The following is a 269,110-nucleotide window of genomic DNA, read 5'->3' as shown; positions in this document are numbered from 1 at the left end:
TGCATATTTCAGGATACCATAAAAAGTGTGAGACAAAAAAGAATGATTTTAATTTATGTAATTAACTGGGGTAGTTTTAGTTTGATTTCTATTCATTGAAATACTCACCCTCATCACCTGTAAATATATTGACGCATTCATAAAGATCCTTAATATGTGAGGGTGGGGGAAAACGTGCTTAAATTAAGAGCATGATGGGTTTTTCTTACAAGTACTTCTCGCACACACACTGATGGGACTTACACCCCAATTTGCTGGAAGCTTAAAAAGTAAACAGGAAAATCCAGCATAAACATTAAGGAGTATTTTGAAGTGTTTCTGACTATGTTCTGTGTGTATTTGTACCATTTGATTGGGAAACAGCATGAAGAGTTTTCCATATAAAACAGAGACATTTATTTACCTAAATCTATTACTTATTTTATAGAAGTTGGAGATGGATCAGTAGTAAATCAGAGCTTTGAAGAAAGCATCATCAATTATTTCTTTGGCCTTAACGGTAGTGTTTGCAGATGCTTCACATTCTTAGCTGACCGATTCAGTATGACAATGCAGTGAAATAAGTGATGGTGCAGTTTGAAGACGTTTCACCGTGATGCACCTTTTCCTAACTGGAGAGTTTCCGATCTGACGTGAGGCCTCTCTTGTGACTGCACAGCTGCATTCCTGTAAACACTCCGGCTGCTTATAAATCTGCTTCACCCACTCGTCCCCCCCATTCTCTCTCAAACACACGCATATCAAAATAAGATAAACACCATAAAACTCAAAACACACTTGGTCACTTCCCACTCCCAATTCATTGCTATTATTCATTCGGGAGATGACGCAGACACTTCCTGTTATATTTTCTTGCAGTTTTTAAAAGTATAATTGGAGGGATGAATGGAAAAGCAAACAGCACACTCGTCCACATGTGACGAAGCAAAATTAGTGTTGTGCTCCGGTCAATTTTCACTACAATATTTCAAGGAAAACTATGAAAAGGAAAGAATTGCTCCAATGTATTGTTGTGTAATCAAGGTATTTTGAAATATACTATATGTGATGCTCTATCTAATCAAGAAGTCATGAATTGCAAATTCCAAGCAATACTAAAAATTCCTCACATAAGGAGGTTCTGTAAGGTGTAGGGCTTCAATTAATATGAACAGAAACAGTTGTTTAAATACTAATTCATATCAAAATGTGTTCTGTGCAAAAAAAGACTAAAATTCAGGTGTTGGTAAATATTGTGATTAAGTTGAGTTAAGTGATGAAATCACTGGTTAACATAATTATGTATACATGTTGCACACGTGCATGATGCCTCAGAAAATACTTAGTCCACTTGAACCTGTGGGAGTCCAAAAAAACACAACTTTACAACAACTCTTACTGTAAGTGATCTGAGAAGTCCATACACAGTATGAGAGCAAAGGTTTTCCCCTCAGCATTCAATCACACTAATTATGTAGAAATGTCTGACTCATGCGGTCATGAAGTAGGACCTCCTTCTCCAAGCTCCTTTATAAGGGCCAAAACTTGCTCCTGGAGTCACTAGTGCACAGTGGTATATTGCTTATTTAATATTTATTTATTTTTTTTCATCTTTGCAAATCTATTTATTTTTATTTATCTCTTATTTATTCATCTCTTTATCTTAAAGCTTCGTCAATCTTTTTTTGCCCAAATGCCTTTGTTTTTTCACCTGTCTTCTCTTCTCTTAATCATTCCACTTCCTGTCTCTGTGTCGTTTTATCTCCCTGACTCCAACCCGCTTTTATCCTTTAATAATCAAGTCAGAGAAGTGCATCTTTACACAGGTATTTAAACATTTTTTCATTGCAGCAATTCACAGAATAATTGAATGCATGCGCAAAATACAAACGAGGCGATGTCACTCTTATAAAACTCAAATGTTTCTGATTACTTTCCTTCATTGCTTCTTTTTGCAGATAACCACAGACGTGGGATGTATTTGCAGATGAACATGGATGGGAGAGTCACAGGAAGTGATGCTCAGACACCTTACAGTGAGTATTAGGAGGATAAGCTCGCAACAGATTGCATATTTGGCACTGACTTCCATCCACAAAAGACAGTGGATAATTTGAGGCCTATGTACAAATCTAATTTTTATTATCACTATTTCTGTATTTTCAGGTTTGCTGCAGCTGAAATCAGTTAAACCAGGCCATGTTATCATTAAAGGACCATCATCATCTCTTTTTCTCTGTATGGATAGCGAAGGCAATCTGAAAGGGCAGGTAAGCTATAACACCGAAAACTGATTCCTCCTTTTTTGCATCACTTTCTATCAAATCTTAACAATATTTTAACACTATTTTCAGAGTCACTATTCAGAAACCAGCTGCACCTTCAGAGAAATGCTGCTGGCTGACGGATACACCCGTTTCATTTCCTCACAATATGGATTTCCCATGTCACTGGCATCAAGACATTCCCCAGATCGACACGCACTTCCCTTTACACGGTTCCTACCACTGAGGAATAACTTGAAAACGGATAGCGTATCTGAGCAGATGCCAAACAATCAGAGACTTTTTAACGTGGACTCTGATGACCTTCTTGGAATGGGTCTAAATTCTATGGGCAGTCCTCAGTTTTCTATGGACAAATAAAAGAATGAACTGCACAGACTTCTCACAGATCGGCACCTTTATATATGTTTTTAGATTCAGCCTGTAAACTTGATTTAGTTTTGAAATGAGTAGCTTTCTGTTATTTGTTCTCAACATGTTTTTGCGGAGGCAATACTAATGTAAGTTATTTATTTATTACTATGTATTGTGGATTTCAAATTGTTATTTATTATTTTTTTTACATTTCAAAAACTGTAACTGTACTTTGAAATCATGTTTGTAACATTCTGCTGATTTTGACATGTGATGTTTCTGAAGGTTCCCTAACACAGATGTGCTGGGGAAGCCCAAGAGGTTTCTGTTTGTACAACTCAAGTGTGTTTATCTTATTGGGGAGAAATTCTGAATTAAAACAAACATGATATAAATATTTGTTGTCAAATTTGTCATGAAAAGATTGAGCAACCTTATTAAATGGTTCAACAAACCAGAATGTACTTAAAAAAAAGCAAGCATGTATTTACCAAGTACACAGACCGGGAAAGTAGAAGTGGGAAAACAAGCGTGTTGAAGTGAAAGCATGAGCACCCTCTGGTGGTACAAAATCCAATGAGAGGTAGACCAAGTGTGTGGGTGTATGTTTTTTTCAATGACTGTAGAAAACATGGACGATGCGACAGCTCCCCCAAAATAAAGCCAAAACGTCTCTATCGTCTTTTTTTTTTCACAGTTATTGTTTTTTTGTGCCTAATGAAATTTTGCCTCGTCTTTGGCCAACAGATTTTCTCAGTTTATATCCCCCTAAAAAAAAGTTTTATGTGAGTTTAACAATTTATATTTTGATTTATTTGATTTTTTTTTTGTAAGGTTTAATTATTCTCATTTTATATCAGTTCTTTTTTTTTTCCATTGTGATCTATAAACAGACATTGTAAATGCACACTTTCTTTGTTCATCACTTCAGGCCTGATTGCAGGTGACCGTAACAGTGATTACATTCCCTATAAAGATTAAAATAAGTGATCACAAGATTTGTATTTCATGCTATTTTCCATTATTATAAAGTAAACATAGAGTTTACTTGAGGAGTTGTTTGAAACTCAAAAAGACATCTACTGTCATCCAAGCATTGCATCGCTGACTAATCTATTCCAGCAGACAGGGATCCATTGTTAAAGACAATGAAAAAAGGTTTATTTTAATCTACACTGTAAAAAAAAGTAATATAAAAGTATTTTACTGTGTATTTTACAGTTTTGTAATGTTTTTCTAGAATATCATTAAAATTACGTAGACTGTGATTTTACATTTCAAATGTAAATTAATGTAAAATGACTGTAAATGTAAAAGAACATAATTTTCTTGTTTTTGCATATTTACATTGATAAAATGCATTCACAAATGTATCATAATTTCACAAATATTTATCCGTTATTTGAAAGATTAAACTGTTAAATTCAAATGTAATGCTATGGAAAAATATATAAAATAATTCTCATAAACTTTTTTTTACATCAAATAATTATTATTATTGGCGTTGTTTAGGGCGAACGTGGCTCAAGAGTTGGCAGTTTGCCTTGTAATCAGAAGGGGGTTTTTTTAGGATTTTTTTTTTTACAGTGTACTTGCCCTTTACTGACTGTTAAGCTAACATCAATAACACAAAGTAAAACACATTATTACAGCAGTTTACACAAGTGAGGTAACATAAGCACACATACCTTCCATGGATCATCACTGTGATGTGTTGGAAAGTCTTATGTGTTCCTGTGAATCTGACAGCAATGTTGTTGAAGGTACTGTTTATAACAGCTTAGTGGCTCTTGGAAAGGTCAGGCATGGACACACAATAGTGAAAACAGAGCCGCAGTAGACTAAGCTAGCAAGGATTGTTATATTTCATTGTCATAAATAACACTGCTGTAATAGACCTTTTCTTAACTGTTAAATACTGACTAAAAAAAACAACACAAGGAAACCACAAAAAAAACCCCAAAAAAACAAAATGGGAAACTTAAGAAAATTATTAAAATATAATCTTTATCAAAAACACTGAATGCATTAATCAAGCAGATAAATACAGAACATTTGCCATGGCAGTCAAATCAATTATTTAACACAGGCATTTTAGGTAATATATAAGCCAGAACTAAAAAAAAAAAAAAAAAATCAAATATGCATACATTATACTTATAGAACAATATTGAGAATGTGAAAGGTGTTGTATGAGAGATCTTACTCTGTCCTCATTGACAGCTCAGCTGGTATTTGGTTGAGTTCTGAAAAGATGTGACATTCATATCGCCTGTGATCTGTCTGCTTTCATTTCAAACTTTCAGGCACAAGTACTAAGACATTATAGTTTCAAGACACAAGACATTCAGGAAGTCATCTCAAACACAAGCTGACAGCATTAATAAATAAAAGCTTGTATTTCATTAATATCACAACCCTGAGAATGTAAAACTTTTGTCTTTTAAACCAGTGTTATGCAAAAGTTGCTTTTCAGTGACATTTGACTGGTTAGTGTTCCAGCAAATAACAAAGGCAATATTAGGTTGTCAGGAGGTATATGAGCATTAAATTGAAATGACACAAACTAGCATTTGTTGGTTCACTAGTTTGTCTTGCCAGGACTTCAGAACCTTTAAATACATTTTTATTTAATTGTGAATCATGAACTTTTCTTGCTTTTATGATTTTGTCAAAGGATACAAAACTTCCTCCCTAAACTTGAGTAACCAGTGGTTCCCTCAGATACATGTTTCCTCCCTTGTACTCTATACTCTGTCCTGTACACAGTCCACCAAGCAAAGTCCCATTTAGAGGGCTGCAAATACCTTCACTGGCATAATAATCTCCCTCTGGATCCTGGCCATCTTCCTCAAAATCCTCTCGTTCAGCCTCCTCATCCTCCCATAGGCCAGTTTCGACATGAGTGTACTCACTTCGGTCCTCGCATTCAGTCTCTCGATGGTAAAAGTAGCTGAAGTTGGACACAATGACAGGAACAGGCAACGAGATGGTAAGAACACCAGCAATGGCGCACATAGAGCCCACCATCTTGCCCCAGACTGTTGCAGGGTACATGTCACCATAGCCTACTGTAGTCATGGTGACAACTGCCCACCAGAAGCCATGTGGTATACTGACAAAGTCTGTTTTGTTGTGGTCTGCTTCAGCAAAGTAGACAGCACTGGAGAAGAGGATGACGCCAATAAACAGGAAGAAGATAAGAAGACCCAGCTCTCGCATGCTTGCCCGCAGTGTCTGACCAAGAATCTGGAGGCCCTTAGAGTGACGAGACAGCTTGAAGATCCTGAAGACCCTCACCAGCCTGATGACCCTGATGATGGCCAAGGACGTGGCTGGAGAGGCATCATTGTCTTTGACCAGTTCTGTTCCCAGAGTGACAAAATAAGGCAGAATAGCACTGAAATCAATGATGTTCATGACATCTTTGAAGAAGTGCATTTTGCTGGGGGAGCAAGCGAATCGCATGATGAGCTCAAAGGAGAACCAGCATATGCACACAGTCTCCACCATAAAGAAGGGATCGTGGAAAAAACTTGATGCAGCAGGCATGTTCTCAGACATGTTCTTTGCTTGGGAGTGATGCTCCTGCGTGAATGACACAGGGTAGACAGGAAAAATGTAAAACATACTTGTGAAGTTAGAAGTAAAAACAAAAGATAATTTAAAAAAAAAAATCAAAAAACACCTAAGTAACAAAAACATTTGCCAGCACCTTAAAATTAACAGGATGTGTCTTGATTGTTTGATCAAACTAAAAGTGCATAAGTTACACACACAAAGTCCCACAGGATTTGTTGTAAATCAAACCTACATCTATTTTCTAACTACCAATAAAATACATTTGTATGTCTCTCAGCTGAAAATGTGTAGAAAACCCATGGAGGCGTGGGGAATACATTCAAACTCTACACAGAGATGTCCCAGCTAACCAGAACTGTCTTGCTCTAAGGAAACAGTGCTAACTACAAACTACTATGCAAAACCATGGCAAAAAATCTGGTAGGTAGCCATCCATAGAACAGTGAACTAATTTTAATATTATATGGATTAAAATTAATTTAAAAGAAACTTTAAGTTTGCTGGCAAGATTTGTTACTTTTGATAGCACCAGGTTACCTGTTGTGACCAGTCTTTTTGCTAAGCTTAGTTAAGCTAAGCTAAGTGGGTCGCTATATATATATATATATATATATATATATATATATATATATATATATATATATATATATATATATATATATATATATATATATGAATGTGGTATGCATTTTATAATCTAAGTCTTCCTAAAACATATTAAGTAAACATATGTTCTTTCAAATGCAAAGCTGTTACTGTATATTGTGCTAGTATTTTACTTTAAAAAATACTGCTGAGTTAGGTAGTGTTTGATACATTAAACTACAGTATGTCGCCCACCATGCTATTGGTTCTCACATTTGGCAGCATTGCAAGTGTTTGGCATCTGCACTTTTCCATTCAGCTATCTCTTCTGGTCCACCTGTCATTCCATCATGTGTGCCACTTATTATTATAACACTGCATATTCAAGCATTGGCTGGTGGCTATTTAAAACATCTTATACTAAACATTCAGTTAACAGTATGAAATCGGATTGCATGGATTAAAATAGATGTGTTTAGTATGCTGTAATGGGTTGTGTGGAATATATATAAAGCTCAGAGTAGACATAAACTTAGTGTATTCCTTATGACTTTCAGTAGCAGGTCAGTGACAGTGTTTATTACTAAAGGTGGACATCTATGTGTTGATTCGCTCCAAGGGCTCTCCTAAGACTATATTTAACCAAGTGAGATCTCTGAAGAGAAACATGAGTGTCTACTTGCACCACTCCTCATCCATCTCCACCTTCATCGCTATTCCCATCGCCCTGGCTGCCGAGGCCGTGTAACATTGCCAGTGCAGTTCAGTGAGTGTACCGCTGACTCGAACAGGAGGAGGTTACAGTAGTTTCCTGGCAGCTGCCTTGTGCAAAGGAAGTCTGCCACAGCACAGCAGTCCTGGAGGAATGTGTTAACATGACCCAAAACAATGCAGCTCATCCTGTGACACCTTTTAGTCTCTGGTTCTAAGCCACCTGGAAGGCCTTGGCTCACCTTTGCCTATATGTATGGTCACTTGTGACCTTTAATTAACACACTTAACTGTCTTCTCGGGTCTGAATATGCTTCCTATTATTTGTATTCCAATACCCACCCATTAATCCCTGTACCCTTTAACACTTCCTGAATCCGAGCGTATCAAATTTAACAGCCGACTAAAATAATCACGCCATAAGCTCTCGCTTGCTCTGGTCTGCTTCCAGACATATTGGCCAATAGTATCCTATGTCAGTATTTTTCCTCTTAGCACACTGTAGTACTCTTCTAGTGTGTGTTTACCTAAACAACAGCTTACCAAAGTATTATGTTTCCTTTGACCCAAACAATCACATATATTTCATTCAAGACTTTACAACAAGATTTTGGGTTTCTCTTTTAGTGCCTTGATACCACCATTTTGTCTTTCAGGTAACCCTGCAAAAACCATCCATCTTTCACACCTTTCCTTCCCAAACATGAACTTGAATTAAATTTCCAACCTCTCTGTCATGTCTGAGGTCAGGAAGTGTCTCCAGGCAGAAGATGAGGATGGACACCACGATTACCATCACACTAATGATGGCGATGATGCGTGCACCCGATGAGGACTCTGGGTGCTCAAACAGCATCCACAGTTTTCTCTGGAGTCTGTTGGATGGCAAAGGCCTCTCCTCTTCTTTTGGAAAACCTTCGTCCTCCTTGAAGCGGTTCATGATGTCCTCTCCGAGCTCATAGAATATCAGCTCATCCATGAAAATATCCAGGGGTATGTTTGCAGGCCTCCGAAGCCTACCCCCTGACTGGTAAAAATACAGAATGGCATCAAAGCAGGCTCGATTGCGGTCCAGGAAGAGCTCATTTCGAAGTGGGTCAAAGTAGCGTGACCTTCGTCTGGGGTCGCCGAGCATGGAGTCAGGGAATTGGGCTAAGGTGCGAAGCTGAGTTTCATAACGCATCCCTGATACATTGATGGCCAGTCTTTCACTCAGTGCCCATCCATTCCTCCATAGAGATCCTGAGCGACGCTTTTCTTTCTTCTTCTCTTTCTCGTTTCCCCTGATCTCCTTCTCTCCTTTCTCCTCACTGTCGAGCTGGTCCTTGAGATGCTCGTCCTTCTCCCCATCGCTCTCTTTCCCTCTGCCTTCTCCTTCACTGGACTGTGGATCCCTGCTTTCCATCCCTGTTATTATCCTAACCGAGGGAATGCTGCAAACCACCCTCTTGAGATTTTGAACACCTGGACTTAAAAGAAAACCTGTTTAAAACCAGAGTGATTATTACATCAGCGAAATAGGTTTTCAGTTGATAAGCATTAGCAGCAAAGGACTAAAGAGGGGAAATTGACATTTCATGACAGATTTCATTACATTAAAAGTTAATTCATGGTTTTGTTTTTAGATGAACTGAAGGCAAGACAACAAACAATGTTAGTACCCAGTTAATGAATATAATTTACTCACTAAGAAAAACAGCTGGTGGCAGAGGCTAATGACGGGGTGAAAAATCACATTGTTTGTTTCCTTCGGCTCATCAGGTTGTCTCTCTTCCTCTCTATCATCGTGTCTGCCTGTCACAAGCACAAAGCCCTTGTTTGGCTATCTAACTTATCACACAGAGGTTTAACTCTGATCAACTTTACACAAACTGTACTTCCAGTTATTTGCTCCGGGAACATCCAGGATCTCACCCTGTCCCTCACTGCCTCACGTTGTCTGCCTTCAAATTTTGGGGGGAATGCTGTCCTGTTGAAATTTGATCTGTGCTGGACCCCTCCACCCCCTTCGTGTCCCTTCCCTCCATTTTAGCTAGGGGGCATGTCAACCTTCAACCTCCCTATCAAATGTCACCTCTGCATGGTATTGCCCTCTCTAACAAGCATGGGCGTGTGAATGACAGAAAACCCTCACTGTTTTTCATTAAGTCGAAATGACTGGATTTGAATGTGCGTAGATTAAAAACCAGAACTGTGGAGTTTGAGCGTCATAGAACGAACATATAGAAAACATATTTTTAAAGCTTTCTAATTAATTCCATTTTCTAGCGTCTTCAGTAGGCTCCTCCAATTACACTCAAACCAATGCTGCAGCCTGAGATTGGGGTAAACTGAAATATGCTGCAACAAAATTCCATGTTAAATTACAATAAACTACTTGGATCTGTTTGGCAGCATGAAATTGTTATTTTACAGTATAACTACCGTAATCAACAACAAATGTGTTGTAGTTACTAAGTTGCTCTAAATATGTTTTCCTTTTTACATCACAGTCATTTATTTTTACACCAAATTTAATAAATTTTGTAGTATACAAAAATGTAAAAGCACAATCACTTGAATTTCTTACAAAGCTCATATTAAAAATTAACTTTTGACATATCTTCATTTATGTAAATATTATTAGGGTTGATTTTCACAAAGTCCACCACTAAACTATTCCACAAGTTGGCAAACACAAATGAAATCATCATCCATTATTATTTTATTTAATACATCTCGTGCTTTTGTTATTTTTATGTACAAAAATGTCTTCAGTGACACAAACCTAATGTTTGTGTCACTGAACCTATTAGGTGAACTGGCTCACATTTTTCTATTTGTGGAGCGGCACAATAATAAATTATTTACCAGTGTAGGTTTTATTTTGCTATATCACATATTCACCCTCATTTCACAGATAATGATACTTTGAGTTCAAAGGAAATTGGACCCTTGTCTGCCTCCATCACCTCTAAATCAGGATCAGCCCCCACCAGACTCTCAATCTGTTGCTGACGATAGCTGTGCCACACAACAGGCTTCATGGGGGGGAAAAGAGCTACCGCCTACACCTTGGATCTGCTAGTTCATGCAGTTGGGTGGAAAATCATTCAAGTGTCTGTGACAACTTACAGGGGTACAAACGGACAATACGAGAAGAATATTATTAAATTTGTGGATTTTTATTTTTTTGGACCGTCATGACTGTAGAGAGATAATCTACTAGAAACAATCAGATTCAAGCCATTGTTACATTTAATGACAGGGCTGTCTTCTGAGAAGTCATTTGTTACCCATAAACAAAAAAGAAATAATATAAAACTATATTAAAATAGATAAATTTGCCCTAGAAGAAGAATACCAAGCTGTTATTGTTTTTAGTAATGTGTCACATATTGTAAAGGACCACAGATTATTTCTAACTGCACACACAATACTTGTGATGTTAACCTATCTCTACCAAAGTGGATTACTACTATGTTTTACCACCAGAGGGAGGTGATGTTTAGGCACAAAGGAGAAAAACTGAAAAAGGCCTCTGCAGACATTTCTAATAGCTGTTGGCAAAAAAAACAAACTGCCATCCGGGCTGATATAATACACTGTCATTTGATCACAGTCTGCTTACTAAGAACCTGATGACCATTTGTTTTACAAACCAATACACTCAGGCATATACAGATACAAATATTTCAACGCTTTGTGAATATAAAGTATCAATAAAATGCAAGAGGGAATTCAGCTAGATTTTTTGTTTTGGGTTAAAATTTTGGAAATCAATCATTTTGTGGTATTCTTGGTGTTGCAATATTCATCATAACCTGATTGCTCCTGGTTCTATATAGTGCCGTATAACTCTGCTGTTCGTGCAGCTATGCAGCACAGTCATTAAATCTTGTGACTCCCATGGGATGGCTACACATAACCACTACAATTTCACAACACAGTTTGAAACCGACAGTTGGTAACCATGAGTAGAAAGAACAGCCAATTCATTAGACCACATTTTTATTTCTTAGCATGTGGCCCTGCACCAGCTTCACTCCCTTAATTTTCCAAGCAGCAGTAGTGCAAATGTTATGCAGTAATCTTGTTCCACTACGCAAGTTTTCTTTTAAGAGGTTTGGTTTCTAAAGATACTTTCTCCCGGTAACAAATTTTACTCAAAATGAGGCTGCTTTGAGTTAAAAGTGATAGAAACGAGTACTAAACCTAGACAGCATATAAGACAGACGTAGCTTTTGGGTTGGAAAAATTAAGGCACTGCAGGAGTGTCTTAAATCTGCTTTCTGTCTACAGGCTACTAGATAGGTGACTGTGACTGCAAAAAAGACTTACAGTCCCATAGTAGTTTATTTTTTAAAATATTGTTTTAATTTTGGTCATATGTTGGTTTTTTTAATGAAGAGTTGTCTGTGATATGAATCCACACACTGAATATTTCTTATCAAACATAACTCATTAGCCAATGCGTGCGCAGTTTCACAGTCAGACATATTCCTCACTAGTAGTTTTTTTCTCTTTAGCAAGCCAGATGACAACGGAAGAAACACTCACCTCAAGGCTTCAAAAAACACGACCTCAGAAACCAGTGGGTACCATCATGGTAACTACATCCATCTTTTATGCTGTCCCTGATGTTGACACAGACAATGGCTACCTATTTGCTACTTGACATCAGCTAAATTGAGTTGCTGCTTTCCGAAGCATTTAGCGAAATAAAACAGTGTGTCTTATTGTTAACTATAGTAAAAGCCCCTCCAAAGAACTTAGTTAGTAGTAAGTGAAAACTTAGTATCTGTCAGTTAGTTTGCCTGAATTAATGGGTGTTTGCCTCTGTTTAATGCACACATACCAGTATATGGATGTAGGTTGCTAACAAAGCCAGCTAGCATTAGCTGATAACTTAACAGACTGGCTCTTCGTTCAAATATGGTCACTTCGAGGTAAAAAACAACAACAACAACAGGCACGTGACTAAAATGCTTCAAAATGGTGCTTCACAACCAGGTTTCTAAATATCTGGGTTTTTTTCTTCCAAACAGTCCATAGTTCAGGTATAAAATATTACAGGTAGTAAGTAATACACTTTATTGCCAAAGATTTCACATTCATCAGTATAACTTGAGTGATAATTCCATAGCATTTAATATGATGTTGGCCCACCCTTTGAAGCTATAACAGCTTCAACTTTTCTAGGAAGGCTTTCCACAAGGTTTAGGAGTGTGTTTATGGGAGTTTTTGGTGATTCTTTCAAAAGTGCATTTTTTAGGTCAGATGCGAAGGCCTTGTTCACAGTCTCCACTCTGATTTATCCCAAAGGTGTTCTATTAGGTTGATCTGGACTCTGTGCAAGCCAGTCAAGTTCTTCGACACCATACTCACTCGTCCATGTCTTTATAGACATTCCTGTTCCTCTCATTTTGGAACAGGAAGGGATATGTTGGTATCCAGTGTCAGGAATATTATAAGTTACAGTTATCTGATATCAAGCTGGGAAGATAGCACTTAGAGTACATCCTCAATCTTAAATATCATGACACAGTTACTGCTGACCTCAAATTTATCGATTGCCATTATGTGACTGTTTCTCAAAGTAACAGTTACTGACTTAAACAGAAACTTCTTGTAAATGCTGGCACTGATATACACCATGTCCTTCCAGTCATGAATTCAATGTCAGTCTCCAGTTTCTTGGACAGCTTTGCATTTCACTGTGTTCTCACTTCATATCAAATTATATCAATCACTTTATTGTGGTATCCTGTTCCCGACAGGCTGATAAACAGTGTTAACTGTGACAGTCGGTGCAAAATGTCACTCTATCAGTCATATTCAGCCGGTGTTCACAAACACCCACATTTGATCAGAAATCTTAAACAGACACACGAGTGGTGTTACTTTTTCATTTATTTTAAGTTAATTTCAATGATTTTAAGCAATTTTAATGTCTCTGAAAAAGCATCTCATGACTTTTAGTTTGTTATTCATTCAAGCTGCTATGAAGATTGAGATTCACATTAGATCGCATTGACATTCATACATTATAAGTCTCAATAGTAGAAATATGTTCAATTATGACACTTTATTGATATGTTTCTATTTTTTCTTCAAAATATAAAAAGATAGATCATGAACATTCCATTGAAATATACTTTATACAGTTCTTGATGAGTTGTTCTTTGTTTTACAACATTTCAAAAATAAAATCCGGCATAAGTCACAACCAGATAATCCAGTGACCACCTCTTCGCCCCATTCACTCTCCTACTTAGACTGCAGTACAATGGACTAGTACTTAAGTCTGTTTTAGACAGTTTGATAGCTTCTAAAATGAATATGTCTTCATCTTTGGATGCATAATGATACTATGTACTGTTAGTTCAACGTATATTGGGTATGACTTTGTATTAATCATTATATTTCTAATTAAAATAAGATATATGATATATGTTAGAAAAATGTAGTTAGTATGATAACATTGATAACAACTCTGTCATTATTAATTTGTAAAATAAAATATTTTTCAATTAGTGTGATTGCTAAGTTACTCTATGGAAAACCATAAAGCCACTACACATTGCAATCATCTAAACTGATGACAGAATATCTGTGTCTCAGGGAGCATACAGTAAGTGTCTATCAGTGGCATTCGTGGTGCAAATTGCATACCGTGTCCTCAACTTAAAAAAGAAAAACAGAAAAACATATTAAACATAAACGAGCATATAAAGAAAATGGTTACCACTGAGTATGTGTCATCCAAGGACCACATGACACTTTCCCAACACCTGCAGATGACATGTCCACATACATAATAGTCATTGTCACAACAGTTGCACCTCCTTACCATGTAAAGCAAATTTGTTCTTTTGGTTACGGTGAGTGTTTCTACATGAAATTTATAACATTTTTAACAGATTGTAAAAATAAAACAGACTTAGCACTCTCAACATTGTAACTCATTCTCTTCAAACGTGTCTAAATCAAATGGCAGTATTATGCATTGGAAAAGGAAAGACATCTTTTTCAGCCTGGCATTGGCAGAGCAGCCACAACGTAGAGAATGAAGGAAATAAAGACTGTAACCATGAAAAATAAAAAGAGGAAAAGACACTACTTGGCCATAAAAACAAAAACAGCTGGGTGAAGCACAAGGTTTTTGCAAGTGTGCGCACCATTGCAAGAAGTTTACCTCTGAAATATTCATAAACATCTTTGTGACCATCAAAGCCATGGTAGCTTAATGCCTTCCAAAATGGGAACTGAAATTGTGAGTTTTAAAAAGATACGCGACCAAAAAAGAAATTCCATGGACCATTTAATGCAAATAGACAAAAGTTCTAGACCCTGTAAAACCAGTGTAGACTCGACAGAATTTTTGAAGGACTTCTACAGTCTACATCACACCACTGAGTCTCATATTCTGGTGAGCCTCCAACTGCAATGTACTAGGAATGGACAAAGAACCGTGCAGCTGCCTGAGCTAAGCCCTGGACCAGCAGGGCCTGAAACTCACTTGGAATACCAAGACAAGGATGAGGGGCTTAGAGAGCACTCAACAGTGACATTATTTTTTACTTATTACATCATTATCAATCTCCCCTTGGTGGACACTGGTATTTCTCACCCTTTCGTTCCCACTTTCTGACATCATTTTGGAAGCTCTGGGTCTTTTTGATTGGTACTCACATGACTGTGCTGTTTGTTGTAATAAGGTGCCAACTAGCCAGCTGGATGACGATAATCATGGTAAGTGACGAATGCAAAGACCTGACCATCTAAAAAAACGAAGACGAGCTACCTCTACACACTCATGCTGACACTGCGAGTGTGAGTAGTTTTCAGTTGCCTCTTGGAGGAAGACGTTTCTGCTCTACAACACGGCACAGTGTTTATAGTTATCAGGACTGGATTCATGACAAACAATGATAGGAGGCTAAGGGAATATGTCAAGACTCTGTTCCCCCCCTTGAGAGATTATCAAGTCATAATGCATGCGTTTGTACACATCACTGTGAGGTGTTCACATTATCGTCGTCTATATACTAGGATTTTTTTTTTTATCTTAGAAAGAAAATAGCAAAACACCTACATCCAAGCACATCATTGACACACCTGAGTCCTTAAAACCACACAAATTTTGGAATGGCAGTTGGTTCCATGCAAACCTGATATCTCCGACTATTTGCCAATATAGTATCTTTCGTACTGTTATTGGTCTTTATTGGATAACCTACACATCTACTCCCATGTTTCTATGAATGGAACAGAATTGCCTATCCTAGCAAAATCCTGCCATGGGACATCCAAGGCCTTTATAAATCTCTAACACTGAGATTTTAAAGATACTCCAAGGACTCAAGGTTCTCCATTTGACCTGCTACAATCTTGTGACAACTACTGTATTATTGCCAAAGAAAAAAAGCAAACTATGAGTAGTATTCAAGCTGTCAAAGTTGTGGTATGGAGTGCTGCTGTTTTAGAACTGCTGCTGCTCTTGCTGCTGCTGCTACGTAAGTTGTGCAAATGAATCAAGGAGGAAAACATGGACCTAACAAAAAAACAAAGAACATCCCAGGAAAGAAAGCCTTTGCGCAGGTGCTATAGGCAAAGTCTTGAACGACCACTGTTGACTTAGAAGAGTTAAAAAATATACTGCTCAGTGCATTAGAAAATAAAACAGTGACAGAAAAGGTCAAAAACACTGGAATGACGAATGTAGGGCAGTAGTAGCAGAGAGATTTCATCAAACAAAACATAGTTCAGGGTGTACTTTGCAAACATACATGTTTCAATATTCACATTTTTTTAACTTTTCAAAACAAAATATAGCTCTTCTCTTTCATTATAATCTTTTTTAAAACATTAATTGCATATAACATTTTTTTTTAATTAATTTTATATATATTTTTTTGTATCTCTAGCACCCTTGTCTTCAACTAAGGGCTTGCAGAAAAGACAGTCATGCAAAGTAGTCATGCTGGTAAACAAAGTTACAAAAATGCATTATCTTTTTTTCTCCATTTGTTTATCTCATCGTCCATCCTCCATCATCCCCATATCTTTGTAGGTGCAGTCTGTCATTGCTCATTGTCTTTCAGAAAACATTTTCTCAGTGCTTGTGGGGTAAACAGCTTTGCACACCCCTCATAGCAGATTATTTTCTCTCCGTATTTTTATAGGACTTTGACTCCATTTCTTGATGCCAAATACTCAAATCACATTTGCATCTGACTCTATTTTTTCTGTCATTCTGGACTTTTTTTCTGCTCAGAAATCTCCTCCAAAGTAATGGAGAGTTGTGGATTTGTTTATCAAAATATAGATTTGTTCTCTTTGTACACTTCCGCGTTTGCTCTACTCTTGGTCCACGTCTTCTGGTTTAACTCTTCGCGTAAGGGTCCCCGAAATGGGCCATCTTTATCTTGACACTTGCCCGTGAAATCGTTCACATCAAGGGCAAGCGAGAGATGGGGCAGTATGAGTCCAGGGAGTGCTGTGCCTTGACTCGCAGTGACAGCCTTTGTGTTGAGGGAGAAGATTTATCTGATTGGTCCCTTTCAAAATAACATTGAAATTACAACCACTGGAGAGTGAATTAAAAACAGTTCTTGTAGTGGTATGGTCTTATTTGTCATTCAGGAAGGCTGCTATCCCTTGATCGATGAGGACTTCACCTCTCTTTACTCCCCATGGCTGAATGCTGAGTCAGTCAGACATGGGAAAATATCCTATATGTGCAAATCAGGATAGGGATAGTGGCAGTTTAATAAGTAAGTTCTATTGGGCAGTGAATTGTAGGGCAAGTATAAAACTCAACCTTAATGGAATATTTCCTCAATCTACAACACATTAAAGAAGGTCATTCAGCAAGTGCATGCTACAGGACCTTTGGGCAAGCCCATGTCAGTACATGAGAGATAAAGACAAGTCTTTTCTCACTATTTTGTTGCAGTGACTGTTTCAGGTGAGTATAAATGTACAGTAAATGCCATATGTGACATGTTTGAGCAGATGCTACATGTGCTTTGTTTACATGTGCTTCACACTTGGTATAGTTTGTAGTTTTTTTGATATCAGTGCTGTGAGGAGGGCAGTGTTTCAGTCAGATAAAAGTTAATGGAAGACATAGATTCAGTGGCAAACATACTATACACGTGCTAAGCTTGAACAAGGGACCATATGGGTGTAATATATATATATATGTATACATATATACATATCAATATATATATATACACACAGGGTCCCCCAAATGGGCCATATATATGTATATATATTTATGAATATATATATAAAATATATGTGTGTGAATGCCAGGTGTTTTAATGAGTAAGACCAATCCTTTGTCTCTCGTGTACTCGTTTTTTGTTTTTGTTTTTTTAACTGGAAAAGGAACCCAAGAGGAAAATGACATCTAAAAGATCCCTTGAATGCATAAATTCCTCTCTCTGTGAACGGTTGATGAGTTAAGTCAAGTTATTTCCCAGCCAACAAATGCTACAATATGTTAGCAGAGATGCTACATTGTTCATTCAGTCCCGTTGAAGACGTGTTTTTTTTTGTTTGTTTGTTTTGTTTTTTCAGAAACTCAAAGTTGCTCAGTTGTTCAGTACTGTAGATAGCACTGAGTTGGTCTTCATACAAGATGGCGAGTATTAGTGTCAGAGAGATGTCATCTGGAATGTGAACTAAGGGGTCCTTTTTTCTCCCAAAAGTGTGTAAGTGCAATGCTCAGTCAGTTTGCCAAAGGAAAGGAAAAGAAAAGGTCAGTCAGACAGCTGTAAAAAGTGTGGTTGGAGTTCCGAGAGGCTGCTTTGGTAACAATGTGAGGAGCAGACCATATGATTTTTTAATTCATGATTAACCTCTGGTCTCTCTTGTCACCCCAAAGATCTCCTTTAAACTGTCCATCCGTGTCACACCTGTCGTTATGTGGCTCCCGCCGCAAATTTGTGTTTACCAGTTATGGACTCTTCATTAGAGAGAGGGCGAATGCTAGAAACTTAACACTGTAAAGAAAAGAACAGAAAGCCATTAATATCAGGTCCACAGAGTTTGTGAAATAGCATGCACAGTAAAACGTTATAAACAAACTGATTAATTTATAAAAGTGCTTAACTGATATAAACCAGTCTTAGTTGTAAAGTCATATTCTGAATGTCAATAATAGGGACTTTTGTAATCCAGGTTATTAATTCTGTTAATATTATGTAGAATAGGAAAATAATCAAGGATTGCTATTACCTGTAAACTGCAGGTTAACAGTGTCAGAATGAGGTTCACACATTTAAACTGTAATGACATCTACAACAAGCTACAAAAAAACCAGTCTGTCTCATAGATATGTACAGACAGTAACTTTGCATATAACTTAAGTTCTGCAACTCTGCACATAAAACATGAGTGTAGAGGTTGCTATTTTTAGTACATTCCTGTAAAGTCCCATTTTGACAAATTGCATTCTGCATTTGTGATGTTAGCTGGATCCCCTCCGTTGTGTCAAAGGAACAATGTCGCAAGGAGCCAAATATGGCAAACAGGATGGGTGGTGAGTGAAGACTGTGTCATTGCGGCACGCACCACAGTTCTCTAGCAGTCACTGAATATATTACTCTGGGGTCTATGGTGAAATCACAGATGCAGAGTGCAAGTACAAAGTGGACGTATAGGAAGCAAACGAAAATGACAGCGCTGCTGGGTGTGGTCCAGAGCTGCACAAGGAGATAAGTGAGATTTAAGTTGGGATAGATTTTGCTTATTATGGGCAGAGTTGCTGTACTTTTTTGTAATCACACATTTATAATTTATACTCAGGTATCGGTGACGATAAAAATGACAGCTGACATTATTAAAAAAACAAACAATAGACTGAATGAAACTTGCTACCAGCCAACTGACCAACTTTGCACTTCAACTTTCAGTGAACACAGCAGTCATTGTTACATGAGTGAGTTATGCACAGAACATTTCAAAGCACAGAACATTTCAAAGTGAGCAGGATTAGGGAAACTCTAATCAGTTCTTCACTAGTCTGTGTAAGTGCGTGTGTGCAAACATTTTCATTTGAATGATTTGTATACTTCACGGAAAAGGACATTTTTGACATTTTGACACATGGACACATAGAAACATACTGAATGCCATTCATGGAGGTTTTCACATCCACAAAAGTATTATTGGACTTCAGATTGTGAGATTGTGGCATTACTCCCAGACACAGTTTCAGGGGTTTAACACCTACCCTTAAGCTACACTTGAAAACACAGCTACTAATTCCAGAAAATGCTTGTCAACAACACCACACTATGAAGTTCATTCATTTAACAAATCTAGCAAATTTTGTGATGCCATTAAACATCTTTCAAGAAATAAAACACTTCTGTTGTGGTCACACCAGCAAACATTAATGTACAATACAATTATCCATTGTTGATGCTGTATAAGCTCTTCCTGTGGGTCCTTCATCTCTTCATTTGACTTCCTTCTTCTATCAGTATCCAGTAGAAAGGTGCCAGACAAAAAAACCCAAACAAACCAAAAAATAAAAACACAGCACAGTAACTAGGAAAAGTCACTTTTGCAGTAAATGTAGCTCACAAGCTTACAATTACTGCTCAGTACATCTTAATTTAACCAAGACATTAAGTGAAGTCACTGAATTCTGTTAATATCAATAAAGTATTTTTTTTACATGTGTTAAATGCAGACATATAACCATTACTGTATATGACTCTCTCCTATTGTCAAGTGAGAGTTCCTATGTATGAATATAAATATATAAATTAGCCACTATTGGACAGTAAAACAATATTATTTGTCTGGTCATAAATTACACTTTAATATCTTTTTCCTCAATTTAGTATAGTTATGTTTGCAGACATCTTCCACAGCCTTAGACTCATACTTTGTGTATTGCCCAAAAATACACAAAAACACAAAATACACAGTGCACAAAGTTGAAGGAGGATGAGATTCGTCGTTATTGCTTTGTTTTCTTTTTTCATTTTGATAGATATTGCAATAATATTGTTATTGTGAAAAATCTGACATTGTGACAGCCTCATTTAGAATCTGATGTTTTGGGGACAAAATATGCAGTTCTGACTGTGCCTTTGTCTTATTCACTCATTTCCACACAACATAGCTACGAAGCTATAAACAGAGCATAAGTAAAAAAGAACAACAAGAAATATCTTTAACATTACACAAATAGCAAATACAGGTGTCTTTGACATTATTCCTATGTTCTTATATTGCTCCAGCACTTTACAAATGTAAATATTACTGCCTGATTTGTTTAAAGGGTGGTGTATGCATTATTTTAATGCATACACCACTAGTTATATTATATATTAGTTATAAATCTGATCCCTAGGGCAAATTCGAGGAACAGTTTAACTAATTTTTCCGCTGTTGGGGATTGACATTGTTTGTTTTATTCTGCTATGTCCAAGACTTTGAGATTTTATTCACTCATCATCCTCTTAATGGCCACTACAAGTTAGTCTAACTATCTTGTTATGCACAATAGTGACACACACAGGCGTTTAACTGAATTCACAGTTTCACTTCCCCTTCTCAAAGCACAAAGTTCAGCTTCATTCTCTTCCTTTCTAGAAGGTTTTTACAATACAGTCCTGCATATTTTCCCACAAAGCTGCACATTTATCAAACGTTTTTTGATACATTAGTCGTGATCACTGAAATATTCATACTCATTGTACGTTTATATCGATTAACATAAAGCACATGTACTCAAATCAGTTCTTATCAAAGCAAATACCGAACTTACACTCTGAACCTTCTTTCAAGCCATCATTACAGGTCACTGGATAATTACATAGATTTTAAAAAAAAAACCCTAATCATGTGATAACAGTAAAGAAAAAGATAATAAAAAAAAATGCAAACATACCTCAAAAGTATGTATTTATAACTGGAAACCAAGTTTGTGCATGGGACTTTTAGGATTTTTAGGGAAAGCCAAACATCACTTTACATGCATATGAGATCAGAATCAGTGGTTATGGAATTTCTTGCCCTCCCCTCATATGGTATACATACATAGGTTTTGGCTTTAATGTATATGTAGATACAGATATGTACATATTTAGTAAAAACCACTGACCTATTGAGCATTACATCAAAGGTCTAGCTAGTTAAATCTAACTTTAAGTTAAGCCTACATGGGCCTCATAGAGGCACTTACAACATACTGCCTGTTTCGTTTACTTAAACAATGGGTGCTTTGGAGGATTCTAGGTTATTTGCATTTGCCACAACTACTCGTTTCTCTTTTTACTAAACATATAGTCAGTCGATTCAGAGGCAATACAAACTGAATATAAACAAATGCAGTACTCTTGTAGTGTTAATGTTAGGATAAGGTTGTGTGAGGTGTGGTACTCCCCTCATTCGCTGTTAATCAGTTAAAGCATTCAAGCAAAACAATCCCCTGCAGACATTGTAAATGATGGATGGACATGTTCTTTTACTGTAACACAAATTTACATTCTACACAAAGTTGCATAACATCCGAAGTCAAAGCATCTGCAAACTATAACATCCACAATGGGGATTTTATAGATTGCGTAGACATTCTATGATAATACAGTACAGTAAGTGGGCACAAAAAAGGTTTAACGAGCACTGAGAAGCGATGTGAGCAAACCTTATAGTCCAAAAGAATTGCTTGTGTGGACTAAGAACATCTTTGAGCATGTGATCTAGACCAATCAGTGATTCATTTCACTTCACAAAAGACTTCTCTGTAGGATAAATTAATTGAAAAACCTATCCCAGAGTTTTCCTATCTTAACTGTACAAGTCCAGTTTGACATTTTACATCAAGTATCTATCAAAAATGCTTTCATTCACAGGAGAACTAAATCTCGGCATGCAGTTTCGGATATTTTCAGACAACACTAAAATGTTGTAATTTTCTGACATCATAATCATGAAGTGAATCAACCTAACGCTACTTTGGTCTGAAAATATACGCGATGGCCTTCAAAACCAGCAACGGATGAAGCCAGGCAAGCATTACTTCTTACAGTGCCTGAATGTCAAAATCTATCCTAACGCAGACACTAAAACATCATTCAAGGAAAACATTCAAGTGATGTCACAGCTTTCATGTAAACGCTGCATATCTAGGTTCACAAATATAAGGGGTCTGGAAGCATGTGGATAGTAAGACTTCAAAACAAGTATGGAAATACTTTCCTTTTACAATTGTCTGTAAAAACTAGTTCTGAAGCATTTTGATTTTTTATTTTTTGCTCTCTTCAGTCTATGTTCCTGTTGGTTAAGAATCCTATGAACAATTTACAACATTGTATTATTTTAATAGTTATTTTAGACAACCAGTGGCATTAAAATGTCATTTCTTGCCATGAAATACACAGTATTCATGAAAAAAATACAAAATCATTAAAAAACTAAAGCGATTTAAAATGACAGCCTGGACATCAAAAAGTCTATATACTGGCTTGAAATAAAACAAGAAAAATGGCTCGTGTCATCTGAATAACGTTTGTACATTTACAGCTGGTATAGCTAAATCAATGATAATGAGGAGATTGCCTGCTAAGTCTGTGCGTGTTTTAGATTAAAAATATATCTGTGTATTTACATATGTATGTGCACAGCATGTTTTCCAGCATTAACGTAATGTTGCATGTTTATTGCATTCGTGAATGTGTCACTATTTTTAAATCGTTTTTTTTGTTTTGTCTTTTTTGCTTTTGATTGAGATTGCTGAAGGTAAAATTATAGCGACAGCCCACCTAAACATGATGGTTTATTTGAAATTATTAAAGAAAATGTCAAAAAACCCTTCAAAGCATAAATGGTGAGGAAGAAATTAATTAGATTTAGAAAAAAGGAAGAGGCAAGTTTGATTAGGTGGTCCAAGGTTTTCATTGTATACTTGTTTTGTAATATTATCTGTTTCTGATGCCGAGACACAAGCTTCAAGAGTGAGCAAATTAACAATGATTGTTAGTAAAGTGCTTGCATTTGATTTGACTGTATAGTTAATTAAGTAGTAATCCATATCTGACATTGTACATTTGTTCTAATCTTCTTGTTTATAAATACTTTGCATTTAAATTTCTATAAAACGTTTTAGACCTACAAGTGCATATTTCATTTATATCACTGTCCTGATTATACTTCAAAGGCCAACTCAGTCATTTGCTACCATAAAACAGAAGATTTTGCTCCTTTGCCAAAGTTAGCATGCGTTGAGCCAAGCAGTCCCACTTATATGTAGATATTTGAATGGTAAAATTTCTCACATATCACCCTTCACTATAATTTGTTATCAAAAAGCTTAAAAAAAGACCTTGTGAATGTCTGCCTTACTGGTATAAAGATTTGGCTGACATGTGGGTAGATTTAAGGTTTAGATTTTGCTGTTATGTGGCGATTATATGATAGTGCATTTGAAGGAATATTACAACGCAATGCAAAATAATCCAGTGGAACAATATAATAATTGGGGAAATAAATTAGCGTTACAGGGAAGTAAATATGGAAAGCAATAAAATCTGATTTTTTAAGCTATTTTTTCTTAAGTTAATCATAAGCCTTAATTTTTTTTTCAAATCAGTTAAAGTGTCTAATGAAACAATACTTTTCTTTGTTAATGAGTATTGGCTTATCTATATTAGACATCTAGAATAACAACAGTAGCAAGTGGATCAAGTGAATGTGCAAGCATCTAACAAAGGATTAGACAACGAGACAATGATCGTATGTATTGGCTCCTAACAGCAATACAATATAAGAACTATTATTTTCAAGAGACATGTTCACCCTCAGAATTAGATAGCTCTTTTGGTACAATAAAACACGTATTACTTTCATTTGTTTCTGATTTTGTTGACATCCCCTAACTTTGCTGTGTAAACTATCAGCATAAAGTGCCCAATGACGTCACAATAATGAAAATGAATTGAGTGTTAATTGAGACTTACATAGGATAAGTTTTTTTTTTCAACATTGTGGAATGCTTACGCGGCGCTGTGTTCACTCGCTATATATTTATTATATTATCTATATATTTTTCTTTGTCTTTGGCTAAATAAACTAAATTACACAATATGGACAAAAGTACTAAGCCACTTACGTATAACACTTACTGGAGCTGCTTGACTATGACTTGACCATTTTTGTCCTGATGTTAATACCAGAGGAGCTGTGGAGGTTATTGACCTTTATGTGTGACCCTGCTTTGTGGCCACATTACAACAAAACAACTTACAGTTGATTATGGACTATCTTGGAGGGAAGACCTTTCACTGACTGACTTATTGCAATGGTGGCATCCAATTACATTTTTTAGAAGTGGAAAAAGTCTGTTGAATGAGAGGCAAAATGTCTTAAAAACTGTTTAAAAAATGTGAAGGATTTTATCCAGCTGTGGCAATGGCACACGTGAAACACCTGAATTCAAAGATTAAGAGATGTGGCTCAGTAATTTTGTTCATATCATGTATCTTGCTCCATGATTATTTCACTGTATGAGTGTTAGGAGTCTAAGTTAGTTTGGTCCAGAATTCGCAAAAATATTCATCTGAAAATGTAACTGAGCACATTTTTATAACACCTTCTTGATGCATGGCACTATTTTATTCACTAAGCAGCCCCAATCAGTTTTACATTACTTGTAATTATTTAAATAACCACTTATCTTTAAAGCTAAATTTTGCATTTAACTCCACCTAACATGCTTCATAAACCATTTGATTCACAAGACAAGATCTCATTCTTTCTACATTCGAGTTCATTGTATGTTATTGCTATTGTATTTGCATGGCGTACAATGCAAATGGAGGCTTCAACGTAATTGGTCCATGGCTAATCTGCTGCATCTCTTATCAGCCAATCATTAACACAATTTCTGCTACAAAATGGAGGGGATGGGGGAACGACAGCGCCGCAGAGGTCCTGGAGCCTCATAGGTCTCAAAAGGCGGGCTAGTAATAGGAGCGAGTCGCAGTGCTGACCCAGTCATTCCCGATATGTTATTAAGACTGCGAGATTTTTCATAGCCGGTTGCTTTAAGACAATAAATATAATAATAAATCAGTTTAATAAATTGTTTGTATTTTTTTTATGTCATGTGCGAATAAATGGAAAGAAAATCAGTGAAATGTTTACAGATAATATGAAAAATTCCCATATGCAGAATGTTTTTTATGAAGGTTTCATAGTTTTGAAACATGAACATGAGGTTGAAGATGTTAAAAGTAGGAATTAAAAAAAGAACCACAAAAGTGAAGAGAAAAGAAAATGAAGGATATTAAATGAAAATCATAAAGACATATAAAGGACAGACAGACAGAGACAAGACAGACAAGACAAGAAAATGCGAGTTATGATATGCCTTTTTTTCCTCAAAAAACATAAACGCAAAAGATTTGTAGATATTAAAAAATTTAACACCAATAAACAGGCCATTGCATAAATTACCCAACACCTTGTGAACGGTAACGTCCGATGTTCAGGTAATTTGGACAACTATTTGGCCAAAACCGCAGTTTACACAACAGCAAATACTCTGATATCACTGATACATTGTAGTTGATCACATGAAGTTTATGTGGAATCATATCATGCTTTGTCAGCAGCCCATTTTGTATTTACTTGGTATGAACTTGGTATAAACTTCAAATGGCCAAAACAAAAATGTCCTCTCAGCCACATTTAAATCACTTTGTACCCTCGGTAATCACATCCTGTTGTGAGTGACTACTGAGTCACTTTCTATTTTGATTACAGTGGGAAACAAAGAAGTTCATTTAAAACGCTTTCCAGCTACAAAAGGACCTTTAAATTATAATGTGTGACACTTTGCATTTAGCTTAACAAATAACCAATTCATCTAAGACTACGTTTCCTTTCCCACTGTATTTTTGGTCCAAAACACTTCATGCATACACTGAGCCCTTCTTGTAGGAAGCAGCCACAAACAAGGTTGTGTTGTGATCACAGTGTTGTTGCATCAGCTGTAGTGAAAGGCCCCATTGTTAGATAGCAGCTATCTGCTCTAACAATGACTGACTGACTTATAGTGAGTGGAGTTTTATACATTTACTAGCAATATGCTCATGTTAGCTGAAATGAATGTAATGCTCTAACACTGTGATGCTGGAGCAGAGTTTGTGGTTTCTGTACACTTAAGTTATGGATGTAAATTTTTGTCAAACTCCATCCACCATAAGGCTGCGTCAGACAACAAAGAACAGCCACTGATCCAGTGTGACACCCTTTGTGTCTTCCTGTTGCAATGGAAAAATATGACAACATTCAGGGTCAAAGTGGCCGATTCTACCACTCTAGATAACCAACCTTAAATCAAAGTATTTCTTTTTTTTTTTACTCAAACACTTTCGTCAGATGGTACCTCAGTGACATATTAATGATGCATATTTGCATCATTAATATGTCACTGTACTGGTCATCTTTGGAGTAACATACCACAAACACTTTTGAAAAGCTGCCTGGCAAATCTGGTGCTGCTTCATTCTCAAGTTAAGTTAGAGGAACGTTTTTCTCATACCACGCAAATGCATCAAGACAAACTGTCAGTTTACATCAAGTGGCAGCCATGTATAGAAAGACTGCTGACTGAGTACAAGACGGGAGGAGAAAAAATAAACAAACCTGGTATGTTGTTGGAACTGAACAACGCTTGATAGTGTGCTTTCAGAGTGAGAGTTGAAGATCAAAACTCAAACATCTCTGCTTATTTATTCTTAATATTGTTTAACAGTTAAAATAGTCAAATTGAAATAATCTGAAGGTGCCTTTCCTACAGCTAACAAGCAAAGATCTTTTTATGGCACAATGTATGCTTGAAATCCAACATGATTTTAAGTTTACTGTTCAGATTCACATGTAAGAAAAGATGTTTTCTTTTCTTTAAAAAGGGAAACAGAATAGTCATAATCGTGAAGGTTTACAAAAACAGTAAAGGCTGAATATTAGACAACTTCTAATTTGGATTAATGCTCTGCATATCTGAAGATATGACGTATGATTTATGGGGGTTCACAAAAAATAATCCTTTATAAGAACTTTTAACAAAAGTCGATTCTTTGATTTTAGTCACAAATTCCTTCCAGTATTTTCTATATATTGTTAAAGATCACCATGCAGCATGCTAAGTGTTCCACTGTGCTCGCGTAATAGCTATGTTTTATATACACTCACTCACTTTATTAAGTACACCTTTTCAACTGTTAAATATGGCAAGCATCTAACTAGCCAACCACATGTCAGCAAATCAGTTTATTTAGGCTTTTAGGATATGGTTGTTGGTGCCAGTGACTTAGCACCAAGCTGGTCTGATTTCAGAAGGTGCTATACTGGGATTTTCCCACACAAACACCTCTAGAGTTTATGGAGAACAGTCCAAAACTGCAAAAATATCTATTGAGCTGCATGTCTCTGGGTGAAAATGCCTCGTTGATGCCAGAGGACAATGATCAGACTGCTTCAAGATGACAATAAACACTTGCTACAACTGAGGTATGCAGAAGAGCATCTCTGAAAGCTGATGTACTACAGTGGCAGAAGAATAAAACGGGTGCCATTCCTGTCAGCTAAGAACCGGAAACTGAGGATATGATTGCCACAGGCTCACTAAAACTGGACAACAGGGTACTGGAAAAACATTGTCTGACCTGAGTCTCGATTCGATTCGGATGATGGGGTCACAATTTGATGTGAACAGCATGAACCCATGAATGGTTCAAGCTGCTGGTTGTGTAATGGTGCTGGGGATATTTAGTTGTCCATCCCTTTATGAACATGGTCAGAAGTGTACCAATATTCTGATGGCTGCTTCCAGCAGGATGTCACAAATCTCAAATAATCTCAAAGTGGTTTCTTCAGCATCACAATGAGCACCTTCGGGATTTTGTAGAAAAGGAGATTTTCACCATGGATGTGCAAGAGAAATATCCAGCAACTGTGTTATCCTATCATAAAATCATCATCGTCATCATCAAAATCGACCAGCAAGGGGTCACACCCGGTATTAGCAAGATGTACCTAATAAAGTGGCCCGTGAGTGTATATTCAAATAAAGTTGGTAATGGTGGTCTTCTTAATTTCTGGCTTTAATATGATCTCACTGACATTTAATAAACTGATTTCTTCAATCAAGCTTTTTAATGTGATTCGTAACACTTGCCGAATGGCATATCGGTAAAAATGGAAATTGAGACACAGAAAAGCAGTTCCCATTTGTTGATTATATGAAAGGTGAAAGTGATAGAGAGCAATGAGATCAGGTGGTAACATGGTTGTGATGGTTGTTCAGCTGACAATAGTTTGCTTTTGTCACACACAGACTTTGTTTTAAAAAAATCCAAGAAGAAGAAATATTGTGAAATGAAAATAAAATAAGTTAATCATGTCTCGGCCACTGCAGTCTCTCACAGTCTGCTCTCCTCCTCTCTGGGCTATCTGCTGCATTTACAACAACAATCATCTGTGGTTTTGTGCTCTGGGATTCTCTATCAAGGGAAACGGTGAGTCTGGCTGTCACTGTATTCAGTGATGACATAATTCCTGCCCAAAGTCACACTTAATTTACACTATAGAGGGAGTATGTACCTACCTAGAGTCAGACTTTAGTTACACTTGCACTGCAGTGGCGGCCTGGGGATGGGATGGAGAATGAGTGTTAATCACACAAGGAGAAGGCTATGTTGAGGGAAGACACAGAGGAACAGAGACAGCACTGCAAATATTGTTGCCAGACTGTTTACCAAGCACATAATCATGTGAAATTAAGACTGACTCAAAAAATAGCCTTAAAAACACACTGTACAGTACTGTATGTCATGGTCCTGGGCCATGTGGGCCCAGTATTCTTAGTTCAGAATCAGAATCAGAATCAGAATGGATCAGTATTTTTGTATTTTTGTATTTCGTTCCTTATTTAGGCCATGTTTTCTGAGTTGCCCTGTTGTGTTGTTCCCTAAGTGTTTTCCCTTCATGGCTTTTACCCCCTGTGTGCCCCTCTGTGTATCTGTGAGCCCTCGTCTCTCCTTATGTTTTATTCCATGTTTCCCCTGCCCATTATGTCTAAGTTCTCCCCGTGCTCTCTCTCCCCCCTGTGTGCCCTCTATGTATTTATGAGCCCTCGTCTCCCTTTGTGGTTGTTTCATGTTTCCCCAGCCCGTTATGTCTGTGTTTTCCCCGTGCTCTCTCTCCTCCTGTCTGAACCTCTGTGCCTGTACATGTCATGTTCAGTTCACCCCGCCCTGTCTCGTTATGATTATCAGTGTCACCTGTGTTCCCCGTGTGTGCCCACTTTCCTCGTTTACCCTCTGTGTATTTCTGTCTGAGTCTCCCTCTGTTCGGCGTCGCGTTCTCCCTCATGTTGTGTGTAATTCTCCCCGTGGTTCGGTTCCTTGTACAGCTCATGCTTTAGTTTTCCCAGTTTTAGGTTATTTTGTATTACTTCTCGTGGCCAGCAATAAAGCTGTGTTTTTTGAGTTTATCCCTGTGTCTGTGAGTCTGCATCTTGGGTCCTTCTCCTGCCTGCCACACAGCAAACCATGACACTGTATGCATGTGTGAAGGCAATAACCTGTTTTCAATCACTGTTTATAGCGTCATTGACTGTTTGATTCTTTTCTAAGAATGGCCACATACACACTGGTTCATTCTTACATGGTTTAAAGATCGTATGATCTCCTGTTACCAATAATGAAATGTACTGATTTGGTCATGACCATTACTGAAGCCACAATATGTGCATACACTACATACAGCTCCTACTATATCTTCTAGAGAAGATATAACATCCAGCTGCATCCTACATCCTTTAGTTTGTAGTATGTAGGTCAGACGTATGCAGTTCATGTCGAACCCAATTAATATTTTATGTCCCTGCTTCTTGTACATATATGTGAATATACACTGTGCATACATGTGTATCAGTAAAAATCTGGCTCAGAGAGAATATTTGCAGAGTGTGATGGGGGGAACACAGTAAGACACACACAGTGGTACTGTTACAAATATCAGATCATGCATGGCAATGTAGAGCGAGTTTTACATACTGTGTCAACCGTAAAGAGAACACATGAGAGGACTGACAAGTGTTACCACATAAAAAACTTTCACACGGGTTATAGGAAAAGGCTTTTAGGAGTTACTTTTAGAGTTAGCGTGTCGCTCTGGTAATGACCTCGAGCACAGACAGAAACAACAGACAGGTCTGTGGTGGATGGAAAAATATTTCTGCCAACAGTTAACTTTAATCTGTGTCAAAATTAACAATATAAAACAATGGGGTAAAAAAGGAGCAGATGAAATGTCAATGAAGAGCATTTTTTTCCCTGTAAACCTCAGCATCGTATCTGTTTAAAGTCTAGATAAATTATATTATCCTTCCATGAAAATGCTGCAGATTTACTGCGGATTTGCTAATAAGTATTAAAAAATCTAACACCAATTACCCAACACCTTGTGAACGGTAACGTCCGATGTTCAGGTAATTTGGACAACTATTTGGCCAAAACCGCACAGTTTACACAACAGCAAATACTCTGATATCACTGATACATTGTAGTTGATTACATGAAGTTTAAGAAATCTTATACCACTAGTGAATTTATGTGGAATCATTAATTGCCTTGCATTATGCTTTGTCAGCAGCCCATTTTGTATTTACTTGGTATGAACTTCAAATGGCCAAAACAAAAATGTCCTCTCAGCCACAATTAAATCACTTTGTACCCTCGGTAATCAAATCTTGTTGTGAGTGACTATTGAGTCACTTTCTATTTTGATCACAGTGGGAAATGTCACATAACAAAGAAGTTCATTTTGAAAGTCTTTCCAGCTACAAAAGGACCTTTAAATTATAATGCGTGACACATTGCATTTAGCTTAACAAATAACCAATTCATCAAGAATGAGCACACTGGACTCATTCTTATATATATATATATATATATATATATATATATATATATATATATATATATATAAGTAAACTAATGATAATTAGCGTAATAACATGAATGCATAAAAAGCACAGATAAGTACGGATTTGCTAATAAGTAGTGAACGTTTTGGCCAAATATGCTCTTGAGAATGCCTTTAACCAGCGAGATTTGCACCACTTTTCTGTTAATTTGTTCCGCTGTTTTGTTGGCAGTTTTGTTTGTCACTCCGATTCAGAAAAGACAGATCGCAGGTGATGGTGAAACTCAAAGGGGATCACAGGAAGAACACGAGGGAAGTCACAAAACACAAAACAACAAAAAGAACTTGTACAAAACACAATATCAAGAGAAAAACAAAACAAAATACAGAATACAGCAAAATATAATTAAAATTAACATAAATCAACTCAATCCACACACATACACCTCGAAACAATATAGCATTCAAATAAATACTTCTTTTTTTTTTTTTACCAAACTGCTGGATAACACATCACAGTAATACAGATGCACAGAGCATGTTAGAAACACAGAACAGAACAAAAAAACACCTCATATACATATATAGAGGAAAAGAGTGTGGAGAAGAAGAGAGACAGAGGAACAGAGAGACAGAAGCCAATATAAACTCCTTGAAGAAGGTCTGGAGGAGTGATTTGGAGTGAGCAATCAGAGGGGGGTGATTGACCGTTTGACCTTAGTGAGCCATGCATACGGCACTGGGTGCGTAGGAAGTCAAATGGCCAACAATCCAACAAAAGAATCTGAGAAGCTAAGAAAATAAGTTGGCAAAAACACCTTATGCATATATCTACAAAATAAAGCACAAATAAAGCACACAAGAATGATTTTTAGTCAGCATGGAGGAAATCCCTCTTTAAAAACAAGTGGAGAGCAGGGACTATCATAACTGTTATAAACCCAGTGCTTTTTGTTCATTTAATTGATATTCAAAACTTCTGATTCACAAATTTAACAGATTAGTCAGATAAGTTTGAATGCTCCTATATAACTATCTTTTTTCCCCCCAATAGGAAAGAGGTCGGCATCACCTTGGCCAGGTCATTTGTCTAACACGGGGCTTATAGACATGGAATCTTGTTATCAGATACTAGAGACTCAAGTGTCAGAGAAAGTAAGAAACAGATCAAATTGATTTGGTATTTACTGTAAGCACTTAGTACAGTCTCTTCCCCCAGTGCACAAGGCTCAACATTAAAATACACACTAAAACAATAAAGACTTTTATACATCGCTTACCTACAAATTACAAGCTCTACACAGCATCCTAATAACCCAAGCACTTGTTTTGCTCAATGGACTCCTGATTTGTTTTAAAGAGGGATCTTTGTAGCACCTAGATTTTATATTACATATAGAAAACCATTAAAAACTGCAGCGATGTCAGCAACCTCTAACTGAAAGGCTCGGACAGCTCGAGGCTCGCTTACCTTAAACAGCATGAAGCCGCTTTTTCGGTCAACTCTGTCATAGCATTTGTCTTTCTGTCTGGCCGGTAAGTGTTTCAGTCACCAAGTGCAGCTTATGTTCCTTCTGATTTTTCCACAGTACTCATACAAAAGGTCCTAATCTTTGGACTACACTAGGCACTGAAAGCACAGTTATACGGTCAGGGGATAGTATTTCAGATCCATTACATGCTTATTTTGTAAATTAGCACTCTGGTATTATAACTGATTTGTAGGTCAATTTTTTTGTTTGTTTGTTTTTTGATTAATGCATTCTTTAAAATGTTTGCTAGTGTTAAGCATGCCATGTTTCACGAAGTGATATCCCCTGACACAGATGGCTCCAGTGACCCCAGTTACCTTGGGCCTTGGAAAGGTGATATCCAGCACTGCAATCACAATGTGTTAAAGTATCAGTGCAGACCAGCTGATTAGAAATGGTGCATATGTACATGTAATTTTGCAAATCCTTGTGGCCACATCACGGCGTAGCAGGGACAAATGCCACTGTTAGTGCATACAACCAGTGCGAGAGTACATGTACATATTATATATACAGGTGTAAATAGAAAGGTGTTGTTTATAGTCAAACATTGTTTTTTTTAAATTGCAGTGTGCACTTCTGTTTGCCAAGGTGGAGGTCCGTGGGGTAGGGAGTAAAACACAATAGGAAGGGAAAAAACTAAATTAAGCCACACACGACAAACACAAACACAACACTCAGACGGCATTGAGAGGACAGAGACACAGTGTATAACATGTAAGAATGAAAAAAGCGCACATACACACGCGTGATATGACACAACCTGAAGAGAGAGACAACAACAACACAGAGGCACATCAGACAACAACATGACCCGCTGTTCCCATTGGTTCTTCTTCAGTGTCTTGCTTTATTAGTTATTGACACAGGACACAACAACGGGGTTATTTTTCATTTGAGCTTCTGAGTGTTATTTGCACATGTGCATACCCGCATGGATGCGCTCTTGCACTCTCATGACTGTATGCAGGTTTTAAGCTCTCACACAGACAAACAAGTAATTACTGAGTGTATATCACAGCGAAATTTTCACATTTTCTCTCCAGATTTTTTCTTTTCTTTTCTTTTTTATTACATCTTGTACAGTGTTCATTGAGATTGTCATTCACAAAGTTATAATAATAAGTACAACATTGGGCTGAGGTTAGGACTCATTGTATGAAATACCTCTGAAATCACAAGGTGAGCCCCGAAATACCCTTTGCAACCCAAACCTTAACATTCACACTGAAGTGCTACCTAACCTGAGCTCAAATGTTTGCATCATTCCACGCGTTCAGGCACAGATAAGTCTTCTTACAGGTGACACAAAGGACAAACTCCATTGAACATTTAGACACAACACTGTGAAAACATTTGGTGTATCTGCATATCTTTTGAGGTCATGCGTAGCATGTGCAGCTGCATCTGTGTTAAAGTGGGCACTACACTGCTGTTTGTGCAATTAAAAAACATCCTACCTCTAGGACAGCCAGATTAAAACTTTCTGGATGTTTCCAGGATACAAGCTCCTTTATTAAAAAAATTTTTTGTTTTTTTTTTAGTGTTACCTCTGGTCTATGGTTTGATCCAGGAAGATGTGGAGTTTGCATTGAGGTCCTGCTGTAACAGAGACCCCTCCATCTTATACCAATCCTCAGTCAGAGGGGAGTCTGGGCTGGGTGCCAGGGCTGCTGCCTCTAGTTTGTTGTCAACAGGGGGGTGTCGAAAGTTTCGAGGGAGTGTGGGGGAGTGTTTCAGTGCAGGTTGGTGGCAGTGGTGGTAGTTGGATTGCAGTAGTAAATGAGGTGTTGGGTTATCATGAGCATGAAGATAATGGACATGGGGCAACGAAAAGGGAAGGCGTTATGGTGGAGCACAAAGGAAAAGAAGGGGTGAAATGAGGGCGTGGGTTTCAAAAGGGAAAGAGCGGGGACAGGAGGGTAGATGTGGGGCAAGTTTGGGAGGGTAAGTGGTCAAGGGGTTGAGGGAAAAGTAAATAAAAAGGACAACACAAGGCAGGAGAGAGAGAAAGAGAGAAACAGACAGGGAGAAACAGAAGTGACGAGAAGTAAATTAATGCATGGTCAACTGTCTGAGTCCAGAAGACAGAGAAAGAGATCGTTTTTGAGCATGAATAAATGTGACATTATGGGACACAGAACAAAGTTCACAGACACCGTGGAAAGATGGAAGATATGAATGGCTGAGGCATTGTGAAGAAAAAGGAAAAGGAGAGAGGTAGAGGGACAGAGATTCTTGTCCGACAGAAGAAATAAAATGTGATACCAAGCGGTGATGGAAACACAGACAACATGAATGTGAAGAGATGGAAACAAACAGAGCAGAGCAGAAGAACTTGGTGTGTATGCATGTGTGGTAAATGCACGACTGTAGATGTGTGGATGTTTTGTTGCTAGCTGTGACTGAAGTCTCCTAACTCAGTTTATAGTGTGCTGTCCCATCCAGCGCATCTTTCCTGCATGTTTGAATGTGACATTCAAAACGTATAATGACCTATATGTAGTTTATCTGCATTGGCTGCCTCTGCACTTATATAATATATAATGTATGTTTACATCATACTGTGCCAAACATCTTGCTGTGTGGATCTGTTTACATAAGATGTGCATGTTTTGCATATCCGTCTCCTGGTGTGAAACATACCTTTCCGCACATTCCCATCTGTGGCACGGAATTCCCTGGTATTAAGAAGGAAGCAGGCTCTGTCCTGCTGGTAGCGTTCCCGAGTGGGGCCTCGCCCAATAGGACTCCTCTCATCCGGGCTCAGCACCTGGTCGATGGTGGGGCAGTCCTCATTAGCCAAGGCGGCTGAGGCTGCGTCACCATTCTGCTTAGAATCTAGTTGAGGCAAAGGAAAGTGAAAAACACCCAAAGAAGAATCATTGTGCTACAAAATTAAACATCTTGTTTAACTCAAAAAACAATTTCATATCTAATTCCTCTTTTCCGCCTACTCGGCTGTACTTGACTCGACTTGACTCTGGTTAAGACCAAACCAGTGTTGGTTTGTTTGTAACCATTTCACTTGTTCAAAATTTGCTCTGTTTGATTTTTGTGAAGGAGTCGCTCTCATGACCCAGCCTGAGCCGTCACTACCTGGCCAATCAGTGGAACGCAGGCTGTCGACGTCACATTTTAAGCTTGATGAAGCTCGCTTGGAACCCTGGCTAACAAAGTACTTGGTACCAGATAATACTACCTAATGGAAAACCCTATAAACCGAGTAGAGTCCAATCGAAAGAGAGGCTTTAATGTTGGCAGATGGCTTTCCTTCCCTAAACGTGGTTCTGCCAGAGGTTTCTTCTTGTTAAAAAAAGGTTTTTCCTTCCCACTGCCACCAAGTGTTTGCTCATAAGGGGTCATCTGATTGTTGGGGTCATTTCTAACATTATAGGGTCTTTATGTTACAATATATCTGGCATTAATAAAATTCAATTAATGTGTCCTACTCTAATGTAGGAAAATAAAGCATGTTCTGGTCAATCCTTCTGTTTGTAAGGGGAAGCCAACCAGAAGAAAATGTCTTGTTCTACGCAGTGAATGAGCTGAGGGCCTCACCAAGATTAATATGAATGATATGGAACTATGAGTCATGCAAAGACATGTTAGTAGACAAGCTTTGCATATAATGAAATTTTTACTTGATTGTACTTTCCGAGTCTGGAGTCTGCTATCAAAAGTTTGACTGATACAACTTGCTAATAAAAACAAGGAAAAAAGAAAAAAAAGAAGAAAGAAAAGACACCGCCCACAAATACCTGGAAAAAAGCCAAGCAGACAAGATGTAGTAAAAGCACTGAAGAAATGTTTTCTGACTCACTAATGATCAGGCCATTGGAGTAATGCATTTAAGGTGCATTATTGTGGCATATGACTGACGCCTGATGCTGCAGCATGTAAAAAGCGCGCCAAGAGCCACATTACTTCGCCTCCTGATTTCACTGTTAATGCCAGAGTGATAATATGTGGGCTGACTTTCCTCAATTCGGGAAGTCAGCTCAAAGTTGAGATGCATTAAGCTGTTTTAAAAGATAATTGAGGTCATTTTCCTTCCATAATGTTTGTTTTTTCCCCCCTGACAGATGGAGGCCTTAAGGCAACGGTGAACCTACCAGTTGATCATAAATTACATATGAGTTGTGATGGGCCAGCAATTTCTCCAGGGTGGCTCAAGAATCAGCTATGCATCTCTTCTTGATCGTACTTCCACTTCTTTCTCTTGACACTTTGGTACTCAGTTAATTCTCAGTTAAAAGTCTAAAATCCTTTTGTACGCTTCAAACTACCATGAGCAAACTGTCATATTGATTACAATCATGCAAGTTCGTTTTAGATTGCTTAAAGTGGTAAACAACATAGTGAAACTTGAATTTTATCTTGAACATACACAATTTATTCATTTCTATATTTTCAACAGTAAAACAGATTGCATATGTTCTCATGATAAACATAAGCAGCATTAAAAAACAACAACAAACACTCACCTCTGTTGATCTCTATAATTTCTTCTTGGGCAAGAGGACAGTCACCTCCTATTCCTCCAGACCCCATCACTCCTCCTAAGACATTTCCCAAGATTCTTTGTGGTGATGCAGTAGCCATCGCCAAGGCATCTGGCTTGCAGTAGTTGGGGGACCCTGGTTGTGGCGCTCGGGGGATATGTTTGTTCTTCTTTTTGGGAAGCTTTTGTTTGGCCATAGCCAGAGAGTAGTACATGCCGAAGTTGTTGACAATGACAGGTACAGGCATAGCAATGGTTAGCACACCAGCCAAGGCACACAGCGCACCCACCAGCATCCCTGACCATGTCTCCGGGTACATATCTCCATAACCCAGCGTGGTCATGGTCACAACCGCCCACCAAAATCCAATGGGGATGTTCTTGAAGTTGGTATGGGCACTGGCTGTTGGGTCATCTGGGTCTGCACCAATTCGTTCAGCATAGTAGATCATAGTGGCAAAGATGAGGACACCAAGAGCTAAGAAGATGATGAGCAGGAGGAATTCATTGGTACTGGCACGCAGGGTGTGGCCAAGGACACGGAGACCTACGAAGTGGCGAGTCAGCTTGAAGATTCGGAGGATACGAACAAATCGGACAACACGCAGGAACCCCAGGACATCCTTGGCAGCTTTGGAGGACAGCCCACTCAGACCAACCTCCAGATAGAAGGGCAGGATGGCAACAAAATCGATGATGTTGAGGGTGCTTTTGAAGAATTCAAACTTGTCAGGGCAGAAGGTGACTCGAAGCAGGACCTCAATGGTGAACCAAATGACACACACACCTTCCACATATGTCAGCCAGCTGTCAGTCACCACCTCATAAACGATCTCCTCACGAGTCATGTTGCCCACTGTGACGTTCTCTGTCTTGTTGAGGATGGTGTTGAAGGCCTCGTGCGTCTCCATGCAGAACGTGGATATGGAGATGAGGATGAAGAATAGGGAGATAAAAGCCACATACTGAAAAGAATGAAGAAAAGGGTCAATAAAAAGAGTTAATGTAGGAAGAGAAATCAGAGAAAGAGCAAAAGAAAAAAGTCAAATTATGAAAATCCAGCGAGGCAAAGAACATCAGAGAAAATGTCAGCATTTTAACAGTATAAAACCTCAAGCCAACCGCAAAAGTAAATGCATTAATTATTCATTCAATTTAATTACATTAAATTAAATTTAACAACCAGTGAATGTATAACACTTATACCCTTAAATAGTATACTATCAGTTAATACTCAACTCAATATTTAAAAATGTCTTAATATGTCAGTGTGTATCCTACATATTCCAACTAATTACCACATCTTAGCCAGAAAACAAAAAGTGTGCAGAAAGCTATAAAAATATTTCAGAAGCATGTAGTCCACAAATAGAACTTATAATCAGAAGGGATAAAATAAATAACTGAAAATATGTCTGCCATATTACACTCATGTGGAGAAGGAAGTTTTCACAGGACTTTATTCAGCTCTATGCAAAGAAACTAAGAACGCCTTACTTAGTAATTAGCAGCCAGTGCTGATAATCAAATTGACCCAAATAACTGATCATTAGCAAGTGTGAGCACCTCTATAAAACCAGAGGCTTTGGCAGTTTCCCAGTCTAGAGCATTCAAGTGTGTGTTAACACAATGTCTTCCTAGTTGTGGACATCCCAGCAAATTCCCCCCAAAATCCAACTGTGCATGTTAAAGTTTAAAATTCATGAAGGTGCAATGAAAAAAAGACTAATAGGTGTGGCTTATTTGAAAGGGTTGATAAGAGAAATACTGTCTAAAAAGAACTTGGCAACATGATTTAGATTTGCAAAGTTGCATCTAAATAAACTACAGACAGACAAGACCAAAGACAGTTTGGTTAAATAGACAGCACCGCATTTGCAGAAAACCAAACACATCACCAAAAACACTTCATGCCAAGTGTTTTGCAGCCACAGGACCTGGGCAGCTTGCAGCCAGTGAGCCAATCTATGTGCCAAACTATTAAATGTCAAATGCGAGGCCATTTCGTCCATCAGCTAAAACTTGGCTTTACAATGTAACAGTGACCCCAAACACAGCAACAAATCTGTTGCAACGTCCCAAAGTCTGGAGCTCAAACTGACTGAAATGATGTGATGAAACCTTAAAAGAGCTGTAAAAAAATAAAAGGAAGAGTGGCCAAAATTTCCTCACAGTGACGTGAGAGACACACAGAAAACAATTAATTAATTAAAGTTTTTCCTGATAAAGGTCGCGCTGCAAATTAGCCAAAACAATCACTGGGTGTATTTAGTTAGTTTTTTACAGTACTGTTTGGAATCCCATTGTTATGAAGATTTCATTAACCTCACTACTCATTTAAATATCATGCAGATGCTTTAAGGTAACATTACCCTTCACACAGTCATATCATTTGGCCTACTTGTGTGTGTTTCTTTAAATTGGATATTTTGACGAGTCTTTTCAATACTTAATACTTGGTGTTCATATTCTTAATGCTATGGTTGCATTTGGCCTATTAAAACTAACAACTCACACTAACTCCCATGCTTTTTTGTTGATTTATTATGTTGTTATTGTGAACCTCTTGTGAGAAATGTATTGCTTATCTTTCCACAACCTGGGTCCTTTCTATATACTACAATATTTTGCATCCCATGGGTTTGCCTGTTCACTTCAGAAATCTCTGCAGCTTTCCTTGACAGAAAGAAAAACAAGCCAATTTAAACCATCACACTGTCCCGCTTCAGACATCTCTGTTTTCCAGTTTGTTTCTAGCTCATCTGCGTGATCTGCAGTTTACTATATGAAGCCAATCTTTTCCCTTCACTGTAACTTGTTCAGTTGTCAGCGAATCAATGACAGTAGTGTGATGACACCAGTGTGCGAGCGGCTGCTGCACAGTCTTTCCCCATTGTGGTCCATTCCTAAGCCCTGCAGTGTATTTATAGATGCAGTATACTTTGTGCATTACCAAATAAATAATAAAACACAACCATGGCCCGAGGAGCAAAAGAGAAAGGTAATTCATACTTGAGTGGAGTCCATATATATAAGAACCATGAGTGCCCTCAGCATATTGTGAGTGCCAGCCTGTATTTTTGGCATTATGCACTTATGTAATATCAAGAGCAAAATGTTTATAAGAAGAGGCTTTATAACTGGGCAAAAAGAGCAACCAGTGCCACTTATGTTTCTTGAAAGGTCTCCTACACATATTTTCTCTAAGTGCCTTCATGACAGAAACAGACTGGGCAGAAGGCTTAATACTGTGAGCGGTTGTATTTATTGAGGACATTAGCCAACGAGCATTTAGCCAAAGACATGACCTTCCAGGAAAATCAGTAAGTTGGTGTCCATCCTGTAATTCTTTTTTGATTGTTTCAACCATTCGTTGGTTGTAATGTTGTTTTATGTTGTTTAATGTTGGCTCAATGAATCAAGAAAGTGTAATTGCATTTTTTTTTTTTTACAGGCTACCTCTTTGCAGCCCAAATACTTTGGTAATGTATATCATTAGATTTGCTCCTGTTTTTCTCTTTTGCTTTGGTCTGTCATTCTTGCAGCATCTGCTGTCCTTTCTGGTCTGTTTTCCCTCCCGCTCTCCTTCTCCTCTACCATCTATGCTCTTTCTTTTTTTCCCCTCTCTTTTCCATCTCTACTCTCTACCTCTTTTTTTCCTCTGCTATGTTTCTCACTAGTTGGTGTCTGACCTACTTTCTCAGATTGCTGCAGTACTCTCCTCCTCTGTATCATGAAAGCACACACATACACACACACTGAGGTTCTCAAACACCCTCTACACTCCCCCACCCCCGGTATCAACCCCCACCCTCCCGTCCCAGTGAAGCGGGATAGTACCAGTGGGACCAGCACAGGATGTTCCCTTATTGGCCGAGCACCAGAAAGTCTTCACAAGTACAAATCACAACAACGAAGAGAGTTTCACCCTGAAGTGTTGTGCTCATTTTTTGTTTGTTTTTGTTTCTACTGTTCTTTTTATTCTTTACGACGTCAGACATTACTGATGCAAGGATTATAATAATAGTTAATAACTGAGTAGATGATAAGCATGGGCAACTGTAGAAAGCATGAGGATGCAGAGACTGGGAAAAAAGTGTGAGATCTTGTCTTCAAAGTGAGCTTTTCCATGTTGTCCTTTGCGCATGTACGAGCTAACACATACACAAGAGACTGCAAAAAGAAACTTGTGGCAAAACCGTAATAACACTGTATCGTTTATGTAGGTTACACAGGTGGAGACACAGGAGGGGGTGGACAAGTGGGAGGGAGACCAGACGATGCGGATCCATGCGTGGAGAAGCACAAAGGAAAAAGCTGAAGCAGTCCAGAAGCAAGGACATAGAGTAATACGAGCAAGGTGAGAGGGATGGACGAATGCCAAAACGGTTAACAAAACTCAGAGATGTGACCGAGGCAAGATTTGCTCATTGTTCTGATGATGTTAATGTGATGTGACTGTGTGATGAAAAGAAGACTTTTGCAATGACAAGCAAGAGGACAAAAAGTATGACGGAAATGATGGTGAGAGGAAGAGCGAGGAGCCAAAGAAAAAGAAGCAAACCTAACAAGAGACTGAAGGCTAATAATAAATGACAGGCCTTAGCAACTTCTGTCAAACGGAGGGACAGATGGAGCTCTGTGTCTTTTTCCAACATGTTATTCCATACAAGTGATTTCAAAGCTGCTCAGAACTTATGCATAAAGCTAGTTTATATTACTGAATCTCACACAAAGCTGGATTAGGTGAATGTCTGAATGTCAAATACGTCCATCTAATCGTTCTAGCACAAAAGTGGTAGAATCTACACTACCAGCCACTTCATTAGGTACATATGTTCAGCTATTTGTTAATGTAAATATCTAATGAGCCAATCAAATGGCAGTAAATCAATGCATTTTTTAACCTCCTGAAGTTCAAATCGAGCATCAGAATGGGAAAGAAAGGAGATTTAAGTGACTTTGAACATGGTAAGGTTGTTGGTGCCAGAGAGGCTGTCTGAGCATTTCAGAAACTGTTGATCTACTGAGATTCACTTGCACAACCATCTCGAGGGTTTAAAGAGAATGGTCTGAAAAAGAGAAAACATCCAGTGAGCAGCATCTCTCAAAAATGCCTTGTTGATGCCAGAGGTCAGAGGAGAATGATAGGAAGACAACAGTAACTTAAACAACCACTTGTTACAATCAAGGTGTGCAGAAGATTACAGCTGGGCTACAGCTGTGAGCTAAGAACAGGAAACTGAGAATATAATTTGAATATAATTTGAAGGGTCTTACCAAAACTGGTAAGCAGAAGAAACATTTCCTCTGGTCAGATGGGTTTTGAGGTCTGTGACATCGTTCGCGTGGTAGAGTCAGAATGTGGTGTAAGCTGGATCCATCTTGCCTGGTATCAACAGTTCAGGCCAGTATGGTGTGGTGTTGTGGCAGATATTTTCTTAGCACACTTTGAGTGAGTGTTGTTGCTGCCCATGTCCAGACCTTTATGGAGATGGTTAAAAGTGTACAATGTTCTGATTGCTGCTTCCAGCAAGAAATTGTGCCATGATGCAAACTGGTTTCTTGAACAAGATAGTCACCAGATCTCACTCAGTAGAGCATCTAGATCCTCATTATGGAAATGCAGTCAACAAAACTGCAGCAACTTTGTGATGGTGTCGTATCAATATGTATCAAAATCTGTGAGGAATGTTTTCAGCACCTCGTTGAATCTATGCCATGAAGAATTAAGGCAGTTATGGAGGAAAAAGAGGGTCCAACCCAATACGAAGCAAAGTGTACCTAATAAAGTGTCCAGTGGGTGTTTTAATCTCTTTTCACTTTTGAATTCAGTCTTTATGTTGTTGTTTTTCTCATTCACGTACCTCATATACCTATATATAACATAATTATGTGGGCTCAGACACAGTAGATGCACACACCTTAAGCTTTTATACATCATTTTAAAAAAGGCCAATTTTTATCTACTCACATATTAGCACCAAAATATGAAAGTTAAACAACTTTGTTTGAGCCGATCTGACAGTGAGCTCAGCTCACGAATTTAATACAGTGAAAATAATATTTCTGCTAAACCAAATGTAGCTGAGCGCACTGTTCACGAGCTTGATTTGTTGCAGAATTTTGTCTTAAACAGAGCAGATCTGTTTAGATTATTCAAACACACACATCTAAAAGCTGATTTGATTCCGGCTGCAAGAATCACTTCTGTTTACACTAAATAACATTTTCTTTTAACCAAAAAAAACAAAACTGTTTTCATCAATCAACAAAATGCAGTGAATGAACAAAAGAGAAATCTAAATCAAATCAATATTTGGTGTGACCACCTTTGCCTTCAAAACAGAAAACAGCATCAATTCTTCTAGCTACACTTGCACACAGTTTGTGAAGGAACTCGGCCGGTAGGTTGTTCCAAACTTTGGATGTAGACTTCCTCACATCCTTCTGTCTCTTCATATAATCCCAGACACATTTGATGATATTGAGATCAGGGCTCTGTGGGGGCCCTACCATCACTTCCAGTACTTCTTGTTCTTCTTTACGCTGAAGATAGTTCATACTGACTTTCGCTCTGTGTTTGGGGTCATTGTCCTGCTGCAGAATACATTTAGGGCCAATAAAAAATCATTTATAATTCTGAAATCATTCTTTTGTTTACAGCATTTTTCACACCTGCCTAAAACCATTGCAACTGTACCTGTAATGCTGGCACATCAACTCTTCAGCTGTTATTTTTAACTTATAAATGACTAAATTAATACAAGGGGGAATTTAAACTGATATTTTGGGTGTTATAATTTAATCTGGAACAGTTTTAAAACGATACTTGATGTAATAAAATTCAGAGGCGCTGTATATTTTTGATTCACCGTGCCAAAACCTTTAACACCTGCTGAGCTGGCACATAGTCGGACTGCTCTTAATGAGAGGCATTGGCTGACTTACAGAAAAAACAGAGTAAGTTGAGAAAAGGTATTGTTTAAGTTTGTTTAAGTTAATTGCACATTACACCGTTCATTGTGCATTACATGTGTACATATATATTCTGCACCCAGCTAGATTTGCTTGTAGTTGTAATGTGGTTGTAATCTCAGGTGTACCAGTACACTAATATTTTAAGGTATTACACCCATGGGTAAGAAGTCTGTGACCCCTCTCTGATGGCAAAATTGTAAGTGATGACCTAACAGTGGCTGAGGAGCTGCCATCGTCCACATGGAGAATAAACAGGATTATAATAAATTATAGTCAGTGCTAGCTCTAAGCCCTGAAAATTTATGTTTTTATCATCTGTGTTAATCACACTGACTTCTGCTATATAATGATATACAAATATCATAAATATAAAAGAGTCAAATATAAATTTATAAATGTATCAAATGAAACTGCCATTAAGATGGACCACAAGAATGTGCATGCTCTAAATGTCCGAGTGAGTCTTTGTGCCGTTCTGGCTGTTTTGTGCTATAGAGATGATTTCATTACAAAAATAATGATGACTCAATTAAGCATCATATGAGTCACGAGTCACAGTTCTTGGGTAAAATGACTGTTTTTCACTCTTTAACTTAACAAACAACAATATTTACTTACTCTTCCATCTTCCTTTCTTTATTAGCAAATTTCTTGCTTCATATTAAATTAAACTTTTGGAGTTGGATGTTTTTCCTAGTAGGAAATCTCATACACAGAGGAAAGCACTCTGTACTGAGAAAGCTTGACCTAACAATGACAGATAAACGTATTCAGCAAAAACAAAATGCAAAGACACATTCGGGTTTGGGTTTCATTACCCTGGCAGCTTGAACCAAAAGTACTGCAATTAATTTGACTGAGATGAGCTAAAAGCCACAATCAATTATTGCTCCTGATAAAACAAAGGTCCATTCATGTTTTCAGTGAGTAAATCGAGCCGTATTCACAGCAGCAGAGTACAGTAGATTGCACAGTAGATGCGAACATCAAATCAATACTACTCAATCAACATGGCAAGCAGGAGTTTTCTGGCTCTGAGGGGGACAGAGAAGCACTCAAACTGCTTGAACATTAATAAAATCTGCTTAAATCTTTTCATCAAATCAGCCTGCAGCACACAGCTGCAGAGCCTGTGCGTGCATTCGATGCATATACATCTGTTGGTGTAAGTTCCTGGCACCAAACGTGTGCGTGTGTGGACATGACTCACAATGTGAAAGAGACAAACAGCCTATGGGCACAGGAGGTGTGTGCGCACACTTGCTGATCACAGATAGCAAGTGGTAGCTGCATGAGCACTGCATTGAAGTGATGGAGAGGGATGAGCAGGGAGACAGAGAGAGAGAAGTGGAAGAAGATGATAAAAGGAGGAGTAGCAATCTGTCACTTCACACTTATTTATCTCCTTGGGCGCTTTGTTCTCTCCCGCCATCCCTTTTTTTTGTCGCTGTTGTCGTCACAGCAACGTAAAGGTGTGCACTCTGGACGATGCTCTCGGTGCGTAGCACTTACAGGCACAGGTGCAATGTGGTCAATTCCCTACATTAAAGCTAACAATGACCTTCAAGGTCCAATCGAGCCCACCACACCGTCCCACCACCTTCCTCCTTACTCTCTAGACACCGAAATTAGATTTTGAAAGATCATCAACATAAATTTAAAAGAGCGGGAGTCAAAGATGGAGAGAGGAGCAAATGAAAAAAAGAGCCTCTTTGAGAGAGCGAGAGAGAAACTGCGAAAGGAAGTTGATCAAGGCGAGCGCTGATTGTGTTTCCGATGGATGAATGAAGAAGGGAGAGCAAAGGAATGGAGGTGGAGGAGAAGGAAAGGAAAGAGGAGAGAAGACAATGAGGGGCAGCGGAGAGTGAGATTGCAATAAAGAGACAGGGAGCGAGGAAGGAGGAGGTGCTGGGAGTGCACGAATGTAAGCGATATAACCGAGGAGAGATTGTCGGAGCTGATATTAGCCCTACAGGCATTTTTGCATGCATGGCGGTGCGCTGCGCTCTTCCTTAACGGGACCCTAGTGGCGCTGTGTTTACTGCGGCACCATCCAGAAGAGCTTTATCATTACAGTATTACCACAGCCCTGCCTGGCTCTGTGTCACCATGACAACCACTGCGTTAGCCTCTGCTTTCAGGCACCAAGGACAAGACCAAGCCAAATACTGCTCCTACAGCTGGCATAGAGGGCTGAATGTATACAGGAGCAAGAGCCAAATTGTGATCATTTGGTCCAGACGCTGATTGTCCAATCAAAGGCTTTAGTTTATCAAGTTAAGGGCGCGTGACCTTGACAGTGATACATAAAGGCAGGTAAAGGATTTTGCTTCTCGTTAACGAGGCTTTTGTTTGATTACTGTTAGTATGACAATCAGGGAGCGGTGGAACGTGGAGTCTTTCCCAGCAGGGCAAAGCAAATGGAGGGGGGGGGGACCGCCGCTGCGGAGTCAGCACTGATAAGGAGACACTGAAGGATGATCTGAAATCTGAACATGAATGAGGCATGAAAAATTAACATTTGAACGATGTGAAATACAGAACCCTCTCCTGAAGGGCAACCTGAGCAGCGGCTCAGACCGGGATCGGGTGATTAATCTATTATCTTAGGTGAACGACCGCGGCCATCACTCAGAGACTTCCAAAGTAACCACTTAGCGTGCAGGGCGAGTGTAACCTTGGGTGGGTAACGGGAATAGCCTTCACTTGTGCCATCATCATCATCATTGCTGCAGAGCAATACTGAAATTGATGGTTTTGTTTCTTTTAGTCCAAGATCATCAAAAAGAAAAAAGAGAAGAAAAAAAAGAGTGAAACACCAAAACTAAAATGTCAGGAAAAAGAGCGTGCTCCCTTTACCGACACGTGAAGTGGGAGACTGTGACAAGAGATGAAGTCTGAATCAGAGAAGAGAAAACACGCCTTCCTCTTTTTTCAGAACTGTATGTTTTCTTTTTGTTGAACTATGAATGACTTATGTCAGTTTACTTTATGCAGCTTATGAAATATGTCCATGTGAACCACGATTACATCATTTTGAATCCAGTCCACTGACATACAGCTAATGCCACAGTGGCGTTCCAACATTGCAGTTTAAAAGCTACACTTTAGAAATTATAATCAAAGCAACTGCCATGTCTCTGCCAAGTCTTAAGCTGTCCCGCTTTTCTTTATGCTTTGCAAATGCAAATGTGAAAATATGTGCAAACATAGATGGACATACTTTATATAAGGCAACAACGAAGCTTGTTCAATTCTAACGAACAAGCGTTGGGATGACTTTCTCTCACCCTCAGTCCGAGGCAGACAAACTAACATACACACACTTTTATACACATAACCTCAAACGTGCACACAGACACACAGCACACACATGAGACAAGCAATCACCTCTATTGAGTCAGACCTGTTGTCACTGATTTTTAGGTCCAGTTCTTGTGTAATGCCGCATTCTTTTCTCCTCTTTTCCCTTCCTTAAGAATGGCTTCTGGACAACCACCCTTCCAGTGAGACCATTGCTGGCAGGTCTTCAGTGAAAAGCAGAATCCGCCAAGGTCCTGTGTCTGGTCTTTGGTGGATATTTTTCTATTGTTTAGGGACATGACTTTCCTACACTGCTCATCTGCCTGCTGCAGATAGGCTTTCAATTTTTCTTTCTCCTCCCACTTGTCCAGTTTCCTCATTTCTTTTTGTTTAATTACACACTTCACATAATGCCAAGATATATGCCAAGTTTTCATCTAATAGCATCTAACAAGTGTTCTCTTTGCTATTTTTCATAGATTCAAGTAAAGAATTAGGAACAAATTATGGAGTTCTGCAACAGGCTGCTGGTAACAAAGAGCCTAAATGTCTTATTTGCTGAGTTGTCACACTGGTTCATCTCTTGAATTTAGAGACTATATTACACTTGAGGGATTCATAGGTCAGAAAAATATTCCTCTGAAAATGGTCAGGTAGAAGCACTGAACTGAAAATGAGTGAAAAAGTAGCCAATTTCTCAAGAGAAACACTAAAAATCTTCAGAAAACCTGGTGAACTTTTGCTCAAGATGACACAGCACTGTAAGAAGTGACCACCAGCAGCCAGACGGCTTAGACTCCTCCCAGTCAGGAAACAGTCCAGCACAAACCTAATTTTACATTTTATTTAAAAAATATATATAAATAAACTACCTGAAATCAACACTGATGATTAAAAAAAGTTAACAGGACAGATTTAACAGAGATGGCGCTGTCTAAATTTATAGCACAAGACAAAATCAGGCCAGTGTTGCATAACCGGATGCTGTTCAGGAACAGTTCCATCACATTTATCTTTGTTGACAATTGATGGAAGCCAAAACTGTAAATGAAAGTCAAGTTCCATTAATTGTTGAGCTTTTTTTCTCAGGATAAACAACACGGGTGGGGGAAAGTGGCACAGAGCGAAGAACATGCAGTTAAAGCCCCTACTAAGGGGTCACCCACCGCCCAACACGGGACACTGCGGAATTTGCAGGGCAGGAGAGGTGAGGCATGAAAATGATGGGCCTGGTAAATGTGGCACGTGCAGCAGGACAGCTACATATGTCGAATTATCAAACGCGCGAAACACGTGGCCACATCCCACGCTCGTACGGATGCTTTTTCAGGCTTATCAAACCCTGTGAATCCACGAGGACATGAAAGAGTAGAACGTTGACGGCTGGACCCAGGATGTGAGATATAATTAGCTTCTGCTCTGGTTAATCCTTGCGTATGTTTTATTTTCTGAGAGCCGGAAACGCTGACTTTCAAGGGTCAGTGCTCTTGGAATTGATTCAGGTAAAAATTCAATCACAACGCGCACTTCTGTTTCAAGAGATTCCCTGAATGAGTCAACTCCTTGACATGATACAGTCAAATCGGTAAGCTGTTGCACACACATACACACACTCTCCAGCTCTCTAGTCGACACGTCACAGTGTCGTACATGCTCTGCAGCATTCAGGTCTCCTCCATTTCATTCCCACTGCAATCCTGTTAAGCTGGGGGAAAAAAGAAATAGAAAGGCAACACATGGAGATAAACTGAGAGCATGTATGTTTCTTCTTGTCTGCTCTGTATGTGGTTCAGACTCTTTTGCCATATATTTCCGTTTCTCCTAGCGACACAGCTCCAATCTCTCTCAGTCGATCTTTTTTTCTTGGTTCCTCACCCTGCAGTCTCCATCCGTGCTCTCCTATCCTGCTTGTACTGTCTGAGCCTCTAAAGCGGGTCTATTTTTCTAAACCTCCTTTGTCCTTGCTTCCTGTCCTCTCCCTTGTCTGCCTCATTACTTTGTCCATATTCCACCTCTTATAAAAAAAGAAGACGCATCATGGAATCTGAGCAAATGCAAACTGCTCATAGAGCACAACAACAACAAATGAAGCTAGGAAACTTCTCCGAAAATTTCCTGATCTAAACAAATGTTTGCACACATTTCCATCCAACTCTACTCCAAAATCAGGCTTTTACACGCTTATATAGATCCTCTTTATATTTAAAATGGTCATATACACACACTCCACATTGCCTCTGCTGCCACTTGGACACTTGGGTCGCAAGTAAGCAGATGGTCACACAGGAATTGTCCCAGTGACGCCGTCTAATGTCATTTTCCAAGGGAATGAGCAGGGATCCAGTGTGAGTGTCTAAGTGCCACGTAAGTGTGGTGAACCGAGCCAAGACGCAAACCTGTTACTGTAAAAGCATACGCCTTATTAACCACACGCTGAATATCAGCACAAAAGGTATTTGATAATAAACTGTTCCTTTAGGTAATTCTACAATAATTACAATTAAATAATCATAATTACATTAAATTCCAAAACTGAACTGGTTGGGAATATTTTGTAAGTTATCCTAACCTGAATCTTGAATCTCTTTGGGTTGCATCCCAATGGCTGCCGACCTCCACTCTAGGCACATTCTGCAGGCTCTACTCTCAGGAGAGAGGACACAAAATATAATTTGCCCCTCGAGACTTTAGAAGATGTGGCAGGTTCTCCTTTGCATCCAGAGTTATGGTATATATTTCTTGAGGGTAGTAAAGTATATCATGATAAAATACAGTTGTTAAAATTAATATTTGAATGCTACTATCTTCTCAAATGTAATAATTTGCTGTATTTCTCTGATTTCTATCATTTCTATCATTCAGACAAAAAATAGTCTTAATAAAAATATTGATTAATTCCACCCTTGTGTGATTATGGGAAGCCTTTTTTTTTTGGTTTAATTTAATAGCAAACTAACATTCAGTTTGTTTAACGCTTTATCCACACGTGAGTGAGAGTGATCCGCAGGATGACGTGCGGAGGCATGAAGTGATTTATCAGTGTGCTCTAAGTGCGCACACTCAGCTGACCGGTTTATGGGCAGCTACCCTTACAGTGTACAGGCCAATGTGTACATGTGAGCGTGCTCAGAATGATGTATGTCCGGCCAGGTGTTTGAGGGAGTCAAATGGAACATGCGTGCCATAATAGAAATGGATAGCGTGTTTCTCTACCACACTAAGACTTTCTCCAGACACTGCTGGATATCGTTTATGAATTATTGACTGCCTTTACGCTGTGAAAGGACTTTTGATTCAGCATGCAATTAAAACGTTTTTTTTTCTCCTGCCAGTATGTGCACACGGTGTACTCCTTTGTTTACTCATACATGTGAATGTAGCAGTTTGTGTGATCACTACAGTACAGAGCACATCGCTCCTTTGCACGATTTGACAAGACTTGCCCCATTTAGGGAATTCAGACTCCTACCACTGTAATCGGCTCTGGCACCGTGCGAGCTCTCCTCCACGCCACTGTTCTGAATGTTTCCAATCCCAGAGAGCGCAAGAGCAAAATTGCCACTATGTTGAACTAATTGTGTGTGCAGTCCTAAAGAGTGCTGATTCAGCACTTAACCAGGATGGCTAAATGGACCAAGGCCGAGGTGAAGGAGGGAGACGGCTGAGACAGGCATAAAGAGCGGGAATGTATTAGAAGTGCTTAATGCTTCTGCCTGAAATATGATGCCGTGTCTGTAGTTTGACATTTTGGCAAATACCCTTATTTGTTTTCGCTGCCAAGAGCGGAGAGATTGATACTGCTTTCATGTGTGTTGGATAAATATGTTGCTGCAGCCTGCAGCACCAGCCGTAACCTTAACTTAGAGACAGCTAACCTCTTTCAGTCCCAAACGTAACGAAATGAGCATGCCAAAACATGCAAAAGTCACCAATATTGTCCCATTTGTGTAAGCTGTACAAGGCCAAGTGTATAAGAAGCAATTCACAGTTTTCAGAGGGTTATGTGTCAGTCTAGTTCCTGGCTCGGAGCAGTTGCCAGGCAACCAGCAGAGCCTTCAGATAGTCACTGGTCCTGGCTAAGACATAGCTAACATAACAGCTGAAAGATTTAAAATCAGTGTTGTTACACTTCGATTTTTGTGCAGGTTACACAGAATGTGTTATTAAGTGACATTCAGAATTTGCTAGTATTTATTACTCAGACCCGGCCTAACTGTTTCCATCTGTTTTCAGCCTCGATGCACAGCTAAGCTAACCAGCTGCTGGCTGCAGCACAGCATTAACTGTACAGGCATGAGGGGGGTATCAGATGTCTCATCTAACACTCAGCAAGACAGGGGCTGAGCATATTTCCCAAAATCTTGACCTACTCACTTAACCTCTTCCTCCCTGGAGGTCTGTTTGTTGGGTCCAGGCTATATCTGTTATAAAAAAGGGCAACAAATGCTTTTTTTGCTTTTTAAAGGCTTGGGGTTTTTTGAAGAAGAGTTAGAAGTCATGATTTCTAGAATAAGTACAATAATTCTGGATTTGGGCTTGTTGATAAAAAGTTGCGACTTATTCTCTTATGTAAAGTTTTGATTAAACTGAAGGAAAATTCATAATACTCAATAAAGTTGGTTTGTTTCTGTTTAAATTTCACTCTTATGACTGGTAATAATAAGCATAAGGACAATAAAATTCCCCAAAATGTGTCTTAATTGCATGCTTATTTTGTCCTAGCCTAGAGCATGAGTGTCAAACATATGGTCTGTGGGCCAGAACCTGCCTGCCAAATGCACATCTTTATATACATTGAAAACTCTAGAAAGTTAGGGAACGTATTGGGACACAGGAATGCAGGAAAAATGCAGGAATGTATTGTGTCGCATTTCCTGTGTTACAAGTTGCAAAAATAGCTAATGTCACAAGAGGCAGATGTCCCAAACTGTTTTGTTCTTCTAATGGATCAGTAATTCTGGAGTAAAAATAGAATGGAAACCTCCTCGCAAGCAGAAATTCTTTTATTTATTTATCTTTTTTTAAATGTTTGCATTCAGGAACAGATCACGCGTAGTTGCAGTGACCAACTGTTCGCCCACATGGTTAGGGTGTTGCATGCTCAACCTCTAAGTAACCACTTTCAAAATCAAGGTGATCACACAGGTCGCCTGGTGGACTGGACTCTGAATGTAAGCAGTTAATATCAGCTTCTGTTTAATGTGAATTTCTGTTTGTGTAGACAGTAACAGATATCAAAGTTAAATGCTGTTTTATCACAGACTGCATGTAACTGGGAACTTGACCCCACAGCTTTGACTTTGAAAATTTCCCTCTGAAAATGGCAGCTGGCTGTGAGCGGGTGCAGACCTGGTCCCCATCTTCAAAGCAAGCATCAGAAAGGAACAAGACTGCAAGTTGCTTGCACACAGCTACGATAATCTTGGATTTGGTAGTGTGACTGTAGCATAAACCAGAGTTATGTTTCTTAAGGCATCTGGGGCTCTTTTATCATCTGTTTTTGTTAATGCACAGTTCAATAAATGTGAGCTTTTTAAGAATGAACTAGTTGAAGAAAGGGAAAAATGTGGAGGTGTTTTATATAAGGTATCATTAGCAGTTTTACTGGCCCACTTGAGATCAAATCGAGCCATGAACTAAAATGAATTTGACACTCATGGCCTTGGGTAAAAAAGGTTAAACTGATACTATTTATTCAGTTTAGTCAACTCTTTTTTTCCCCTCTAACACCTCAGATTTAAGTGTAGGCATTCAGATGGCTTACTTACAGCTGCAATGTATGCGGTCCTATATATATGACTACAAAGGTCACATCAGGCTCTTTTTGGCCCTCTCAGGTGTTGTCTGCTTATTCAAAGGTCGTGCTTCTGTCCTTGTTATGAAACATCAAGCATTTATCCAGTTATGTATCGCCAACAGTGAGAGCTCAAGTTACAAGCCAGCGAACGGAGGGGACAGGGACTTCCGTCGATGCAAACACAACACGAGAAGGCCTGCAGTACAGAACCTTGTCAGTGAAAATTGAAACAGAACAAAATATATATTTACCAATTGCAAGCACAGGAAAGGCAGGTTAAATAAATGCCACGCCTCTACTTGATCTGAAAAAACAGTTTATCTTAATGAACTTGATAACGTGCTTAAAGCTTTAGGTATTTTGAGAATTGTGGGGTTTTTTCTGCTTATTTGCTGAATGGTCATATAAGCACAGAGTCTTATCCTCTCTCCAGTAATGGAAGAATAGATTTGCGATCAAGAATCAAATTAGGGCCTCCTTTCCCTTTCTTTGCTATTTTCAGATGCAGCCCACAGGGAGGGGATCTAGAATGGAAGTGGGAAAATAGGCCTTTTTAGCAGGATTGCGTTTGAATGGAAGTAATTGGGAATCACTCCCACTGCTGAAGGTAGAACCTGAACTCTGGATCCAAAAAAGCTGCACATTAAATAAAAATGCAATGATTTGAGAAGTATTTAAACATGTTATCTAAATGGAAACAGAATAAATAAGACACAGTATTTCTCTAGTATTCTGAGAAAAAATGGTTTAATGAAAATAAACGCTCATTTAAACTTTGATGGTGCAAGAACTCTTAAAAAGTTGGGAGAGGGGGATGTTTATCGCTGTGTTACATCACTTCTTCTTTTAACAACACTCTGCAAGCACTTGGGAACAGAGGAGACCCACTGCTCCAGTTTTGAAAGAGTTTTGAAATAATTTTCTCATTGTTGCTTAATAAAGGATTTCAGCTGCAGGCTGGGCCCGCCACCAACACAGGATTTTGAAGACCGATATGACATGCGGTGATTTAGAAATCCAGTAAATGGGCCGATATTTTTTTTTCTTCAGCACCAGAAACATAAACAGATTTGCCTAATTTCTGCTATGTTTAGTTATTTATGAGTTCTTACTAAGATGACATGACAATGCGGTTTAAAAAATAATCATTTTATTGTCACTAAAAGCCGTTGGCTATTCTTGCTCTGCTTGGATCGGCTGGTTTTTCCGATTGTGGCAGGGAACTGGCTGTTATTTGCCGTAGGAATTTGCAGACAATAGACAGTCACCTTCACCACAGTTTCCATTGAGATCCTACCAGAATTGGGAGTTTCTGTATTTGGAGCTGTGTAGCTCTGGGGCAAACAGAACTGGTGCAAAAAATCTCACAAGACTGCTAAATTAGAAGTGACCCAGTATATAGTATAAATCCTCTGCCAGTTAAAATCAAAAGAGGGCGACATGCTTTATTGAAAATTGATGTAATACTTTATCAAAGACCTTTTTACTACTGCTGTCTATGAGCCAAATTAGACAACTAAAACACTTTTTTTTTTTTGTCTTTGCATACGTAGCTTTTTAGTGACGAGTCTTAACTCAGATGTATTGTCTCCAACATAAACTTAGGTTACATAAATGCCTGTCAGTACATCCTTTCTGTCTATTTTCTGTCCAGTCCTGTCATTTTCTACCCGGAGACAACCTGTTCTCAGGCTGTGGCATAGTGGCAGGTCAAATTTGTGTTTATGACAGCATTGTGCGCTCCAGCACTGAACACGGTGGAAAAGAACTGCAAACAATGAACCACAAAACATGACCTTCAGGGAGAGGTAGGCTCTGGACAATCTCCCCCCCCCCCCCCCCTTTCCAAAAAAAGACTCAAATACAGGCACACAAAGTCAGATTTGGTGGGGCCAAAGGGGCGTCTTGTACATGCTGAGCGGCAAATGGTGTTTTGTCAGAAGACTGCTGACAAAGGCAACTGGGCCCTTTTGGTTTGAAACTGGAAGTAACTGAAATACAGCAAAACCAGTGGGACAGTGGCGCTGTATGACAGGATTATAACAGGTAATCCATCAGTTAATAGCAGGTTGAAAAGTAGATTATTTTAAACACAGCAAAATATTTGAAACAGTACAAAGAATAATTAGTTCAACATTCTTATAGAGATCTATGTTTAAGTGGTGTTATTGATCTGGGTGTCACATTCATACAGATTAACTCCCCTAATCCAGGCTTTAACATCAGTCCCGTGTTTTTTAAGTGTCTGTTTAATTTGTTATTACACCATACATTTTTTAAGGTAACTAATAATTATGAATCAGCTGTTATTGTCTTCATCATTAGCATGTATTCAATCTGTCGAGTGACAATTAATGGCACTGACAAAACATTACTATGTATTAGTAGATTATATCTTATTTTTTTGCGATCGCTGCTGTTCAAGCAGACTTGAGTTTAAAACACTAAGTTGAGGAAAACATCAACAACAAAGGGAATAAACAGACCAAGATCAAAAATCTGTCTTAGCTCCGCTGGAAAATCTATGTCACCCAGGCCTGGATCAATAATGAAATCAGATGCAAATTGTATTGTATAACACCTCATCAAAGAGAAACATATATGTCCATAAAAATTGTCAATGGGTTAACCGTTTGTGTTCAGTGGCGCAGAATGAGCCCGAGCTTACCCGGAGTTTAAGAGCCGATTGAGAAAGAGGGAATTGCATTACAAACAGGCAACGAGAGAGGATGATCAATAAAATATCAATCAATAGGCAGGCAAGAGGGTCGGGGTAGGAAAATTGGATGGCTCGAGCCTTCACAGATAATCGAAGGCGCTAAGACAAGGGTCCCCACCCCCATCGTGCAACGTCTTTCTTTCTGTGATTGTCACCCCCTCCTTGCTTGTCTCAGTACCCCTCTTTCACCTCTCTTTCTTCAGTGCACCCCCTCCTGCCAGTCAGTACCCCTCTCAGGCTCCCCTTCAGTCCCTCTTCCCTCGATGTCTCTCCACTATCTCACCTCTTCTCCATTTCTCTCTCACTCCCACCCCCTCCACCTCTTTTCTTTTTCTCCAGTGCTCCCCCTCCTTCCTCCCGCGTCTACTGCAGCAGAAAAGCCAGCACCGAGAAAACCAGCATGTGTGTGTTTGTACATGAGTGTGTGTGTGTGATACTACGGTAAATCCACGAGCTAGCCTCACACGATCACCTGCAATGAAGGTGAAATTGAGAAAAAGCCCCCGCGTGCGTGTCGAACGCTCCGATCAAAACATTGATTGCTGGCGCGTTACATCACAGCCATGCAAACAAACCCCCTTTAAATCATTAGAGTAATGTCTCTCCTCCTGTCTCTCTTTATTTCCTCTCATCTCCCACTTCTTCCCTACGTCTCTCTCTCTCATCTGCCTCGTTGTATTTCCACATCAGCATCTCATTTTCTTTTCTTTATTTTCCCCTGTTTCTCAGCCCTTCTTCATCTCTGTCTCTTCACATGTAATTCGGATCCCTCAGGATTAAAAAGGTTCTGCCACACCGAACAGGACACTTTTAGAAAGAGCAAGGCTGGAATAGAAAAAGGAATGATCTGGGTCACATCGCTGTTTGACGTATGGCACTGGCATATCAGACCTACACAGCAAACTGGGGCTACGTTCGCCCACAAATACAGCCAATGTTTTGCAGGCACTGAAACGAATCCAACTAATCGCACCTTAACACCCATGTAGTATCGCCAACACCACTAACTGCAGCCATTATGCTGAATGAATGTTTTTGTATGATTCATGTGGTCTTTGCCTGTAGATGTAGTGTTTAACTGTATATTGCATAATACAGAGCATAACACACAGCACTCGAGCAACTAGACAGGAGCTACAGTAGCTTGCATCCGAGGTATGGCAACAGCAAAAATGACGCCTCCTTTTGCTTGGACCAAATTTGCATGTAAATCCAAACTATGTCTCCCTCCTGTATACATAACTACCCAGGTGAGTTGTTTCTATGGGATGGAGTGGAGGTAGACGGGGTTGGAGTAGCGAGAAATCAATCTGAGAGCAATTCTTAGAGAAGCACTTCCTGCCTGATCCCAAGTCCAGAGAGGCAGATCAGGTGGCCTAAACCCAGACTATGTGTCAGTCACCATCTGCCACTTTTCTCTTCCTCTGGAGGGAACTGAAGTCAGGTATGCAGATCTATACCTGGCGCCAGAAGAGGTGCAAATGTATGTGTGAGTTTTGAAAACAGGGGGAGTGAAGGTATAGTCTCATCTGTGGATAACTGTAGATGTAGTATGTATTGCTGAGTGTGCAGTGATTTATGATTACATTTTCCCCACTCAGCTATTTTCAGCATGATGGCATGAATGCCTGGCCACTGCAGGTGTCTGCCGACTGTCTGGTTTAGAATGTGGACCTACAGTATTCATACATTCCACAGCACCAGTGGTTTCTCGCCTTCACACCTTCAAAACTGAAAATATCACTAGCAGCAAAAGCAGGGAGCAAGATGAGGATGATCAGAATATAACTCTCGATACACAAAATCAAAGCAGCTGTGATCAAACAGCTGGATATGCCTTTAAGTGAGAGGGGGGAGACCCGAAGCCAAATGTAACTGTTTTCACAAACCCACAGATCAAACCACAGTCGGGGGCACTTGTTACTCTTACACCTGTGTGATCAAATGCCATTAAACAGCTGCTTTTAGCAAGTAAATCATTAACTATTCACATGAAAACAATAAAGGCTATCCCAGCTCAGGAGTAAGTTATGCGTAACAGGAACAAGGACCGTGCGTAAAAGGCATGTAGCTTTCAACTGGAACAAGAAAAAAAATCAGCAGAGTGAAGCACTACCAAGGGCAAATGTGTGAAAAGACATGCAGTACAACACTGACGTTTCGACGTCGTAAAAGCTTGCTTTCGGCGTCGTGCCAGAATAAATACGACCAACATGAAAAACGGCACAGCGACGTGCATCACAAACGGACAAGCATCACCTAATGAAGGCGTTTGGATGCAGGAGGCGCAGCGGATGCTGCGTCCGGAGGCAGATACGCGTTAAACCTGCTGGAGCAGGAGAATGTGACGATGGAAATCATGATACCGAGACAAATGTGGAAATGTGATTGACAGTCTTCACTGTTACTTCGTCTAATACCCATTTACCAACACAGCTGACATATAGTTTCCCATTTTTTGTCTTGCGCTATCAGCATTAATTATTCAATAGCAGTAAGTCTACATACACCAACATTTAACTCGAGCTATACTGTTGGAAATAACACGCCAGCAGTCATCACTCTTCACTTAATTACGAGGGCTTGATTTTTCTGCTTTTGCAGGTAATGTTAACTGGATGACAAAAAAAAGTTTTTTTAAAACTTATCATGACTCAGGCAGTACTCTGAGATGTCATTAGTCAGAATATGCAACAGTAGCCTATGCAGAAATAAGTTGGTCCCTCTGAAAGAGACGTGGGTAACTCACCCGGGCATATTTGGAGGAATAGGGGTCTTCAAAGAGTGCCCATATTCTGGGTTGCCAGGTTTTCCACCAGCCCGCTTTCCTCGCGTCCTCTTGCATGCACAGTCTTTTCAAGTCCCCATCCGCACCACCCAGCGCCGGGTCGTCGTCTGGCGCGTCCGGTTCTGGAGTCTCGAAGCTATCCAGCGCCTCCTCCGCATCCCGATGCTGCCGGTAATTCATCCAGCAACAAGCCTCCACGTCCGTCTCATCGATGCCCCAGAAGGCCAGCTCCTCTTCGAACAGGGGACCGCACACATCGTTGGGACAGTGCAACTTCCCGGTGCGGTAATAGTTGAGGATGAAGGAAAACACCGACGGGTGGCGGTCGAAGAAGAACTCGTCTAATTTGGGGTCGTAGTCGAAGTTGCTGAACGCGTCCGGCTCGGTGAGCCACGACAAGCGGGTACCGGGCAACGTTTTTAGGGTGCTCCGGTAGGTCTCATGCCGCACCCCCCCGCAGTTTATCACGATTTTCTCGCTTTCCGACGGACAAGTCATGTCTGCGCTGTAACATGCTTTGTTGGACGACTTGTTCCCACCCTTGCGCCCTTTAAAAGAGGATACACACACCGAACTGAGCATAGAGGACCGGGGGGAGGGAGAGGATGAGAGAAACCGAAGGGAGGAGGAGGAGGGAGGAGTCTGAGGAGTCTGCGGGAGAGAAAAAAGGGCAGAAAATTTCAGCAGAAGGGAGAAATAGATGTGGATTATCAACATTGCAATACACATTAAAAATCACACGCTAATGCCAGCTGTATGTGCAATCATTCACTTGATAATCAGCCAGTGGAAGGGAGGAAGACGACCTTGTGCAGGTGCAGAGGGAACAAGGAGAGCAGGGATGGAATTGATGGGTAGCAAAGTTGTTTTGTTTTTTTTAAGCACAGCATACCGGAGCACACAAACATGCCAGAGCAATAAACAGGTGGCTTAGAGCACATTCATGAGTCAGCAACCATATGGGCTGACTGTTGACACCAGTGTGATGAGAAGATCCCAGATCCCAGTCTGGAGTTACTGTGCTATGTAGCTTTAGGGTCTCTATACTGATCTGGTTGATGCTCAAGTCAGTGTTCTAACTGAGCCACTCAACTCAGCTTCACCCCTCCTGCACAAATGCAGAAATCCTGTTCCTTTACCAAAGAGTCATGTGTGAACATAGAGGAGAACTGGGGATCTTTCTTATTATCCCCCCGCCTTTCCTCACGAATGCTGCTCTGACACGGTGGTGTGTGTGTGTGTGTGAGTGTGTGTTAATTGCCTCCCGAGAGTGTGGTGTCCGTACTAATGTTAGATCTCCTCAATCAGCCTATGCGTGTGCTACACACACTGCTGCAGCCCCCTCCGACCGCACTGAGATCCATGCAACGCACAGTTATGCCGATGCTCTCTCTGCTGTTCTCTCTCCCATGTACTCTGTGTGTGTGTGTGTGTGTGTGTGTGTGTGTGTGTGTGTGTGTGTGTGTGTGTGTGTGTGTGTGTGTGTGTGTGAGATGGCATGCAGGGATAGATAAGAGGAGGGGAGTGAAGTAAAGGTGAGAGGAAAAGGACATAAATCCGATTTTTCTTTCTTTCATTTTTTTAAATCCACCAAAGGGGCAAAAAGGACAGAACAATCAGGAGAACGAGGCTCAGACAATGACCTTATGATGGGGGACAAAGCAGGGAGAAAGGGTGATTTTTGGAGAGAGGGGTGGAAAAAAGAGACAAAGTGAATGCAGCACTCTCACTGGGGGCATTTACAGCGAACAGCTACTGTAATATTGTCTCTCCTCTAGTAATGGAAGAAGGGGGTAGAGGAGAGTGTGTAAGGGGGCAGGAGGAGGAGGAGGAATTGCAAAGGAGAGTGCTCTATAAAAGTGAATGAATTCTGCTGCAGTAAAAAGCCAGAGTTATTTGCTCGCGCTCTCCCTCTGTTTCTACTCCAGGTGAGGTCGGATTGTTCACCCACAGGCTGCTCTGCCATCCAGAGGGGCTCGCGATGTTTCAGAAAAGCCACGTGATGGCAGCCGCAAAGGCCGTACCTGCACCACATCCATGTTGTGAACCTTTTTTTTATAGTCAAGGAAATGCACCACTCTCCTCCTCCCCCTCCTTTCCTGCAAGCTCTTAGTAGCCCTCCCTCCCCCCACCCTCTGCCTAGTTCGACTCTCTCCCTCACTTTGTCTTCCTCACTTGCGCTCACATTCCGCATAAAGGAATCACATTTCATTGGAGGAAGGGGATCGGGGCTTCACTTCTTCTTCTCAAGTGTACCTGTCCGTCTCTGTCTTTCTCTCCAGTTCTTTCTACTACCCCCTCCCTGTTTTCATTTACTCACTGCAGTCCTACAGTCTAATTCTCTCTTCTCTTCCATTTCTCTCGTCTTTGACTTCGCTCACCTCTTCCTCTCTTTTTCTCCTTTTCCAAAGTAAGCTTCCTTTCCTTCGGCTCCATCCTTTCCTTCTCCTTCCCCCTCTTACTTTTTGCTATCTTTCACACGGGATGCCACTTACTATGTGTCTTTCGCTTTGCTAGAGTTTAATCCTGTTCTTCTTGTCTGAAGGAGCAACTTTTTGGTTGTCCATGGAAAAGTTTCCTGTGTCTTGGCAACACTCAGGTAAGATCCAGCAAAATCAAGGCTACTGCATGGATTAAGCACTAACTGTGCACAGGAGACAAAAACTTAAAGTAATACATCCTAAGTTCACAGATCAGAAAACAAATCAAAGTGTTAGATGCCTTAAGTTTTGTTTTTTTTTTCTGTGGCAGTCTTACTTCTTTGCAGTTTTGTTTTCCTGCTGTTTTTTGGTTTGTTTTTGGGTGCAGGAGCATTCAAACTGCTTACTTGACAGAAAAGAAAGAAAAAACTGTGAATTTGTTAGTTGCACTGCATTATCGTGCCAAAGTACTTTTAGTTTGATGCTTTAAATAGAGCCTGAAGAAATATCTGCAACAAACAGAATGTCTGGAGTGATGAGGTCAGAGAGGGAGAGTGTAAAAAGATCTTAATCCACAGTCAGCTTTGTCCGGTGGGGCTTCCCAGCAGAGAACACTTGTGTTGTGGGTGGATTATTTTTCAGCACCACGGACAGCGGCACTCTTTCACTCTCTCTGCTCAGGAACTTTTAAGAAGCAGCTTCTGTGAACTCCCTGTGAAACTTCCATCCTTTAAATAACTTTTTGCGTTGTTGCCATTTTAACTTTGACACATCGTGCCCTGACGTGTTCTTCACAGGCAGTCATGGGATATAGTTGAACTTCTGAATATTTTATACGTGGACAGCCGCAAGCCTGTCACTGCAGTTAAATGCCTTTTTGTTCCCTCACACTTAAACATGGTGGGACTATTGATTCTCATTAACCATTCTTTCATGTACCAGAACGTGTAGGTTAAGTGGGAAAGGGCTCAGCTGGGCTCTCTCTCACACTCTTTTGGGGAATTGTTAAAGCCTTTAAGTTTGAACTTGAGCTAATGTTGCCATCATTGTGACAAGATTGCCTGTAAAGAGTTTAGAGGTGAGGTGAGTGCTTTGCATTTCAGTTCATCTTAATACAGGGGAGGTAAGCACTTCTCTTTAAGAGTCAGCATCAGCACCTTCAGCACTGACAGCAGCAGCACAAAAACACACGGAAGGGGGGAGCTAAAAGTGGGGAAGTAAGGCTACAGAAGGTGCAAAATGAAGAAAGTAAAAAAGCAGCGGTTATTAAAAACAATGATGGAGAGAAAGAAGAGAGAAAGGTTCGAGAAAGAGGATAAAAATTGAAGGAGAAGCAAGTAGGAGGAGGGGGAGAGTGCTGAGGGAGCAAAGTGAAGGAACAATCCCCTCGCCTCCTCTCTCCTCCCCTCCAGCATCACTACTTTCTTTCTCCTGCAGCTTTTCCTGCCTTGGCCACCATGTCCTGCGCCACCCTGCTACTACTGCCTCACCACTGCACACATACAGAGGGGGAAGAAAGCGAGAAGGAGAGGGGAATGAGGGAGGGAGTGAGGGGAGGGGTACACTCACACTCACACACACACATGCTCACCTGGCTACAATGAAAAGACTGAGAAAAAACACACACACACATTTTGGAGCCGAAAAGCAACTTAATTTTCTAAACCTTTTAGGGCAGGAGATCACGTCTGCAGATAGATATGGAGAACGGGTCTCAGAGAGGAGGAGCGCACGCGCGATGCTCGTGCACAAAGACTGCACTGACGCTAATATATATTAGCAGAAACACTGCAGCAAGAGGGGGAGGGAGCACGAGATTATGGGATGCATTGACTGTGAGGTACCAGCAGCAGCACCGGGGTGGGGGGGTGGGGATGCTAGAGAGAGAGAGAGAGAGAGGGGAGGAGGAAAGAGAGGAATTTGGAGGAGTGCTGACTATGCGGAACAGAACGAGCAGTTGGCAGATAAAGCAACAAAAAAAATAAAAGAACAATTACCAATCGCAGAGAGGGAGATGGGAAGAGATGAGAGACACTTAGATGTGCTGGAGAAGGAGAAGAGGGAAAAAAGTAGGGGTAGGGAAGGTATAGGACAAAGTGAAGAGTGGTGGGGCAATGAAAGAGAGGAGCCAAAAACAGGTGGGGGAGGAGGAGGAGAAGCACAGAGAGGAAGACCTTGCAGTGGTTCAGGATAGCACCTGAATGTACGTGAAGGCATGTGTGTAGAAGGAGAGGGAGGGAGATGTCCTGCAGTACCAGCAAAACGCATGAAAACAGCAGAGTGATTAAAAGAGGGCGAGCAGAGGAAGGAAAACCAGTGTATGGATGTAAAACAGACACACAGCTGAGCTGAATGGCAAATGTGCCGCTCGGGTGGGGGGAGAGGAAGGCTTTACAGGCAAGTGTGTAATGTATGTTTATGTATGCGCGCGTGTGTGTGCGAGGGAGAGAGGAGAGACAGCGCAAATTACGTATGTGTTTCTGGTGTGCAGCCATTTTTTTCCCACCAGCTACCTCATCAAAGGATGTAACCACAAGGCTTCACGCTGTTCCATCCATATCGCCTCCCTCCCTCCCTTCCTCGTCCCCCCTCGCTCTCTCCCCTCTCGCGCACTCCCCAGTGCTGAGGAGACCCCAGCAGGAGAAACCGAAGCACTGCAGCATGGTAAAAAAGCACTGCGGTCACCTCCCCTTTTAGTGCGGTGTCACACCACGCTCTGTCCTCCCCCCACCTCCCCCTTTTCCACTGTCACTGCACCTCATGCTCTGACTCTCTTTCTGCCAGGAGAACAGAAGATGTGTGTGGGTGTTTGTGTCTGGATAGTGGCACGGGGTTGGGTAGAGTATGAATAGATATGAATAGCAGGAATTACATGAATGGATGCAAAGGAAGCAACAACAACAAAAAAAGGAAAAGAAAAAAGGGTGTGTATGCAAAGAAAACGGGGCTCTGAGCAGCTCTCAGACAGCTTAATCTAATGAAAAATATGATGTAAGCGGGCACCACACATCAAAAATAATAATAACAATGACAAAGCTCACTAGTGGCCAATTCCCAGAACATGAATTAAAGAGCCAATCAATTAAGGAGGCATAAAGGAAATGGCCAATCAACCGGAGGCATCTCCTCCACTCAGCAACACCAGTGTGTAGATCTCCCGGGGGCTGACCAATCCACAAATACCGCAGCACCAGCACCCCCAAGGGGGGTCTTGAGCCTTGTGCATATTGGTCAATCACCCCAGCCAGAAGCATGCAGCAGCAGCAGCTGCTCCCTTTCTTTTCAGGAAAGGAAACATATCCCTGGGAACGTTTGTTTTAATGATGTGGGGGGGATGGATGGGGGGGGGGGGGATTAATACATAAAGTCATTTTCAGGAATAGACTGGCTGCAATGAAGCCTGTAATAGAGCTCCGAAGCTCAGTCAGTGTCCATGACTAAAATCTTTTCTGCCTACAGGACGATGAGGGCTGACTTTTTTTTTTTCTATTTGGATAGATCTGGGTGATACAGCATGTAGGGTGAAGGAGGAGTGATGGAGGAGGACGTGCTTCAAGGAGAGGTCATAACAATTCTGAAACAGCACTGAGCACAGGGGGGGTAAAGGCACAGGATAGTGTGTCATGTCGGGAATGAACTCTATCTTTGGACATGGATAAATCTGAGCGAACATCCTTCAGTATTCAAACTTTCTTGGAGCATTTGCATCAGAAGCAGATAGCTTCATCCCCCAAACCTCCCGTCTCTCTTTTAGGCAATTTAAACCTGTCTCCTCCTAATTAATGACACTGCCCTTCCTGCATGATTAGGACCATTATGATCCAGCAGTGCAGCGATGTGGTACATGAGGCCAGACAGACAAATGGGACGAGGGAAGAGGTATTACTGGACTAATTTCTGACCTGTGAACTATCCAGCGATTAGACATAAAAGCAGGGCAAGGTTAAGTCACAGATGGGAGTCTAAGCAGGTGGGGAGTAGGGCGAGAAGTTTTAAAGCAGAGCTATAAAAACAAGATGGCATGAGAAGAAATGACATGAAATTTGATCTTGAGGTGAACCTCAAGGTCAAGTGGTGGAAAGAAAGAGGGTGTAAAAGACCGGCTAGGCTCAATCAGGTGGTAAATCAGATGAAAGACGGGAGGAAACTTCATAACGGAAGACGGGAAGCGAGAGAAACCATCAGAGTCTCGGAGAAGAGACAGGGTCAGAGGCAGGGACACACACACACTAAACCCAGGACACGACAGATCAGTAATTCAATCACTGCCTCAAAATAGATTATCCCCCCCCCCATTGCTTAAACAGCAGCGCCCTCCTTTTCAAGCCCCATCACTACTCTGCCAATCACATCAACCGACAGCATGCCACCGTCTCTGGAGTTTTTCCCCCCTTTTTTTCCCTTTTTTCTTGTGCTAAAATCGAAGGGGGTGTTTTCTGGGTTACCCTTAATCTAAAAATAGCACCAGCTGTAGATTTATAATGCAGGATGCTGGGGGCAGAAGAAGAGAGTGCAAATGGAGGAAAAGATGTAGAGTTCCCATTAGGGGGAGAGCACGTTGGAGCCAGTTGGCAGGAAAAGGAATGCATGTGCTGGATAAGTGACGGCAGAAGAGGCATTATGAAACCAGAGACTTTGTGTGTAATGCAGCGGAACGTGGCAGAAGCAGATTGTCAGAGTATAGGTGAAGTGGTGGCGTGGTGGGTTGTAGGGGGAAGAAGAAGAAGATGACCGTGTCTAGACATTTAACTGCCCTGCTAGACTTCCCAGATGAGACGCAATAACCTTCCAGTAGTTCCACTCCAGTAACCCCCACCCTTCATATCGTCCTCACAGCATCTTCTCCTCTGTGTGTTTGTGTGTCAGCCCTCTCACCCTACTCCTATAGTGCCTTTATCAAACCTCCATTTCAGGCCTTGACACTTACCCAGTGCTGCCACGATGCACAAGCAAACACACAAACACGCACACACTGAAAGCACATGCAGGTAGGACAAATGCATGCCTGTAAATGCGCAAAAGCAGCACACACATGGAGTTATTTACTCATGCAGACAGACAAAATGATGCAGATAGGAATGCATACACACACACACACATACACATAGATGCACACACACACATTCCTCTCAGAAGCGTGAAACTGCTCTGATCTAGTGGTGTAGATGGGGAAACACCCACCATTTGTGCAATGAAGGATGTTAGGGATTATAAAATGGAACAATTCTGAGGCGTCATATCAGTGGGCAACACTAAATCAGACTGAATTTCTCTTATAGCAGCTAGAAGGAAAAGATAATAATTAAAAGAACAGAACATATCCTGATTTCTCCACGTACTGATTTTAAAACATGAAACAGGATACAGAAATATTTTGCAGATATTGTGGGAAAGACACGATACTTGTTGAATGCAGGTTAGAGGCTGTATTTTCGCCTTTTTTTAATCCAGGCCAATAAAAACCCTCTTGATATTAGGCGGATAAAACGCAGAATATAAAACCACCATAAAAATACAGACAGATACACAGACACGGTTAATACTCACTTGCTTTTGGTTCTGGTTCGATTCGAGTGCGCGCAGAAACACGCACATCAAGCTTTAAAAAGATCAATCAAAATGTAGTTTTCTTTGTTAGATTGCTCTTTCTTACGATTTCACAGAGTATCCAGTTTCTCGCAGACATTCAGCTGATCTGTTTTGGGGGTTTGTTTGGTTTTTTTTCTGTTTTTTGTGGAGGGTTTTTTCCTCCACGCGATTATAATAAATCAGAAATAGGATTGCGCGCGACTGTTGCTGGAAATCTTGTTTTGATAGCGTTATTGCCGAATGTTACTTAGAGCTTATGGTCATGCTGATGATGGCACGGGATGAGTCTTTCGGATGAAATGAAGCAGAAGTCCCCCTGAAAAACAAAAATCTGTCTTTTGGCTATTTCCCCTCGATTTCAGAGCCCCTCTCCCACCTTTGTTATTGCCAAAAACAAAAATAATTGCCAGCCTTTGTTACAGTGTCTCTACGCTTCCAGGCGCAGGGTGTAGCTACCATTCAGCTCTTCCTCTGTCTCCCCCATCCAAATGTTTCAGTGGAGATGCAGCCTGTAGACACCTCGCTCTCTTTGCCTTTCCCTCTCTTGTGCCTCTCTCTGTTCCTTTGGAGGAGCGTCACCTTCTGCACTATTTTTTTCCTCAGACGATACATGTGGGCGGATTAGAGAAGAAGACAGAGGGGTGGGAGGACCCCGGTGAATACAGAGGCTAATTTCTCATATGGCTGCTGAACTTTATAAATACATATGCTGAGGAGAGAGAGAGAGAGAGAGAGAGAGAGAAAATACACGCTGGGCTATAAAAATAATAAATGCGCTGATTTATTTTCATTTGTTTAACTGCCTGTTTTTTCTCTCCCCCCGTTTCTCCCCCTTCACTTCCCCACTTTAGCCTGGAGCCCACACATGCTCACTCTGCTGGACGGACGCACAAACACCATTTTGTCTACAGGTTCGCAGCCTTGACTCTGCCTTGGCTGACATCACCAGTCATGTGGTACAAGCTGGTGGATTATGTCTGAAAACAGTAAAAATACAGAAAAATTGGCTTTTTTTCATCTCTGCTATCATACATTAAAAGAAAAAATCTGAAATTCTTGAAATAAGTGAAGCTGCATGGAGAATATTCCCTTTATAGCCTGTAATATTATACAAAGTGTCACAGGATTAACAACATGATTTTTAGGTGAATCTTGGGGCGAAAACTCTGCTTTCTACCTGCTGCTTTTACAAGAAGACTAATGGTATGTGGAGACGACTTCTAGCAAAAGTACAGAGATCAGCAGGATATCTTGATGGTGCACTTACTGGCAGGAAACTGTCAATGAGAGCTGCATCATCTCATGAAACTTACAAGGAAGAAAAGTCCTTTGACCACAAAATATTCCTGTAAGAGCAAAGTGCAGACAGAAAACCAGTGAGCTAAGGAGACAAAGGAAGGTGGGAGATATTTAAGGATATTTACTGATTTTTTTATGGAATCAAACACTGAAAACTGTAACATCTGAACTGTAATGTGATAGTTTATCCAATGCATCCCATGCAGTCTGTGCAAGGAAAAGGGGCTTTATGCTGTAGGGCATCAAAATATAAATACAGTCAGCTATTCTGAACAGGAAGCCTGAGTCTTTATTTTCTTTTTCTTTCTCCACTAAGTTGAAAAATTAAAATGATTAACGCAGGAGCCATTTGTGTCTTGCAAAGCAGCTTTTAAGTCCTTTTTCAAGTAATTTTTCAAATTAAGTCACCTTTTACGAACCTTACAGATCTAAGCACAAAATCTAGAAGCTGCTTTTTCCTCCCTCAGGGAACACGCCTTCATTTATACCTCCAAGAGCCCTGCGGCATTGTCTCAGATCAGTCAAACGTATGATTTATAGAGGCAAACTCCTCTACACCACAGTTTTTTTTTATCATAAAACCATCTAAAGCACTTGGTGTATTGGCAGTACTATGAGTCTTTGGCCAAGACAGCAGCAGCTTTATTGGGCTTTACTGGACAAAAGCCAAAATTTGCATGTAATGCTCTCAGTAATGAAGCTGGTGTTTAGCACAAATTATCTACCAAATTCATCATTTTAGCATTTAGCCTGAGGATTGTTATTCCATCTGCAGTCATTTCAGTTTGGTGGCACAGCTCTGCTTTGGGACTTCCCCACCCTTGCATAACTGTGCATGGACAGCCTGAGGCAGGGAGAGAAGCGACAGGAGGGGCGTTTCCAGGATTTAAAAAAAAAATGGGATGGCAAAGGGAGGATCCAACAAGAAATCAGAGAATTCTACGAGAAATAAACAATAAACTAAATGTGTTTAATTGTACTGAGTGGTAGAAGTACACAAGAACTATAAGCACAGATCCTTTTGTTTACAGTTTGCAAAGGAAAGCAGTCAGAGTGCAGTAGGAACACAAAGGACCGCTGTTAGGTACACTTGGGAGAGCCTATCTTTTAGACCCTATGAATTTATAGCTATAATTAAAACAGTAGCTTTCACAGCCCGCATTATTTAGCCTTAGATAAGTATAAATTCACAGTGATACACTGAGGAGGATAAAACTGCTCATGAAACTAAAGAAAAGTCTTAAGTGATTAAAGTCAGTGTCAAAGAGTTATACACACTATTTCTAATGCCTGGATATAGTGTTAGACAATATGTAGGTATTAAATAAAAGCTTGACAAGTCATATAATTCACAAGAGATTTTACTGCAAATTCTGAAAAAATCTGTGCTAATGAAAAGGCCTCAATGGCAGATTTTGAACTGGCTACAGTGCAATCAATTGTCTGAAATAATCTGTCCAGACTGAAATAATCCAGTCTGGACCAAACTGGAGGAACAATCAACCATCAGACTCTTCTTCTTCTTTTGGCTGCTCTCTTTAGGGTTCGCCACAGTGGCTCACCTGCCTCCATCTACCACTATTCTGTCCTAGCGTCCTCCTCTGTCACATCAACACTCCGCATGTCCTTCTTCACTGCATTCCCAAACCTCCCCTGTGGTCTTCCTCTTTTCCTCCTGCTTGGCAGCTCCGTCTTCAACATCCTTCTTCAACTACACCCACCATCCCTCCTCTGCATGTGTCCAAACCATCTCAACCTTGCTTCTCTAGCGTTGTCTCCAACATGCTCAACCCAAGCTGCCCCTCTGATGTACTCATTTCTAATTTTGCCTATTCTGGTCACTCCCAGTGATCATCGTAACATCTTCAACCACTGCCACTGGTTGGTCTGCTGTCTTTTTGTCAGTGCCATACGTCACAGCAGGTCAGACTGCCATTTTATAAACCTCGACTTTTACTCTTGCTGCTGCCCTTTTGTCACAAATCACCCCTGACACTCGTCTCCACCAGCTCCACTGCCCACACTCTCTTCTTCACCTTTCTTGTGCATTGTCCATTGTTTTGGATAGTGGACCATTTGTAGTCCTTGCACCTTCACAGCCACATCTGTCTACACATGTTCTATTTTGCTTCTACTGATTTTCATTCCTATTCTCTCCATTGCATACCTCTAGCTCTCCAGACTCTCAGTATAGATTACAGCATCATGTGCACGTCCACTAAGAGTCTTGCCTGACCTCATCTCTCAGCCTGTCAGTCAACCCTTATGTAAACCCACCCCCACCTTGAACCAATATGCCACATCTGCCACATACCTCACCACTGTGTGGCTGTCCCCATAAATGTAACCAACCAAAATACTAGCATGGCCCAAAGTCAAAGAGCTGCTAAGCTAAAACCTAATGTACCAACTATGTCCAATAACAACAAGACTATCAATCACTGCTCATCAAGGCACCATTTTCTGCTTTCAGTTCAAAGTGAAGCCTTGCTTTGTGGCCAGAACAGACGAGCAGGAAGTCAGCCACAGAAAGTAGCTGACACTGTTTCTTCATCAACCTGCATAAATACTGAATGCTCAACTTTGTCCATACTAAGAGTGAGCATTAGTCATCACAGACACTCGCAGTCAATCTCTGGGCGGCAGCATACCGCAGCTCATGCATAAGGAAGCAGGTAGCAGACCTGAGCATACATCGTGTGGACGAGACAAGATTTCCTGCATTGAGAAAGAAGCTGTGAAAATGCCCTCAATCTCATAGGTTCAACACAGTTTCTAGTAATCTATTTAGGAGTTATTGTTCCTACTGCAGAGGTGGATGTTGAGACCTTTACGTAGTTAAAAAATGAAAGAGGGCAGGACTAAACAGCCTATACAAAAATAAAACCTCCCGAAGCGATCTTAAGGCGTTTGATGCATTTTATGTTCGGTGGAAGGTGTACGAGGATATACAATTGCTTGTGGTAAGGGAACGAGACAGAACACACAAATCAAACAGAGCAGAGCTGCTGTTTGTATGCTGTGTGGGACCAAGCACCAGATGTCAACAACAGCCGCAGCAAAGTGCAGTAATTGGGAAGACTATAAGAAGCCTTTTAAAGAGTTATTAACTAGTGGCGTGTGAGCAACAGCAGTAATGCCTCCAGTCTCACGATGTGATTTATGAAATGAGTCAAAGCAGTCTTATTGTCATGGTGTTTCCTACACTGCTGTTAATATCGCCTCGAGCTGACTTGTTTCTATTGTTTATTGGGCAGTGTGTAATTATCTGCTTCATTCAAGATTTTTTAAGGGAAAAAAAGAACTATTGTACTACTGTAGCTTTAAACAGTGTACACTCAGGCACATGCAATGCATGTGATTAGAGGTGGTTTGCTTTTCTGGACATAAATCTTGACCTTTCTTTATAATAATGTTTTGGACTTGGTTGCACAGAGGTGAAAAGTGCAATTGGGGATGCCCAGCACATCAGTGTTTTGTAGTAAACAGAAACACAATCTGTTGCATTTCTTTAACTTCAAATAAAGAAAAAGTATCTTGGTGTGGTTGTCTTTATTTCCTGTGTGTTTGTGATAACTTGTCTAGACTGGTGGCACTTTTGAATGTATCATTTATGCAAACTCTTCAATTGAAAAGGTGGAAAATCTGGAATCACATCACTGAATAGACAGTCCTCGCTTCTGTTAGCTATTATCTTGTCCTCAGAAGTTAATAGAAGCTATGTAACAGCCACCCCAGGAGAGAAATATTGATTAAAAGATAGGATAGTGCTAAACTTTATCAACACACCTTCAACAGTTACATTAAATCCAATGCAACTTGACGCCTCCCATAAAACCTGAGTAAAAGCGTACAGAGAGCGCTGCTTTTCATTTTTAAGGTTTTAGTATTTAGATAGTTGAAGCCCGGACATCCAGTAATGGATTTCTCCCTTTAAATTCAGCTGTTTGTTTGCTGTAGTATATACCTACATGTGACCACCGGGCAAGGCATGGTTACATAGTTTGAACTGTCAGCATATGGAAACTGCTGCTTTATTACATTACAACCAAAAAATATTTATATGCAGAAAACAAAAGTCATGCTACCATCTTGTGTCAACATATTAGGGCACACCAGCATCTGCTGTGCTACCTGAAGCCTTCGCACTACCTGTCAGAAACCCACAGAGAACCTAATTTAGAGCCTGGAGGCTGCAGACCGAGGGCACGTGCTTTCAATAAAGTACAGCGTAGAGCGCATCAGCTCCCGGGCTGCAAATCACGCTGACACACTGCTGGCAGGCAGGGGATTTCTTACTTTATCACCATGACATAGTAAAAAGAAAAATCAAAATAAGGCCTGCATGGGATTACGTAAGGAAATACTGGATTTGAGTAATAAATGATTTAAGCTGCACATTTGGTTGCACTCACAGCAAACGGTAACGTTGGTCCTCTTTAATGGCTTTTCTGATGTTTGTCAGAGAAATGGGAAATGAAGTCTCAGTAATCATGAACTAAATGTGAGGCAGCAATTCATGTCTTGACATCAGCTTGCATTAAATGTATTAAGTTTTTTAAAAAGAACTGAACCTCCTGTGGTTGTATTAGACTGTGACGACAAAAAAATATACATAGCAGAATTAAACGAATTACATCTTTTGTTTTATTTATACTTTAAAAACAGACATTTTTACAATCTTTGTATATAAAGACTCTGTTCTAATCCCTGCATGAGTCAGTCTGGCACACTGAGGAACAAAACTTCTTGATTTGCAACTCGATAAAGTCTTTCACAGCCTGCAACGATCTCCCCGAGCGACTTAGGCGGATGAAACCGGTCACTATCTGCGAAAGCATTTAACACGCTTTTTGTTGCGCCAGATCTCACAAAAGCTCAGGAAAGTCACGCTTTTATACAATCACAGGGTCAACATCCCTCACATTAAAATAAACAAAAATACACAGTTGTTTTTTCTTCTTAAAAGAATCCTTTGATCACTTCAGTCAGCTCTGCTCTGATCAGGAGATCATCTGTCCTCTTCTTGTTTTGAATTTGTAATCCTCAGTGATTCTTGTCTTTGGGAAGCTTGGCCTTTCTCTCGCTCCTCTTGTCCAAGAATTTGTTTTTCCTACTCACTTTAATCTCTGCCTCCCACTGCTTTTTCACCATTGTGTACAGCCTCATGGTGGCCTGTGCGTCTTGGACCTGGAGAAAGCAACAGGCAAAGATCAGCCCAAGTGTTACTAACATTGTTGGGCAATAACACACTGGTTGTTTCTACATGCTGCAGTACTGCTGGGTCGGTGATTTTAGTCCACTGTTGGATGATGACATCATGAGATTAACAATAAAGTTTTCTAGATATAGAATAAATGTTAATGTCATGAATATAAAGTGACACGATGCTTTTGTAAGATGCTACAAGTGCTAAAATGCTGCAAATTGACCATTTGGGTAAGTGGTTGCTAACGAGAATATTACTATTATATACACTTATCTTCTGGCCTTGAGGGGTCAAAGATATACCCGTGTGCCAATTTTCGGTCACTCAACCCTGATGATTTAAAAGGAGTTTATCGAATGACTTACAGATGAATGTTCACCCTCTTGGACCTTCACATCGAGGATTTTTCTACAAAGGAGTTTGAGCGAGGGTCGACCGCTCTAAAACAAAAGAAAAATGCCTCATTATCAGTTATAATTCATTCACACATTCACTGCGGAAACTGTTGAGACATTGGTGACTGCATCATACCTTTACGATCGTCTTAAAGGGTTTATATTTCTGAGTATCTCTGATTTTCTTTTTCGGATGATCCAAGAGCAGAATCTGGAACGGCAGATAGTTTGTGGCTGCTCATAATCAGACTAAAAAACAATATTGCATTTGTTCCATTTCAGATATCACATCCATGCTACCTTTAGATCATTGTGTATGGCGTGTCCAACCACTACTCTCCCTTCCAGGATGTTAGCAACCTCCCTCTGTACAATCTGTACATCCGCTCCTGCAGAGAGACAAACGTGGCTTAAAAAACATCAGAAACAAAACATAAGGAACAAAGAGACTTTAAGTTGTTCTTTGCAACTCATTTCATTTCTCTCACCATCTTTGATGTCCTCTGGTCGGATGCCGCTGACAGCTGTCCTGTAGTCTGTTACCTTCTCTGTGGGCTTCACATATTTGTCATAGATGCACTTCCCAAACTGGTTCACAATTGACACACGTGCCAAGATGCTGTCCTCTCCGTCAGGACCAACTCCCACCATCTCACAGTCAATGGCCACCGCCTTAGTGAGGCTTAAGGTGAATGAAAAAGTGACAAGAAAGGAGAGACATTACAATCATCATCTTCTGTGTCAATGTAAACCCCTCAATGTACACCGAACGCAGTGGTTGCTTCGCTCGCTGACATGATTTTACACTTGCATCTTTAACCCTTGCTCGACACTTCAGGCTACAAAAATTGAGAGGTGCATCCATCAGGAGTCACAGGTTTTTCCACAGCATTTATCTGTATTATCAGTGACTTTCTACAGCAATGTAGTGAACTCTGAAGCGGTATTGACAGGTTGTGTCACCACAAAGTACAGTGAAGGATTTGAATTGTATAAATTCCATTCAATAATTTATCCATCTCCATATCCTGCAGAAAACATTCAGCAACCATGTTTACTTCATACTCTGTCAGGTCAATTCACTAAAACATGCAATGACAAAAGTATTTATCACAGACTATATGTAATATTTGACTCCTTGAAGGAAAGCTCCATGAAGCTCTCCACTGAGGGGGGAAAAATAGTCTCCATCTCCTTTGGGTCATTCCATCTCATCAATTTCATCAAATTAAAAAAATAAAAATCCCACCTGATCATCATATCTAATGGAAAAAAATATATATTCCTGTGGAACGATACACTGTTCATCAGAAATGCCAGGTTTCTGCTGTCATTAGATCTTTCAGAATATATGGTGGGGGGAGTGTGTTTGACATTTTTCAGGGGTTCTGTGAATATGGGCTCTCAGGAGTGTCGCTCAACTTCATACAGAACGAGTCCCTGAAATAATTGGATATCTGATCTTTGACAGCAGATCCAGAGAACTGGAGAAGGTGGGGGGGGGGGGGGGGGGGGGGGATTGACAATTTACTTTGAGCTTCTTATACACGAGGCACGTAATGTTGTCGACCCAGTTGAGCGGTTTCAGAGATATTAAAGTCTGACTTTTGGGAAAAACACATTTTGTGTGACATTATGTGCCAAATTCACATTGTTAATATTACATCCACAGTTAATCACAGCCAGCTAATCCCACCCCAGCAGCAACATTACTCTGAAATACTTGTATTGAGATAAGTAATGACATTAGAGACTTGATATTTTTTATGATCGCTGTTAAGGCATTCATCTTTCCCCGGGAATATTTTCAGGCACTTTTCTAAAATGGCATGAAAGCTGCCCGCTGTATTCTGAGTGTGTTTCCCACTGTACACTGAATGCACAGCGACTTACCCTTCAAAAGCATTCTCCTTAACCAGGCTCTTCTCTGTGTCATTAGCCGAGGCACCATCTGTACCCTTGGCCTTGCCCTGCTTCTTCCTCATGATCTCGGCTGCTTCTGCTCCCATTGTCGCCTCAATGTCATCCGGGTCCACGTCATCAAACCAAAGGTCCTCTCTGCAACAGCAGAGAATGAGATGGGATTATCAGACATATTTATTCTTGCTGAATAAATGAGTCAACGTCAGTGCTAATATATACATACTCTGTTGGCTTCGTCTCCTCGGATTCAAGCTTCTTCTTCTTAGCTGCCTGTAGGCTGTTTGGCTTCCCGCTATCCCGCTCTCTTTCTGGAGCAATAGCATGTTTAGTCTTCGAGACATTCGACACCTTTGAGTTGACCCCAGTCTTACCGGAGACAAAACTCTTAGGAACAGTTTTGTGATCTGATTTTTTCTCAGTGTCTCTCTGGCTTGGTGCAGCATTGTTCTTAGAAATTATTTTAGAAGTATTTTCTTGGACATTCTTTGGCGAGAAGCCGTTCTGATGTCTTGGTGCTGCCGGCTGCTTCTTCTCTGACTGACTGGCCTTCAACAGCTGAAGGGAGTAAAATAGGAGAGAAAAACCTGTGGGTAGTATTAAACACAGGCACACAAAAACCAAAGTGTGTGACAGGACATGCATGGAGCTCAAACTATTACACTCACTAACCTCTTGAAGTGCTTTCCAGTTGGCAGAGAACTGCTGGGAGTCTTTTGGAGGAGCAGTTTGTGGAGCTGTAGGCTTTTCTTGCTCCTTGTTTGCAGGAGCTGAGTAAAACCAATGCCTCTCGTTCTTTTTTAATATGCCGTTTTTCTTATTAGTTTTCCGCTTAGATGCTTGAGCGGGAAAGTGTTTTTTCTGTTTCTCCACCTTAGACATGATCACCTATCTCATGTATCCTCACCTCCTTATATTTTTCTTGGTGAGGTGTGTGAAGCCACGCTGGCTTGTCAGATGTCCGTTGAGTTGCCAAACAACTTCAGACAGTAAGAAATGCCTCCCCCAGACTAAGCTCACCTTTCGTCCAGCACACAAGCAAAACTGAAGCACGTCCCTGAACTGTACATAAAATCGCTTACTCGTAAAACTTCACTCACTCCGAAGCCATGCCGTAGAGTGTTTTCCCACGATGTGCAACAGTGAAATGTGTCCGTCACAAACATGACGTCGTGCTGTAGCGCAAGTGCGTCACGTCAGTAAGATATGAAAAAAAATCTCCGACCGTGCTTTTGTTTTACAATTATATACATGTGAAATTTTATATAATTAACGTAAAAAGTCATGTATTGACGCTTGTTTTGTGGGCGATTCAAAGGCGGAACTAATGTTTTAGAAAGGGTTTCGCATCGTTCTGAGGAAAAATGACGGACCGTGGCGGAAGGCTTCATGGCACTAATGTAAAAAAACACAGTGGGTTTTGATAGACGTATTAAACCCATGTTGTATTACTCTGGATAATCATCAGGCATATAATTAACGTGGTAATTAATGTTAAGCATCTGAGTAAAGTTAGCGTTTAAAGGAGCAAAGAAAAACGTATTTCCAGGTATGTAACTTCTTTTTGGGGCCTGAATGTATTATTGCTGTCTCGTTGCTCTCCCACACGTTTCTGTCTGTGTTTTGGTTGTAGATCATGTTGGAAAACTCGCCATCTCCTCTGCCTGAGAGGGCCATTTATGGGTTTGTTCTCTTTCTCGGATCACAGTTTGGCTTCTGTAAGTGAAATATCGCGTCCTCCAATCCAAAACACAAAAAGGTGTTCAAGCAATGCATGTCTGTAATACTCACTGCGTCTCTCCACAGTTCTGTATTGCTTATGGGCTTTCGTGCCAGAGGATTGGCTTAATTCAATAGGGCTCACTTACTGGCCTCAAAAGTAAGTAGAACTGCTCTGAAATAAATGGATCACTGGGGAAGCACCTGCACAGTTTCATGACAGTGTCAAATGTGTGTTCTGTGTAGGTACTGGGCTCTTGCGATGCCAATCTACCTGCTGGTCGCAATAACAGTCTGTTTCATTCTGTTATTTGGTGTGAACATGAGCAACACGGCACCGCTGGACTCTGTGGACAACATCACAGGTGAGGATGCTGCACTGTTCAGACTCTGACTGCTTAGGTCTGATTAGGTTAACTAACATTTAGAGTGAGAAGATGAAGGAATCTAAAATTGTACTGCGTGAGAATATACATGTAAACAAGCTGAAAATAAAATGCACTTCAGTATATTACACTGATTGGCCATTTTATTAGGTGCTTTCTTATAACAAGTGGTTATCTGAGTTACTGTTGCCTTCCTGTCAGCTTGAAGCAATCTGGCCATTCTCCTCCTGTTGTGTGGGGAAAATCCCAGTAGATTACCAGCTTCTGAAATATTCGGACCAACCTGTCTGCCACCAACAACCATGCCCCATTTTCAGAATTTCCTGATTGTTAAATGTCCTTTTTCTGTCACAGATGTGTATGCACAAGGCCAGAGCACCGAGTCCTGCCGTAACGGAGGAATACCCCGATTGAAGGATGTGTCGATTAGTGAAGTCAACAAAATGTTCTATTTATCACCCAGTATGTAACAAGCACAGTCTGATACTGCTGTGGACAGAGCAGAAGTAAAGCTGCAGGGGTTTTATTTTGGTGTTACTGTTTGTCTTTTTTTATGAAATGTTTTGTGCCTTATTTATAAGAAGATATATTCTGTTGACTTTTTTGTTGTTTAAGCGTCTTTATAATGGTTAAATGTGAATACACTGGTCACAATAAGATGCATATTGAATGAAAACAAAAGTAAATGGCTGTACTGTCTATGTTAAAATACAGAATGTTTATATTTATTATTCTGTGCAATAAACATATCCTAAATAATCATATTTTTTATGTTAATTCTTTTATTTTTAAGTCCACTGCTAGAAGAAATGAACATCTTATTTTGTTCTTGTACTTTAATGCCTGTCAGAAATGTGTGTCTAAATTAAAAGTGGCTCCAGATAATTATTTATGCCCAATCTGCATCTGAATCATTACTAAAGCTGCAAATGAACATCTGCACTTGATTATCCCAGAGAATAAGAGGCAGTTTTTAGCATTTTATCCCACAATAAATTTTTGGTTTTTGGTCACCAGCCACTTTATTAGGTACACCTGTTTAACTGTATGTTAACACAACTTGTTTACACATTATGAGCTGCAGTCTTTTTCAAATATTTTTTATTGCTGTCCACTAGGTGGCGATAACGGATCGCTTTAGCCTAAACGTTAAACAAACACCAGGCAACCAGGAGATTTGTTGTTGCGCTTTAATCAACGTGCATAACCGGAACAAGATTACGAAATTGGGCGAGTGTCCGCATAATCCTGCAATATGTAACAACACAGAGAGCGCTGTCGACACAGGGACACAAGTGAACAGCAGAGGGCAGCAGCACGCCGCCCAGCGTCCAGTCTGCCAAGCCAAAGGAGAAGAAGACGTTGTTTGGGAACGATTTCGGGCACTCCGTGGGGGATCTTTGCTTGTTTAAATACTTCGGAGTAAAGACTAATGGCTTTCGCCGTGCCTGTGTGGCTTGCGGTCCAGGAGGAGCTCCTGGCACAAAACGAGGCAGAATGCGGAGCTTCGAGCTGTTTTGACACTTTCGACGATGAAGCTCTTTTTCAGTTGTTCCACCTGAGCAGACCCTGCATCCTGTTCATCGCAGACGCCGTCCGCATCCGCATGAAGGACGCCGCCCCCAAGAAATCTCAGCTGCTCGTGGACGAGATGGTCATGGTGGCGCTCAATTATTACGCACATGGGGTCTCCACCACTGCCGTGCTGCAGAAAGCCGGACTGAGGCAGACGGACTGCCCCACGACTGTGGTCGGTACAATCTCGGGAGTCATAGCAGGGATGTCCGATGTATTCATCTCTTTCCCGCTAACCCTGGACGCCAGAACTAATGTCGCCTTAAAGATAGAGAAATTCTGCGAAATCCCAAACGTGCTGGGCGTCTTGGCTCCTGCGCACTTCAAGATCAGAGCATCTCCATATGAAAAGGACGCTTTCAGGTCTTTTATCAATGCCCTTGGTTACACATCGGTTGTAAGCCAGATCATATGCGACTGCGACGGCAACATACTGAGTGTTGAAAAGTGCTGTGTTGGTGGCACGTTTGAGCAAGAGATGTGGGACTCCTCCTTTAAAGGAAGGGAAATGCAAGAGGACCTGCTCAGCCCGTTCTGGTTGATTGGTAAGAGCAGTGATGACCTCTTGTGCAAATGTTTATTTAGAAATGTAAACTGGAGTGAAAGCACAGTGAGGTATCAAGTCAAGCATAAAAACCTACAAAACTATCATGTTTGCGTCTGACGATGACTGGTTGCCTAGCAACAAGAAGACGCCCAGGAAGACCCCACCCCATCATCTAAACTACCCGAAATTCTGCACCTCCCCTACTTGGGTCACCCAGCAATAACCCTTCCAGAAAGGTGTAAAGATCCCTTGATTAAGTAAAGGTGTATGAGGGATGCAAAGATACAGATATAAATTAAGGCAATGAATGCAAGGCAGTTATTCCCAGAAAGAACAAACCTGCTCTTTAGTGTTTCTATTCCCTGAAAAAGGCTAAATTGACAGTTGGCAAAAGTATTAACTTCTTGGCAAACAGTTGATTTCGCTGGAATATTTCATTCTATTTACATAAAACACAAATAAAATAGTGTTTTAACTTCTTACACATAAACTTACTGGGCATGTTATTAATGCATTATTACGTTATTATTCATGACCTAGATTCAACAGGGTGCTGGAAAATTTCGTCAGAGATTTTGGTCAAGGTTTCTTGATTCATATCAGATTGCTGCAGATTTGTCAGCTGCACATCCATAACGGGAATCTCCCTGATCACCACATCCCATTCTTCTGTCGTCCAGTTTCGATGAGCCAGTGCAAACTGTGGCCTCAGTTTCCTGTTTTTAGCTGACGACTGTCGCACCCATTGTGGTCTTCTGCTGTAGTAGCCCATTGGCTTCAGGTGTTTTCACAGATGACCTTCTGCATACCTCAATCGTGGTTACTTTTGCCTTCCTAGCAGATCAAAGCAGTCTGGCCATTTTTCTCTGACCTCTAACATTATAAGCTGTTTGCTGCCAGGGAACTGCTGCTCACTGGATATTTTCTTTTTCCTACCATTATATGTAAACTCCAGCGCTTGTGTGAGGAAATCCCAGCAGACAGTTGTGAAATACTTAGACCAGCATATCTAGCATTAACATCTCACGTTCAAAGTTCTTTCTTCCCCACTGTGATTCTCACTTTGAGTTGTGGAGGCCATTTCAGTACAGGGAACTCATTTTCATGCTCAAGAAACCAGTTTTACATGAATTGAGCTTTGTGACATGGCGACTATCTTGTCTAAAGGAGTCACTAGAAGATGGGTACACTGTGGTCATAAAGGGAGAACATAGTCAGCATCAATATTTAGATCTGGGCTCTGGCATTTAGAAGATTCTCAGTTTGTAATCAGGGATCAAAGTATTCCGAGAATGGCTCTCAATAGAGTGGCACCTGTGTGGTCCACATTGTTCAGAGATGCTCTCCTGCTCTGATATTCACTGCATTTTCTTTTGTTTCATTTGAAGGTGGGAAAGGCTACTACTTAAGCAAGCACGTCTTGACTCCTGTATCACTGCCCGCGAACAACAACGAGATCCGCTTCAACGAGGCCCACGCAAAGATCCTCGATGTCATGCAGACGACACTGGATTCCATGAAAAGGCGTTTCAAGTGTCTGATGCAACTTGGTTTTGCACAAGAAGGCTCACTTAACAAACAGTCTAACATTATCAAAGCATGCAGTGTGCTGCACAACATCGCTAAAAAGTTCTCTGTCCCTCCCCCACCTGACGCTGGTAAAGCTGAGCCGCTATATCCTGGCAAGCAGCAGTCAGGGCCAGTAGAGATCAAACAGGAGGCCCTCAAAGCCAGACAGGAAGTTATTGATAGTAAATTCTCTGCTGTGTCCAGCAGTCAGGACCCCTCAGGTAGCAACGTCACAGAAGAAGATGCATAAAGGGTTGTTTCTGGTCTATGAAAGAGGATCAATGACACACTGACACCAAAACTCAGCTTTTATATTTCTGTGAATGTGAAATATTATATTTCTTGCAATTATTCCTTTGTTTTGTACTTATTTTAATAAATTCATTTTTTAAACATTTTCAAGTCATCAGAGTGCTATTTTCTCACATAAAAACTGACAACAAAAATAATAATATTACATATTTAGAAGAGATGCAAACTGAATAAGATCTGAAGTGTGCAATGCATTTACAGAAATAGTTAAGATGTAATAGTTTGTATTATTACGTTTAAAACCAACATATTGCTTATAGACAAATAGTTTTTCATTAAGTGCATAAAAGATTGAGTGCAGGGTTGACACTACGCATTTGCGTTTTGCCGACGGAGCTCTTGGAGGGCAGTGGCATTGACGTATATCATATCTGCGTTCTCGTATGTGTTCTCATAAATGTTCTCTTCATTCGTGTCTTTTGGTTGCAGACTGTCCATGATGCACTGGTGCAGAAAAACGTACTGAGACTGAAAAGGAAATACCAGAAGTTGTTGGTCATTTGAAATGCAGAACTTCTGCCAGGGGAGATTATGATAGTTTCTTGCAGGCAACATTGCTAAACAGTTTCACAATAAAGCATTTCTTTTTTTTTCTCAAACAAAAAGATCCAATAAAGCTTTGTTTTATGAAAACAAATTTTCAGCTCACTTACTTAAAAAGATGTAGACATAGACCCTTAGAGAGAAATGCTGGCTCTAATGTCACGAACAGGACTATAATAACATTTCAATCAAGTGTTTTGCTGTCTAAATTACTACTTAACAAGTGCAATTAACAAACTGGGCATTAAATATATTTTAAGCAGGCATCTGTTGGTAATACCTACAAAGTCTGCCTTGTTCTGAAAAGTTGAACAATAGAAAAAATTCCTTTTCAAACTCATATTTTAAGATGAAATGATCAAAAATGATGACCCAAATTTAAAAAGCAAACAAACAAAAAACAACTGCATATCTTATGATGAATAAAGTGCTGTCTGTTTGTTGTTTCACCAGCTGTGACTATAAAGAAATACACGGTTAGCTAATTAAGGAAGTAGTGGCTCAATCAGAAGCAGTTTAACACAGTTACCTCCGTCTGCACCATGTACGGTCGGCTCAGTCTCATCTTGTGTACGAAGGCATTGATGCCGACTGCTTGTTCTTTCTCCAGCTGCTGAAGCAGCACATCCAGGGAAATGATAGTGCCAGTTCTCCCAACTCCAGCACTAAGAGAGACACAAGCGTAATAATAATATAACAAAAGGTTTTTAAGGTCACATAGAAAGCTCTCGTCACTGTGTCTGTGCCAAAGTTATTGTAGTTAACAAAAACTAAACTAGAACCTACAAGTAGATGTGAAAACTGTTAAAATGCAGAATTGGACTTTTGAAAAAAGTGAAAAACTATAATGTGCAATACTGTTCCTCCCTATTGAGGAAATGTCTTTGGTCAAAGTTGTCATCACAGTGAGGCTTTGATGCATGTGTTTGCAATTTTTAGTGTAATATCTGTTCAAAACTTTTAAAAATATACCCCTGACAAATACCCTCAATGTTCTAATCATAAAAAACCCACAGAAACTAATTAAAGCTTCAATAAAACGGAACATTTCCAAACAGTAAAAACCAAAGTGAAACTAGTTAATGCAAAATGAAACTAAAGTGAGCTGAAAACAAGACATAACAACAGAAAGAAAAACAGATTAGAAAACACAAAACCTGAACAAACTGTTCTGTCACAACAGACACACTAGCTGGGTGGATATTGTATAAAAGCAACCCTGCACCCATGTAAAAGGAAACACTTATTTCATACCTGCAGTGAACCACAGTTGGTGCTTTGCCCCCTTCTCTCTCTATGTGCTGTCTCATCAGTCCTCTGAACTGGATCAGGACCTCTGTGCACTCTGGGACTCCATGATCAGGCCAGGCAGTAAAGTGGAAATGTTTAACTGTCCGTTCTTCTGAGGTTTTTCTCTGTGAAGAGAAAATATCCATATACAGTTACTTTATGTATATGTCTTGATACACAGCAATTATCAATCAACCATTATTCTTTTAAAAGCAACATTAACAGCTAAAGCCTTCAATGTTTTCTATTCATGTTTTCTAGCCTTACTTAGTACCATCTACACACACACTCAGAAGATATAAGTAAGTTTTTATACATCTTTCAGGTTGAATTCTCTCAGCGTCCAGTTGGTCTCCTGTTGCTCAGATCTCATGGTGACCAACAGCTCTCCATAAAGGCATGACTTGCTGTCTGCAGGCCAGTATTGTTCACACTTGGTCTAGAAAAATGAGCAAAAAGCAAAAAAAATACACATACAAAATGTATTTTAATCATAGATCTTGATCTGTTCTTTGTGAAGTGACCAGTATGTTTCCTCCTGACAACAACTTCCATGAAAGACTATCAATAAAACATTTTAAGATTTTCCTGAAGACTTACCCGCCCTCCTTCAATGCAGTTGGTTACCATAACGATCCTCTTAACTCTTTGTTCCCAAATCATTCTCCAGAAATCATTAACAGTAGAGGGCAGAGGGCCCTGAGTGGCAATGTACTCTCTGTTACTGCTGTAGCCCTGAAAAGCAGTGGACAAAGTTAATATGTAGACTAATTTAGCTTGTATATCTTCTGCTCGTTATAGAAATGAAAAAAGAAAGCTCATGAAATCGCACAAAGGTGCTTGTTTATATGCTTTCTGTATGGTGTAGTTATAAAGAGATCTTCACTGAACTTTATCTTAATGTAACACTTACCGGCATGTAATTGGCATTGATATAGTCTGAAATTCCATCAGGATCTGATGTAGTTAGCTTCACACGACACCAGTCATCTAATATGAGAAAACAGGTGATTTAACTCCAGTGCACCTCCAGTAGTCCTGACATAGACTGCTAGACTGAGCTCACAACAGCACGGTTCAACAGTCAGAGGAGAGACTCACATGGCAAGACGTTATTGAAACGATTCTTCGCTTTGTTTTCAGGTAGAATAGCAGTCTTTCGTGTCTGGTCTGTTCCAACAGGAGCGAGGCACTGCATGAACGTAGCAGATAACAAAGCATGAAACTGAGATACTGGCCATCGTAAAACGAATAAAATGGTAAGAAATAAAACAGTAAAGACACAAAAACAGGAACACACAGAAGCAGAAGAGGAAAAAAAATCTTGATCTTTTTATGCACCTCATATTCCTCGCTGAAGCCTCTGTTCTCGTCCAAACTCAGCTGATGGAAGTGGTCCGGAAACTTTGCAGAGGGAATAGATCTAAAAATAAATAAATAAATACATAAATAAATAAAACATAAAAAAAGTAGAATTAATCTTAGCTTTGTTTTGACCTAATGAAATAATACAGATTATACAATAGTACTTGCCATTAATGATCGTCTCTCAAACGTATTCATTAATTTTGCCTTAATTAATGTTTTTTCTTCATTGTGGGTAATTGTCATTGTAAAAAAACACTTACTTGCTCTGTGTGTTTGGTACTTTGGATCCACCAATGAATGAAGACTTCTTTCTGCTGCAGGATCAAAACATTAAATATGATAAATGTCTTGATTTAATTTACTTTATTCTTGTCAGTGAATTGAGACCCACCTAATAATATCTGGTCTTTTGAGGAAAATTAAGACAACCAGAGCAACCAGGAGACCAAAAAGAAGCACACCAAATACGGACCCTGCAATAACTCCTAAAGGGAGCAAAAGCATAGTTAAAATGCAACAAAGTTAAAAAGTTTAGAGCTTTATTTTACACTTGAGTGAAATGAAACGATTTGTAATCAAGTCAAAGTTGAAAATACTGTATGTTGTTATGATTACAAGCAGTAACATGGTAATGTAGTTACTTTTACTCACCCCTTGGATCAGTTTGGCAGTAAAACACATGCGGTTCAGAACTCCTCACCCCAGACAGTGAAGTTACAGACACCTTATATTTTTTGGCAGGTTGGAATCCATCGATTATGATCTCAGTTTCAGGACTAGCTACTGTGTGAGTCTTTCCAGTCACATTCACCTCCGCATTGGTCCACTCGCCCTCTGGAACTGTCCATTTAATAACAAAAGAGTATCCAGCTGCCCAGTACTCACAGTGAGCATTTAGATTAGGAGGAACTGAGTAAAACAAGAAAAAGGTTTTACAGTCAAAACTAAAGCAGAAAATATATGACTTATAGTGAGTATAATTAAACTTTTTATACTATAAAACAGAGTCTATGAAAAGTGCATCATTTTAAAATTTGTTCTCAAATAGAAAGATTATTTGCTTTACTTTTAATTCAAAGCAGTACCCTACAGTTTAAAAAGTTTATTATAATTTTTGGGATTTTCATATAAAAACTAGAAAATAAAGACCTCAACATTGACACATTAGATATTGAAAGAATTACTCATTTTCTGTTTTAACCTTTTTAATTTCTTGAGCTAATTCATCAGAATGAATTCTTCAGTTAGTAATAAAATGATAGTTAGTTAAAGCTCATATATTAATACTGAATCATATTATGTAACTGTGTTAACCTGTGGTATGTAGGTATGTTAACAAAATTATTTTTCTGCAATAAACTTTTTTAAGATTAAAAATTGAATGCAAGGGTGAAAACTAAAAATTAAAAATTAAATTAAATAAATTCACAGATAACCTTTCTGTAACCAATATGAGTGAATACTTTAAGATCTTAAAAACTAATTTACAGATTAAAAATATGCTAGTCCTTCAAATGGTTTCTGTTGTACTCACGAATTGTTAATTTGTGTTCACACTGCAGGAAAACTCTGGAAGACTTTTCATAGACAAGAGAGATATTATAGGTGGCACCAGGGTAAAGTCCAGTAAACGACACATTTTCACGTCCATCACTGACATGAACGTTAGATCCATTATAGGCGCTTCCGTTCGAGAACAAGCCTTCAATCTTTGCTTTGATTGATGAGTTGGTAACTTTCCAGTCTGCACTGGCACAGTCTATGGCTGAAATAGAGGAGAAAACAGTTATATGCATGAACCTGCTTCTTCTTTTTTACACAACTCATTGAAAAGAGACAAGAAAAAGTTATAAAAAGTCGAACAGAGATAATTTTTTTACCTGTTACAGTGAAATTCGTATAAGGAGTGCTCCTGAGTCCAGCGAACACTGTGGTTAAGCTGAAATCATACTGTGATCCAGGCTGAAGAGATGTCACTACTTTTCTGATTGTATCTGAGGAGACGTTTGACACACTATCTGACACACCACCATTGATTTGAAGCTCGTATTGCCAGGCTTTATTCATGTTCTCCCACTCTAGAGTTATGCTGTTAGCAAATCGTTCAGTCACACTGACCCAAGGCACCACTGGTGGAACTGAAAAAACACAAACAAAACTCAGAAGTGGAATTTGTTCATCTTTTTCTTTTAAAATGAAATAGCTACATGTGACTGTGTAACATACAGGAGCATAGAGCTAGTTCAGTTAACACAAGCTTTTACATACTTAAGCCTGAATAGGTGTGTGAGCTAAATGGCTCAGCATCAATGTATGTTTCCAATCAGGTGATCAGATCAGTCAAAATTAAATAAATAAATAGTGTGTACTAATAATATAATAATTAGATAATTATTGTATAAAATATAATAATTAAGCATGCTGCTCGCTAAGAGCACATTATCCATATTTGTTGCTCTATCACAAGCACAAGCCTATCATCAGGGTTAGATGCACACTTCCTTCTTCACAGAGATATGGTTGGTGGGTGGAGCCAGGATGAATAAATGGCACTGCAGGCCAGAAGGAAAATATAGAATATCGACTTGGACTTATATTGTCCATTTAAATATATTATATCAGGAGCTAAAGATGAAATAAAGACAATTTTACAAAGTCTGATTCACAATGTTTCATCCTTAAGTAACCATTTATGTTTCCTAAGCCTTTAGAAAGTATAAAAATTAAATTTCAAATTCTAATGTCCCCTGTCTAATGTTATAAATGTACATCAGACAAAAATAGGAAAATTTAACAAATGTTTATGTTACGAGAAGCTAGTATATAAGCATGTTCCCCAAAAAAATGAGAAAATATAGAGAAATTACATCTCACCAGTGACTGCGATGCAGTTTACTCCACTGCTTCTGACATTATCAAACACAGTGAAGAGAGTGAAATTGTATCTGGTTCCACTGGTCAAATCTAACACTCTGTATTCGTTTTCAGAATTACTAATATTGATCTTGCTCCCATTAAACGCAAGAATGTATTTGTCGATGTTGGGGACTGTTTTCCACTCCAGAGTTATGCTGGTCTCATTTTGTCCTTTTTTCTTAAAGTCGTCAGCATTACGAGGAGCTAGAATAGAAAAACGTACAAACAAGAAACTGTAACAACATTTTCTGTCAGACACAGAAACATGGAGCGAGGCTTCAGTTTCAGTATTTTTATCAGTCCTTTTGAAAAATATTAGGTGAGCTACACTCTTCTATTTCTGAGAAACCTTAAACATCATTATAGAGCTCTGCCCTTGTTCATGTTGTAGAGGAGCATCAACTGTGGAACATTTTAAAGGACTATGACTGTTTTAGATGTTTTTAATCTGTTAACCTCCACCAGGTTAGCAGTAAGCAGTCTAGGATTATAGGTCGGGTTAGTATTTGACAAATTCAAATTGGAAAATTTAACATATGTTTATGTTATTATTCTGTAGGATGTATTCTGGGATGTTTTTAACCTTGTTCCACTCCAGTGGTATACTCATCTCATTTTGATGCACCACAGTCACATTATTAACACTTTGTAGAGCTAAAGATAAGAGAGGAAAGTGGCTTTGATTTAAAAAAAAAACACACAAAAAAAAACAACAACTCTCCATCAGCTAAAGTTTCAAGTACTAATGAGCCGGTCCATCCTGGTTTATCTGTCTATGTTAGAGAAAATATATCTTACCAGTGACTGCGATGCAGTTTACTCCACTGCTTCTGACATTTCCAAACACAGTGAAGAGAGTGAAATTGTATCTGGTTCCACTGGTCAAATTTAACACTCTGTATTCTTTTTCAGAATTACTAATGTTGATCTCTCTTTCATTAAATGCAAGAATGTATTTGTCGATGTTGAGGACTGTTTTCCACTCCAGAGTTATGCTGGTCTCATTTTGTCCATTTTTCTTAAAGTCGTCAGCATTACGAGGAGCTAGAATAGAAAAACGCACAAACAAGAAACTGTAACAACATTTTCTGTCAGACACAGAAACATGGAGCGAGGCTTCAGTTTCAGTATTTTTATCAGTCATTTTCCAAAATATTAGGTGAGCTACACTCTTCTGTTTCTGAGAAACCTTAAACATCATTATAGAGCTCTGCTCTTGTTCATGTTGTAGAGGAGCATCAACTGTGGAACATTTTAAAGGACTATGACTGTTTTAGATGTTTTTAATCTGTTAACCTCCACCAGGTTAGCAGTAAGCAGTCTAGGATTATAGGTCGGGTTAGTATTTGACATATTCAAATTGGAAAATTTGACAAATGTTTATGTTATTATTCTGTAGGATGTATTCTGGGATGTTTTTAACCTTGTCCCACTCCAGTGGTATACTCATCTCACTTTGATGCACCACAGTCACATTATTAACACTTTGTGGAGCTAAAGATAACAGAGGAAAGTGGCTTTGATTAAAAAAAACACACACACACACAAAAAACATCAACTCTCCATCAGCTAAAGTTTCAAGTACTAATGAGCCGGTCCATCCTGGTTTATCTGTCTATGTTAGAGAAAATATATCTTACCAGTAACTGCGATGCAGTTTACTCCACTGCTTCTGACATTTTCAAACACAGTGAAGAGAGTGAAATTGTATCTGGTTCCACTGGTCAAGTCTGACACTCTGTATTCGTTTTCAGAATTACTAATATTGATCTTGCTCCCATTAAACACAAGAATGTAATTGTCGATGTTGGGGACTGTTTTCCATCCCAGAGTTATGCTGGTCTCATTTTGATGCACCACAGTCACATTATTAACACTTTGTGGAGCTAAAGATAACAAAGGAAAGCGGTTTTGATAAACAAACAAACAAAAAAAAACACAAAAAAAACCCCAACAACTCTCCATCAGCTAAAGTTTCAAGTACTAATGAGCCAGTCCATCCTGGTTTATCTATCTATGTTAGAGAAATTACATCTCACCAGTAACTGCGATGCAGTTTACTCCACTGCTTCTGACATTATCAAACACAGTGAAGAGAGTGAAATTGTATCTGGTTCCACTGGTCAAATCTAACACTCTGTATTCGTTTTCAGAATTACTAATATTGATCTTGCTCCCATTAAACGCAAGAATGTATTTGTCGATGTTGGGGACTGTTTCCCACCCCAGAGTTATGCTGGTCTCATTTTGTCCTTTTTTCTTAAAGTCGTCAGCATTACGAGGAGCTAGAATAGAAAAACGCACAAACAAGAAACTGTAACAACATTTTCTGATAGAAACAGAAACATGGAGCGAGGCTTCAGTTTCAGTATTTTTATCAGTCCTTTTGAAAAATATTAGGTGAGCTACACTCTTCTGTTTCTGAGAAACCTTAAACATCATTATAGAGCTCTGCTCTTGTTCATGTTGTAGAGGAGCATCAACTGTGGAACATTTTAAAGGACTATGACTGTTTTAGATGTTTTTAATCTGTTAACCTCCAACAGGTTAGCAGTAAGCAGTCTAGGATTATAGGTCGGGTTAGTATTTGACATATTCAAATTGGAAAATTTGACAAATGTTTATGTTATTATTCTGTAGGATGTATTCTGGGATGTTTTTAACCTTGTTCCACTCCAGTGGTATACTCATCTCATTTTGATGCACCACAGTCACATTATTAACACTTTGTGGAGCTAAAGATAACAAAGGAAAGCGGTTTTGATAAACAAACAAACAAACAAAAAACACACAAATAAACAACAACTCTCCATCAGCTAAAGTTTCAAGTACTAATGAGCCGGTCCATCCTGGTTTATCTGTCTATGTTAGAGAAAATATATCTTACCAGTGACTGCGATGCAGTTTACTCCACTGCTTCTGACATTTCCAAACACAGTGAAGAGAGTGAAATTGTATCTGGTTCCACTGGTCAAGTCTGACACTCTGTATTCGTTTTCAGAATTACTAATATTGATCTTGCTCCCATTAAACACAAGAATATAATTGTCGATGTTAGGGACTGTTTTCCACTCCAGAGTTATGCTGGTCTCATTTTGTCCATTTTTCTTAAAGTCGTCAGCATTACGAGGAGCTAGAATAGAAAAACGCACAAACAAGAAACTGTAACAACATTTTCTGTCAGACACAGAAACATGGAGCGAGGCTTCAGTTTCAGTATTTTTATCAGTCCTTTTGAAAAACATTAGGTGAGCTACACTCTTCTGTTTCTGAGAAACCTTAAACATCATTATAGAGCTCTGCCCTTGTTCATGTTGTAGAGGAGCATCAACTGTGGAACATTTTAAAGGACTATGACTGTTTTAGATGATTTTAATCTGTTAACCTCCACCAGGTTAGCAGTAAGCAGTCTAGGATTATAGGTCGGGTTAGTATTTGACATATTCAAATTGGAAAATTTGACAAATGTTTATGTTATTATTCTGTAGGATGTATTCTGGGATGTTTTTAACCTTGTCCCACTCCAGTGGTATACTCATCTCATTTTGATGCACCACAGTCACATTATTAACACTTTGTGGAGCTAAAGATAACAGAGGAAAGTGGCTTTGATTAAAAAAAACACACACACACACAAAAAACATCAACTCTCCATCAGCTAACGTTTCAAGTACTAATGAGCCGGTCCATCCTGGTTTATCTATCTATGTTAGAGAAAATATATCTTACCAGTAACTGCGATGCAGTTTACTCCACTGCTTCTGACATTTCCAAACACAGTGAAGAGAGTGAAATTGTATCTGGTTCCACTGGTCAAGTCTGACACTCTGTATTCGTTTTCAGAATTACTAATATTGATCTTGCTCCCATTAAACACAAGAATGTAATTGTCGATGTTGGGGACTGTTTTCCATCCCAGAGTTATGCTGGTCTCATTTTGATGCACCACAGTCACATTATTAACACTTTGTGGAGCTAAAGATAACAAAGGAAAGCGGTTTTGATAAACAAACAAACAAAAAAAAACACAAAAAAAACCCCAACAACTCTCCATCAGCTAAAGTTTCAAGTACTAATGAGCCGGTCCATCCTGGTTTATCTATCTATGTTAGAGAAATTACATCCCACCAGTAACTGCGATGCAGTTTACTCCACTGCTTCTGACATTATCAAACACAGTGAAGAGAGTGAAATTGTATCTGGTTCCACTGGTCAAATCTAACACACTGTATTCGTTTTCAGAATTACTAATATTGATCTTGCTCCCATTAAACGCAAGAATGTATTTGTCGATGTTGGGGACTGTTTTCCACTCCAGAGTTATGCTGGTCTCATTTTGTCCATTTTTCTTAAAGTCGTCAGCATTACGAGGAGCTAGAATAGAAAAACGTACAAACAAGAAACTGTAACAACATTTTCTGTCAGACACAGAAACATGGAGCGAGGCTTCAGTTTCAGTATTTTTATCAGTCCTTTTGAAAAATATTAGGTGAGCTACACTCTTCTATTTCTGAGAAACCTTAAACATCATTATAGAGCTCTGCCCTTGTTCATGTTGTAGAGGAGCATCAACTGTGGAACATTTTAAAGGACTATGACTGTTTTAGATGTTTTTAATCTGTTAACCTCCACCAGGTTAGCAGTAAGCAGTCTAGGATTATAGGTCGGGTTAGTATTTGACAAATTCAAATTGGAAAATTTAACATATGTTTATGTTATTATTCTGTAGGATGTATTCTGGGATGTTTTTAACCTTGTTCCACTCCAGTGGTATACTCATCTCATTTTGATGCACCACAGTCACATTATTAACACTTTGTGGAGCTAAAGATAACAGAGGAAAGTGGCTTTGATAAAAAAAACACACACACAAAAAACCAACAACAACTCTCCATCAGCTAAAGTTTCAAGTACTAATGAGCCGGTCCATCCTGGTTTATCTGTCTATGTTAGAGAAAATATATCTTACCAGTAACTGCGATGCAGTTTACTCCACTGCTTCTGACATTTCCAAACACAGTGAAGAGAGTGAAATTGTATCTGGTTCCACTGGTCAAGTCTGACACTCTGTATTCGTTTTCAGAATTACTAATATTGATCTTGCTCCCATTAAACACAAGAATGTAATTGTCGATGTTGGGGACTGTTTTCCATCCCAGAGTTATGCTGGTCTCATTTTGATGCACCACAGTCACATTATTAACACTTTGTGGAGCTAAAGATAACAAAGGAAAGCGGTTTTGATAAACAAACAAACAAAAAAAAACACAAAAAAAACCCCAACAACTCTCCATCAGCTAAAGTTTCAAGTACTAATGAGCCGGTCCATCCTGGTTTATCTATCTATGTTAGAGAAAATATATCTTACCAGTGACTGCGATGCAGTTTACTCCACTGCTTCTGACATTTCCAAACACAGTGAAGAGAGTGAAATTGTATCTGGTTCCACTGGTCAAGTCTGACACTCTGTATTCGTTTTCAGAATTAATAATGTTGATCTCTCTTTCATTAAACACAAGAATGTATTTGTCGATGTTGGGGACTGTTTTCCACTCCAGAGTTATGCTGGTCTCATTTTGTCCATTTTTCTTAAAGTCGTCAGCATTACGAGGAGCTAGAATAGAAAAACGCACAAACAAGAAACTGTAACAACATTTTCTGTCAGACACAGAAACATGGAGCGAGGCTTCAGTTTCAGTATTTTTATCAGTCCTTTTGAAAAACATTAGGTGAGTTACACTCTTCTGTTTCTGAGAAACCTTAAACATCATTATAGAGCTCTGCCCTTGTTCATGTTGTAGAGGAGCATCAACTGTGGAATATTTTAAAGGACTATGACTGTTTTAGATGTTTTTAATCTGTTAACCTCCACCAGGTTAGCAGTAAGCAGTCTAGGATTATAGGTCGGGTTAGTATTTGACATATTCAAATTGGAAAATTTGACAAATGTTTATGTTATTATTCTGTAGGATGTATTCTGGGATGTTTTTAACCTTGTTCCACTCCAGTGGTATACTCATCTCATTTTGATGCACCACAGTCACATTATTAACACTTTGTGGAGCTAAAGATAACAGAGGAAAGTGGCTTTGATTAAAAAAAAACACACAAAAAAAAACAACAACTCTCCATCAGCTAAAGTTTCAAGTACTAATGAGCCGGTCCATCCTGGTTTATCTGTCTATGTTAGAGAAAATATATCTTACCAGTGACTGCGATGCAGTTTACTCCACTGCTTCTGACATTTCCAAACACAGTGAAGAGAGTGAAAGTGTATCTGGTTCCACTGGTCAAATTTAACACTCTGTATTCGTTTTCAGAATTACTAATATTGATCTTGCTCCCATTAAACGCAAGAATATAATTGTTGATGTTGGGGACTGTTTTCCACTCCAGAGTTATGCTGGTCTCATTTTGACCAACGGCCTCGAATTCTTCAGCATTACGAGGAGCTAGAATAGAAAAACACACACAAAAGAAACTAAAACAATGTTCCCAACAACATCTTGTATTTTGTTTATGTTTTAATTAGACTGAATGTTTTATTCAGTGCTCACTAACCTGTCACAGCACTGAATCTGTATCCACTGCTGTTGAGTCCATCAGACGTGGTGAAGAGAGTGAATGTGTAGTTTGTCCCAGCAGTCAGAGAAGTGACCACATGTACTATGGGTCTTTCTTCAGTTTTACTAATATCTTCTCTTATATTACCATATTGCAGGATGTATGTTGGGATGTTCTTAACCTTGTTCCAGGTCAGAGTTATACTGTTCTCATTTTGTGTGGTCACATCCACTCTGTCAACATTATCTGGAGCTGATGATGTGATTGTTCTAGTGGAGTCAGTTGTGCCCTAAAAGCAGAAAAAGAGTGAAAACTACAGAATCTAAAATCTGTGAAAAAAAATCACCATTGAATACCCAGTTAACACGAGTCTGTGGCAGAGTCACAGAGCGATGTTTGCTGCTTTTAATTTCACATCTACATTATATCATAAACATTATGTGAACAGTAATACTTCGAGATATCCTCTGAGCATTCTGCTTTATAAGAACAAAAACTTTCACTAAAAATAAAAAAAATAATGTGCAGGAAACAAATAAGTCAGTGTCAAATTATTTTAGCATTTTATGTGTCAGCTTCTACAACTAGCAACATCTATAACATAAAAATCACAGAGCTGGCAAAAAATCTATTAATTAAGTGTTTGCTTTGACTAAAAATGCAAATCATATGTATTATTATATTGTATATTATAGCTACAGTTACTTACAGTTACTGGCCTATGAAATATCTAACACATTTCTCCTCGGACACACTCTTTAAAATTCCACATCTGATTTGATTAAATCATGAGCACTGCACCATGTAAGTGTTTAAGATATTGTTGAATTTTCTTCTTTCATCCTCTTTTTGTTCTCAGAGGAAACAGATCGGTGTCGCAAAGAAGGAATAAATTCGTGTTTCAAAATCTGGAAAAGTCCAGAATTTTCATGCCATTTAACAAGATTTTGTTGTTCTTGTATTTCTGTACAAACCAGTATTTCACAAAACATAACTATAGTGTTTCAAATACATAATGAAGCATGTCATGCATTTAGGCTTCACTGTGGTTTTGACTGCACTGCTTCCTTTTGTCGGGGGTAACCTACACTGAGCTTCGCTATCTGATCACCATCAAAGTGAAAGGTAAAAAAAAACTTACCCAGAGTAGACTCAGGAAGACACAGAGCAACAAGTGGTCTGAGATAAGGGATAAAAGCTTCATCGTCTTCAGGACTCCTAACTGGCACACATACTTTGAACTTGTTCAATTCCTTTGTTTTCCCCGGATAACCTTGTAGCTGCTATTTTCAGCACCTCTGCTGGTATGTTGACAAAAACCACACTTAAGCTTGGCAAAGAATTTCTCTGACATGCACTATGATAACTTTAATTCAAAGTTGTTGACTTTTAATTCTTAGCTACATCCTCCTCTCGTAACCTCTGGTCCCTTTTCATATTGGCAAATGACTAAGTAAATAACTGCTTCTCCTTTCTGGCCTTGTACAACTACAGAGACCTTTGCCCCGCCTGTTACTTCCTTATTAACGGTCATGCTGTGCTGCTTGTCAAAGGTACGTCAATCAAGAGCATTTGCCTCTCTTACATGTTTATTGGAGGTAATTGCTGCATATCAGCTGCTATTTATCTGTTCATGCTTGTGGCCGCTTGTGTGCCTTTATTATGGGCAAATAAAAGATGAGACGTTTTTGTTTATGATCACAGGTAAAGTTGTGAACTGCTACTTTGAATAAATAATATTTGTGTTGTTTTATTTTAAGAATTTCCAGTTTTTTTAAGGTTTTAAGTAAAATCACTGTTTAGGTTCCTCCGCTGATTGCTTTCACAGCAGAGTGGATCTCCTTCTTGTGTCTTAGCACTGTCTCAGAAAGTTGTGATATTTATAGCTTCCTTGTGGTTGATCTCAATAAGGAACTGCGAACAGAAACTTACCCTCATACTGTTAACTGCGCACAAAGTCACAACAGTCTTTATGGTGTCATATTTTGAGTAGCGCTCAATAAAAGTGCTGATATTTCAAAGAAAATTGTTGTCCACTGTGGAAACATGATGGGGAAGTTAGGATTCATAAATGATAATAGTTTTCCTCATCTGTTAATATGGAGTCATTTCAATTTTTGAGCTTCCGTGTTATACTGAGGATAAAGATAGCTCTTTTTAAACAAGTGCATGCATTGACTATTCATAGTTAAATAACAGTATTTTATTATGTAGGGAGCTTTCAGCACAATCATTTGCATGTTATTAAGACTTGTGAAAGTCTTAAAAACAAATGCGCTTCTGTTTAGCATGGTGCTTGAGTTTCATGACGCTTTTGCAAACCACATTCTGCAGCTTTCCTTTAATATAAGTGGTGGCAGAGCTCTTATACCACAATTAGAGCAGCCTCTTCTGTTACAATAGTTTGAATGGCAATAAATGTGTCACCTGCATATGCTATCGTGACAAGCCTCACTGAATCTACTTCTCAAATCTTTCAGCCCTATAGCCGCATACAATAGATGCAACTTTTTACCTCTCTGTGTGAACACTTATATGCTGGCCTTTGTTTCACTGCAGGAGGATAAAGTTTTCATGATGATGGTGAAGACTACCATCAAACACATCAGTGAAAAGCTCTAATCTCCCTCAGTGTAGGGATCAAAGCTGCACTGGAACAGCTTCACAGAAAGTACTAGAACTTTGCTCATCTTCCTTGTTCAAATCACATCCTAAAAGAGAATCGGGAAATATTTTCAAACCACATCCCTTGTTCCAGTAACTGGAAGAGATAGTTGCCATGGTAAAGTAATAAATAGCATATATTATGGCTCCTAAAACCACAAACGCATTTATCAGAACTCTAGCCTTAACTGTGTGTGTGTGTGGGGGGGGGAGCAATGCATGTTTAATGTTGTGAAATATGTTTACTATCTTTAATTGTTTTAGCCGGTGATTATATTGGTAATTGATTTACAGGAAACAAATATACTCACTTGTACAGTTTAGACGTCAGTTCAGTTTAAAGCACTCTCAAGCCATTGTTCTCAGAACACAAAAAACAATGTGTGTACAACACTTTTCTCAGTGCCACCACGCTGTGACTAACTGAAGTTGTCCAACACAAAATTGCTAGCTGCTGGAATGTGTGACTGATCTGTTGCTGCAGTCTTGGATGTCCGTGAGAGAACCACCTCTAATGCAACTATTCTTGGTGGAAATCTAACTAGACAGAGATACCCAGATTAGTACTCCAACCTGTACTTTAACCATTGTTGAATCAGCACCCAGGCCCAAGCTGAAACAGAGAGACACAAGACAAGGGGAACTGGGACAAAGAAAACACTTAGCATATTAGCTTAACTACATGTTTGGTGTGTTTGGATGCCAGGGAATCAATTGCAGTGTACTGTGCAGGGGTATATTAAGAAAACAAATAATCTGGTGAAAACAAAAGTAAAGCTGTAATAAAAGGAAAGCCAGAAAAATATGCCAGGTGCATGGAATAACACAACTGTATATAAATAATCCAAAAAGAGACGTGTCCCGTTTCAATACAGTGGTTTGCAGCAATGAAAGAATGGGGAAACATAAAAATAGAAGTTGTAAAGTTGTAAAGTGTACAGAGAAGGGAAAATTTTTTTTAAAATAAAGACAGGAAGTGTAGAACAGACGTATAGAAAAAACCTCAAGCCATGAAGTATTTGTATAAAAAAAATTATAATAACTTCTGCTTTCTCTCTCTCGCTCCCTCTCTCTCTTCCATTGTGCTCAGGTTAAAGCCTCTGCAGGAATCATTCCGACCACAGGGGCGGCGCTGCACTTCAGTGTATCTCTGCCATACAACGACGACGAAGAAGCAGAACCGGACGCTACTTGTGGCGTAAACAATAAACAATTTTGTGCTGGGAAGATAGTGACATTGCGGTCACGTTGGTGTCACAATAAAAGGTAGGTAACAAAATGGTAGGGTGACATTGACCCGGAATAGATTTATAAAACTTTATTCATAGTCTGGCGTATCTTACGGTATATTAACAAGCACTAAATTGCTGCAAACGTAGCTAAAGTTAGCTAAACTGCACCCTGATAGCATCAGCAGGTATTTCTTGTTTAAGTGGGTACAAAAAGTGGTGTTTAACCGAGCAACAGTCTTAATAACATGTACTAACGTAACAACCACCTGAACCCAATCGTTTGATGACACACGGCGGCAGTGGGGCAGGTGTTTCTCTGAGCTCTTAAATATCAGTTGCAATGTGTTGCTGGCTGATAAATACGTGCTTCGCTAAAACGAGCGCATTTCACACGGAACGTCTTTGCTAGTTTGAACCCGAGGAAGAGGCGGTAGGCGATATTTAACTTTCTTTTGGGCTTACTTCTAACACGAAGGAGAAATCACTCATTGTTGGCACTTGTCTCTATTGTTCTTTCTGTCTTTTAAGCACAACACTAGCTGCATTCGTTGCTTTCTTTTTCTGTGTTGTAGACATGCAGTCTGCGGTGAAACAAAACTTTCATGCAGAAACTGAAGGAGATGTCAACAAACTGATCAACCTGAAGTTAAATGCATCCTACGCCTACCTTGCCCTGGTATGATTCTTGTAATTGTAACACTAATACCTAGCAGTATAGTGCCTGTATGTCTCATAATCTGTACTATATATTTCTAGATATCATTGTTTTCTTTTCTTTTGTTTCTCTTTTTTAGGGTATGTATTTCGACAGGGATGATGTTGCTTTGCCAAACTTCTCCAGTTTTTTCCTGGAGCGTTCAGCCAAAGAGAGGGAACAGGCTGAGAAGCTGCTGGAATACCAGAACATGAGAGGCGGACGAATTTTGCTTCAGAACATCTCTGTACGTCCCAAATGTTATGGGTGTCCTTTTAAAGATGTTGTTGAGATGGGTGTATTTGTTGGTACACACTACTTTTTTTTTTTTTTTTTCTTCTTCCTCCAATAAAGTGTCAACATTTTGTTCTAGAAACCAAGTAAAGAAGACTGGAAGGGCGGTCTGGATGCAATGACCTTTTCCCTGGAATATCAGAAAACCTTAAATACACGTATCCTTGATGTGCACCGCAGAGCTGGCAGCCATACTGATCCCCATGTATGTCTGGGATTTTTGTTTAGTTTTTTAAATATCTAAATATAATTCTTGTGCTATTAACACAAGAAGTATATTTGGTCTAGAATATTTGCAAGTGTCATAGTATGAATTATTTTACCACTTACTCATCTAACTTCTCTTGTAGCTGTGTGACTTCCTCGAGCAGCACTTCCTCGTCGACAGCCATGACACCATCAAGAAGCTGGGCGACTACATTGGCAGTCTCACCCGCATCACTGCGTCTGAAACGACCGGTGCTATGGGAGAATACCTCTTTGACAAGCACACTCTGTAAAAGGTCCTGGGAGAACAGTGAAAAAGGTCCACATTTCAAAATATACAGAGATAGGCAAAGGCAATAATCCACACTGTACGTCCTTTCCCATTAAAACTTTACAAAGTTGTTACAGTCAACCACAGGTATTATCCAATTGCACTAGACCAAGTTAAATCGAAATGCCTCAGTTTTTCTTATAAAGAAAAGAAATTCAAATGTGTTGGGGAAATTGTTCTCATAAATGTGGTGCTAAACACTACCGTTTTTCTAAGCTGTTACAATGAGTAACTTGTTCATGTGGATTCCGTTTTTTATCATGTGTGAAACATTCCATTGTCATGTTTCAACCCACAGAACATTTTTATAAATGAACAATTTTTGAAGAAGGAAAAACAAATGGACATTTCAAACATTCAATAAAGTCTCATTATGCTGAAAAATCTCTTGTTTGTCTTTAAAAGTCAGGTTTGTGTGTGTAACTGTTATTTTCAGTTGCTCTGACAGGTAGTTATCTGACTCGTCACAATGTCTGAGCACATTATCTAGGTCACGTCTGCACGAGATAACAGTGGGCACATGCTTACTCCCAGTTGGGTGGTGCTAACGCTGGGCTGCTGGAGAGTTTGGTTAACGATTTCCAAGCTGCTTCTTGGTTAATTATCTGACAGCAAAGATAAGTCATGTGACTTACGTCAGAGTGGATCCCACACAGGCATGGGTCTTAGGCTACGTCCACACCTCAACAGGTATTTTTGAAAACTGAGTTTTTTCTATGCTTTTGAGCCTTTAGTCCACACAAACTGCATTTTCGATCACTGAATACTGATATTTTTAAATACTCCTGCCATGGTAAAGATTTTCGAAAAACACTGTTTTTGCGTTTAGGTGTGGACGAGGAAAACAGACTTAGTCACGTAATGCCAAAGGTGTGTACCTTGACGTCATGCTGTGCGCCACATTATTGTTTACATGAGATGAATTTCTACAGTGGCGGATATGGACAAAATGCTGTTGCTCTTACTATCTGCAGTTTTTACATGGTTACATATGCATACTCAATTACTGTCACTCCATTTAAAAAGACAGAGGCATTAGAGTGAACTTCTCCATTTAACAGACACTCTCAAAACACAAATCCCAACGTTGTCTTCGGGTTTGAATATTTTTTTAATTAAATTTATGCATGCTGTATGCATTTTGTTCATTCCTAAGTTGTGAGTCTACACAACAGCTAAAATACAGTCTTTGGTTATTAACATTTGAAATGATGAAGGCACTTGAAAAGTAACACAAAATTAGTTGCCTTTCCAGAAAAACAAAAAGAAGTACTCAAGATTTGCATAAAACCCTGTTTACTCTTTTCCTCCCAGGCTTCTAGACTTCTGATTGGCCATTTCTACACTGTTAGGATTTGGCATGTTCTTCACAGTGTTTGACTGCGTCTTTTGGTGTTTACATGTGGACTGAGGTATTTTTTTCAAAACCACATGTGGATAGAATTTCTTTTAAACTAAAATGGAAAATTTTTCTTTTCAAAAATACCCGTGTACGTGTGGACGTAGCCTTGCTCTGTTCAAGTGTCATTTTGGTTCTAGTGGTTTGAGGTAGAACACTTGACAGATTAAGAAACCACAAGGGTTTGCACAGACTTTCCCAGGTTTTCACCAAGTGTGAAAACATTCGTAACTTGTGTTTGTGTGGTTTAATGTATTACAGCATAAAATTTATTTTTTATTAATAAAATATCCTGAAATGCAGAGTTCTTTTAAGTGCCCGCCCTAACTCTATGTAAGGCAATTATGTCATGCTCATCTGTCCCCCCCCCCCCCCCCCCAACAAAACAAAGGCATATATAAATATCCCTGCAGATTACTGTTTACAGTTTAATAAATATGCGTATGTGTTTTGTACAGTAAAATGGCAGGCTAAAAGGATGGGAAACTACATATCCACACATACATGCACAATATCCACTCGCAGTACAAGTTGTTGTTGGACGATCGACTGCGAGGGCAGCTATGCTGAGGAGATTAGTAAAGGGCTGGATGTACTACAATCTCTTGAGTCTAATGGATAAACACTGCCATCAGTGTAATAAACAGTTTTCCCCTGGCGCAAGGAAAAGCTTTGAATACTTCAACATGTTAAATTTACCAACCCTGCAACTACAACACGATAAAAGGTGAATGATGGTCTAAATTTTTCTTTAGTCAGACGTAAAGCAACAGATGTGTTGTCTGCCTTCTAATATCAGTAGGAGGGGGGGAAGTGGGGGGATTAAATGACAACATTTCTCTAGTGATTTGCCAGTGCTTTAGCTTTGGTGGAAAGGGTTGCAGGGAGCCTGCCAGTTCTAGTCAACAGCATACCCAAGGATTGATAGGTGTGCAGGGTCTTCAACAAGCCAGAGGAAAAGCTACAAGAAAGACACCGAACTAGAAGTTGCCTCCTTTTGGTGTTGACAAAATTAAAGGGAGATATCAACAGGTAAGATAAATATTCAGTAAAATTTCAAACACTGTTGTTATGATTAAGTGGAAAAATCCTAAAAAAAAAAGGGTCTAAACTGAGGAGAAAAACATGCTGTATTTCTCTGTGTGTATTTTCTTCCTGTTGGCTTTGAAGAAACCAATTTAAAGGACCACTAATATTGCAGATTGTTCATTTTACATACTTTAGTTTCCTATTAGATATCACATCGTGTTTTCAATTTTAATAAATGTCCTTCAGTGATCATTTAATTTCATTAAGCTATATTCAATTTCAATGTTCAATTATTAAACACAGTAAATGGGTGCAGTAAAAATTACTTTTACTGCCATTTTTGTTTGCTTTTAAAATGGAAATACAGCTCATAATAACTACTTATTAAAAAATCTGTTTTTTCCAAAAGTTGCCTGTGTTCCACTTAACCTCATTTAAATATTGTTCTAAACAGTCAATATGACAGAAACAGTGGCTTTATGCAAGGCAAACCAAAGGATGATACCAACCCCTATTTTTTAAAGCTTTGAGAATCTGTGGTTTTGGATTAATATTGTAGAGGCATAGTTTAATCCAGTCCACAGCAGAGTCAGTGATGAGAGAGAAATGGGGATGGGCTGAACGTGGGAGTGAAAGCGTGGGCCACGAGATGGAGGAGAGCATGAGAGTAACAGAGGGATTAGGGTCAGCCATGTTGAGCATCTGGCTTAGAGTTGTCCTATGCTCTTCAACCTTCCTGCAACACATTAACACAGGGATTACACAGCATGCATGTAAAGTTGTGTTATCATTCAATGTGGCAGCCAACTTAAAAACAGCGTGAATAACTGTAGTAATTCTAATGTTTTGGCAGCTGACATGAGGCTGGTCGGTGCTGGGGTTCGAGTCCGGAGGGCCGCTGAGCCGTCTGAACCAGAATCGGAGGAAACAACAGAGCCTGCTCATCATGAGCACTCTCATTCAGAACACCATGAGCACTCACATACAGAACATCAACCTGGGCACGACTACAACCACATGAAGGAAAAGTTCATGAATGAGCTGAGTCATCTGTCAAGTAAGCTACTGCCACAATCTGCAAAATGATACAGAAATCCATAAACCAGTGATGACGTAAACTAAATGTGGCTATTGGGGAGGAAACTATCCCTGTGCAGAATTTACATTATGTCAAATTTATATTTATCAAAGGGATTTATAATTTATTTATCGAAAGGAGCCAGCTGAGGAGGTTCGGGCATCTGATAAGGATGCCTCCTGGAGTGAGGTCTGGGCTTCTCTACTTAGGCTGCTGCCCCTGTGACTCGGCTCCAGATAAGCAGAAGAAGATGGATAATATTTATCAATGTATTTACCAGTTATGTTTAGGAGTTATGTTTATAGTCTTCCACAAAAGTTCAAGCTACTGTAGATGTAAGGAGAAATTTCCAACACTAAATTGCTCTTTTTAACATAAGTGATGTGGCATAAAGAATGATTTCAAAGAACGTCAACAGTTTAAGTGTTTATGCCTACAATGACAGAACACGAAAACGTGCTTCTGAGTCATTTTGCCAAGAAATGAAGAACTACTGCTTATGATGCTAAGAGTAAAGCGTTTAATGAGCTTCTGCGGTTGGTGGAGCAACTAGTGGTGGCTGCGGGTTTACAGACTGTTATTATCTCAATGCTGACATGTGTGTTATTGACATAACACAACATTAGCAAAACATAGATAACAAAGTGCTTAAAATATAATTTTGAGAAAGTTTTAGTTATTGTGGTAAAAAGAAGAAATCATGATTTATTTTGACATTATGCATTACACCTTTGGTTCTGTCTCCAAGCTCATGAACAGCTGTTAATGTCTGAAGGGGAACTGCTATGTTTTGCTTTTACTTTCTGAAATATATTTATTGTTACAGTGGCAGATACTCATAAACAACCATGAGCAAAGTCTGAAAAAATGAGGTAATCACATACAAATAACTGTGAGTTATTTGACCTATTTCAGATCAAACATAAACTAAGCCTCTGCGCAAAGGCCCAGTATTAGAATATTTTGAAATTTAAATGAGGCGTCCACTATTCTAAGAATGCATTCCAGTGCAGAAATCTTATGCCATCTCTAATTCATTCATATGTTGCTTGGAAAATGGGAAATGGATTCACTGATTATTGAAACACGTGGAAACATAGATAAACGTTTTTGCCTCATAAATGGTATGAGGCAAAAATCAGGCTTTGTACAATTATAAAGAGCTTGAAAGGTAATATTTAATATGAACACCTTAATTCTGCAACACAGTCTGAACTCTCTTAAGCAGCTTTCTTGTAATTTCCTAAGTAGTCTTCAGAAATAGTTCTCTAGGCTTCTTGAAGGACATTTAAAGCTCTTCTTTGGAAGTTTGCTTCCTTTTGTTCTGTTCTCTGTCAAGATTATCCCACACTGCTTCAATAAAGTTGAGGTCTGGGCTCTGGGGAGGCCAGTTCGTGTGTGTGTGTGTGTGTGTGTGTGTGTGTGTGTGTGTGTGTGTGTGTGTGTGTGTGCGTGTGTGTGTGTGTGCGTGTGTGTGTGTGTGCGTGTGTGTGTGTGTGTGTGTGTGTGTGTGTGTGTGTGTGTGTGTGTTAAATCCAGGTATACTTTTACTGCTAGTATGTTTGGGATTATTGTTATGCTGAAAAACAAAGTCTTTCCAGATGGTACTGCATGGGTGATCAAAATCTCCAAGCACATTTTTGCATTCATAATTCCATCAGTTTTGACAAGATCTCCAACACCACTGGTTGAAATGGAGGCCCAAACCATGACAGAACCTCCACCGTGTTTTACAGAGGCCTGTGGACACTCACTTTTGTACATCTCTCCTGACTTCCTTTGTGTATACCAGGGGTCGGGAACTCCAGGCCTCAAGGACTGGTGTCCTGCAGGTTTTAGACCCTCGGTCAACACACCTGACTCAAATGATTAGTTCATTATCAGACTTCTGGAGAACTTTAAGACATGTTGAGGAGGTAATTTAGCCATTTAAATCAGCTGTGCTCGATCAAGGACACATCTAAAACCTGCAAAAATACTATTTTATGCCCATCAAACTGTGTTATCTTTGGCATTCATATATTCAACTAAAGAATTCCTTCTTTGCTAAATTATGTGTGTGGACAAAACACTAGTTCATCTATTGTGTTAGTTTTAGTTTTTTTTTCTTCTTGAATGCAAAAAGGCATTTGTTTGAAAAAGCCCAAATACAAGAACTGGACTGAAAATGAGTGAAAAAGAACCCAATGTTCACAGTCCTTCAGAAAGTCTGGAGAACTAATGCTCAAGACCTTGCTGCTCAAAATCGAAAATATCACAAATGAGGGGTGGCTCAAAACTTTTGCACACTACTGTAAAAAACAATTAGGTGGATAATAGGTCCCCTTGAACAATATTGTTATAACTGATTAACCTGATGCAACTGAACACTGGGAAAAAGTGACTTTCCCTAGTTTTTTTTTGTAATTTTAAGATATAAAAAAGTTCAATCCTCTTCTTAAGGTACGAGATCAGCAAGCTTTTAAAAAACCTTCCATAGAGAGAATTGAAAAGTGAGGATATCAATCTGAAGTTCTGACTCATATTTGTTTAATGAGGTTTTGGTTGTTGTTTCAGCATTGTGTTAGTTCTGTGTATGTTAACAGCAAAGGCGGATCAGAGATTTCCAGCACTTTCATGATAACCATACTTCTATAACATCCACTGATGGGCCAACCCATATCTCTATTTTGGCAGTTCCCATGTGGGCAGTGGGAGCCATTGTTGTGGTGGTTCTGGTCTTGGTGGCATGCTTCATCTTCTGCATTTTTAAGAAATGCTTTGGTAAAAAGAAAAAGCCAAAGAAAGCGAGGGAGGGGAAGGCAGGTCGCCGCAGAAAGGCAAAGGAAGGTGAAGGAGAGACTGGAGAGAAGGTACGCCTATCACTGTATTATATTATCTTATCTTACCAGCTCAAGAACTACAAGAAAATCGTGTGTGTGTGTGTGTGTGTGTGTGTGTGTGTGTGTGTGTGTGTGTGTGTGTGTGTGTCTGTTTTAATCTTATAGGAGGGGGAGGTGAAGAAAGAAGGGGAGGAAGAGGAGAAAGAACAGGAAAAGTTGGGTAAACTGGAGTTTTCCTTGGACTACAACTTCACAGATGCTCAGGTAAGTCCTCCATGGAAATGTCAAAATTCCTACCCTTTTTCTTTTTGACCACTTAAACCACTGCAGACCAGTTCTGTCCAGATATATTAAAGTTCTGTATTTTTAAGTATTTCTATTTCATCTACCGGAACCAAATTCCTTGTATGTGTCTGCACATATACTTGGCCAATAAACACGATTCTGATTGTGATTCTGATTCATTTACAGTTTAGTTTAGATTTTTATTCCAGATAACTAAAACATTTTTCTCAACTAGTTTTAGTCTTTACTTATAGATAACTCTAATAACATTGATTCTGACACTTGATCTCTTTCCTCTAAAGCTCATCGTGGGTATCCTTCAGGCTCAGGACCTTGCCGCTATGGACATGGGGGGGACTTCAGACCCCTATGTCAAAGTTTTTTTGCTGCCAGATAAAAAGAAGAAGTACGAGACCAAGGTTCAGCGCAAAAACCTGTGCCCTGTTTTCAACGAAACTTTCATCTTCAAGGTACTACTTGTCCTTGTCGACTTGATGCTGTCAGGGTTTTGTCTTTGTCACAGCTCGAGTTGGTGCTTCGGGCTGTTGCTTTTCACGCTTCGCTGGGCACAAGTCTCCACTTCCTCTTCAGACTTTTCTTCCCCTTAATCAACCTCAACTTGTCCCTTCCCCCCAAAATACCAATGCAGTATGTTTTGAAATGTCTGTTATCATTTTCCCCCTCTTTTTAGATTCCATACGCAGAGCTGGGTGGAAAGACTTTGGTCTTGCAGGTTTTTGACTTTGATCGATTCTCCAAGCATGACATGATCGGTGAAATAAAGATTCCCATGAACAGTGTTGATTTGGGTCAGCCAATGCAACAATGGAGGGACTTGGAGAGTGGTGAGAAGGAGGAGGTACTGTATCTTTGTTTAAACATGTTTCAGCTCTTCAACCCTTCAATGCTAAACATCTGGATAATAACCCTTTTTCAATATTCTCTTCACAAAATTTTATCCCTGCAGGAAAAACTGGGTGATATCTGCATCTCATTGCGCTATGTACCCACTGCCGGGAAACTGACAGTGAACATCATGGAGGCAAAGAACCTTAAGAAAATGGATGTTGGAGGTTTATCAGGTAATCAGGCCTCATGATTTTATCAGTCAAATAAATGAAAAAATAAATCCCCAAGTATCATAAGGAATTGAAATAGACATGCATGATGCAACTCACCTTCACTTCCTCTTTCAAAAGACCCATATGTGAAGATTGTTCTGCAACAAAATGGGAAACGGATTAAAAAGAAGAAGACAACAGTAAAGAAAAACACACTCAATCCTTATTTTAATGAGAGTTTCAGCTTTGAAGTCCCCTTTGAGCAAATACAGGTACCTTTTATTACCGGTAATCAGTTTTGAAACACCAAGCACTGTGTGGACAAGCTTGTCATTTGTATTTCTTTTGCCTTTCAGAAAGTGCAGGTTGTCATCACAGTATTCGACTACGATAAACTTGGAAGCAACGACCCTATTGGAAAGACCTTTATGGGTTATGGAGCTACAGGAGTCGGACTGCGCCACTGGTCAGACATGCTTGCTAATCCCAGACGTCCAGTAGCCCAGTGGCACACTCTTCTGCCTGAAGAAGAAGTAGATGCGGCACTCAAAGCAAAACCTCGTTAGAGTCACACCTGAGTAGTGACTGCTGCCAATATGCTACTTGTTGTTAAACCCGAAGTTTTCTTAATTTCTATTTTCTCCTTTCCATTTTATTTCCTTTGAGACACATATTGCGTGTGTGTGTGTCTGTAGGTGTGTATATATGCACCTGTCAAGCAATGTTTGATATTTGGCTGTTATTAAAACCTTGTCTCCCCATATTTACCTCATACCATAAACCAAAGTGATTGTCTTTATAAGCCTAGAAACCACATATCTGTAAATGTGCATCTCTTGTGTAGGCCCATGCAAGGTTATGTTAAAAATTGATGAAAGAGAGTTTATTCACATAATTACTCAATGATGTGAACTTTGTTGTTTTTTAATGTATTTTGGGCCTTTTTGCTCACTTTCTAGTGTTGTGGTGCAATAAACAAATAAACCTACAATGGAATGTTTCACATTAATGCTCAGTTTCTTTTAATAAATTGAATAAACTTTAACAATGAAGGCACTCATAGAAGAGCGTACTGTGTAATTCACTCTTTTCACCAGTAGATGGTGTCTACGTAGCCAAAAGTGTTGCCTAGCAACAGAACCCAAACTTACTTTCAGCTTCACACTTTTTACAGCTGTCGTCAAAGAGTCGGTCGGGTGAGGTTTAACAAATAGTTTTTGATATTATCTAAGGTTTTTTAATTACAGAATTAAAGTCAGAGACACACTTATGCGTTTGAGCAATAGCTGTATTTTCAGGGCACCATTTAAAAGTTCTGTAGCAGTTGGCTAGCATTAGTTGAACTAAGCTATTTTATATTTTTACGGCTTTGTGTTAAGATATGGTCCCTTGCCTACCGCCGTTTGTTTTGTCTTGACGTAAACCAACGGGGTGCACGCCTTCGTTTGCCTTTCTTTGCAGTATGAGTGCTGGACGGGCATCTGAGGGTGCGGGTTGCATCACTTGGTGGGGCTTCAGTCCTGCACGCGACCTGCTCCATATCGGTAAGAGTCTTGGCTGCACGAGGATCCTGTGAGTGGGCCCGCGCACGTGCGTCAGAGCAGATAAAGGATTGTATGAGTTGCTTTGATGTTTTTCAAGAGTATTCATTTATTATGCTGCGTTGAGTGCATTTAAAAATAGACAGCCACGTTTTAGTTTCACACACATAAATACACAATACACGTGTGATATCTCAAAATTAGATACAGTCAGTCGGGTTTTTTTTTTTTTTTTTTTAGGTTTTTTGAATAGAAAAAATAATGGTGTACTCATAAATATAGATTTATTAGTGTGCAATTCTAAATTTATTTTAAATTCCAACAAATAAAGAATTAAAGCATTAAAAATACATAGTGTAAGATGTCATGTTGCCTCTTGAATACAGTGATCCCGATGGACTGTTCTGCCTGATCTTATGTATGTGGCCAGAGAATTGCCACATATGTCTTATATCAGAGACAGAAAAGAAGTTAATTCTCAGGAGTTCATGTGCTGAGGAGGCAAGTTTTAATTAATGTTTGCACCTTCATACTCAAGATATGAAGAATTATTTTATTATCTGAGAAGGGATCCACTTCAACAATTAAGTGAAAGCACAAAAAGAGACAACACAATCAGCATCTGAATAAAAGTTCATCCTCTTCCTCCTCTCAAGCCCCATCTCCTGAACTGAAGTCAGGAAGACATGCATAAACATGCTTATTTATTCCTGATATTGCCGCAGTTACTGATCGTCAGCAGATTAAACATGCGACCCTCCTGTCTCTGGACAGCTGATGATGAACCAGCTAAACAAAAACACCAGCTGGTTATAAACTAGCCAAATGTACTTCTGAGGCTAATGGTAGGCCTCAGAAGTACATTTCCTCCCAATAAAGTGTTTGATTACATTCTCACATTGCATGAGAGTCCAACAATTCTGGATCCGCTTAAAAGAAAGTTTCACTAATGCCAGCTAACAGCAGTTAACAGAGGCAAAAATAGCACTGATGATCAATCATTTGTCACATTATAAGATAAGATAAGATAAGATAAGATAAGATAAGATAACCTTTATTAGTCCCACACATGGGAAATTTGTTTTGTTTTATAATTGGTCACACTGATATAAATAGTGTTTATCACAGTTGGATCTTGGAGTTGATGGCAATATTTGAGTGAAGATGAGGCTGAAATGATTTAAAGACTGTAAAACAACTAAATGCATTTTTCAGTGAGTTTTTTGGTGCAGCTGTAGACAGTTTGTCTTCTGAACATTTTGCGGAAATTTGTTCAAAGATTGAAATTTGACATTTGAAAGGTATGGTGTCTGATCCTTCCACTCAAAATCACACAAATCAACCTCGGTAAGTCGACCCAGAACTGGATACACGCAATGGATCAGCAAACTGTGTCATCCGTCAGTCGTGTTTTATCATCTGATACTGTATCCTACACTGTGTCTCTGTCAACTCTGTCAGTATCACAGGTCCATCAGTAAACATCTGACCTGTTTCTCCAGATTTCTATATTCAGTTTCTATCACCTACAGTTTGTCCCTGTCAGGTTAAATGTACTGAGGTTCCTTATCCAGCAACAGAAGCATAATATGTGTTTTCTCTCTCTCTCTCTCTTTCTCTTACTAGGCCCTGAGAGATGTGAAGGGGAAATGAATGTTTTACTGGTGGGCAGTGGAGATCCACGACATATTTTAAAGACGATTGCCGGTTTGCAAGACAAACAAAGTGTCCATGTGAGCCTAAGTCTTTTAAAACTGCAAATGGCTAACAATACTTTGAGCTTCAAATAACTTCTTTTTGCCACACTGCAGATATGGGTCATAGAAAACAACATGGAGGTTGTTGCCAGACAGCTGCTGCTCCTCTACCTGGCACTGATTCCCCAGGACAGCATGGGGATTAATGGTACATGGGAGTTGGATAAATTATTCATTTTATTAAAGCAAGATATGTTGTTGTCCATAAACCAGTGGGGTTTTTTAATCCTTATTTTAAATCTTTAGAGAAGACCGAAGTTTTCCTAGAGGTGTTTGGAAACGCAGAAATCCGCAGTCAGGCAGAGGAAGTACTGCAACGTGTAGCATCACAACTTTCTCTGTCTGTTACTGAAACAATGGCAACGCATGCCTGTCTGAACACAACTCTCCTTAAGGTACAAACATCTGCTGAGGGAGCTTATTTTTACCTAAACAGCCAGACATTGCAGCTTGCTCAGTATAACCTGTAGTGCACTGCACATAATCATTAAAATTTGTAAGTGTAAGTGCTTTACACATTCAGAAAAAGCTTCAAAATTTTATTCACTGAGTATGGACACTTTTTACAGTTTAAGGAGCGAGACGAACTGGACATGATATTTAAGTCATGGATCCAAACTCGGTCTTCATCACCAGAGCGTCCTGCTCCTATCATGTCCAAAGCTTGGGATTATCGAGTCAGGCAACACCTCGGGACACGCTATGACTCCAAGAAGGGCTGCTTTGACTGGGATCTTACAATGAAGCTTCATGAGAAAGGGGTATCTGAGTACTTTCTGCACATTCCTCTGGTGTGGCCAGAGATTTTGCAAATAAAAAGTTGGTTAAAGAAATTCAAATATATGTTTGTGTCCTGGTTGTCTGCAGTGTGGCGTCATCAACAGACAGCAATACATGCGATGGAGGGAACAGGGACTGGCATTCGAAATGAGGGAAGGCGTCTATCAAATAACTAATCCTAGTTTGCTGTCTTCAAGAGTCTTTAGTCAGGTAATTACATATCGTTTTTTTCTACATCGCTCTTCTACAGTGCCGTGAATTTTTCCCTTCAATGATTTTTTTTTGTCACGTGTTTCACATTTGGGATCATTAAAGAAATCTTAATATTCGACCAAGATACACTGTGTGGATAGAATATGCAGTTTTTAAATTATGATTTCATTTATTAGGAGGAAAAAAAACTATCCAAACATGCCTGGCCCTGCTTGAAAAAGTCATTGTCCTCGTATTGTTTTAATTCAGCCACTGGAGGATTTTAAGTATGAACAGACTTGTTTAAAGCTTGTCAAAGTAACTCAGTCTGATTTTAGTCCAGACAAACCTTCCAAAAAGTTCAGCTTTTGACTCATCATCAAGATGTTTTTTGGCAAACATGAGAGAAGCCTGTTCTTTTTGGTCAGCAGTGGTTTTCATCTCGGGGCTCCTGTGGATGCCATTTCTGCTTAGTCTCTTTCTTATTGTTGAATCATGAACTCTGACCTTAACTGAGGCAAGTGAGCCCTGCAGTTCTTTAGATGCTGTTCAGGGTTTTTTGTGCCCTCTGGATGAGTCATCTATGTGCTCTTGGAGTAATTTTAGTAGGCTGGCAAGGTTCACCCTGTTTCATGTTTTCTTCATTTGTGGATAATAAGGACTCTAACTGTGGTTCACTGGAGTCCCAAAGCCTAATAAAATTCTTTGTAACCATTTGTAGATGATAGATAGAGAAGCCTGCTCTATCTATCACCTAAACAGAACAGACAGGTTCTGTTTAAATGATTTCATGATCCAGCAGGTCTGGCATTAATCAGGCCTGAGTGTGAAGGAGAAGAAATTGAACTCAGCCATAAAGAATGTGGTTATCACAGTTCATTCATGATTCAACAAAAGGGGCAATGCCTTTTTCACACAGGGCCAGATAGGTAAGCATAACGTTTTTTCCCCTAATAAATAAGACCATCATTGAAGACCTGCATTTTGTATTTACTCGGGTTATCTTTGTATTATATTTAAAATGAGTTTGCTGAACTGAAACATGTAAGTGTGACAAATGTGTGAAAAACCATATCAAGAAATCAGGAAGGGGCCAGCTACTTTTTCACTTCACTGTAAACAGTAAGTTGACGAAGGAAGCTAATTTTGGTCATGTGTCTGTACAGAAAGGAGACAAAGTATCCATCAGGGGATACTGGGGAGACATTGTTTCTAGTCCCTACCTGTCCTTTGGCATTGAAACTGATGACAAGAGTCTGCTGAAGACACAGAATGGGCAACCCATTAAGGTAAAACATACAAAGTTTTCTGTCTTTTTCGGTCTTCATTGCTGGAATCAGTGTGCGCACATCTCTAAACACATTACTGTCTGTCTGTTGTCATCCATCCTGTTCTCACATCCACAGACCGCCCAGGATATCTCTTTCGCAAATCTGCAAGGATTGTTCCAGTCCCTGTCCAGCAGACGGGGCTGCCCTACTACTTCTCAAACATACACCGATGCAGAGGACGACACATCCATACGGACTGTCAGTATTAAAGGTGAAATGCTAAAAGGCCTTCAGCTTTAGCTTTGATTAAAACCAGAGTGTAAAACCACTGTGACAAAAAGACCCTTAAAGTGATGTGAAAGGTTGGTTTCTATTTTTATATGTTCTTTCATTTTGTTCTTTTGGACAACTTTAAGAGAAGTTTAAAGGGGAATGAGGTGCTCCAGCTATTTACTGTATTACTTCCTGTCTTCATGCAATATGTTTTGATGTTTCATTTCCAGAAAATAGCAACTAAAACCAGCACTGCGTTTTCTCTAATCCCATTCAGACTTGATGTATCCAAATGGGATCTCTGTCACCTTCCTGCCTTTGGACTCATTTCACAAACTGCCTGAGAAACAGAAATATTCCCAATTCTTCAACACCATTTACTTCTCCGCCAGGTGGATTTTTCTTTAAATGAATACGAAATATATTAAGTCATCTTGAAAAAATATTCCTTTAGCATCCAGTCACCTGGACTGCACACTACTGATATAACTGCTGACCATGTTTCGTTCTCTGTGCTTTTGCTTCCTTCTCTGCCTCTGCTGTAAAGCTTTGTGCACCAGTTGGGCCCGATGATGAGACAGATTGCAGCACCAGACGCTGTGCTTGTCGTGGAGTTGGCCAAGTGAGGGTTTTTTTAGTAACACAGGGCTCGTTACCATGGCCACCAGGACTACAGTGACTGCCATGTATCGGCATTTGCATATGGGATATTTTGAGTTTGCCACATATTCCTTATAATTCAATTGTGACACTGTTCTTGAAAGTTAATAGCAACAGCGATTGCCATATTTGGATTCACAGTGCATTCCTGTGTCATTATGTGTGTCTCAGGTACATTTTGGATCTGAATAAAGAGCAAGAAGCTGGCTTTGCAAAGAAAGTAGAGGACATCGCTTTAGAGGCTGGATTTGAACCTTGGCATGAGGGGACCAGTAATGACGTCCACGCCGTCTTCGTACAACACATAAAGTAGAGATGTTCGTATCGCAGCATAGCTGTTTACCAAGATGCGAGAGACACTTAGCATAATAAAGCCATACAACAGAGACATTTCACATCTTGTTTATCAGCAGTTTGCAAACCAACTAGGAGGAGCTGTCAGATGCTTCAGATAATAATTCATATTTGTTTGGTAGCAACTATGAATTAATAATATTTCACATCTTGTTTAAATGAAACCATTACAGCAGTTCAAATATATTTATATGTGTATTTTAATAGCCACAAATGTAAGTATAAGTTGATGTATTCAAATAAACCCTACAGGAAGCCATTATTTGAACACTGCAAAGGTGCTGGAAGTTTGTCCTGGAACTAGTGAACCATCCTCTTGTTTGTTTATGCTTCCTGTGTGTGTCTGTGTGTGTATGAGGTCACTTCCAACGTCCTCCAACTTTTCCCTTGCCATGTCCCTTTTTGCTGCATTAAGACAAAAGAAGATTAAAAGGAGATCGTAAACAGTAGTTCACAGGAGATCAGCGAAATGTAAGAGAGTAAAGTAGTGCTAGTTCCTCTTTCTGCTCTGTCGCTTTATTTAAATATATTAAATAAAGTGTGTGTGTGTGTATCCTGTTCAGAAAGTAGCAAGATCTTAGATTATTGTGTTTCCTGTGCGTGTGTGGTTGTTGCCAGTGACCTATGAAATCTTTGCATAGTCAAAGATGTGCAAAGAGTTGATCTACCTACAACCCTGCACTTAGCTCCCTTGTTTTGTGGGTAGATTGAGACAAGCCGTCTGACTCACAATTTCTGAGCATGTTGGATCCTGTTCAGGAGGACATTGATCTGAAAAAGAAAAAGTACATAAGAATATAATGTCTCCGATTTCTAATATAAAAATCTTAAATATTCCCAAGTAAAGGGCTAACCTCATATTTCTGTCTCTTCATCTTCTCAGTCAGATCAAACTTTTCTGACTCCAGCTGGTGGATCCATTCCCACATCTCCTTGGCTCGCTCTCTAAAACACAAAAGGCATTACAGCTTGTGTCTAAGGCTTAAACAATTGTTTGCCTCAGGCTTATCCAGCTGATATATCTATAACATGTAGCTAAATAAAAATGTAATCCAGTGAAGGCTTTAACTGACCTCAGGCCATCCTCTTTCAGGCTCTCAATTGCCAGTGGCTTGCGTCTTTCTGCCAGTGTCTTCTTTTTGATTTCCCTTGCAGTTTGTCTTTTACCCCGTTTCTGCTCTGCCTGTAAGAAACGACCGCTCTTGCCCAGTCACATCAGCCTAGAAATGCACCTCACATATCTGCAGAATATAGCGGTACGCCTGCCCGCAAATGAATCACTTGAATCCCTCTGACCTTTGCTAGGAACCCTCCAAAGTGAGCGCCCATGTTGGAGAGAACTTTCTTCTTCTTGGCCTCATCATCTGCTCTCTTCTTTGCCTCTTCATCCTCTTTCCTCTGCCGCTCCTCCTGAGTTGCATCGTCACTTAAATTATTCTTTTCTTTGTTGGATTATTGATATTTTCATGGAATAAGCAACATATGCGTTAACATATTTCATTACCGCTATCCGTGTTTGTCTGTCCCGCTCTTTTTCAGCCCTTACACGCTGCTGCTCAGCTCTTTCTGCCCTCCGGCTTTCCTACATTGAAAAAAAAACAACAACTCTGCTGCTTTACTCTCTATTAGCCTGAATGGTGACTGCACCCTGACAAATCCCTTTTTCATACAAACAAGTGAGGGGAAAATAGACAAACATGCAAAACAAGAAAACAGTATGGGGAAGGGCATTACAATTCTTGCTTTGAGTCCAATCAATTCCTCTTCTTCTTTGTTCCTCTGCTCAAAGTGGACCTCAATCAGTGTCTGTAGTTCCAGAAGATCTTTTTCCATCCTTTTCCTATGGATATCCTAGCATGGGAGAAACTTACTGGGATTACTTATGTTTGGTTTTCGTGTAATGTATTTCTTTTCTTAAACAATGATATTAAGGCACTTACATCAAAGTCAACCCTCTCTCCCTCTGGGATTTTTGGTGCACCGAGTTGCGTAAGTGGCCTGTAAAACCACATGAAGGCGTACTGATTTGCTATGCTTTGTTTTTTACTAATCAAATCATTTTGAAAGCTCACAGCATAATATTCTTGTATTTTCTTACTTGTATTTGGGCCGTTCTTCTTCAGTATGGCAGCCAGAAAAGTAATGAAACAGTAAATCAGTTATTATCATCATTATTATTATTGTTATTGTTATTAGAATAATCAAAAATACATCTTGAAACAGAAAAGCTCAAGTTAAACCAAGTTTATATCAGACAGGAAGCTGTTTATCTTTATCTTATTCTAACCATCTCACACTCAACGTCGCAAAGACAAAGGAGTTGATAGTGGACTCCCGGAGGTGCAGAGAATTACACACCCCCATCACCATCAACGGCGCTGCTGTGGAGAGAGTGAGCAGCTTCCGGTTCCTTGGTGTACATCTGGCTGAGGATCTTACGTGGTCAGTACACACAAACAAAACAGTGAAGAAGGCGCAGCAGCGCCTCTTCTTTCTCAGGAGACTGAAAAGATTCGGCATGAGCCCCCGCATCCTCAGGACCTTCTATCACTGTGCCATTGAGAGCATCCTCACTGGATGCATCACCACCTGGTATGGCAACAGCACCGCCTACAACTGCAAAGCTCTCCAGCGAGTAGTGCGGTGCTCTGAACGAATAATTGGAGGTGAGCTTCCCTCCCTCCAAGACATCTACAGGAAGCGCTGCCTGAGGAAAGCGGGGAGGATCATCAAGGACTCCAGTCACCCCAGCCATAAACTGTTCAGACTACTTCCATCAGGAAGGAGGTTCTGCAGCATCCGATCCCGAACCAGCAGACTGAGAGACAGCTTCTTCCACCAGGCCATCAGACTGCTGAACACTTCATAGACACCTCAGCTTCACTACTGGAACTTTAACATTATGCACTCCATACTGTACAGTAATGCCACTGTTTTGCACATGTCTCAACTATGTATATTTTTATATATTTTATTTTATTGTTTACTCTATTTAATTTGTAAAATATGTGTATACACACACACACACACACACACGTAGAAAAATATTTAGTATACACATCCAGAAATGCATATACTATTATATATTGTACATATATTTATTAGTTTCAGATGTAGCCATTCTTGTATTTTGCTTGTTTACGTTATTGTATTTTGCACAACTCTGTTGCTTGTGAAGCTCGCACACAAGCATTTCACTCACATGTGCTGTACCAATGTACCTGCACATGTGATGTGACAATAAAAGTGATTTGATTTGATTTGATTTGTTGGAACCTCCCTGCAATTCATTTTCATTTACTGTTTGAATCAAGCTGTTTACCTTCTTTAAAGCTCACTTTCTTCATATTGGCAGCCACTAACAAGCAAAACAGCATGCAGGTGAGTCTCTTATGCTCACCTCCAGAGATTAAAATGTTAAAGATTCCCACATAGTACACAGCCAAGAGTGGAAATAAATGAAACAGAGGAGTCAAGGAGGCCATCTATGTCCAGCTTGAACAGCCGTCATTAAGTAGAGGTGGTGGCCTATGACACCATTTGTCAGCTACTTGGAACACAGTCTTGAGATCCTTTCCCATGCGATTCAACCCCAACTCACACCTCGACCCATGTGACCTTTATAACTCGTATGGTGAGGGTGGGAAAAAAAATTCACAAATGTTACAGATGTTTCTAACGACTCACATGATGAAAGAGCAGTTCAACTCAGCACTCTCTAAACCACCTCCAAGGTGACAGCCCCACCTTTGCCAGCTTTGCCTCTCCAAAGCATGAAATGGACATGCATGCAAAAGTTGCAGAACCAGAAAGGGGAGATAATATATTTAACCCTGTGAGACCCAACCCATCAAAAAATAGCCAGAAATTTCAGATTTTTTGGAACTGAGATGTTCTTATAACAAAATCCACAATTTTTTTTCTGTATCATGTTTATGATATATTTATTATATATTTTTTGTATCGCATTTGATAAATTGGGCGTGTTTGGCAACTTTTTGTTAACAACAATGTTAATTTTAGAGGAAAAAAAAGAGTTTTGTCCATAACATTTTGAAATTATGGCAAGTATTGATCATGTTGATGACATAGAGGTCTCAGAAATTCATGTAGCAAATATGATACAAATGGCATTATAGGGTTAAAACCAAGAAGTGGCTAGTGAGCAAGGAATGTATGAAGTATGCTAGGTCCTTAATCACCAGAAATAATTAAGCTAGGCGGCTAATGTGTATTTACATGTAAATCTGTTAGTAATGTCTGTTTAAATGCTTTCCGATCATTTTCATGTTTGCTTTAAATAAAATATCTCCCTCTGCTGGTGCTGCAGCTTACAGGCTACCTCAACATGCGTGTCCAAATGGACCAGCGCATCTATTACACGTTTTTCCGTGATACTGGGTTGTGCACTAAGGTAGTGATTATGGACTACCCACAGAAATACAGAATCAACACGTAAACATTAAGTCAATTACAGGATTTAAACCATATTCGCAATTGTGTGGGTCTATGGGGTGTCTCTACTACTGGATTGCTAAAACAGCTGGTAGTTGATCTGTTATCTCCAAGGTATGCTAAATATAATCAACCCACACTGAGCCTTCAGTCTCACCTCCCTCTCCCTGCTCCTCATCTTCTTCTGGAGAAAGAAAGAGTCACAGTCTGATTGAGTTGAGATATGAATTGCAGCTTATATATTTATTAAATGAAAGAATTGCTGCCCTTACCCTCGTGATGCCCTCTAAATCAAAAGGAATTGAAAGAATGCATTAGAAGTGCCATAAAACACAAGTTAATGAATTAGAACTTTCTGGACTGGATCGACTCACCCGTGTTCATCTAAGTAAGACATGATGACACTGGAAAGACACATAGAAATCAGTGCTATTATGTATAGTTATAATGCACCACACGTCTTTTTCCAAACCTTTGAAATTAAAAAAGCAACATCCAGTGTAAGATTTTACTTTAGGGGATAAGATTAAGTGAAAGGCCATTTGGAGCTAATGATCTAGGAATAGAAGAGGCCAGAGGGACACTGGATTGGAGCAGCATCCAATTATCCAGGATCAGAGTGAGGTAACAGCTGTCCAGTCCATCTTGTTTAATTTGATTTACAAGAGAGAATGCGGGATAGAAGGAGATTAAGCTGGTCGGCTAGCTGCTATTAACACCAGCCAAGTCCTCTATTATCATTTGATCTACGTGCAGTCTCAGTAAATTAAAAGGATCTTTAAATACGTGCGTAGCCTCACAGATATTTTAACCATTACTTCATAGGTTTATGCACATGTGTCACTGTGAGATGTTGCATGAGTACAAAACCATGTTTGACTGATCAAATAGACAAAAACCAACAAAGGCAAATTTGGGATATTGAAGTCTCATTCCTATGCAAATGTATGATACTACCTGTTTACAGGCACTGATAAAAGTGTCTACAATACCTCACAGGTCAATTTTAGCAAGGATTTTAAGATATGACTGTGTCAGTCTAAATAAACAGGTATGGACAAAAGGACTGAAGGATTTCAGGAGGATTTTATTGCATTAATTGACCAGCAGAGTTACCGAGAATAACTGGAGCATGTTTATTCTGAGAAATGTTACACCTTTATCATCACCCACTAACACACTGGTGGGTCCAGTATTTAAATACATTACAGAATTGTTTTGATCAAGAATAAACCACTGAGTTTTTTCACTTCATGAAAATCCCAAACACCAAATGCTGCACACTGGGTGTTTATATTTCACTCAAAATAACCGGAAAAGACACTGAATATAACAAATAAGTCATTTCCAAATCCAAACTCACTAATCTGAGCAAAGTTTTTAGTGTCTTATCATCAAAGTCGTTCCATTTATTACAAATGCTTGATTTTTCATAGCTGTTAATTTAGCAATACTAAGTTGAGCATGTGCTCAGTGGAAACTGTAGCTCGAGCTGATTATCTTATTTGGATGTGGATGGTGCTATAATTTAAATGTCAGTTTAGATATCATAGGAAAAGGTCAAAGTACATACCTGAACAGCAGACAACAACACTGATGTTGAAACGAAGAGCAGTAACAAGTGCAGGGGAAACACAGCTTTATATGGGGTCCTCTGGGCGACAAGGAGGAGAGTGTGTGTGTGTGTGTGTGTGTGTGTGTGTGTGTGTGTGTGTGTGTGTGTGTGTGTGTGTGTGTGTGTGTTATTACTCATATGGTGGAAACAAATGTATTTCCACAGTCTCTGATTGTTTCACTATTGGTGCATGATGGATGTTATGCTAGGAATTCTCTGAAGTAATGAACATAATACTTAGTGCTTTCTGTTGTGCACCAGTTTGAGCTTAAGACCTTGAGGTCATTTTGAAGATTTTAGGACATTTTGGCAGCTTCTTGCTGTCAGACAAACCTTAAAACAACTGTTGGAGAATTCAGAATTGCTTTGGTGGTGAACTTAGGTAGAAGTAGGTCAGCATTAGGATATGAAATTTAGTTTTGATGGTTAAGATGAGAAAGGAAGTGGGATGCCAATAACTTACACGATACACAAATATGACCCATATTCACATGCTACAAACATGTGGATATGGGTCATAATTTCAAAATAAGGAACAGGGATTGAATGTGGACTATTAGTGGGTATTGAGGGCATAAGCTGAAGTCTGACAGGCAAAAAAAAAATGAGAACAGTGTTTGATGCTGACCTTTGTACGTGTTTTGGAGTTTGCACGTGTTTTGGATTTTGCATGTGTTTTGGATTTGTACGTGTTTTGGATTTTGCATGTGTTTTGGAGTTTGCATGTGTTTTGGAGTTTGTACGTGCTTTGTCTCTAGGGGCCACCGTAGTGGAGGTGTGATGGTGTGGCGGTGTTTTGTTGGTGACATTGTTGGGGATTTATTCAAAATTGAAGGCACACTTATCCAGCATGGCTACCACAGCATCCTGCAGCGACATGCCATCCCATCTGGTTTGCATTTAGTTGGACCATCATTTATTTTTCAACAGGACAATGACTTCAAACAACCTCCAGCCTGTGTAAGGGCTATTTGACCAAGAAGGAGAGTGATGGAGTGCCAAATGGCCTGTCCTCCACAGTCACCTGACCTAAACACAATCGAGATGGTGTTGAATAAGATGGACCGTAGAATGAAGGCAAAAGGGCCAGCAAGTGCTCAGCATCTCTGGGAACTCCTCCAAGACTGTTGGAAAACCATTTCATGAAGCTCATCAAGAGAATGCAAAGAGTAATCAAAGCAAAGGGTGGCTATTTTGAAAAATCCCCCCAAAATAAACATGTTTTGAGTTATTTCACACTTTTTTGTTCACTACATAATTCCATATGTGTTCATTCACAGTTTTGATTCCTTCAGTGCGAATCAAGCACCAAATGTGAAAATCAGTAAAAACATATATTACCCACAGTTTTTTATTGATCGTCTTCAATGTTCACAACAATATACTAGGCCTTGGGGGACATGAGTAGCTAGGTTGGCTAAGCATTTACCTTGATTGTTAGCACCCAAGATCAAAGTTCACCTTGAAAAAAAAATTCAAGAAACCATGTCAAGCAATGTATCATATGAAAAGGCATTGAGAGAACTGTACAGCACAATTTTTATATTTTCAGCCCTTGCACTTCAGGGGGAATTGTGCTCTCTTGGCGTCAACCACCTTTTCTCGTGTCTCCCTTCGGAACTTGCGGACTTGTAGTCCATATGTGGCATAGATGTACACTCATAGGCGCAACCCACATACTCAACTCTTCTGCTCAACTCACAAATGCATGGCTTTCCAACCGTACAAGATTTATTTCCAAGAAGCATTGTTACAACAAAGACATAATAGATCAAACACCAAGCATCCTGTCCTAAGGAAGGCACATATTCTTTTGCATCTTTGCTAAGCTTCAGTGCTTCATTTTCATAAAGACAAATACAAAGGCTACTTGCTAACAAACAAAACACTAATATGTGAAGTATGAAGTAGGATTAACAACTGCCTATTTGTAATAAAATAGCTTCCCATCAGGTAAGAAGAGAGTTGTTTCTAAACATATAGCAGGGAGTTGATCATCTGGGTGGACAGCAACTGCCATGTCATGATATTAGGTGTTGTCAACACATACACATTAGTAATGCTAAAGCATCAATGTAATTTAAATATTTCTGAGAATTATGGAGAATTAAATTATATGTAAAGTGTCACTTGACCTGGAAAAAATCTGTATATGAATCGTCTCAGGATTGCTGGATTTTCTGCTGGTCTCAGTTTTGGATTCTTAGTTATTACATTTGAGTCTTTGTGTTGGTGCCTGTTCTACTTTCTAAGGTAGTGTATTTTTGTTGTTGTTGTTGTTGTTGTTAGTTCTACTTACTGTCTCTGTCCTCCTGCTTATTCTTTGATTGTTCTCATCTGTGTCTCGTTGTAATTCTCTAATCACTCTATGTGTTCTTCTGTATCAGGTTGTCCGTAATATTAATCCTATTTGAACATTTCAAGAGTGAAAAAGCCAAAGATTTTTATACAAAAGAAAGAAATCTTTAACTGTCAAAGTTTAAAACCTCTTTTTCATCATTACTAGGTGTGGCTGGTAATTGTATCCATGTAATGGGGCTGCTCAGGTAGGTGATTTATCAGAGGGAGCAGGGTAGATATGCAGACGTGGGCAGTTATAGACAGGCATGTGTCCATGCCATTAGCTTAAACATGTTACTGCCAATTCTTGCTATGGTTATGGTTCCTAACTATACTGTACAAGTATAGTTAGGACATAAGAGTAATTATGTAAGTAATGAAACGATTCCCAAAATAGTTTCAAATTTGTTGTCTGCCAGAACAACAAACAATTCTGTTCTTAAAGTTTAGTATTTGTCATTTAAACATTTTTGACTTATTCAATAAAATAGCTTCAATTCATTTAAAACCGAAAAATAAGTGTCTTTGAAATACATTTAAAAAAATAAGTGGATGCTACCAAAGTGACTCATCTGTCCGTGTTTTTATTTGCTTTAAGCCCTTAAGTCCTTAAAACTTCTGCCTGTAAATCTATCCACAAAACCTAACAACAAAAACAACTTAAAAACAAAAAATCTGTATTACTTCCATATTGATTTGATTAAGCACAAGACGCCAGTTATGCTTTGAAAGGGGAAAAAAGTCCCTCAAAATGTTAGAACGCAGTATTGTCACCTTCTTTGATGACTGGTTGATTTATTTCATTTTGTTGTCGCATACATTTGTTTTGGCACATTTGTTAAATCCTCTGGCTGTGCATTCAAAGACTTGTGATTGTAACATTAAAGTAAGTAAGGCAGGAAATGCTTCAGTTTCATGGGTTTTAAAAAGTTTGAGACTGAGTGGACTACCACTGAATTAAAAATTCTTTAACCACTTCAGTAGGCTAACAAATGCAAACTGATTTTTTCTAATTTACATCCTAGAGAAAATATGGTCCTTACAGTGATTTTATTGCTAGTTTCAGGTAAGTGTCATAAGTTATGAAATCCATTCATGAATCCATTTTCTTAACTGCTTATGATGAAACGTTCATGCTGAAGTTAAACAGTGTTATGATGATGCAGTCCTCCTTTGTTTGATGTTTGGTTGGTGCACCTGTACAGGCTATGTTACTCTGTGTTCTCCCACTCATCGGGAGTTCTACCTGATAAACGGGGCTAAAATCTGGGCTGATGCCCAGAGTTACTGCAGGAGCAATTATTCCGACCTCGCCACGATTGGCAGCCAGGATGACATGCAGAGGCTGGTGAAAATGGTATCAGCCAGTGGTGTGACAGCAGAGATGTGGATCGGTCTAACACGAACAGGCCCACCAGCCTGGCTGTGGTCTGTGGGAGAAACTCAGATCAGTGATGGAGTAGTTGAATACACTAACTGGGGCAGTTTACCAAGTTCCACTGACAACTGTGGAGGGATGAGGGATGATGGGAAATGGTTCAGCGCACCCTGTACAACAACGCTTCCTTATGTATGCCAAGGTCAGTGCATTCATGGGAAAGATCATTCAAAATACACACAGCTCCTCTTTCACATAAATGTGATTGCGAATAAAATAAACTATGTTACTATGTAATTATTCATGTTCATAGATCAAAGGTCAGAAGTCAGCATGTTGTCATAAAATCATCATAAAATGTCAAAGTTTTAGCCCTTGCCCTTCGAGGAGAGTTGTGCTCTCTGAGTGATTTTGTTTAGATTTTAATCTTTCTTGTTGTAAATGTTCACAGATATTGGTTCCAGTGGGTTGTATGTTGTTTTTCAAGGGACAAGCTGGCTATATGCCCAGCAGAACTGTCGCATGAACAACAAAGACTTGGCCAGTGCGAGGAGCCAGGTGGAAAATCTGGCATTACAGCAAATAATCAATAGCGCTGCGTTGTCCTCAGTCTGGATCGGTTTGTTCAGAGATGATTGGAAATGGTCCGACCAGAGCGACAGCTCCTTCAGATACTGGGCCAGTGGTCAACCAAATTATGATGGACTCTGTACATTGTACAATCCATCTCTCAAAGGATTCATGGACAGAGGCTGTACTTACTCTCTACCCTTCATCTGCTATGAGGGTAAGAATATAATTCCACAGTGTATCATGTACCTTTTTGACTTCTCATTGTTTATTTTTATAGAGAACAAATGTATCTGTTCTCTTTAGTTACTGCCATTCTTAACATGGCAGCTTATTTAACAAATTAAATGCATGTGAATTTTATGTTCTGCCAATCAAGAAACAAAACACACCAGAACTGTTAAGGTGGAATTTAAGTCATCTTTGAACTTAAATGACTTCAGTGTGAGTGATGCCATTCTGCAGCAGGTCAGTTCTCTACTCTAAAATGTTCCATTAATGTGTCTTTTTAAAAGCTCTGATATAAGTCAAGAAGCCACTTTTACTGGATTCAGGCACTTATAATCGTAACACACTGTAACTAGCTCATGTGAATGCCTCCGTAGATCCAATCAAAGTACCAGAATGCCAGGGTTCGGTGGAGAGTCCAGCCTGATGGGAAAATTTTCCATAAGGAAGAGGAGAAGGAAATCAAGGATGCCTGTTAGAATACGACATGAAGTTTTCCTGGAGTGAAAAATTACTCACGATTTTGCATGTAGAGAATAAACAAAACTAGCCTAGCGTTAAATGAATAGAGATAAAGAGAGACTTTGCTTTACTGTTTGTTTTTGAAGTCTGCTCACATCATATTTGGAATGCTTTCATTTGGAGGGTTTTTTTAAGCATGTGGCAAATATAATATGCATATGTGATATATTAAATACTCATTAAAAGTCAGTTAAAAGTCTGTTGATTTATTACTCTGTAACCTGTAAGGGTAGACATGAACTTTCACTATTTTTTCCACATGCTGTCTTTTGTCTGAAAACATTATAATAAAGAAACATAGTGAATTACTTTGTTTGTCTTTGGGATTTGTATAAAATATTTGCATATGCCATATAGATGTCGGCACTGACAGCACGCTAGACAATGTTTATTCAAAATTTCATCAAGATTGGTCCGGGATCAAATAGGGAACATAAATACATAAGCTACGATCATTATACTATGATGATTAAAAAGATTTTTTTTCCCTTCATAATATTGCATCAGCTATAACAAAATAATAAGAGAAGCTGCTCTGGAGTAAAAACAAAAGAAAGCAGTAAGACGTGGAGAAAAAAAGTGTTACTATTATCACACATTAATATCTAATCCCAGCACTGCCTAGCACTGGATCATTTCACATAATTTTCATAAATACAGCAATCTGAATACTGCTTTGGCCACTTTTCTTTATATAAGAAAATATGTGTAACTCAAGATAAAATAGTGAAAATGGCGACAGTGTTATAAGAGAGGATCTATAAGAAATATTTGAGGGAGTCTGACTGAAGAAACTAAAACATCAGCGTCTCTGGAGGAAGCCAGAAAGAAACACCTCTCATTTCATATCATGAAACTTTTTTAATCCCAAAGAAATGCGTTTTCATGGTCGTCAGCTGCTCCCACATAGAATAAAAGAAAACTGTCACGCTGTTAAAAATTTAATAAGTAAATAAAATAACAATTTTTAAAAAATAAATAAATAAGCAATAACAATCAAGAATACTCTCATTACAGTCAGTCCCATTTTAAGGTTTATGATGACAGTGAGTGACCTCACTGCTGAAATAAGAGACAGAAAGACAAGTGGCAGGAACACAGACAGATAGAGGAGAGGTAATAAAACAAGATCATTTCAACCCCCAATGGAAATACAGTGTGTTGGTTACATCAAGTTTTTGGCACCTGTGATAGCATCTATCAATTTAGATCTTTACAACATCCTGCTCAGCTCCTCACAGCTAAATTTGTTTATAAAAATGCAAATATGTATTCCATAGGCCATCAGTAAAAACACCAACACACTATGAAATGGACAAAAAAATAGACTTTCAGAAAGGCAGAAGGACAAAAAGCAGCAACCTGCAGAAGCGCACTGTATCTTTTGCTATGAAAGATCTGGCCATCAGGTAAGAAAAAACAATTGCAATGTGATCTGGGTGCAGCTTGGTGTTAGCTCACACTAATAAATTGTCAAAAGACATTCAGAACGTGTAAATTTAGACTTCAGAATTAAATCTGCCAAGGCCTTCATGGTCAATATAATGATTTATTGGTTGGAAATTAACAAAAAGCCTTATAATTTACAAACAATAATTCTTACAAGTGTGGTGTGTGTTCTAATATTATTTCCCATTTGACCTCTCATTTAAAGTCAATAGATTCTGAAGATCACAGTGATAATAATGCTACATAGAGGTATTTAAGACTGTGTTTCTTGCAGTTATTATTGGATTGACAACATTCTAAATATCACTTTTTTGGACCTCTGACCTCTTCAGATAGTGCTTCGAATAATCAGTGTCAGTGTTTAAGTAGACAGCACAAAATTTTAAAAAGCAACGTTGATCTCAAACATTATTTCATTGTCGTAGTTTCAAAAAGTTGTGTCACTCAAGTTCAAGTTCAGCAAATATTTTCAAATTCATCTTTATTGTTACCCAACAGCATGAAAGCCAGCAGTGATATGTTGTTTTCTAGGACTTGGACATGTAATCGAATTTTTCTGTGTAAAAATTATTCACAGACGTTGGCTCCGTTGGGTTGTATGTTGTTTTTCAAGAGAAAAGCTGGACTGACGCCCAACAAGATTGTCGAGTGATGAATAAAGACTTGGCCAGTGCAAGGGGAGACACTGAAACTCTGGCATTGCAGCAAATAATCAGTGACAATAACAATGGCTCGCTGTCCTCAGTCTGGATCGGTTTGTTCAGAGATGAGTGGAAATGGTCAGACCAGAGCAACAGCTCCTTCAGATACTGGGCCACTGATCAACCAAATAATGATGGAGTCTGTTCATTGTGCAGTCCTCCTCTCAAAGCACTTTGGGACAGAGGTTGTACTTACCTTAAACCATTTGTCTGTTACAATGGTAAGCATATTGAGGGTACATTTCTATTCTTTGCAAAGAGCTATTGATAAATACATCATTTCTTTGTTAGTTACTGCGTGTTCGTTATTTTAAAATTATGTCCTAAAGATGATGTAGTGGCAATTCCTTTACTTTTGTATGATCAAACGTCCCACAACTTAAAGTCCACAAGCCACTGCTGCACTGAGGTAATATTTCGTACGCAGGCAAAAGAAGTCCATTGTCCAAACCTTTTAGTTGAGAGTTTTGGTTTTGGTTTATTTATCCATTTGGCAAGCAATAACAAGATCCTTCCTACTGCTTCTCCTGCTCTGGTAAAAAACCATAGGCCCACCCCAATGCATGCTGGTCCTATACCAGTCTCTTTATTTATAGAAACAAAATGGCCCTACAGCTCTTACTGACTAATTTAACAAAATAACAACAAACAAAACAAATCATTTAAAACAAAATATTAACCGACAAATAAACCCCAAAATATAAGTAAACTAACAACAAACTTTAACTAATTTCAAAAATAAGAACAAAAACAAAAATAAAGAACAAATAGCTCCAACACTCCGGCCCCTAATTGTGCATACAATCACAATTACTTTAAAGTCCCAAAAGGAGGAGCTATTCCCTTAAACAAATCCTTAATTTTCATTGAGGATTTTCTTCACGATGAGGCTTCCAGTAGCAAAATAAGTTTTGTCACTGGCCTTTCCAAAACACTGGTCCTTGTTTGTAGTCTCACAGAACGCACCAAGCCTTTTGCATCCTGGTTTACATTTAAGACTTTCGCCATCATCCATGATCCTCTTGGAGCTGTAGCGTCTGCAATTAAAACAACATCTCCAGGTATAAGACATCTTTTAGTCCTCATCCATTTTTGTCTTTCTTGCATCAAAGGTAGGTACTCAGAAAGCCATCTCTTCCAGAACAACTCTGCCATGTACTGTACCTGTTTCCACCTTTTCCTGACATGCAAATCACTTGGATGAAACAGTCCTGGTGGAAAAACTGGTTTATTTTTCAGCAACAACAAGTGATTGGGTGTCAGTGCTTCAAGATCATTTGAGTCATCTGAAACTTTAGTAATGGGTCTGTCGTTCATTATAGCTTCAACCTCACAGAAGACTGTGTGGAGTCCTTCATCATCCAGAACTTGCTCCTTAAGAACTGAGGCTAAAATATTCTTTATTGAACGAATGAGACGCTCCCACACACCACCTTGGTGAGAGGCTGCTGGAATGTTGAAGTTCCATTTCATGCCATCCTGAACAAAAGCCTTTTGAATTTTGGCATGGTCCAGCTCAGTCAAACTTTCTTTCAACTCTCGATTCGCCCCAACAAAATTTGTAGCATTATCAGATCTGATGGTCGTAACTGGGCCTCGTCTACAGATGAACCTCCTCACAGCATTTATACAAGAGTCTGTATCAAGTGTACATGCAATCTCCAGATGTACTGCACAACTGGTGAAACAGGTAAAAAGAACTCCATACCTTTTAAGGAGACTTCGTCCTCTTTTAACACTTATAGGTCCAAAATAGTCCACTCCAACATTTGTGAATGGAGCTATGTCTGGCAGGACTCTCTCTTCAGGCAGATCCGCCATCTTTTGTTCAACAAACTTTCCTCTGTTGCGTCTACACGTGACACAACGAGAGATGATTTTCCTGGCAGCAGAATTTGCATTTAGTATCCAGTAATTTTGTCTTAGTTTTGACAGCATGTGTGCTCTTCCTGCATGTCCCAACCTTTGATGGATATGGCGTAAAATCAGTGTTGACACATGCATATCTTTTGTCAAAATTACAGGATGCTTTAATTCCATAGGCATGGCTGCTTTATTCAATCGGCCACCCACTCTGAGGATTCCTGCATCCAACACTGGATCAAGTTTGTAGAGCCAATTTCCCTTAGAGACTCCTTTGAGGCCATTGCGGATTAAAGCCATTTCAGTCGTAAATTTCTGTTGTTGTGCATATTGAAGAATAGCTTGTTCTGCCTTTGCCAAGTCTTCTGGAGTGAGATTTCCTTTCTTCAAAGTGGTCTTAAATCTTTCCATTCTTATCTCCACTTCTTTCTGACCTTCCGGATCATTCTTATTCAAACCTGCAGCAAGCAACTCTTTCCTCTTCTGTGCCAACAACACCAAGACCTCTTTCATCTTTAAAAGCCAGGCTACAGAGATTTTAAGTTTTGCCCAAGACGAGAAGTAGAGGATAAAATAGCTGGTAGGATTTTGTAATTCTCTCACAATGGCATTCATTGTCAGGTCCCTTTTGACCTCTGGGTCATCTGCAGAAATTACACTGTACTCCACATCCAGTTTAGGCCATTCCTTTTCTGACTCATAGAGAAATTCTGGCCCTTTTATCCATCTCCTACATTTGAGGAGATCCCCAGCTCTCATACCTCTGGATGCGTCATCTGCAGGATTCTCCTTAGAAGAAACGTATCTCCACTGATTCACATCTGTTGCTTCCCGAATAACAGCAATTCTGTTTGCAACAAAAGTATTGAATCTTCTGGTTTCATTGGAGATGTATTTCAGTACTGTTGTGCTATCAGTCCAAAAAACTGATTTTTCCAACCTGACTTGCAGCTCCTTTTGCAGAAGCCTGTCCACCCGAACTGCAAGAACTGCAGCCGTCAATTCCAACCTGGGAATTGTAGTTTGCTTGAGAGGAGCAACTCTAGCCTTTCCCAGGATAAAAGCAACATGCGTGACGTTATTCTTTTCCAACTTTAAATATGACACCGTTCCATACCCATCTTGACTTGCATCAGAAAAATGATGAAGTTGTGCCCTATCTGGTCTTCCAAAGCAATTTGGTTTAATGCAACGTTCCACTTTAAACTTTGAAATCAGCTGGAGATCCTCCAGCCAATCACGCCACCGCTGGGAAAGAGAGTGGGGAATAACTTCATCCCACTTCAAATTTTGTCGGCAAAGCTCTTGTAGCAACAGTTTAGCTGGCATACTGAAGGGAGACAAGATTCCCAAAGGATCATACAGTGAGCTGACCACAGACAAAATTCCCCTTCTGGTTGTTGGACGGTCCTGCAGGGAGGTTCTGAACTGGAACTTGTCTGTTGCTATGCACCACTGTAAACCCAGTGCTCTCTCAACTGGAAGTTGATCTGTGTCCAAATCCAGATCCTTAATTTCCTTTGCTCTTCTTTCCTCTGGGATTGACATGAGCACTGTGCGACTGTTGCTGATCCATTTTGAAAGCTTAAATCCTCCTTTAGCGCAGATATCTGTCAGCCTCTTCACCATGTGCACTGCCTCCTCTTCTGAAGCAACAGATTTCAAACAATCATCCACATAAAAGTTTCTTTTGACTGTATCAACCACTTCAGCTGGAAACTGTTGTGCATTATCATCTGCAGTTCTCTGTAGAGCATAATTTGCACAACTTGGCGAAGATACAGCTCCAAACAAATGCACTTTCATCCTGCATTCCTGTGCAGACCTTGAAGTGTTGCCATGTTGCCACCACAGGAAACGGAGAAAGTTGACATGTTTTTCTGAGACGTGAACTTGGTGAAACATGGAATCAATGTCCGCCATTAATGCAACAGGCTCTTGTCTAAATCTGATCAGAACCCCAACCAGCGAGTTTGTGAGATCAGGTCCCTGTAGAAGCTGACTGTTCAATGATGCTCCTTTATAAGTTGTTCCACAGTCAAACACAACTCTTAATTTGCCCTTTGTGGGATGATACACTCCATGATGAGGGATGTACCACACCTTTCCATCATCTTTGTGCAACTCATCTACAGGCACAAACTCGGCATATCCTCGTTCAAGCATGTTGTTTACACATTTAGTGTATTCATCCTTATAATGAGTATCCTTTTCAAATCTCCGTCTGAGACTCTGGAGACGCTGCTCCGCGACACAGAGGTTATTTGGCAAACTGGAACCTTCTCTCCTGAAAGGCAAATCAATGTGATAATGATTTCCAATAAGCTTTATTGAACTACTAACAATATCCATGAAACACAGATCCTCTCTAGACATTTCAGTCTGCTCCTCTGATGATCTTTCATTAAAATCATGATTGTACTGTTTAATCAACATGTCTTCAAGACGCTCAACAGAAATCCTATTGGCTGTTACAGCAGTGCAGTTGGTTTTATTTCCACTGTTACTTCCAGTGCGCAGGGGACCATTTATGACCCAGCCAACTTTTGTTTTTACAGCATAAGGTCCACCTCCCACACTGTTTATCACCTTCCATGGCTCCAAAACATTGGAAGCATCAGTGCCTATCAGTAGCTCCACATCTGCATTAACGTTGTACAGTTTAACAGGTTTAAGATGAGGCCACTGATCGATGTCGCTTTGCTGGGGAATATTAACTGTAGAAACTGGCATAGTCTTTTGAGTCAAAACATCTGGCAATGGCATGAAATCATTTGCTTCCAAACCAGACACTTCCAAACCAGACAGAACTTGTGTACTAACAATCCTATCTTGACTCATTGTTCTCAAAAAGATATTGGTCTTTTTACCTTTTACATTCAGCCTTTTTGCCAAAGTTTCTGTACAGAATGTACCTGAACTTCCAGGATCCAAAAACGCATATGTTTGCACAATTTTATTACTCTTTTGGCTCTTAACTTGAACTGGAACTATAGAAAAAATTGCATCAACTTCATGACCAGCCCCAATATACCCACATGTCTGAGTGGTTGCAGTTGAAAAGTTGACATTAGAGTTTGTCCTCTGTTGAGTTTGTTCCGAAGACGCACCTGGATCCTTTCGCTCTATATGAAGAACCCCTGGGTGCCTTTGGTGACACACGTCGCAATCCAAACGACTCCTACAGTCTTTGCTTGTGTGACCAACTTTTAAACAACCAAAACAAATTCCCCTTTCCTTGATAAAAGTCAACTTATCCTGATGCGTTTTAGCTTTAAACTGCTTACAATTCTCTAGTAAATGGTTGCTGTGTGAACAAAACAAACAACTATGCAGAACGGCGGAAGTTGTTCTGCTTCCAGTTGATTGAGTTTTGATTCCTGGCACTGTACTGACATTAGTGGCAAAACTACTTCCTTTTCTCCTTTGCTTGGTAGAACTTGAAGCTTTAAAGCTGCTTCCAGATTGTGAGTCTTGTATGTTGCCAAACACTGGATCTGATGCTACTTTTACCTGTTTTATTATAAAGGCAACCAGATCAGTGAACACTGCTCTGTAACCATTTTGTTCCTGCAGTTCATAGGCAACAACTCTCCATTTTTCCCTCAATTTGTATGGAAGTTTCATAACAACCATTCTCATATTTGAGGGCAAATCCAACTCCTTCATATAAACAACTTGCTGTGTTAGATTCGAACATCCTTTAAGAAAAAGAGAGAATGACTGTAGACCTTTCACATCCTCACTTTTAATAGGTACCCAACTCACAATCCTCTCCATATATGCAGAGGCAATTTTATTTTCGTTCCCAAAATGTTCTTCAAGAAGATCTTTGGCTGTGGAATAGCCCTGCTCAGGTGGTAAGTGCTGACAACTATGCACCAAATCCCTAGGCTGCCCCCTAGTGAACTGCTCTAAAAAATGCAAACAGTCGCTCCAGTTATCAGTTTTAGCTTCCACTCCATTTTCAAAGGCATTCATAAATGATCTGTACTGTAAAGGGTCTCCATCAAACACAGGGATGTTTCTGGCGGGGAGGACAGAAGATAAGTTTTGTTTTACAAGCAAAGTAGTGATGTCATTTTGTTTTTGCATAATATTTACAATCTCCTTCGTGCAGTTCCCAGTCAAAGTAGGAGACTGAGGCTGTGTTTGCTGCGTCACTTGAGCTGAATCATCAACCTGATGTTGGGTTTGACTTTGTCTAGGTACGATTACTTGTGATTCAGATGCAGAATTTATACCAGAGTAATCTCTTGATGTTGGAACAAATGTATCGGCACAAGGATTTAAACTAGGCGCTTCTTGCACGTGCCCTCTTTCAAAATAAGAGTTAATTCCATCAGAATGCTCAGAGCTACAAACTGAATTTATTTTTAAGACACGAAGCTTTGCATTAGTGGCTGCCAGCTCTGTTTCCAAGGATAATGTCTCCTTTTCTTTTCTCAGTTTCTCCTTTTCTTTTCTCAGTTTCTCCTCTTGCGCTTCGATAGAATGTTTTTTCTTTAATGCAGCGAGTCGCTCCATGAGCGCTGCCTTGTCAGCCGCAGCTTTAATGCATGCGGAAGATGTTGATGAAATTCGACTTTGCTGTGACAAGGTTTTTGAAGGTGGTTTTACACTTGAGATATTAGAGACACTGTCTTCAGGTTTTATTTCATCCAAACTTTCAACAGCTTTATCATTGCGAACAGTATTGTTTTGTTCAGTATACGGCTCGCCCGCCTCCTGCAACCAAACCTTTACTTTGTCCATAAAAACAGAGAATGCTGTCACCTTCGACTGAAAATGTGCAACTTGCCTTTTCACTTCATCTTCTGGCAGTGGCAAACTTAAAAAGGATTCTTGCAAAGCGTTTGCATCTTGATAGCATTTAATAAACTTCCCAAATTCAGAAGACACTTCCTTAACGTTTTCATGTGAGGTCATTAAAGCGGAAATTTTCCCCATGTACTTAGATGCTTGCTTACACATTGAACTGCGCTTTTCTTGGCATGTCTTTATATACAAATCCAAACCTTTTGGCGTAAATTTAACGCTTCTTTTCTCTGCTTGCATCTCAGTGTCATCCTCTCGTTTACTCTTAATATCCGACATTTTTATTGTCCTCTTGGATTATTTCAAACTTTATAAAGATGCACAGCACACTGAGAGTCCATAGCCTAAAGTACAAACATGACATCCATTTACCTGCCTTTTGCAGCGGACAAACATTTCCACAGAGGGCGTTGGCATGTTTCAATTAGCGATCCAATTATGCACCAATTTAGTACGTCAAAACTCAGTTCATCAGTCTTTGTAGTGAAATCATGTCTTTAAACTCCAATAGCTTCACCGTTTTCCTTTACGGCTTAAACAATATTATCACTCACCAGCTTTGATGAACGAGTGACATGTTGATCCAGGCCTCAACATCAAATCCGTCTGGATTACTCACCAGACGATCCAATACCTTTTATTCGAGTTCGACGGTGATCCTTGAAATCCTTATATCCATTAATGAAGAATTATTCCTTTGTCCACGGGAAGGTTTTTTACTTTGTGTAGTGGCAATTCCTTTACTTTTGTATGATCAAACGTCCCACAACTTAAAGTCCACAAGCCACTGCTGCACTGAGGTAATATTTCGTACGCAGGCAAAAGAAGTCCATTGTCCAAACCTTTTAGTTGAGAGTTTTGGTTTTGGTTTATTTATCCATTTGGCAAGCAATAACAAGATCCTTCCTACTGCTTCTCCTGCTCTGGTAAAAAACCATAGGCCCACCCCAATGCATGCTGGTCCTATACCAGTCTCTTTATTTATAGAAACAAAATGGCCCTACAGCTCTTACTGACTAATTTAACAAAATAACAACAAACAAAACAAATCATTTAAAACAAAATATTAACCGACAAATAAACCCCAAAATATAAGTAAACTAACAACAAACTTTAACTAATTTCAAAAATAAGAACAAAAACAAAAATAAAGAACAAATAGCTCCAACAGATGACTTGAAGACTTATAAGAAAAACCACATGCTTACTTGATTCTATGTGTAGCTTCTGCAACAACAAAAAAAAAGAAGCAGCACAACATCAAGCAGAAAAGCATCAGTAACTGCGAACAGAAATGTGAAGCCAATGATAAACATAAAAAATGTCATCCTTGGACTTGAGTGACTTGGCTGTGAGTGAGGCTTTTTTAAAGGAGGTCAGTTCTTTACTCAACTTTTTAAAGCTCTCCTAAAAGTCAAGGAGTCATAGTGGAGGGTTCTCAAGTATGAACGGCCCATTTAGGGTCATGCCAAAGCATCTCAATCAGATTTAAGTCTGGACTTTGACTAGACCATGAAAAAATGGACATGCTGGTGTGTTTCGGATGTTATCCTGCTGCAAAATGTTTGTGGGTGGTTCTCTATGTCAATGTTTGCTTATTGAGATCATTTAGCCTGCTTCACTTTGTCAGTGATTTCTTGATTCAGCAGGTCTGGCACTACTCAAATCTGTTTGTGGTAAATGAAATTAAACTCAGTTTTCTAAATAAAATGTGGTCAAAGTTAATTCATGATTAAACAAATACGGCGATTACTTTTCACATAGGGCCAGGTAGGTTTGAGCGTTGCACAGAAATCTACAGACACCCAACAGGTTTCTTCATGAGCAATCTGCTAAACTGGGGGAGAGATGTTTCAAAGCAACAAAAACAAACACCAAACAAAAACCCCACTAGTTTTTTCTTTAAGAATATCTTTATTTCCCCTCGTAATATTGCATTAAAAAGGCTCATGAGAACAACATAATAAGAGAAGCTGATCTGGAGTAAAAACCAAAGAAGGCAGCAGTAAGTGGAGAAAAACATCAATCTGTGTCACAGGTACACTTTACATCTAATCCAGGTCTGACCTGCAGCGCTGCGTGGGACTGAATAATTGCACATCATGTTCATAAATACAACTTGCATTGTTATGGTGCTTTTAAACAGTGGTAACAATAAAGTAAAAATATAAAATACATTTATAGCAGTTGAATAACTAGATTGTATGTCTGCTAACTTTGTAAGTTAAACTTAGTGAATACAAACTAAGCCTCCAAGAAAATAAAAATATGGCACTGGATATATTTAATTAATTTAAAATAGCCATGTATCTTCACTACATGTATAACCAGCCTGGTGCTTTAAGTACAGCATTACAGTTGTGTATGTAAAAAGCAATTTATACACATCGAGTAAACACTGAGAAGTCACAGACTTCCATGATTCTAAAATACCTGGTGTCATCGTTACAGCAGTTTTGAATTCAGATGGTAGAAAATGAAGTCACCTCAACAGTCCATCATGTTTTCTCCCCATGGCAATACTCCAAAATTCACACTAACATCCCACAGCGTTTCCCCAAACAGATCCAACAACAGAGGAGTTTTATCTTTACTTGTGTCGAAAACACACTGCAGAAATTTGCATTCATTTACTCCCTGCAATAAGGTGAAGTTAGGATCTTCCATCCTAACACTGAGATGTGTACTGGCCCCACTGTACTTTTCATTTACACGTGCACATTTCAAGTTGTTTCACTGTTAAAACCAAACTCTGCGGACCCTTTCTCGCTCCATGCACCCATCGCACAGCTAATATAAACGCACAAACATATGCATATCAGTAAAAACATCACCTCCGTTGTTATCATTTTCCAGTGGAGCTGTCTCACGAATATCATCTACCTGGCTATAAATGCCTCAGACTAAATTAAGAATAAAAACCCGCCTTTCTTCACTTCATATTGTAATGCCTGCACATGTTCCCTTCAGCATCACGTCTTCTGATTTGAATATCTACTGCTCTTTCTTGACCTTAGGTTGGCTCTCTTCCGTTTTGCTGGCCTCTGTTTGGCTTGGGCTCAGCAGCTTTAGCAGATCACGGAGGGCTTGTCTGATCTGATCACCAAACTTATGAGCGTCCTTCAAGGAGAGACGAAGAGCACAGAATAAGGAGAAGGAAGGAGAAAAAGCATTAGCATAGCGTTAAAAAACAAACAAGCAAACGAAACAAAATTGAGCCAATAAAAGATTAATGTCATATTATGCCTTTTTAAAAAATCTGAATAATAGTAAGAATAGTCATTGCATGAGAAAATATAAGAATTTTAAAGGTTTACTTGTGCAGTGAACAACCATGTCTTTCTGTAAATAACTACAGGCATAAGGGAGCATAACACAATTCTAGATTTACATATGAAGTACTAAAATACACAGACATTTGACTACAAATTGACCAAAAGCATTAAACTCACAGTGTCTGGACATGAGTGTTTGCACGAGATGTGGAAGTTAATCATGTTCTCTCCCAAAACGCAGTAGGACACCCCATATCCATCATCGGCCACCTGAAAGGCACAAAAACACTTGAATCATCACCAGTCCCTTGAATCTGTATTCATGTAATCTGTCCACTAATCCAGCAGGAACTATATAGAATAAAATAAATAATTGTAGAACAATTATTTAAAGTCTGTGAAACACCGGAGGTGGTACTGACCGGTCCAAAGCCTCCTCCACAGGAGACGTACTCCGGGTGGTTATCTATGTCAAACAGCTCCACCTGCTGGATGGGAGTCTGACTTGTGGACAGCCTCCATGGCTCAGACAGAACCTGAAACACACACAAGCCACCACATCAGTTTGCTAACATCAACTCAGTGTAAGCGCTACTAGACAAAAACACGACATGGAAACAAACCTCTTTGAGGAAAGGAGACTCCACTCCGAGGTATTTGGACACCACGTAGAGGCAGAACAGATGTCTGTCAATGCCGGCTCCAGTCATAGCCAAGCGGTAAAGTAGCTGGTGCTTTTCTGTGGCAACTCGGAACAAATGTTTGCACACGTCTGCTGCCTGGTGGAGAACGACGTGGTGAAGTGACATGGCTGTGTTGTGTTTAGGTTTTATAAAACAAATCAGGAGAGGGTTTTCATGCTCTCACCTCTCCGCCCTCCAGCGCTCGGATGAAGGCGCTAGACTCGTTGGTGCAGGAGCGAACAGTCTCAGTCCTGCCCTCCCTGAACAGACGGGTCATGGAGGCTTCATATGTCAAACAGAAAGTCCCCCGTTCCTGCAACCACGCAAAACAACAACAACAGCAAAAAACAAACAACTGATTAAAGTGTACAATTGTTTCAAATGCCATGTGTTCACTTTCTGTGTTTGAGCTCTAATGTAATGAAATGTGCTATAAAAATTAATAAAGTTGTCAATCTCGTATCCTACCAGACATTTGAAGACTGATTAACACTAGTCTCACATGTCTCCAAAGAAAGTTTCAGCCTTTTTGGGTGTTTGGTTCAAACTCACTTTGTCTGTTTTGGGGTCATTAAATTAAATCATTGCCTCAAACTGAAATCACAACTTCATAAAAGTTCATTTTCAGTGCATGGAACCTTTAATTATGTATTACATATTAGATTCAATTTTAAACATCTCAAGTTAAAGAGTGGATGCGGACCATCAGAGTTATGTAACTCTGCTTTGTTTAAACAGGTTAAACTTTTGAACAGATGTCAGTCTGACCTCAAACGTTTAAACCTGCATGTGTTCTCTTTATGTTAAAGCTCATCATTGTTTTACATGTTTAGGTAAGGTATCAGATGGTAACACTGCCATTCGACTTCAGTGGAACACTCACCCTGAAGTAGGCCAATTGAAGAGCCATCTGAATGAAGCCGTCTGGACTGACTCGACACTTCTTGACTTTTCCTTTGCCAAATTCTTGGAAGGAGAAAACATGGAAGTCCACATCATCAGCCAGCGCCTGGGCCACAGCCAGAGACTGAGCGATCTGCTCTTCACACTGTCACACACACAGTGAAAAACAACATCAGTCAAAACTGAGATATGTATAACCTCTGCATGATCTATAACCCCATAAGAGCTGCAGTTTTGGAGATGCTCTGACCCAGTCGCTTAGCTAGCACATTTTGGCCCTTATCAAACTCTCTGAAATCCTTATGCTTGTCCATTTTTGTACTTCTAACAAATCATCTTACAGGATAAAATGTTCACATTCTCATTGCCATGAGTCATGATGAAGAGATAATCAGTGTTATTCACTCCACCTGTCAGTGATCATAATGTTATCCCTGAATTTCTTGTACTTTCTTGTTTCCGTCTTTATGACAATAGCTTGCTTCATTTAGGAAAATGTTTAATGGAAAAATTTCAACACAGAACTAACTTCTGGAGGGATTTCCCAGCTGAGCTTCACTGGTCGGGGCAGGGATGGATCCACGTCTCCTTTACAGTGACCTTCTGCGTTGTAACCGAGCTGGAAGCTGTCAGTGGCCAGAGTGTACTGGAAACACACAAACGCATCTAAAATTATAGCTACTCAGAGCAACATAACAACATTCCAAGTTTTCTTTTGTATTCCTTACCTCCCACACGTGTGCCAGCACCGGCGCATCAGCCCAGGAGTGCTCTGCATTGATGCCATTTTTCCCGTTCTTGTAGTAAACAACTGTGAAGGACTTGTCAAACCACCTGCATGGCGACCAATAATAACAGATCACTACAGGAAAATCTCCACCAAGTCAACAGCAGGGCAACAATAACTTGATGACAAATTCATAACACAGTGAATATTTTAGTGTAGAAGTACCTGTCATAACATTTCCCGTGCAACAGAGATTTGGCGTAGCGGTCTAAACTGGCTGCTGGGTCATCTCCCATCATGCCCTGCTCTTCGTCATCTAGTGTCACAAAGAACGCGGCCTTCTCGATGCAATCCAAAGAGCGTTTATTGATCCCGCTGCTGAAATACTTGGTCCTGGCCTTAGCCCAGGGAACTCTATTGATTATAGACATTTACATTAGAATTACAGTGTGGTGTATGTTGCAGGTAATGTAAACAATCAAACTGACCTGTCTCCAGCAGTCAAGGCCCCAAGTTTGGCCTCCCCTTTGGAAGGAGGTGAAGGGTCATCTAGGATCCTCTGAATCTGGAATTCAATCTCCCTCGGAGACAGAAGTCTGCCTGCCTGGTACACCCTGAGACGAAAGTAGCGCCCTCTGTGGTAAACCACAATGTAGTCACTGTCCTGCCAATGCTGGACGGTATCTTTGGATAGAAAAGAAGAAAGAAGATGGTAAAAGACAAAGTGGACATACTGTGGTGTAAAACAGTGATGAATTTAGTGAAGATAATGAGGTGGGATGTGAAAATGTTGATGGTGGGAAGGTGCTGTAAAAAACCCCACAATGTCAGGGAAATACATACATAAGATGATAGACTTAACTTACAGGTTAAGGTGTCTTGTGTCCCTAAAATAAATGCATTTTCTAAACCTTTCTTTTTTTCCAAAGTAGTCTAAAGGCCTGATCAGATTTTGGTTTATTATGCTTGTGCTGGTGCATTATGTGTTAATTACCATGTAGTCCCGTGTTTTATATGCGGTACCAGCCAACAGCAACAAAAAAAATGCTGGGCTTTTTCCCCCTCGTGGGTCCTCTCTCTTTGTTGTCGTCACTTATTTCTGTGGGAAAACATATTTGCTCCTCATATTTTCTACTTCTTTTTACACCTCCATTGCAATAGTTTAAACAATCTCCTCCAGGGAGTCTGAGTCCTTATAATGAGATGGTGATGATTATTCTCTCACTGATAAATTTGAAAACTGCAGTGAAAAAGTCACCACAAATGCACAGGAGCATTCAACAGGCCAATAACAATAGTTGCTGCCTGTGTCAATGTGATATATAGTTACACCTTTGTTGAGGTACACATCAAGTTTATGGCGTAGGGTCTCAGTGTAGCTAAAATCCCCAGTAACACTGTAACATAGATGAATTCACAACAACCCAGCACACCATTCTAAATATTTCAGGTCTTGTCCAATGCAAACTGAATGCACATGGTGTGAGATGATCAGGATGTTGCCATGAGCATCTAAAAAGATGTTGTAAAAAGACTGCAAAGCTAAACCATCATTATCATACATGACTGGAACACCTGGCTTCACTGAATTCATGCCACGTGTAGGGCAAAGCACAACTTCACTAATTAGGTTTACAATGACCTAAACTAAGCCAGGCTGTAACTGAGAACAACTGCAAAAAACGTAGTCAAATTTGAGCCTGCATGCTTGAGTGCAATTGCAATAATAAAAGCAGGAATGAAATTTGGGTTTCTTTACACTATGATCTGTAACTTGAAATGACTGACAGAGTGATCGTCATATATCATGATGCCCAAACACAAACTATTGCATATGAAACAAGAATTCTTGTCAATTTTAAATAGTTTTTTTTCCTTTTTACTTTTTTGGGGGGCATTTAGAGATCTAAAAAAATTTGGGGCCAGTTGAGTAAGAATATAAATACTACCTGTTAGTATTCCAGGGATTCGACAAGTGTCAAACATCCGCTCAAACTGATAGGAACAGCAAGGAACTGCAGACCTCAGCAACCACTGAGTAGAATAAGAGAAGTATGCACCAGACCAGGAACAGTATAGGGAAGAAGGAGGAAGAGGAAACAAAGGTTGATAGAAAGGAAGTGTTGGGAAGAGAAGAAGGAAAAAAAATGAGAAAACAAAATGTGTGGGCAGGAAGGGGGAAAAAGGCATTAGTTTAAGACAGCGTCTCTCCAGAAACCCAGACAGACCTGAGATGAAACCAGCAGGCGAGAGGAGATTGATGAGAGATGACAGGATGAGCTGTTCAGCAGAGACATTGTGACTCAGTGAATCAGAGACGCCTTACTTGAACCACACAAACATACAAACACACACTGACACAATTTTCTATCCCATGCTTAAACTCCAGAGGCTTCAGACACCTTCAGTATGCCTCATCATTGCTGAAGGGGAGGTGTGTTAGCAATGCTCGCTATGATGTCTGAAAATGGAGCAGACTTCACATTCAGACATTTCTGTGGATGCTGTTGACGCGTGCATGCTGCTCAGTCTCTTTACCCGTCTCCTCTCCAGGAATGCGTGTGGTGTTGAATATCCTCTCACACTGAGCAGCACACAGAGGAATGACAGTGCCTGGTATACGACTCTGGGAAACGGAGAGGAGAAGACGAAGGCGAGGGCACGTGGAGAAGAACAGAAGAAAGCCATGGAAGAAACGTAGGGCCAGGGAAAAGGAGGGGATTTTTATTTTTTTTTAAGAGTGAGAGGGAAACAGGGAGGTAAATAAAGAAAAATCAAGCAAGTAAAAGAGAGATTGAAAAGGATACAAAAGGAAGGGGTAAAAGATGAGTATGGTATGATAACATAAGGGAAATGTCTTTACAAAAAAAAAATAAAATGCATGGAGATACAAGGCACATAAACGCTGATGGATAGATGAATGAAAGAATTAATGCTACACACACACCACATACTGATGGCCTCATGCGCCCACTCTATTCTACATATTACATAATACACTGATGTTTGAAAAATAACATTAAAATATGAGACATCCAGTTAACAAGCCATCTGTTGCCATAGCACGAAGATAAGAAAAATGAATGCTATCATATATACGTAGCAGCAGGGGTGGACTGGTGGCTTAACTCACAGGTTTGAGCTCTTCTTTGTTGAGTTTGCGGCGGTAAAGGAAGAACGAATGGATGCTGTTGCCGGCCCTGGCTGCCTGGATGGGAGTTGGAGTCACATACAAGAAGTCCTGCGGAGAAAATGAACAGATACAGAAAGTAAGGATCATCCAGACAAAATGATCCCTGAGTACATCTAGGATTAAAAGGTGACAGGTTTGAGGTTATGGAGAGGTTTACATTAGAAATACTGATTTGCTGGCACCATGCCCTAATTAAAAACACAGAGAAATATGACGTGGAGAAAGTACCCACGTCATATTTCTCTAAAAACAGTGACACCAACATGGTCTTCAGGGGGCAATACTTGTGATGGCAAAAAATTCTGGCTGTCCCTCTATGAACCTGGCTCTGCTGGAGATTTCTTCCTGTTAAAAGAGAGTTTTTTCCTCCCACTGTCTCCAAGTACTAGCTCATAAGGGATGGTCTGATTTTTGGGTCTTTACCTTACAACGTAGAGAGCCTTGGCAGTCAGTGATTTTATTGTCTGCATTTTTGCAAATGCTCTCTACACCACTGTTTGACTATTCAGACAAGGTTTGCTTATATATGATTTGTACACAGGACCTAGGAACAAAAAACTCTGAGTAAAAAACATCTTGTCTTTTGAACAAAGATTCTTCATATTCATTCAGTTACTCATTTTTAGAGATTAAACGCTCATCACTGTATTTTCATTCCTGAGCAATGCAAAAAAGCGATGCTGGCTTGGCAAAAACGTTATGTAGTGCGGATCTTGGCTATTATCCTTTAATATGTTTAATAGCGCAGAAAAATGAAAATCTATTGGCTTGCTCAAAATACCAACTTTTATTCAATCCAAAGTTAGGGTCATCGTCTCTTAGAGCAGAAATATCTTCAAGAAACTTAATGCAGTAACACTTTCTTACCATGCCATAGTAGTTACTGTTGACCATGATTGGGCTTCGACCCCGGAGGTAGACATATTCCTCCCACCAGTCACTGACCTGAAAGCAAAAGTGACTGCATATTCACACAAGCTAAATAATTCAGACCACAGATATACATTGTTAATGGAATTTGAAATTTTCTCTTAATGGCTTTGCTTTGGCCACACCTTACCAGATCACTGTGACCGACCACTTACATAGTTTGAAGCCCAGAGAGCTTTGAGTTTGAGGTACCACTGCAGGCGGTTACCAAGGCTGCTCTCAAACTCTGCGGCCAGCTTGGTCATGCGTTCATACTCTTTATCATCCATCAGCGGACGCACTGATTCCAAGTACTAAATGAAACAGGTAACGTGATAAAAAAAAAAAATGTTATATGAGCACAAACATATCTAATTCTGTCGATACAATACAAAAATTATTTTTCTATTCCTCCTTTGCTCATTGTGGATTAATATAAACCTTGTTGTTGTTTTTTTACTAAATTCTCAACTAGCTAAAAAAAACAAAAATAAAAAACTGAAAACAAATGATGAATGTGATAAAAGAACCATCTGTTTTATGGTCAGTGATCAGCATGTTATCATTTCCTCTGCTTCATGTGACATCTCACCCTCTTGACTGTGTCCTTGATGGTGGGCACAGGGAGATTTGGCAGCGAACCCTGATAGCTGTAGAGCAGCGGCTTTCTGCCAGAAAAGATGCGCACCAGCGCCTGACATAGACACACAAGGACAGACGCACTGTAAATATGAATGCACATCACACCTATATGACTCACAGTAGTTGGTTTGGATTTGAATCCAGTAATTTACACAAGTATTTCACAAGATAAAAATGCCGTGTAAAATAAATAAACATTCAATTTTTATGCTAAATAATGAGGGCCTCTAAACTTAGATTCAAAGCAAAGCTGTAAATAAAAATGCTTTATTCTAATGCATAAAAATATCATTTAAACTTGGTATGATAGAGGGACACCTGATATTTTAGGAGATCTAAAACCAGATGGACAGTGGAAGGTAGTTATGTCACACTGGGAAGTGGAAAAACTGAAGAAAAAGTACTGACCACCCAGATTTTGGTGGTGGTGGACATCTTGCCATGCTGCTCGAACATCCAGCGGTGGTAGGAGAGGAGCTGCTTGAGGCACAGGCGCATAGTGAAGATGAGCATTAGCCAAAGCATGGTGCTGAAGAGCACTGCTGACACCACTGCCTGGCACTGCGTACTCATCGACTGGCTGGAAATGATGTGTGTGTGAAATAAAATGAGACAAAAAGAAGATGAGTGAACAAGACTCGAGTACAAGACAGTACGAAAGCTTCAGATGCTGCAGTGAAGAAAGAAGATGGACACGTTTAATATTTAAGACAAAAGCGGGCTAGAAAGAAAAAAGAAAATTCATGTTGATTTAGCTTCAGGCTACAGGTTCCACCAACTATATTTTTATTACAAGCATTTTTGTTTATTGAAAACAGACAAGAAAAAAACATAGATCTCTGTTTAGCAGGGAGACACAATCTCATTGCCTTAAAGTGTGCTTATAGTTGTAGTGAACCCATTACAACTCAAACAAAAAACGTGGGGTTTTTTTTTGTCAATCTGACCAAAAACCAGAGAAACATTACATTTGCACTCATATGCAGAGCTTTTTGGAACTTATGCAAGTGTGTCATAGATGGTTGCCATTTTTATTGAATCACAGTAAAACTAAAGTATTAATTCTGTTTATTTAATAACTAATAAGAAAACATTCATTCATTAATTCGGGTTTGAGTTCGGGTCTTAGGAGGGTTAAAGGAGTCATGAGGTATGTTACCTGACTGGCAGGTGCTCCTGTATCTTGGCTATGAGTCCCATTGAAGGGTCTGAGCGAGTGTACATAGTAGCCAGGATTGCGATGACCACAAACAGCCAGGATGACGGACTAGCAGGATACACTCCTGTTATCACACTGTTCTGGTAGAGTGAGAGAAAAAACATGTTATTCTCTCTTTGTAGTCATTTCACTGACATGCTGTACAAAAATTCACTTATAATTAAGGTGCAGATTAGATAAATGTTCAACTATGAATGGCTAAATTAGATCCAGCTCGGTTTCACATTGGATTTATAAAAAATATTACCAGTAATTAAACTGGAAATTTAAGCCTCGAAAAGGTGAGTGTCCAACAGTAAAATGCTACCACATCAAAACAACTTCAGTAATTATTCATAGCGCCTCTGAAAGAGCGTGATCAAAGTGAAGACAAAATAAAGAAAGTCAAACACTCACTTCTGAAGCGTGTGCAGTAATGTGTTGTGTTCATCGCTGACAATTAAACCCACATGAAAAAAAAAAACTTGCTCAAAGCAAAACTAAAAATAACTGTTATACAAAGACAAACATAATGAGACTAAAATGAAAACAAAACCACAGGGTGAAAGCCACTCTGACATTTAACTGCAGCTCAGATGCACGTGCTACTGTAATGAGTTAAGGAACCACTGTAATACGAAAAGAGGAAGAATGATGCCAACAATGTTTTAGGGACATGCCGCTTAACACGAACAAAGATACCTTAATTCTGACGATACGCTTCTTCCATGAACGCATGCCAGAGAGGTAGATCTCAGTGAGGGCCTGATGGGACAGCTGCAGATCAATGCCATCTGGGGTAACGGTGAATTGAAAAGCGACGGCTTGGTGGGCTTCTGCCATGATTACTGTGCACAGTGAACCTGAAATAAAGACGGAGCAGAGGAGAGGAAAGGTTTTCTTTAACCAACAATTTAGAAAAGTCATCTGACACCCTAGAGGCCAGAGAACCGAGTGTTTAGACACAAGAACAAGAACACGTGTGGAAAATGACCAACCTCAGGCGAAATTAGACATCAGGCGAAAGAATGCAACATTCCAGGTGCCAACTTTTAAAACAGGCACACAAGAACAAAAACCTGTTTAAATATCTAACAGGTTTTCCAGATAAACAGGATTGGCGAAATTCTGTTAACTTTGGGCAAATTCAAATTCTGTGCTTTTCCATTCCAGAAAGGCTTAAAAACCTGCTACCTGACACGTTGTCCCCTCCTGCAGAGCCTGAAGGAACTGTTAATCATTATATGACTAACGTCAAAGCACATATCTGTTTTACAAGGACATAATAATAACATGCTTTTATCATTAATCTGTTACCTAGAGAGGAACTGTGCCTGATTATAACTGAGCTTTGTGGACATTAAGCCACTGATAACCTGGCAGTTAAAACATCTGTTCATTACTGTAGTAATCACTGTTTAAATATGTATGTATGAAGCTTTAAACACTAATAAACTAGCAATCTTATGTGATGCTGTGATCGACCGCACTGATAGAAATTCACGTCACAATCAGTGTGCTGCTGACTATGTGAATGTGTGAATGAGTCCGAACTATGAATGAACAGAGGGCACTGAATGAAAAGCAACAGTGTGAACTTTCTGACTCATTCTACTACTTTCTTTTAAGATAAAGGTCATGACCTACACTGGCATGCATTCATATTTCTGCTCCACTAAATTGAAATATGGCCTCTATGCTCTGTAATGCAATGGCAACTTGTGGTATTGGAACTTTTCTTGGTAAACATACTTGGAGTTGATACAGTTGACAAGCTGATTCCACTTCACTCATGTGAAAGAGGTCATGAAGAATTATATTAAAATTTTATCACAGGAAAAAGCGTCATTGTTGCAACAAATGAGGTTAAGAAAGAGAGACGCTGGAAGAAAAGAGTTTGGCAAATTTGCAAACAAACATAATTATTTTACTATTTTTCTGCAAAGCTCTGAACTGCAGCATCATTGCTGTACTGCTCAATGGATTTCCATGAATCTATGCTCATAGTGAATAAAAGCTACTTTTAGGGTCACCACAGTGGGCAGCTCCACATGTTTGATTTGGCAGATTTTTACACCGGATGCTTTCCCTGACGCAATCCCCCAAAGGGATTTGTGTCTCCTCCCAGAATTCAACCAATCTGATCCTTCACTTGTTAGGAAAATATGTAACAACTACATGTAACAGCCACTCAATTTACAGCCCATTTTAATCCACAACTCTGAACACATGCAATTCAGCATAAATCACCAAAGCGGTCTGGCCTTGACACTGAACCCTCCGGCTTCAGGCTCAACAAACCTTACTAAGCTATTGCTTTTACTTTAAAGTACACCCCATAGGTGAGGAGTTGCAAATGTAAATCACCATAAAAGACCTGATTGAGGCATTACCCTTTGTAGCAATAACAAATTAAAGCATCTGCCAGATAAATATTAGATTAACTGCTAACAAGTCCTTGGCTATGAGATTTAGCTATCCAGGGGTACATTACAACAACCAGGACATGTACAAGGAACATCTCCACTGCTGCTTTCTTTAACATCAACTGGCCCCCTTAAACCAGTAAACGGAAAACAGATTGCAGCAGTAACCTCTACACATCGTGAACTGTGATATTTCTCATGTGTAACTTGGTTACAGCAGCTGCTGGGCCCTGAAGGTGGTAGCGAATGAAGTGAAGATGATTCATCAGACTGAAAATGAGTTAGCAGAACACTTATGCTAAGCTGAACACATCCATCATGTGCATTTGAGGATTTTTAAAGACAAGTTCAAAATAACTCCTTTCAAATGCAAAGTGAGCTTGAAACTTGATTTGATGTTTGATGGGGGAGGTGCTGACCGGCTGCTGATGTTATTGGATATTTCTAAAGCAATTACTGATTCTCTTCACAAAGGGAATTGATTTTCCTCCACAAAAAAGGCTATGGATAATGCCCTGAGGTACAGTGACTGTCACACTGGAATGCCTCCCTGTGGAAGCTACACCTACTGCATCTCTAATACAAAACACATGATTTTCTCACCATCACTAGACCCCAGTGAGGTGATGAGCTTTATGTCATATCTAGAATATCTGCAGTACTCTAAAAAGCTGCACCTGTTTTACTTCAGCTCCTTTTTGTCAGGGACAACAGAGGCACAGCACACCTGCTCAGATCATATCTGAGGCACGTGCCATGAGGGAGCCTTTTTATGTGGGTCCCTCTAGATTTGATATCAATATCTCACTGACTAGACTAAAACTTTTGAGAGCTTAATGTGTACTCAGGTGTGTATTAATCCTTTTAATTCCTATTATCAGATGCTGACACAGCGTAACAACAGCATTTTGATCAACTTAAAGATATCGTTTAATTTATACAAGTAACAGATAAGGGGTATAATGAGCTGTGATAAGATAAGTTGCTTTATCTATGAACTAAACCAGAAAAAACTGGCAAACACTGCCAGCAGATGAAATCAGACAGAAAAAGAAGAACTAGGCAGGGCTAGTGAAAACTAGGTGAAAGGTAAACACCAACACCACTGAGGAATTTACACCACAACAAAGTATAAGCAAACTGCATTAAGGTTGGTTAAGCATAAGAATGCCCATTGCACCAGACCAGAGACGTATGTTTCGGGTTGTGAAAATAAAGGTTGTTGCTCATTAACTTTGAGAGAATGACTTTTGTGCACAGGGGCACACTTGTGCTCAGAAAACGGCTATGAGGTTCAAGAAAAGATCAAGAGCCGTTGGATTCTTGGTGTTTCTACAAGCTCAGCTTATCTCGACTAAACATTTCCTGTCTGTATGACGAGTAACAAGAAGAAAGAGAAAAAGAAAAAAAAAGAGAAAAAAACACAAACCCTGTGCTTTACACAACTCTGGTGAACATGACACCATGCCATATTGGGTTTAACTTCAGTACATGTGTTTAGTGTATAATCATGTTGGCTTTAACCTTGGTGAATGTGTATAGTGACTACAAGAACTGAAAGTGTAATCATTATGTGTGCACATTGTTCAGGAAATCAAAAACACTTTAACTGAAAATGTGAAGCACTGTATCTTCTGTGTTATTGCACACAAATATCCTGCAGAACATCAACAACCGACCATCAGCCAAGCTTATATGCTGGCTCTTCTCACTTGCCCATGTTTTCATTTGGACAGATATTAAAAATTAAAGGTCTGTAATGTAATGTAAAATCTGGTATTGTTAAACAGACTGAAGTAATCCAGCTTAACAACAATTTTAAGACGTGATGTCAGACAGATATGCACAGTGCAGGTTTGAATAGCAAAAAATGCAATGAAAATTTATTTCATAAAACTAAGAGCTTCTTGTTGTGAAAACACTGGTCTCTTATAAGCCTGACATTCCAAGCCAAGATCCTTTTTTAAATGACTTCATTAGACTCTATGATGCTTTGATGGGATCTACAACTCAATCCACGAAAAATCAACCTGCGCTTCCACTTGAGCCCCTCAGATTCAGCTCCTTTTTTGTACAATAGCTGTGGTATATTCAATAAAGCCAGTTAACATTTGATATCAAAATGTAGGTAAGAATGGTACCTTTAAAACATCTGCCCAGAATACACTTTTTGATGTTTAGTCCAGTAAACTATATAATACAGATAATGCAGCTAAAGCATGCAGGGTACCAATGATTTTTTTCCCCTGTTGCTTTATGTCACAGACATTAAACTGGTACAGACTTTCTGCTGAAAACTGTGATAAATCCCATGACATTGATGCTCACAGTTACAGAAAAAGCATGCTGAACAGAAGACCGTGACACTTAAGGCGGCTGTTAAATTTATTTTTTCAGATTTGTTTGATGTCATATAGCATGACTAACTAGATATGTAGCATTACTTTGTTATAAAGTCTTCCACAAAAGAGGGAATGTGAGGGCCCATACTTCGACATCACCAGTCTAATACGCTTGTACATCATAAGCTCACTTGAGATTGACCCGAAGTTCACCTGAGCCACTGTGGTTTCCAGATATGACTAAGCAGAGGTGTACATGTCAGGCAGAAAACTTACGAATGGAAGCAGCTCATTCCCAAACTCTGGATGGGAACATCAAGCTGTGCACTCTGCCGCCGATATGCGAAATATGTTTAAGATAACATGTCAACAAAGCGATTAACTGTGGAGATAACAATCTGGCGCATACGGAAACCGAAAAGAAATGCGTTATCAAAGATGTATAACATTTCAATAACCATAACAATAACAAAAAAGATACGTCCTGCTTAAACAAAGTAAAATCCAATTCACAGCAGTAACAGTAAAAAAAAATAAAAATAAAATACAAATATATATATGGTACGTTTTTTAATAATTATCGAAATTATTTCTGAAAGCGTTATGTTCCTGTTAGCTATAACCACAGTAAGGCAAGTGGTGACGGTTAAAGCCAGCTAGTGTTTTGCCCAAGTGCAGCAGGTTTGAAAATTAACGTTAGCCGTGGCTAGTGCTCGCTAGCAGAGCACCCAGCCCTTCATGGAGTTGAGGACATACAAACGGCTGCTGATGGTGCATGTTAACAGTGCTAACAAAGATGCGACCGTTTGTCTCCTCTTTGCAACACACTAAAAGCACCGTCAAAAGCTTGTTAAACATACCTGTTACTCCTAACGGATGTCAAAATTCCAGAAATCTCTGAGAAGCAGGAACCGACGGCTAACTTTCGACGTCGAACAAGCACCCGGTAACCGCTACAGTAGGGTCTAGAAAACCACCTCTCCCTCCGCCTCTTCCTCTTCGCGGGTGTACTACATTGATGCTCGCTTTATGAGCTGATGTTGCCTTTAAGGACTGTGGTAAATTTCACGACAACGCTTTGAGAGTAACGCCCATAATACCTGAGCGATGAGGCAATGCCAATCTTCTTAAACAAAATGCCGAGAGTAGGAGTTTTTGTGAAATGTTAACGTTTTTAAGGGGTGGATAGTTTGGATCACGTGGCACAGCTTTCCTTGTTTCTACAAGAGAATAAAACAGAGGTTTTGTTTTTCTCTGTTTTATATTTTAGCAAAGCAATTAAGGTCTCTTACACATATTTCTGAAAAATCTTGATTCAAGTTGACCAGATTTTTCTGAAGGTTTGCTTAAATTGAAAAAAAAAATGTGATTATAAACTCCATCAAACTTGCCTTGAGTATTCTAACTTCAGAAGGTTACAAGAATCTTTAATATTATTCTATAATTACTGTATAAGACATTACACTTCCCGTTTGTGTGACAGTGTGTCACGACAAACTGTCATGAAGAAAGGAAAAGCTTCCTAAAAGTAAGCCACTTTTTCTTTTCTTTTTTTACACAGGAACTAAACAGACACACATATGAATTTAGGGTTTATTACTGTAACCATAACAATAAGGTGGATCTCTCTTTATTTTGACCATCAATTCAATCATAATTGTTCTTTTTAATCACAGGCAATAGTTATAATAGTGCACTTTTTATATTTAAATTATGATACAGACATTTCTTTTTTTAAACACCTTATTCTACTGACCCTTATGGATGGAGAATAGTTTACAATCTTAGCCAGAGTTGGGTCAATGAAAAATGAAGGTGACGTGAAAGATGAGGTGAGCAATCAGTGTGTTTAGGACTGTGAGGCAAACAACTCCATACAGTTTCTCTTCTTGTGACAATGGGAACAAAACAGAGGTGAGGAAGCGGGACAGACAGGTCAAACGGACAAGGCATTAACACAGGAGATAAAGCCAACAAGCAAGTATTTGATGTGCTCATGTGTGTTTGTGACAGAGAAAACATAGGCCTGTTAGGGTTTGGCTGTGTTGGTTAGTTCAAAATCACTGGGTCAGTCGGGAAAATCCACACGTAACTACCTCAAAACGCATCCGCTGCAAAGTGCTCAGCCCACTCTCATTCAGTCGCCACCCACCCGTCTCGCACACAGATACCAGTTACCAGAGATCAGTGTGAGTCACAGAAACGCAAGATACAGACAAAAGCTCAGTGGGGACGTGAGATGAGAGCAACTGCTGCTATCGGAAAAAAAGAGTAAATAACAGGAACAGGAACGGGTTTCTTGGGTTTGTTATTGACACATTTTGTTGGCATGAAATCTAGTTTATAAAACAAATACATGACAAACCCCCCCCATAAATGAATAAATAAACAACAGACAGAAAAATCGACAGATTAGAAAAAATGACATTAAAATAATAAAGTGTAGCACTGTGTGTCTCTCTGAAATCCTTCTGCACTCTTGTTGCATATTGCACTGTATGGAAGACTGTGATGAACATCGACTAGTCTGATAGAGTACTGGAGTAATATATGTGACTGCCTTGAGTTGCTACGTCTGCTTGCAGAATGGCGACTCTTAGTGATGAGCAAGGGTGCGGCGATGGATACTTGGCTTGTCGGTGAACACTGAAATAACGAGCGTGGGGTTAGGAAGTCCTGTTCAACAAGAAGCTGACACCTTTTTTAAAGTCCAGCATCATGAATGCGTCCCATTGATGAATTTCCTTACTGTGTATCTTCTTTTTTTGTTTGTTTGTTTGCTTTATTTTGACATGAGTCAGTATATGAATACTATGGCAACAGGAGACAAAGCTTGACGAGAAAGGCGGTTTCTGTTTGATCCACAGGCCGGTGATGCTCTTCTCATTCAATCTGGGCGCAAACAGCTGTGATGAGGTTCATGAAGCTAATCACGGATAGTGACGACAAAACAAAGCTTTCATATATTACTGTTCATATTTCTGTTCAAACACTTTTCTTCAGAGCAACGAGGGTCCAATGCAAAAATCTTAGAAGCATTGTTTCATATTGTCTCTGAGTAAAAAGCAAATATAAAAGAATCGAAACACTTAACTCTGAATGAATGCCTGTCGGAAAAGCAGCTTCCACTGTCAAACACTGTGTGGAGTGTCTCAGTTGCTGTCTTTACTGTGATCACTGTGCTACTGACATCCTTAAAAGAAATGTGTAAACATAAATAAAAACTAAATAAAAAAATATCTTTTTTTGTTCACATTCACTTACTTAGCTTACTTTGTTGGTTTTCTTTACCTTAGGAGGAGACACTGCTGGAGAAAAACAGGACCTTCACTGAGCTCATCGCCACTCACTGGGGCGGCAGCAGGGTGCTAACTCTTTAGGATTCTTCTGCTGAGATGCATTCATATTTCTTTTTAGTGGGCGGGTTTAGATGTTGCTTGATAGTGATATGAGCGCACTGATTCATTTTAGGAGTAATCTCGAGAACCATCACATGACTATTATTTATTTTTTTCCTTTTTTTTGGTGTTGGATACTGTAATACGATGATATGGTAGACTAGCCTATCTGATCATATCAGCAACCTTGAACAGGCTGATTCGCTAACTGGCATGCACATTAGCACTTCAAAATTCCTAGTTTGATCTGTGAAGCTGTACCTATGATATATACCAAACTGCTCATTCACGTATTGTTATTATTTTTTTTCATTAAAGGGCGGTTTGTTAACACTTGTTTCTCATTTAAGGGTAGGAATCCTGGTAATCATAAGATCGGTAGAATCTCGAGTTGGAAAAAATGTGCATGATGGGGAGGAAAAAGGCTCAATCCTTGCTCTGTGGTCAAGCACCTTCAGTAACTTAGACAAGGAAGAATAGGAGTAGCTCATGGCTTGCAGGGATACTTGGAGATGAAATTACACTGTCTTCTTTCTGGTGTAGTTCAGGCATCCTGCTGCGCAGTCTAACTTTCTATCCTACGGTTGGGATTGGGTTCCGTTGGAGGACAGCAGTCGGGTTCTCTCTTTGGCGGAGCCTCTGCGCTGCAGAACTCCCCCGCTGCCTCCTATGCCTCCGCCATCTGCTCGGTCACCCCACTCGCACCTGTCGCCCCCACCCTCGGAGCGCCTCGAGTTTTGGCGGGTGGGGGTCCCGTGGGGCCGACTGTTCTTCTCATCTGGGAAGGGATCAAGAGAAGAGAACGGGAAAGTCACTCTGAATGTTTACAATCCACAGGCTTCACGGGTCAGTGGCAGAAATGCAGGTGTGAATTAAGGTGATTAAGGTGGCAGCTAATCTTCCACCCTATGCTTCGCTCACTATAGTCTAGGAACTGTGAATCATGTCAATTATTATAGTCAGCTCCAAGAACAAATATAGATCTAGAAATCAGCTCAAAGACTAAAATTTAAACAGGGTGAATTTCTACAGCAGTGTGTGGAAAAGTATTGTGTGGTTAAGCAATCTTACCAGATAGGGCTGACACCAGTGGGTGATCATGGGAGCTGAGAAGCTGCGCTTGAATCGTTTCCACCACCCGTCTGAACCTGCGACTCGGACCTGAAGAGGAGTCACACACATTTAACTTAGGGTAGGTACTGTTCCAAAATAATATGATCTTAACGTCACCTGATTTTTTTTATACATCCAAAGTTATTTTCAGAGAAAAACCCTCAATTTGGTAAAAACAAACCAAGTTGAACCCAGTTTCAACTTAAAAATACTGCTCAAAAACATAAACATTTCAGGAAATGTTGAGTATTTTACTATAAGGTTTACTTATTAACCCTCTTAAACCCCTTTACTTATTAAACCTCATCTTGCTATAGCTTTACTTGCTGACAAGAGTATTATTGATTTGTTCATATAACTTTCCAAAGCAGAAAGCTGTTGAGCAGATTTGCAAAAATTGAGATTTTTTCAGGGAGCGACACAGTTTTGTCAAAATGTTTAACATTTCATTCCACCATTAGCTAATTTTAGCATCTGCTTTACTTGCCTGATATGAGGGTGAATGTCACGCTGTAAATTCCTGTCTCCCTCCTGCCCTCCCTCTCGTTTCTCTCCCTGTCCCGCTCCCTCTCGCCCTCGGAAAAGGCAATGTCCACCTGGAACTTGACGGGCTTCTGGAAGACGGAGGGACCGCCGGAGGATTTGTATTCGGCTCGGAAGCTGGTCTGTGAGAGGACGCTGTGACTGAGGGATGGGATCTGTGTGGTGGGGCGACAGAGAAGAAGCAGAGAGACCGACAGACTTACGAGGCGGGAGAGGTATGGGGACCGACGTGAGTATAGGGAGACAAAGGGTGAGGGTGAGGAGAGGAGAGAGAAAGAGTGAGCCATTGGTGAAAGCAAAGTGATCCATCTACATGCCACGAGTGAGCAAGATCAAATAAAGATTAAATAAAGAGAAAACTGAAATAATGAGAGAAATGGAGTGTGTACAGTATGAGAGCACAAGTCAGATCCAGCCAGAGCCATGCTTTGATCGCGAGAGCAGTGAAGGACAGTCCAAGTCAGACACTCACAGACAGGAAGGCGTGGACAATGTCAGCTTTAACAGAGCTCAGCGGTTTGTCTCTGATCACCACGAAGATCTGCTCCTCTTTCTCCAAGCCGATGAAATTCCCAAACCACGATTTCTTAGCTAGCCTGGTAGCCAGACAAAAGAAATACACAGCATGAGGAGACACAGACAGCGTAAACAAACGGCTTTATACCGTGAAAATACGACACCTCAACAAATATTTATCTCCAGGAGCTGGGACTCACTCAGGGCTGGATTCTGGCGTTAGGCTGGACATATCCTCTGATGTAGGAACTGTGAGAGAGATGAAGCACACACAAAAATTCCGCAATCGACATTTGACAGAATAGAGCAAAAGGAAAAACTTATAGATAATCCTCAGCGATTACAGAGATGAAAGCTGAAAAAGGAAACCAGTGTATCAGAAGTAATGAAATCTTCTGAAGCTATAATCCTACACACTAAAAGCATAACTCCCACAAAATATGAGAGCAAACATGCAGGACTGACCTTGCAATTTACGCCGATGGAATCTTGGTGAGCCCAGGAGGTTGTTCTTGAAAGAATTGAGGCGAGTCCTCCAATGGGCAGAGCTGCTGGCTGCCATGCCGCTCCCCCCTCCTGGACTGGAGGGTGGGGTCAGCGACAGTGAGCCCACCCCTCCCCCTCCCTCCGCCCGCGAGGAGGATGAGGACGAGGAAGAGGAGGGCGGGGTGGAGGAGGGGTGGTGAGGGTGGTGAACAGGGGTGCCCAAGGGTGTGGGCAACGGAGAGCCCTGGGGAGTGACCTGCGGCACAGAGTGGGCAGAGTTTGGGTAGAAGCTCTTAGTCACTGACTTTAGGACAGAAGAGGAAGGGAAGAAGAAACGGGGGATGGGTGACAGGAGTGGGGAAGGGGAGGGCGAGCGGGAGGATGGATTTTGCAGAGGCAAGGATTTGATGGGCTGTAGGTGGGGTCGGTTGGCGGGTCCCTTGGTGGGCAAGGTCTGGGTCTTTGGGTTTGGGGGAGCTTTGGGCTTGTCATGAGCCCGTGCTGAGCGAGGAGTGGTGGTGCTTCCCTGTTTGGACTCCTTTGTGAGTGGGGAAGCGGTGGCAGAGGTGACATCTGATTGGCTGAAAGTGAAGACGGGGCTCTGATAGGACTGGGGGGTGGGGGTTTGTCAGGGTGAGGGGGTGGGAGACATGGAAAACAAGAAAGAGAAGGGATGGAAAATGGAGAAAGGATGGAAATGAATATCATGCTTAATGACAGAAGAGTGCATCTTGTGAGGAGTGAAAGTGCCGAATGCAGTTCTCAGTGCCGATCATAAAGTCTTTCATTTAGTGCATTTCAGTCTTTAGTACGCGCCCTTTAAATCTATTGAAAGTGAGGGTTTCGTGACAGTTGTGGCAGGGTTAAGAATGCAGTGACACAGGACAGTGGCTGTGAAGGTGTTACTATAGAGTAATTGCTGCCAATTAAGGGTTTTTTTTTTACCCTTTAGGGACTGTTTTTATACACTTTCAAGCACAATCAAACCATTAATTATCCAATAAAGCATCTAATTAAGCTGTCAAATTGTTCAAATTATCATATATAAAACTAGCTCATGCATGAGGAGGAAGAAAAGTGACATGAAGACAGAAAACAAATGCAAGCCTCCTGTTGGGTGAGACAATTCATTTAAGGGACCTGTGTTGTGATGATGTGTAAAAATGACTGAGAAGATATTTTAGGGAGTTGCGAGGAGTGAATATTTGTTTTTTTTAAAGCAGCTTCATGTAGAGACTGACATCAGCAAAAAAACCGCATTGTTACATACTGAATCAATAGTTGGCAAAGGAGTAATACTGAATTGAGGTAAACTAAATTACTACCTAGTCTGTCAACATTATCTCTGAAGTCATTTCCACTGTTGGTTTACAGAGCTGTTATTGCCCAATGAGGCTAAAATGTACACAGTACCCTGCTGACACTGACAGCTGTCTGAACTGCAGGACACAAATATGAGACTGGACTTAAAGCTATATTATTGACAGGAGTTAAATAATATAAATGCAGACTACCAGAAATTAGCATTTTATTATGGATCCAGGTATAGTGTTCAAAGATAATGTAGTAAAAGTATGAACAAGTTGGTTTACAGAACCTTACCCTGGGACTACTGAGAGGGCTGGAGGAGAGACCGGTTGACGCTCCACTGACTGAGCGAGACCTGACAAAGAGACCCAAAGATTAATAGGCTGTTAAACCCCCCCCCCAAGAAAAAAACCCCCAAAACAAAAACTGTATGATAATGAATTATTGCGCTCTAATTCTGCAGAATACAGAGTGTATGTACTATATATGTGTAAGAAAAACATGCTATACCTCTGGCTGTGTGCAGCTGTGTCCAGGGCCCTGCGAGGTGGTGTAGGAGACCCTTGTTCGGTGACACTCAGGACCTCCAGGCTCTTCCTTTCGGGACGGCAACGGCCGTGGCGCGTCAGCATAGGGGAGTCGACGCGCTTTCGAGGAGGGTCTGCTGAGAAACGCCACCATAAACTCGTTACAAATTTTGTTTTAATTTTAAGCTTTGTGCTGTGTTTCGCACTTCAGGAATTTCTTCTGAAAAATTCTTTCACAGGCCTTTTGCTCACTGCGCCATCTGTGACTGTGATAAACTTAGCTTCATTTGCATTTACAGAATTGCTGTCCCTTCCAGTTTTATCTCATAGACAAAGCTTGCAGATGTCCTGCAAAGGCTGGTATAATCATGGTAAAAGCCAGCGACAACTTATAGTATTAAAGAAACAGGTAAACACACTAAAACTCCAACACAAGGACATTAAGGGCCATACTGCTGTATATTTTATCTCTAATGCTAATGCTAGTCAGTGCAGTCAGTGCATCAAGTAATAAAATTATAACTTAATAGTGTTTAAATCATAACCTCAAGTAATCCCTAATTCACTGGAAGGAGAACTGAGCATACAGGAACACCGCTCTTGAAAAAGTCGGTAAAATGTGTCTCAGACCGATAACTGTAGCGTCCTCTCTTGAGTGGATCCCTCCTGCCCCCTAAAGACTGACCTACATCATTGCGCGGAGGTAAGTCCTCATCCTCATAGCTGGGGTACCGCTCTTTCCTGTCTAGCAGAAGGTAATAGATCATTTTCTCCTGGTTTTCTCTGTTGGGGGGTGGGAGAAAAATACAGATTGAATGAGATGCTAAAATGTCATAATATTTATTTAAAAAGGAAATCTGTATGGATGCCACACAGCCACGCGATTAGCTTTTAGTAGGCTGTTCACACGGTCACGCAGACATGGATTTCATGACACAATCAGTTTATTTAACTGATCACACCAATGGGAAAAGAGCTAAAAATAAGCCACATACTCCTTCCTCTAACTCAACACTATATAGGCAAATAAGACAAGATAGGATGTTTGTGGCCAATATTAATCGGTTGCATAACGTCAAATATGCTGGCTGAGTGTTAAAAGGAGAAAAAAATACAACAACAAAAAATACGCAACAGCAAAATATACACTGAAAGAAATATTACATGCTTGTGACTGCATTGCATATTATATGCCACAAATGTTCTGATTTTTCCAGCCATTTCAAGCTGACGCTAGAAACCACAAACGTGTTTGGAAGCTGAAAGAAATGACTTACTCCTCACACTGCAAGTCACGTGTGAGCTTGACTCTGTCTCGGAAACAACCGAGCGAGTGCATGCTGTCCAGCACATCTGGGTCCAGCTCAGTCAGGGACAAGATTCGCCTCACACAAACCCGCCTTGGAGGAGGCTGCTCAGGACACGGCTCGTTACGACCACCCCTAGTAGGAGTCAAACAAAATGAAGCACATAGGAATGACACAGATGTACTGTACATGATTAAATACGATCACTTCAGCAGTCACGTATGAGAAAACGAATGTATACTCACAGATACCAGGAATGTTTCTGGATGGCCTCTAGCTATAAGGGGTGACAGGGCAGATGGGGCCATTAGTGTCTACAGTCTGTTAACAGCCAGATGGCCACAGAGCTGTGCTGTGTAAACAGTTCACATCACTTTTTTTTTTTTTTAATACATCCACAAATCTCACGATTGCAGAATATTACCCATTAAACTGGATCATAAAAAACATTTTCAACTCTGCAATGTTTGCTTTTGAAAGTTTAATCAGAAAATCACTTGTGTGTGTGTGTGTGTTAGAAATATTACTGAGAAAGTTCTAGATGACTCAGTTAAGTCCCCAAAACATGCTTTAACAGCTGCCACTACGATGCATCTTCCTGACTGTACAGTATTGCAATGAATGCGCCAATAAAACACATACAAAATGCAACTGTGCCACACATAAATATCAGCTAGAGTGCAGATCCAGCAAAAAAGGATAATAGGAAAGGCAAGAAGGATCATCTAAAAGTGAATCGAGACAAAAATTATTTGTACCAAAAGCAAGAGTCCCATTAAACATATATTTTATCTTACAGAAGGAGAGGCAATCCCAGTTTAAGGCGGGTGACTGAAAACAGGTGTAAATGCATGCTGCATCTGAGGTCTGGACTAATGTGAGCAGTCTCATACCGTGAGCCTCTTTTCAGGGTTGACCTCAATCATTCCCTTCAGCAGGGACTGACAGTCCGGGGGGATGAAGTGAGGCATGTGGAACACCCCGCTCTTTACCTTTTCCAGGAGCTGGCGTAAATTGTCGTGGTCAAAAGGAAGGGCCCCCTGTAGGGCAGAGAGAGAGAGAGAGAGACAAAAACAAGAAAGGAACAAAAAAACAGATTGCATTAAAAAAAAAAAAACACTGGCAAGCGTGGGATGTAAGAAAAAACTGCAAAAAACATTAGATAAGGGATTTTAAAAAAGACCAAAGTGCACTGTGAAAACACAAGTAAAAGACTTACCACCAGTAGGGCAAACAGAATGACCCCACAGCTCCACACATCTGCTCTCCGCCCATCATACTTCTCCCCCTGCAAACACACAAACACTTATGATTTTATTCATCGCCGGCCATTTCAATACAAAAGTGATTCACAAAACTTGGCACCCGTCACAGGATGATTTAGGCTGATTTCAGGATGAAAAACACTGAAAGGAACACTAAAATCCATTTAGTCAAACTCAGTCTAAAAATACCATGAAGCCAGATTTGAATCGACAACACTGGATAATCTTTTAAATGCTGAGTGTCCTAAAGATTTACTCATGCTAAAAGGTGTGAACGTTCAGAAAAACAACTCACGAGACAGACTGAACTTAACATTAAAAGTGTCATGTTACTGGTTAGTTTTCATCAGGGGTGTCAAACATAAGGCTCGGCCGCCAGAATTGGCCAGCCAAAGACGCCAATCAGGCCCACTGGAGAGCTATGGAAAATGTGGGGGCATAAATTTGACTTTTTATTGTATTTTCAAACTTTTAACAGCTTTTTGAAAAACCATTCATACTACACCAAAGTAAATAAGTAAAAGATAAACAATTAAATGACAGAAAATTCCTGTTTTTTCACTGTCTACTATAGAAATGTACAATTTTTACATAGGGTTCACCATTTCAAAAAAAACAGGATGCTCTGTCAAATAACAAAAATGTTCATAATCACAGACTGAGTAATAAACTAACAGAACTCTTTCTGTAATTTTATATATTTACTTCTTACAATTTAAGCCCAACACAGCATTTCTTTAGCATGCAGAAAAACTGTATTGTTGAAATTGCACTTCGTTTTTAAATATCAAAATATCTCTGAGATTAAATGTGTGATTTAACTTCTTTACACTCTCAGAAAGCAGAGTTTAACTGATCAAACACACTTAAGATCAAAGTGGACTGTACATGTCCCACAGTGTAAAATGGGTTTGACATCCCTGGTTTAGATCATGTACCTTTGGAGCGATTTATCTCTCTACAAAATATTTTTTTTATTTACATTTCAAACAAGAACATTTGAGAATACAGAGAATAAGAGCTGGATACTTACCCGTATAACCTCAGGGCAAGCGTAATGTGGTGATCTAAAATCAGAAAAGGTTTGCCATTAATATTAGTGAAAGTAAAATGAGCACTGTATAAAAGAAGTCATAGATCTGTGTTGTAGACGCTGTATTTTTCTGCTGACGTGGAGCCTTTAAAATGTACAGAGTCATACTGCAAGTTGTTGAATTATATAACCCTGTTTATGTATGTACATCATCATTCATGAAGCTCACACACAGAGTTGATACTCACCCACAGCTGGTTTCTAACAGACTGTCTCCCACCTGCAGGGAGGCCATGCCAAAGTCAGCAATACGAATGTTGTTCTTTTCATCCAGGAGCAAGTTCTCAGGTTTCAGGTCTCTGTGACTGCACACATACAACCAATACTGTTAGAGTTGTTGTCAACATGATGCTTTAAATCAAATACAACTGCATGACTCTGAAAATGTGTTTGCACAATCATAATGTGTTTCACTCATTTAGTACATCAGACAACAGCTGTTGTATTGTTTAAAAAGAAACGCTCAAAATAGCTTTGTAAGTCAGTAGATGAGTCTTAAATCAACATCCTACATATGAACTTGACTCAAACACGGTTATTACAGCTCGGTGCAAAAAACCAACCAGATGGAATGACTGTGGCAGAAATCCAAAGCAGAGATGATCTGCCTGAAGAACTTCCTGGCCTCTTTTGGAGTTAGCCGGCCCTTCTTTACCAGGTAGTCAAAAAGCTCTCCTCCTGACACATGCTCTAACACCAGGTACCTGTCCACAAACAGGGACAACAGTGTGATTTGAACTTATGATTCTGATAACGCTTTTCCACTGATGTGGTGCCGGACCAAGCGCAGAGCCAGTTCTGCCCTGGTGCTTTTAGAAGACCAACCGACTTTTTTGACCAAACCGAACACTGCAAAAGTTTGATGTAGTTTCTACAGGAAGAGAATTAAAGGCCCATCCCGCAGAAAAGGATATCAGTGTTTGCACTTTTGGTGAAAATGTGGGAAACAGGTTCTTAGTTTGGCACCACATTGGTGGAAAAGTGGTGCAAGTAGTGAAAAGCAGACAAGATGCTAAGAAAAAACTATTTAAACTTAGACACTTCCCATGGTTTGATATAATAAGCTTATGATGTTGGATACTAGGACTACAATATTCAGGCTGTACTCACTTTCGGACAACCCATCTGTCTACTCCAACAGTTGTTTTGTAAGGGTATTAATAGATTTGAGACATACTCCTCATTAAGACAGACTTTTGAGAATAAAAGTAGGGGATGAAGGAAAAGTGAGACTTACAGTAACGACAGCAGATTATTACAGCTTTTCTTGAAATATTTATACTCATCCCACTCCAAAGATTAGTATGCAGCTAGAAAGCATGCAGACTGCATTGAGCCAAAGAGAAAGGCTTTTTCTGAATGCAGAGGGAACTCACAGATATTTGTTATTCTCGTAAACATCATGCAGCTTCAATACATGCGGATGCTCAATCAGTTTCAGAATGGCAATCTCCCTTTCAACCTGGTTAGAAAGAAGGGAAAGCATAGAGAGAGAAAGATTTTGAAGCGAGGCTCATGAGCGAGTTGTTTTTCACACATCTGAACGGAGGTTAACTGTTAACTCATACAGACGATAAATATAGTGAATATGGGACATTTTGTCAACATCTTAAAACACCATGCTATATATATATATATATATATATATATATATATATATATATATATATATATATATATATATATATATACATATACATATATATGTATATGCATATACATATAAGTGTCATCATTAACGTCACTGTGAGCAACGCCTTCAACAGCGTCAGACTGTACCTTCATCAGGACTGACTCAGACAGCTTCTCTCTGTTGACTATTTTGATGGCTACCTTCTGACCCGTAATACAGTGGATCCCCAGTTTGACAAGTCCTGTAGATTGGATGAGAGAGATCATTATAAAACACAAGAAGGGTGGCGGGTGGGGGTAGAATAAAAGCGCACAGTTTAAACACTACACAAAACACTAGTTTTAATTTCAGAAACAACTCGGCAATACTCACCTGTCTGTCCCTTCCCCAGAGTCTTTTCCAGTCGATAGGGCCCAACATATTGAGCTGACTGACTTAGAGACAGTTCCTTACTCATACTGCTCTTAACTGGAGGCTAACACACAATTATTACTACTTACTGCACTGTAGTTATTGCAATTACTGTGATATTGTACAGCTTACACAGAAGTTACTGTGGGAGACAAGACGATGCTCAAATTAGAACGACTGTCTTTTTATGTCAGCGGTAACACGGACTTTCTTTGAAGTCACTTCATGAACGTGAAAAAAACAAAAAACCATAGAAGTGAAAACTGCTGCTGATTTACAACACCTGGGTGGACGTTTTTCATCTAAACCGAGACAGCACGGTAAACATAATGTTTATTTTTTTAATTATTATTTTTTTTTACAAAACATCTTGCTATATGTAGAATAAAGCGGGGGGAACTGACATGGCATTAAGTTTTTAGGGTGTTTTCTGTGTTAAATACCAACCACTACTCTAAAGTAGGCAAACTAACGAGTCTTATTTATGTACATTAGCTTATTTCTATAACTCACACCTTGTTATACGTATGACGTTAACGATATATGACTGTTAATGAGAAACGTTACCCTTATATAGCCTTAAAACGAGCAGGTTTTCACGTCTGCCTTAAAATATTCATGTATTTTTCCTACGCTTAATATTATTTTTAGTTAAGTAAACGGACAAAACGTCCAATACGTCAAGTGTATGCTTGCACTGAAAATGAAATCACTGTTTTCCCCTCACTGCCAGGCCTGTTTCACAGGTCCAACAACATGCTATTTTAGCCTCGCCGCCGCTCTCCCACACAGCAGCGAGGCTAGCTTTAGCTTCAACGCCTTGACGAACGGCCGTCTCGCTCGCGCCGCCTGTCAAAAAAACCGACACCGCCTGAAGTTTCTGGGCTTCGCCAAACGGTACGATTTATTACACGGCCGCCGCATTCTCACAATACTTCGAGGTGAAACGCGTATTCCCCGCAAAACAAGCATCTTTTTTTAACGTAGCGCCGTCCTCCCCCTCCCTGACTCTCCCGTCTCTCCCTCTCTACATCCCTGCAAGTAGCGGATCACAGCATCTTCTCTTCTCTCCTTTGGCGTGTCCTCCTCCCCTCACCGCCGGGTATACAGGTGCAAAACACACACACACACACGCACACTGATATCCGCGGATATGGGTGCGCTATAACCAGCTGCCGTATCCCCCTCCTCGCTCCTGATGACAGTTCACGCAGGGTAAAGGCCCCTTCTATTACACTCCCTTCGGTTTTCTTGCCGTAAATCGATATTTTCTCTCCCCTCTTCCTTCCTTCGCCTCACTCGCATCAGCATCCGGGTCTCACTCCCTCTCCATCCTCTCTCCTCTCGTCTCCTCTCCTCCCCCGCCCTCCTCCTCCCGATCATCTTCCTCAAAATACGCCTATCTCTGCATTCACATCAGCACAGGCCACGCAGTGGGCTCCCGGGAGTTGCAGCGGACACCTCCTTCACTGTTTTTGTCATCGACATTTATCATTATCATTATTATTCTTTTTATTCATACATGGACGCAGGGAGCGGATACAGACGCAATTCGTTAGGGGATATCTAGAGAGTCCTGTTTTATTTGATCATTTATTCCTATGAGCTGTCAAATTTGAAGTGCACAACTTAGTGTAGCGTCGATAATTTAATCAAAACATACTAACATTTAACAATCATTCTGTGTCTGTTTCGTTGCACTGATTTTTTTTTAAAGAAAGATAGAAAATAGACAGTAACCATTATAAAACAAACCATGTCAATATATGACTACTTTTAGTTAGTGACTACAAAGGCATGTTTAAAATATTTTAATCAACACTGGAAAAAAAAATCATAGTAACTGCATGTCAAACAGAATGAATTTAGTAGTCACGTAGATCAGTGGTATGAAACATAAGGCTCAGGGGCCAGAATCAGCCTGGGAGAGACTCCAGTAAGATTCACTGGAAACGTTTGAAAAATGTAAAGGGCCCAGATTTTGGACGTTTAACTGCATTATAACACGTTTTACTGCTTTTCCTAATGTTAAACACCTCTCACATGAACATACTACACCAAAGCAATTACATAGTAGATGAATATTTCAGTGACAGTAAAGTGTTTTTTCTATCTACTATTGAGCTTTCTGTTTCTACAGAAGAAAAACAGAAATGGTACAGAAATTATCTTACAAATAAAATGTACACAATTTTTAAAATTTACACAAAGATTTTACTGAATTTTTTTCTTTACTGAAAGAAAAATGTATTTCTTACAATTTAAGCCCAACGACTCACATTTATTTATGACATATGGCACCCATTACAAGCTTTTATTCTACCAAGCAATACCTATTTTACCACAATCCACTGATGTTACTTTTTAACCGATAACACAAAGATAACGTTGAAGTACGTTTAAGTCATCTAAACTTTAGACAGTAGAATAAAAATACTATAGATCAAAAAAAAAAACTTACTTTTTTACATCCGAATCAATTTTGACCTGGAAAATTTCTGCAGGAGAAATCTAACTGCATTTTTTCTACCGGCAGAGAAAGAGTCCTAATGAGCATGTGCAGTGTAGCTTGTTTCTGTTTTGAGAAATTCAGTGTGCCACAAGTGTGCTACAATTGCCACTGATGTTAATTAATATCATATTATAATATAAATCATATTCTTCTTATTAGTAGTAGTAGTAGCATTCAAAAAGAATGTTCATTTGTGCACAGAGGAGTTATTTTTATAATCTTGAGCAAAAAAAAAATATAATAATGCGTAATAGATTATCAGTTTGCAAGACATTTTTACACGTTGCTGTTTAACCATATTGGGGTTATTCCATCTCTATTCCAGTGTGTTCGAAATAAAGCGTCCATCTGACCACCTCAGATCTGCATGAAACAATTCCAAGGGAAACCTACTGTTCTTAATGGAACTTATTATTTTATTATTATCAGAAAGGTTTATTTCCAATATTTTCTGTTAAAAAAAAGGAATTATGGTCTTTTAACTTTTTTCTAGCATTTTTTAAAAAAACTATCTACAAAACTGATAAAACTCTTTGAGCCGGATCTTCTTTGTATTTTAAGAATAATAAAATGTTAAATATCTGGGTCTAAGGCTCTATGTACATGGGCCGTCAGGAGTGTAACTCAAGCTAACATTGAAAGATGGATCCCTGAATCCTTCAAATAATTGGATGTCCAATCTCTGACAGCATTTAAAGGCCTGCAGGAACCACAGTTTTGCAGGTAGAGGACTGATATTTTATTTACAGCTTCTCTGCACTAGGCACATAATATTCTACAAAACTGTCAAAATCAGATGATTGGTTTAGAGATATTAAAGCTCGAATATAATACACACACACACACACACACACGTCTGGTTTGCTATCCTCGTGGGGACATCCCATTGACATAATGCCCAAGTCAACTAAATGAAACTTTCTTTTATACCTAACCATAACCCAACTGTAACCCTGACACTAAAACCACATTTTGAGTGACATGGATTTTGGTCCCCAGGAGGGCTGTTGGTCCCTTCCAGTATAGTAAATTTCAGATTTTAGTCACACACATTTTCATCCAACTTCAGTGGGAGATACCTCAGGTATTACACCATGTACCAAATCCAAATGAATCTTTCTTGAAGGAGCACATTTTTGTTAATATTATATCCAAAATTTGTGGTAGTCTTCTCATTTTTTCAATATAAAGTTTTGAAATACTCATGTAGAGCCCCTCACATATGATGCCTGTAAAACATGTAAAAACAAAACTATATGTACCTTCATATATGACTTATAGGAATCTCAAATTTTGCACAATTACAATTAAGAAGTTTATTTATTTTTTTTTTTTTCAGACAAATCAAACAGAGTTAAGTGGGAGACGTTTGATGAACTATGATCCAGTGTTCACACTAACTTTAGTATCTGCCTTATTCTTTGTTAGAAAGCTTTAGGTTAAAATAAATGCACAAGCAATGTGCTCCCTCAGAATTTCACTTTAGGACAGTATTTGTTGAATGTACATGTTACTTTTAAATAGATAAGGCTGTATCTTTCTTGATTATTTTTTAAGTTTTAAGCATTGCTGCTGCTGATGTATAGACTGTTGTCACTAAGGACATAACAAAATAGGATGAACACAATAGTAAAGTAATCATCATAATTTCTTTGGCACACTGGCATGACTTATTGGGACACTTGGATCAATTAGAACTGGGCTTAATGTAATCACTGCCTTTTTTCATTGTGCCATTGCAAATTTGTATTTGTCTATATCAGATTTAGTGTTTTTTCTCTTCACCTTTATAGTCGGTTTTCAAATAATATAAAAATACTCTACTCAGATTCAACAGTGCTGATCATGGGAAATTTCCACTTCATTGACAACCACATTAAAAAATATTTTACAAAGAGCAGAACCGTTTAAAGAAGGCTGAACGACAAATGCCCTCGTCTGCAAATTTGGAGGGAAGCAGAGAAGCATTGGGTGCTGATTTGACTGAATCACTCAAAGATGACAGCTTTATTTTAAATAAATAAATAAAGTAGGACGTTTGAATATATCATCCGTAAAGTGCCTTGAAAAATCTCTAAAATCTCAGATTGAAATGTTGTGTGTGGGTGGATAATTCCCCAAAGCCCATCTTCATCTGCGTCTAGCTGGTTGATTTTCACGCAGCCACAAGGATTTGTCTCTGAACCACGGTGCAGAAATGGGACAGAAAGAGGATACTCATCCTGCTTCTGATAAAAAAAACATAATGAATATATGTAGGCTTACACGATAGCCCTGCAGGAGAAACTGAATGAAGTCTGCCAAGCCTGACATACTCTACACTGAATGCAGATACATTGTAAAAATCAGTCTTTTGTGGGATTTGAAGATGCAAACCTGGGGGGAAGAAAACGTAGGACAAGACATATCAGTCTGTGAATGATGTTTGCTTTTTGCATAAACCTGCAAAAATACTCTGTGCTAATTCTCTCTCTAGAACCCCCATTAAACGTCTTTTCCAGGGTCTTTCTCCACTCTGAGCTTAGTACATTTCAGCGATCCCCACACACAGACTACAGATGTAACATTACACTGCTCTATGTAGGTACTAAAGTGGGATTAAGCAGAGATTAACAAGCTCTTCTTAATTCTATTAAGTCGAACATACAGGTCCACCAGTGGAGAGCCTCCAACATATAATAATGTAAGAACACAGAAAGTGTGCTGCCATAAAGAAAGACAATATAATGTATGTTGAAAAAGGTTTATTGTAAGGTATCATACAAACTTGTTATCGACAGTAAGCTAATTAGTCTTAGAGTATAACAATTACAACAATTATAACAGAATAAGTAGAAGTATGGAGGTAAATTCATAAGCAACACCCCCCTCTTCAGTTTTCAGATGGTTTCTTCCAGCGTATTAAGAAGATGGGAAAGTGAAGAACCTGAGGTAAAGCTGTGATTGAAAAATATACACAAGTACACACATATGTCATTCAAAATATTCAGATAAACAGTTTTCCATCAAAGGTATATTCACACAACAGTACACATGCTACAGTTTCTACTGAATTATTTAAATTGTATTATTTTGTTTCATTTTCTTTTCTGCATTCGTTTTTGAACACAGTTTTATTTTGGCCTGATTATTCCCGACTTTTCCCGACTTTTGTGATTATGTCACAATCTTCAGCTTTTGCCGACTTAGAAGAAGAAAAAGAAAAATCTGTGTAAAAGAGTTTGTAGCAATTTCTGTGAACTTACTTTTTTTTAAATTTAAATGGATCTCACTGTGCATCATGACCCCTCAGACAGGGTTTTTACACAGGCCTGGAAGGCATCCATCAGATCTTTACAGGTCTCCATCCCCTTGTCTCTGACACTGAAACACAGTGTGAGATTTAAAAAAACACACTCATCAGTCTCTTCTCTTTAGGACCTTAATTTGAACTTGTGCTAAGACATGTAAAGCAAATGAACCCATCTGAAGCTAAATAGGAATATTTCTAAATATAGTCCACATCAAAGGGATTATTCAAGTTGAGTCTGATAATAATATATTTCAACTCAGCCTCCACCGTGGCTTTTATCGGCCTTTGGTGGAGTACGAGAAGATGAGTGAGTAATCTGGAGAGCAGCTGTACTGACAGTAATCACTGCTGCACGTGGACACGGACTAAATATCTTCTTGCATGCACGTAACATGAACCAGCCAGCTGGAATGTACTGGTCCTCTTCAATAGGGTTTACAAGTGGAAGTCTATTTTAAACCTCATATATATTTATGCTTCTCAAGACATTACAGTATGGGTCCCATTTGGATGTTGTTATGTTTAAAAACTAGTATGAACTCTAAGTGCAGTCTGTAGATTTCCCCACAGACACTTAAACTGGTTGACATGTTAATGTGGGCGCTGGCTATTGTGCATAAAAAGACAGGAAAGTGGCCAGATTATTAACCCAAATCCAAACACGGTTCATAAATCTCACTCGAGAGCACATTATACAAGGATATTTTATTCATGCACTGTCACACCGATTGGAAACAGCAATCAAGATCACTGATTCATTTTACGACTTTGAATGCAAGCACGGATTCAAAAAGAACTTTTATTCCTGTCAGAACTCACCATTTGTCAGAGTCCTCTTTGATTACCTGGCATGGTGCTGGCACAGCGTCGGCAAAGTCTGGCATTTTGACAGGAGAGAGAGTGGAGTTTGTGGAGGTGTGCTGCTGCAGGAGCTGCAGTCAAATATGGTAACGCTTTAAAAGGGATGGAGGGACACAGGAGGGAGGGAGGTAAGGGAGGAGGGGAGGAGGCATGACAGTGACGGTGTATGAGAAGCTTAAGAAAGGAAAAAGTCAGGAAGTTAGGAGAACGTTATTTAGGAAGCGACTTTAATTTTGTTCCTTTTTTTTAGTGTGTTCAACTGAGTTCTGTGCCACTCTTACTCCTTTCATTTCCCAGTTTATTTACATCACTGTATATTAAGTACCTAATTCTTTAAATTCCCTTATCCCATTCTTTTGTTTGGCTGTCCTGCTAATGAATATGCAGATAACTGACCTTTTAAATCAACCACTGAGCATTACAAAGGTTCCCTAATGCATCCAAAATACTCACTACAGGGGGGGTTAGCTTAAAAGATACCGGGGTTCCTCACTTTGTTTTAAAATGTTTTGTTGGCTTAAGGGGGCTGAGCTGAGAGTTTAACCAAAACAAGGTGGCTTTTAAAGGCAGTTAGTGTTAGTGTTTTTAATGCTACCCAAAGTAAAAAAAAACAAAACAGTTTTTTCTTTTAACTCATCTTGACAACATTTTTCACACGCACACATAATTTAAGAAATCTGACATCATACGCACTCAGCTGTTTCTTCGACAAACTATAACCCACAATGGCAACATATGGGAATTTTGAAAGTTATTTAGTAGTCATAGTCATAATGTAGGATTTTACAGACTCTCATCATAATAATTATTAAAACTAAGGAAAAATACAGGGAATAATAGGAATAGTTCCCCAGAGCAGCTTCTTAACCAAAATTATGCATTTGATTGATAGAAATCAGATATAGATATAAATCTTATTGGCCCACACAGTCCAAGAATAACTGATTATGATGCCTTTTCCCCCACTTCCCGCTGATTTCCCCCCAAAAATCAGCATCCCATCATTTGGTGTTACAGTTAATTTCACAGTGTCACAGGATACAGCTTTCAACATAACAGAATAGGTACCAGCATGATGTGTCCTCTTTGCATGCTACAGATAAAAGAGGGCATGACAAAACATTGGTGATATTTGCCACCTGTGCTTTTAAGCGGTATTTACAGTATGTGGTTATATTTAACTTGGCCACTAGAGGGCAACAAACATCCATATTCACACAATAATGTGAATAATAACCTGCACAAATAGGCCTCCAGAGCGTGTGCATCATGGGCACACAAAGGGGTCCACATCTACATTCGGCAGTGATTCATTTAAAAGCCCGTTCACCTTTTGTGTAACTTCGCTAATACCTCATCTTGGTTGCATCTCGGTGGATGTGGGCAGCGTTTGGAGACAATGGCAAGTTATTATGATAATCAAGCCAATTAAAGTATCTCACGAAGCCGTGCTCAAGAGCGTGAACCTGTGTCTCAGCGCCACTGAACCCTCCTACTTTATAATGACTGTAGAATCCAGTGTGCCATCTGCTGGTGTAAAAGAATATGTGCATTGTGGGGTCTGGCAGACAGGTTCTCCAAATAATAAGATTAGCAAGAAAAAAAGAAAGATCTAAACAGATCTTGGCATGATAAAGATTATGGAAGGAAGACGGTACTTAGAGTTTAAATGATTAGAGACAAACTGCAGCTTAATTAAATTATTTCATGAAGCATCTCTTTGGAAGCAGGAAATGCCTCTGTACCTCAAAGTAGCTGGACATTTTGGATGCGAATGCGAATGTGTAAAGTAACTGATGGAGGCCCGTAAATCTGATAATTACAGGGATTTTTTTGTTGCACTCGAACGCGTCTAAGCAAATCGCAGCATTCGCGGCGAGCAGGTGACTATTTTGTGTAAATTGATACGTAAAGGTTCAGAAAGGTAACAAAAAAATCTAGAATTTGAGCAGGGCTAGTTGGCAAACTGAAAAGCGTGAATGGAGGTCACCGCAGACAGTGAGTGAGTCTCGGCGGAGACACAGAAAGGGGGAGAGGGAGGACGGACAAGCGGCCAGCCGCCTTCAAAAATGGCGTCTCCGGAGGAAAATGAGTAAAAAATATTAAAACGCGGCCTGCTTTCTTTACACTTCCTCGTTTGGGCTTTAAGGTTTTTCGTGCTCTGGTGGATTTTTTTCTCTCGTGAGCAACCTCGTCGTCGCTTTTACTTGTATGTACCAAAAGAGAAATATGGGGAGCGAGCATTTGGGGAAATAAAAGCAGCCCCGTTTTATTTTGATGCGTCGTTACTGACAGCTAGCATCTGCTGCTAGCTCAACAGCTCTGCTCCGAAAGGGGGGTGGGAACGATTTTGCATGCAAGGGAGGAAAAAAAGGGGGAAGAGGTTTTCAAATTGTGGATTTCTTTGCTCGTCTACTGGGGCTGATTGCTACCAACGTGGCTTGTCGATTGCAATCTTTTCTCGTGCTAGCAGCCTAGCCAAAACTAGCCGAAAGAAAAGGGGAGGAGAGACGGTGGAAAAAGGACGCATTCAAGTCAAATGTTTATCAGCATTTCGCCCATCGCCGGCCAAATCCGCGGCATCTTCATCATGACCGTGACTGGTTTCAGACTAAATCTGCATTTGTGGAAATGATAAATGTGAAAGGCGTAGGAATAGGAGAAAGACTGGCTTTTTTGGAGGTGGTTGGATTATAACCCCGTAGACCCCCCTCTTTTTTTCATCCAGCTTTCTCCTCCTCCCCTCCATTTCTCTTTCAATATGCTGTTTTCCACTCCTGAGGACTTGCTTATGAAACCGGGGAAAATAGTCTGAAAACGAGAACGTGAGAGACTGGATTTTTTTTTCCGTAACCTGCCCTGCGACGTTCTCGTTGCTTTCATCCTCATCGCACACACTGTACACCACATAAATGGATAGAAATTACCCGGGAACAGGATTCGGTGATTTGGGCGCAGGAGCAGGATGGAGTTACGAGAGAACGGCAAAAGCAAGGTATGCATTGGATTCAGACAATGTGCATGCATTAGTGCTACTTTGCACGGTGTGACCCATGTAAACAAATTGTCGCCATTCACGTATAGACCCATGCCTTGCTATTATGTGTAATGCATTGTCATCCAAACAGTTGCATAGTAATAATATTATAAACAGGAATGGATGAGTGTGTGTCGTGGGGGTGGGCGGGGTGGAGAAAGGAAAGGTAGGGGAAATGAACTGAATGTGATTGACAGACGTGGGTTTTTTAGGTAGACCTGGCAGGGTGGAGGAGGTAGTGGTGGTGGTGGTGGTGATGGTGGTGGGGGGGAGGAGGAGGATGTCTGGAGTATCCATAGGAATTATTGTTCCCTGTATGCAGGCCTGGACACAAACCCCCGATAGATGGATAGAAATTCATTGGATTGATAGGATCTGGGAAAGAGTGCAGACGCAGCAAAGCCATTCCAGCAGCACCCCCGAACAGACATCAACAAGATGAACTGATGCATATTAACGAGAGGATGCATTTAATTAAAGATTTCTTAAATAACCACATCTTAAAGAGGCGAAAAAATGGGGAAGGAAATTATTCACACAAGGCTAACGCAACAATCATAATTGAGGTTTTGGCTGTCTTTTTCGCCAAGCATGATCCAAATTGTGGGGTTTTTTGTTTTGTTTTTTTAAATTTTGGATGATTTGGGTTCATTTGCATAATAAATTGCCCCACATTCACTCTTGTGTCAAACATGCAGCTTGTCGTTTGCCTGAATAGTAAATTTCAATAAAATTAGGCCAAGGGTGAATGCATTTGGTGGTAGTAAAAATCGGCTGGACCCTGTAAGAATGCCTGTCTTTTTTTAGCTTTGATTAGCCCTGAGAGCTAGCGCTCTGTTGCAGGGATGTGTATCGAGGCCTGTGCATGCAAACGTCATTGCCTCATGTATAGATGCACATGTGTGATATTTAAACCCAGATGTAGCAGCCGGATCACACTCGAAAGCCTTCGCGGTCCCTCGGGGAATAATATTTGATGAAACAAACCTAGCTAGTTGCTGATGTTTGCATGCAGCTTAGCATGCATTTGCGTCGGCTTGCACCATCCAGCTGTTAGCTCCATCATCATAATCAGTGCTTACAAGCATATTAATCAGTTGTCTTTGGTGCTCAGTAAGGAAACTGTATTTTTCACTCGGCGCACTTCCACGCGTTGATTACACATGCTTTATGTAAATGCAAGGCTGGCCTTGCAGTTTGGGCCTAGTATCTGCATTTCTACCATAGCTGCTGTGCTCTGCTAGGCGGTGCTAACAGCAGCACAAAATGTTAGCATGTCATCTGGTTAGCCAGGCAGCCACGCATTTCATCTCTCTTTTGTAAAGCACAGTACTGCCAGTGGAAGCTTTTAAGATTTAAGCAGGGAGTTGATTTAGATTGGGGAAATTACAAATTATGCAATGAGTGTGTCTTCTGATTTCATTATAATAATTGCAAATTAGCTGTTCTTTTATTTTTGCATAGCATGTATACAGCTGGTTTTAAACATTTGCATATGGTTTAATACATTTGGATGTAATGAACAATTCTGTAATCCAATGCTTATCAGAGATTTGCTTTACACCTGTAGATCACGTCCAAGAAGCGTGAAGATATTAAGGGTATGCCCCTAATGAGTAGGGCTGGATGTAACATCATTCATTAAATGAGCGACCTGCATATTAGATGTGTGTTTTTAAAAGGTAGACCCCAGATCAGGAAGTGTTTCCTCATGGGTCACGTTGTGAGAACAGATTATGTTTTCATAAATTCTCATATGAGTGAAATTACTGACAGTTCACAACCCCTCCTCACCCGTCCTCTCTACTCCCATGTCTTCCCAGTCTTGTATATGGGAGTTCCAGATCATCCCACCCAGAGTCTGAGCTCCTTCACCGGCAAGCTTACGCCACCCCTCACCCTCTGCAGGGCTATGCCACCAATCACCACCCAGGGAGCTCTGGCCAAGGCGGAGCTTGGGGAGCAGCTGGACGGAGTTTGGGTAAGATAAATGTCATACCTTCCATGTCACCACCATAAGGGGCCCTGGCAATGAATTATTGTGTCTGTCCATACAGGCCCTGGCAGATTATTGTCATTGAAAAATGTGCACATTATCGCTTGGATGAGTCAAACCCTTGGATGTTGAAGCTTGTGCTCATTCTCATACGTTTTTTTTTTTTTTTTTTCCAATGGCTTATGAGTTGTGTATTTTTTTTAGATACAGCTGGAACTTCTACAGTTCCCTTTTATATTCTTTGCTTTACATCAGGTTTGCCAAATAAACCTCTTGAGAAGTTAAACCTAATTTTCTTACTTTACGTACATCTGAGCAACTGGCTTTTTTTTTTTTTTTTTTTTGTTAAATTGATTGATTGGTTGATTGATCATTTTTATTAATTAATTAATAAAAATGATCAATCTTGATCTTAATCAGTGAATAAATGTTTCATTGTTCTGTCTTTCTTTTCTAAAGGTTTGTCTGGGCTGTTTGATACTGGCCTCCACCACGCCAGCCCCTCTGCTCCCGATGCCTCTGTCATGAATCTGATCTCAGCCCTGGAGTCCCGGGGTCCCCAGCCTCCGCCCTCTGCCTCCTCCCTACTATCCCAGTTCCGCACGCCATCCTGGCAAACAGGTGGGGCTATGTTAGATCTTCCCTGATGTGCTGACATTCAAACAGGCCCCGCAGTCAATATGACATTTAAAAAAACGCCCAATGTTTGCCCATCATTATTATTCTGAGTGTGTGACTATGTGTGTTTTATCAAATATTTATTGTACTTGTCTATAGTTTTCCCTTTGACTTGATTAATTTTAAATCCTCTTTTTTGTTTTACTAATTAATTTATGTCAGATTTTGAAATGATAGCTTGAAGGTTACTGAGTAATTTTGCAATGTCTTCCTCTTCTTAACAGCGATGCACACGCCTGCTCCTCCTGAACTATTCATCTCGGGAGCCCTTCCTGGCTCTGGCTCTTTTCCCTCCTCCTCAGCTCTATCAGCCTATCAGCATCCGGCTTCCTTCTCCAGCCGTTCATTCCCTGGTGCCTCCCTTTCCCTCCAGGACACACCCACTTTCAGTCCAACATCCAATGGTCTGCTCTCCCCACATGACCCCCTAATACACATAAAAGCCCCATCTCAGTCAAGTCTGGGATTTGATAGACTCCTGTCCTCACAGGGTGCTGCTGCAGCTGCTTACAGGGGCAGTCAGGATCCCACAGGTGCCACATCAGCCCAAGCGTCCTCTGCCAGGCACCTGCAGTCACACCAGTTCAACTTGCTGTCGTCACAGCTACAGGATCAGTCCTCCCAGCTGTATAATCCGTCAGTCTTTCCCTCAGCCCAGCCCCAGCCTCAGTCTCAGTCCCAGTCTAACTCTGCTCAGGAGAGGGCCGTGCCTCGGCAGGACAGCGTTATCAAACACTACCAGCGCCCCACGCCAGCTCAGTCGCAGCTCTCGTCCTCTGCTGCCCACTCTCTTCAGCACTACCTCGGCTGTTCAGGGCCTGGGTACCAGCAGATCGCCACCCATCACAGGCATGCCGGACTTTCTTGCAGTCCGTTGGGAGACCAGAGCCCCTCATCTGACCACAAGCCCACCTCCCGCACTGAGCAGTATCGGTCAATTAATCAGCCTCCCTATTCCTCCTCTTCCTCCTCCTCCTCTTCCTCCTCAGCTGGGAAAGGTACCAAAAGCAGCTCAAGCAGTGGCTATTCTTCTGGCAGTTCTGCATCATCTTCCAGAACTCCTCACACTCCCCCTTCGGCTTCATCCACCTCCTCTTCCTCCTCTTCCTCTTCTGCCACCTCTGGGGCTCATCCTTCCAACTCGATTCCCACCTCCACTTCCAGTGCAGCCCCTTCCAGGCAACAGCCACCCCCTCAGCCAGCTCCGCCTCCTCCAGCCCCTCAGCAGCAGCCTCCTGCCACCTCTACATCAGCTCCCCAATCTCTTCCAAAATCCTGCCTCTCAGGCTATGGCTCTCCTGTCCCCCCAGTGAAGACCCCCACATCTGCTCTAACTGGTCAGACCCCACCGCAGCAACAAACACAGTCATATTCCCCTAATCAACCCCCCACATCTCACCTGGCTCAGTCCTACGGAGGCTTTAGTTCACCACAAGCTCAAGACTTGAGCTCAGGTACTGGAGGGAAAGGCTATGGAAGTCTGGGAGGACGAAGCCAGTCTTATTCCACTGATCTATATGGAACTGACTCTGCTTATGGATCACTTCCATCCTCTCTGGGTGGAGCTGGAAGCCCATCGCTGGGCTATGGAGCCCCAGGCCACTCACCTGCCCTTCTAAGGTCAAGTGGTTCGTCAGGCAGTGGAGCATCTGGGGGAGGAAGCAGCAGTGGCACAGGAAGTGGAAACTCTGGGTCAGGGGGAGGAGCAGGAAATGGTCTCACCAATGAGAGAGGTGGAGGAGGTAGTGGAGGTGCGTCTTACCATATCCCAGACTCCAGCCCCTCTCCATCAGGCAACTCTGGCATCATCCGTCCAGGGTTGCACTCACCAGTACCCAACTGCCCTACTCAATCTCCAGGAGGACCAGGCTCAAATAAATACATTTCCTCAGTTCTCTCCCCGACTTTCTTAGCCTCCCCACAAGGCTTCCCTGACACCAGAGGTCCCAGCTCCCAACCTCAGTCGTATCACTCCACCTCCTCCAAGACGAAGGCGGACACTTCTATGCTAGGCGTGGGTTCTCAGAGATCTCAAGAGGAAGTAGATGACGATGATGAGTTCTTGATCCAACATCTGTTGCAAGCCCAAGCGAGCCCTGCTCCTCAGGCTGCTCATCACCATCCTCAACAACAGCCCCAGCAGACATCTCAACAAACACAGCCTCAGCCCCAGTCAGTGCCCCCAACCACTGATTCAGGCAAAGGGATGAGCTATGACATGAGTAAGACTCCTGAGGAGAGGTACCACCCTCAGAGTGTCATACGTACCCACAGTGCCACAACCACTGCTGGAGTAGGAAATGCAGGTTCTGGAGGGTCCATCTCAGGGCTGGATAGCCAGCTGGAGATGTCACTGAAGAAACAACAGCAGCAACATCAACAACACCACCATCAACAGCAGCAGCAGCAAAGGAACGAGCGCTCCGTGGGAAGCAGCAGGAGCAGCGGTGGGAGAGGCAGCGCTGAACAAGTACACTCCCACCTCCATCACCATGATAACTTAGGCTCCGTAGTCCACTATGGCCGGGGCGACCCATACACTCAGCACTCCCTCGCTCCCCAGCACTCCTCACACACTCAACATGTGTCCTCACACTCGCAGATACCACCACACACCCAAATGGAGCTCCAGAAGAAGCCACAGGAGCGTGCAGAAATCCCTTATCCACGGAAAACACCTGAGATCCAACAGCAGCATTCCCAGTCTCAAGCTGCTGCGTCCCTGATGGACTCTCCCACCGATCAGTCTCGTCAGCCACCACATCTGCTCCAGTCGGTGTTGTCTCACACCACCCGCAACAAGATGGAGCCCCATCCACAGCACCACAAGATGGACTCTCATCGGCAACACCAACAGCATCACAAAATGGACTCCCATCCTCAGCACCAACAGCACCAGAAGATGGACTCCCACCAACATCAGCAGCACCACAAAATTGACTCTCATTCACAGCATCAGCAGCACCATAAAATGGACTCTCTCCCCCAGCAGCAGCAGCACTCTATTAGCCAACAACAAGCTGTAATGGATAATACTGGTGGGAGACTTGGCTCGAGTAAACACCAGCCTCAGTCTCAGTCCCAAGCCACCCAGCTCCAGCTTCAGCTGCAGTCCCAAGCTTTGGAGGTAGCAGCGGCTCACTACAACCACGGGCCCCCGCCACATCAGCACGAGCAGAGCCAGGTCAAACAAAGCTCTGTGGTCTCTTCCCTGGACATGCTGGAGCGCTCCCTCTCCCAAACCTCCAGCACAGACGTCGCAGTTGCAGAAGACAGACGTGGCGGACCGGGCAGCGCAGGAAGGAGCGGAGCAAGTGGCGAGCGCCACCGACAACAGCAGCAAGAGCAGCAGAGGCAGCATGCGCCCCACCATCAGCCTCCCCAAACCCACCACTCGCAGCAGCATTCAGCCTCTGAACTCCACTCCTTCCTTACGGAGCCTGACATCGGCTTATCGACCCCGTCTCACATGCATCACCTTTCCCAGCACCACGCGCAGCAGCAGCAGCATCCGTCCTCGCAACACCAACAAACCCACTCTCACCACCCACATACACAGCCCCACCCTCAGCAGCCTCCTCACCCTCATCATATACCCCCACCTTCTGCTTCGGCCCTCTCGCAGCCTCAGCCTGACCCACAGCAGCCGCTCTCAGCCCAGCTCACCCCTCAGCAGAGCCAGCTGGACCAGCAGCGCTCAGAACAGCACCAGTTTGACACGGTCAGCCCCGTGGAGAAAGCAGACCAGAATCAGCAAAGTAACCGCTTTGTACCCTTAACGTCTATCTGCTTCCCAGACTCCCTGCTTCAGGATGAAGACCGCTCCTTTTTTCCAGGAATGGAGGACATGTTTTGCGCAGAGGACTACAAGTCTAGCTGTGCTGGTGGTGCAGGACCAGGGCAGGAAGAGATGAATGAAAGCCACACCGGGCAAGAAGGAATGGATGCACTGAAAGCGGGACAGAGTGCAGGTGGAGCAGGGGGAAGCAGTGGCCCAAGTTATGACATAATGGGTCATCATGGTGGAGACCAGGGTTATGAACCTTACTGTCATGGCTTGGATGAACCTTCCAACAACACCATGACCCTGGATCTAGACTCCCTTAAAACACATGAGCTGCCTTCAACTGTCAACACTGAGCAGCTAGGTTTGATACAGTCACAGGCCCCAGCGATGGGTATGACCTCCAATACAGCTGGTCCCAACAATTCTGGAGCTAAAATGTCCTCAGGGCCTGGAGGAACTAACGCGGGACCTGGTTCTGGAGGTCTCCAGTCTCCCATTTTTTGCTCATCTCGTCCCAAGAAGCTCCTTAAGTCTAGCTCTTTCCACCTGTTAAAGGAGCGCAGGGACCCCAACACACTGCCTAAGAAAAGTTATGCTCAAGAGTACGAGTTTGAAGACGATGAGGATAAAGCCGATCAGCCAGCTGACATCCGGCTGAATAGCCGGAGACTCCCGGACTTGTTGCCGGATTTGGTGTCCAGCTGCAGAAAAGGAGGAGGAGGAAGTGGCTCTCTCAGCCCTTTAATGGGTGACATTGATTTCTACCACTCCTCTGGCTACTCGACTATGGGTTCACACACACTCCTGCCTCCAGAAGGACCCAAGAAGAGAGGCCGAAAGCCCACTAGGCCCAAAAGAGAGGGTCCTCCAAGGCCAAGAGGGAGACCCCGCATCCGTCCTATGCCTGAGCCGTACACTCCAAGAGGGATGATGGGGGAGATGGGTGGAATGACAGTAGGAGGGGGATTCAGCGTAGAGGGGCGAGGGAGGGGTAGGGGCCGTGGAAGCCGAGGCAGAGGAGGAAGAAGGGAGGATATGTATATAGAAATGAGCGGGAAGGAGCCGGATCAGATGCACCACCATCACCTCCATCAGCAGCAGCAGCCGCCACAGCAGCTCCATCACCAGCCACAGCAGCAGCAACAGCAGCAGCATGAGCCAATTCCACCTCTCAAGGTCAGTGGGATTCTGCCAGGAAAAGGCAGGTTTGACGCTGATAAAAGTACAAAGCAAACACTAGTTTTTTGGGTTTTTTTGTTTGTTTTGTTTTTTTATTGTGGTCTGATGGTGGTCACTGTAAAATCCCATATAAAAGAAGGGGTTCACATATAAGCCCTGACTTTAAATAACGCAGATTTACTGATGTGATAGCAGGGAGTGTTACCTGTGTGTGGATGCTTCTTATTGGAGTCGTGAGCCAGCTGAAGGTTGCTGTTTGTGTTTTGTTTTTTTGTTTTTTTCCCTCTCTGTCTCTGTTTCATTATTAGTCACTGTCCTCCATTTTTTTCCTAGTTATTATAACTGATTATTTCTTAAATTTAAAATTAATTTATCTTAGGTTTCTAGATTTTTGCCAACTACGCCTTTACATTCATGCAAAAATACAATTAATATGAGGTTTATTCTCTTTTTATTTTCAGATCAAGTTACCCATTGGTACTCTGTCCTCCTCTGATGCTTTGCTGAGGACAGATTCTCTGTCTGGCACGGACCCTGCTTTGTCAGACGGCTCAGTTGGCTCTGCTCCCTCACTTGGTTTAAGTCCCGGACCTCCCTGCAGCACTGAAAGCACCAGAAGTCAGGACAAGATCAAACAGAAAAGCCAGATGATGGGTGAAGGAGTGGATGACGAGGGGCTGGAGGAAAGGGTAACAGCTACAGGATTTCATTTTCGCTGTGTGAAGAAGAAAATGTTGAAAATTGCTCAGGCTGAATTTAAATGAAAATAATTTGACTTTGTGGCTCGATAGTTTTTGTATTTGATCTGAATTAGAGGTTCTTGTTTTGTCTTTCTTTTAGGGGGATGAGAAGGACTCTGAGTCCAAGGCTGGTTTTGTTGCTTCATTTCTGGATTTCCTGAAAACGGGAAAGAGACATCCAGGCTTGGACATCTCACCGGGAATGGAACCTGACAATGGTGAAACTTCACCCTGTAAATCAGGAGGACTACGCTCACTGTCTCCTGCACCACCTCCACCACCACCACCGCCCCCATTCGGGGATGGTGAAGGTAATGGAGGTCTGGCTTTGGGCAACTGCCCCAGCCCCAAGCGTTTAGAAGATGAGCTAAAGAGGAATCTGGAGACTTTGCCCTCTTTCTCCTCCGATGAGGAGGACTCAGTGGGAAAGAACCAGGACCTCCAGAAGAGCATCTCCTCAGCAATTTCTGCTTTGTATGACACTCCTCAGCTGACATCAAACATCCAGCCCCCGCTACCGCCTCCCCAGTCTCAAAATCAACCAAGTCAAGGCCCTCTTACACCCGCAATGCAGCCCCCGACGCTTAGCCCACAGCCTGCCATGCACACCCCCCACACCCAGCCCCAATCCAACGAACCAGATGTCCTTCAGCCAGAAGATGTAGACATGAATGAGAATAAGGAGGAAGAAGAGGAGGAGGAGGAAGAGAATGAAGAGGAGAGAAGCACCGGTGGCGATGAAGAGAGTGATATGACGGAGGAACCACAGCTGGAGACCCTGGGTGCACCAAAGCTTGATGGTAAGAGTGGGAGTTGCCTTTTAGAAATTTAGTTTAGAAATTCCTTTAATGTGTTTGTTAAAAGAATTAATGGTATTGAATTTCTTGTCCCTCCTTCCTTCCAGCTCCTCTCCCTGAGATTCCTCCAGAACCCACAACTCCTGAACCTCCCTCTGTTCCTCCATCTCCTGCTTCATCCTCGTCTCCTTCTCACTCTCCCCTCCCTCCTCTCTCGCTCCCCTCACCCCTGCCTCCAGCAGAAGAACAACAAGAGCAGGAGGACTCCCAGCCTCCGAGCCCTGTCGCTCCCACACCTCCTTCCCCCCCACCTGCACCTCCCACACTGGCTACTATCCCACAGCCTGCCACCCCTCCTCCTCCCCCTCCTCCTGCTTCAGCCCCTACTCCAGCTCCAGTCTCCCCTCCTCCTTCTGTAGCTCAGAAGGAGTCTCCCATGCCATCTCCCGAGTCCCCCGCCTCTCCAGAAGAGCCCCCAGCTCCTAAGATCACCTCGCTGCATCTTGCTCAAAAGCAAGAAGATGCTGCCATTGTTGGAGAGAGCGAGGAGGATGAGAGTGAGAGTGGAGGGGAGGGCATCTTTAGAGAAAGGGATGAGTTTGTGGTGCGTGTGGAGGACATTCGAACACTCAAGGTATTTATATGAATCTGTGAATTTTTAAAAAAATTTTATTTATTTTTTTAACCTATATATTAATCTTTATGTGGCTACGAAGGCATCAGTAGAGTTTTAAATACAGTAAAATAACTGATTGTGTGTTTGGATACAGCTGGCCCTGCAGACTGGCCGTGAGCCTCCACCCATCTGGAGGGTGCAGAAAGCCCTGCTGCAGAAGTTCAGCCCAGAGATCAAAGATGGGCAGAGACAGTTCTGTGCCACAAGCAATGTGAGTTCACCCCACGCCCTCGCTAATGTACCTTCAAACAAGTCTGTTTATATGCTCTTTAGTGTTCTAGCCATAATATCATAAAATAATGCAGTGTATGATATACAGGCTTTACGCCTGTCTGTATTGTTATATCATCTTCAAATTTAATGGAACTAAAAATTGTTCTTCCTTTTCTGGCTCAGTATCTTGGATACTTTGGAGATGCTAAGAGGCGCTATCAGCGAATATATGTCAAGTTTCTGGAGAATGTCAACAAAAAGGACTATGTCAGAGTGTGCTCCAGGAGACCGTGGCGCAGAGCCACACCTGCTCTCAGGTAAGAATGTTCTTCATGCTGAAACCAATGCCCATAAAGAATTTGAAACAAACTAGAGTAGATCAATGATGCGACTACCATCCAATCATTTCAGATATTAGGGAAATGCATCTACAGAAGCTGGTTGTTGATGATCGAATCATCACCGTTTTTCTGGACTTTTTAACAATTGAGGACAGGATGAGTAAAAACCCCTCAATGTTATACTGTGTTGTACTAAATAAAATTGATTTCCTCATCCTACAGACGTCAGTCCCTCCCCAGAATGGCGTCCCCTCCTGCCACTCAGGTGCCATCAAGAGTAGTGGAGAAAGAGGAGAGAGTGGCTCCACCAGTCCAGCGTGAACAGAAAGAGAAAACAAGAACGGCGACCACAACAACCACGACGACGACAAAAGAACCACGAGAGAGGAAAGAGCTCTCAGCTGCTGTGACTAAAGCTGAGGAGAAGGAGAAAAACCGGGACACAGAGAAAGAGAGGGAAAAGGAGAAGCGGGTGCAGTCGCAGCAGGAGAAAGCGGAGAAACGTGCAGCGGAGCGAGGTAGGACGAAGGAAGACAGGAAAGTGGTGGAGAGGAAGGAGAAGGAAAAGGCCGAGCGACCACCCAAGTCCAAGCCAGCCAAGGTGAAGGCAGAGCCGCCGCCCAAGAAGAGGAAGAAGTGGCTGAAGGAAGTACCTTCATCATCTGACTCAGACTCATCGGACGAGGCAGCTAGCGAAAATGAAAGTGAGACCCTTCAATTCTTTCACTGTAGATGTGTTTGTTTTGGGGTTTTTCATATTTTAATTAGTGTGATGGTAGAAGACTCCGTTTAAAACTGGTTCTCACTCACAGTGCCAGTGAAAGGTGGAGTGAACAACCGTGCCATGAGGGAGATGTTCAGGAGTTACGTGGAGATGCTGGTGAGCACGGCCCTGGACCCTGACATGATCCAAGCTCTGGAGGACACAGACGGTGAGAACCGCGCACACATCCTTCTCAACATAATTACCAGTTTTATGTTAACTGGAAAATAAAGAAATAATTATCAGATGCAATTATTAAGTGAGAAAATCTCTGCTCTAACTGGGTTAGCCTGTCTGGTAGCTCACTTTTCTCTAGCTTAAATATCTGCATTGAAACAACTGGATGGAGGTATTTTCATAAGCAGAAAGTTTGGGCAGGTTGAGTAAACATCACCGTTTCTGTCAAGTATCAGCTGCCAGGTTTTAGGTCGAAGCCTCCGGCTGGACAAACAGCCCACACGTTATGAGTTTATGAGCAGTCCAGATAAACCAGTTGTGACAGGTTAGGGGGGGAAGCCCTGGGAGTGCATGAAGAACTGCAGCCAGGGAGAGCTGCTTTCAGTTTGCTGCTGGCATTAAAATGATTGACAGCTACATGAATGATGACTAATGAAACGTCTTTTACATTGATTGGCCATCAGATGAGCTCTACCTCCCTCCGATGAGGAAGATTGACAGCATCCTTAGCGAACAGAAGAGGAGGTTGTTGAGGAGAGTCAGCATGAGCTCTCAACACCAGGTAATCTGTGAATGTGCTGCTTATTTTTCTGTCCCTCTGGCTCACATAATAGAAGGTAATAAAAGTATTTTACACTGCTCTGTTTTACCGCCTGTAAAATATGCTGATGTTTGTGTTGGAAGAAACCTATTTACACTTTACACAAAGTCAAAGTGTCTTAAAAGGTATTTCATTTTCTTCTGGATGGATCTTATATCATGTTAGTCACCTCTAGCTTACAATAATGCCATTTCTGCTTCCTGTGCTACTTTTGTTCACCCAAGACTCAGATTGCAGAAGGTTGCCACAACACACCAAAACATTAGTTTGTCATAATAAGAAGATTGGAATGAGGAAAAAACCTGTTTTTGTTTATGGAAATGAGAGGATGCAAATTTAATGACGGATGCCTTAAGGGTGACAAGGTGGTTAAAACTGGTGGATGGATCTCATGCTTGACTTGACATGAAGTTGTTTACTTGTTTGAGCTTAAAAAGCTGTTAAATCTGCATAAATTTTTTTTTAATATTTTTAACCAATTCATATCCAGATTTTTAATTATTATTGTATGGAGGACGTTTGAAAACCACTAGACTAACAGATAACTGACACTATTTTCTTAACTAATATTTTAGTTTAATTTTTATTTCAAAAGTATAGTATTTATTTTTGTATTAGTTGAATACAATGGTTTAGCCAACTGATAACCTTGGTAGACCCTGTAACAGGATGCCTGCAGGTAAATGAAATGATCCTTGAACTCGAGGACACTGGTGTTTTGTGTGTGACTGTTTTGTGGCTGTTCCTCATTGCCCCTCTCTCTACAGGAGGTCCTGCATGCTTACCCCCAGATAATTGTAGACCCCCTGGATTCAGGAGTGGTGAGGGTCCGGCTAAGCGGTGATGCTTACAACCGCAAGACCCTCAACAGAGTCAAGAAGACCCTGCCTAAACCACAGGTGTGCATTATTTTGTGTTTGCTAAGCGCTATGAATAGTTAGAAATCCCAGCGTACAGCAGTACATCTGTGCACAGTTCTGTGAAATTTTGTGTGACTGTAAATTTTGTCAATCACAAAAAAGCCTTGAACCACGGTAGTCACTGAAATCACTACACTGACAGAATTAATCATTACTGTGAAGGGTGGTAGGTGGACACAAACACCTGTTGCAAGTTTCCAAACCCAGAACAGCAACACTTAGTTTTACTTTACTTTTTTTTTTCCATAAATAATCTCACTAAAATTGACTCCAGCAATAATCCGAGTTCTTTTTAATAGGACCTTAAATTGTCAGCCGAGTCTTATCGGATCTACAGTCTCTACCACTCCCTGCATCATTATAAATACCACACCTTCTTACAGTGCAAGAAAGAGGTAAGAAACCATATTGTTTCTGCTCATTTTGAAGCTTCTACTTCCATGTGTTTGGTTTGGTTACAATTGTCTCTCCTTCCATCCCATTCTCCCAGACCAACACCATTGAGCAGGCAGCTGAGGACCCGGGCCAAGAGGAAGTGGTGCAGCAGTGCATGGCCAACCAGAACTGGCTGGACAGCCTCTTCAGCTCCTTCATCGAGCTGCTCACGCTCAGCACCAAAGCCTGATTCAGCCACATAAAGACACAGACAGTGAATTAAAGTAAGAGTATTTGAAAACAAAAAAGGAAAGAGATGGATCCTACTGTACAGCCCCCTCCCCCTCCCCTCTTCAAATCTCTAAGGCCCTTGATGAACACGAGAGGGTCTGTTGACGTGACCTCGGACACTGGCCTGTTTTTTTTTTTTGTTTTGTTTTTTTTTAAAAATTTGTTTGTTTTTGTTTTCTTGTTGTTGATCAATGATTAAAGAAATGTCTTACTTTGTGAGAAGGGGACCCCCACTCGTGGTCACGGGGCACCAAAGGGTCAGGAGGAAACTGATTGTTTTACGGGAAAAAAAAAAAGGGAGAGAGGCAAGGTGGAAGGACAAAGAGGAGGATCGCCAAGTCAACGTGGGAGCCACTGACATCCTGTTAACTGTGTGTCATAAAGACAATAGCTCAAAGAGAAACTATTACCGCTTAGTTTTTACATAAATTATTTTTTGAAAAGACTAACATCAGCTGTTGGCTTTTGAAAAGATTAGAGGAGGGCGAGGATGCTTTTTAAAAACTGCGTGCGCCGCAAGCAGACTCACTCGTCGGCAGACAGAAACCTGAAATGTGTTAATAAACGCTCTCTCTCTATCGCTATCTCTCATTCTGTGCTATGTGAAGGGCAGCACCAGTCAGCTGTGTGATAATATATAAACACATTTTTATTATTTATATGAGGAGGTTTTTAACTTAAGCTCTCACAAGTGCTGGTTTGCTGCCCTTAAATGCTTTTTTTTGTTTTTTGGGTTTTTTTTTTTTTTATTAAGAGTTGTTTTCCACAGGTTCAGTATACAATCATAACCCACATATCCAAGTCGTCTTCCCCTCTATCCAAAAAAGACCAGACATTGAGACAGACATGTATCAAATACAGTGGGTGTAAAATAACAGCAAAAGGAAAAAAAAAAAAAAAAGGACGGGGAAAATAAGGAGACTCTATTTGACTCTTTACATTGTTGTGCTTCAGTTCAATCATCATTCATGCAGGTGCAAAGAAAAAGAAGTAAACTGTCCATCTCCCACGTGGGAAGGAGGAGTATAAACGAGGAATATTTAAACATGAGATAGGCATTTCATTTTTATCATTTTGATGTTTGTGCATACTATGACTTATTTTGAAAACAATCTAATTTTCCATAAAAAAAGGAAAACAAAGATGTGTAAATACTGTACAGTTCTTGATGAAATTCTTTGTCCTTCTGTACATTAACTCTCCTGTATTTGAGAAACAAATAAAAGCTGCAAAGAACAAATGGTTTCATTTTCCTATATATACACACACACGCAGGTGTATATAGTGTGTGTGTCCATCCATTTTAGCAGGGACATCTCAACTTATTGAGACCTTAAGAGGAAGGTCTGTTTGGGTGGCTCTTATGTTTAAAATGAAAGTCCCAGTTTACACAAAAATGTGCTCAACTTCTAGTCCAACTTGGCTGTTTTGACACATTAAAGCAAAAAGGACAGAAGTTTCCCTGTTGCAGTTCACCCAGGTAAACATTTTTCAACCGATGTACTTTCCATAAAGACATCAATTTTCAAAGCAGGGTATTTCCATTTGTCTTAATTGTTTACCTCAGAGGGATTAGATGTGCATTATGCCAATGAGAGAGAGTGTGTGTGTGTGTGTGTGTGTGTGTGTGTGTGTGTGTAACCCCTCCTAGCGGGACCAGCTGGTATGAACCCATTGCTGACGTCACATCTGGAAAACGAAACCGTGAACTCGGAGTTTCCCGAGAAAGGCTTGTTAGCCGGAAAGCAGCCGCACTCAGGGCAGTGTTTAAAGTATCTGCGGCGGGGACGGTATGTGACAGTTTGGAGCACAGCTTCAGGTGACACGACACACAGCTACCGTACAGCCGTCACTGTACTGATTTCTGCACCCGGGAAACGCTCTGACTTTGAAGTCAACCCTCACCTGCACCGACTGAAACGTCAGCACTGAAGGTGGGAGAGTTTTTGTTGTTAGCCCTGGCACCGCTGTCCCAGAGTGGCATTAATACAAAGGTTACTACTATGACTACAGCATCGTTCAAAGACTGTACTCGTTTTCGATCCTGGAGTGTTTGCACTTGAATATCTTTGGTTCAGGCAGCTGTAAGAACCGCTTATGCTCTACTTTGACGACAGTTAAACAACAAGACCAGTCTAAATAACTGTTATTGTGAAAATAAATGCTGTGTGGAAGATTTTTAGGATTATATAAATACTTCCATATATTACATTACACTTTAATACATTATAAACACAGTGTTTAGTATTACTACACTTTAATACTATTTTATATTATCGTAAGTTATGTCGTTAATTAGTTAATTAATCTTTATAATGAAACCGTTTCTACTGTTGCTGAACAGCTGTTGTCTATGTGCCCGCTTCCTCTTTCATGCAATTGAAAATTGGCAATAAAAACCTGTAATCGTCCCAGCTGCACGACAGCTTTCCTGACATCCGGATGTTCGTGCTCAGGTTTCTTCTTAAACTTTTGATAATCTAATGCATATTTGATCGTCTAAATGAAACCTTCATTTAACTTGGCCCCTTTTTTCTGTTAACTCACTAATGCTAATATAATAGTGTCAGTTATAGATTACTTTTTTTGCTGTTGTTGCATGAGATGTGACTAAATAGCACCATCTGCAGGCAAGCATGGAAATATAGTTCAAATGAATGCATAATCTAAACAAGAAAATTAATTATAAATAAATATGAATATACTGTTCTTGACAAATTTGTTAGAGCACTACTCAATGTAAGGTTTATGCCAAAATACTGGTAATTACCAATATATGTATTTTTTTTTATATTTCTGTAAATTTCATCAACAAGTCTGCGCTCTTTAATCAAAATCATATTTTTACTGTAATAATATAAATTGTTCTTATGTATGATTTTTAAAATGTACTGTTTTACAAAAGAAAGCAGCAAAAGTAGGACAGTAAATTATTATTTTTGGATTAAGATGCAAAATTACAGTTATTTACTTTCATTCCTGAATGAAAAATGACTTGTGTTTTTTATGCTTTATTAATTTCTGACTTCTCAGAGAGGACCAGTGTGCCGATTCAAATTTGGATATAAAAACGTGAATTCAGTTTGTTGTTTACTAAATAAATATGAGTCAGTTTTTGAGAGATTTCCTCATTATTATTTTTTTGTTTGTTTTCTTCTTTTTATGATTGGTGGGCTATTAAATTTGTCTGTATATAAATAATTATATAGCTCTAACCTCCAGTACAGACGAGCTATTTTAATGAACTGCCTGAATGAAGGAATAGCCTACATCACATCCAAGTGATTGTTCGTATGATAGCAAAAGAGTACAGGATCAGTAAGCTGTACGTCAGGCAGTGATGCACGTTATATTTTGTCTTATTGTAGAAATGGCTCATTCGAAACCACTGCTCATCCCGTGGCTGCAGGAACAGATTAACAGCAACAAGTATCCTGGTGTCCAGTGGACAAACCCAGAGCAAACAAAGTTCTGCATCCCGTGGAAACACGCTTTGAGACAGGACTCCTCTAACACTGACATTCTCATCTTTAAGGTAGCCATCAAGGGCTGACATGACATGACAATCTAATAGAAACCAGTCATGAGCATGAATTTGATATCAGCTATCCGTCCATCTTCTGCTTATCTCATTCTTTGTCCACTAATCCGTTCTTTGTTAGTCTTTAGTCTGTTCACATCAGGAGTTTCTTCCGGCTTTCATCCTGGTTTTGCCCCGCAGGCCTGGGCGGAGGTGAGCGGCAGCGGCCGGGCTAATGGAGACCCCTCAGTCTGGAAGAGGAACTTCCGCAGCGCCCTACGAGCTAAAGGCTTCAAAATGGTGGATGACAACAAGAATGATGCCGCTAACCCCCATAAAGTCTTTCAGTGGCCGGACGAGTCAACGTCAAAAGGTGAGGACCCGCTGACCATTTGGATCTTAACTACAGTGGATAGAAAGCAAATTCAATTCAAAGAAATTGTTTGCTTATTTCAAAAAACTCTGCTGTTTGGCACTCAAAATGCACAGAAAAAAAAGATCAGCAGGATGTTCTGCTTTTTACTCATTTTATAACTGCAATCAATCAACTTCATATTGCATTTGCAATTTAAATCTGATAATGCAGTTTTGCACCGCATGCTCAGTTCCTGTCTGTCCGTGCAGCACATTTTGCATACACTCATGTCTCTGTATCTCTAACTAGACATGTTTCTCAGAAAATAAAAAAAATGCATGTTTTCACTCCTGAAGCTAACTCTTGTGCTGGATCCCAGGAGCAAGATGGGGCTGATTTGTTTGCAGATCTGGGCATTTCCATTCAAGAGGTGAGACTGCTCTGTTGGATTGTTTACCTGTAAGAGGACAGATGGCAACAAAAAAGAGGTATTGCTGAAATGCTGGGTATTGATGTAAGTGAATAAGATGTGTGTCGGTGTTATCCCAGACCCAGGACATCCAGTGTTTAGAAGGATGTCTCTTACTTCCAGAAGGCGCTGTGTTTTTGGGTGAGAGCAATTGCCTTTTTCATTGGATTTAGAAGGGGAACATTAGTCTGGCGCTTATTAGCGACAATCGCCATCTGAATGTGTCTGGTCCATATCTGCCAGCAGAATCTGCTGCCAGCCCGGATATTCTCCAGGAGTGTCTCAGAGGAATGAACATCAGCCCTGAAGCAGGTAGGCTTATCAGCTCTGCTTATCATTTTCCTCCTCGCTGCTGCAGTCAGAGCAGAAAACAAAGAGTATCTGAGGTACTTTTCTACAAGCTGGTTCAGTTTCTCCAACTTTTCCACAGAGGGCACCGCAGGCTTTGAGCCTCCTCCCGAGCAACAGCAGCTGCAGAATCAGGTTGCGATTGGTGGACACCCGTTGCCTGGGCAACAGCAGTATCCAGTAATGTATGAGGGTGCAGTTACTGAAGCTGGGTTGCCTGAGCAACCAGCACATCCAATTGGGGGAGCTGAGGGAGGGGCCTATGATGAGCAGTTGGCGGCACAGTTCCTACAGACAATGCAAAAGACCAGCGATGGAGATAATTTCAGTAAGTTGGAGAAGGGGGTGGGTGGGGGTGGGATGCTATGCTGCTGTATCAGACAAATGGGGATTTTTACACAGACACTCTGAAATGACATCCAGCACACACAGTATTCAAATGGAACGTGTTTAACAGGGACTTATATACAAAGCGCCCTGACAATGTGAATAGCAGGGACAGAGTGGAACTGTAAGCACCTTTCCTCATACACTTCCACTGTCTCTGAATCCACAGGGACTCAATTCAAGATATCTGTGTACTACAGAGGGGTGAAGGTTTTGGAGCAGATGGTTGAGAATGAGGCTGGAGTGCGCTTGGTCTACAGGTAACATCAAAATGAACGCGACAAATGCTCAGCAGTTCCAGTTCAAATATACTGTAAAACTTGCTTCCTTATTCTCGTTCCTAGAGGGACAAACTGAGGGAGATGCTACTGTTTTTTCTATCTGAGATCAGGAGTTTACATTAGCATGAAGGCATGAGTACCACTTTGTCTTTCCTTTAAAAAAAAGAGAAAAGAAATCCTCCCACCTCTAAAGCTCAGTAATTTTTTTAAATGTAATGATTTATTTATTCAGCCAAGTTCCCCTTCACCAGGCAAAGCATTTTGAGGGAACAGAGCTTAGAATAAGGACTGAAAATGTAATCTCTAAAATCACAGTATGCAATTTTTGCCTTCAAAGTTCAAGATTCAACAATCTTTATTGTCGTTATGCACTGTTTACTTCTGTAACCATACTGCTGTGTTTCAACTTAGCATCAGTGCAACAACTGCAGTGAAAACAGCAATACTGAATATAACGTGGTCTGTTTAACTTATAACTAATTATAGTTTATATATTGCAGGATTTTTCATTGCTGATATCTTTGATTAAAAAAACACAAAACAGCCTCTAGCAAATGCGACTGTTTTAAACTCAGCGATTTTCTCCGATAACTGAAATATAGAAATGCTTGTATTCACATCAGTACTGATCTCAATGGGACAGTTTTGGATCGTGAGTCAGGCCTCACTATAGTCTCCCTGCCAAGTCCCGGAGCCATGGTGGATCAAAACCAAGCCAGCCTCACCCAGCGGATTCTGGACATGCTGGGTGATGGCTTGGAGGTTGGCGTGTCGGGCCAAGTGGTCTACAGCCAGCGACGGGGGGAAAGCAAAGCTTTCTGGAGCTTCTGCAAATTTGACCAGAGCAGACAACCCCAAGAGATTTCTAAACATCCTCAGGTTCTTTACAAGTTCACGGACTTTGTGCGAGGTAGGTAAGAGGAATTATTTTGGAGCTTTTGTGAATTTAGTGGCTTTAGGTACAGTTTTTTATGTATCGTCTCCTGTCTGCTTAGGAATAAAGGACTTCATTGAGGGGAATGCTAAAGAGTGCGCTCCCTGCTCCCTGTTCTTCTGTATTGGGGAAAAGTGGCCCGACCCACAATGCAAGCCTTTGGAGAAAAAACTCATCGCAGTGGAGGTGAGGAAACTTTCTGAAATTATTTAAAACATGCATACAGTGCTGTGCTCTCACAGACCTCTAAGCAGTATTTCAAATAGGCAGAGATTTTTTCCCCCTTTCTGCTGCACAAACTTGTATTAAATTTCATGAGCGATCAACCTCTAAAATTGCCCTCTCACGAGGAGGGAGCCGTACTCAGCAGCACTTTTGAAGAGGCAATTTTGCCTCAGTATTGATTAACAGCACAAAGGGAACAAAGCCTGAATACCGGCGCTGACAGCTGATCCTTCAGGTGTAAAAGCTTTTTTTTCTTTTCGTCCTTCTCCTCAGCCTCCACACAGGACGGCACACTGAGAAATCAAAAGCTTTATATAAAAAGTTTCTCAAAGAAACCAGCTTGACGCGTCTCATTGCTCGACCTTTCTCTGATTTCACTGCTACCGTCGAGCTCAAACGCGTCGCCTTTGCACTCGCGCCTGACTCCCGCTCCTTATTTATTTTCTCTGCTCAGGTGTGCCTGACTTCGATGGAGTTACTCAAGAACATGGCTGTTGAAAACGGCGCCTCTTCCCTGAAGTCTGTAGAGCTGCAGATGTCCCTGGAGGAGATGATGGAGTACTGAACATTTGGAAGCGGTGGCTGTTTTACTAATTTGAGATTTTTAATCTTGGCTTCTTAAAACATCTCAGTTATGTTTGTGAATAATGTTTAATAATGACACTGGTACTGTGTTGGTTTGTACTTCACCCGGGATCAAACGGTCTGACTTATACTGTATGGAGACTAAGTGTGCACTGATTTCTATCTTAGGATTTTAAAACAAGTCACAGGGACATGATCAGGGTTGTTACTGAAAATCAAGATCACATTTTTACAGTAATGAGCTGATGTCACTCAGGTAAAGAGACATGACTTTCACTCATTTAACATTTTGTGCCCTCCTCCTCTTTTTAAGCTTCACTTTTCCTCTTTTAAACTGAGTCTTAATGGCAGTCAAAGTGAAACACCACCCATAAGCTGCAAGTTTTCCTGCTCATGAACTTATTTGTTATAATAATCGGCCTAATGCCGTGAAATTAATGTGTTAAGGGGTGAACAAGTGCAACCTGGTAACAAACCCCCTGCTAAAGTGTAATACAACAAAGTGAAATTGGCATTAGTGCCTTGAATACAACAGAGCCACAGATAAAAATAAATATACAAGCTGATTTTAGCAGTGCAGATGTAGCCAGAGCATCTGGAGCTTTTTTGACATTATTAGCTTAATATGAGGAACATACACCTCAGCAGATGTCATGTGCTACGACACATCAGCGTGCTGTGCAGATAACCACACTGATCGATACCGGAGATTATTTGTTTTGAAAACTTTATTGAAACATTAATGGGTAGCATTCCTCTGCTGAATCTACTACATGATCAAAATGGCCTTTTCACCATTGCGATGTCACACGTAACTGTATTGCTGCTCTACGCTGCCAGTCTGAGTCAAAAGAAGAAGAAGTGTGAAATTACCTTTGGTTTTTTTGTCTAGGTTTTTCTTTTTTTAAATATCCTTTCTTGAATTTATTCTCTCTCAGCACGACTCTGTTTGGTCGAGAACTACATCGCTCTGTCTTTTCACACCACCCATAGAGACACAACACATCTTTTCCACTGATGACCTGTACAAGTGAAATGTTTACAAAGTAATATCGATAAACTGAACAAACTGATGAACAGAAATCAGTCCTTGTCTCCTTCCTCTGTTTCTCCGTCATTCTCTGACTCAGACCTCGCCTCCTCAGAGAGAGGATTTTCCTTCAGTCCTGACATTGGGACGAGCTTCCCCTCTTCATCCACTCCCATCGGCTGGATGATGTTGTCTCTGTAAAATACACGAGATGCAGGTGATTTGATCACCAGCATGAGCTTTAACAGCCTAACTGTGTAATTTACCATCAATCTGCTGTATTATGCAAGAACAAGAGGAACACTTGAGTTTTACAGACCTTACTGTTTCTTACCAGTATACATTTTTAATGACTACTTGACCCATTAATGCTCATCAAAGAACTTCCTCTGCAGCAACACATTGAGACGCTGCAGATTATGCGCTGGAATTAGCTTTTGGTTATATACACATGTACAGTCTGCTCGACACTTTTATTGCAACTCTGTATTTGTACCTTAATAAATTAAATTCTGTAAACTTTTGCTGTGGTGTGGTGGGAATCAGTTGACGTTTACTGTATTCATTAGAAGTATCTGAGACTTTTGTGTATCTCTCATGTTTGTAGCTTTTTGACGTTTTGCTTACCTGGACAGCTTGTTGAAGAGCATGATCAGCCTCTTGGCCTCCTCCTCCTTCTCCTCCTCTGTCATGCCCTCCATAGGGTCTGGCTGCTCTGCCTCCACCCGCCCCGTCACTGGGTTGATGCGGTCTTTGACCTGCCGGTACTCCTCGGTGTCTGAATCAGAGTCGCTGGAGTACTGGGTATCAGAGGTCCTGGGCCCCTGGCCTCCCAGGAGCCCCCTGGTGGCCAGCAGACCTGCTGCGTTACCGTAACCCGTATACTTCACAAAACGGCTCACTAGGAAAAGAAGCGTTGGTGTTCTCAATAAGGCACGAAAGAAAAAATACAGAAAGAGCTACAAAACATTTCAGCACCACTGCATTCACAGATTAGATTTAAAATAATGTATATAATCAAAACAAACATGACTATCAAGACTACATAAAATAATAATAAAGACATAAACACAAATATCTAAAAGGTAATAAGAGTTTTTTTTAAAGCACAATAAAAACTAATGACGCCCGTTGTTTAAATACCATCTGATCATTTCAATATGCATTTTTCTATTTTTATGACCAGACTGTAACTTCACCCTATTTTTATTAATCCACATATTGCTTCTTCTTACCATTTTCCTTGCAGAGGACAAAGATGAGGTCAGCGGCACAGTGTTTGAGGTCTGTGTCCAGATGAGTCATAAGACGAATCAGACGGCTCTTCACTGTGGTGCCTTCCTCTGGCCTCTGTGATACGTTTCTCAGAGGAGGCAGGATCTAATGATGGCGACACATTATAGCTTTAATTTTCTTTAATGTGTTTTGTTTCTTCTTCTTTTTTAAATAAATATGAGCGAGACCATTCTGATGCTTGCAAATGAAGCAAAATGTGCCGTTAACCTCAAAACAATGATGGATTTCAAAGTCTGAGACAAATCAAATATATAATGAAATATCCTTTCTCATAGTCAGTGTGTTGGAGGGAGGAGAAGGGTGTTTAGGGATGAGCTGGAACAAGTCTGCCAACGCACATCTTCCCGGAATTAAAGGATCTGCTGTCTTTGTGCTAAAGTCTTCAGCAACCGCTTTTAAAAAAAAAAAAGTCTTTTTAGTTTTTCTTTAAACATTGGCTGTTTTTTCACTCACTTTTAGCTCCACCCTTGTACCTGACCATTACAGAGAAACATGTATTGTGCTCATTAAGCCACTTAACACTGAACAATGAATTACTGAAGCATAAAAAAAGGGATCTAACTCATAGGATGAACCAGTTTAAACTGGATCTTTAGCAACCTGTCACCAAAACATACAATTGGTGCTACTTTCTTTTGTATCTATAAAAATCCCAAAGGTAACACAGCTGGACCGGCATAAAATAGTATTTTGCACCAACATGGTGATTCTCAAAGACAGTTATCCAAAAACGTGGCACATCTCAGCATGGTGTGCATTCAAGGAAACTGGACAAATGGAGAACAGAAGAGGAAGTTGTAAACTTGTCTGGTTCAAATTGTCCTCAGTATGTACGAGGAGGTCAGGAGCGATGTGCAACAGTCAGTGTTAACATGCATCTTCAAAACTGGGAGGCCAGTTCATGGTTTTGGGTTGCTTTTCAGTCAGTGGTGTTGGGGGATCCTATCAAAAGTGATGAAATTATAAATCAGGCAAGTGCCATCAGATTTTCATTCACCATACAATGCAATCTGCAAAACACCTGATTGGCAATAGCTTCATTTTTCACCATGACAACGATCCCAAACACACTGCCAGTACATGGATTGGCCTCCCCAGAGCCCGGACCTCAATGTTACTGAGGCAGTGTCGTATCATCTTTACATAGAACAAAACAAAAGACAGCCAACATCCAAAGAAGAACTTTTTTTTAGAGAACTAACCCTGAATACTACTGTAAGAAATTACAAGAAAGCTACCTAAGAGAGTTCAGGCTGTGTTGAAGGATAAAAGTGGTCATAGAATTGTACTAACTCTGTTTATACTGTATTTGCAGTTTTTTTTCCAGCAATATATATAGAAGCGAGGGGTGTCTCAAGACTTTGCACAGTACTATGAATACTACAAGTATCTTATAGTCTTCAGTCTTATAGAGTCCAGGCCTGCACAGGTCAGGTGTTGGTTGGTTACATGCAAATGATCAAAAGCATACTAGACATTAAACGTGCTACAAATATTTTGGCATCAAAACATCAAAAAGCTAAACACAGGAGCTATCTCTGAGGTGTCGTATATTACATATTTTCTGATGTAGTGCCGTGTTTCTCTGTGAGCCCTGCAGCTCTCCGTCAGCAGATTGAGGATTGGTGTCAGCTTCTCTTTGATCTTATCTCCCTGAAAAGCACATAAAACAAATCCTCTCCGTTATTTCCGTAATACCAGCTGCTCCCTTTTTCACGCTGCAAAATATAAACTTTAAGAACAAATCACTGAGAAAAAAAAAACCCTCACAAACACACAAATGGATCAGAAATGACTCTACAAACAGAACTCTTTTCTACTCCCTCACCGCCTCCAGGCGTCTCTCCATGAACATCAGCAGGGTGTGGACGCAGTCCATGTTGACCCCCTTGCACTGCTCTGAATCTGGCTCCAGAGGCACCGTCAGCAACACATCGAGACACTGCAGAGGAAGCGCTGACAACAGGTTCACTGTGTGACTGCGGGAGTGAGAGAAGGTCACGGCAAAGGAGTGAGTGTTGATAGAAGAGAGCGGGGAAAACCTATTCCCTGCTCTGCTTTTCCTTGTTTTTTTTAGACATATACTGTTAGACTGGAGGTCAGTGTATGTGCAAGTAATCCCTGTGATAAATAAGGGTTATTTTGAACAGTGAACCATGCAAAGCTACTCCAATACAACCTGAAAATAAAAAGGAGCTGAAAATGATCAGAGCAGATCCCCCTTTAAACATTTGGTGTTGTTTGGCTGGATGGATTATACACTGTTTCATCCAAAATGATAACAAATGCTACTCAAAATACACTATTATTGGAATTATATCTAGACCTAATAAAAAGGCATTGATTTCTATATATACTTGGGATTTTAATCAGACCTGCAGCTGAACATTCAATCTATCTGGAAGTCTCAAATAAGCAAGCAAGAGGAGGGTGCATGTTATTAAACTCATAATTATAGACTCATCCTTGTTGCTTCAAATGTTATTAAAAATAGTGCTTCTGCATGAAAGTGATTTTGCAACCCCTAATGAATTTCTGAAGGTTTATATCTAATTTTATAGTCCATCGTTTAAATCAATTATAACTGCACAGTATGTGTTACAATTGCACGATAGTAAATTATGAGATTATCAAGCCTGAATATTTTCACAGCTTGGGTTTTGTCACGTTGTGCTCACCCCTGCAGTTCATCTGTGTCTTCTGACAGGAGACACTTCCTCAGCAGACAGAGGCGCAGGATCGCCACCAGGTGTCGGTACAGAGCCGCATCATCCTGATTAAAGGCACAGACGCAGCTAATGCCTCTTCAACTGTCCTGTTCTTTCGCACATTTAGCTTTTATATGATTGCATATTTGACTGATAACATATATGTTGTATTAAAACTCCTGTAAAAAGTAAACACGAAAGCAAAGCTTCTGAAAAATGCGAGGGCCTTTACACACACCTCACTTGGGTCCTGCTTGTGGGTGCTGTGCGTGATATTGAAGAGAATTTTGAGGATCTCTGTGACGCGCTGAGAGGTTTCCAGAGAGATGGGCTGTGTCTGTGGGTCCAAGACGCACTCATACTGGTCCTTCCACTGCACCTCCAGGCAGCTCTCCAAGGCTGCTGTGAGGATGGAAACCCCTCCCTCCTGGAAGAGAATAATCAGTGTGAGGGCAGTAATGAGGAGTAAAACAGGAATAACTTTGGACTATATGACATCGTGCGACCTGTTTAAGCTGGGTGCTGAGCTCTGGCCGGAGTGCAGTCATGAGGAACATGAAGCGCAGTTCATAAAACTGAGCACTAGAGGGATTCGACCAGCTGACACTGGATGATACGCGCTCTATGAGGCCACACATGAGCCTGATGGAAACAAAGGAGATAGATGTGAACTTTCCAGATGAAGCCAAATGCAGCTTATTGCAAGTGAGAATGACACTGTCCTTGGGATAGCACTGTTTCAGTCCCCTGTCCTTCTATTTGTCATAATAACCTTTACCAGGCATGAGAATTGTTGCTTTCACAGGTATAAATAAGCGAATATATGTTTTTTAGGTGCTTTGCGATTATTATAAGCTGCTGAAAATTACACAGTTTATGGGAACTGATGCGATTGTGTGTGCATGCCGAGCCTACCTGAGAGCACTGAACCTTTCCTGTGCCCAGGCGCTGTTGTACACCACGTTACACAACACCTTCATGGCCTCTTTTCTCTTTGCCTCCTCTCCGGACTCCAACTCCTCCACCTCCTCCTCCACATCCATCTTACTCTCTCTGCGGTCCCTCCGCCCTCGCTCCAGGACCCTGTGATGCGTCCCACCTCTGTGCAGTTCGTTGATGCTCGTCCTGTGGCTCCCAAACCAGCTGATGCTGTCCAAATCGCCGCTGTTGGTGATGCTGATGTCGCTTTTGGCATCCTCGTCGAAGGCCGGCGGCTCCTCGTTTTGGTCGTTAGTTTCAGCTTCAGCTTCATCCTCATTAGTGTGACCCTGCAGCACTTTGGTTTCGGTGAGAGAGGCAATGATGTTATCGTAGAAATCAGAGTCGGGGTCGCTGACTTCATCACTGATGTCACTTGTGGTCAGCCCGGCTAGTTTGGCCAGAGTCAGGAGGGCGCTGTCGGTCACCAAAGGCCCCAAGACCTTTTGGTCCCGGGACAGGATCCTCAGGGTGCGTAGGCATACTCTCAACAGGTGACATTTGACTTCCGTCCTTATGAACCTCACAAGGACAACACCTAAATTCTGAGAACAGGAGCAGAAACATGTTTGCAGGAATTTATCATAATAATAACTTTTACAAGGACTAAGAATATCACATCTGGGCAAGCAGAGAGTGACAGCATCGGATCACCTGTCTGAGGATGAGTCCTCGATCCTCCAGGTCGTACTCGTCCAAGTCCGAGTCAGAATCAGTGTAGTCCCTCACTTTATTCTTCCTGAACTAGTAAAACAGTGCAACAAGGATTACTGGATTTCTTTACGGTACTTTTCATGTGCAGTGCTTAATTACTTCTAAACTGTGGCAAAACCCTACCTCTTCTAGTCGCCTTTGCTTAAGAGATGGTCATCCATTAGACAGGAAATGTAGCAGAAGAGAGAGGAAATAGTGCTGTTAGAAGTCCTTCTACAAGTTCACAGTATGGCATTTTCCCTAAAAACCTATTTACAAAGCTTAGGAGCAATTTACTGATGGGATGAGGTCATTCCTAACCCAAAAGAAAGGTTATCTTTGCTGGGAATGACAATCAATTAACAGGGGACAGTGAAGGATATCATAACATATTTATTAATTTGAAGGTAATTAGAAGTTTTTCTAACCCAGACAATTATTCAGTCACTCTGTCTGGATTCAATCTGCCTGAGCAGGCAAGGAGAGAGGATCAGAGACAACTGATACAGCAGAATTACTAATCATAGATTGGAGTGTGTAGGGGTGGGGAGGGGCGGATAAGTCGGAGGTGTGCCGTGAGAGGGAATAAGGTGACGTTATAAGGAGCACCAGGAGGACGTGGGTTTATGCCTGTAAACTTTCCTTCTGGTGCAGCAACATAAACAGACTTACTCTCCGTCTTTCCCTCTCCTCTGTGTCAAAGAAGAAACACTGGGCATACTACAGGAAGAGAAATAATGACACACACACACAAAAACAGAAAAACAGTGTCATGAGCAGCATTAGAACTTGTGAGAAATACACAAGCTTCTGTGTCGCGTCACCTCTTTGTTGAACTCCTGCAGCCTTATCTGAACACCATTCTCATCTCCCTGCTTGATGCACTGGATTATCCCCTCGATGTCCACGTTCATGCTTCCTAAACACACACACAAGCACGCACACACACACCCACAGACAATTTAGGGCAGAACAAAATGAAAGTTACACAACAATGACGATGGTCATGGCAGAGGTTATGTATTGTCAAACAGAAAGAAACCATAAATACACAATAGAATAGCACACATTCGGTCTGTTGTTCATCCAGAATATAAAATAAAACCCACTAAATATGAAATGAAATGACAGCTGCTCATCCTTTCACTTCATCTTCACAGCTACCACATAACTGATCACTGATGAAGGATTCCTTAGCAGTTAAAGTGAATCTGTATCTTTTATATAGCAGGCACTGACATCAACACTACACACACACATAAAATCTGCAGATAGATTACCGTGCTTCGCTGAACTTACCTCGCACAGTTCAGTATAGTAGTCAGGTGATAAACTGTATACCTTAAATATGACAAACCAAATCACCGCTCCGACTTTGCTTCAGGTTGTCGCCAAGCGTTTATTTCTCCAAGTACGTGCCCCGAGTCCTGTGTTCAGCTTTGAATTTGCTCAATTCAATCACTCTCTATGCACTCTCATTCTCTCAGCCTATCTCTCTCACTCTGTCTCTCTCGCTTTAATCCAAGAGAGATGCAGGAGACCTGTTGGAGAGTGTTTATGGTTATAATCCACTAATGGACTCTAAGCTTATAACTCTCAGTGTTGACCCTCTAACCTTTTATGGGTTTGCCAGACTTATTCTGCACAGCCCTTTCACTTTCTGTCCAGCTTTAGCAGAATTTTCTTCAAAATGCTGAAAGCCACTAAAACAAGCAGTTAGGGCGTGCTGTTGCATAACCTTGCTGGAGGTTCTGATGGTTAAAACACTGTTAGAAATGCATTAGGAAAAGACACTGTTTATTCACTTCTGGAAGTTTGTAGTTAAAGATTTGTATTCTTTTATCTTTCAGCAAAATATTTCAATACATTCCTAATTGAATTCACCCCCAATTACAGTACATGTACCGTACTTTTTATTATTTTTGTGCACTATTTATTTCAGTACTGATTCTGTCTCCTTCCACAAGATGGCGCAATTCCCCCGGTTGAGTCAGCTCATACAGGCACAATGTATGATACAATTGTGTATTATAAAATCTATTTATTCAAAGTAAACTTTAGCATCTTTCCCTTGGCCAAAATGCACAGATATTGATACTCCGTACCAAATGACTTACAGTTAAATCAATCTGCACTGAAACACAAGTGAAACTCTGTTTTCTTTCAGTAAGTACACTTTGTTTGTTTTTAGCTTAGATAACCTACTTAAGTCACACCTGGTGTCCTGGAAACCTTCACACACTTGCAGCCAAGTATCCTGAACACCCTGACAGATGAAAACTGTAAGACAATGATGCATGAGTGAATGACAGGCTTTCCTGGCAGGATGCGTACTCTTGCACTCATTCGGTAGAGGAAACAGGCTCTGGGCGCTGGAGCTAGATAACTGGTGGCTGCAGGCTTACAACAACAGGATGCACGCTACGTCAGAAATAGTGGGAGAAATGTCAGAGGAGTCTTCTCAAGTAGGAAGTGGAGGCATATTTCTTCAAGACGAATTACAAGTAGGATATCAACAATATAGACTTTACAAGAGGTGAATGGGCCTGAGTGACCTTTAAAAGCAGTAAAAGAAAACAGCAGTTATTAACATGAGCCAGGAGGGTACGTCTAAATCGTCCTGACACAGACAAACATTGTGGCTTTATTTTTAACACCTATGTCGCAATACACGCATGTAGCTTAAACATAAACGACCTCTACTGAGGCTTGTAGGGTCATTCCACTTGAGGGAATTTTTTTTGAGTCTCATCAAGTCAGATCTGCCTCACTGAATATTTTCAAAGCAAACACATCAGAAACCTACAGACTGGCTGTCAGCAGCTACAGAGTGTCATTTACAAGCGTCTCTCACTGACGGTGACTGACGGTTAGAATATAGGTGTAAAAATTTAATGACTCTGCATCTGTCTGGTGACACCAAGGCCCTACAGAGATCATCTTTCCAACCTTTAGGAGACACACCCTGCTCAGCTCATATGCCTTCTTTCCACTAATTTATGTCTTCTGTTCAGAGAGTGAACAGTAGAGAAGAATGTGAAATATTCAAGGATCGCTGCTTTTTCCTCTGCACTTGGTTATCAGAGTGGATCTTATATGTGTGCTCTCTTTCTGCAGTTAATCTTTCTGCTTAAGTCCTCTATGATTCCTGAATGCATTTACTGTATGGTGGACCTGGTCTCACATTAAGCATGTAGGATTCCAACAAAACTGTCTATGTTTTGACATAATCATATTTTTTTTAAACGTTTGTAATTTGGCAGAGCATGGCCTGAGGACAACAGGAGCTCAGCATGAACATTTAAGGCTCAAGGATCTGCCTGGATGATCAAATAATGTAATATTGGTTTTGTTTCTGCTGAGGTCTGTGAAGCTTAGCTGACATGTTAGGACTTCCAGATAACGTAACAGAGACTGCTGGGAGTTTATAAAGTTGAACTTCAATAGTTGGTAAAACTAATTATCAACTGTATAATAGAAAAAAGGGATGGTGTGTTCATACGCCATACTAAACTGAACATATTTATATATAAAGAAAAAGATCAATATTTGACCCTTCAGCGACCCCACAGGTCAGGGGAGTGGGTGAGGCTGAAAATTCACAGAGGCTCAGAGAAGAAACGCTTCTGCTCATCAAGTATTACTTGAATAAACACAGAGTGAGACCTTAAATATTGCACACTGTGTCAAATAATACAGGATACTTTGATCTCTAAATTGCTCTGGATGGAACAGCAACAGACCCTAATGCTTCTAAATGGGATGAAAACAGCAATTTTCAAATACTTTTACTTACTTTAATCCAGTGGATCTGAAACTGTGGGGCTGCTCCCCTACAGGGGGTGTAGAGCCAATGTATTAGGGAGGCATGGATGACCATGGGAAAAATATAATTCTAATAAATATGATTTATGTAAACAAGAATTTGCTGAGGCTATAGTGCTAAACTGTGTTTCACTAAAACTTAATCTGAATCATTTTTTTATTATTAAAGGCTGATATAAGAAATTGTAGGTTGGAGGCATGAAAAATTACTGCCTTACTCAGTCATCGTACAACAGCATTCATTCCTTTGAGGCCACAGCCATGCTCAATATTAAATAATTACTCTTATTAAAAGCTACTGGCTGCCAAATGCAATTACCTAGATTTGAAATGGTTCCACATTCATTTAGATGTGTAGAAGGAGACAGGAGGACAACAGGAGTAATTGTACAGGGTGGGCCATTTATATGGATACACCGTAATAACATGGGAATGGTTGGTGATATTAAAGTCCTGTTTGTGGCACATTAGTATATGTGAGGGGACAAACTCCTCAAGATGGGTGGTGACCATGGTGGCCATTTAGAAGTTGGCCATCTTGGATATAACTTTTGTTTTTTCAATAGGAAGAGGGCCATGTGACACATCAAACGTATTGGTAATGTCACAAGAAAAACAATGGGGTGCTTGGTTTCAATGCAACTTTATTCTTTCATGAGTTATTTACAAGTTTCTGACCACTTATAAATGTGTTCAATGTGCTGCCCATTGTGTTGGATTGTCAATGCAACCCTCTTCTCCCACTCTTCACACACTGATAGCAACACCGCAGGAGAAATGCCAGCACAGGCATCCAGTATCCGTAGTTTCAGGTGCTGCACATCTCGTATCTTCACACCATAGACAATTGCCTTCAGATGACCCCAAAGATAAAAGTCTAAGGGCCTCAGATCGGGAGACCTTGGGGGCCATTCAACTGGCCCACGACGACCAATCCACTTTCCAGGAAACTGTTCATCTAGGAATGCTCGGACCTGGCACCCATAATGTGGTGGTGCGCCATCTTGCTGGAAAAACTCAGGGAACGTGCCAGCTTCAGTGCATGAAGAGGGAAACACATCATCATGTAGCAATTTCAAATATCCAGTGGCCTTGAGGTTTCCATTGATGAAGAATGGACCCACTATCGTTGTACCCCATATACCACACCAACCCATCACTTTTGTTGTGCCAACAGTCTTGGAGGGATCCATCCAATGTGGGTTAGTGCCAGACCAATAGCGGTGGTTTTGTTTGTTAACTTCACCATTCACATAAAAGTTTGCCTCATCACTGAACAAAATCTTCTGCATGAACTGAGGGTCCTGTTCCAATTTTTGTTTTGCCCATTCTGCAAATTCTGTGCGCCGATCTGGGTCATCCTCATTGAGATGCTGCAGTAGCTGGAGTTTATAAGGGTGCCTTTTGTGAGTAGCTAATATCCACCGAAGGGATGTTCGACTAATGCCACTCTCCAGTGACATGCAGCGAGTGCTACGCTGTGGGCTCTTGCTGAATGAAGCTAGGACAGCCACTGATGTTTCTTCATTAGTGACAGTTTTCTTGCGTCCACATTTTGGCAAATCCAACACTGAACCAGTTTCACGAAACTTAGCAAGCAGTTTGCTAACTGTAGCATGGGAGATGGGTGGTCTCGTAGGGTGTCTTGCATTGAAATCTGCTGCAATGACCCGGTTACTGCGTTCACCAGATATCAACACAATTTCGATCCGCTCCTCACGTGTTAACCTCTTCGACATGTCAATGGCTGTGAACAGAGAGAAACTTGTAAATAACTCATGAAAGAATAAAGTTACGTTGAAACCAAGCACCCCATTGTTTTTCTTGTGACATTACCAATAAGTTTGATGTGTCACATGGCCCTCTTCCTATTGAAAAAACAAAAGTTGTATCCAAGATGGCCGACTTCTAAATGGCCACCATGGTCACCACCCATCTTGAGGAGTTTGCCCCCTCACATATACTAATGTGCCACAAACAGGACTTTAATATCACCAACCATTCCCATGTTATTACGGTGTATCCATATAAATGGCCCACCCTGTACATTTCAACTAAGGTATGCAGAAGAGCATCTCTGAATGCATAACATGTCAAACCTTAAAGCAGATGAACTAAAGCAGCAGAAGACCACAACGGGTGCCACTCCTGTCGGGTAAGAACAGGAGACTGAAGCTACAATTCAGACAGCTCACCAAAACTGGTCAGTAGAAGAGTAGAAACTCCTGCCTGCTCTGTTACAACATTCAGATGGCAGGGTCAGAACTCGGCATAAACAACATGGATCCATGCTGGCTTGTGTCAGCAGTTGCTGGTGGTGTAGTGGTATGAGTATTGTCCATCATGTCCATCCCTTTATGATCACATTACTCATCTTCTTATGGCTGCTGCCAGCAGGATAAGTCAGTCTGGTTTCTTGAACGTGACTAGTTCACTGCACTCGAGTGATCTAGGTAATCTCCAGATCTCAATCTAATAGATAGAAAAATAGAGAAAGAGATCAAAATCTCTGAGAAATGTTTCCAGCACAGTGTTGAATTTATTGGCTGGTGAGTGTATGTTATAAACTAGAATGTCAATCGTGGTTAGGTCCATCACAATTGATGATCCATCACACAGTGAAATGCAAATGAGTGAAATGCAAAAAGTATTTTTAGTTATAAGTTATAACCTTTTCTTGTCATTGGCTGACTGTGTTCCATAAATTCATTATTAAAATCCATTGTGTGCCTCACTGACGTTTCAAAGAGTCATTTCCAGGACCAAATATCAACACCTTACCAGTAATTTAGGAGTAGCAATTCTCATGAAAATGGAAAAGTACCCGTAAAACAGCCAGTATGACCTTGACCACAAGCACAAGTTGGGTAAACCCCCGCTAGGTGGTCCTTGTTTGCAACTTTCACTAAAACCTGACCGTCCTGTGAGGAGTATTGATTTATTGGGAATTGAGGAGGAACAGACAGATGGATGGGCCGATGATGGATACCTCGCAATCACATAAGTTGCTCAAGGTTAGGCAGCAGCAGGTGTACAGGGACAGTTTTACCAGGATGCTGGGCTTTTTTTCTTTTCTTGAGATGCAGCCCCTCACGTCATCACCTGTTATCCCATCAACACTTGTCGTAATCCATGCTCAGTCATATGTAAGTTCATAATTATTTGAGCGCTAATTCTCTTGAGTACATGCACGCCAGCGATGACTCAGTGTATTATTCTGACAATGCAGACTGCCCAGATGGTAGTCACAGGAAAGCTGCACAATGGTCTCTAGAGCGGAAGCCGTGAATCAGAGGGAAGAGAGCCGGTCTGAGAAACAGTGTGTAGGATAAAAAACATTAAATGTGACACTGGCTCCCCATGGATTTAGTGCATTATTAAAAGATTAGGAATTATGGGATAATTTCCTAGAGAGGTGTTAGTATGAGGCCAAGTGCCAACTTTGATCTTTTGTTTCTGTGACCACTTTAAATGTGGATGAGAGTTCCTGAATGTGAACTCTCATCCACATATGCCGTATTCATCACCAACACCTTAAGGAAAACTATAAGATCAAGGAGTTGTTTTTGACATTGTGTTTGTGGTGAGGTGGATATGAGTGAAGGACACTGCAGAAATAAACACGGTGACGGCCAAAGTGACTCAAGGGAAAAAGGCACAGGAAAAATGGGGCGATAAAGAAAAGCCTGGAGAACTGGGGCTATTTTGGGCTCGGCGGGCTTCCTGCAGGTGATGGAAATGAAAGAAAGATTTCTGGAACAATTGCTCAGCAGCAAGTGAACTGAGGGAGGAGAAAGATGGAGGAGGAGGAGGAGGAGGAGTGGGGGGCTGTAGAGCAACAAGTGAACATAAGAATCGATGTAAACATCACAGAAGGTCACCTTAAGTTTAAGTCCAAAGTTGTGTTTGGACGCCTTGTTTAAAGATTGTTTATGCTGGCATCACAGCTCTTTTAAGTAGGGAATAAAAAAGTGTGTGTTTGTTTGTGTGTGTGTGAGTTCATTTGGCAGTATAGTCAGTGTGTTACAGACACACCCCCTCATCCCACCATCACACTATAAAGGACCAGCGTTAGAAAGGGATGACAGAGTCAGACATCCAACAACCAGCAAGTTGTGTTGGTTTACTCAACAAGCCACAGCAGGTTTTAAGCTCTCCTTTTGCGGTAAGCATCTTTTGAGATTAATTTTTATACGATTCTAAAAGCTCTCTAAACACATAATTATTATTATTATCATTTGACTTTTATGGTTAAATCATTTTGTGCTTCTTCAACAATTGGGTCAGAAGAGCATTTTTTCTTTAGCACCACACTTAATTATTCATTCTATTAAATTGTAGGGCAGTGCGTTATGGAGATAGCTGTTCTGTTGCTGCTGACTGTCCCTTTGACTGCTGCCTCCCCACTGAGACGAACTCAAAGGTGAGTGAAAAAACACAGGGAACCACACAGCTCACAACGGCACACATAATGAAGTATCACTCTCTACCAGTAGAAACACAACATCAAAGCATGCTTGGGATGGCGGGAAATTAAAAAAAGTGTTTAAAGCAGAGCTTCTTATTAGTCTATCTCTAAGTTATATTATTGTAAATTATAGGTTACTTAATAAATTCCATATCCTGTTGGAAACACAGGTCAGACGCAGACGTCGTCCTACCAGGAGCAGCGGTCCGAGATGTAGGAGGGGAAATGTCAGAGGACACACACGAGCACCATGCTCCATTACTGAAGATCATCCCATTCACCTCAGAGAACAAACATCTGGACCTGGAGGCTCTGAGACACAGGTACAAAGGATGTGACAACGTGCTGAGAGTGGCTGTCAATAGAAAAAGAGCATTATTTAATTTGAAAAACTAAATCAAAGTATTTGTTAAAATTACATTAAATTAAAAAAAAATTATGGTCATGTCACTATCAGTCCTTTATTAGAGGGTAAATATTGTGATTGTTTTTCAGAAAGACAACACTTTTTTCCAACTTCATTCAAAACTGCATTTTTTTAATATGTGATGTTCTGCACCCTGAGTTTGATGTTCACCCTTCTCATTTTCATCACGACAGCATGGGCCTGAAGCCACGACTGCCGCGTGCACTTCAGCGTGGATGCCAGCTCGGGACATGCCAGCTTCACAACTTAGCCAGCACTTTATACCACTTCAGCAAAGGAAGCGGAAAGGAGGAATCAAAGAAGGCAAAAGATCCACAGGGCTACGGCAGATAGGACCAAAAGGAATGTCAGCAATTAAGGACTGAAGGGGTGGAGAGCTGCCCACATAGTTTTCCATCTACTGAAAACCAAATATCTCTATGTCTGCTCTGACTGACTGGTACTTATTAGAAATGTATGCTCGCAAATGATTTTTGTGTCTCGTGTGAAACGTGCGTTTTATACTTTAAATATGTAAATATTTAAATATGATATGCAATAAATATTTAAGAGAATTAAGTTTGTGGTGTTTATGTATAGTCTTAAAGGAAAAGTATAGTGCAATCCTACCATGATCACCTCTCATAAAGAGCCTTTGAAATGGTACAGACAGAGGACGACTATGAGACATCTATAAATTCGAGAAAGATGAAGCAATGACCTGAATTTCAGCTGAACAAGACTGTAATTTGCCTCTGAAACAAAACCCCTGCAGGCAGGATTTTCTGTTGTTCATTCTATTGTTCTTTTTACTTCTGAGGGAAGTGAGCACCACAGCAACACATACCCAACAGGTTCTACTACAAATGTGTTATATTTTTAGGCTCCAGTAACAATTAGAGGACACAAGCTTGGGCATGTTTAGCAGTCTTTCTGCTACAGTGGTGTCATTGAGGGTATTCAGTTCCAACAACAGATACCAGTGACCAGATAAGGGGATGAGGAAGTATTTCAATAAACTCTAGCCCACTTTGTGGTTCCGATTGGCCCTTCCTGTTTGCATGCGTTGGTGTAATTGTCTGCCTCTGTGAAACCACACCCTTACCTGTGTGCTGGCTGCACCTATTTTTCTTTGCGCACGCCGAGTGAGTGCAGTGGCAGGGAATGGGGTTTCAGCAGTAGGAGACAAGGTGGAAAATAGTCAGAAAGAAACCCTTTTAGTCCTTCCGCATATGTTTCTCATTGAGAACGACTGAAAGGGAAACATGAAAGACACAGGAGCAGAAGAAGGAGGAGGAGGCGACGGCAGAGACAATATTGGCCAAACTGAGAAGAGCCAGGTGGGTTAGATTTCACTCAAGTCCTTCAGCTGCTGTTGTGATGTGCCGCTACATTTTTTTGAAGTGGAAGTTAACGCTATACTCGGAATATCTGCCCATGAAGTTCCGAGGAACTGCAGTGAGCCGCCCATAGTCTTCTTGGAAAACACGTCGTGCAACAGCTGTCCAAACGTGCACGTTTGCGCGAACGACTGCAGGAGCTATCCGTCTGCTTTGTTTCCGCTGTGGTTTGTTGACCCTACACTTGTCTAACCGGTGGACGTTACAGCTTTAACAACTGGGAACGGCTTTTCCAATCATTTCTGACGCAGCAGTCTACTTTTTTTTTTTTTTGGCTAAGCGATAAAAATGGAAAACACGCCACTTATAAGAAACTAACTTCTACTAAACCGAGCATCCTAACCATAAGCAGTTAAATGAGCGTTCCGGTGATGGTTAATAATGACTGCGTTCCGTTTAGTTGCATCAGTTGCAGGACTCTAGACGAGGCGTCAGCTACTGGCACCAATAAATGCAACGGGGCCATCATGGTTTTTTTTTTTTCTCAGTTAAACGGCCTGTGGGGAAAGTGTTCTCTCTTTACTGCTTGGCTGATAACATTACAGAAAGATTAGCACTGAATACATTGGTGAAAACAAAATGTAATGTAGCCCCACTGCAGAATACGCTTATGCACAGCCTGCCTGTTGCGCACACCTGAGCTCAAACTACGTCACATCATCAGAAATCACAGCACAGCTTGCCAACTTGTTACTGGGTAGTTTCTATTAGCCAAAGTCAACACTTGGACGGTTTTCTGCACCTGCTGCCACATGCATGAGATTTTAGGATTCAGAATTGAATCAGCTTCTGTAATAATTCAGTAATGTTGTATAACTGCTGAAAAATGCTTTCAGAGTTGGATCCCCAAAATCATCAAGAAAAGAGTGTGCAGCACTTTTGTAGAAGATTCCATCAGGTACTGTGACCTCTGTCTTTTAATAACAGCACATGTATTTTGAGTAACTTCTCATGGTGTTGTTTATATCCCTCCACCTCTCTCAGTAATGGTGCATTGTGTCAGTGCGGGGCTGCGAGAGATGACCATGCCTCTGTGGCTCTTGGAGACTATTTCAGCACAGCCATCGTGAACCAGTGGAAAAGTGTGCAGCACTCCTCTGAACGACCGACAGATGCCTTTGGAGAGGTGCAGTTTGCAGGGGCCAGCAAGAGGCACAGCCATGTGGGTGCTTTTATTTTTCTCTCATAATGTTTGAATGCTTTATTTCAAGAGCCTGAGAGTTCTTGAACATGTGTACATGTTTTTAAAAGAAATGCCTCCAAAGGTGAGTTAAATAAAGGTTAAGATAAACCCTGAGCTGTAGTAGTCAATTCGTTGAATTTTCCTGACCTTCAGTCTACCTCCGCTCCACCTGAGTAAACAGAGTCAAAAGTCAGTACAGATCACATGACAAGCTTCTTTTTCCCCCCCCATTTTATTACCATTTAAAGGCTGAAACGACTGAGTCGTTCAGCTTTAATACTAGTGTGATCACAGGCCATTACTTTTCAAATCTTTTTGCATTGTTGACATGGGCTTGCTTCTTTTAATCCATCAAATGTCTAAACTTAGTTCCTGCGCCTGTCATGGAGCACTGAGCCTTCTATGGTGTACACCATACTGACAGCTCATTGGCGTCTTCCTCTACCCAACCTGGTTGTTTCTGTTGTGGGCGGAGAGGGAAGGACACAGGTGAAGACCTGGGTACGGGAGGTCCTCAGACAGGGACTGGTGAAAGCGTCACAAAGCACAGGTAAAAACTTTATGCATCTGCCAGTGTGTCAGTACTCCTGGCAGGTGTGATGTGTCTGGCATATCTGAGCTCAGCATCTTATTTCTGTTCTGGTTGCTGAAGTGGGTTATTGTTGGTTAGCAGATGTCATGATAATTTCCAGATGACGATAAAAGAACTGACAAATGATCCTGTCAGACATTGAAACCTACTCATGGTGGTTTTTAGCGTGAAGAAAACAGCTATTACAAAATTTAGTCTCAACACACAACACGACTCCCTGGGGTCCGGTCCTAATTTGGTAGTACAATGGCCATTTCCTCTCTGGCTACTGTACCAAGTGCAGGTGGCATATGGCGATACTGATCCCCCCGTCGTCTGAGGTCACGCGCTGTTTTCTCAAAACAAGTCCAAGATGTACTAAAAAAAAAAAAAAAAAAAAATCAAAGTCCCAAACAAAACATGCACACAAAGATGCAAGTAACTACACAGCTCACACTCCCTAAACATCTTTGTTAGATAAGACATAGTACAGGGTGTGGCACCATATTTGGTGTTAAAACCCGTTGCATATAAAAACATGTTTTACGCATGTCTGTGGCCTTTGTAGTCTTTTTTTATGTGCTTTTAATTTTTTTTTACAGATAAATGTGTATGAATCTGATACTTGACTTGCTGTGGTCTTAGGTTTATTTCTCAGGGATCAATAATTTGGTCTGCTCCCTTTGTTTTTCTTCCCGTTTTGGTGCCCAGATTGTCAAGTCTCATTCGTTTTGTTCCTTTTAAATTAAAAACTGGTGTGAAATGTGAAACACATTTACAACTTTTGACATGACCTTTGTTTGTTCATGCTAATAAATTGTTGACAATCTTAGCTGTAAACCCCCCCCCCCCCCAAAAAAAAAAAAAACAAAACAAATTGAGATGCAGTGCAATATGTAAATAAAACAGAATCCAGTGATTTGCAAAGTCACATAAAGTTATATTTTATTCACTGAAGAAAATTGAAATAAAAATCAGATTTTCCACCTGTTTCCCCCAGGTGCATGGATCTTAACTACAGGTCTGCGTGAAGGTGTTGGCAGGTGTGTTGGACAGGCAGTGAGAGATCATGCAACTGCAGCTTCTTCATTCTCGCTCAACAAGGTGGTAGCGTTGGGCATTGCTCCGTGGGGCCTTGTGGAAAAACGAGAGCAGCTGGTCAACCCTCAGGTAGTAAAGACTCTCACACATTTGCACATTTCTCTAAGCATTAAATCATATCTTGTTGTCTTTGTGGAAAAGGACCACGATTTGACACACGGTCCGTGTTGATTTGTCAGGTTTTATTAGGTGAACACACTGTTGGCAGTTCTTGCTGCAATTTAAAATAACTAAGGCTGAAATGTGGAAAGAAACGCTGGAGTAACTGTTTTTTCTTCTTTTGCAGGGAAGCTTTCCAGCAAAGTACTATGTCCAAAACATTTCCCGGGACTCCTGCTCCCTGGATAACAACTACCAGGCCTTCCTCCTCGTGGACGATGGGAGTGTGGGCCGCAGAGGAGGAGAAACAGATTTCAGAGCCAGACTGGAGGAATTCATTTCCCAGCAGCGCACAGGCATATGGGGTCAGAGATGGTACCATAAACTATGAAGTACAACATTTATAGCCTCTGAATTAAAGCAGAAACTGTACTTGAGTACACATTATCTTCCACTCATGTATTCAGTTTAAGTTAACTTATTTAAATCTAATTGTGCTAAATGAGACTTAACTCCTGTACCATTATTCCCAAAATACATCCTTTCAGAGTTAACTTCGATCTTTACAGGCTTTACATGTTCCTTCGTGTTTTGGTTGAATGATTTTTTTTTTTTTTTTTTTTTGGCATCTACGGGAGGAAAGCCTTGCATGTGACTGCATGTATCTTACAGTTAACTCTACAACATTTCCATTCAAGTAAAACAAAAACATCCACAGGGTGCTCTTTGTATGAGTGTCAGCTGTTGTGCTTCATGAAAATTATGCACTTTGCACATCTTAGTATGATCACTCTGATTAAGTTAGTAAAAACATTTGATCAAGATTGGAAGATGCTAAAAATTGTTGTATCTTTTTAAAGGAAGTGGCAGCATTGACATCCCTGTCGTTTGTATGCTGATATCAGGGGAAACAGACATGCTAAAGGTACAGTCCTTTACAGCTTTTTATGTGAATTATTACAACAAAAATGGCAAATTCTAATTTAAATTGTGCCAATCTTTATTTCATGGTTTTTGTCATGTCTGTCAGAGAATGGATCTCTCTTTAAAAAGCTGCATCCCCTGGCTGGTTCTGGCTGGCTCAGGAGGCTTGGCTGATTTCCTGAGTGATATCTTGGAGAACCGGTCTTCAGCTCCAGCTGTGCCGTCCTCTGGTGAAGGCAACAGTGAGGCTCCTAAAACCCCCAGTGTGGATCTCAAAGACAGAGTGGCAGAACGGTTTAAGAAGCATTTTCCTTCAGAGGCACAGACCGACAAACTAGTTGAACAGGTGAGTGCTGAGAACAGAAACATTGTGTTGGCCTTTACTCTGCAGAAGAGTATGAGGAAAGACTTTTTATAGCCTGCATATCTGTCAGCTGCTTACTAAACTGTATTCAGGTCTAATATTCATGCCCTCAGGGCGCTCGATCTTTTTGTCAGTTTTTCAGGATCGCAGTTGATTAAAGTCAAACCCTCTTGCTTAATTAGAGGCTGTGCCATGAATGACATCATGAGTTTGAAAAGAACCTTTGTCACCAGTTTCTTCATCACTGTCGAACATCTTTTTTTCTAAAATATCTTGCATTGTTCCTGTTCCCTTTCCCATCTTCTGTCTCCAGGCTTTGAGCATTTACCAGAACAAAGATTTGATTACAATCTACCAAGGAGAGCACGAGAGTCCAAATGACTTTGACACAGTCCTGCTTAAAACACTCGTGGGAGGTATGTATAAGTAGACATTAATTTTACAACATAGCAGCAACATGCACTTTTAGTCCTTATTTTGATTTTTGTGTTGTCTTTATGTTTTTCAGCAAGTAAGCAGCAATCATCAGTTGATGCCAGCCCTTATAGTGATGAGCTGAAACTAGCAGTAACGTGGAACAGGGTTGACATTGCCAAGAGTGAACTCTTCAATGGAGACATCCAGTGGAAGGTGAGGAGGGAAAAAGACATCACACTGAATGGAAATGCTCTGAAGTACATTGTGCAGTTTATTATACCACTTCTGACAGATACAGTTTATCTATGATTTACAGAATACTTGGCTTAAATTATTAACCTGTCCTAAAACATGATCTCCTTCCTCCAATTAAACAGTACGAAGATTTGGAGGACTCAATGACAGATGCGCTGATCAACAACAAGCCCCAGTTTGTTCGGCTTTTCACTGAGAATGGCTTGAATATCCTGGAGTACCTAACTTATGGCAGGCTGGAAACCCTCTATCGCTCTGTGCCAGATGGGACCTTGCTCTATCAGCTACTACAACAGTGCCTAGCAGAGCGGCTGGCAATAGTGGAGCGTCACTCACCATCAGAAAAACAGAATTCGTCCTCAAAAATGGTGAAAGATAACAATCAGGATGGACCAGTGAAGGAGGTCACCCTTTTTGAGGTAAGTTTGGGAATCAAAGAGATTCTGTCCTTTTTCATTAATTATGCTTAAATAGATACTGTTGTGCTTATTGTCCCACCCATGGGTTCCTCAGGTGTCAGGGGTCCTGGAGCTGTTAATGGGTGATGTCTGCCAGCCTTTATACTATAAAGCTTTGGGCTTACAGTTCACTTCATCCAAAAGGACGTCTCTGAGGGTACTTTGAACCTTTCAGAATAAACACACAGTGTACTTGTGCTGACTGCATTTCTATTTTTATGGTTAACATGACAATAAATGTTCTTACTTTTTTTTATTCATCCCAGCGTGCAAATAAGGTTCTGCGTGGAGATTCGTTCTATCGGCAGCTGCGCTGCCCCTATCCCTGGGCTTCACTCTTCCTCTGGGCTGTACTGCAGAACCGCAGTGAGATGGCCCTTTATTTCTGGGAGATGGTAAAAGCTCTGAGACAAACTGGTGTTCAGCTGGTTTGAAATGGATGGATTGTTATTTAAATAGAGCAGAGTTTTCAGGGGAAGTTGCACTATATTGGGCATGTGTGAGAATGAGCTGCAACTAGACCAGGGGTGAAACTTTAACGTTCCTGTCAGTGTAACAACACTGTGTTAAGAAAAGAAATCACTCCGCACGACTCTGTGGACTTAAATTCTAAGGAATAAATGTGTAAAAAGTTCTGGTAGCTCATTGCCCAGACTGTCCAGTTTTTAGTTTTTTCTTTCATCCATAATGGTAAAAATCCCCAGAAATTTCTATAGTGATCAAGTTTGAAACCTTTTGTCATCCACAATGGAAAATGGTTGGGGAAAAAAACTTTTATTACCTAATCCCACTGCCAATTCGATCAATTCTGCACTCTGCTTTCAGTCTCCAATATCATTGAAATGCAGCCACACGCTGCTCATTTTACATTTTCACTCCTCTCTTTACTTTTCCTGACAAGCTTGCATTTAAATCTGACTCGCCCATCTCTCCGTCTACTGGGCTGTTTTCGGGATGTCTGCCTTTACATGTGAAATAAAGCCCCACCCCCGTCTGCACATCCACATCCTGACGGGCCATTAATACCATTAATGGGCATTGGAAATGATCTCAGCCTGCGGGTTGTACATTTGACAACCTCGAACTAGACGCTGCTTACCATGTATCAAAGTTGTTCGAGTCAATTAATTGCAATATATTGTTAATTATTATTTTATGATCCTAATTGTTTTTAAATATTATACAGTCATAGTGTTAAGTCTTAATATAAAATTAAATAATTGCTAAAAACATAAAGTAAAGTGATGTTGTAAATTGGTGATCTCCTTTCCAGGCAGGTGAGGCAGTCCTGAGTGCTCTCAGTGGCTGTAATATACTCAGAGACTTGTCCAAACTGGAGGAGGAGACTGAAACCAAACTCTCCATGAAAGAACTGGCCCAGAAGTTTGAGAACCTGGCTCATGGTGAGACAATAACTGCAGTTTTCCACTACACTGTTAGGATGGTTTGATATCTAGTTTTGCAATCATTTTATTTAATTTCCTTAGAATTTTCCTTTCAACAGCTGATGTAACACAATAGTAACAAATCTCATCGAACTCTTCATCACGTGTCTTGTCCACTTTATCTCAGATATTTTTAGCTCTTGTTATCGGAGTGATGAAAACCGTTCCTTCACCCTGCTAATTAGGAAGTCTCCCATCTGGGGTGACACCACCTGCCTTCAGATGGGCGTGAGTGCCGATGCCCGGCTTTTCTTCAGTAATGATGGCGTACAGGTGTGTCATATTTGTCATTCATGTGAATGGCATTCCTTTCATGTAGCACATGGGCAATGAATCTGAATAACATCGTCATTTTCCAAAATATAGGTAACAAATGCAAAGAATGGAATGATATTTTGTAATGATTGTGAATGTAAATGTTTGAAATAAAATGAACTGAATGCTATTAAACAAATGAACATGAAATCAAAGGAAGCCATCATATTTATATAGAGAAAATATTGATCAGTTGAGGGAATAAAATGGGTCATTCCATCCCAAATAAGCCAGCTTTTGTAACATTTCTTGCTCGAAAATCTGCAATTTGCGTAATAATTTTGTGGTCCAATAGTTTGAACAAATCTAATCTTTGAAATTCTACCTTAATGTAACAAAATTTTTTTAAAGATATAATAAAAAAAAACAACCAAAAAAAAAAAACCCCCATTGTCCTTCGACCCACTTTCAAATGATGTGTTTTGTACATTGAAATCTGCAACAATGTTTTAAGATTGATATCTCAAAGACTTTCACTCGGCCGATTAAAATGAATCAGTGTTTTTAATTTGCATTAAAAAAACGTGAGTAACAAAATTGCAGCTTCTAGATGGTACTGGAATTATAATTGGGAAATAATTCAGTTAAATTTTCAGACCTTGGTCACTCTGTCACAAATCGAGGTTTTAAAAAAAATTATCAGTCAAATTTTTCTATTAAAATATGTTATCGTTCCAAGTTTGGACGTACATAATGATTACTGCGAAATTTTAGCTTATATATTTTTATATACTGTCAAGCAATATATTAAAAAAAGGCTAGCAGATCATTCTCACCTGAAATATATTTTCGTGTGAAATATTCTCTTCCAGGAGTGTAGGTCTCAAAATGGTAGGTAGGTAGAACAGGTCATGAAAATGAAAAATTTGCACATATTGTACAAAAGAAAATTGTTTCTTAGTTATAAATTGAATACCATGTGTTGTTGTTGTATTTAGATTAGACTATCTACTGATATTTTTACTTGTACAACTTGTGATATTTCCGGCATAAAAGTTAAATAGAACCAGCATTATTTTATTTTTTTTTAAATTGTGTGCACAAATATGGAATTTTAAAAGATTGCTTTAATTTTTCGCCAATACGCAGACACTTCTTCATGTATTTGTCCTAAATGAGAAATCCTGTTTTTATCCTGGCTTTTATCTTTAATTGTTTTTCTGATAGTCATGTTCAAACATTGACTTTTTCAATGTGGGGGAAAAAAAGGCATGAAAGTGTGCAGAACGGTCTTTAAAAAAAACAAAAAACAAAAAACGGATATCTAAAATGTTATTTGATATAAGAAGCTGGGAGATGATGGAGCAGATAATATAATGACCCAGGTCTTGAAAAAACAAAAACAAAAACATACGCATATTTAACAAAATTATTTTCTGAATTGGAGTAGCATCTGTATTCTGTTTGGACAGATCAAAGATGGTCTACTGATATTTTTGGTTTTGTTGTACGTCATATTATTCCCTGTAGAATGAAATTCTTCCTGTTTTGTAAGTGTGAATTATTTCATGGTAAAAAGGTTTTCTACAGATTTATTTTACAACATTGTGTTATTCAGCTATCAACTACAAAAATATCAGTAGTTCTCTTGCAATTTGAAGTTTTTATTTAACATGTGCTCAAATATGGGATTTTGCAGGAATGCTGGACTTTCTTTTTCTTTATATTCTAACTAACCAATACTTAGGACATTTTTGGTGCTTCTGTCCCAAGTTACAGATCAATTTTGATGGTAAGAAAGGACAGTGAAAATTCAGTCTTTCATCTTTAATAGAGATATTCGTGTTCAAACGTTGCCTCAGATTTAGATGTGGAGAAAAAGACCTTAAAGTGGGTACATGGACAAATTTTCAAAAAACACATCTTAAAAAGCACTTGATATATTAAGCTGATGATGAAGCATAAGGCTGTTTTCATTATACAAACTAATGTATACATATACAGTCTCTATAAATAAATATGCTAATACACAATGCCTTGTTATACATCTTTATACACTGATCTGTAATTATTTAGCTACTCCTATCTAAAAGTATTGCTTTTTATAAAGAACTTATACACACGATCATCCAGATTTGTACAGTACAACAGTATAAATTACGTACAAATGAAAAATGGCATAATGCTTCCAAAATAACATATCCCCATGTTGAGCCAGTACTGCTGATGGATAAGTCCTTGTTTTTTCTCTCCTCTTCCAGTCTCTGCTGTCCCAGATCTGGTGGGGTGATATGAAGAGGAACACAGAGGTCTGGAAGCTCCTGCTCGCTTTCTTCTGCCCCATCCTCTGCTACACCAACCTCATTTCCTTCAGGTAAAGCAGTTCTACCACAGAGGTCATGTTTTTGGTTGTGTTTGCATGCATATCTTTCTGTCTGTAATCATGATAGCGGAAATGTTTCGAATCAATTCTGATAAAACTTTGTGGGAGTGTAGAGTGGGATCATGATGACCAGTAATATTTGGCTTACTTTCACCAAAGTCTTTAAGGTCAACTTATTGATTTATGTCTTTTATCTTTAAAACTACACTTAAAATTCAGCGTCCTTTGTTTATATTGGCGACATTTAGGAAATTATACTGGTATATGGGTATTCTAAATATCACATTATAGTTTGTCTCAAAAAGTATTGTGCCACATTTGACCCCTGACCTCAGTTTTACATTTCACACCTGAAGAAAGAAAATGAGCTGCGTAATAAGCTACAAATATACTAAATCTATATTATATAAGAAGCTCAAGTTATTTGTGTCCAGGTTTTCACTACACTACAGACTAGTGTGTGTGTGTGTGTGTGTGTGTGTGTGTGTGTAAAAAATTTTTCTATATATTCCACCTCAAAGGACACAAGACAATCAGCTGGAGGAGGAGGAAATGCCCAATGAGGATGCAGTGGCTCAGGACTCTGACAACCTTTATGGGACCACCGTCTTCTCTTTCTCTGACATCAAACAGCAGTAATATTTCTACTTGCACTCTTCAGTGTTCATCCATAGAACATCAGTTTGTTTTTATGTCTTAGGTCTACTAATGAATTAAAAATGTTTTCTTACACCAGTGAAGTTGACTCAGACGTTCACAAGAGTGATGCCATTAAAGGTGAGTCCTGTTTAAAGAGTCATCTGATTCTTGTCTCCACATGCTGTCATTTTAGTCACCTGTTAATCTGTATTTATAATCCTTGATACAGGTGTACCTTACCGACCACCACAGCGTCCATTCATAGTGTCACGCTGGCGTCAGTTCTGGTTTGCACCGGTCACCTCCTTTTTGGGCAACGTCCTGATGTACTTCCTGTTTCTCTTGCTTTTTGCCTACGTGTTGTTGGTGGATTTTGAGCCCCCACCACCCTCAGGCCCAGGTGCTGCGGAGTGTGTGTTGTACTTCTGGGTATTCACCATCGTTTGTGAGGAGATCCGACAGGTGAGTGAAGAGACACGTCTTACTTAGAACTTTATTATTTTTATTTATGAATGTAATAACTATCCCCAAATATAATGTATAATGAACTATCCCCAAAGTGCCATTGCGACACAGTGGTTACATGCTCCTGTGTCAAAAGCCTTAGATTCAAGATTGACATTAAAATAAGAAAAAAATTTTTTTTATTCGTCACCGATTTTATGTGATTAAGCAAACACTAAAAAAAAATCACAAATTAAAATCTTATCCTGTCAGATTTTACTTACTTTACTGAAATAATAGTAACAGTAAATGGAAAGTGCGCGTCTGTATTTGGATACATGTCACCTAGGTATAGTTGAGTTTTATTTGTTGTTTTTTATGGATCTGTAAAGTCATTTGTCTTCTTCATCAAGACCATTTTTTTGGGGACGATGACTTGGCGTCAAAGGTTCAGACTCTACATTCAGGATGTTTGGAATAAATGTGACCTCACCGCCATCAGCCTGTTCATTATAGGACTAATCTGCAGGTATGGACAAGAAATAAAAAATAATAGAAATGATCAATTCTAATTTTTTTTTCTACAGTAATATTTTTGAATGAGGCTTTGTCATTGCAGATTGTAACATTTGTAAAAACATTGTCCTTGGTTCATATTTGGATGTCTTAAGTGTTCTATAAAATAATTTTCATTTCCGGGTCTTTAGTTAATTTACAGCTTTGCCACCAGGTGGTGCTGCTTTCACACTGATTCAGCATTACTGTGCTTGTGTTTCAGGATGTTCCACTGGTCATATGAATTTGGACGGGATGTCCTGTGTTTGGACTACATGGTCTTCACCCTTCGCCTCATTCACATTTTTGCCATTCACAAGCAGCTGGGACCAAAAATCATCATTGTAGGAAAGATGGTGAGAAAGTTACCATCAGTTGGCAATATACTTTTTTTTATTATAGACTTTTTTAATAATATAATGTCAGAAACAAAATGACAATTTCCTCCTCTTGTTCAGATGAAGGATATCTTCTTCTTCCTCTTCTTCCTGGGTGTATGGCTCATGGCGTATGGAGTTGCCAATCAGGCTCTGATCTATTCCTACGATCCAAACCTGAATCGCATTTTTCGGAGAGTTTTCTACAGGCCATACTTGCACATCTTTGGACAGATCCCTGTGGAAGAGATGGATGGTACAAGTGTTTGTGCAACTGGCATAAAAATAAGAAAATTGAATGCTACTGTAAAGCTTTCTTAACTTTCTCCTTTATGTCTGTTTTGTTGCAGTGGGCAAGGACTGGGATGTCAACTGTACACACAATGTGACTTTGATTGAGAGCGGTGAAGAGCCGTGTAGAACTCATGAGAGTAACTGGCTGGTAGTGATTCTGCTAGTCGTATATCTCCTGGTCACCAACATCCTGCTCATCAACCTGCTTATTGCCATGTTTAGGTAAAGAACAAGTCTTTTATTATATCTGAAGGTGCGTTCACATACTGAATGGTTTGACTCAGTGGCTCTGATCTGCTTGTATCCACACAGCTACACTTTCTCTAAAGTGCAGGAACACAGTGACACCTACTGGAAGTTCCAGCGTTACAACCTGATTGTCGAGTATCACTCCCGTCCTTCTTTGGCTCCGCCTTTCATTATCCTTTCACACATCAACCTCTTTATTAAGAGGGTCATCCGCAAAGTGCCCTCTGTAAAGATTCACCACTTTGGTCAGTATTGGATCAGAAGTCGTGGATTTTATTAATATAATAAAAATAATTAATACTGCTAATGTATTAAAGTTATTGTCCATTACACATGCTGAATCAGGAAGCCTCAGTTCCATAGTTCTATTATCTTTGAGTTTTTTAATCAGTGACTGTATTTTTTTTTTTAAATTGTTTTTATTTTAGTTGCTTACTTAAAATGGAAGCATCTAAATAATTTTCTTGCTCACTGACCTCAGTTCAGCAGTGATGAAAGCATGAAAAGTGAGTTGAAAGGTAATCATTTCAACCCTTGGTCTGTACTATCAGTGTTAGACTTGGAAGCAAAGGCAGCGAACAGATTATCAACGTGGGAAACGATTCAGAAGGAAGACTTCCTGACTGCTCGAAACAAGATCCAGAAAAGCAGCGACTCAGAAAGGCTCAAACGGATGTCTGCCAAGTGAGCACCTTCATCCTCCACTGTAGCAGCATTATTTATTACTGTGTGACTCCATCATTCTGAAGTAAATGTATCTTTGTTTATATAGGGTAGATGGTGTGCTTAAACATCTGAGTGAAAGCAGAGACTTTGAACACAGGCTACGGTCTCTGGAGAATCAGGTAAAACCGAAGCTCCAACTTATCATTTTGTACCATTTGAGTCATTCGTGATACATATGTGGAGCTGCTGTGAAAGGGCACATTGGTTCAGTCAGTTCAGTATTCTACATAAAGGTTAAAGCATTGAATTGCAGACTTGTTTTGACTGGTATAATAACAGGATGGTAGAATATAGGGAAAACACCTACTATTTAGTACAAAGACAGTTTTTTTTAATTTGGATTTACTGTGGCTGATCTTAAGCAACTCTGTAGTAAGCAATTTTATGTTTTGGAGAAAAGCAAGAAGTACTGATTATGGGAAAAAGCTGTTGTGTCAGTCAGAATGTTTTTAAGCATAGCTTAAGATTAGGATACGTCAGAGCCAACAATTCATGAATTGACTACATCACTGTGGTCTTTTTTTAGTCACTAGATGGAGCTAGCCTAACTGTATTTAATTTGCTTCCAGTCTTTATATCTTCCTGACAACTGAAGAAAAAAGAATCTTACCATTGAACTTTTTTGTGATTTCCTACCTCTTTGGAGCTAAAAGATACCACACAAACACATGAGATATCAATGGGAAGCCCAGGACGTTCTCTATTCAGTACATGAAGACTTAATACCGTAGCTCGAATAAGCCAAAAGCTATAGACCAAAAACAAATGCCTATTAGAGAGGACATAAATGAATAGGGTGGTTCTCAGGAAGATGTGATAAGCTGGGCTGGACAAGTGTTTAACGGGTGGATATGAGTGGTATCCAAGTCAGACATTTTTTTTTTTTTTTTTTTTTTTAATGGTCTGTCTTTGATTAAGAAGTTTCCTGTTTTAAAAATATTTTGTCCTATGGAGGGCAATAAAGTAACGTCCACCTTAAAAAGTAATCTTACTCTCTATGTAGTAAAAGTGTTAAAGTACTGCTTTAAGTGTCTTACTGCATAATATTTAATTAACAGTAAATAATCTGTCTTTAGAATTTTTATAGACACAAAGTTAAGACATGGAGTGAACAGACAACCTGAACACATCTATAAAGAAAACAGTCCTCCTTTTTTTCAGGTGCTTTTCATTGAGGTTTAAGAATGAATCTTTTCTAATATATAGTTTCATGATCTTCTGCTTTTTCTTCTCAGATGGAGTATTGCTCCAGTGCACTCAGCTGGGTTGTGGATACTTTATCACAAGGAAGCACATTTAAACCTCCTCGACCTCCACCATTACGAGGTATTTACTAGCAGTTATGAAATCATGCTTGCATAACAGCCTGCATGTTGAAAAGCCACTCTTCATTTACATAGCTTGCTTGACTACTAAGTGGCTGTAGCTCAAGTGGTAGAGCAGGTAATCTGCTAACCACAAGACTGGTAGTCCGATCCAGGGCCGTGCAGAGATGTTTAAAGGGGTGGGTGCTCAAAGTTAAAAAGGGGCATATAGAAGCAGGCTGAAGAACAAGAACCCACATTCATCAAGAATCTAAAATGGAATCGCATCATACTATATCACTGTCATCAGGTGGGGACAATAGAGAGCAATCGTAGCCTATGTTTCACCTGATGGGTACAGTGTTGCTGTTGAGGGGTTGCTGCTGCTGCTCCCGCTGCTGATAGTGCTGGAGGGCAGGGCTGTGTTGATCTGAGACTGTAGACTGTAAAAAGTCCATAGCAGAGATGGTAGCAGATTAAACAAGTGTTATGAGATAATAATAAAATACCGAGATTGGTTACAGCGCTTAGAACCAAAAGGCAACAAAACTGAGGAATAAACTCGGCTCTGTTTGTGTTCGTGAATCACTCTTTGACTCTCTGCTTCCTTCCATTTCTTCATCTCATCTATCACTCTCCACTTGCTGTTCAGGCACAATTTGCTATTGCATCGATCTATTGTTTAATTATCCACACTTAACAATTTTTGCACCTAATCCATAATAAAGTAATGATAGAAAAATGTTATAGACCCAAAACATTAGACCCAGCTATTCTTCAGCAAGATACTAAATCCTGACTTGCTGTCCAATGTGTTAGCATTGTGTATTAATATGAGATAGAAAGCACCAAGGTATAGAAAAAAAGTGCCTGTGTGAATGAGGTGTGCTGTACTTTGAGTAGTAACGCACTGTCTAAAAGTCAATTCGTAATGTACTGCTTTCTAAAAAAAAGTTTGCTTTTTTCTTTTTGCTAAAATTTGTCCCTCTCACTCATCTTACTCTACCTGTTCCTCTCTACAGATGCATTTGCCTCCTCTTCCAGCTCAACTTAATTTAAGGATACCTTAAATCAAAGAGGACACCTTCACTTCACTCAAGTTCAGGAAAAAAAACCAAATTGGAGAACACACTCTCTTGAGAACTTCTATCCAGCCCACCACCTTGATTCTCACTGGACTTGGTTTACCAAAGCATATAAACACTGCACTGAAAAGAGAAAACATTTTATCCAGCCAATGCAAGACACTGTATGTCTGTGCGTGCGTGTGCGTGCGTGTGTGTGACTTGATACAATTAATGCTGTAAAACATGTTTTAAAAACATGCAATGTTTTACATTTTATTCTGATATGATGTGATAGCGTCTATAACCAGTTACAGTAGGAACACATTAATACTTTTTCAGTTACATTAAAAACGCCCAATATTTGTATGCAAATGTACATACAAATGTATTTGGATGTCTGCATTTTTATTCTTTTCAAATAACTTTCATACAGTATAATGATTCATTTTGATGATAAGTACAAAAGAATAACTGTAGTTCAACAATCTTCAAGGATTGATTTATTTGCTTTTACAGTATTCCAGCTAGAATAAATTAATGCATGACATAGGGTCGTAATAATTAATTGTGTAAAGCGAATAACAGGTTTTTTTTTTTTTTTTTTTTGCTTTAATGTTTTGTTTGGTCCGTAACTCTGTTGTCACCATTTAAATAGTTTAACTTAAAACCAGAGTCTTCCATTGCCCACATGTGTATAGATAAAAAGGTGGAGCTGTATCCAAGACTGAGCTCAGATTGCTTTAGTAACATTCATAAGCATGAATACAATACACTAATTACATTGCACTAACAGTTTTAATAAAACAAGCTTTTGTTTTTCACAAATCATTAAAAGTATATTTGGGTCAGTAAAACCCTGAGCCACTGACCTGAGGCTGTTGGGTTGGACTGAATTATTGCCAGCATTATTTATTAATGTCTACACAATCGGGATGCCTGTTTTTTGGAGCAGGAAACATTGCGTTGCAACAGGACATACTCCAGTTCTGAGAACGCTGATATACTTGCTTTTCTTCATTGCAGCCACCATGAAATCAGCCATTCACAGACACGCTTAAACATGCAGACACATACACAGAAACCTACAGTTCAGCTGGAAAGTATTCACAAGTTACAGCCTTGTTCCAAAATGGATTCAATTAATTTTTCATCTCGCAATTCTACGCATCCTAATTACATACTTTATAATTACAAAGTGAAAAAAGTTTGCTTGAAATTCTTGCAAATGTATTAAAAACGAAACACTGCCTTTTCCATGGCGGCTGCTGGCTGGTTCAGGAGGCTTGGCTGATTTCCCGAGTGATGTCTTGGACAACCTGTCTCCAGCTCCACCTGTGCAGTCTCCTGGGGAGGGCGACGGTGAAGAAGGTCCCAGCGTGGATCTTAAAGACAAAGTAGAGGAACATTTTAAGAAGCATTTTCCCTCTAAACCACAGACTGACGAACTAGTTCACCTGGTGTGTGCTGACTGAGATAATACATGCACATGGGGAAACAGGTGGCTGACGCTCTGAATCAATTCCTCATTCATAACAAAGTGCAAAGATGAGCAAATTTTGTAAATTGAGTAAACTTACAATATATAAGGATGGAGATGATAATCAAGTCAGAAATAGTAGACTATAGAACTGTAGACTTGATCTTTCTAACTGTGGTCATTAATTAGTTGTCAGAAAATCAGGTAGTTCCTCTGACACTTTTACCGTATGGTATTTTAGGAATCACTGTTTAAATAAAGCTTTAGACACATAATCATTTATGATGTTGTAATCATTCACACATGAGGAAAAACCCAGATCTTTGAGATTTTCTGATTATCTGAGTGAATCAAGGCTAAACTGATTTTTACAGAACTTTATTTAAAGTGACTTTTTTGTGCAGCTGCAGACAGTCTTTGTTTTGACTACAATGCATGTTAAAATTTGTTCACAGACTGACATTCAGTCATTACATGACATCGAAGTATGTTTTGAAAAGCACAGTGTCGAAAATTTTGTCTAAAACACAACATATTTTCCACTGAAAATCCTCTAAATCAGTTTCAGTGGGACGACCCAGAAGGCATCTCTGTAACATATCAGCAAATTATTGCATGACAGGACAGATACGAAACACGAGGATCATGGATTCAAACCAGATCAGGCCTGGGATCAGCTCAGCTCCAGGCAGTTTATTTTGTCCCAACATGTACTAACAATAAGGTAGTAAGACCCTGATAAAACGTTGTCTGATGTGGCTGTCAGGAAGATATCATCTGTCAGTGAAGGCTGATATTTAATCAGATCACAAATGCTTACAGTGGGAACATTAAAGCACAATTTTTCTGTAAATCTCTTTATTTCTGCCATTACTCTATAAAAATGGTCATAAACTACAGTGAACAGCTTTTTTTTTTTTTTTAAACTGCAAAGTCGCTTGCTGTCTTGGGCAACTATCTAAGATTCATCACTGAAGTGTGTCTGATCTGTTTCTCCAGATTTTTATCATCACTTTCTGTCTGTCATCTTGCAACTCTGTGTTCAACATTTCTGTTCCCATTTCACATCTTCTTCTTTCTCCAGACTTTAAGCATTTACCAGAATGGAAGTTTGATTACAGTCTACCATGGAGAGCATGTGAGTCCAAATGACTTTGACACAGTCCTGCTATTTAAAACACTCGTGGGAGGTACATATAAGTAGACTGTAATCTTACAACATGCACTTTTTATCCTAATTTTGATTTTGGTGTCGCGTTTGTGTTTTTCAGCAAGTAAGCAGTGAGCATCAGCTGAAGTTAGCAGTAACGTGGAACAGGGTTAACATTACCCAGAGTGAACTCTTCAATGGAGACATCCATTGGAGGGTGAGGAGGGAAAATGATGTTACACAGATGTTACGCTGAAAGAAATACTGTGAATTAAATGAATGACGTGCAGTCTATTGAACCACTTTTGATAGATAAAATTGTTTAACTCTGATTTACAGAATGTTTTGATTAAAGTATTAACCTATCCTAAAACCTGACCTTCTTCCTCCAATCAAACAGTATGAAAATTTGGAGGACTCAATGACTGATGCGCTGATGTCCTTTCTCATACGTTTTGCTTATCCAGAGAGAATGTGAAGAAAAACCAGTAGCCTTGTGCTTATTGTCCCACCCACTGTTTCCTCAGGTGTCAGGGGTTGTGCAACAGTTAATGGGCGGTGTTTTGCCATTGCAAAATCATAACATTCTTTAATACAATGTACTTGTGTTTTAACGCACTTGTTTGGACATAATGTGCCATAAATGTTTTTTTTAATGTCTGGTTTTAATTACTCAAATTCAAAACATTTCATCCTCTATCAAATTTCACAGGTTTTATTTACAGGTTTGCCACCGGGTGGTGCTGTTACCACACTAAATGAGTGTTACTGTTTATGATTCAGGATGTTCCACCGGTCACACAAATTCAGCTGTGATATGCTTTCCTTTTAAAGTTTTCAGACAGTATAATAAATGAGTAGCTATATGTGAACGTGGCCCAGAAATGATACTGGGACAAAGCCAATTAAACTCAAATGCTGCCAAATCATAATGACAATGCCATTCCCGAGTTTCCAAATATCTCTAGATCTTTGTATGATGAGTGAAATGTTTAGTCAGATGAGTCAAACTTATTTTATAATTGTGTCAATATTTAAATATGATATACAATAGGATCAAGTGTGTGGTGTTTATATGTAGTTTTAATGATCCTCAGTACTGCAGGTTTAAAGCCTGTGATATATAGTGGGACAAAAACCTGTTTAGTCAGCCATTAGTTGTGCAAGTTCTCCCACTTAGAAAGATTAGAGACCTGTAATTTTCATCATAGGTATACCTCAAATATGAGAGACAAAATGAGAAAAAAGAAAATCACATTGTTTGATTTTTTTAAAGAATTTATTTGCTAATTATGGTGGAAAATAAGTACTTTGTCAATAACAAAAGTTCATCTCAATACTTTGTTATATACCCTTTGTTGGCAATGACAGGGGTCAAACGTTTTCTGTAAGTTTTCACACACTGTTTCTGGTATTTTGGCCCATTCCTCCGTACAGATCCCCTCAAGAGCAGTGATGTTTTGGGGCTGTCGCTGGGCAACAGACTTTCAACTCCCTCCAAAGATTTTCTATGGGATTAACATCTGAAAACTGGCTAGGCCACTCCAGGACCTTGAAATGCTTCTTACGAAGCCACTCCTTCATTAGTGGAGGGATCATTGTCATGCTGAAAGACCCAGCCATGTTTCATCTTCAACGCCCTTGCTGATGTGAGGAGGTTTTCACTCAAAATCTCACGATACATGGCCCCATTCATTCTTTGCTTTACACAGATCAGTCGTCCTGGTCCCTTTGCAGAAAAACAGCCGCAAAGCATGACGTTTCCACCCGCATGCATCACAATAGGTATTGTGTTCTTTGGATGCCACTCAGCATTCTTTCTCCTCCAAAAACAACAAGTAGAGTTTTTATCAAAAAGTTCTATTTTGGTTTCATCTGATCATACGACATTCTCCCAATCCTCTTCTGGATCATTCAAATGCTCTCTAGCAAACTTCAGACGAGTCTGGACATGCACTGGCAGGGGAACACATCTGGCACTGCAGGATTTGAGTCCCTGGTGGCGTGGTGTGTTACTGATGGTAGCCTTTGCTACTTTGGTCTCAGCTCTCTGCAGGTCATTCATTAGTTCCCCCCGTGTGGTTCTGGGCTTTTTGCTCATCGTTCTTGTGATCATTTTGACCCCATGTGATGAGATCCTGCATGGAGCCCTAGATCAAGAGGGATTATCAGTATGACTTTCATTTTCTAATAATTGCTCCCACAGTTGATTTCTTCACACCAAGCTGCTTACTTATTGCAGATTCTTCTTCCCTGACTGGTGCAAGTCTACAATTTTGTTTCTGGTGTCCTTTGACAGTTCTTTAGTCTTGGCCATAGTGGAGTTTGGAGTGTGACTGTTTGAGATTGTGGACAAACGAGTTCAAACAGGTGCCATTAATACAGGCAACAAGTGAAGAACAGAGGAGCCTCTTATAGAAGAGCATAACTTCGTCTTTATGAAGTTATGCTTAAGCAAGTGGAATCCATGCACATATTGGGCTAACTTTCAGCTGAATAATAATTCTAGTAATAATTTTCTGACTGAAATTGGCCTTTAAAAACAAATATATTTGCCTTTGCATGATTATTGCAGGCAAATCTCTGGCTTTTACTTCTTGTGGGAATGAGCACCACAGAGACGCATAACTAACAGTCTCTGTTGCAAATGTGTGATATTTTTAGTTTCTAATAACAATTAGAGAACCTAAGTTTGCTGAGCTGTCAGTCTGCTACAGTGGTGTCTAAATGTGTCATTGAGGGTGTTCAGTTTCCTCACGTGAGATGCCAGTGACCAGGTAAGGTGATGAAGAAGGATTGGAATAAACACTACACCAGCTCAGACTCTGTGTCTGAGTAGTTTGTGGTTTTGACTGGCTTTTCCTGTTTTCAGACTTTAGAGGAACTGTTTGCCTCTGTGAAACCACACCCATACCTTAGTGCTGGCTGCACCTACTTTTATTGTGGACACTGAGAGACGTTAGTGGCAGGGAATAGGGTTTCAGCAGTAAGCCACAAGGTGAAGTATGGTCAGAAAAAGTCACTTTTAGTTCTTCTGCACACATTTCTCACTGAGCTCGACTGAAAGGGAAGCATGAATGACACTGGAGCAAACGTAGAAGGAGGGAGAATAGAAGAAGCCGGTAGAGATAACAACACAGACATTATCTGCCAGACTGAGAAGAGCCAGGTAAGTCAGCTTTCGCTAAAATCTTTCAGCTGCTGTTACGATATCATGGTGGCATGTCGGCCAAAAGAAAACAAAACAAAAGACAAAGTAAAGAACCAACAAAAAAACCCCACATTTAAAGATTTTTTTTTAAAAAGTGCAAGCTATACTTGAAAAAAATCCTCACAATAAAGTTCCAAGTAACAGTGAATGTGAGCCATCCACAAACTTCTTGGAAAACTACGCACAACAAGCTTTGCAAACGTGCCGGTGAACTAACATCTACTATTTCAGCTGCAATTTGTTGATACAAAACTTGTCTAACTGGTTGGCCGTAAAACAAGCTTTAATAAGTAGAAACAGGTTCAGTGCAACATTTCTATAGCAGTTCACTAACTGTTACTTAACAGAAAAAAATGGAAAGCACACTTATGTCTACTAGTCTACATACAGCATCCTAAACATAAGCATGTAGTTAAGCACTTCATCATGTTTACTAATAACGTTGATGATGGCTGCATTCAATTCCATTTAGCTGCTGAGGTGATGCGTTCACATTAGCGATGAGTAAAGCAAAGCTTTTGTGAAACAATGAAGCTTTCAAAGCAACTGTGCTATAGTTGTATTAAGGTTTAAAAAGATCTCTCACACTCGTCTCCACACTGACACCTGCTATTTTTGCAGCCTGAACACTGAAAAAATGCTACTTATCACAGAAAGAAATATATGCACTACAAATAATTATGATCAACACATATTTGGGAAAAATAATTGTTCAAGTAAGGGAAGAAAAACATTGAGATTGTTAAAGACAGCAATCAGTAGATGTAAAGACCAAGGCTAATTCAAAAGCTTAATAGAAAAACATGTTTTTTGGCTTGTGGGTTGTGTTGTTCTACTACAGAATATGTGCATACACAGACTCACTGTTAAACTATGTTAAACGGAGATGCTGATGCATGCTTTTATTACCAGTCGCATTGATTACTGTAATGCCCTGCTCTCTGGTCTTCCTAAGAAGAATATTTCAACTTTACAACTCTTGCAAAACTCGGCAGCTCGTGTGCTGACGAAGACCAGAGGGCGGGCCCACATTACACCGGTTTTAGAATCGCTGCACTGGCTCCCCGTGTGTTTCAGGATCGATTTTAAAGTTCTTTTATTGGTTTTTAAATGTCTTAATGGTCTTGGGCCTTCTTATCTCTCAGATCTGCTTTTACCATACGAACCCTCGCGGACCCTGAGGTCCTCTGGTACTGGCCTTTTGATTGTCCCTAAAGTCAGGACACATACTCACGGAGAGGCAGCTTTTCAGTGGTATGGTCCTCGTCTGTGGAACAGCCTGCCGGAGGAGCTCAGGGCCGCAGAGAACGTACATGTTTTTAAGAACAGGCTCAAGACCCACCTTTTTAATTTAGCTTTTACTTAGCGTTTATTTATTTTATGCTTATTTATTCTATCCTGTTATTCTATTATTAATTTAGGATTTACCTAATATTTGTTTGATTTTATTCTTATTCGTTTTTTAATCTTCTTATTCTATTTATATTTATATTGTATCCTGTTCTTATTTATTTTATCATTTTACCCTATATATATTGTATTGCGTCATATCTCCAGTGTTTCCTCGGAGGGCGCTCTCTGCACCGGGGCTGTTATTGACCGTGGCTGCTGGGTCTCTGGGGTCCTCTCAGCCTGGCTGGGGGGCTCCTTTGCCTCCCTCCTGCTGTGTGCCCAGCCTGGAGGCTGCGGTCTGTGACCGGCTCCCGGTGCAGACGGCTCCCTGTTATAGTGTTTCCTCACTTGGCTCATGCGAGCCCAGCCCAATTTTTACTCTTTAAGTGTGCGCGTGTGTGTATGTGTGTGTGGGTGGGGGGATATATGTGTATTGAGAGTGTGGGGAGTGAGTTGGAGGGTGGGGTGGGCTGCTTTTAACTATGTAAAGCACTTTGTGCTACATTTTCTCTGTATGAAAAGTGCTTTATAAATAAAGATTGATTGATTGATTGATTAAACTAAGAAATATGTAGATGTTCGTCACTATTTAACAACATTTAAAAATCCTTTCAGAGTTGCTTCCCCAAAATCATCAAGAAACGAGTGTGCAGCACCTTTGTAGAAGATTCCTTCAGGTACTGTGACCTCTGCCTTTTGATAGTGACATGTCTGTATTTTAAGTTTTCTTGGTGACGTTTTATGCTTCCACCTCTCTCAGTAATGGTGCATTGTGTCAGTGCGGGGCTGCGAGAGATGACCATGCCTCTGTGGCTGTTGGAGATTATTTCAGCACAGCCATCGTGAACCAGTGGAAAAGTGTGCAGCACTCCTCTGAACAACCAACTGATGCCTTTGGAGAGGTGCAGTTTGCAGGAGCCAGCAAGAGGCACAGCTATGTGGGTTTTTTTTTTCATTTTGTCCCATAACGCTTTATCTCTACAGTTTTTGAAAATGTGAGCACGTTATTAAAGGAAAATTCTTGTAAAGGTGGGTTAAATAAAAATCAAGATAAATCCGGAGCTCTGGTAGCCAGTAGTTTTCCTGACCTTCAACCTACTACTGCTACACCTGAGTAAACAAAGTCAGTACAGATAAAGTGACAAGATTAAAACCCATAAGAACTCAATGTTGACACAGGTATCACTGCCACTTTACACCCTTTTTTTTTAAAACATCGACTTTCCTATAGTTTGCCAGACAGTAAAAATGATTCTGGGCTCTTTTGGGTCCCTCTTTCGAGTGTCATTTTTATTTTCTAAGTTTTAATTACAAATTAAACGTTCAAACAACTGAGGCATCATTTTAGCTTTAATACTAGATCACAGTTCATTAATTTACAAGTCTTTGGGCATTGTTGACATGTGCTTGTTTCCTTTAATTCATCAAATCTGTAAACTTAGTTCCTGCGCCTGTCATGGAGCACTGAGCCTTCGGTGGTGTACAACATATTGACAACCCACTGGGGTCTTCCTCTACCCAACCTGGTTGTTTCTGTTGTGGGTGGAAATAGCAGGACACAGATAAAGACCTGGGTACGGGAGGTCCTCAGACAGGGACTGGTGAAAGCGTCACAAAGCACAGGTAAAACTTTATGCATTACAAACTGATCTATGATGTTAACAGTATGATTGGAATTTCTGTGAGCTGTTTGCTGAAATATTTTATTGTTGGTTAGCAGATGCCATCATATTTTCAACACAGGTCCTTATGCCATAAAAAATGTCTAAAATACTCTCAACACATGCCTTACCTGAACTTAGTTTCTAGATTTTAAAACTGATTTTTAAAAAGATGCCCCAAAAAGCAGATTCTGTTCATCTGGATGTAGCATTTTGAGCTTCGAAAACGCTTCCTTACCTGGATAATTGAGCATGCATCAAGATATACAAGTTGTCTTAATGCAGTCACATAAAATTGCGATAGTGCATTAAAGTAGCAATTGTACTCAATTTTACCCAGCCTCACTGAAAAGTACAAGTGCATCAAAACGAAGCTAAACATGAGCCTGGGTACGGCTTAAATGCAGCAATCTGAGCATCTGCTCCTGAACTGGCCACTGGAAGGAAAAGGACTCCATCAGAGGCCATGCAGCAAGCAAAATCTTTTCTCGGTGTAGAGCTATAGTTTTCAGTTACCTCTACAGGAAAAATCAAAACATGGATATGGCACAAGTTGACCAATGTGGCACAAGGCTTCATACACCAGAGAAGAAAGCTGGTAATTGAGCAGGTCCGACACCAATACAAAGTAAAAGGATCCACAGAAGCAAACTCACATTCCAACAGGCTAACCTGGAACACAGTAAGCTCACCTGGAAGGATATCTGGGAAATGGAAGGAAGCAGACTCAGAGCCAGCTATGATGTCCATTCAACAAACCAAAACATCAGTAGGGAAGAGAAGGTCCTATGTGTGCTCTCTTCCAAACTCCGGCAATTCTGAGGCATCTCCTTTATCAGCTGCTACACCAGCCTATCTCCAGGCCTTTACACCTGGAGGCTGGAACTGCCAGCAATGCACTCACTCATCCAATGTCTGAACTGCCAAACATAATTTCCGTTGTGCGAGCAGGAGAATGTCTGGTGACGTTATCAGCAAGAGTATGCACAACCCTCCTTGACCCTGGACGTGCAGGTAGACCTTGATCACAAACTGCTCCTTCCAACAGAGATAATAACAGCTTATCTCTGGCCAGACCCCATCTTGAGGCCAGAAGACGCTATGCCTCCTGGAACACACCTGGCATGTCAGGTGTTGTTGTTGGAGATGTTGTGGGCATAAAATGAAATACACTTAAGACAAATAGTGCCTACCTGATGTTCCCAATAAAGTAGTTTCCTCCCCTAGCACTCAAGACACCAAGATGGAAGCAGTAATGATTGCTCAGTGGATTATAAGGTCTAATAAAGCATACTATGTTACTCCCTGGACCCTGGCCTTAATTTTTGTGCACCAATTGTGATTTTCACTTTTACATTTTACACTGCATTCCAACTTTTTCCACAAATGGGGAAACATTTAGTGACATGTCACAGTAATCTACGTAGTATACAGGTTGAACCAGGCCATTTACCATTTATCTGTTTCCCCCAGGTGCATGGATCCTAACTACAGGCCTGCACGAAGATGTTGGCAGGTGTGTTGGACAGGCGGTGAGAGATCATGCAGCTGCAGCATCTTCAGTGTCCCTCAACAAGGTGGTAGCGTTGGGCATTGCTCCGTGGGGCCTCGTGGAAAAGCGAGAGCAGCTGGTCAAACCTCAGGTAGTACAGACATTACACATTTAAACATTTTTCAAAGCATTAAAATATATCATGTTCACCTTTATTGTCCAAAAAGCTCACTTAAAAATTTGATTTATATTTGTCTTTTTAATTGTGTTTTTTTGTTTTAGTTGCTTATAATTAACTCATTCACTGCCAGCCATTTTCAAATCAGGTAACTCCCCACTGCCAGGGTTTTTGAGCATTTGTACTCATTTTTGAAGAGCCACAGAAAACTGTGTGTTATGATCATATAAACGCTGAACCTACCAAAATGAAGAACAGACTCTCTTCTTTCATCCAAAAAAAAAAAAGTTTGTTTCTACCATTTTCCATTCTTTAGTAATCAGCTGTAGAAGAGAGGTGGGTTCCACCAAAAATGCCTGTTTTGACCAAAAAAAGGGAGAAAACGAGCTTTTTGTGAAAAATACATTTCAAGCAGTCTGATATTCACTGACAAGCTGCCCGAGGTTGTATTCTAGCCCCTCCCATTGAAAAACGTAATTGACGTCTATAGACGTCAATGGCAGTGAATGAGTTAATACAAACAGCCTTTTATGTGTCCCAATTTTAAATGACTAAGATTGTGTGGATTTTAGTGCTCAAAGTAAGGTAAATCCATGCTTACCATGCTTCATTTCCATAGTCTTGGGACAAGACTGTATTTGCATCTTCTATTGAAACACATATAAGTAAAGAAACACTAGTATACCCGGTTTTCTGCTTCTGCAGGGGAGCTTTCCTGCAAAGTACAATGCCCCAAACGCATCGCAGAACTCCTGCCCCCTGGACAACAACTACCAGGCCTTTCTGCTGGTGGACGATGGGAGTGTGGGCCGCAGAGGAGGAGAAACAGAGTTCAGAGCCAGACTGGAGGAATACATTTCCCATCAGCGCACAGGCATATGGGGTCAGAGATGGTACCATAAACTTTAAAGTAAAATATTATATTACGGATTATGAGAGAGCTTAAGCGAAGTTTTATCTGAATACTGATAACACGTTGTCAGCCCGATATTTTCCACTCTTTTTTTTTTTAGCTAAAGTTAATTGAGAGTTATTTGTGCTTAATTTAACAAAAACATTTGATCAAGATTGGAAGATGCTAAAAATTGTTGTATCTTTTTAAAGGAAGTGGCAGCATTGAAATCCCTGTCCTTTGTTTGCTGATATCAGGGGAAACAGACATGCTGAAGGTAAAGTCTGCTCATTATCACAACATTAATTGTGACTTACTATTTAAATTGTGTGAATGTTTCTTTCATGGTTTTTGTCATGTCTGTCAGAGAATGGATCTCTCTTTAAAAAGCTGCATCCCCTGGCTGGTTCTGGCTGGCTCAGGAGGCTTGGCTGATTTCCTGAGTGATATCTTGGAGAACCGGTCTTCAGCTCCAGCTGTGCCGTCCTCTGGTGAAGGCAACAGTGAGGCTCTTAAAGCTCCCAATGTGGATCTCAAAGACAGAGTGGCAGAACGGTTTAAGAAGCATTTTCCTTCAGAGGCACAGACCGACAAATTAGTTGAGCAGGTGAGTGCTGAGAACAGATGCACTGCATTTACTCTACAGATGAGCTGGAGGAAACACTTTCTGTCTCTGCATATTTATCAACTACAGACTAGACTGTGGTGTATTTTAGCACTGATATTCAGAACTAAATCTAAGTGTTTAGCTTGATCTTACTGTCAGTGTGTCGGGATCACAATTCCAAGTTTATTCACATTATATGTTTTAGTGTAGTAATTTATAAATTACTTTCTCAGTTTGTTACAAATTGTTGAAACTTCAGGCTGCTATTTGTTTCACCACAGTGACAAAAAGTTAATTCACTCACAAGCTGTGAAAGTTGTTTTTATAGAACCAAATCATATATGCAAGCTTATCAATGCAACTGATCAATCAGCACTAGCCCAAAAGCAAAATCTAATAGCCTTAAAAAGTACTGTTTACAATAAATGAATGCATTTGTGTTCAATGTGTTTTAGAAACATGACTTAATAAAGTCTGCAGTTGCAACTGTTTTTTTCTCATCCGCGCTGTTGCTGCCACTATCTTTCTCCGATGCTGGCCTCATACAGTCAGCAGATAACATAGTTGAGCAGGCTACTCCAGGTCATATTGACCTTCACTATTAGTAATTATACAAAGGAAAAAAGATTTAAGATAAGGAAGCCATTCAGTGTGAGGCGTGTTTATCAAATCTGATCATTAAATCCATCCGCCAATGTTTCCAGTTCAGTAACTGTTTCTGTAAAAGAACCATTATCAGTGGTATTGCTAGGGATGAAGGTGCACACGCATCACCAAACATCGCACACACTCCTTTGTGCCGTTCTATTTTACCATGTCCAGATGTTTGCCATCAGGGACAGTGGATATGACTGAACCTGTGGACAAATGGATACAACAGAACATCTAACTTTGTTATTAGTACCTTTCAAAGTCTGGGATAAAACTCCAACGTAGCCACGTGTTTCCACACAGCCACCATACATCAAACACTACTGATCTAAATTTTACAGCAGAGTGATAGATCAGCATTTTCTTTCTATACAGTGCTTTGTGATCTTTACTGTTGTAAGGTAATCAGTTTGTTTAAAACAGTTTAAAACATCCCAAAGGCCTTTACAATGATCATTTACTATCCCCACATCAGTGATGGCATTGTGGAAAACAAAACAATCAATCACATTTAGCTCTAAATGTAAAAGTTCTTTGGATGCTCAAAGCATGTTTCAGGTCAAGTAGAATCCCTTAATTAAAATCCCATCCCCAAATCCCTAACCCTAACCCCTAGTCTGGGCTGTCAACTGTGCATGGACTGGTCCCTGCTTCCTGCTGGGTCTCTGAAGATTTCTGATCAGCAGCCAGTCTCAGTCTGGAGTTTCCAACCGTGGGATGAATTCTTCCAGCAGTACTCTGGCTACTGCACCTGTATCTCCTTTACTGGAAGGAAAAACTTCTAACTATTTTGAAAGCATATCAACCATCATCAATCAACATTTAACTTTCTGTTCAGTGAACTTTACTTGTGGGATATCAAAAGCTTATCTGTGATACCTGTAGAGTTTTGATGACTGTACATGAATTGTTAGTCACAGAAATCATAGAAAAATCATAGAAAGGTCAGGTCAGCCTTGACTTTCAGGGCCTACAGAGCAGCTTGTAATAGCACATAAGGAGAAGAACAAACTGATGGGGGTGAACAGGAAAATGATGCGTTGTCTGCTGTGTTATGCAGAGGGGGGGCGCAGACTTTAAGATACTCGGTCGACCTCTTGTGAGCCTCTGCCCCGGAGCCATTAGATCCTTTGTCTAGTTAAGACAACAGAAATTGCTTTGGACTGAAGCCCAGAAACCTGCGCCACTCTTCCCCACCCTTTGGCCAAACGGAGAATGTTAGTGACTAATAAAACATGGTGGACACTCAGTCACAGTCATTTCTTAGCATGGTGTGCAGTGTGCCCTTAATAAAATTTCAGGAAACTGGACAGGTGGAGGACATTGATTATTATTAATTTGCTTTTTAAATGTTTCTTTAAGTTGAATTTTCTGGTTCTACCTTTCCTTCACACTCAGAGGGGAAAATGTGAGTAATAAAATAAAGCTGTAAAAATTTGCCTTAGCTGAGATGAGTCAACATTAGCTGTGTGGCACGTTGTTGACCTATCAGGTGTCGACACCCTGTTCCTATCACGGCACTTGGTTTTGTGTTTGATTTGTACTCCTTGATTATTGTTATTTTCTGTTCATGTTATGTTTGTTGCTTTTAGCTTCTAGTTTCAGTCACGGTGTCCTCCCTGTGTTCCACGTTTCATATCCCGTCAGTCATGTCTCAGTGTCAAGGCTGCCATACATCATACATCATATTTCACTTTGACAGTGTCGTGTCCTGTGTTAGTGTGTTCAGTTTTGCTTCCCTTTGTCTTGTTTTGTCTGGTTAGTCCCACCTGTGTTTTTACCTGTTCCCCAGCCTCTCATTACCCTGCCTGTGTATTTAAGTCTTCCCCTGTTTGTTGTCGCAACCTCTACGTTGCTGTGGGTCGTGTGTAGTTCCATGTCCTCAGGTCAAGCCACTAATGACCAGGAGTTTCTTAGTTCTAGTTCATGTTTTGTTGGTTTCTTTAGTATACATTTGTTTTGTTTTTAGTTTGTTTCTCCAGGCAATAAAAGTGCCGCCTTTAGTTAAGTATTCTTTCTCTGATTTTAGCAATAAACTCTGAGACTGAAATCTGAGTTTCATGTACGTGAACAGCTGACAATATTGTTTCCCTGCTCACGTGCACACTAAACTCAAACAGGAAACTCAGATTTGGCAAGCTTTGAGCTTGTTTTTAAACTAAATTCAGAGTATGATAGTATTAGAGTGTGTGTTGATTAGCTTATCTGTCATACTAGGAATTTATCCTGCCTAATCAGAACACACAGGCTGTGCAATTTAATCTTTTTCTAAAAAAAGAAAAAATTTGTGATCATGTCTCTGTCATTCCTGTTCCCTTTTCCTATCTTCTGTCTCCAGGCTTTGAACATTTACCAGAACAGACATTTGATTACAGTCTACCAAGGAGAGCACGAGAGTCCAAATGACTTTGACACAGTCCTGCTTAAAACACTCGTGGGAGGTATGTATAAGTAGATAGTAATTTTACAACATAGCAGCAACATGCACTTTTAGTCCTTATTTTGATTTTTGTGTTGTCTTTATGTTTTTCAGCAAGTAAGCAACATTTATCAGCTGATGCCAACCCTTATACTGATGAGCTGAAACTAGCAGTAACGTGGAACAGGGTTGACATTGCCAAGACTGAACTCTTCAATGGAGACATCCAGTGGAAGGTGAGGAGGGAAAAAGACATCACATTGAAAGAAGAATTCATACAAAACATCACACTATACAGTCTATTGTAACACTTTTGACAAATAAATCACTGATTTATTTGTCAAATCTGATTTATGGAGGAATATTTGGCAATATTGGGCAACCGTGGCTCAGGGGGTTGGGAATCGCATCTGTAACCGGAAGGTCGCTGGTTCGATCCCTGGGCTCTCTGTCCTGGTCGTTGTGTCCTTGGGCAAGACACTTTACCCTACTTGCCTACTGGTGATGGCCAGAGGGGCCGATGGCGCGATATGGCAGCCTCGCTTCTGTCAGTCTGCCCCAGGGCAGCTGTGGCTACAACTGTAGCTGCCTCCACCAGTGTATGAATGTGAGAGTGAATGAATAGTGGTATTGTAAAGCGCTTTGGGTGCCTTGAAAAGCGCTATATAAATCCAATCCATTATTATTATTATTATAAAAAATGTTGACCTGTCTTAAATATGATCTCCTTCCTCCAATTAAACAGTACGAAGATTTGGAGGACTCAATGACAGATGCGCTGATCAATGACAAGCCCCAGTTTGTTCGGCTTTTCACTGAGAATGGCTTGAATATCCTGGAGTACCTAACTTATGGCAGGCTGGAAACCCTTTATCGCTCTGTGCCAGATGGGACCTTGCTCTATCAGCTACTACAACAGTGCCTAGCAGAGCGGCTGGCAATAGTGGAGCGTCACTCACCATCAGAAAAACAGAATTCGTCTACAAGATTGTTGAAAGATAACAATCAGGATGGACCAGTGAAGGAGGTCACCCTTTTTGAGGTAAGTTTGGGAATCAAAGAGATTCTGTCCTTTTTCATTAATTATGCTTAAATAGATTAATAAAGAATGTGAAGAACATCTGATACTGTTGTGCTTATTGTCCCACCCACGGTTTCCTCAGGTGTCAAGGGTCCTGAAGCTGTTAATGGGTGATGTCTGCCAGCCTTTCTACTATCACACTTTGAGATTAGAGTCCACTTCATCCAAAGGGACAGCTCTGAGGGTACTCTGAACCTTTCAGAATAAACACACTGTTCTTGTGGTTATAGGATCTCTTTTTCATGGTTGACCTGGTAATAAGTATTATTTCTTCATTCATCAAAGCGTGCCAGTAAGGTTCTGCGTGGACATTGCAAGTATCAGGACCTGCCCTGCCCCGATCCCTGGGCTTCGCTTTTCCTCTGGGCGGTATTGCAAAACCGCAGTGAGATGGCCATTTTCTTCTGGGAGATGGTAAAAGCTCTGCGACAAATTTAAAAAATGTTCTACTTGTGTTCAGCTGGTTTAAAAGCCACAGTCAAGATACAACTGGTGTCTCCAGTGTTAATAGTTCTGGAATTGTGCTTTTCTAAAGGGTTATGAGGCGATCACTTCATAGTTAACAGAAGAAAAAAAGGAATTGAAAAATCATCTTATACAGATTTACAGTATGTCTGACAGAGTCCTTGGTGTATGAATGGATAAATAGATTATTTGAATTTGTTATTTGAGTGAAACCGTAGTTTTTAGGTGAAGTTAAGCGATATTGGACATTTGTGAGAATGAGATGCAGCTAGTGCTATTTGTTACATGTGTGTCGTTAATTACAATGTGTTGTTAATGATTATTTTATGATCTAAGCATTGATTATATTAAATGTAAATCATATGATAACATATGACATATCACAATGTTAAATCTTAATCTAAAAGCAAATAATTACTATAAAATAATCAAATTCAATTCTGAACTCACTAGATTTAAGCATTTAGTTTTTAAATTAATATGGCAGCAACTGTTGAGTAGATGTTTTCTTACACACTGCAACTTTGTGATCAGAGTCAGCAGCTAGTGATGATAATCCTTTTTTTAAGCCTGCAGCCTCTGTAAATGTTACGTAGTTGGGCATGAACTAGTACACGAGATGCTGCAGGTTCTACTCCAGCTTGCAGTAGATCTTGTGAAAAATCGCAGTAGAACTATAAATCTAAAATGCATATATATAGTCCCTTTAAGTAAATTGCAACTTAGACTTCATGCAACAGGTAAATGTGTTAATGATTGTCTGTGTGTGCTGTACCAGTTAGACTACTTCAACAGAACGAACTGAGATAATAATGCAGACAGTATTAGATACAATGAATTTACTTTTTGTACCTGTGTCTTTGCTTTACTTTCCAGGCAGGTGAGGCAGTCCTGAGTGCTCTTGGTGGCAGTGAAATACTCAGAGAACTGTCCAAACTTGAGGTAGAGAATGAAACCAAACTCTCCATGAAAGAGCTGGCCCAGAGGTTTGAGAACCTGGCACATGGTGAGACATTAGAAGAGAAAATATTTGTTATCTACTTTCATAATAGTTTCATGAAGTGTCCTTTGAATTTTCCTTTTAACAGCTGATGTAACACAATTGTAGCAAAACCTATCTAACACTTTACACAATAGTAACGAAACATTTCATTACAGTAAATATCTTTCTGAATGTGCTGTAACTAAGTTTAAGGATATAGTTCCTCTAATGTCATCTTCTTCAATGCTAGAGTACAGAGCAGCTACTTAAACCTGACTCTCACAGAGGTGTGGGAGAGAAGTGTTTGACTCTTTAATATAAGTCTCAAATATGTAGCTTAAAGCAGATAACTTGGAGAAGTGGAGAGGAAATGGCATCTCAAACACTTTGAAGATCTTCATTTAGCCTGGAAAAAGTGTTTTATGTTCTGTAAAATCCCTCCATAAAGTGATGAACATAAGAAAATAAAAACAACTCCTGCTTTCTTTTCCACAGTGTAGCCAGATTGAAAGAGTCACATGTCTCTTGAGCTGAATATTCCTTACATTTTTAATGAATACATAAAATTTGAAATTATTTAATTTTAACCATTTGAGAAAATATAAAGGTTCATAACCATTTCACATATGTAATTATGTACATCTATGTTGAATACTGCAGATATATATTTGTACTTCAGCTGAGCATTTATTAGACCCCATTCCTACAAGAGTGTTCAAATATTTCCCACCATTAATTCATTCTTTGATGTTAAATATGATTATCCCTTCTCTATTAATCATCTTTGAACAGAAACAGGATTATTGCAGGTTATAAATGATCTTCTTATATTCTCTGACAATGGACTCGTCTCTGTGGTTGCTAGAACTCAAGAACTCAAGAGAAATTCCTTTAGAATTTCAGTTGTATCCAAAAAAGGTTAACAAGAAAAGTAACTAATGGGGCGATAAAATCAACAGCTAACTTCAAAAATTAAGGCTCCAAATTGTTTGGACCTGCTGATTTTCTAGTATCCAAAAGTTTAAAGTCTTTGAGCACATCTGATGCTGTCACCATGCTTAAAGTAAAGGAGTGGCTGGCCACAGAATTATCAGAGAATGCAGCTGAGGAATGCTCATAAGAAATATTTACTTTCTTCAGCAGTGTGCCCGATATTACAAAATGTTCATTAAAACAACCAAGCATGTCAGCCTTCTCATAAATATGATGCAAGTGTTTATAAGGGCATGGGGGAAGCGCTGTGCCATTGTTTTCATAAATGTAAAGAGGTTTTAGAGATTGTTTGAAGTCTCTATAACAAAGTGATCAGCTTTGGCTTTTCTAATGGCAACTGTGCATGTATTGCACATTTTTTACCAGCATATAATTTTAATTGCATGTTTGTATTGAACAAATATGCATGAGTGATTAACGCATTTATTTTATCCAGGCTTGTCTACAGTCTCAGTCTTTATTTTGGCATTAGCCAGGCTCTACTCTCTCATCTTCAGCTTGTTCACTACAACTCTCTACTCTTGACAGGCACATGTAAAGGTGACCATATTTCTCCTAGTCTTGGGCTCATTTACACTGGCTTCCAGTATGTTCATGAATTGAAGATTTTATTTGTTGTTTTTAAGTCTCTAAATGGATTAGCTCCCTCGCACCTCTCTGATCTTTTAACTAAAAATACTCCAAACAGAAATCTAAAGTCAGCTGATAGCAGAAGCAGGCTAAAACACAGAGGAGACTGGGCCTTTGCGATTTGTGTTCCTAACCTTTGGAACAGTCTGCCTCTTCAAGTTAGGACATTTGAAAACGTATATTTACTCCCTAGCTTATAATTGTGACTGATTTTTGTTTAGTTCTTTCTGTGTTTGGTTTACTTTGGTCAACCTGTGTTGCTTTTTAAAAGTGCCTATAAATAAATTGATTGACTGATTGGTTGATTTCCTTCTGTGTTGGACTATTGTAATTATTATCAGGTTGTCCTAAAAGCTCCATAAAAACCCTTCAGTTTATTCAAAATGCTGCAATGAGGGTACTGAAAAGGAATACTAAAAGAGTGCATATGTCTCTCATAGGTTCTCTTCATTGGCTCCCTGTTAAACCCAGAATTAAATCCTTCTACTTACATACAAGAGCTTTAAAAAATTGGCCCCATCATTTCTTAAAGATTTCAGAGTACTTGCTCATAGGGAGTTACAAGTTGGGGTTTTCTTTGTGTTAATATAGGGTCTTTACTATACGACATAAAGCACCTTTACATGACTATTCTTGTAAACTGGCACTATATAAATAAAATTGAATGCCATGTCTTGTGTCCACTTTACCTCAGATATTTTCAGCTCTTGCTATCGGAGTGATGAACGCCGATCCTTCACCCTGCTAATTAGGAAGTCTCCTGTCTGGGGTGGCAGCACTTGTCTTCAGATGGGTGTGAGTGCTGACGCTCGGCTTTTCTTCAGTAATGATGGCGTACAGGTGTGTTCGATTTTTAACCTCTTTCTTTCATGTTTTTTTCCCCTGTCCTGTATGGCAGTTTAGCTGAATTGCAGAATCAGAATTGTTCACTGAAGGCCAAAAATTGCCAAATAAAACTTCACAAGTACAGTATTCCAGCATTTGCTGTAATTGCCCACTTGATAGTAATATTTTATTAGAGCTTAATTAGGATATTCTTTATTTTGGATTACTACAAACATAACAGACAAGACCGGACAAGAAAAGAAAGAAAGAAATTGAACTTGGGGAGAAGCAAACAAACAAACAAAAGCACCAACAAAAAACCAAACAGCAGAGAAACCACAGCAACAACCAACATATGCATAAATAACAATGACAAAGTTACTGAACAGCACACAGTATTGATAATGTAAGATATTTTTAGAGGCAGCAGCAGCCCAAATGGTGTGTGTCTGTAAGTGCCCGTGTGCACATCCAGGTAAGGAAATCGTGAACACCTGATTCTGTTCATCTGGACGTAGCGTTTTCAGTGGGAGGAACGTTTTGTCGCTCATCCAAGTGACTTCCTCAGTCTCAGCTGACTGCAGGTTTCTCAAACCTTATAAACAAGACATCTGAACAATAACTGAAGTTATCACAGCCACAGAAACAGCAATATGAAATAACAACATTGCAGACGTGGAAGCAGAGCAACTACGGACGAAAGTTTTCAGCCTGTCTCAGCAATGCAAAGCCCCCAGCATCCAACATCAGCTTGGAGACGAGGAAGGCACTCGCATCACTTAGTAAAGACAACAACAGTCTCATCCTTCCAGCAGACAAGGGTAGGAGCACAGTATTGCTAAACCAGAAAGACTATCATGAGAGAAGTTTGTCACTGCTCAGTGATGAAAATACTTATAAGCCCCTGAAATGAGACCCAGGAAGTGGTTACAGGAAGAGGGGGATAGATTGCCTGAAGCTGTTAGAACAAGACAATTCTATTGACCGGACCTCATACCACAGGCTGTACCCAGGAGACTCTGCACCAAGTCTGTATGGTTTACCAAAGATACATAAACAGGGTGCACCTTTAAGGCCGATTGTCTGTATGATCAACTTGGCCACCTATAACATCTCTAAGTTTCTGGCTTCGATCCTCAACCCGCTGGTAGGCAGCTCTGAACACCACATCCAGAACACTTTGGATTTTGTTGAAAAGGTGAGAGATGTCATTATGGAGGCAGATGAAACAATGGTCTAGAACGATTTTACGTCTCTTTTCACTTGTGTTCCAGTCAAGTGTTGGAGGTAGTTCATAAGAGATTGCAGGATGACCCCAACTTGAGCAACAGGACCACTCTCAGCATCGACCAAGTGTGTTTGCTTTTGGAACTGTGTCTTAATCCTACCCTGGAATGCCACCAAGTCATTGATTCAGATATGTGGATGACACCTGGGTGAAAATCAGATCTCAGGAAGTACCACAATTCACAGATCACATTAACTCGGTGGACCAACACATCAAATTCACCAGGGAGGATATGAAAAGTGGCAGGTTAGCCTTCTTAGAATGTGAGATTTCCATCAGTAATGGGGGACATCTAAAAGCTGATGTGTACCATAAACCTGCGCATACAGATCGGTATTTAAGCTTTGACTCTCATCATCCACTGGAGCATAAACTGGGTGTCATTAGGACACTACAACACAGAGCGAACACCATCCCCACTGACACAGCGGCCAGAGAGGCAGAAGAACATCACATCAAGAAGGCCCTGAGTAAATGTGGTTATTCCAGCTGGACTTTTGTCAGAGCTGGGAAAGCACCTAAAGAAAGCTTCAGCCGATTCAGGGGAGAAGGACAACCGCTGACTAAGCGAAAACCTGTAGTGATCCCATATGTGTCAGGAGTATCGGAACAGTTGAGCAGCTAAGGGTACATCTTTCGCCATCATACAATGCTGTGATTGCAGCCATTCACCCACTTTCTGTGAATGCTACTCATGGCCATTGATCAGTGGCCTTTGATCAATGAGCTTTGATCAGTGGGTTTTGGTCAGTGGTTGTTGATCAATGGTCATGAGAATTTGCATATTAATGATCAAGGAACTGAATGGGCTGGTTTCAGTCATTATGCAAATGTACTGTTTATAAGATTGGGGAAACCTGCAGTCAGCTGAGACTGAAGAAGTCACTTGGATGAGTGAGGAAACGTTTCTCCCACTGAAAACACTACGTCCAGATGAACAGAATCAACTTTTGGGGAATAACGGAAACCAGCCCACTGAATGAACAATGGGCTGTGAGGTCAGTTCAGTATATAGCTGCTTTGATTATACAGTTCAATCAATACATATACACTACCTATAAATAAGACTATGTAATGCACAATCCCTTTCATGTACAGTACAATCATTTAAATTACAAAAAAAATTAATACAAAGTAAAAATGGTAGGATTCTTCAGAAATAACACATCCTACCTTCATGTTGCGCCAGTGAGCTGCTGTTGATTGATAAGGACTCATTTTCTGTCTTCTTCCAGTCTCTGCTCTCCCATATCTGGTGGGGTGATATGAAGAGGAACACAGAGGTTTGGAGGCTCCTGCTCACTTTCTTCTGCCCCATCCTCTGCTACACCAATCTGATCTCCTTCAGGTTAAAGGCTTATTCTTTTCAGATTAAAGGTTTGTAAATGTATTTTGATACTTTTTTAAACATTTGCTACATATTTTACCTCATAGAAAACAAGATAATCAGTTGGAAGAGGAGGAAGGAATTCCTAACGATGATGGGCCAGACCAGGACACTAACAGTCTCTATGGGACCACCGTCTTCTCTTTGGATGACATCAAGCACCTGTAATATTTCTACTTGCACTCTTCAGTGTTAATCTGTAGAACATCAGTTTGTTATTTTTATTTTATTGATTTCCATTAGCTAAAGTCTAACAATTAAATCAATTTTATTTTCGTTCTTACACCAGTGACCTTGACTCAAAAGATCACAGGAGTGGTACCATTAAAGGTGAGTCCTGTTTAAAGAGTCATCTTTGATTAAGTGTTGTCACTCACTACAAGAAGAAAGTCTGACATCAGAAATTATTCTTGTCACCACATGCTGTCATTTAAGTCACCTGCAATCTGCATTTATAATCTTTGATACAGGTGTACCTTACCGACCACCACAGCGTCCATTCATAGTGTCACGCTGGCGTCAGTTCTGGTTTGCACCGGTCACCTCTTTTCTGGGCAACGTCCTGATGTACTTCCTGTTTCTTTTGCTTTTCGCCTATGTGCTGTTGGTGGATTTTGATCCCCCACCACCCTCAGGTCCAGGTGTTGCTGAGTGTGTGTTGTACTTCTGGGTATTCACCATCGTTTGTGAGGAGATCAGACAGGTGAGTGAAGAGACACGTCTTACTAGAACTTTATTTCCCAGAAAGGTTTGGTAGCTGTAGAAATATAAAGGGAAAAAGTGAACCCAGTAACTGAACTTTTTATTAAATTGCACATAGAAGAAGGACGATATAACTGAAGATTCGTATTGCAATACAGTGGTTAATATGCAGCTGTGTCACAAGCATTAAATTCAGAATGGACATTAAAATAGATTAATACATTTTAATATTTGTTACTGTATTCAAATAACTTAAGAAATATAGTGAAGATTAAATATAATTACATAAATAAAAATCTTATTCTTGTTGAATTTTTACCCAGTCTTTATAATAGTACATATTATGAACAGTCAATCATTTTGGTTGAATCTCTTCCTTCCTTATTATGTTCCTTCTTTGCTTACCACATTAAATACACCTTTCTTTGAACAGCACATGGAGAGTAATTTTCAGTATTTGGATATATGCCACCAGCTTATAGTTTAGTTTGTTGTAATTTTTGTGTTCTTCTTCTAGTCAATTTTTGTGGGGACGATGACTTGGCGTCAAAGGTTCAGACTCTACATTAAGGATCTGTGGAATAAATGTGACCTCACCGCCATCAGCCTGTTCATTATAGGACTAATCTGCAGGTATGGACAAGAAATACAAAAAAAGACAGATTATTGAAAAACATTTTCAACAATAATATTTTTGAATGAGGTGTTTTCATTGCAAAATTGTAAAAGACTTGTGCTTGGTTTGTGTTTATGGATGTAGTGTGGCATAAATAATTTCCTTAACCCCTGGTCATTTAGTCCCTTAAATATAAAAATGTTTCTTCTTTAAAAACCAAATTTTACAGATTAATATACAGGTTTGTGGCCTGGCGGTGCTGCTACCTCATTGATTCAGCTTTACTGTGCTTGTGTTTCAGGATGTTCCACTGGTCACATGAATTTGGACGGGATGTCCTGTGTTTGGACTACATGGTCTTCACACTTCGCCTCATTCACATTTTTGCCATTCACAAGCAGCTGGGACCAAAAATCATCATTGTAGGAAAGATGGTGAGAAAGTTACCATCAGTTGGCAATATACCAATTGTAAACTTAATATGTTTATATATGTATGTGTGCGTGTGTGTGTATATATATATAATATATATATATATATATATATATATATATATATATATATATATATATATATATATGAATAAATAAATAATGAAGCAAACAAGATCACAATTTCCTCTTGTTTAGATGAAGGATGTCTTCTTCTTCCTCTTCTTCCTGGGTGTGTGGGTCATGGCGTATGGAGTTGCCAATCAGGCTCTGATCTACAACTATGATCCAAACCTGAATCGCATTTTTCGGAGAGTTTTCTACAGGCCATACTTGCACATCTTTGGACAGATCCCTGTGGAAGAGATGGATGGTACAAGTGTTTGTGCAACTGGCATAAAAATAAGAAAATCTGTGTTATAAGCTGAAATCTGTTTTAAAATGCTGCAGTTTCCTGGAACCTACTTTCATCACAGCAATTTGAAATTGAGTGTTATTGTAATTTTAACCATTTATTTTTCCAATTTATGACAGTGGGCAAGGACTGGGATATCACTTGTACACACAATGTGACTTTGATTGAGAGCGGTGAAGAGCCGTGTAGAAATCATGAGAGTAACTGGCTGGTAGTGATTCTGCTAGTCGTATATCTCCTGGTCACCAACATCCTGCTCATCAACCTGCTTATTGCCATGTTTAGGTAAAGAACAAGTCTTTTATTATATCTGAAGGTGCGTTCACATACTGAATGGTTTGACTCAGTGGCTCTGATCTGCTTGTATCCACACAGCTACACTTTCTCTAAAGTGCAGGAACACAGTGACACCTACTGGAAGTTCCAGCGTTACAACCTGATTGCTGAGTACCACTCCCGTCCTTCTTTGGCTCCTCCTTTCATTATCCTCTCACACATCAACATCTTTATTAGGAGAGTTATTCGCAAAGTGCCCTCTGTAAAGATCCACCACTTTGGTCAGTATTGGAGTCAGGAGACTTGGTTCCTATTAAATCAAGTTATTCATTTAATACAGTTATTGCTTAATTACTTTAAAGTAAAAGGTTTAATGAGTAATGAGTCAGAAAGCCACAGCTGATTGAATTTGATATCTTCTAAATTTTATTCAGCACATTTTGCTATGTGTGATTTTTTCTTAAACAGTGCCTGCCTTGTTATCACTCAGTTGCTCACTAAAAATGGCAGTGCCAGGTTACAATAATAGGTTCTTTGATTACTTGCTCACTGAACTCAGTTTAGCAGTGACGAAAGCATGAAAAATGAGTTGAAAGGTAATCATTTCAACCCTTGGTCTGTACTATCAGTGTTAGACTTGGAAGAAAAGGCAGCGAACCGATTATCAATGTGGGAAACGATTCAGAAGGAAGACTTCCTGACTGCTCGAATCAAGATCCAGAAAAGCAGCGACTCAGAAAGGCTCAAACGGATGTCTGCCAAGTGAGCACCTTCATCCTCCACTGTAGCAGCATTATTTATTACTGTGTGACTCCATCATTCTGAAGTAAATGTATCTTTGTTTATATAGGGTAGATGGTGTGCTTAAACATCTGAGTGAAAGCAGAGACTTCGAACACAGGCTACGGTCTCTGGAGAATCAGGTAAAACCGAAGCTCCAACTTATCATTTTGTACCATTTGAGTCATTCGTGATACATATGTGGAGCTGCTGTGAAAGAGCATGTCTGCAGAGTTAAACTATTCTATATAAAGGTTAAAGCACTTCATAGCAGGTGGCAGTTGGCATAATACATTAAGAGGTGTTTAAAAATAAAATAGGAAAGTAGGAAAATACCTACTGTACAGCCAAAAGTCAGTTTTAGGTTGGATTATGTGAAGTTGTTATTTTAGGTGACTGTAAGTAATTCTGTACTAAGTACTTTTATGGATTGAAGAATGTCACATTAAAGAAGCAAAGGCAGAACTTAAGCTAATCAAGTTAGTGCAATCAGTTGTAAAAATAAATGCACACACAAAGAAATGGTGTATTATATCATTTAGTGCAGAAAACAAAAACAATGATGTTTGAGAGGAGAGCCATTTAGGAACTAAACACTGACTGCCAGTGGCACACAGGGACCAGGTTTTGCCACTTTCATGTTTGGAAACAGGTCACAACAGCTTCTCCAATGCCTACAGGTGAGATCTGCCAAATAACAGGCCGAAAGGAAGGCATGGAGTGAGTTTTCACTGAGAAAAGGAAAAAGTACAATTGTTGTCAAAGAACAAAGGCAATAGTTTTCCATGTGTGTCAGCTAAAGTGTTTTACAAACTTCTCAAAAAACAAGCATTACATATTCTCATAGGTTTTCTCAAGTTGTCTTGACTCATTGACTCTTTTCTCAGATACACCTTCTTGTTCTTCTTTTCAGATCGAGTACTGCTCCAGTGCCATCAGCTGGGTTGTGGATACTTTAGCACAAGGAAGCACATTCAAACCTCCTCGACCCCCACCTGCATTACGTGGTACTTCACAGAACTTGTGAAATTAGTATGCTTACAAAACAACCTGCATACTAAAAGGCAAATATTGTTTTCTCGTACAAAACTCAGTTACTTTGACCTTATTTTAAAATGTATATTTTTTGCTAAAATTTGTCCCTCTCACTTCTTTTATTCTACCTGTTGTTTTATACAGATGTGCTACCCTCCTCTTCCAGCTCAGCTTGATTCAGTAACACTTTATATCAAGGATAACGCCTTCATTCAAGATCAGGAAAAGAAACAAGAATCGCGCACGCTCCCTTTTGACAACTTCTGTTCAGTCCGCCACCATGATCCTCACTGATAAGCACTGAAATGAAAAAGAAATTTATCGTGTGTGTGTGTAATTTGAGTTGGGAAATGACATGACCATCATTACTTTTGTTTTAAAGACACTTCTGGAATTTAAAATCAACATATTCTTACATAATCTGTAATAATGTCTATTAAGAATTACATTATGATTTAAAATTCAAAGCATTTATTGTCATATGTACAAAGGAAATAGGGTTGCCAACTCCCTGAAAAATAAATAAGGGACACCTCGTGGCCAGGGCCGGGCGACCCAGTTGTCTTCACCCTTCCCAGTGTGGTGAATTTTCTAGCTCTTTTTTTGTGTGTGAAATTATTTTTTTAACCATTTGACTTGAAGTTGATTTAAGTAGATGCATATTCAATTCTTTGTGATATGAACACATGTGAAACAAATGATCATTTAGCCATTTATTTTTAGCTCACAATGACAACATTAACACAGTAAAACAGGTCTCTTTCTTAAACAGAAGCCTGTCATGCTTAACTTTTGAGAATATAAGTAAATCTTTCTTTAAAAGCACTCTGTCCTGCTTAACTTAAAATAATAGAAAACAATAGAAAGAAAAATATTCTTGTAACAGTGCACATTTAGTGCATTTAGTACAATTGGCTTCAGTTGAGGTATTATTTCAGCTTTTCTAATGCTAATCAGCTGCTCCTGTTTGTAAACCCGCTTGTTCCCATGATTACGCATCATAACTCATCATCATTATTCATCTATGTATTACTTTTATGTATTAGTCATCAATTTGTTGTAATCATCTATCCTTGCAGTTGTTTATTACACAAAATAAATCATATTATCACACTTCTGGCCACATAGCGCTGATATTCACTGCACATGCCCATATTAACGTTTTCCAGCCAGGTGTTTTCCTTTTCCCATTCTTCCCTTTCTCTGAGGGGAACAAACATTGCTGCTCTAATGCTGGGCTCACACTGTACGATTTTTGGCCCATTTTGAGCCGATTTTTGAGTGATCGGACCGATTTTGGCCTTCATCGTGCGTCGTGTAGTATACGTGGGGTAACGAGAAGTGATTAACACCTCACGACCAGCTCCCGATCATCAATCGCTCGTGAGGGTGTCACCACAGGCGCTCACACTGCTCACGCGCAAACGTAAACGTTGGTGAAAAAGACGGCGCAGCACGGCTGTGCAGCGTGTGATCTGGACACAAGCGATGGAGGCACAACTTGTAGAACTTTGGAAAGCTCATCCGAGCCTTTTCGATGTGGCATCACAAAATTATCACGACCACAACAACCGTGAAAATAGTTGGATTTACACTGCTGCTCAATCACAGCTGCCTGATCATGTTTTTCATTAGCAATTTAGTAAAGTTGATGGTAGTGGTGTGTCTGTGTGAGTGAAAGACAGAGAGAGCGAGCGACAGATTTTCTGTTATAACCTTCATTTTATGGAGGCACAGTGTGAGCACTCAGGTCGCATCAGAGCATCGGGCCGTATAGTGTGAGACCCTGCATCGTGACCTATGAACGTCTAACCCCTGTGAGTCAATCGTACAGTTTGAGCAGGAGCTGAATAACGTGACTGAAAAAAATCGCAGTGTTTGCCCAGCTTTAGGTGTACTGTCATCCGAGACTTGCACCGCAGAGTCGGCGTTTGTTCCCCTGTTGACCATGCTTCTTGTTGTGGTCATCTGTTGTCTTCCGGTATTTTCTCCGCAAGCGACCTTTCCTCGACCAATGAGATGAGCGGTAATCTGAATTGTCATACTCGAATTGTCATAAGTGTGCTGTCAGCTCATTGGTCACAAAGCAGGAGAGGGGCTGGGAATTATGTTTTCAAACAAAGCGTTAATTCCATTAACATTTATAGACTACTTTTGATTCTCACTGTATTACGGGACAAAGTGCGTCCCTTATTTGCTCAATACGGGACGTGTACTTTTGTTTCGAAATACGGGACGATTCCGTATTTTAAGGGACGGTTGGCAACCCTAAAAGGAAAGCATTTCTCTGTGCAATGTCAGCATGATAATACTTTTTGTGTCTGCATTATTGTTTTTTTTTAAAATAAAGCTTTCATACTTAATAAATGAATTCTTATTAGAAATACAAAAAATAACCTCTAGTTCAAGTATTTTTAAATATTTAGTTAGTAATATTAACTACCCTGGCTGCAGGCGTATCATTTGATGACAGTAGTTGCAGGACAGGGTTTGTTCTTTTGGACACAGCCGGGCTAGCTGTTTACCTCTGTTTCTAGCCTAGTACTAAACAAATGAGCTATTAGCTCCTAATATACATTTATGTTAATGTGAAGAAGAAGAAAACCTTATCAGGTTTTGCTTATCAGCACATGACACAACCCAAATTCCAATAAAGTGTGTAAAATGTAAATAAAACCAGTATGCAATGATTTGCTGACTAGTTATAGACCAATTTCCAATCTTCCCTTCCCACATTTTAAATGTGTTTTATTTTTAGCTTGATTAGTATTTAGAGAACACAAGTTAAAGCATGTTTAGCTGTCTGTCTGCTATAGCGGTGTCTAAATGTGTCATTGAAGGTATTCACTTTTACCACATCAGATAACGGTGACCAGCTAAGGCAGGGGTCAGCAACCTTTAACACCCAAAGAGCCACTTGGACGCGACTTCCACGCAAAAGTAAACACTGGGAGCTGCAAATACTTTTTGACATCTAAAATGAAGATAACACTGTATATGTTTTTTTTTTTACCTTTATGCGTTGTGTAAACAACTAAGGTGTGTTGCTTAAATCCATGAAGTGCTACAGAGAAAATTACTTTTTATTTATGTAATTAACACATTTTGAACTCTTAAAGAAATATAACAAAAGGAAAGACACCCAGCTGAACTAAAATGATCCATGTAGCAAAGAAAAACTGTTGTGAGGTGCCAGCCTTATATCGCCTTTGGGCTTTTGGAGCCTTGACCTGACTTTTAAAAAAATAATTGAAAAAAAAGCACTATGCTGCTGAAAAATAGATATTTGCAAAATTCTGCTTAAATATGTATTTTACCTGGTTAATGTGTGTGGCGGGGCGTGGTCTGCAGCGCCGCTGCAGGGGAGGCGGATGCACCTGAGCGGCACCCGCAATCACGCTTCGCCGCCTTAACGTCTGTGCTATCTGTTAGTGAGGGGATTTCCGGCTCTTTCGGCTCGGCTCACTAAAAAGAGCCGGCTCTTCAGGTTGTTTTGTTGCTTTAATTTATTATTAAAAATAATATAAAGTTATGCACAAAAGGAATTACTAATGTTAAAAAAAGTGGTTTTATTTATATATGTTTTTATATATAAATGTGGTGGCCCCTAGAGACAAAGCACGTACAAATTCCAAAACAGAGCTACCTAGATCACTTAAATTACACAACTGAAAGCATATGTGTATGGTTTGTGTATTTATACACAAGCACTCACATATATTCAAATAATTTAAAAAAAATTTTCATTTACCTGTTACTACCACACACCAAATCAGGTCGTTGGTACTTGCTGGCTTGTGTAGCCTGTAGGTAACAAAAGCACAACACTGCGCCCAGCATCCTGGAGCACTTCTGTTGTGTTTTGTACGTGCTTCAGAGTTTTTACATGTTTTGGAGTTTTTACGTGCTTACACTCAGTAGCACAGGAAGTTCCTGTGCTACTGAGTGTAAGAGAGTGTAAGAGAGGGTGAGAGAAAGAAAAAAAAAAAACACGTGACAGCTCGGGATAAGGAGCCGGCGTCGTTCACGTCAAAGAACCGGCTCTAAGAGCCATTTCGTTCGGGAACGACCCATCACTAACACATTACTATTGCTAACCTAACCCAAAAACAGTAGTCTAGTCTAAGGCTACGTCCACACGTACCTGGGTATTTTTGAAAACGCAGATTTTTTCTATGCGTTTGCACCTTTCGTCCACACGTAATCAGCGTTTTCGGTCACTAAAAACGGAGATTTCTAAAAACTCCGAGCAGGGTGGATATTTTTGAAAACTCAGTTTTTGCATTTACGGACGAGAAAAACGCAGAAAACGCAGCGTCAAAGGTGTGCGCATTTTTTGACGTCACACTGTGCGCCACGTTATTGTTTCGGTGAAATGAATTTCTACAATACTATTACTGTTAATTGTACTCTCTGTAGTGTTTAAATGCTTACATATACACACACAGTTACTATCCCTCCACACATACGACTCGGTTCTGCTTCTATGCCCCAGCTTTGTTTAGGCTTCTAGACTTCTGATTGGCCAACATTTCTGCACGGTTAGGAATATATCGCCACCTGTTGCTTTGGCATGTTCCTAGCAGCGTTTTCCTTCATTTCTGCCTTTACATGTGGACAGGATTATTTTTCAAAACGACAATGGAAAATCTCCGTTTTCAAAAATACCCGTGTACGTGTGGACGTAGCCTAAGTATCACATTACAATTAAAAGAAACATAAAGAATACAAGGATTATAACTGAACAGAAGGCTAGGCTATCGATAATAATAATTTCTTATAGGTTACTCTACAATAGGCTGCAAAAAGCCTGAATGATTAAAAAACTGATAATGTCATTATAATTGTATATCTTTATATAGAGAAGTAACCTCTCAGGTTCACAATGACATTTTCTGTGAAAACATTTTATTAGCCCTATACCTGAATTTGCATAATTTCATGACTCATGTTAAAAGTAGGTCTGTTACAGGCCTACAGTATAAATTTGTAAAGTGACTTACATATAATTCGTGTATTTTTTAAAAACAACTGACTAAAACTATAGTTTTTACAATATTTGCATGTCAAATTAACAGAATTTTTTTTGTTATGAGTATTAAAGTATTTCACTGTTTTTGTTCCCACTATTTGTAGTTTTAACAAATAAATTTGATTATAATAACACATTGATGTTGTAAATATAACAAAGACATTCTGTTTAATAGTTTACAAAAATTCACTGTGATTGAAACATTTCTGTAGGGATTTTACATAGTTTTTATGTCAATTTCACTGCCATTTTTTACAGTGTAGGGCTAATCTGCAGGTATAGACAAGAAATAAAAAACAAGACATAGGGGATTTTTCCAAATATTTTCACAATATTATAGTGTGGTGTGACTAAAGCATGGCGGGATCACAGGTTGTTGCTTTGAGCCATTTTTATTACACGCGGCTGCAGCTCACAAGCTGCCAGCCGGACATACACCACACCACAACCACCCACCAAGTCCCTGTGTTTTAACAGGCGGGCGTGGTCTGCCCGCCACATATAGTTAAATTATGTTTTGTCATTGCAAAACCATAACATTTTTAATGCGCTGTGTTTGTGTTTTAATGCACTTGTTTGGATATAATGTGCCATAAATATTTTCTTAATGCCTGGTTTAAGTCACAGGTTTATTTACAGGTTTGCCACCATTTGGTGCTGTTACCCCATTGATTCAGCATTACTGTGCTTGTGTTTCCAGATGTCCTGCTGGTCACATGAATTTGGCTGGGAAATTCTTTGCTTGTATTACACTTTATCCTTTACCTCATTCTCATGTTTACCATTCACAAGCAGCTGGGGCCAAAATCGTCATTGTAGGAAATATGGTGAGAAAGTTACCATCAGTTGGCAATATACCAGGGGTACATGTTTAATGATATACTGTGAACAACATGACAACTTCCTCCTCTTGTTCAGGCGAAGGATGGAGTTGTCAATCAGGCTCTGCTCCACCCTTACAAGCCAAACCTGAATCACTTTTTTGCAAATCTTTGGACAGATCCAGTAGCGGTTTTTGATACGGACGACACGGGCGGTTGCCCGGGGCATCACGGGCATCGGCAAAAAAAAAAAAAAAAATTCCTCGTACTCATGCTGCCCCGATGTCATGCTAGCGCATACTGGGGATGACATAGGCACCGATCTTTCTATCGCCCATTTGCTGGGAGTAAGGGTGCCCTCCGTTTGCGAGGAGGCCTATTGCTTGCGGCACAGGGAGGAGATTTACAGTTTGATGATTTAAAGTCTCACACACAACCCATTGAAAGGGGAGGGGGCCCTGCTGCTTCCAAATAGAGCACATTTCACTTATAATGTTGTCAATCCAAGCTCATTATGTATTCCTGATTTGAATCCTGGGTTGTGCGAGGTGCCAGAGGGAGTGTTCGCCCAGGGCGCCAAAGAGGCTAGGACCGCCACTGGACAGATCCCTGCGCAAGAGATGGATGTTACAAATGTTTATGCAAATGGCATAAAAATGTTGTTACATTTTCAAATCAGATCTTCACAGCAATAAAAAACTGAATGTAGCTTTCTTATCTTTCTCCTTTAATGTCTGTTTTGTGACACTGAACAAGGAGCTGCGTATAAATCAGGATAGTAACTGTCTGGTAGTGATTTTTGCTGGTCCTAAACCTCCTGGTCAGCAACATTCTGCTCATCAATCTACAGTGTTGGGGGGTAACGGAATACATGTACCAGCGTTACATATTTAAAATACAAAATATGAGTAGATGTAGTCCCTTACAGTCACTGTTTAAAAAGGTGATAATCAGAATACAGTTACTTTGTTGGAATAAAGGGATTACACGGCGGTCTTTCCCTGTTTCATATGTTAGACTATGCCCTATTTTTGGAAATTCCACACTGGTGGAAACCCAAACAAAACACGCATTAAGAGACTCTAATGTCTGTTGAAGGATATAAAAAAAAACAACAGCAATAGAATAATATTAAACACAAAGTGAACCCGTCTTCCTTCATTAAATAGGTTCTTTTAGATGTTAAGGAGGAATTGACTTAACCAGGCTGGCGGAGAATGAAGACAACCGGACACCTGCTGCAGATGGGGAATCAGTGAACTTTTATTGAGACAGAGACAACCTCTCAACACAGCTCACATCAAGAGATTCCTAATATTTGCTGTGAGGATGGGTATATATTCTCTAAAACTTACAGGAGGGGGTTGTGAGGAAAGTGCTGCATTAGCAGAAAAAACAACTCCATAAAAGGAAATCGGCCTTGGGTGTTCTAGTCTCTTCGCTTGCAGATATCTTGCACCTGCAGGATGAGGCGATCGCTTCTTATCGCTCTCAAGGCCAAAGTCGTGAGCACATTTTTATTACACAGTTGCACAGTAACTTTAAAGCTGAACAATATTTAAAGCTGAATAATGTTTGATCAGATTATATTTTCTTCAAATCCCCCTTTTGACCCATCTTAAATGGGTCAACACACAAAAATAAGTAACATTCAAAGGAACACAGAGACGTGTCGAAGCCTGGCTCGAAAAACTCCTCGGGTCTTATCATTTGTCTTTATCTGTCATTGCAGATGAGGAGAAAAGAGTCCAGGCACCACCCTGCCCAGGGGTCGGCTGCAAGCAGTCTCGGTTCCCGACGAAAGCAGTAACAGCTGTCCTGCAACCAAGGATACAACGAGTCAGTGCAACCAGGGTAGTGACACAAAATTAACAGTTCCTGTAACCTAGCAACCAAAAAGCATAAGTAATGATAAAAATGTGGAGAGTGCAGAGTATACTATAATAATGAGAGATATAAACGTGAAAATGTGAAAGAATAAATCAATCGTAAAATAAACACAGAACGGTAACTGCTAAGGACATTCAAAAGTGAATATGTTAAAAAGTGAGGAAGGGGTGTGGAATAAAACAATTTATATCCAGTGGTGGGAGTACACATTCGCTCAGGCTTAAGTCCGGAGACCCTGAGAACATCGCTTAACCCTCACAACCCGACCAGACACAGTTCAACCAGATATATCCTTCAAGAGGAAGTGGGTGAGGGAAACAATTAATAACAAGCCTAATACAACACACCACAGAGAAACAACCATTCTAGAAGCATTTAAACAAGAGAAAGACGATAATGTTCGTCACCCTCACGATCAGAGTTTTCATCATCCGTTGGCGAGGAGGTGGGAAGTTGACTAGCCAATAAAGGCATCTGCCGGGCGAGATCCTTATCCTCAGGAGTGAGAGCTGTAACAATCAGTCTCTGGAAGAGGGATCGAATGCATGGAATACAACAGCAACCGCAGGTGACTAGGACAGCAACAAAAACTGAGATGGAAACTAGGATGGAAGCTACAAGGGCCTTATATTTGCCAAACATGTTAAGCCAAGAGTCCCACATGGCAGTATCAACGCCCGAGTGTTCCTTCATTTTAACAGTAAGAGCTGTGAGACCAGTAATAGCTTTAGTGAGGGAACCATCAGGAGCTGTGTTATTGGGGATATAGGTACAGCACTCCTGACCAAAAAGGCTGCAGACTCCGCCTCTTTCTGCGAGGAGAAAATCCGTTGCGACCCTGTTTTGGAAAGCCATTAGGGAAGTGGCAGATAACTGTGCATGCACAGCTTCAAAACCATCTCGAGTGTAATTAGCCAACAGTTGCACATTAAAGTGAATGTAGTTAATTCTGTCTACATTCGCATTTATTTCAACCATCCAAAGTATCGAGGCCCATCCTGCTTTAACCTGGTCTCGCAGTTTATATTCATCGGGGACCCCACGGGGTATACCTACAGCATCAATATAGGTTGGATTATGAGCTGAACCTGGGATTAGAGAACGTTTAGAGCGGCGTTCAGAGGAGGATGGGAGGCCAACTTCGTGTACTTCTATAGAGAGATCTACTGGAGTGACTGAAACAGGTAAAATAAGAGTTATGAGAGCGCAAAGACCTGACGCATCCCGAGGGAAACCATCATATAACTTGTTATTGCCACACCACCACCACAAATCAGCCCTAGCCGTAGGTCGGAAGTTTGGTTTCATAACCGTCATCTCAGTGCACCAAGAAGAGTTCAAGCTACCTAGTTTTACTGCATTGCCAGTCAGGTTAATACAAGTGAAATTGTTCACAGCTACATCTGAAGAAAAGAAAGGGGGTTTATTAGAGACCGAGCGTTGAGTTTTAGGAAAGTGGTTTTCCAGATATGAGCAATGACCTCGTTTTGTATTGTTCATAAGATGCAGGAGGCATGCACTATTGACTGGCGCCGGTACGACTCTTAAAGTGGGGCGGGCTCCCATACAGACTATGCAGTCGGAAGCCGTCTTGTCAGCAGCTTGCTCAGCTAGTAGTAACCAGTTGTTTGTTGCTCCAGAAATACCGGTTAGAATTTGGAAGAGGTCATCTTTAGACATTTTATTTGTGTCTACAATGCGTATTCGGCCGTTTCTCCCCCCGTTTGTATATGTCACCGGAGGGCCATTAAAGGTGGGGTTATCATCTTTAACTACAGAGCTTGGAGCTGCACCAACGCTAGGGCATATTTCCATTTGCCAATACAGGGCGGTGCGATCAGTCCAAGGGGCAAGTATAAATTGTTGACAGGAGGTCAAGGCCAGATCCTTTAGGGTAAAAATTAAGCCTGAAAGATCCGGTTTTTTTGCTATTCTGAGCATATTTTGGTTTCTCCAGTGCAAAGCCTGACCCCTAGAGTGCTTGGACCAATCGAGGTCCGTTTCTGACACTAAACTGGACCACTTCCACTGATGCCAACCTCCCAGGGTTATATACCACACTGAGGAGGAGAGATGTACTGCAAGGTTAAAAAGATCCCCCCCTTGGTCTTTGGTGACGGGAGTGACTGGGAAGCTAGCGAAATCTATTTCGACTACCCAACTTTTATTGTTGGGGACACAGAGAGTAATCATTCTAGTCGTACTTGGGGTGCAGGAGGTAACCGTGTGTCGTTTCTTTCTAAATGGATCGGGCGTGGGCAAAACTGGAGAGGAAGTGGTGGGCAAGACCCTAGGGGCTACATTTGTCAGATTGGGACTGTCAGAAGGGGGCGAAGCTTTTGAACTTGAAGGTGTCAGAAGTGTCGGGGGCCCTTCACAGATCAGGATTATGCCAATGGGAATGAGACCCAGGGCCAGGAAGCAAACAAAGACGCAACATCTTTGCCTGCCTGTCATTTCAGGGGGAAAGGGCCAAGACATGTTTACTTAGCTTGGATGTCTTCTAATAGAGGATGATGGGGCAGAGAAAGGTGGTCCAGTTCCCCCCACCTCGCCAAGGGCGTGTTCTAGGAGTTAAAGAGCAACAAAAAGTATCAGTGACACAACTTTAAATGAGCTTTCAGCAGTTAAAACTATTGCAATGTAAAATGTAAATCTTAAAAACTCAAGCCAATATAAAAGCAAAGTCATAAAAGATGTTAAAAATAGAAAAATAAAAATGTTTAGTTCAGTATGAAGAACACCCCCTTTTGTAACCAGCCGGCTTGTAGGTTGAGTTTTGGCTCCCTCAAGTGGTTGGTGATGCTGTTGCAGCTCCTTCTGACAGGTCCTTCTGCACCTCTCTCAAGGTTCTTCCTGGTTCGGTGGCAGCAGCGCACTGTGTGTAATGAAACCAGGTGTCACCTTTCCCTTCGAGCCTGACAGCGTGGGAGGTCCGCTCTGTTATGCGGTAAGGGCCTGTCCAGCGAGGCTCAGCCCACTTTCTCTTTGTGACTTTCAGGAGGACGTAGTCCATTCCAGGTGTAGCCGCCTCTTTCAGCTCTTGCTGGTTTCTTTCAGCGATCTGTGAGGAATACTGGGCAACAAAACTGCGGAGCATGTTACAATATGTCCTCGGATCGAGGTCTGAATCAGCTTCATCCGACATTAACAGGCGAGAGGAGGGGCCAGGAAAAGGCCTGCCATGCTCCAACTCAAATGGAGTGTAACCAGAGGTTTGATTTACTGAGCATCTTATGGACATTAATGCAAGAGGCAATGCCTTAACCCAATCTAATTTGGTCTGTGCACAGATTTTAGCCAATTTAGTTTTTAGAGTTTGATTCATCCTTTCCACTTTCCCCTGGGATTGGGGGTGGTAAACTGAGCCAAACTTATGTTTCAAACCTAATGCGGCTTCAACCCTCTGCAGATCGTGGTTCCTGAAATGTGAACCATTGTCCGACCTTATGACCTCGGGAAACCCATGCTGTGGTATATAATGATTAATCAGACACTTCACCACAGTTCCACTGTTTTCACTTGCTGTCGGCCAGGCTTCTGGCCAACCTGAAAATGCATCCACAGCCACCAGCAGGTACCTGTAACTACCTACTCTGTCCACCATGTCTGTGTAATCAATGATTATTTCTTTCCCTGGGCAAAGTGGGATGGGGAAGTACCCTGCTATTGGCTTGAAGGCGGGCTTGATTCCAAATTGGTTGCACTCCTTACAGGTTTTAACCATGTATTTTGTCATGTCTTTTAGATAAGGGTGCCACCAGGTGGCTAAGTTCCTCATCATTTGTGCAGGTCCCACATGCCCCACTCCATGTGCCTCTTCCATTGCTGTCTGTCTGACCCCTGGCGGTAGAATGGGCCTTCCATCTGGGCCACGCCAAACATCTGTGTTTGTGGCCCCTCTTGTTACCCATAATGATTTTTCCTGGGGGCTGGCTTTGTCCTGTAACTCTCTGATTGTGGCTAGGCCTAGTTGTATGGGTGGTCTTTCTGGAGGGGGTGTGGCTTCTGGGTCCATTACCATAATCAGGGAGGGTAAGTAACCAGCTGTCTGCTTAGCTACTAAGTCGGCCTGTTTGTTACCTAATGCCACTAAGTTCAATCCGGCACTGTGTCCTTTGCATTTTACCACTGCCACCTTAACAGGTAACAACAGTGCTTCCGCTAATTCCCTCATTTCTATCTCATGTTTAATAGGCTTTCCGCTGGCTGTCAAAAAACCAGCTCTTAGCCACTGCTTGAGCTCCACATGCACTGCTCCCACAGCATAAGCTGAATCACTGTATATATTCACTTTCTGTCCCTTTCCCATCTTTAAGGCTTCAATCACCGCTCTCAGTTCAGCTCTCTGTGCAGACTGTTGTCCTGTCAACTGCTCTGCTTTCACTGTTTTCCATCTCATGTCTGTCTGTTCCACTATTGCCCATGCAGCCTTCAACATTCCACTTTCAGTTCTAAAACAACATCCATCTGTGAACCAATCTTTTTCTGCATCCATTAGAGGTTCTGCCTGCAAATCTGGCCTGATTTTCTCCTGTACCTGCACAACCTCTTCACACATATGTGGTTCCCCTGATCCCATGTGATCAGCCATGTTTATGCCTTCATGTGAGTAGGTGATGTGTGGTGCTTCCAAAATGGTACTGAGGCGTCTCTGCCTGAGTGAAGTGAGTGTGAAGGCCTGTGAGGAGACGTAGGCCACCACACTGTGTGATGTCAAAATTTTTAGTGGGTGGTTCATCACTATGTGTGCTGTTTTCTGAATGATTTTTGCAAGTCCAGAAACGTGTTGTGTGCACGGTGGGTGGCGTTTTTCAGTGTTGTCAAGCATTACGCTTACATATGTCAACACTTTTCTCTCTCCCCCTTTTTTCTGGAACAGGATACCATTGATATGGGTTCCAGTTCCAGAAACATCAAGATGAAAAGGCAAAGCATAATCTGGCACAGCAAGGTCAGAGGCGACAGAAAGCTGTTGTTTTAACTTTATAAACGCCTGTTCTGTTTCTGTAGTCCATGAGAGGCGAGCAGAGAGGTTTCTCATGCCTTGTTCATTTACCAAAACGCGCAAAGGGGAAGTAAGGCCAACATAGTCTGGGACATAGGTCCTGCTGTAACCAGTCAGGCCCAAAAATGACAACATGTCTTTTACAGTTAGAGGTTTTGGATGGTGCAAAATGGAGTTCCTGTGTTCTGGGGACAAGGAAATACCGGACTGTGAGACCATGCGGCCTAGAAAAGAAACCTGTTTTCTTGCAATCTGTAGTTTGTTTTTGCTCACTTTAAAACCTGTGTTGGCCAGGTGGTGAAGTACCACTCTGGTGGCCTCCAAACAGATGTCAGCCGTGGGGGCAGACAGCAAAAGGTCATCCACATATTGTATTAACATACAGTCAGATGGTAGTGGGCTGGTTTGTAAAAGTTCTTTCAAACACTGATTAAACAGTCCTGGGGAGAGGGCAAATCCCTGTGGTAAGCGAGTGTAACGCCATTGTCGGCCTCTAAATGTAAATGAGAAAATGTCACGCAGTGACTCACGAAGTGGGAGGCAGAAAAAGGCATTAGCCAAGTCAATGCAGGTGAACCAGGCATGAGATGGTGGGAGGTTGGTCAAGGCAACATAAGGATTAGGCACAGGCAAAGTAGGAGTGCCAAGTAAGGCATTAATCCTTCTCAAATCATGTGCCATTCTGAACTTCCCCGTGCCTTTTTTCTCAACGGGTAGGATGGGCGTGTTCCACTTAGAGCAGGAGGGCTCCAAGACACCGGCAGTGACCAAACCAGAAATTGTTTCTGCAATCCCAGCCTCAGCCTCCGGTCTGTGTGGGTACTGAGGCTGCCACAAAGGGGTAGCAGATGACAGTTGAAAAGAGACTGGCTCCACATCAACTAAACCTACATCTGTGGGTCCAAGGGACCACAAACAATCTGGAAGAGAGTCGAGTAAAGGCGCAGCATCACAGTGGTCTGTGTGTTCTCTTCCATGTGACCCGCTGACCACTCCATGTTGCAGTGTTGAGGAATTAAAGCAATCATTTAAAATTTGGTATGTCTTGGTAGATGGAGAAAACAAAACCTGTGGGAGTTTTGTAGGTGTCCAGTCAGTGGCCGCAAGGGAACGTTTAACCATTCCACCCAGCTCCTTAGCCTGGTGTCCAGGATGTAAGGCCAGTGACACATGGGGAGCTGCCTCATCAGACATCATGTACCACTGTAATTGATCTGTTGTAAAAGTAACCGCTGCTGCCACTCCCTCCGGTGCCGCAAAAATGCACGACATGTTCAGAGACCAAGCCCGCCCCTCACACTGCTTTTGGAACATGTGCTGGTACCAGGTGGTGTCATGCCTGTCATAAAACAGTGTAACATGAGGTGGGTCAGGGGGAGGGACATAAGGATGTAGGAGTGAGAGCCACGGCCGCCATTGCTGAAAAGCAGTCCAAACTCCTGGTTCAGCAGGTGTTTCAACTTCCAATAATGCCCAGTAGATGTCAGCAGAGTCCGCCAAACAGGAGGAGGGTTGCAGCAGAAACTGACCACCTCCCTCTGGGCCCTCAGAGCAGGGAAGTACAACCCCAGTAGGGAGAGTCACAGTTAGGCCTTGTGAAGAGCAGAGTATTGTGGCTCCTAATTTAATCAACAAGTCTCTTCCCAGTAAATTCACAGGCGCCTGTTTTGAACAAACATAGGTGTGTAACAAGGTCTGATCTCCAACCGTTGTGGGGAGGGGCACGGTGTAAGGCAGAGTTTTAGGTTCCCCAGATATGCCCACCACTGTAATCACTCTGTCAGTAAGTCTTTCACGAGCAACATCCTTAATGGTGGAGTACGTAGCTCCAGTGTCCACTAAAAAGCTGCTTCTTCTTCTATCTACAGTTATGGACAGCATAGGGTCCGCCGTTGTCCCTTCACTGTCCTGGGCAGTCTGTGGGGTGTCCTATAGCTGGGGACCACCCTCGTAGTACTCCCACCCCATCACAGGCATCTGTGGGGCCGGGGGCACTTCAACTAAAGCACCACGAGGTCCACCTCTGTGGCCAGGATGCTGATAGGGCCCACCACGGGCTCCCCTGCCTCTTCCAGCAGCCGGGTTCAAAGGGCACGCTTTAGCCCAGTGTCCAGGTTGTCCACACCGGAAACAAACATACATCTGGCCTCCCCTACCACCTCCCATCTGACCCCTTCCCCTGAAACCACCTCTGTTTCCTCCAAATGGGGAACCTCTCTGCCCATAAGGGGCCGGGGAGTGATAAGCACCATACTGGGGGGGCTGTGGATCAGTTGGCCATGGGTTCGGATACAAATCAGGGGCAACTGGAGCAGGAGCGGGAGCCGCAGCGGCCACAAGCTGCTTTTTAGGCTTGTCACCTTTTCCACCCAGGTCGTTTTTAGCTTTCTGCAGCTGAACCTTCAACAGTTGCAACTGTAAATCTTCGACGCTCTCCGCTTTATCATCAGACTTAATCTGCACTTTGTTAAGATTAAAAATCAAATGTTTCTTCCAGATTGCAAAGTCACAGTCCTGCAAATCAGGATTATCCTCCATTTTCTGGCTTACTGACTCCGGAATGCCCCTCAGCACCGCCCTTCTAAACCACATGCTCTGTGAACAAGTCCTACTGGGGT

General features: G+C 40.3%; 19 protein-coding genes and 4 long non-coding RNA genes across 49 annotated transcripts; 12 read left to right on the top strand and 11 right to left on the bottom strand.

The window, feature by feature from the left end:
- Positions 1 to 1,672: 1,672 nt before the first annotated feature.
- fgf21 (fibroblast growth factor 21) lies at positions 1,673 to 2,624 on the top strand (the record flags this gene model as incomplete). The annotated part of the gene is made up of 4 exons (XM_082544581.1): positions 1,673 to 1,805; positions 1,938 to 2,015; positions 2,146 to 2,249; positions 2,334 to 2,624. 4 exons carry the CDS (start codon positions 1,673 to 1,675, stop codon positions 2,622 to 2,624), a joined length of 606 nt encoding a protein of 201 aa, XP_082400707.1.
- Positions 2,625 to 4,641: 2,017 nt separating this feature from the next.
- LOC309712827 (potassium voltage-gated channel subfamily A member 7-like) lies at positions 4,642 to 12,468 on the bottom strand. Of its 3 annotated transcripts, XM_082543958.1 has the most exons (4): positions 12,036 to 12,468; positions 9,184 to 9,290; positions 8,224 to 8,978; positions 4,642 to 6,206 (listed from the first exon to the last, which is right to left on the bottom strand). In XM_082543958.1, exons 3-4 carry the CDS (start codon positions 8,899 to 8,901, stop codon positions 5,313 to 5,315), a joined length of 1,572 nt encoding a protein of 523 aa, XP_082400084.1. In that variant the 5' UTR covers positions 8,902 to 8,978; positions 9,184 to 9,290; positions 12,036 to 12,468; the 3' UTR covers positions 4,642 to 5,312. The 3 variants fall into 3 exon arrangements, with proteins under 3 accessions (XP_082400084.1, XP_082400086.1, XP_082400085.1); XM_082543960.1 differs by lacking the exon at positions 9,184 to 9,290 and having other exon boundaries at positions 12,036 to 12,057; XM_082543959.1 differs by lacking the exon at positions 12,036 to 12,468 and having other exon boundaries at positions 8,224 to 8,965; positions 9,184 to 9,499.
- Positions 12,469 to 13,370: 902 nt separating this feature from the next.
- LOC309712826 (voltage-gated potassium channel KCNC1-like) lies at positions 13,371 to 67,725 on the bottom strand (the record flags this gene model as incomplete). Of its 8 annotated transcripts, none has more annotated exons than XM_082543953.1 (6): positions 13,371 to 18,493; positions 34,528 to 34,656; positions 35,624 to 35,818; positions 37,465 to 38,446; positions 59,031 to 59,720; positions 67,037 to 67,723. In XM_082543953.1, 5 exons carry the CDS (start codon positions 67,082 to 67,084, stop codon positions 34,535 to 34,537), a joined length of 2,037 nt encoding a protein of 678 aa, XP_082400079.1. In that variant the 3' UTR covers positions 13,371 to 18,493; positions 34,528 to 34,534. The 8 variants fall into 8 exon arrangements, with proteins under 8 accessions (XP_082400079.1, XP_082400080.1, XP_082400081.1 ...); XM_082543956.1 differs by lacking the exons at positions 13,371 to 18,493; positions 34,528 to 34,656 and adding exons at positions 23,726 to 25,550; positions 33,720 to 33,740 and having other exon boundaries at positions 67,037 to 67,725; XM_082543954.1 differs by lacking the exons at positions 34,528 to 34,656; positions 67,037 to 67,723 and adding an exon at positions 29,122 to 29,162 and having other exon boundaries at positions 59,031 to 59,798.
- A 5,276-nt stretch (positions 67,726 to 73,001) lies between these two features.
- On the bottom strand, positions 73,002 to 77,049 carry rexo4 (REX4 homolog, 3'-5' exonuclease). The gene is made up of 8 exons (XM_082544809.1): positions 76,574 to 77,049; positions 76,128 to 76,459; positions 75,875 to 76,039; positions 74,470 to 74,663; positions 74,282 to 74,370; positions 74,118 to 74,192; positions 73,952 to 74,026; positions 73,002 to 73,567 (listed from the first exon to the last, which is right to left on the bottom strand). Exons 1-8 carry the CDS (start codon positions 76,781 to 76,783, stop codon positions 73,424 to 73,426), a joined length of 1,284 nt encoding a protein of 427 aa, XP_082400935.1. The 5' UTR covers positions 76,784 to 77,049; the 3' UTR covers positions 73,002 to 73,423.
- A 193-nt stretch (positions 77,050 to 77,242) lies between these two features.
- Positions 77,243 to 78,793, top strand: pigp (phosphatidylinositol glycan anchor biosynthesis, class P). The gene is made up of 5 exons (XM_082545436.1): positions 77,243 to 77,450; positions 77,535 to 77,619; positions 77,708 to 77,780; positions 77,867 to 77,985; positions 78,361 to 78,793. The coding sequence occupies exons 2-5, from the start codon at positions 77,538 to 77,540 to the stop codon at positions 78,474 to 78,476; spliced, it is 390 nt and encodes a 129-aa protein (XP_082401562.1). The 5' UTR covers positions 77,243 to 77,450; positions 77,535 to 77,537; the 3' UTR covers positions 78,477 to 78,793.
- Positions 78,794 to 79,189: 396 nt separating this feature from the next.
- LOC309712651 (putative nuclease HARBI1) lies at positions 79,190 to 82,094 on the top strand. Its single transcript, XM_082543621.1, has 2 exons — positions 79,190 to 80,126; positions 81,517 to 82,094. The coding sequence occupies exons 1-2, from the start codon at positions 79,439 to 79,441 to the stop codon at positions 81,945 to 81,947; spliced, it is 1,119 nt and encodes a 372-aa protein (XP_082399747.1). The 5' UTR covers positions 79,190 to 79,438; the 3' UTR covers positions 81,948 to 82,094.
- A 14-nt stretch (positions 82,095 to 82,108) lies between these two features.
- On the bottom strand, positions 82,109 to 96,185 carry LOC309712648 (receptor-type tyrosine-protein phosphatase H-like). Of its 3 annotated transcripts, XM_082543616.1 has the most exons (25): positions 95,832 to 96,185; positions 94,688 to 94,979; positions 94,333 to 94,578; positions 93,495 to 93,740; positions 93,096 to 93,341; positions 92,255 to 92,500; positions 91,856 to 92,101; positions 91,014 to 91,259; positions 90,166 to 90,411; positions 89,767 to 90,012; positions 88,925 to 89,170; positions 88,085 to 88,330; positions 87,091 to 87,348; positions 86,745 to 86,975; positions 85,862 to 86,119; positions 85,602 to 85,695; positions 85,471 to 85,524; positions 85,184 to 85,265; positions 84,944 to 85,034; positions 84,756 to 84,832; positions 84,443 to 84,577; positions 84,159 to 84,281; positions 83,807 to 83,967; positions 83,082 to 83,217; positions 82,109 to 82,477 (listed from the first exon to the last, which is right to left on the bottom strand). In XM_082543616.1, exons 1-25 carry the CDS (start codon positions 95,892 to 95,894, stop codon positions 82,319 to 82,321), a joined length of 4,674 nt encoding a protein of 1,557 aa, XP_082399742.1. In that variant the 5' UTR covers positions 95,895 to 96,185; the 3' UTR covers positions 82,109 to 82,318. The 3 variants fall into 3 exon arrangements, with proteins under 3 accessions (XP_082399742.1, XP_082399743.1, XP_082399744.1); XM_082543617.1 differs by lacking the exon at positions 93,096 to 93,341 and having other exon boundaries at positions 82,110 to 82,477; XM_082543618.1 differs by lacking the exons at positions 89,767 to 90,012; positions 90,166 to 90,411 and having other exon boundaries at positions 82,111 to 82,477; positions 95,832 to 96,184.
- Positions 96,186 to 98,482: 2,297 nt separating this feature from the next.
- Positions 98,483 to 100,496, top strand: LOC309712653 (ferritin, middle subunit). Of its 2 annotated transcripts, none has more exons than XM_082543623.1 (5): positions 98,483 to 98,620; positions 99,159 to 99,262; positions 99,381 to 99,527; positions 99,654 to 99,779; positions 99,925 to 100,496. In XM_082543623.1, the coding sequence occupies exons 2-5, from the start codon at positions 99,161 to 99,163 to the stop codon at positions 100,072 to 100,074; spliced, it is 525 nt and encodes a 174-aa protein (XP_082399749.1). In that variant the 5' UTR covers positions 98,483 to 98,620; positions 99,159 to 99,160; the 3' UTR covers positions 100,075 to 100,496. The 2 variants fall into 2 exon arrangements, with proteins under 2 accessions (XP_082399749.1, XP_082399750.1); XM_082543624.1 differs by lacking the exon at positions 98,483 to 98,620 and adding an exon at positions 98,901 to 99,016.
- Positions 100,497 to 102,054: 1,558 nt separating this feature from the next.
- Positions 102,055 to 108,836, top strand: syt5b (synaptotagmin Vb). Its single transcript, XM_082543620.1, has 9 exons — positions 102,055 to 102,543; positions 103,394 to 103,597; positions 106,295 to 106,470; positions 106,606 to 106,704; positions 107,028 to 107,195; positions 107,417 to 107,584; positions 107,693 to 107,807; positions 107,925 to 108,058; positions 108,143 to 108,836. Exons 2-9 carry the CDS (start codon positions 103,399 to 103,401, stop codon positions 108,350 to 108,352), a joined length of 1,269 nt encoding a protein of 422 aa, XP_082399746.1. The 5' UTR covers positions 102,055 to 102,543; positions 103,394 to 103,398; the 3' UTR covers positions 108,353 to 108,836.
- On the bottom strand, positions 102,573 to 109,274 carry LOC309712654. The gene is made up of 3 exons (XR_014278346.1): positions 109,184 to 109,274; positions 107,904 to 107,944; positions 102,573 to 103,276 (listed from the first exon to the last, which is right to left on the bottom strand). It is a non-coding gene; the product is annotated as an uncharacterized lncRNA (long non-coding RNA).
- Positions 108,922 to 114,875, top strand: dnaaf3l (dynein axonemal assembly factor 3 like). Its single transcript, XM_082543619.1, has 12 exons — positions 108,922 to 108,982; positions 109,248 to 109,330; positions 110,954 to 111,060; positions 111,139 to 111,232; positions 111,331 to 111,479; positions 111,654 to 111,845; positions 111,952 to 112,074; positions 113,223 to 113,345; positions 113,463 to 113,598; positions 113,878 to 113,992; positions 114,148 to 114,222; positions 114,432 to 114,875. Exons 2-12 carry the CDS (start codon positions 109,249 to 109,251, stop codon positions 114,571 to 114,573), a joined length of 1,338 nt encoding a protein of 445 aa, XP_082399745.1. The 5' UTR covers positions 108,922 to 108,982; position 109,248; the 3' UTR covers positions 114,574 to 114,875.
- An 80-nt stretch (positions 114,876 to 114,955) lies between these two features.
- On the bottom strand, positions 114,956 to 119,466 carry LOC309712652 (troponin T, slow skeletal muscle-like; the record flags this gene model as incomplete). Its single annotated transcript, XM_082543622.1, has 11 exons — positions 114,956 to 115,019; positions 115,345 to 115,385; positions 115,469 to 115,559; positions 115,688 to 115,797; positions 115,911 to 116,024; positions 116,119 to 116,196; positions 116,349 to 116,465; positions 116,555 to 116,612; positions 119,208 to 119,253; positions 119,342 to 119,355; positions 119,444 to 119,466. The coding sequence occupies 11 exons, from the start codon at positions 119,464 to 119,466 to the stop codon at positions 114,974 to 114,976; spliced, it is 738 nt and encodes a 245-aa protein (XP_082399748.1). The 3' UTR covers positions 114,956 to 114,973.
- Positions 119,467 to 137,391: 17,925 nt separating this feature from the next.
- LOC309712418 (carnitine O-palmitoyltransferase 1, liver isoform) lies at positions 137,392 to 151,873 on the bottom strand. 2 transcript variants are annotated; one of them, XM_082543175.1, is made up of 19 exons: positions 151,712 to 151,873; positions 146,786 to 146,946; positions 146,045 to 146,184; positions 145,294 to 145,465; positions 144,836 to 144,937; positions 144,420 to 144,557; positions 144,202 to 144,279; positions 143,275 to 143,382; positions 142,091 to 142,175; positions 140,630 to 140,825; positions 140,367 to 140,555; positions 140,143 to 140,248; positions 139,944 to 140,060; positions 139,395 to 139,559; positions 138,696 to 138,824; positions 138,452 to 138,607; positions 138,251 to 138,364; positions 138,006 to 138,098; positions 137,392 to 137,673 (listed from the first exon to the last, which is right to left on the bottom strand). In XM_082543175.1, exons 2-19 carry the CDS (start codon positions 146,924 to 146,926, stop codon positions 137,548 to 137,550), a joined length of 2,355 nt encoding a protein of 784 aa, XP_082399301.1. In that variant the 5' UTR covers positions 146,927 to 146,946; positions 151,712 to 151,873; the 3' UTR covers positions 137,392 to 137,547. The 2 variants fall into 2 exon arrangements, with proteins under 2 accessions (XP_082399301.1, XP_082399300.1); XM_082543174.1 differs by lacking the exon at positions 142,091 to 142,175 and adding an exon at positions 142,680 to 142,767 and having other exon boundaries at positions 151,712 to 151,872.
- A 559-nt stretch (positions 151,874 to 152,432) lies between these two features.
- brsk1a (BR serine/threonine kinase 1a) lies at positions 152,433 to 164,503 on the bottom strand. 11 transcript variants are annotated; one of them, XM_082543609.1, is made up of 19 exons: positions 164,413 to 164,503; positions 164,187 to 164,281; positions 163,784 to 163,869; positions 162,971 to 163,111; positions 162,596 to 162,712; positions 162,348 to 162,381; positions 161,269 to 161,337; positions 160,943 to 161,089; positions 160,295 to 160,326; positions 160,020 to 160,184; positions 159,428 to 159,525; positions 158,726 to 158,879; positions 158,510 to 158,570; positions 156,887 to 157,517; positions 156,622 to 156,670; positions 156,378 to 156,501; positions 155,850 to 156,060; positions 155,321 to 155,410; positions 152,433 to 155,027 (listed from the first exon to the last, which is right to left on the bottom strand). In XM_082543609.1, exons 1-19 carry the CDS (start codon positions 164,495 to 164,497, stop codon positions 154,828 to 154,830), a joined length of 2,589 nt encoding a protein of 862 aa, XP_082399735.1. In that variant the 5' UTR covers positions 164,498 to 164,503; the 3' UTR covers positions 152,433 to 154,827. The 11 variants fall into 11 exon arrangements, with proteins under 11 accessions (XP_082399735.1, XP_082399731.1, XP_082399740.1 ...); XM_082543605.1 differs by having other exon boundaries at positions 152,433 to 155,041; positions 155,323 to 155,410; XM_082543614.1 differs by having other exon boundaries at positions 156,887 to 157,163.
- A 211-nt stretch (positions 164,504 to 164,714) lies between these two features.
- On the top strand, positions 164,715 to 188,927 carry prr12a (proline rich 12a). 2 transcript variants are annotated; one of them, XM_082543604.1, is made up of 16 exons: positions 164,715 to 164,771; positions 169,840 to 169,894; positions 175,977 to 176,134; positions 176,609 to 176,770; positions 177,052 to 181,790; positions 182,255 to 182,482; positions 182,634 to 183,333; positions 183,438 to 183,964; positions 184,101 to 184,217; positions 184,403 to 184,536; positions 184,783 to 185,264; positions 185,373 to 185,492; positions 185,965 to 186,062; positions 186,869 to 187,000; positions 187,321 to 187,416; positions 187,512 to 188,927. In XM_082543604.1, the coding sequence occupies exons 4-16, from the start codon at positions 176,674 to 176,676 to the stop codon at positions 187,644 to 187,646; spliced, it is 7,605 nt and encodes a 2,534-aa protein (XP_082399730.1). In that variant the 5' UTR covers positions 164,715 to 164,771; positions 169,840 to 169,894; positions 175,977 to 176,134; positions 176,609 to 176,673; the 3' UTR covers positions 187,647 to 188,927. The 2 variants fall into 2 exon arrangements, with proteins under 2 accessions (XP_082399730.1, XP_082399729.1); XM_082543603.1 differs by lacking the exons at positions 164,715 to 164,771; positions 169,840 to 169,894 and adding an exon at positions 172,678 to 174,111.
- On the bottom strand, positions 169,691 to 172,367 carry LOC309712647. Its single transcript, XR_014278345.1, has 3 exons — positions 171,075 to 172,367; positions 170,209 to 170,326; positions 169,691 to 169,900 (listed from the first exon to the last, which is right to left on the bottom strand). It is a non-coding gene; the product is annotated as an uncharacterized lncRNA (long non-coding RNA).
- A 451-nt stretch (positions 188,928 to 189,378) lies between the features above and the next one.
- On the top strand, positions 189,379 to 195,076 carry irf3 (interferon regulatory factor 3). Of its 2 annotated transcripts, none has more exons than XM_082543173.1 (11): positions 189,379 to 189,621; positions 191,056 to 191,222; positions 191,409 to 191,580; positions 191,919 to 191,992; positions 192,112 to 192,172; positions 192,278 to 192,343; positions 192,462 to 192,707; positions 192,936 to 193,026; positions 193,671 to 193,957; positions 194,043 to 194,167; positions 194,661 to 195,076. In XM_082543173.1, exons 2-11 carry the CDS (start codon positions 191,058 to 191,060, stop codon positions 194,769 to 194,771), a joined length of 1,398 nt encoding a protein of 465 aa, XP_082399299.1. In that variant the 5' UTR covers positions 189,379 to 189,621; positions 191,056 to 191,057; the 3' UTR covers positions 194,772 to 195,076. The 2 variants fall into 2 exon arrangements, with proteins under 2 accessions (XP_082399299.1, XP_082399298.1); XM_082543172.1 differs by having other exon boundaries at positions 192,275 to 192,343.
- Positions 195,077 to 195,501: 425 nt separating this feature from the next.
- LOC309712416 (chaperone Ric-8A) lies at positions 195,502 to 203,037 on the bottom strand. The gene is made up of 14 exons (XM_082543171.1): positions 202,796 to 203,037; positions 202,321 to 202,415; positions 202,169 to 202,216; positions 201,641 to 201,658; positions 201,458 to 201,547; positions 200,741 to 201,348; positions 200,332 to 200,467; positions 200,064 to 200,252; positions 199,796 to 199,890; positions 198,946 to 199,096; positions 198,675 to 198,770; positions 197,057 to 197,201; positions 196,449 to 196,722; positions 195,502 to 196,016 (listed from the first exon to the last, which is right to left on the bottom strand). The coding sequence occupies exons 2-14, from the start codon at positions 202,408 to 202,410 to the stop codon at positions 195,875 to 195,877; spliced, it is 2,082 nt and encodes a 693-aa protein (XP_082399297.1). The 5' UTR covers positions 202,411 to 202,415; positions 202,796 to 203,037; the 3' UTR covers positions 195,502 to 195,874.
- A 6,329-nt stretch (positions 203,038 to 209,366) lies between these two features.
- On the top strand, positions 209,367 to 210,770 carry LOC309713284 (uncharacterized protein). Its single transcript, XM_082544808.1, has 4 exons — positions 209,367 to 209,486; positions 209,663 to 209,744; positions 209,960 to 210,112; positions 210,390 to 210,770. The coding sequence occupies exons 2-4, from the start codon at positions 209,674 to 209,676 to the stop codon at positions 210,547 to 210,549; spliced, it is 384 nt and encodes a 127-aa protein (XP_082400934.1). The 5' UTR covers positions 209,367 to 209,486; positions 209,663 to 209,673; the 3' UTR covers positions 210,550 to 210,770.
- Positions 210,771 to 211,170: 400 nt separating this feature from the next.
- On the top strand, positions 211,171 to 227,530 carry LOC309713282 (transient receptor potential cation channel subfamily M member 4-like). Its single transcript, XM_082544805.1, has 28 exons — positions 211,171 to 211,535; positions 212,432 to 212,493; positions 212,580 to 212,757; positions 213,148 to 213,328; positions 214,350 to 214,519; positions 214,737 to 214,914; positions 215,410 to 215,474; positions 215,580 to 215,819; positions 216,151 to 216,253; positions 216,346 to 216,467; positions 216,632 to 216,928; positions 217,023 to 217,124; positions 217,234 to 217,362; positions 218,241 to 218,370; positions 218,540 to 218,685; positions 220,929 to 221,041; positions 221,572 to 221,685; positions 221,787 to 221,827; positions 221,919 to 222,151; positions 222,547 to 222,662; positions 222,912 to 223,044; positions 223,147 to 223,321; positions 223,416 to 223,581; positions 223,672 to 223,853; positions 224,160 to 224,292; positions 224,381 to 224,453; positions 225,570 to 225,660; positions 226,661 to 227,530. The coding sequence occupies exons 1-28, from the start codon at positions 211,461 to 211,463 to the stop codon at positions 226,690 to 226,692; spliced, it is 3,780 nt and encodes a 1,259-aa protein (XP_082400931.1). The 5' UTR covers positions 211,171 to 211,460; the 3' UTR covers positions 226,693 to 227,530.
- Positions 227,531 to 232,268: 4,738 nt separating this feature from the next.
- On the top strand, positions 232,269 to 256,083 carry LOC309712640 (transient receptor potential cation channel subfamily M member 4-like). 2 transcript variants are annotated; one of them, XM_082543601.1, is made up of 28 exons: positions 232,269 to 232,501; positions 234,551 to 234,612; positions 234,696 to 234,873; positions 235,378 to 235,558; positions 237,070 to 237,239; positions 237,972 to 238,149; positions 238,371 to 238,435; positions 238,526 to 238,765; positions 241,755 to 241,857; positions 241,950 to 242,071; positions 242,581 to 242,877; positions 242,999 to 243,100; positions 243,202 to 243,330; positions 244,258 to 244,387; positions 246,681 to 246,826; positions 249,335 to 249,447; positions 249,534 to 249,650; positions 249,776 to 249,816; positions 250,122 to 250,189; positions 250,706 to 250,821; positions 251,106 to 251,238; positions 251,434 to 251,608; positions 251,770 to 251,935; positions 252,026 to 252,207; positions 252,556 to 252,688; positions 252,777 to 252,849; positions 253,620 to 253,770; positions 253,886 to 256,083. In XM_082543601.1, exons 1-27 carry the CDS (start codon positions 232,406 to 232,408, stop codon positions 253,731 to 253,733), a joined length of 3,630 nt encoding a protein of 1,209 aa, XP_082399727.1. In that variant the 5' UTR covers positions 232,269 to 232,405; the 3' UTR covers positions 253,734 to 253,770; positions 253,886 to 256,083. The 2 variants fall into 2 exon arrangements, with proteins under 2 accessions (XP_082399727.1, XP_082399726.1); XM_082543600.1 differs by having other exon boundaries at positions 249,957 to 250,189.
- A 4,750-nt stretch (positions 256,084 to 260,833) lies between these two features.
- On the bottom strand, positions 260,834 to 263,017 carry LOC309712643. The gene is made up of 2 exons (XR_014278343.1): positions 261,898 to 263,017; positions 260,834 to 261,412 (listed from the first exon to the last, which is right to left on the bottom strand). It is a non-coding gene; the product is annotated as an uncharacterized lncRNA (long non-coding RNA).
- Positions 261,422 to 263,914, top strand: LOC309712644. Its single transcript, XR_014278344.1, has 2 exons — positions 261,422 to 261,929; positions 263,238 to 263,914. It is a non-coding gene; the product is annotated as an uncharacterized lncRNA (long non-coding RNA).
- Positions 263,915 to 269,110: the final 5,196 nt, after the last annotated feature.

The sequence above is a fragment of the Aulonocara stuartgranti genome (genome assembly GCF_965226115.1).
Source record: "Aulonocara stuartgranti genome assembly, chromosome: 8".
Lineage (NCBI taxonomy): Eukaryota > Metazoa > Chordata > Actinopteri > Cichliformes > Cichlidae > Aulonocara > Aulonocara stuartgranti.
The sequence above is the reverse complement of the archived record's forward strand: the minus strand, read 5'-3'. Positions and strand labels throughout refer to the sequence as shown.

Bases quoted from the DNA above. Each gene is read 5' to 3' on its own strand.
- LOC309712827 (XM_082543958.1), bottom strand. From the start codon at position 8,901: ATGGAAAGCAGGGATCCACAGTCCAGTGAAGGAGAAGGCAGAGGGAAA. The intron at 6,207-8,223 runs GTTGGAAATTTA...TCATTCACGCAG, and splicing joins ACCTCAGACATGACAGAGAG to GAGCATCACTCCCAAGCAAA.
- rexo4 (XM_082544809.1), bottom strand. From the start codon at position 76,783: ATGTCTAAGGTGGAGAAACAGAAAAAACACTTTCCCGCTCAAGCATCT. The intron at 76,460-76,573 runs GTTAGTGAGTGT...TACTCCCTTCAG, and splicing joins ACTGGAAAGCACTTCAAGAG to CTGTTGAAGGCCAGTCAGTC. The intron at 76,040-76,127 runs GTATGTATATAT...CTGCTGTTGCAG, and splicing joins GAGGAGACGAAGCCAACAGA to AGAGGACCTTTGGTTTGATG.
- pigp (XM_082545436.1), top strand. From the start codon at position 77,538: ATGTTGGAAAACTCGCCATCTCCTCTGCCTGAGAGGGCCATTTATGGG. The intron at 77,620-77,707 runs GTAAGTGAAATA...GTCTCTCCACAG, and splicing joins CGGATCACAGTTTGGCTTCT to TTCTGTATTGCTTATGGGCT. The intron at 77,986-78,360 runs GTGAGGATGCTG...TTTCTGTCACAG, and splicing joins CTCTGTGGACAACATCACAG to ATGTGTATGCACAAGGCCAG.
- LOC309712651 (XM_082543621.1), top strand. From the start codon at position 79,439: ATGGCTTTCGCCGTGCCTGTGTGGCTTGCGGTCCAGGAGGAGCTCCTG. The intron at 80,127-81,516 runs GTAAGAGCAGTG...TTTCATTTGAAG, and splicing joins CAGCCCGTTCTGGTTGATTG to GTGGGAAAGGCTACTACTTA.
- LOC309712648 (XM_082543616.1), bottom strand. From the start codon at position 95,894: ATGAAGCTTTTATCCCTTATCTCAGACCACTTGTTGCTCTGTGTCTTC. The intron at 89,171-89,766 runs GTAAGATATATT...TTTCTATTCTAG, and splicing joins AAACTGCATCGCAGTTACTG to CTCCTCGTAATGCTGACGAC. The intron at 85,696-85,861 runs GTGAGTAAAAGT...TGCTCCCTTTAG, and splicing joins CTGCCAAACTGATCCAAGGG to GAGTTATTGCAGGGTCCGTA.
- LOC309712653 (XM_082543623.1), top strand. From the start codon at position 99,161: ATGCAGTCTGCGGTGAAACAAAACTTTCATGCAGAAACTGAAGGAGAT. The intron at 99,263-99,380 runs GTATGATTCTTG...TCTCTTTTTTAG, and splicing joins CCTACGCCTACCTTGCCCTG to GGTATGTATTTCGACAGGGA. The intron at 99,528-99,653 runs GTACGTCCCAAA...ATTTTGTTCTAG, and splicing joins TTTTGCTTCAGAACATCTCT to AAACCAAGTAAAGAAGACTG.
- syt5b (XM_082543620.1), top strand. From the start codon at position 103,399: ATGAGGCTGGTCGGTGCTGGGGTTCGAGTCCGGAGGGCCGCTGAGCCG. The intron at 103,598-106,294 runs GTAAGCTACTGC...CTATTTTGGCAG, and splicing joins TGAGCTGAGTCATCTGTCAA to TTCCCATGTGGGCAGTGGGA. The intron at 107,585-107,692 runs GTACTGTATCTT...TTATCCCTGCAG, and splicing joins AGAGTGGTGAGAAGGAGGAG to GAAAAACTGGGTGATATCTG.
- dnaaf3l (XM_082543619.1), top strand. From the start codon at position 109,249: ATGAGTGCTGGACGGGCATCTGAGGGTGCGGGTTGCATCACTTGGTGG. The intron at 112,075-113,222 runs GTAATTACATAT...GTGTCTGTACAG, and splicing joins CTTCAAGAGTCTTTAGTCAG to AAAGGAGACAAAGTATCCAT. The intron at 114,223-114,431 runs GTGAGGGTTTTT...TGTGTGTCTCAG, and splicing joins CTTGTCGTGGAGTTGGCCAA to GTACATTTTGGATCTGAATA.
- LOC309712418 (XM_082543174.1), bottom strand. From the start codon at position 146,926: ATGGCAGAAGCCCACCAAGCCGTCGCTTTTCAATTCACCGTTACCCCA. The intron at 146,185-146,785 runs GTATCTTTGTTC...TCACTCTACCAG, and splicing joins AGCGTATCGTCAGAATTAAG to AACAGTGTGATAACAGGAGT. The intron at 142,768-143,274 runs GTGAGTTAAGCC...TCCGTTTCCCAG, and splicing joins ACAAAGAAGAGCTCAAACCT to AGTCGTATACCAGGCACTGT.
- brsk1a (XM_082543605.1), bottom strand. From the start codon at position 164,497: ATGAGTAAGGAACTGTCTCTAAGTCAGTCAGCTCAATATGTTGGGCCC. The intron at 162,713-162,970 runs GTTGGTTTTTTG...GTATGTGTGCAG, and splicing joins TGCCACAGTCATTCCATCTG to TCACAGAGACCTGAAACCTG. The intron at 155,411-155,849 runs GCAAGTAAAGCA...ACTCCTCTTCAG, and splicing joins GACATTCACCCTCATATCAG to GTCCGAGTCGCAGGTTCAGA.
- prr12a (XM_082543603.1), top strand. From the start codon at position 174,029: ATGGATAGAAATTACCCGGGAACAGGATTCGGTGATTTGGGCGCAGGA. The intron at 174,112-175,976 runs GTATGCATTGGA...ATGTCTTCCCAG, and splicing joins GAGAGAACGGCAAAAGCAAG to TCTTGTATATGGGAGTTCCA. The intron at 184,537-184,782 runs GTAAGAATGTTC...CTCATCCTACAG, and splicing joins AGAGCCACACCTGCTCTCAG to ACGTCAGTCCCTCCCCAGAA.
- irf3 (XM_082543172.1), top strand. From the start codon at position 191,058: ATGGCTCATTCGAAACCACTGCTCATCCCGTGGCTGCAGGAACAGATT. The intron at 192,173-192,274 runs GTGAGAGCAATT...CATATCTGCCAG, and splicing joins AGAAGGCGCTGTGTTTTTGG to CAGAATCTGCTGCCAGCCCG. The intron at 193,958-194,042 runs GTAGGTAAGAGG...CTGTCTGCTTAG, and splicing joins GTTCACGGACTTTGTGCGAG to GAATAAAGGACTTCATTGAG.
- LOC309712416 (XM_082543171.1), bottom strand. From the start codon at position 202,410: ATGAACGTGGACATCGAGGGGATAATCCAGTGCATCAAGCAGGGAGAT. The intron at 199,891-200,063 runs GTGTGTGTAAAG...GCCTTTAATCAG, and splicing joins ACAAGCAGGACCCAAGTGAG to GATGATGCGGCTCTGTACCG. The intron at 197,202-198,674 runs GTAATATACGAC...CGCCATCATTAG, and splicing joins GGCACTACATCAGAAAATAT to ATCCTGCCTCCTCTGAGAAA.
- LOC309713284 (XM_082544808.1), top strand. From the start codon at position 209,674: ATGGAGATAGCTGTTCTGTTGCTGCTGACTGTCCCTTTGACTGCTGCC. The intron at 209,745-209,959 runs GTGAGTGAAAAA...TTGGAAACACAG, and splicing joins CCACTGAGACGAACTCAAAG to GTCAGACGCAGACGTCGTCC. The intron at 210,113-210,389 runs GTACAAAGGATG...TCATCACGACAG, and splicing joins CTGGAGGCTCTGAGACACAG to CATGGGCCTGAAGCCACGAC.
- LOC309713282 (XM_082544805.1), top strand. From the start codon at position 211,461: ATGAAAGACACAGGAGCAGAAGAAGGAGGAGGAGGCGACGGCAGAGAC. The intron at 221,686-221,786 runs GTAATATTTCTA...TTCTTACACCAG, and splicing joins TTCTCTGACATCAAACAGCA to TGAAGTTGACTCAGACGTTC. The intron at 222,663-222,911 runs GTATGGACAAGA...CTTGTGTTTCAG, and splicing joins ATTATAGGACTAATCTGCAG to GATGTTCCACTGGTCATATG.
- LOC309712640 (XM_082543600.1), top strand. From the start codon at position 232,406: ATGAATGACACTGGAGCAAACGTAGAAGGAGGGAGAATAGAAGAAGCC. The intron at 249,651-249,775 runs GTAATATTTCTA...TTCTTACACCAG, and splicing joins TTGGATGACATCAAGCACCT to TGACCTTGACTCAAAAGATC. The intron at 252,208-252,555 runs GTCAGTATTGGA...CTGTACTATCAG, and splicing joins TGTAAAGATCCACCACTTTG to TGTTAGACTTGGAAGAAAAG.